This window comes from Pogona vitticeps, chromosome 4, assembly GCF_051106095.1.
Source record: "Pogona vitticeps strain Pit_001003342236 chromosome 4, PviZW2.1, whole genome shotgun sequence".
Lineage (NCBI taxonomy): Eukaryota > Metazoa > Chordata > Lepidosauria > Squamata > Agamidae > Pogona > Pogona vitticeps.
The window spans coordinates 122,497,628-122,785,985 of NC_135786.1; the positions used below are offsets into that span (position 1 = coordinate 122,497,628).

The 288,358-nt window shown below is 41.8% G+C and overlaps 8 protein-coding genes, 4 long non-coding RNA genes, 10 other non-coding genes and 1 pseudogene across 33 annotated transcripts; 17 read left to right on the forward strand and 6 right to left on the reverse strand.

The window, feature by feature from the left end:
* Positions 1–6,141: 6,141 nt before the first annotated feature.
* ZBTB37 (zinc finger and BTB domain containing 37) lies at positions 6,142–26,970 on the reverse strand. The gene is made up of 4 exons (XM_020798538.3): positions 26,800–26,970; positions 18,425–19,375; positions 17,105–17,204; positions 6,142–9,198 (listed from the first exon to the last, which is right to left on the reverse strand). Exons 2-4 carry the CDS (start codon positions 19,345–19,347, stop codon positions 8,710–8,712), a joined length of 1,512 nt encoding a protein of 503 aa, XP_020654197.1. The 5' UTR covers positions 19,348–19,375; positions 26,800–26,970; the 3' UTR covers positions 6,142–8,709.
* Positions 26,971–27,081: 111 nt separating this feature from the next.
* Positions 27,082–38,023, forward strand: LOC110081650 (uncharacterized). 3 transcript variants are annotated; one of them, XR_002301014.3, is made up of 12 exons: positions 27,082–27,211; positions 29,161–29,193; positions 29,736–29,776; positions 30,353–30,408; positions 32,059–32,120; positions 32,578–32,627; positions 34,804–34,831; positions 35,250–35,291; positions 36,157–36,260; positions 36,908–36,955; positions 37,725–37,744; positions 37,931–38,023. It is a non-coding gene; the product is annotated as an uncharacterized LOC110081650 (long non-coding RNA). The 3 variants fall into 3 exon arrangements; XR_012086624.2 differs by having other exon boundaries at positions 27,158–27,415; XR_002301015.3 differs by lacking the exon at positions 32,059–32,120 and having other exon boundaries at positions 27,087–27,211.
* LOC140707230 (small nucleolar RNA SNORD74) lies at positions 28,276–28,355 on the forward strand. The gene has a single exon (XR_012087150.2). It is a non-coding gene; the product is annotated as a small nucleolar RNA SNORD74 (small nucleolar RNA).
* LOC140707218 (small nucleolar RNA SNORD24) lies at positions 29,579–29,660 on the forward strand. Its single transcript, XR_012087137.1, has one exon. It is a non-coding gene; the product is annotated as a small nucleolar RNA SNORD24 (small nucleolar RNA).
* On the forward strand, positions 30,187–30,267 carry LOC140707232 (small nucleolar RNA snR60/Z15/Z230/Z193/J17). Its single transcript, XR_012087152.1, has one exon. It is a non-coding gene; the product is annotated as a small nucleolar RNA snR60/Z15/Z230/Z193/J17 (small nucleolar RNA).
* LOC140707231 (small nucleolar RNA SNORD44) lies at positions 32,432–32,498 on the forward strand. Its single transcript, XR_012087151.1, has one exon. It is a non-coding gene; the product is annotated as a small nucleolar RNA SNORD44 (small nucleolar RNA).
* On the reverse strand, positions 32,720–36,157 carry LOC140706772 (uncharacterized). The gene is made up of 2 exons (XR_012086625.2): positions 33,053–36,157; positions 32,720–32,941 (listed from the first exon to the last, which is right to left on the reverse strand). It is a non-coding gene; the product is annotated as an uncharacterized LOC140706772 (long non-coding RNA).
* Positions 34,900–34,974, forward strand: LOC140707229 (small nucleolar RNA SNORD47). The gene has a single exon (XR_012087149.1). It is a non-coding gene; the product is annotated as a small nucleolar RNA SNORD47 (small nucleolar RNA).
* LOC140707243 (small nucleolar RNA SNORD75) lies at positions 35,616–35,677 on the forward strand. The gene has a single exon (XR_012087163.1). It is a non-coding gene; the product is annotated as a small nucleolar RNA SNORD75 (small nucleolar RNA).
* Positions 36,754–36,832, forward strand: LOC140707221 (small nucleolar RNA SNORD79). The gene has a single exon (XR_012087140.1). It is a non-coding gene; the product is annotated as a small nucleolar RNA SNORD79 (small nucleolar RNA).
* On the forward strand, positions 37,095–37,170 carry LOC140707233 (small nucleolar RNA snR60/Z15/Z230/Z193/J17). Its single transcript, XR_012087153.1, has one exon. It is a non-coding gene; the product is annotated as a small nucleolar RNA snR60/Z15/Z230/Z193/J17 (small nucleolar RNA).
* On the forward strand, positions 37,788–37,865 carry LOC140707219 (small nucleolar RNA SNORD81). Its single transcript, XR_012087138.1, has one exon. It is a non-coding gene; the product is annotated as a small nucleolar RNA SNORD81 (small nucleolar RNA).
* A 5,330-nt stretch (positions 38,024–43,353) lies between the features above and the next one.
* On the reverse strand, positions 43,354–80,836 carry DARS2 (aspartyl-tRNA synthetase 2, mitochondrial). 2 transcript variants are annotated; one of them, XM_020798537.3, is made up of 17 exons: positions 80,627–80,836; positions 75,678–75,777; positions 74,398–74,464; positions 72,792–72,893; positions 72,347–72,442; positions 70,991–71,114; positions 70,849–70,895; positions 69,594–69,700; positions 66,810–66,879; positions 60,436–60,615; positions 54,769–54,876; positions 53,723–53,785; positions 51,733–51,885; positions 48,366–48,584; positions 47,230–47,340; positions 46,077–46,152; positions 43,354–43,941 (listed from the first exon to the last, which is right to left on the reverse strand). In XM_020798537.3, the coding sequence occupies exons 1-17, from the start codon at positions 80,724–80,726 to the stop codon at positions 43,754–43,756; spliced, it is 1,911 nt and encodes a 636-aa protein (XP_020654196.3). In that variant the 5' UTR covers positions 80,727–80,836; the 3' UTR covers positions 43,354–43,753. The 2 variants fall into 2 exon arrangements, with proteins under 2 accessions (XP_020654196.3, XP_072854339.2); XM_072998238.2 differs by lacking the exon at positions 72,792–72,893.
* Positions 53,297–55,255, forward strand: LOC144588891 (uncharacterized). The gene is made up of 2 exons (XR_013544639.1): positions 53,297–53,429; positions 54,683–55,255. It is a non-coding gene; the product is annotated as an uncharacterized LOC144588891 (long non-coding RNA).
* On the forward strand, positions 60,975–62,191 carry LOC144588892 (uncharacterized). Its single transcript, XR_013544640.1, has 2 exons — positions 60,975–61,049; positions 62,054–62,191. It is a non-coding gene; the product is annotated as an uncharacterized LOC144588892 (long non-coding RNA).
* A 140-nt stretch (positions 80,837–80,976) lies between the features above and the next one.
* CENPL (centromere protein L) lies at positions 80,977–97,614 on the forward strand. The gene is made up of 5 exons (XM_020798540.3): positions 80,977–81,129; positions 83,309–83,485; positions 86,341–86,589; positions 90,003–90,545; positions 97,112–97,614. The coding sequence occupies exons 1-5, from the start codon at positions 81,109–81,111 to the stop codon at positions 97,181–97,183; spliced, it is 1,062 nt and encodes a 353-aa protein (XP_020654199.3). The 5' UTR covers positions 80,977–81,108; the 3' UTR covers positions 97,184–97,614.
* Positions 97,615–99,391: 1,777 nt separating this feature from the next.
* On the reverse strand, positions 99,392–156,666 carry KLHL20 (kelch like family member 20). Of its 2 annotated transcripts, XM_072998237.2 has the most exons (13): positions 156,436–156,659; positions 152,343–152,409; positions 151,728–151,799; positions 150,452–151,025; positions 138,615–138,773; positions 137,574–137,668; positions 126,379–126,494; positions 124,441–124,624; positions 118,176–118,319; positions 112,389–112,522; positions 111,231–111,439; positions 110,211–110,317; positions 103,882–104,538 (listed from the first exon to the last, which is right to left on the reverse strand). In XM_072998237.2, exons 2-13 carry the CDS (start codon positions 152,363–152,365, stop codon positions 104,454–104,456), a joined length of 1,902 nt encoding a protein of 633 aa, XP_072854338.2. In that variant the 5' UTR covers positions 152,366–152,409; positions 156,436–156,659; the 3' UTR covers positions 103,882–104,453. The 2 variants fall into 2 exon arrangements, with proteins under 2 accessions (XP_020654169.1, XP_072854338.2); XM_020798510.3 differs by lacking the exon at positions 151,728–151,799 and having other exon boundaries at positions 99,392–104,538; positions 156,436–156,666.
* LOC140707151 (U1 spliceosomal RNA) lies at positions 131,617–131,765 on the reverse strand (annotated as a pseudogene).
* Positions 141,846–142,006, forward strand: LOC140707180 (U1 spliceosomal RNA). Its single transcript, XR_013545457.1, has one exon. It is a non-coding gene; the product is annotated as a U1 spliceosomal RNA (small nuclear RNA).
* A 20-nt stretch (positions 156,667–156,686) lies between the features above and the next one.
* On the forward strand, positions 156,687–203,017 carry ANKRD45 (ankyrin repeat domain 45). Of its 7 annotated transcripts, XM_078392411.1 has the most exons (9): positions 156,720–156,823; positions 159,547–159,925; positions 164,090–164,408; positions 171,877–172,044; positions 184,830–184,924; positions 188,933–189,071; positions 201,342–201,386; positions 202,093–202,214; positions 202,470–203,017. In XM_078392411.1, the coding sequence occupies exons 3-9, from the start codon at positions 164,105–164,107 to the stop codon at positions 202,488–202,490; spliced, it is 894 nt and encodes a 297-aa protein (XP_078248537.1). In that variant the 5' UTR covers positions 156,720–156,823; positions 159,547–159,925; positions 164,090–164,104; the 3' UTR covers positions 202,491–203,017. The 7 variants fall into 7 exon arrangements, with proteins under 7 accessions (XP_078248536.1, XP_078248539.1, XP_020654170.3 ...); XM_078392410.1 differs by lacking the exon at positions 159,547–159,925 and having other exon boundaries at positions 156,687–156,823; XM_078392413.1 differs by lacking the exon at positions 159,547–159,925 and having other exon boundaries at positions 156,687–156,823; positions 202,158–202,214; positions 202,470–202,657.
* PRDX6 (peroxiredoxin 6) lies at positions 194,942–211,188 on the reverse strand. The gene is made up of 5 exons (XM_020798514.3): positions 211,030–211,188; positions 206,718–206,874; positions 198,519–198,665; positions 197,224–197,370; positions 194,942–195,718 (listed from the first exon to the last, which is right to left on the reverse strand). The coding sequence occupies exons 1-5, from the start codon at positions 211,119–211,121 to the stop codon at positions 195,587–195,589; spliced, it is 675 nt and encodes a 224-aa protein (XP_020654173.3). The 5' UTR covers positions 211,122–211,188; the 3' UTR covers positions 194,942–195,586.
* A 222-nt stretch (positions 211,189–211,410) lies between these two features.
* On the forward strand, positions 211,411–237,465 carry TADA1 (transcriptional adaptor 1). The gene is made up of 8 exons (XM_020798509.3): positions 211,411–212,672; positions 219,656–219,747; positions 220,326–220,391; positions 225,766–225,863; positions 231,930–232,139; positions 233,937–234,088; positions 235,481–235,643; positions 236,758–237,465. Exons 1-8 carry the CDS (start codon positions 212,308–212,310, stop codon positions 236,908–236,910), a joined length of 1,299 nt encoding a protein of 432 aa, XP_020654168.3. The 5' UTR covers positions 211,411–212,307; the 3' UTR covers positions 236,911–237,465.
* A 13,560-nt stretch (positions 237,466–251,025) lies between these two features.
* On the forward strand, positions 251,026–281,824 carry LOC110081633 (regulator of G-protein signaling 5). 2 transcript variants are annotated; one of them, XM_020798507.3, is made up of 5 exons: positions 251,026–251,404; positions 265,293–265,403; positions 273,005–273,066; positions 274,320–274,486; positions 275,983–281,824. In XM_020798507.3, the coding sequence occupies exons 1-5, from the start codon at positions 251,361–251,363 to the stop codon at positions 276,142–276,144; spliced, it is 546 nt and encodes a 181-aa protein (XP_020654166.1). In that variant the 5' UTR covers positions 251,026–251,360; the 3' UTR covers positions 276,145–281,824. The 2 variants fall into 2 exon arrangements, with proteins under 2 accessions (XP_020654166.1, XP_072854340.2); XM_072998239.2 differs by lacking the exon at positions 251,026–251,404 and adding an exon at positions 264,980–265,086.
* The last annotated feature ends 6,534 nt before the right edge of the window (positions 281,825–288,358 follow it).

The following is a 288,358-nucleotide window of genomic DNA, read 5'->3' on the forward strand; positions in this document are numbered from 1 at the left end:
TTTTAAAAGAAAAAAAATTAGTACTGTACTGTATTGAAAATATGTGATTTTTCACTCATATGGTTGCTACATTTAACATGGATCTGGGTCTGATGTAGCAAACTAATTTTGTTTAAGTAGTTAATCCATAATTAATAAACAGAATTATATTGCCATGAACTACAGTGGAGACTATTAGAAGAGGTTGCTTTACCAAAAAACAAGCAAACAAAAAAAATGAAACAAAACAAAACAAAAAAACAAACCTCAGACAATCAAAGAGGGCATATGATTAAAAAACTGCATTTTCTGAAGCTGATCCTGAGATCAGATAGCTGGAAATTCTGCTGGCTTCAAGACCTGCTCAATGCTTCACTGATGCCAGCTAATATTGTTGTGAACAGGATGCTGGACTTCTGGTTTGATCCAGCAAGACTCATCATTATATTCTTATTCTGTCAAATGTGCAGGTAGAAGCTGTAGAAGTTCCACTATTCAGGGAAAAAAACCACTGAAGAGATGAACAAGTTTTATTTGGCATGAGCCTTTGTGGACTACAGTCCCCTTCATCACATGCAAGTTTACTAAGTGGGCTGCACTCCACAAAAACATATGACAAATAAAATGTGTTAATCCTTACAGTGTCATAGGACTCCTTGCTGGTTTTGCAGCAAAAGAATAACATGGCTACCATCTGGCACTACGCAAAAAATGGCCCGACTATGCTCTCCCCAAATCCCCTCCATGTCATCCAATCCCATTTTCACTATCTGTACACTTCTATTCACTTCTCTTTTACCCACACCTCTCTTGCCAATTTTCCTCTTGAACAAACCTGCCCATTTCTCAAACAAATTCAAATACCAAAACCAGAGCAGATAAGCAGTACTGTATGTTGTTGTAGGATAAAGTTTCCATATGCATTTTATTCTGCAACATGCAAGTAACACTGGAAAGGTACAGACAGTTTTCTGTAATTATTTCAAATGGTTTGTATATGGGCAGGCTTAACTGCAATGCTCCGGCACACTGATCCTCACCACATCCTGCAAGACATTAATACTTTTATGCAGAAATGGGAGCAACTTCCAGCAACCATCCCACATCCACAAAATGTAATACAAACAGCATCTTCAGTAAAGCCAGGCTTTAATCCATTAAGTAATAAATTCCAAGTCTCCTCCATTCAGGAACAGAGAATATCTTCATCTATCAGTATGGAAGATATTACCTCAAACCGGTATGATTTTCATGTCCTCACCAACCAGTATGATTCTCATGTCCTTTTCAAACACTTTCAATTAGTTTTGGAGCTCATATAGAACAAAGAAAGGTACAGAGAATATAAAGAAGCTCGCTCCTGAAGAAGGCTTCGCCGAACTGAGTTGAGTCAGAGCTTTTTAACAATTCAAGAAATACAGAAGAGCTTTTTTCTACTTTCTACATCCTGAGACTTTGTCTCTCATTTATACCGTAATCTCAACTTCTCACCAACCAACCGTAAGTTCTGGAATTATACTGCACAAGGTAACCATTATTAAGTAAGTTAAACGGCTAAATGAAGAGTTTGTTCAGCACACAAAGCTATTTGTCTGGTGTAATCTTCTGGTACAACTGTAAAATTAGGACAAGAATTTTTTTGAATAGGAAGAGGACACAAATTGTGTCTTGTCAGCCTATGGAGTGCTCTTGAATTCAGTTAACTCTAGATGCTTACCACAGGGGATGGCATTTCTGTGGATTATACTAAAACTGAGACATTAATAAAAGCCAAATACACACAAACAAAACAGAATGAAAAGGAAACTACTTAAGGAACCTTAATATTCTTGGCAAGAATTATTTTTTAAATGCTTGTACAGTCTAAGCCCCTAGACGGCAAAGTGTTCTATGACACTCAAAAGGTTGCAGAACTGTCACTCATTTTTCATCTCTTCCTACCACTCTGAAGGTTGACACATGCAGTTCAGGATGCGCAAGGGTAGCTCTCTTCTCACTTAGGAATGTTCTTTGAGCAAAGTAAAACTAGGAATTCTATGCTGTGCAGGCAGCATTTAAAAAAAAACAAAGCTGATTCTGATGGTTGTTGTAGGTTTTTTAGGCTCTTTGGCCATATTCTGAAGGTTGTCCTTCCTAACGTTTCACTAGTCTCTGTGGCCGGCATCTTGAAATGACAAGGTCAAATTTAAACAGCCAGAATAGGCTTGTATGGCACATGATGGTGAAGAAAATACTATATGTTTATGCAGTTAGTCAGTCATACATCAGCTCACCAAGGAGGAACTGTTCATTACCACTAGAAAACAGACTGGCAAGTGACATGATTATATTCCGCTACCCCAGCCCTCCTTCAGCCAAGTCTAAATTCCTTTCAAAGTACCAATGTGGGACTGACAAAATAATTACACAAGGAATACATTTTACAATAGTCTCATTCCATACTAATAGCTTTAAATTTGAGCTTTCCTACACAGCACAAATATAACGGTAAAATGTAACTTTCACAGAGGGGTATAAAGTGATTTTAACAAACTTTGCTTCTGTGGGGTACCTTGGAATATTCTAAAATTCATATTGAAGGAAACATTAATCTAGATTAATTATGCTGTAAAATAAATCTTCAAGAGGCATTCTGCTGACACACGCACAGAGAGTACTGAAGTATAAACTCCTCATCAACCCTAAGGGAATGAAGTGTGAAAAATGCATCCAGACCCTCCCAAGGTTGCCAAGGGGCTTTAGATAAAGAAAATTGGCCTGCATGGTTCTAGAAATACTTGAATATCAGATGTGCAACCTGGAAAACAAAAACGTCTTCCATTTTTAACCTAACCAATCTCTTAATAGCTCAGTCCCATGCATATCTAATCAAAGTAAATCCAATTGAGTGCACACAGGATTACAATCTAATTTTCATATTATCTCCACCTATATACAAAGTTGTTTCCCACTGCAGCAGTGATACATTTCAGAATCACATTAATTTCACTCTATTGCTTTTGGCAAGATCAATGCAGAGCAGCAGACCGAGAGAGAAAACTGCAACATTTCACATTTAGGAGGTTACTGGTTTGTTTGTTTTTTGCAAGTTCAAGGCTATGAAAACTACCTATCCTTCCCCTTGAGAGACTATTCCTGTAGGCAATGAGTCAAATACTCTTCTCTGCCCTTCTCTAAAATGGAGGGGAAAAACATTGACAAAGTCCTGTTCAGAACAATTTTCCAGCAGAAAGACATTTTACCTGGATCTGGGCTATTCATTAATGAGGTATTAGATTACGAAAGGGTTTTGATTCACTCCCCCTTTGAATCACAGTTGAACTCACAGTTTTGCCAAATTTGTAGCTGCACTGAACAAAAAAGCAGGTACAGTAACTAGCACCTCTGCACCACAGAGTCTAAACAGATTGCATTTTCCTAGACTGTCGTGTGGCTAAAGTCACAAGGTAACAATTTCTAGACTTCCCAGTATGTATTACTCTGCCTGGACGTGGCTGCTGATGGCACAGAAGGTTACTAATGACATCAACATTGAGGTTATAGCACAGAATGCGAAAACTCTGTTCTGCAACAGAAAAAAAAAACGTTCACAAAGTATTGACACAGTGTTTGGTTGCTTTTAAAGTTCTATTACCTACCTATTGTCATTTTCTTCAAATTCTGCTAGCACATATGGGGATGAAAATTTTCAAGACTGATATATGAAAGAAGCTGAAACCCCTTGCAAGCACTCAAAATATATTAGGCATCCACCAGCCCACACAGATTAGACTTAGTCATTTGTGATCTAGAACAGAAAGGAACAAACTTCAGAAAGCCAGCCCACCAAAATTAAGTCTCAGGATCTCAGGAACATACGCTGTCTTCCCAGCATGTCCAGGGAAAGTGGGAAATTTCAGGGATCAAATCACAGTAGGTATGTTCTGCATGTCTTGATGGGCTTTTGCAATTGTCTCCCTCCCCATCTCCAGTGGGCTCCATCCGGAGCAACAAGGCACAGCCAAGCTCTGCCCATGACTGGCAGGATGCCACCACCTTCAAACACAAAGACAGTGTGCCCCTGACCTGTTAGGTACCATTCCTTGGCTCCAAAGAACCATCACTTCTATCTCACGTTTCTATCCCATCCCTACTTCTACCTGGTTGCCTGGAGGCAATTTTCACTTGTCTCAACCCATGACACACTTGCCTTATCAAAATAATTCATGCTCTGGGAGTAAAAAATGAGCCTCGTGGCGCAGTGGTTAAACCGCTGTACTGCAGCCAAAACTGTGCTCACGACCTGGGGTTCAAATCCCAGGTAGCCGGCTCAAGGTTGACTCAGCCTTCTATCCTTCCGAGGTCGATAAAATGAGTACCCAGCTTGCTGGGGGGGGGGACAATGTGTAGCCTGTATAATTAAATTTGTAAACCGCCCGGAGAGTGCTTGTAGCGCTATGGGGCGGTATATAAGTCCAAAAATAAAAAATAAATAAATAAAATCAGGGCTGGTTCCAGGTCTGAAGAGGCCCTTGGCAAAACTGCTTGGGGGGGGGGGCTTCTTTCCATCAGTACATCCTGGCATGCTTATTTAGCAGTGACAGGTAAAGCAGAGCTCTGAATTAGTGAACCCCCCCCCCGAACCACCTTTGAAATTTCCCACAGTGCTTTAGAAGAAAAACTGCATACTGAAGAGATGGTGGGAAATCTGAATGGCAGTTCTCACAGCTCCAGCTGCCTTTTCAAAAGGGGTCCCAAGCAGCAATCAGTGGGTGCCACATGGTGGCACCTGGCAGGGCGGGAATTATCCAAATCACAGTAATTTGCCTACATTTAATTCTTGTCTGCCTTATTTAAATAGACCATTTTCATCCAATTTGTTTTTACAGGATTTCTGACCTTTTAATTTCATATATTTTGCCACGGATTAAGAAAGCTGAGATATTGTCTGAGATATAGCAGACTATGTCTCTGCTGAGTGCAAAGTGACACTTCCTTACATTTTTCTTTACCTCCGGAGTTAATTAGTTGAAATTATCTCCGTGTTTTTAAGAATTTTTCTCCTTGCACCAAGACTAAAAGCTTGCTCTCTCAATAGAAGGTCATAGTTTCTGTTGTAGTCAACTGCATAAGACCCCTTATCCGTGGGATCAGTATCCACCGATTCACATATCCATGGTCTTAAATACTGAATTAAAGATATTAAAAGAACATCCCACCGAAAAATATTTTTAATGAAGAAGTTACCATAATGGGCCACCAGAAGGAGCCAGAGACCATGCTGTGTATAGCATTCACTATTATAATAGTGTTCGCTATAATCCGCATCTTTCAGCATCTGTGGGGGGCTTGGCACCAATCCCTCATAGATACAGGGATTTACTGTACTATACTGCGTTAAGTGACAGTATCAGACAACCACACAGAGATCAATGTAATTGAAGTTATTTGCATATACCCTGTTTCCCTGGAAATAAGACCTAACCTGAAAACAAGCCCTAGTATGATTTTTCAGGATGCTCGTAATATAAGCACTGCTTCAAAAATAAGCCCTAGTTAAGTGAAAACCCGCCCTCCACCATTTGTGCAGCAACCAGAAGATGACATGACTGTAAAATAAAACATCCCCAGAAAATAAGCCTTAATATGTTTTTGGAGCAAAAATTAATATAAGATCCTGTCCTATTTTCGGGGAAACATGGTACATGCATGCATTTGTGTGTGCATGCACACATACACACAAAAAATTAAACAGTTCCCTTTTTCATAGTGTCCGCACTCAGATATAACACTAAGCAATGGTTTGGTAACATGAGAACAAGCCATCATGAGGTTTGGGGTGGCACACTACCTTTCCCCTTCCCCTTCTCTTCCATGGTTGCAAGGAGGTGGTCAGAAGCTCCCACTTCTGTTAGATCACCTGCCGTTTAGCATATTTGCTAAGCCAAAATCTTGTGGTCTGGATTTACTGGAAAACTATGGATTATTTTAAAAAGGCAGCTTCATAAATCAGCATGTTTCATTCAACCAGAACTAAGAATGACCATAAACTGTGTTCAGTCTTAGCTGTGGTTTGTTGAAAGAAATCATCGTTACCCACATTCAGATAGCACAACAACCTGCAGTACATCTAAAACTGAGACAGAAGCTTCCAGAATCTTCACAGCTGCGCTGAAAGAGGGAGGGGCATACGTACACTTACAGGTAGCTCAGATTCATTCTCTCACTAAGAAGCAATGGTTTTCATCATATATCTGAATGAGGTCAGTGATATTAGCTACAACTGGCAAACCTCACTGCAAATGAGATTTGGGCAAGAATATTGGCTCCTTCGCATGTAATTAGAAATGATACATTTCTACAGTGGCAATTAAAAAAAACATATCTTTCACAAGCTTTAATTTTTCTGTCAAAACTAAACCCAGGCTTAAAAAAAGAGAAGTGCTTAATGAGTCCAGCTAGGCTAAATAAAGAGGAGTTTTATCAGCAAGCAAGAAAAGGCTGACAGGAACCTGAAATACCTGGCTGCTCCTCAGTTCACAGTATCAGTACAAGAAGAACTTGTTGAAGAAGCTCACAGCTCCATGAACACCACATTCAATATTCCCATGTCAGCTCTTTGCCACTTCATCCTGAACAGATGTTGCTGCATTCTCTGTTTTGGAGGAAACTCTTGTACACTCGTTCGTTATACACCACCACCAGCTCTCAGCAGAAAAACTTTCCCATTACAAGTATTTATAGCATATGTGTAGATAAATAAATGTATGCCTTACAGTTTGGTAATATTTTTAAGGTTCTATTTTTTAAATGCTTAAAATCTTTGTTATAAGTAACTAGAAATATTTTTCAATGCTCTTTAGTGTAAATTGTCTCTTTTTGGTAAATCTGAAAGCTATGACTAAAGCAGCATATATATTCACATCTATTAACCCCCTCGCCAAAGAATAGTGTGTGCCTGTGGATAAGGGGGTGGGTCTCTAGGAAGGTCTTATTCAACACTTTGAGATACTAAGAACTGACCTTTTCATTGGTTTCTTTTCCTATGATCATAAAGAGAAACCACTGGTTACTAGCTGACACCATAAAGTGGGGGGGAGGTGTTAGGGTGAACACCTCAGTTCATTAAAAAAAAAAAAGAGCAAATACTTATCTGTTTCATTCATTCCTCCAGTCAAACATGATTTAAGAAAATATCCTCATTTTTACAAGGAAAACCTGTTGCCTAAGCAGGCTGGATTGACCCAGTGTTTGTACAAAACCCAGCAAGTTTGCCATAAGGCCATCTTTTTCTTCCCATAATGTCTACTTTGTTTTTCTCCATTTTAAACTACCTCCCCCTCTTTGCAATTTCTGTTAAATCTATTGCCATTCATCAGCAAATTTCCTGCAGAAATCATCTGCAGCGCCAGCAGATGTGTGGCTCTTTTATTCTCTTTTTTTGTACTTCCATAAAACTCAAGACCAAAGCAGAGTTTAGACTGCTGCACATCTTGCTATTATCAAGAGATTTTTCTCTCCTGCACCTATATCCTTTCACTTACAAGCAACATACTGGGGAAAATGAGATAGGTGCATTTTTTCTAGATTTGGCAGCTGAATTCTTATCTCCCCAGCAACTTCATACAAAAAGTAATACTGGCACAAGGACTTCTCATTGCTCATAGGACACTGGAAATTTTATCCTCCGGAATTATTAGTAATGGAGGAGATTTTTTCCCATTTTTATATAAAAATATTAAACAGGGAGACACTCACAGATAGATAAACCATGATTATGTTCCCCATTAGTATTAGACTATTCTGATATACAAATATTGCTGTTATATTAGATCAAGTGCAAGGGAGGCAAATGATGACCTTTGGGACAAAACTTCTGTATTAATTCATTCATCATGACTGGAAATGTCACTCTTTTTAGTCTTTGCAGTGCACAAAAACTAAGGAGGAAGGGCAAAGTGTTCTGCGCCATCTGCATTTTGCAACTGAAAATATCACCCAAACTTGGCAGTGCCAAACAGCCATTACACTCTTTTTCAGTAGCTTGAATATTTAAATATTGTTGCCTCTAAAATACTGCTCAAAAGATTGCTAGCCTCATAACAAACAGTCAAGGCCACACACCCTAAATGGGCAAATTCCCCTCCATTCTCAAAAGCCCTTAAGCAATGGGTCAGTTTCTAAAAAGACACATCAAAATAAAATGAAACAAAATGCAGTCAGGCCAGGCAGATTATACCAGGACATCCATTCTTCGTAAAACAATTAACTGGGAGATAAGTGGGAAAATATATGAGGGAGAAGAACCAGTTCTTGAGCCCGCGACACTACAGTGGTACAACCACTGTGATAGATACAGATGTCGATGTCCTGCACTCACTGCAGCTGGACTGCTACAGCCCATAAATAACAGTGCCTGTTGCCAAGAAATTTTAAAAAACTGTATTTCCTTTATCATTACCAAATACGTTACTATTTTTTAAAAAGCCACCCCCTTCTAACTGTGAATCCCTGAATCAGAGGTTAGTTGACTCAGTTTGGTTTCCTCCTCCTCAAGAAGATGAGAGGGGGGGGAAGGAGGAAACTTTTAGCACTTTGTTTTTCTATTCATCTTTTCTCTTTTGGCAACATCTCAGGAGCATTTCTGTCCAGCCACGACATTGCACAAGTGAAAGCATGAGCTCGCCCTCCCAGTGGGGTTTGCGTCGAGCTTGAGAGGACCTCCCTCACCCATCGATCTGGCCTTTGGTCTCAGTCTGGCCCCGTGGTGGACACAGATCCCTGTGCTGTCTCCCCTGCCATGCCAGCTTCCTCTCGAAGTGGAGACGCCTCCTCGGCCTGCCCCCTTGAGGTCACGGTGGTCTCTGGGGAGATGCTATGAGGCCCCTCCAGAGGCATACATCCCGGGTGGTTCTTACGAAAGTGCTGGTTGAGGATGGCCTGGAAGGGGAAGCTTTTCCCACAGACGTGACAGTGAAAGGGCTTGTTGCCCGTGTGTTTGCGGATATGGTACTCCAGCTGATCCTTGCGGGTATACTTTTTGCCACACATACGGCAAACAAATGGTGTGATGCCCATGTGGAGACGCATATGCCGGTCCAGGCTGCCCTTCTGGTTGAATGATTTGGCGCAATAGATGCAAGTGAGACGTGGGTTGTAACGGAACCATCGCTCAGATACTTCCTGCTCGCGCAGATATTCAACGTAGCCACTCACTCCAACTATTGCAGATTCCTCCACCTAGAGCAAAGACATTATGGGGAAGCAGGAGACATGATTATATAATCTGCATGTGAAAGCAGTTTTTAAATCTCCTTGGATCTAAGCATAAGAGAGGCAATGAAGCAGCTCCTATGTGGATCTTAAACTGTTATGTTCACATCTGCTGCCAAGGCAAGATTAAATGGAATATAGCCAACTAGATTTGTTTGTTCTGAAGTCTGCTCCACTTACATATAAAATCCAGAGCCAAATTGGAATAAAAATGTATCCAGAGAGAGAGAGACCGGGGACAGAAGGCTGCACAGAATCCAGGGTTCAGCAGCACCTCATCACATACCCTTTGACAAAGAGAATAAATACATAGGCCGAAATTCTCTTTTGTTAATTATACTGGTGTAACACAAACAGTGTAACTTTCGAAGACAAATTGTCTCAAGTTAAGAGATTACCATAAACATTATCTATTGGATACTGAGTCACACAGCTCAGCACGCAACAGATGTCTATGGTGATGGTGATTTTTTAACTTCAGATGATCACCTCCAAAAGCTATGCCATTTTTGCAACTGCACAAGGGGATGCAGGCGATACATTTTAAAAATTGGATGTGTGTATGGAATTCATGTATGCCACTCCTTGCAGTCCCTTAGAATAAAGGCAGGATTAAAAACTGATATACAGTGGGGTCTCTACTTAAGAACTTAATCCGTATTGGAAGGTGGTTCTCAAGTTGAAAAGTTCTTATGTTGAATCTGTATTTCCCATAGGAATGCATTGAAAACCATTTAATCCGTATCTGCTCTTTTCCGTCCATAGAAACTACAGTGGAACCTCTACTTAAGAACTTAATCCGTTTTGGAATGGTGTTCTTAAGTTGAAACATTCTTAAGTTGAAGCAAAATTTCCCATAGGAATGGACTGAAAACCAATTAATCCGTTCTGGCTGTTTTTTTTTGTTATGTAGAGGTGCGTTCGTACATTGAAGCATTAGTTCCCATAGGAACTAATGCAAAGCTGGTTAATACGTACTCTACCACTAGGGGGAGATTTTTTTAACCTAAGATGACCTAAGGTTAAAAAAAGAGCAGGAAAGGTTTTTTTTCCTGTTCTTATCTTGGATTTCTGTTCTCAAGTAGAAGCAAAATTTAGCAAATGGAGCTGTTCTTAAGTTGGATTGTTCTTAAGTAGGGATGTTCTTAAGTAGAGACCCCACTGTATAATGTACAGTTAAACCATAGCAATCCTCTAACACGATACTGACTCACTGGCCAAAATCCTCTTGCATCAGGACTCAAATGCGATAATTTTGGAGGCATATTCCCGCAGGTTAAGAAATCACAGTAGGTATTATCTGTTGTTCACTGAGTTGCAAAACTGAGTATGCAGGTGATAATGTCTATGGTGATTTCTCAACATAAAGCGATACACCTATCAAAGTTATACCATTTGTGTTATGCTTTGGTAAGTAGGTTAAAGGATTTGGGCAACTGTATTCATTTGAAACATTTTCAAACTCTAAGAAGCCTATTTAAGAAATCAAAGTGTTAACTCCTTATTCTAGTGCTGGCTAGAATGTGACAGAATAAGAATACATTTCTCCCTTCAACAGCGCTGGATATAGGAGTGCCAGACCCCTTGTAGTTCAAAATCTATGTATAACCTATGCCTCCCCAAATGTAACTACTGAGAATGAACAGCTGATTCATTCACACACACACAAGCAGATCTCCCTCAACCCATGTCATCCTCCTGGCATGCCCTGAGAGCACCGGAGTTGCCATGCCAGGAGAAAGGGGCTGGCAAGGTATTGAAATGGGGGCCACCACACCAACAACAACAGGAACTATTGTAAGTCCAACACCCCCCCTTTCTCAGGCCACTTCCTGGAGATGAATAGCAACATAGTATTTACTGAATATTTATTTATTTTTGTTTGCTAGAATAAAATCCATTTATAACCAAAACCACACTGTTTGAACCTGTGCATCTCTCCAAGGGAGAAGTGTAGAACCCTTCAAATCATATCTTGCATAGTTGCACATTGTCTGATGCTAAAGAGTTAATCTATAGATTACTGTGGGTTTTTCGGGCTCTTTGGCCGTGTTCTGAAGGTTGTTCTTCCTAACCAGTCTCTGTGGTCGGCATCTTCAGAGGACAGCACTCTTGTGCTCTGGTCCTGTGAAGATGCCGGCCACAGAGACTGGTGAAACATTAGGAAGAACAACTTTCAGAACATGGCCAAAGAGCCCAAAAAACCCACAACAACCTTTAGATCCTGGCCATGAATGCCTTTGCGAATACAGTTAATCTATTATATATATTATATATATAATTATATATTACAAGAAAACTCCACCCATAATGGCATCCTAATTAAGATTTTTTCTTCTATAACTTGTACATTACCAGAATCCTCTCAACATCATCCTTGAGCAATTCTGTGCATGTTTTTCCACATCTTTGGATCATGTTGAAAAAAACAGGAGAAAGCAAAAAGTGCCAAAAGAACATTTCTGTTTTGGTATTATTTGGATGTACTGGAAGGCAGGGGAGGACAACATGCAGCCTCTTGCCCATTTTTGCAAATCCAAGGTCCTTTTGGGGAAAATGTTCCTGGGAAGGAAGAGACTTGCTGTTCTTGGAATCGTCCAGAACTGCCAATTCTCCTTTAAAACGATATGCAATGCCCACCATTGCTGTAACAGCAGAGAAGAATGACATTTTTTGGTGGTAGTCCATGTTTCTTGTAATATATAATTTATTTCCTTTAATTCTGGTTAAAAGCAGCACTGGATCCTCTGTACTAAAAATTGTAACAAAGGATCTCCAATATGTATTTGCGAAGGCTCCAATATATCATACATTGTATGTAGCATGATTAAAATTTAGCAACAGCAATAGTTAAATGATATAGGCAAAGGACTGAACACCATACGTTCTCTGCAGCACTTCTGCCTAGTGCTGTTGCACAAGTCAAGGCTATGAGAACTGTTTACTGCAGGGACTGGGAAACCAACCACATTCATGCAGAAGTAACTCATGTTTTATGAGTTACTTTTGGAACAAGTTACACTCTGTAGTAACAAGCTGGAATGGAATTATTTGTTTGCTTATAACAACCATTGCTGCAGCTTACTATTTCTTCAACTGAATGAAAATTAATCTATGCCAGCTACTTGTTATTGTTGGTGGTGATGTGATTTGCCTGAGCAGGAAGAAAGGAAGAAAAGTGACGTGGGTGTTTTATGTTGTGCTCCAACTTCCCACTACATCCAGTATGGTGCAATGGAGAGAATGAAAGACTAGAACTCAGGAGACCTGGGTTTGAATCCTGACTCAGTCATAGAAACTTACAGAGATGGTCTTGGCTACCAGATGGGCTTCATACCTATCAATCAATCAATCAATCAATCAATCAATCAATCAATCAATCAATCAATCAATCAATCAATCGTGTGTGTGTGTGTGTGTGTGTGTGAGAGAGAGAGAGAGAGAAAGAGAAATGGGCATATACACAAAAGAGATGCACAAAAGAAAGAGAACTCTTGTATGCACATAAGAGGGCCTACACCCACTTTCCTGCTGCTCTCTTGCCTGTGCTTGTTTGCTTTCTCCTCTTGCCTCCTCTCTCACCCATGCCCATATGTTCACTTTCTCTCCTGCAGCACACCTGCTCCCACCCAAACATATTTATTTTTTCCCTCTCACATGCTCTCCTTCTCTCATGCCCACACAGGTACATAATTTCTTGTGTATGTGCAATCTGGCTTGTCCATGGTCTCCCATGCAAACGTACCTATGCTGTCTCTTTCAATTTTGTGTTCCTCTCCATATCAAAAAAATTAAGGGCTTAATTATGAGGTCATCTTTGGGATTATGTGGAACCAAACAAAGCTAATAAGCAGTACTTCAGTCTCTGGAGTCTACAGCTGGCAGGCAGTGGGTTAGGAGTACATCAGCAAGATCTGTAAGCATTACCCTTCCACAGTGGTTGTTCAAAGTATCTGACATTTGGAGATACCTGCCTCAGAACATGGAAGCTTCATTTACAAATATCTCATATAATTCTTCCAGCCAACCTGCACCCAACTGAACATGGATGAAATTTTTAATTCCTGATGCTTCCTCTGTTGGGCAAGAAGCTGCCAGATTTATTAAAGTCTATGGAAAGGCTTTTTTAAAATGACAATAGAATTTGTTCATTAAATACTCATAAGAAGCCTGTCTACAGTATTCCAGCTAATATGTTATTTTTCCTCAGTGTGTTGGACTACAAATCCCATCTCATTTCCAACAGAACTGTCTATGTTTGTGGGTTGTATTTCAAGATATCAGAAAGTGGGAAGATGAGTGGAAAGATGTCAAGGATAATTTCCTAACCTGGCAGAACAAGGTTTGTATTAATGAGCATCCATGATTGTACAGGTGTGCAAGAATGCTGAATAATGCTGAGTCATGGATGATACAACATCTGCTATGATTGGTTATATGCTAATATGTGTAAGTATATATATATATGTGAAGCTGAACTGATGATGTATCTCCACCACTGATCCATTGCTTTATGTCATGCTGCCACTTGGAATTGCTGTTTCTATTGTAAATATACTTTGGTGGCGAGAGAAGCTGCCTGTGTATGTGTGAGTTATTTGGACTGCCTGGACTGGACAAGACTCTGCACCAGAGACATCAGCTCTATGCACTAACATTGGGTTATGGGTCCAGCGCCAAGGATGCCTGCCATGTGCCAGAGGAGCCGGTGAGTGCCAGAGGGTACTACAGAGGCAAGAGGGTTCAGTCCTTAAATAGAAGAAGTCCAAGAAGGTGAGAGTTCTGCCATTCAGATCCCAGGAGGGGACAAAGAACGGAGAATGGAGATAAGAGGCAGCAGGATGTTTGGGGCAGCAGGAAGGGGAGGTTTTCCCCTAACGAAGATAAATGAAAGGAATTATCAACATGGTCAGTTAAAGCCGAAATGTTGCTAAGAAGGGAGGACTTGTGGAAGACTGTTTCCAATCCCCCCGCTGCGTTAGATGAGGAGGAAGAAAAACAGAATGAAAGGACAGCCAGTTAGTAAATGTACATGGACTGACCTCAGCTAGAGAATGCTGGTTATCTCTGAGACGTATTTATGTAAGAGATACAGCTGGAAGTAAAGTTGCATTGACACAAAAGCTGTATAGAGCGAGGCTTGAACATGAAGAGAGCATGTCAGAGCATTTGCAGAAAATGAGAAAGCTGTTCATAGAGCTTGAACAGAGAGGAATGAACTTCACAGAAAGCCACAAGGTATATGTAATCCTAAGCAGTCTCTCAGAGAACTATGATGTGCTGGTGACAAGCCTTGAGTCCATGCCAGAGAGGGACTTAACCCTTGAGTATCTGACAGGAAGACTGCTGGAGGAGGAGCAAAGAAGAAATGAAAGATCCAAAGTCAGAGTGAGAGATGACAGCCCACACTGGAGGAGAGCTGCTTCCAGAAGCGGAGAGCAGAGCGGCAAGGCTTTGGCTGTGAGACGCTGTTTTAAATGCGGTTCGGAAAAATATTTACAAAGGAACTGCAAAGAAGCTGGCCGCCGGAATGAGAGCAAGAAACAACGGAGGATTTCTCTTGTGCAGGCTTCTGATAACGCCAAGGTCACCACATGAATTGTGGACAGTGGAGCCATATGCCATTTAACTAACAAACTAGACTTATTTTCTCTTTAGGTGCTTCGAAACATAGCTTCGTGAGCCTGACGAACAGAGAAAAGTCTGCAGTGAATGGAGAAGGGATTATATACATTCCAGGTTTGAAAAGGGAACTTTGTGGTGTGTTACTAGTACCAAAATTAGACTGTAATATTCTAAGTATCTCTTGTTTAGGCAAAGAAGGATATACAGTGACGTTTGCTGATAACACTTGTGCAATTAAGAAGGGAAACAGAATTTGTGCTACAGCAAAGCTTGAAAATAATTTGTAGGTGCTTAAAGGAAAGGCACAGAATAATGTAACACATGCTATGATTAGAAATAAACCTCAGCATGACCAGTGTGCACATCTGATGCATAGAAGACTTGGTCATGCTAATTTCAGAGTAATACAAAAAATGGAAAACTTGGCAAAAGGTGTAAAAATGAAACAGTGTAAAAAGCAAAGCAAAGCGTGCTGCTTATATACCGCCCCATAGTGCTTCAAGCACTCTCTGGGCGGTTTACAAGTTAATTATGCAGGCTACACATTGCCCCCCCAGCGAGCTGGGTCCTCATTTTACCGACCTCGGAAGGATAGAAGGCCGAGTCAACCTTGAGCCGGCTACCTGGGATTGAACCCCAGGTCCTGAGCACAGTTTTGGCTGCAGTACAGCGGTTTAACCACTGCGCCACGAGAATTACTTAGATTGTAATTTATGTAAACTTGCTCAGTCGAAAGTACACCCAATAAGCAAAGAAAGCAATACAAACACAGAGACCATTTCAGTTGGTACATGCAGACATAATTGGGCCTCTAGAGCCATCTATAGGGGAGCTAAATATGTTCTATTTTATTTATTTATTTATTAGATTTCTATCCCACCCTTTCAGACAAAGTCTACTCCAGGCGGGTTCCATTAAATGTTATAAACTAAAACAGTTAAAAACAATTCAAAACAATAGTGATTAGTAATGCTTAGTAATGCTCAAGATGGGAAAACAGAGAATTATAATAAAAATATATAGTCATACACATGTAGTTCTAGTCATAGTAGATGACTACATGCATTATTCATTCTGCTATCTAATGAAAAGCAGAGCAGAAGTGTTGAACCATTTCAAAAATTGGGTGAATTTTGTGCATAGAAGATATGATAAGAAAGTGGCTCAACTGCAGACAGATAGAGGGTCTGAATTCATGTCTAGAAAGTTCCAGACATGGCCAACGAACACAGGGATATACCATAGAAAAACGAGTTCCTATTCTCCCTTTCAGAATGGAGTGGCAGAATGTAGGAATGGAGTCCTGCAAACAATGAAAGATGCCCTGTTAGCAGATGCTAATATGAGTCATTTGTATTGGGGTATGGCATTTTTTACTGCAAATTACATAGTGAACAGAATATGGTCTTCTGCCATAGATCAAACCCCATATTATATGTTGTATGGAAAGGACCCTTCCCTAAAACACGTAAGACTGTTTGGGTGTAGTGCCTGGGTGCACGTTCCAAAGGAAATTGGAAGAACAGGGAGACCAAAGGCTAAGAAAATGAGGATTTTAGGGTATGAAAGAGGATCAAAGGCGTATCATTTCCTAGATGGAAACAGAAATGAAGTTATCTCCAAGTCAGCTAGCTTCTGTGAACATGATATCCTTTTTATGCACCCTTTCGCACAACCATACCCCACTAGGAACAAATACACTATTTGCATAGCACATCCAAATGTTCAAAGCATTTCACATGCATAATTGAGTTAAAATTATAATTATATAACTGTATTTTTATAATTATAAAAACTCAGTACGGTATGTCAGTATTATTACATCTCACGTGTATTTTCATTTATACTGGCAGGCTTAAATGCATGGAACTACAACAGTGGCCAATTCCTCCTCACTTGCCTCTATTTCACGTCTTGGGGCACAGATCGCTCACTCATATTTTGTAAAGAGCTATAAATAGTGAAGAGTACTAGTAAAGAGTACAACTTCAGCAAACTTATCTTCCTATACTGTGTAATGCCAGTCGGTACTCTCTATTGTTCTTTTTCATGACTCTTCATAGTTTTTCCTCTTTGCTAGTAATCTTACCTGCTGATCTTGCCAACTTTCTACCCTTGTCATTTCCCATCCTACCCCTATCATTCCATTCAGACTAAAAACCTTTAGGCTGGCTTCAAATGCAATGTGCCCACCTGTAGAGGCCTTTAGAAACAACAATTGTAGCAAGCCCTAATAAGGGACACTCACCTGGGAACTAGGTTGTTTAGGTTCATCCATTCGCCATGGAGACTCACTTTTTGACCTGTACCGCTCACTTACAGTAACCACACTACCAGAAGGGCTAAATCTGCCAATACAAACAAAGATTAATGCTAATTAACATTCATTATACTAGAACTTAAAACGAAGAAAAAAAGAACAAAATGGTTCTTCTCCATCACTGATCAGTAATATGGCTATATACAAATTACAAACTGGAAGCAATACTTTCCAGTCAGATATACAAAACCATTAAAAAAAATGCATACTAGATTGTGTAGAGATGGTGCCTTACCATAAAACAGCATGAGAAGAAGCTGACGATCTATCAGTGAATCTAAGGATATTTCTATCTTCATGATGACTGCCAAGACCTAGAGTTGTAAATGTCTGAAAATTTCCATTTTTTACAGAAAAAACACATTTTTCCTGGGAGGTTTTCTAGAAAAAATGGAAATTTTTGGAAATTTTACGTCTCTACCAATACCCATTGTTCCCGAGGAAGACAAGCCCTTTCGCTTCTCATTTACTTAATAACAATACATTAAGGGCTAGTAGTGTAATGGAGCCAGGCCTTGAAGGCTGAAATTCCCCCGTTTCCCCAGAGTTTAGCTGGGTAAGATAATGGGTTTTTCCAAGAACAGTATATAGCTACAAGCACTCCCTGTTGTAAAGGTAAGTATTTGGGAAAGATTTGGTTTTTAGCAGACAATTTATGGCCACTATTTTGACAAAATACCTTCTCAGTCGTTGATATGCACTGATCCAGTGGTCTGCATATTTGAAATCTCCTTATGGTTATAGGGTCTAACAGAGTGGATAACTACACTTCTAAATTTATTACCATATCACCACTTAGAGGACAGCCTTCCCCAACCCAAGCCCCTCCAGATGTTTTAGACTAAAATTCCCAATAATCCCTGACCATTGTCAATGTTTGATGGAGCTGAATGAGTTGTAGTTCAAAACATCTGATGAAGCAACAGGTCTGAGAAGACACCTGAGAACAGACAGGAGAAATCTCTATTAGGCTTGATCTATCCCACTTTAAAACCTCCATGAGTCTTCTTTTATTTAATCAAATTGAATCACCACATCCTAGAGGACTTTCTATGACTGGACCAGCTGACCTTTCCTGAATTTACTGCAAATTTGAGCCCCCTTCTCTTTGTTTTTATACTACAAGTTCTAACAAGTTGGAATCAAGCTTGAAAAATGCTGCCCGTAGATAATGCAGTTTTAACAACACTCTCAGAAGTGAACCAACGTAAAATAGTAACAAAAACAAAAGTAATAGTAATAGCTCACCTGTCAATCTCAGTGCTGGTTGGCCTGGCTACTTTTGCTCCTGAAGAGCCTAGGGTGTAACTTTCCTGCCCCATTGATCCATGGCCTGTGGTATCAATCACCATGGCAGTCACTTCCTCAGCACTACTCCCATCTTCTCCAGAAGGCTGATTCTCTGTCCCCAGCCACTCCTCCAAGTTCTCCGTTTTGATTCGTACTGCTCCAAGGACTCGGACATCATCATCACCCTGCCCACCATGGTCTGCCATGCCAGTCTCCACATACCACTGACCTGCTCTGTTAATCCTCAGTATGGGCTCCCTGCTCTCCACGTCTGAGCTCTGCTCAATTATCTGAGGGCTTGTAGACTCCTCAGGAGGACTGAGTTCCCGAATGTCCAGCACTGTGCTAACCTGGCCCATACGGCTTCCTTTTGGAGTGCTGTGGTGTGGACTCAGAGAGCGATTCAGTGATGGGGAAGCCCGATGAGACTCTGGAGGCCTTTCTTGATGCTTTGCCCTTGTTTGGCTCAATTCTGCTTCAACCTCAGCCACATTAATTTTGAAATGAATGCCCTCCAAGATCTGTGTACATTTATCTATAATGTGTTGCATCTGCAGGAAACTGGCTGCGGTCAGGTAGCTTATGATATCGGCCAGCTGGAGGCATATTCGGCCCGTGTAGCAAAAAGAAAGGAGCTGCTCAAATACCGTGGGGTTCTTGATGACAGAGATGGAGACTGTGCTCATCTCATTGAGTGACATGTGGTCCCGGAAGTAAGGTGAGCTAGCAGCCAGCACCACTTTGTGTGCCCTAAAGGCTTGGCCCTGCACATTGACCACTATGTCACATAGCCGGCCCTGCATGCGAAGCTGGTTGAGGTGGCTCAGAACAGAGTTGCTGAAATCGGGAATCTCCAGCTGAATGTTCCCACTCTTCTCCATGACGACTTCAGCTGCAAATGGAGCAGCCCTAACAAAAGAAAAGGGCACCAAAGGCAGTGTTAGAAAGGGTTTCTCTCTATGCCTGCTCTTCATACTACTGGAGAACAATGGGGACCCCAAAGAGTTAATTCTCATGTGACAGGGCTAAAAACGAAAATACATTTCAATATAATTCACCAGAGAGTAAGATCTACAGAAGTCACTTGCTTCTCAAAATCACTTGATTAAAACATAAAAATAAAAGGTAAAGCAACAAAAACTGCTGTATATATATTATAGCTACCTCAAACCCATCTCTCTCCATCTAAAAGAATATAATCTGAACTTTCAGTCTCAAATGTATGCTTTAATAACTACATAACAATCATATAAAATGTAGTTTACTTCTGCCTTGCATGTGTGTGTGTGTATGTGTGTGTGTATACACATACATACATACATACATACATACATACATACATACATACATATATACATACATATATACATATATATATATATATATATATATATATATATATATATATATATATATATATATATATATACACACACACACACACACATACATATACATACATATACATACATATGTTGTTGTTGTTGTTGTTTAGTAGTTTCCGACTCTTCATGACCCCATGGACCAGAGCATGCCAGGCCCTCCTGTCTTATTTATTTATTTATTTATTTATTTATTTATTTATTTATTTATTTATTTATTTATTTATTTATTCTATTTATATCCCGCCTATCTAGTCGATTAAGACCACTCTAGGCGGCTTATAACAAGGGGTACAACAATGAATAAAAGCAGTTATTACATAAAAGTCTTCCACTGCCTCCCAGAGTTGGGTCAAACTCATGTTGGTAGCTTCAATGACACTGTCCAAACATCTCATCCTCGGTCGTCCCCTTCTCCTCTTGTGTGTGTATTATGCACTATCAAATTGGAACTGATTTAAAGTGACAGTAAATGGGATTTCAAGGTAAGTGAAGTATTACAGGGTTGATTTTATCAATTCAAGCTCCCCATCAGCCGCAGCCATTTCCATGGTCAAGTGGAGATTCAAACCCAGGTCTCCTGAGTGCTAATTTGTTAGTCTATCAACTACACCACAGTGGGTAACCAGATTTTCCTTCCTCCCAGATTTGTTTACTAACTAATTACTATTTATTTTCACCAGCTACTACCAATGTATACTATTTGTCTGTACCATCTCCTCTACTGGTATCTTGGTATGAATGAGATGTGCACAAGAATAATTCTTGTCCAGGTGACATTTCTTCCAGCAGAGCATGTTCAGATGCAATTATTAGCAGACTGCATGTGTTAAAACACTGAAGAGAGTAATAGTCCAGATAACTGTTCAGGTTACAGAAAATGGGCTGCAATGTCTGACCATGAGCAGCCATCTGTTAGTAGAGACTGAGCAAACAATAAAGTAGCAATACAATAAACTGTAACCAATATACATAAACCACATAATAACTAGTTTATTTATTCCATGTCCTATGGGGAATTGAATACTTACATATTTAAAATATTTTTGCCCCACCTATCCCCTAAAAATGGATCTGAGGCAGGTTACATCATAAAAAAGAAACAATATTTTTTTCCAGCTGTTAATAAGGATAGAAAAACAAGTCTTTGTGGGCTTATGAAGGCTGCAACCATAACCTCTACATGACTTTCAGACTGTTAACAATGTGCACAATGAGAGGAATGCAAATGTATGCATTTTTTTCAGCACTTTAGCCATAGCGTCAAGAGCCAGTGTAGTGGACCATGTGTTGTGCTAGGACACAAAGGGCCTAGTTCAAATCACTGCTTGGCAATGGAAACTGGGCAGGGCGGAGGGAGGCAGGAGGATGGTAGAACCACTCCTTGAATATCTCATATACTGTACCTCAGTAACCCCATCAGGTTTGCCATAAATCTAAAGTCACTTAATGGCACAGAATAATAACCGCAGTGTGGGAGTACTGCTACTTTTCCTGCTGATAAATGTAACTTAGACAAGATAGGAAACCTTGATGGAGTTCTAGGACTAGAGAGGACAAATATTTACTCTTATTCCTATTTACTCAGGTCTCTGCAACCCATCTGGTGCCACTCGCCATCTGATCAAAACCAAAAGAGCGTGGGTGTGGTACATGGTGCCAATGTTCACACAACATGACGCTATATGCAAATAAAATACTGCACCTAAGAAGTATAGTGTGGATAAAGAAAAATGCTTACATTGCTACTAACTAAAGTTTTTGAGAGTGGGAAGTAAAATTGTACACTTGTCCATAACCTTTCTCTGAAGCAGGAAAATCAACGAAGATTCCCATGGCAGTCTTAACAGATTAATACAGCTTTCCTTCACAACCACTGTTATTTCCTATCCCTTTTCCACACCATACTCTTCCCATAGCTTAGTCTCCACAGCCAAAGACCCCTAAAAACACTGTCAGGTATACAGTGGTGCCTCGCTTGACGATTACCTTGTTAGACAAGGAAATCGCTTGACTATTAGTTTTTTGTGATCGCTAAACGATGACTGAATGGGCTTTTTTCGCTTAATGTTGATCGGTTCCCTGCTTCAGGAACTGATTTTTTGCTTAACGACAATCAAAAACAGCTGATCATTGGGTTTCAAAATGGCTGTCCTCTGTGTAAAATGGCTCCCTGCTGTGCTTTAGGATGGATTCTTTGTGTTACAGGCACCAGAAAATGGCCGCCCTATGCTGGACGCTGAGGTATTTCACACATTGGAACACACCGAACCGGTTTTCAGTGCATTTCAATGGGCTTTTTCATTTCACTTAACGAGGATTTCGCTTAACAGTGATTTGAACGGAACGAATTATCCTCGTCAAGTGAGGCACCACTACAGTGGACCCTCTACTTAAGGAATTAACCTGTATTGGAACGGTGGCTGTAAGTCGAAAAGTCTGTAGGTCGAATCTCCATTGACCTACAATGCACTGAAAACTGATTAATCCCACAGCTAACAGTTTTTATTCTATTTTTGTTCCAATTTGGTTTTTTTTCTGGTCTGTAGGTTGATTCTCCGGCTGCAAGTCGAATCTAAATTTTGCAGCCAGAGAAGTCTGTAACTCGAAAAGTCTGTAAGTCGAGCCGTCTGTAAGTCGAGGGTCCACTGTATATTTCACACCAAACCAGGACGTTTCCTTCTGATGTTAGAAGTGTGGACCTCATTTTCAAACTGATGTACGAAACAGGAAGCACAAAAAAAGGAACTACAACAGTATTGTTAGGCACTGTATAAGAAACCTGCTTAACAACACAAACAGCTAAAAAACATCCATCTAAATATAATACCATTGATGTAAAATTATGCCACTTGATATAATTAGGTTAATTACAGTATTTGATTTCAAAAGATATGATACCAACTATACTAATCCTGAAAGCAAAGCCTTGCTGAAATGATCTCTGAAAAACCTGTGGAATTTGTGTTAACTTCTGAGGGATAGCATGATTTGTCGATCCAGGAGGAGTTCAGGCAGACAAAGTGTTCAGGTTATGGCAACAATACGTAACAAGCAGGGTTTGAATAGGAACCTTGCCCTTCATCTGTCACTTTTTATAGCATCTGCTGTTGTTTCTGCTTTATTTTATCAGTGCATGACAATGCGGAGTAGTGGCTCTTATTTTTACTAGTTTTTGCATATTTTTACAGCTTTTACTTATTTTTACTAGTTATCTGATCTTAAATTTCTGAGATGATTTATATTTTATTGGTAATATTTTACTATTTATATTTATTTTTTGTTTTATAGTCAGCAGAGACAAAGTCAATTGGGGCTCCTATACTTTGAAACAGTAAGTTTAATTAGCTTGTCATTAAATGGTAAAAAGAATTGTACTGTACGTGTAACCCAGTATTAAAAACCCAATATGCTTTATCATCACAACTTTCTCAATCTGTCTTGTCACTTCTTTTAGGAAAACAAACAATGCTGCCCCTCCCCCAACATGGCCCATGCATGATCCACTTGCAAGTCCTGCCGCTTCCCAGAAGAGCAATGAGCTAGCTTATGTGAAATAACACACGGTTAAGATTGAAAGATCTCATCTTAATAAAATGGATAAATGTGATGATACAGGATATCATTATCTTGTAACAGTAGTTGTACATCAGCCTTTCCTCAACTGGAGGTGACTGATAAATACTAACATTCCTTTCTTTCCTCTAAAACCACATTTGTTTGTTTAAATTCACAACTTCACATTTCTTGAAGTCCCGGGACAGATAAATTGGAGCTTTCAGGGTTGCTAGGCATACAATGAATAAAAATCAGAAAAGGGTCATGATCTCCAGAACTTATTCAGTACAATGTTTGTACTGAATAAAAAAATAACATAATTGGTTCACTTTCTTTTGGTATCCTTTTGGCAAATGAAATAACTGCACCAGATTACATTTAAACTGGAACAGAAACACACAGATAATTTACTTTGTGATACAGTGGTGCCTCACTTGACAAGGATAATCCGTTCCAGTGAAATCCAGTGTAGAGCGAAATCCTCGTCAAGCGAAATAAAAAAGCCAATTGAAACACATTGAAAACTGCTCAATGCCTTCCAATGGCCTAAATACCTCAGTGTCCAGCGAAGATCCTCCATAGGGCGGCCATTTTCCGATGCTTGTGCAGCGAAAAATCCGTCCTAAAGCACAGCGGGGAGCCATTTTACACAGCAGGCGGCCATTTTGAAACCTGACAATCAGCTGTTTTGATCATCGTAATGCGAAGAATCGGTTCCCGAAGCAGGGAACGGATCATCAGGAAGCAAATTTTGCCCATTAAAAATTTGGTTTGCAATCGCAAAAGCAATCGCAAAAACCTCATCGTCAAGCAGATTCATTATTTAATGAGGTAATCGTTAAGCAAGGCACCACTGTACTATCCTGCAAGGAAGCATAGGCAAAACATTTATTAAAAGGACTGGGGAAAGAAGTGGGTGTAAAATGCAATAAAAGTCCAACAGTATTGTTAGAGAATAAAATATCATTCAACCAGCCCCACAACCCCTTTTAATACACAGCAACGGAGTAATGCAAAAGCAGTGTAGGTAGCAACGGCAATTATAAATTAATGATAACTATCCACTTCTGCATTCATGATTTGTAATACAGACTGAAATAACCAATCCACAGAAGCACACATAGAATCTCTCATAGCCTGCAAAATTATGTTAAAACAGCTGGCAAATCCACAGCATGTAATCGTGATCATTGTTTCCTGGAAACTGCAATCAGACTGAAGGACCTTTCCTTGCTGGTCTTTCTTTGTTATCAATGATATCTCTACTATTTTAAATTAGCTGTGATAATAATGAAGTGTCATCAAGTCTAGTATGATTTATGTTGACCCGTTCCAGAGTTTTCCAGGTAGAGTATTCAGAAGTAGTTTACCATCTCCTTCCTCAGAGGGTTCCCTAAGACTCTGCAGCTCAACAAAAACTAGATAGTTGTTGTGGGTTTTTCGGGCTCTTTGGCCGTGTTCCGAAGGTTGTTCTTCCTAACGTTTCACCAGTCTCTGTAACCGGCATCTTCAGAGGACAGGAGCAGCACTCTGTGCTCTGCTACTCCAGTCCTCTGAAAATGCCAGCCACAAGACTGCCAAAATGTCAGGAGGAACAACTTTCAGAACACGGCCAAAGAGCCCGAAAAACCCACAACAACCATTAGATCCCAGCCGTGAAAGCCTCCGTGAAAAACTAGATAGGCTGGGGATATTTTTCTGGTACCCACAGTGATGAATTGATCTCCCAAATTCCGGTTCCACAGCCAGATAGCTCACTTACTTAGCTGCAAACACAGATAACCAGAATCTTTGTCAAGGGAACAGGTGGTAATTCCTCTAACTTTGTTAGTTAATCATAAGAAAAGCCCAATTAGATCAAGAGAAAAAAAGGAAGGAGGCATTAAGGCCAGGCAGAAAATCTAGGGGAGAAACACTTTTTTCAAAGTGCCTATGTTTATTGACAGTACCCAATACATTTCAAAACTCACTGGTTTCCTTCTTCCAGGGCAAGTGACAAGGGTCATGTGAATTCCCTCAAGATTGTGAAGTGCAATTTCTCAGATGCCAAGCCCAGATTGTGTTAGCCAAGTTCAAACAAAAAACATAAGCCTTTCAAAGAAACATCATTCTCTTTTGGTCTTGCTGCTCACCTGAATCAAACCAAAGATACATTTACTGCAAAATTTTGCACCCCCACATTACGCAGAAAATGCTTTGACCCTTACAGCTACTCCCACAAATCATATTCAGTAACATAGTTCTAAGCCTGAGCCTGTTGCAGGTGAGAAAATACTGTACTCTTCCACAAATTAGTCATCTCCTCTTTAAATTTACCTAATGGGAGGAAAATCACCATATCTTGCAGAAATATATTCTCTATATTAATTGCACATGGTGTGATGCAGTGGTGTCGAACTGTGGCCCTCCAGATGTTCTTGGACTTCAACTCCCAGAAGCCTTCACCACCACCTCTGCTGGCCAGGATTTCTGGGAGTTGAAGGCCAAGAACATCTGGAGGGCCACAGTTCAACACCACTGTGTGGGCTGCCCTGCATATACTGCCAACTGGTTGAATTAGGGGACACTGTATTTGGAGGGGTGGGGGAAGAATTCCACCAAAGAAGCTGGACAAGGAAGCTTTTCTGTCTTTCCATGAAAACCTTCACGAATCCACTTTACACTGCACATGACTGATTTTATGAACTCCTGTCATGTTTCTCTTAAGTACAAGAAGTGATGCACTCAACTGCCAGGAGATAAAAGCTAAAATCCCATGCACAGGTATTTGGCAGCAGATTCCTTTGAACTCTGCTGGAATAATTTCAAAATATATATAAAGACAATTGGGATGTATATGACAGTATGTAACATGTCTTTCCCAAATTCTACCGCTTAACGCTCCACCTTCCCAGTCCTTCCTCACTTCAATTAGGGAGCAGAAAGCACACATCGCACAAAGCATGCACTCTTCATGAATACCGAACCTTTCGAAGCTCTTGACACACGAGATCAATGTGTCAATGCACTCCCAATTAAGAAACAGGAAGGATACGGGCAATTAAAACACTGGGGGGGTAAGAAGGAACCGGGGAAGGGAGTGGAATCAAAACTAGAAGAAAACTGGCAACCTTTTGGCTGATGGGTGGGCACAAAAGGTTATGGAGAAACCGTTTTAAAGAGCGGCAAACTCCGCTCCCAGCATAACAATCTGGGGCAAATAAAAAGGGCAGAAATTGGGGGGGGGCAAGTAGAAGCCACCCCCTTATTTTAGGGGTACTTCAAGCTACCCAAGAAAGGCTCTCCTCGGGTTCACCTGCTAGCGGCGGGGGCGGGGAGAGAAGACAGGAGAGACAACAGCTCTCGAAGCCTTCTTCCCTTTCCCGAGGGGACCGAAATACACCGTTTACGTACCTCCAGGGGGGGTGGGACGAGCCCGAACACCCTTCCGGAAGCGAAACCCCCCAGAAAAACCACACCCCGGAAGAACATCCCCCCTTCTTCCTTGATTGACTCGTTTTTCCCCCTGCCCTGGCGAAACATTTTTTTGCGTCAGGTAGCCCCACCCAAAGCAAAGAACACACCGCGGGGAGGGCGAGGGAGGAGGGAACCTACGCCCCGCGACCATCGGCCGCACTTTCGTGGGCGGGAACAATTTCGCCTGGGGGCGGGCCGGGGCGGGCCGAGGGTGGAGATATGCAAACAAGACGCTACGCCGTCACGTGATTCCATAGCGCCGACGTACCTATAAAACCCCGGAGGCGGCGCCTTGTTCTTTCTTTTACGGCCATGCTGTCTGTGCGGGTGGTTGTTTGGGCGAGCTACGGTAAGTCGCGGGGCTCCCTGGTGAGGCGCCCCTTCTGACTACTGGCGGCCCGGTTGGTGTTTGTGCAGAGCGTAGGGGCTTTTCGGACGGTTTCTTAACCGGGACGTTTTGGAGGGATGACGGATGGAAGCGGATTTTGCTGGGCCTCTCCTCTGTTTCTTTCGTGCGGTCGATGCGAGAAGATGGCGCTCAAGGAGCTCATGGGTAGCTAGCTCTCTTGGGCCTTACCGAACAACCATCTTGCATTTCACACGCGGGGGGAAGAAGGCCGGAGCAGTTATTCCGCCTTCTTAAGTACCTGGACTGTTGTTTTTTTAAAGCCACTACCGGTATTGCTCACCCCTTCCAAGGATTGAAGCAGGCGCCGTAGGCAAGGTTCAGAATTAGTTGCCACCGTTAGGCGGGCTAGATGTTAGGGCAAGGAAGTCTTTTTTGGGGTGTTGGGAGTGAGGAAAAAAGCCTTAGATCTGCATCCCGAGCTAGGCTTTAGCGAGAGTGAAACTACAGCCTCCTAGAGTCCTTTGTGGCGGTTGCAGAAAGGCCTTGCCTCGGGTCTTGGTGGTAACGTTCGTTGAATTAAAACAGGAGTAGCTTGAAATGCCCCTTAAACACGCATGAATTTACTTTTTTCATATATGAAGTAGTTTTGGAAAAGAAGACAAGCAAATTGTACTTTATTTGGGAAGGCTGATGCGGTCTGGTCTGTAGGGGTGGCAAGCGTTTTCCCCTTGGCACCCGAAGTGCTGATGGCACAATAACGGGTTTTTCTAGGATCGAGGAGCCCCGAAAGTCTCTCAACGGTGGGCGGTTTTTTCAGTAAACAACCTAGGGCAAGTAACGAGTAGCATGGAGTGCAGCGGAGATGCTGTCCTTCCTGCCAGCAAGCATACAAAACAACCGGAGAGTGAAGAGCCTGCCTGGGTTCGGAGGGTGAGGAAGGAAGACTCCTCGTGTGTTAGTTGCCCCAGAAAAGGGGGGGGGAGCTTCTATGTAGACAATAGAACTCTATATTTCTGCAGAAGATTTCTCAGTGACGACTTGGTGAAGATGAAATTGGTTGTTTCTGCACCTGCATGTGATGAGAAATGATGTTGGTAGGGACATCTGAGAGTATGATGAATACCAACATCTCTGAGCAGGACTGGGGCTTGAGTGTATGCATATTCACTTCCCTTGTAATACTCTTGCCTTTAAAAAATGACTTTAAAAGTGGCCACTTTTTAAACTAGCAATGTAAATAAGGTGCAAAATTATTATTAACTGATGTGAGCACCGTAGTGTTGGAGTACTTAGGACTTCCGTAATACACTATGCTTCTATATTGTAACAGCGGTAAAACAAAACCTGTCTTTTTCTTGTTAGAGTATACTATTATGTTTATTAATATTAACTTGCAGCCCAGAAGTAGTTGAATCTACTAGGGCCTGGGGAAATTTGAATTAAAGAATCTATTAGTTTTTTATCAGTGAGGTGATGGCGGGGAGATCATGGCTCTCTGTGGGACAGTATTACAGATATACTCTGTTTTTGTTTTTTACAGTTGAGAATGAGTACATCACATATGCTGTGTAATGAATAGCCTGCTGCAGGGGTGGAGTAGAAACTTAAATGAGTTCAGTCATTTTATCTGAAGTATGACAAGAATGTCCATTATGTTGGCAGAACAGCATAAGTTTGGAACTTCAAAGTTTATAGTAATACAGATATATTCAGGAGAAAATTGGGAGTGGGAGCATCAGTGAGAGCTGAGTGTTCTCAGTAAGAATTGAACATGGAGTCAATTAAAGGAAGAACGTGCAGTGGGGTGGAATAGAGTGGCTGTCTGAAATTGACCAGCCTAAAGTGAAGCATTTAACACTTAACTGATAAGTTCACAGCCAGGACTTTGTTCTTAGAACCTGTTTTGTTTTACATAGTTCTTGCTGTCTGAAAATTCCTTTTCTTTGCAGGCTCAAAGGTCAATGCATCCTCTGTCTTCAAAGGTACTTTTTTTCAAATTCACAAATAGAAAAATATAGCTTGCTTGTTTGATTTAGACAAAGAGAGAAATGGATCTAGATTTATGTGTGCTAGGTGATTTGCTGCAGATAACCAATATTTTTGATTCCTCGTTATTAACCAACTGACATTAACCATCTAAAGTCAGTTCAGTTGAAATGAACAGTGTTGAGTTAGACGAGTTAGATTTTCATGGAAAAGAAGTGGGGTTTCCATTCAGCTTTGCATCAAATTTCTGGGCTCAGGAATGTTACATGTATTTGTTTTTGTACCTTTCACTAGTACATGCACCTGGATTTTCGTTGGAAGAACAGATTAGATACTGCAAGTGCGATGTTCACCTATCTGCTTAAATAGTATCTGACCTTGTGCCAGAATGATGACATATATTTGCTACTCTTGATCAGTGAAATGATGATAATGCACAACCACCTTGTTTCAAACTGAGGCACAATATATGGTTTTAAAAAGGTATTTTATCTTTACATAGCTTTTGAGCAACTTTTGTAATGTGTTTTCGTTGCAGGGCATCATGAACGGATCACTGACTGGAAGGAAAATATATTGGTAAGAGTTCAACAGATTATTGTATTGATTATTAATGTGTGAGCATTACCTCTAATCTGCCTAGATGAGAGCATTCCATGAATTATCTGTACAGGCCTCATTCAGACAAACGTTTTGCTTGTAGCTAGGTATTCAAATTCAGGGGGGGTTGAATTGTAACTGATGAGAGCCAGTGAGGTGTAGTAAATAGATGGATTTGGACTCCCAAGATTTTAATAGATTTCTGCCTAGCCATGGAAACTTTGGGATTGACGGTGGTAAAAATTACTACTTAAATGTCTCACATTCTTTGAATTTATTAGGGCTGCTGTAAGTTGGATGTATTTGAATTAGCAACTTTTGTGAACACTTGAATGATCCTGTTTTTACCGTCAAATGCAACATTAGATTTCTGAGTTTATTGCTAACCAAGAATGCATGTGATGACAACATAGTTCAGCAGAAAATCTGTGATGAACAATTATGTCTTTCGCTCCTGTCTGAGGCATCCTTGTTGGAATTTGAGTTTGTCACAAAGTGAGCACTGCTTTGTCTGGTTAACAGCTATCAATGTGTCTGTTTTTCTTTTTATTGCAGTGTTTGGTAAATATTGGAACATGGATTTTAAAAATCTTAAGGCTTCCCCCTAGCAGGTCAGTATTTTTGTTGGTCAGCATAGCAACATGGACAAGTTTTAACTCTCAGACTCGATGTCATTTAAAATTATTGTTCCAAGTTGTTGGTTAAAAGTTATTTATTCAATTTGTATATTGCTGATCTGATGTGTGGTCGTGCTGGGTGATTGACAGGGCAATTAAACATAATATAGTAAAGCGCAAATTAAATTAACTTAAGTAACAAAAATATAAACAATTAAAAACAATTTCGTTTAGGAAACAATTTTGATCGCAAGTATATATACTATAACCAAATTAAATTTCATTTATGGGTTCTCTACTTGATTAGCATCAAGAATAGGACATGGCATAATATGATTTTGCTGTTGCTGCACCACAGGCTGTAATTTATATGCTTACAACGACAATAAATTATTATTTTGGATCACCAAGAGATGTTTTGCAAAAAAGTTAAATATGCAGTGATTCCCTGGGATCCCTTTTGAATCATGTTGATTTGAACAGCTTGGAAAGACAACCAAACTGAAGCTGGGCTCTTCTGAAACCCACTGACTCCATACCCTCCAAATACTTTGACAGTATGTCAAATGGAGACATCAGTTTCCACATTTTTATTTCCCAGATTATTCATAGAGAAAGCCACTATAGTTTGGAGAGGGTGGCTGTTTTAGTGCTGATAGCACTATCTTCTAATTGCCATTTTGTTTTCTAACCAAATTTCTCCAGTTGCAATGCTTTAGGAGTGGGATATAAAGTATGGTAGACATCACTAACTGAGTTTAGCCTGTGTTAGAGGTACTCAAAGGACATAGAAAATTTAATATGGCAAATCCGCCTAGTACAGTACAAGGCACTTGGGTATCTTCTGCACTTTTGATTTAGCTATTCTAGTAGTTTGGGCCAGTTAGCAGTGAACTGGTCATAAATATGAGAGACACCTGTTGTTGAGATTTGTAAGTTTTATACCTTTGATACATCTTTTTGAATATGTGTTGTATCTTTGGTATTCTCTCTCATATTGTGTTAATTATTTAGTCAATTCAATTTATATACCACTCTATTTGTGCAAAAGCATTATTCTGGGTGATTTAACAATAAACTAAAACACACGACAACATAAAAACCAGTCGTGCTATAAACAATATCCTGGGGATAGCAAAACAAGGGTAGTAATCCATCAGCCAGGGTCAGTATAAAAGGCGTCCCTCAAAAAAAAATCTTTATTTCTCCGGGGAGTTGGTTCCAGAAGTTTGGATCCATTGCGGAGAAGGTCCTGCCTCTTGTAGAATATTTCCAGGCCCCTCTAAGGGTTGCTGCACAGGAGCCCCGCCTGGGAAGATCTAGTGGGTTTGGCAGATGTTAGGTGGTTTGTCTTGCCTGTCTTAAAAGGAGATAAAGCAGCTCTTGTTCAGAGGCAAAGCAGGTTTATTTATACAAAGTGTTGAGTGTTGCCAGTTCATCTTGAATTTTGCATAACAGATAATTTAGGAGTTACTGATTTGGGACTATGCCATTGTAGGGACAAATTAATCTGCTGTACATGATGATGAATCAGGTCACTGATCTTAAATGGAGATAATCTGTCTATCACTGATACAGTGGATCATTTTAGCTCTTAATGACAAAGACCAGTGAAAGACTGAAAGTAATTATTGTCTCCTACAGGCCTTCATGACTGCTAACTTGGTAATAAGAATTTGGATTCCTGTGTTGTGAAGCAGAAAAGGGTGAGTTTCAGTTGTGGGAAGGTTACTACAGGGAGGCTTATTCTAGTTGCAGCATTGAGCCCTAGCAGAGACTGGAGAGATGTTTTAGGTTGGAGATGGCCAGTTGGATCTTTCATTGACCACGTGGGTCCTTTGCATTCAGGTATACAGGCAATGCAGCCTCTTCTAAGAGTGGTCAGGCATTTTAAGCAAAACTTCAGACATCTTTTGATTCTGCATTACTTTAGCTGGTTCTTCCTGAAAGTGAATTGGATAGTGTATATAGTACCACTCTGTGGTCTCTGCAAGTTGCTTTATTTTAATGCAGGCAGCCTGTGTGATGAGAAGCTTATAAAACTGACTTAAATAATGGAGGTCTGTAATTAGCTCTACCTGACTAAATACCTGCTTGCACTTTCTCTGTCATATATTTAGCTTGTTTGGGGCTATCATTAAAATATTGCCTTTTTCCCTCTAGGACTTAGGAGGATGTAGAACAACTGTTCAGGAATTGTAATGCCAGTATTGGTAAGTTGCTACAGTGAATCTACATGGGTGAAGTATAGGAAGTAGAATATCAGTATCAGTGACTTCTTGGAAGGATTAAACAAAACAAAAAAGCAGGATGATACCTTTATTAAACCATTTTTTAAACAAATGAAAATTTGCAAGTTCTTGTGGAGAAAATTCCACTTCATCAGGGTGAGCACCGCCCCTTCATGAACTGTGCAGGAGAATTGTAGATAAGAGTCCCCAAGATTAATGGCAGATGCCTGTGCCAAGGCACTTTGTGTGAGATGAGTTTGCATTGCCTGCTTCTGAAACAAAGTTTCTTTTGGGTTCTGCATTGGGGAGGGAAGCAGACAGACACAGCAACCAATATTAGAAGGTTGGTTATAATATTCACCATGTAGAAGCCAATTATAGCCAAATTAGTCAAAGTAATACTTTACCTGGTGATTAGATGTTTCTTCAGCTTGTAGTCACCCCTCAAGGGTGCTTGTGGATGATGTCAAGAGAGTGATGCTATAGGTGGCTATTAGTGGAATCTTGCATAGTCTAGAAAGAAAAAGACAGCCAACCTCAACTAGTTAAGGCAGCTGAATACATCAGTGTAATGCATTTGTCATGAAACCGCCAAGGGCAACCCCTTGAAAGATATAGAAATGCTAGCCATGGATTAATTGAAACATCTGCCTTGGTGTGTGGAAGCATCGGTTCAATTTTTTGCTCAGGTCTTAAAGTGTAGGTCATAATGTAAGTATGTTACTGCTTACGTTAATTGGGCTTCCATCTTTGCTTCTGCCTAGAAACCCAGAAGTCTTAGCCTAAAAATACAGTGGTGCCTCAACTTATGAACGTCCCTACTAACAAAATTTTCGAGATACGAAAAGCTCAGCCGCAAAATATTGCTTTGCTTGTGGCCAGAGCTTCATGTTAGGGATGGAAAAAACCACGGGGGAGGCGGAGAAAGTATGAAATTTGAACTTTCAGTTAACCGTTGGCCAGCAAAGAGGCTGCTTGTCTGCTACCTCATCCCAGCAGTTAGAGAGAGGATAGGGAGAGAGTCTTCATATTGCCTGATACTGTACTATATGGACTTTTTTGCTTTTTTTATTTTTGGAATTCTGTCTTTTTAAAACAGCCTGCCTGTTCTGGGTTAGTACACTGTATTTACTGTACAGTACAGGGTTTTTTTACAGCTTGGTGGGGGTAGGGCTAGGGGGGATATGTTTCTGTGCTCTGATGGGTCTTGCAGTGTGGATTTAAAATGTGAAAAGTTGACTGTAATATTAAATTAAAATTAAATGTGAAAATTAGACTGTAATTTTAAAATGGAAAATTTATTTATTTATTTTTGCATTCTGTGGTTCCTATGTTTTGTACTGTGACCTCTCTGTTTTAAAATGTGTGGGTTTAAAATGTGACTCTGAAGTCTTTTTGTTTTAAAATCAGAACATTTTCTGTGAGGGGCGGTGGTACTTGTTGGTGCAGCCAGGCTTTAAAATTGTAGACTCAAAGGTGCTTGGTTTTGTTTAAAAGGTGTTTGGGTTAAAAGGTGTTCTGTTTAGAAGGTGTTCCCTCCCCCCTCCTTTCCTCGCCTTTTTTTAACCTAAAAGGTGCTTGAGTTAAAAGGTGTTCTGTTTAGAAAGTGTTTCCTCCCTCCTTTCCTGCCCTTTTTTTTGACCTAAGTTCATCTTAGATTAAAAGAAGAAAAATGTTGTAGAGTGGTTGTAGTTGTAGAGTACAGATTAACCGGCTTTGCATTAGTTCCTATGGGAACTAATGCTTTGACTTTAAGAACGGCGTCTCTACATAACCAAAAATATCCGGAGTAGATTAATCGTTTTCAGTGCATTCCTATGGGAAATTTTGCTTCGACTTACAAAGGCCACCATTCCAATATGGATTACTGTCATTTCGTAAATTGAGGCACCTCTGTACTGTACGCAGGTCTTGAGCACTAGAGCGCTAGGTATTCAGGTTTTGAAAGTATTCTGTAGAATGCACAGCTACTATCTCTGTCAAGGCTATTCAGAATGTGAAACCAGCAGGCTGCAAAATGTCTGGCCTGAAATTTGCATAGATTAGCTGTACTGGAAAAATCTGTGAATCATTTTTGAGAATAAAGCATTTCTGAGTGCTTGATTTCTGAACAAGTGCATTGATAAAGTCAGAAACTAATTCTTTGATTCTTTCTTAGGTTTTGGCAGTGCAGCTACCAAATCATGGTGAGTTTCTGCTTTATCCTTTTTTCTTGTAGGAAACGTTCATTCATGGCTACTCGGCATACACTTGTAACCCATGATGAAAGTTGATTCTGCCAGATGAGTACTCGTGATATTAACACCATTCCGTTCCATTTACTGAGGTTACATTTGTAATGGTTGGTAAATTTCCAGCTCACAAATTTTTTTTAAGCTCAAAGCTTATATTTATGATTGTTTGAGTATAATAAACTCTGTAGCATTACATGTGTTTAATTTCATCCTGTCCAGTCATCAGCAGGACAGGATTCTTAATGGTAGATTACAGCAAAGACTTCAGAACAGATTTCTGCCTGAAGTATTTACAACCAGCTTGATACTAAGTCTTTCAAAACCATGTATGAAGTGATGTTACTTTAAAACAACTCTTTCTCTTTACCAGGGGATGATTCTCCTGTAACACTTCCTGTTGTTTCTGAGAGAGGTTAGTGAAGTTTTATTAAAATCTGACCCTATATGCTTAGATAACTGTTAGAGATGTGATCCATTTTGGACAGGGGCATTAGGCTAGTAATATTTTGTTTACTCCTTTTATAACACAGTCCAGAAAGGCAGCATGTCAACAGTGAAGTAAGAATTCATGCTTTGTATCCATGAAGTTGCATGTTACATTCCTGGTGTCTACACCTTCATAGAGGCCTTTGTATGGTAGACTGCAGTGTTAGATGGGGCAGTGGTTTGTCTGCATGGAATAATTTTTAAAATGCAAAATACATCAAAACTAAGCCAGAAAATTTTAATTGAAAAAAGCCAATGATGTTGTAAGAGTAGTGGACAGAACAGCTTTCTGAAAAACCTTACCCTGAGGCTTTTGTGGTAAAAATTGTGAACAGATCTATGTCATTGCAAATTTATGCAGAGCATATCAGTGTGACAAGAGGTACTTAAAATGCATCTGTGGAATTGAGCGAGCAACTAGAGGAGTACAGGAATGTACAGAACAAATCAGGTGCTCACTCGCTCTGCTTGTGTAGGTTCAACCTGTGGAAAAAAATAACTATAGGTCTTATACATCAACTAATGCTTAAACTGCATAGAGGAATATTCCTCTCCAATTTACTGCATATTGATGAGTCTCAATGAGGCAGTCCAATTACAGGGACATGTATCACTATATAAAAATGTGGGGCCCTAGCGCTATAACTTCATAAATGTATATGCATCTGGTCCTTTCTGAAGAGAAATACCAGTAGGCCTATTTTCCCCCTGATTTCTGTACTCCCTTTTATGTTTAAAATGGTCAAAATGACAGTGAAAACAGTTGTGTAATATTTTCTTGATAATTCTAGGAAGGAGCCCGCTAGCAGTGTAGGTTATCCTCTACAACTGCACAGAGTTTGTATGCACAGCCAGGACACCTACAACTTATGGTGACCCTGGCAGGATTTTTGAGGTATGTGAGATGTCTTATTTGGATATTCTAATTGGAGGATTAGCTAACATAGCATTAGGTACCATTACTTTTGCTACTCCCTCTAGCTGAGAAGGTATTATGTTCCAAGCCTTTAGCTAAAGACTCAACTACATCTATTCAGTACTTTAGGTCTGACCCCCTTCCTGGGGAAGAGCCTGACTTGATAGGGTCCCTGGAGTCTGCTGAGAACTTATTGAAGGTCCGATAAAATATAGATTATAGTGGCCTAATGCAGAATAGCCTCAAAACAGATTTTTCTGTATGATGATTCCTTCCCCTTCCTGGAGAGGAATGAGAGTCTCACTTGAAAGATTCCAACAAAAAGCAGACTTTCACAATAAATAGGGTTTGTGAGCAATCCTCCTTACTGATTGGAGCCTTTTGTACCACCTGTGCAGTGGCCAGAGCTTCCTTATTCAACCTTTTACAGGTTTCATATGTAAAATTTATCCAGATAGTTATATCTACTTTGTACTGTTCATGATGATATTGTGGATAACAATGGGAATCTCTCTGAAAGGCAGTGAAGAGAAATTTACACTGAAACGGTACAGAAATGATAGTGCTTATAATGTACCATTCCCCTTTGAAAGCCACCTGTTTGTAAGATTATTATTTCATTACAGATTCAGTTAGGAAATCATATTGAACAAGGATTTTGCGGGTTCTTTAAAGTAAGTAACATTCCTTAGTTGAAAATATTTTTAAATGGCAGTAGCCCAGTTAGTATTAGAGATGTAAATTACTGTACTTTATTTCCAGAGGTAGTAAAGGCTGTAGTAAAAATAAAAGATTTTAAAGGGGATGTCAAAGCAGATACAGTGATGATCACATAGTTCAGCTTATGGAACAGTGATGAACTGTCTTTCGCTCCTATCTGATGTATCTGGTTGTACATTCATATGTTCTATTAGTCTAATTGCTTTCTATAATACGCTCAATGAAGGCTGAAACAAGCCAGGTGCACTTCTGAGAGAATTGTTAGTATGGCCACCATTAAAAATTTTTTTTTTAAGAAACCCTCTTCAGTTTGGTTTTGAGCCATGCACCTTGTAATCCTGTACATTTCCAGAGAAGTACTAAATTGTTTTCTTGGCTGTAACAGGTGCAGCTAAATAAGCTTGGACAATATGAGTGATAAACTGTAGACCTCCAGCTGTCGGCTGCCCTGTTTAGGACTGAGAATTGCTGAGAGTCAAATAGCATCTGTGTGGCCAAAGGTTCTCTACTTCAGTCTAAATTAAAATGTGCCCTGCACATTTTCAGGAGTAGGAAAATGGAGCTTTAAGAGACACCTTTTCATGAAACCAGTTGAGGCTTATAATGAAGTTTGTCTTAACTGACTGCTATGGAATAGAATCTTTATAGAGTATTTTTTATCAATCTGCACTTATATATTTTCATGCTTCAAATTAAAATACTAAGACAATCCTTAATTTTTAGGTAATGCCTGATTTCATAAGGTAAGTATCTTTTTTGTACATTAATTTTGAATTGTCCTTGTGAGAATAGACACATGATGATAACTTAATATTGAACTCTCTCTCTGATTCCATGATGGAAAATCCAAGGTCTGATCTGTTCATTGTCTAAAATACATTCTGCTTGGGCTTGTAGTGCAGTGGTTTAACCTTTTCTTTTCATTCCAGGCAAAGATACAGTCCTACATGGCAGATTATTGGAAGATAAACCGGAGCTTAAGTTTTACTATCTGTGAATAATAAAATTAAATGATTCTATAATCTTTGTCCACCCTTTTTATTTATTGCCTTTTTTCTAATGTAATGTAATTCATAAGATTGCTTCCTATAATTAGCGTATTCTTGAAACGCCATTTTCCAAATAAGGTGCTGTGATAGACTTGAGCAAAAGTGAAGCAGGGAAGAGAAAGGCAAAATACTGCATCCTTCCTTCCCAATCTTCCTTGGCTCCTGCATGTGAAAATACTTAAAACGATAAATACTTAAAACTCATTCATTTAATCTGTGATTATTTTTTCCCTTTGTGCCTTGTGCAAGTTTTATTGGGTTTAATTCATGAGCATGTTTACATCTTATGCTCATGAGCAATTTACCCATGAATCTACATGATTTCGTAAGAATTTTTGATGTTATAGTCCCTAAACCACTGTCAGATCATGGATCCCTTTTGCACCCACAGACCACACCACAAAACTCATGGTCCCTTCAGCAAGTGATTTTGCAGTTTACTTTTTTCATCAGTTAATTTCTTACCCAAATACAAAGCAGTTGTCAGGGCTGTTTTTCAACAAGTGTGAATGGGAGTGAGTAGAAGAGGGTATCCTGGAGACCAGTGGTCCCCAACCTTTTTGCCTCCACGGACCAGTTTAGCTTGTAGGTGTTCCGTGCCTCTGTGCGCATGGTTAGTGCAGGAGATTTTTTTTCTTTGTGGCCTGGTCCTGGCAAGATCACTGCCTGGGACCAGTTCACAGACCCCTGCTGTAGACCATCTTGACTGCTGCCATTGGTGGGTACAGAAGCACATCCCACATTCATAAACCAGGTTTTCTGAAGAATTTAATTTTACTTTGAATCATCTGTAGTATTACATGATTACAGTATTCTAGCCTTCTGTGTTAATGATTTCTTTGTTTTTAATTTTAGAAGAGATAGCCTTGTTAGTCTTTGGAAACGTATAATTTTTAAAATAGTAAAGACAAATGTGGCAACTTAGAGAGATATGATGTAAATATTTATACATAGCATATTTCTCAGAGAGCCTATAGCTATTTCACATAGGAGGATTTCTAAGATTAGATGATTAGGCATCCTTCAGTCTCGAGAGACTGGTAACGTGCTCTGTATGGAGGACTTGGAACAGTGTCTAGTGTGGCTGAGAAGGCCAATTCGAGAGTGACAGTCCCACACTGAAGACAAATACAATGTATCCCCTCTCCAGCTCCCTGATGTTGCTGCTTTTGGAACTCTTGCCTTCAAAATGGGAGGCCATGCTGCACCACCTGCCTCCAGGTTGAATGCCCATCTGTTGAGGTCCATTCCTAAAGCCTTCAGATCCTGCTTGCAAATATCCTTGCAATTCTCCATATAGATCTTTTGGAATCCGTCCATCAGCCATTCTCATGACACCCCCAAGGCAAGGCAGACGTTGCTGGTTCAGTAATGTATACATGCTAAAAATTCTAGCTCGTTCTAGGATTATATTTTGAACTTTGTCCTGCCACGTGATACCAAAAATGCTTTGGAGACAATGCATATACAGTGGTGCCTCGCATAGCGATTGTATAGTGATGAAATCGCTTTGAGATGATTTTGCTATCGCTTTCAGATGTTCCCTATGGGGAATTTCACTTTGCTATGATAGGTTCCCCAGGGAACCGATCATGGCAAAGCAATGCTTTTTTAACAGCCGATTGGCGGAAGGAGGGGCAAAGGGCCTAGCCCCGATCCCCACGCGCACCCCTGGGGTGCCGGGCCAGAGAGCTGTTGTGGCGGGAGGCACTGCAAAGGAGGTGCCTGACCAGGATCAGGGCGGCAGCGGCTGGACAGGGGGCCGGTGCACCAGAGACCCCCTCCTCACCCCGGGAGAGCCCCGCCAAGGAGACTGGGCATTGTCTGGGGCTGGCTGGTTGGCTGGCACACCCCTTCCCGCCCTGGGTGGCTGCCTGCCTCCGAGCCCTCCTCCTGCTGCTCGCTGTCCAACGCGGAGAAACCCCGGAGGCCGGCCTTGCAGTGCCCAGGGAGCGCGGCTGCATCTATGTTGACCCGCTGGGCGCCGCAGTCAGGAGCGGGGCAGAAGCCGGAGCCGAGTGCCTTGGGCAGCCGATGCCCTGTCTGCGGGGCCAGCCCTGGAAAGGCTTGTTGGGTTTTGGGAGTGCCAAAGACCGAGGAGAGCCCGGCCCCCGGAGGGAGAGGCCCCGCGCCCTGAGCAGCGGTGGCCTGGACACGGCCTGCCCGTCTGCGCCCTGGGACAGTGCCGCCAAGGAGGCCGGGTATCTGGGGCTGGCTGGCTGGCAGAATTTTGCTTTGCCATGATCGGTTCCCAGCTTGGGAAAGCAAAGCAATGCTTTTTAACAGCTGATTGGTGGTTTCAAAATGGCCGCCCACTGTTTTCTGGGAGGGATTCCTTGTTAATCCCAAATTTTGGCAGGCCTTGCTAAAATGATTCATAAGACAACAGCTGTATCGGTGGTGAATTCTCAGGCATTTCACATTTTCTCTGTGACCTATGTTTGAACCCATTAGCAAGTTAAGATTTGTTTGAGTAATCTGTCTATCAGATTACTCATAAAGGTGTTCAAACACACCCATAAACTCAAACATAGGTTACAGAAAAAAGATATGTCATAGAAGCCCTTCCCCTATTAGCAACTATAAAGGCAAGTCTAGGTATAATTAACATGTTATTCTATTTGCGATAAACGTTCTTCCATCCTTTACAGCACAACTTCAAAATATACATGTATATCGAAGAGGCTTTCATGCAACTATTAAATGACTTTTCTACCAAGCAGCCACAATCTGTATGTTGATACGCATACCAATATGGTGAATGCAAATAAGACGTATTTTTTACAGTGAAGTCAATTTAATAATCACAGAAGTTCTTCAGATGTACATACTATTCTCTTGTCTAATTTCCACCTTCTCTATCTTAACCAGTAACTCAATCGCTACTCACTCCTGACTGACTCTCCTCAGGCTCTGCCCCTCAACCACATTAGCATAGATATGAATAATACATGACTTAGACCTAACAAAGGGTGAACGCTACACTGGGTTTTAATATATCTTTGGAAAGTTTTTCCAAGTTATCTTGGTTTTTATGGTATAGCCATGAGATCATTGTTGATTCAGCCACATTCTTAACTGTCATGTTTTATTTTTAAGAAAATCTTAAGCACATTGCTCAAAATATACCCAAGCTTTGTCAATCTTACCTTAGTTATGTAGTAAAAATAAACCACAAGCAAAGTTGCAGGATTTAGAAGAAGCAGCTGTTTTAATTTGCTTGCAAATCAGGCCAAAACAAATTTTAAAAAATTCTGTGGTACTTTAAAAACTGCTATATTTTAATGTGAACTTTTGTAGTCAAGTCTACTTTTCCCAGGGAAGACTCCCTGCAAAAAACCCTGATGTTGGGAAAGTGTGAGGGTAAGAGGAGAAGGGGATGACAGAGGACGAGATAGTTGGACAGTGTCACTGAAGCAACCAACATGAATTTGACCCAACTCCAGGTGGCAGTGGAAGACAGGAGGGCCTGGCACGCTGTGGTCCATGGGGTCACGAGGGGTCGGACATGACTCAACGACTATTTCAGTTTTAGTAGTCCACGCATCGAGCAGTCAAATTTGCTATGTTATAAGCTTAATACATGGAGACTTCAGCTTCTCACAAGCTGGCAAAGACCCAATGGCAGTGGTCCTGAACTGCGGACCAGTTGGGGGGGTGCGGCACACTTGTGGAGTGTTGCACATTGTGCGGACAGCAGATGTGTCCCTGGCCTGCTCCTGCATAGGCTGCAAACCGTGGGTTGGGGACCCCTACCCTACAGGATCTGTACTGTAACAATATATTTACTGCACCTAAAGCAGTGGTCCGCAACCTGTTTAGCCCTGCGGACTGGCTGGGAAAGGCAGAGCAGCCCCATGCACATGCATGCATGAATGAGTGCGCTCTTGCATGTGCAAAGGGCAGAACAGCACTCGTGTGGGTGCACTTGTGCATAGGTGCAAATGGGCTGTGAAGTTAGTCCTTTATATAGGAATGTGTATTCTTATATAATAATATTTTATGGTTAAATAGGTTGAAGAGCTTCCCATGGTTTGATCTTTCACTCGCCCCCAAAGGAAAACTTAGATATTACTCAACCAAAACCCAGCAGGCAAGAACCCAACAATTACAAGTCAATGAAAACATTTGTTAAATACAAATAGGTTTTGAATAATTTTAAAGTACCTTCTGTATAGACAATGTATATAAGCAGCACAATGTACAGTTCAAAATTTGGACCTTGATTTCTGTGGGTGCACTGTATCTTGTTTCATGCTCCTCTGAAACGGCATTTTAAACTTCAGTTATTTTCACAGGTATTACTGCTATTTTCCTGTAGTGGAGGAGGACATCTTCAAGAGATGGGTTGTCCCTTTGTACTTGTTTCCACAGGCAGAACTGATCAGCCAATCAGGTGGCAGTGGGGGGAGGACCAGCCTTGGCTGAACCAGTTTCAGTTTCTGAATTTGTGCTGAGTTCTGGTTCAAAGGCTGATTTGAAGCGTCACTGCTCTCTCCACTAAGAACGTGGCCTCATCAACCACATTTCATAACATCTTCCCACTGGAAGTTTACAAGGTGGTGTGATTGAAACCCTTACCTCTTTTGCCCAGCAACAACAGAAGAAAACACGATTGGCTGGAAGTCTGAGGGAAAGCCAATCCAGAGAGGCCAGCAAGAAATGTAAAAGCTGGAGGAGGAATTAAACTAACAAAGGAAGTTTGGATTTCAAGTAGACTATATAAAAGTTACTTTGTAGCAAGGAGAGTTGGGTCTAGTACACAGGTGCGCAATTAATTTCTATAGGGGGCCACATGAAAAATCTGAACTGTGTTCGGGGGCCAAACCAACTTTACTTAAAAGTAAAATGAAACTTTTTAGAGGGTTAACTATGTGAACGTTGTAATTCGTTCACCGCAGGGGGCAAAGAAAAAAAAAACCAGACACAGAGCTTACCTGTCCTCCGTTTCCCCGCGACCTTCCTCTCCAACTGTCTTCTATCCCACGCAGGCGACGTGATGCATCATCATGTCACCCGCGCAAGGATCGCTTATGGCCTCTTGAGCTGCAGGCTCCGCAGCCTGTGGCTCAAGAGTAACAGTCAAAACTCACGTGATCCCAGCGTCGGATCTCGTGTGAGTTCTGCTTACTGCTGTGCTGGGTAACGGGAGCCGGAGCTCCGGCTCACTCAGCAGCGACGGGCAGGCCGGACTGGAGTGACAACCGGTGGGCCGGACAGGAGCAGCTCCTAGGCCATATGTGGCCCGTGGGCCGCACTTTGTCCAGGTCTGGTCTAGTAGAAAATTTGAAACATAATTCATGTAATCTCAAGCAATTTACTAACTTTCAATAAAAAAAATATTTTTGTTTCAATTTAAAATCTGCTCAGACTCACAATTTGGGCTTAAATTAAGCCCAGGGAAAGTGAAGTGAAATTCAAAATATATAAAATAGCCATTCTGGGAAGTTAAATCAGAAGTCACACCTCGTACAACTAACAAAACATCAAAAGTTTTTTTCCAATTGATTGACTTTCAGATTACAGAGTCAAGCCAGCTTTAATTCAGAGCAAGACATTTCTTCTTTAAGAGAAGTAACCCATGATAAAACAAATCCATCTCACTAGCTGCTGATGCCTGACAGATTGGCTGTCAGCTATGTTTGGTTCTTCAGAAATGGGAAAACACAGAATATAGTCTGCAGCAAGATTAGCCAGTTGTATTTAACTAGAGCTGACTTTGACTTGTGTCAAAGGCCATGCAACCTGGACATGATAAGGCTCAAGCTCTTGGGGTGTAACATAATCTGGAGCATTGCTCATCAGGTCTCTTCCTTTGAAGGATTTGGGGAAAGCAATGACATCTCTAATACTTTTAGCTCCAACTACGAGACAAATCAGTCTGTCAAGACCTGGAAGAGAAAGACACCAATATTAGTCATATTGTCAAATCTTAAAACAGTTGATTAGGAACATGTTTCCAGCTGGTTGGAGGGAGGGAGCCAAAGGTGGCAGAAAAACAAAATCTGTCCACTGCAGCCCATATATATTCCCTAAATGTCCATGAGATTGGGAAACCCTCTACACAGTTTTCAGGCAGCTCCTAGGGCTCTGGTGGCGGGCAGTGAGGAAGGGAAGAAAATACTGTGGGCCAATTTATTTTAAGTCAGGTGTATCTTGCCAACAGAGACTGTCCTGATCCAACCCAAGTCAGATTAGCTGGGGGAGCTAAGTAGTGGCTTTATAAGTAGTAGTTGTACCGTATTTTTCTGTGTATAAGACAACCCAATGTATAAGATGATCCCCACTTTTCCAACCCCAAATAAGAAAATTTGATCACTGCCTTCCCCCCCTCCACTTCCTAAGCACCACGAAAGCAGGATTAATGGGCTGTGGAAGTGGAGGGGAAAAGCAGTGATCAAAGGGCAGCAGGATCTCAGCCCTTTGATTGCTGCTTTACCCCTCCATTTCCTAAACCCTGCGGTGTGCATGCATACCCTACTCCAGATCCGCTTGCAGGTGAGGAGGAACAGCACCCGCTGCTTCAGATGTGTGAGGCAGAAGCAGAAACGGAGGGGGTGGATTCTGGCACAGCAGTGCCTCCAGACCCCACTGATGAGCATAGGGAAGGCAGTTTTGCTATTGTGTGGTTTTCTCCTTGGCTTACCTCTGTGTAAAAGACAACCCTCAAATTCTCCTCCAATGAATTTGGGAAAAAGTATCATCTTTTACATGGAAAAAAATACAGTAATGTGATAGTTTGACTGATGGTTTTCTATATGCACTCTTCGTCAACCGTTGGGGGCTGATTTGCTTTGACTTGGAGACTGGTAGTGGGGCATGCTGAATTATATTTTTCCAAGTATAAGACAATACTTTTGTCTAAAATATTTAGATTAAAAATTGAGGGTTGTCTTATACATGGAAGTAGGGGGATTTCCCCCTCCACTTTGCAAAAAGTGGAAGGGGAATGCAGGCATCAACATGCTTTGATGATTCCTGATTTTCCCCTCCACTTTCTTCCGAAGAAATGTTGGGTTAGAAAAGGGGTGTGTCTTATATATGGGGGCATCCTATACGTGGAAAAATACGGTAGATCTTTTCCCTTAGTCATTATTTTACGACTAATTCTATCTGGTAGTCCAGATAGGCGGGGTATAAATCAAATAAGTAAATAAATAAATAAAAATAACACTTTGCTGAGTTGATGAAAAGCGTGATGCCCTACCCCTGCCATCAACCAATTTTCTGCAACTAATGTCTTTTTTTCCTGCTAAATTTGCAATTGGGGGAGACAAGGATGTGAAGTAACATGATTTCATCCTGAGACTATCAGCTGCCAAATCCTGGATTTGAACACAGTGTATCACACTGACAAAGATATATAAAGTTTGTACAGTAGTGCCTTGACTTATGAACGTCCCTACTTATGAACATTTGGACTTATGAACAGCTCCATTCACAACATTTTGCTTTGACTTGCGAACGGAGCTTCCACTTAGGAACAGGAAAAAAGGCCGGGGGGAAAGGCGGGCAATTCAAATTTCTAACTATAGGTGGCGACAAGGTTGCTTATTTATACTGTAGCTCTTTCACTTTCGGCAGTTTGAGAGTGTGTCGTCATCATCAGAGGCTTGGGAGAGCCTTCTGCTTCGGAGTGAGTGTGTGTGTGTGTGTCTACAGGGAGGTAAGCTGCTGTTTTCTCCTTTTAAAAACTGTCCTGCCTGGGGAGGGTATATTTCTGTGCTGTGTTGTTGGTGACTTTGTTTTTGGAGTTTTTTTGCCTCAGCAACGCAGATGGCTTTGCTGTTTGTTTTTGGAGTTCTTTTTTTTTTCTTAAAGCCCCAGTGCCTTCTGTGGGCTTGCTGTGTTCTCTCTTTTTTTGGTGATTTTTTTCTTCAGCTGGAATCGATTAATTGGTTTTCAGTGGGAAATGGTGCTTCGACTTAACGAACACCATTCCAATACGGATTAAGGTCATAGTCGAGGCACCATTGTATGTGGAAGATTTCAATAGAAACCTGAAAGTGAAAGTGCAAACACTGACCTAATGCAATTCCTCCATGAGGTGGTGCTCCACAGTCCAGAGCTTCAAGAAGATGCGAGAGCAGCTCAGTATCCTCCTGGAACAAAAGTCTAACGTAAACAGCAAGCACAACACAGCCAGGGACAGGTAGATCTAGGGGCCAGTTTGCTCCCTCTAGGACACTTAATGACATAAGCTGCCTTGGGTCCTTTTTAAGGAGGAAGGAAGGCTAAACATATTTTAAACAAATAAATAAATACAAGAGGCATGCAGACTATCCCTCCCAATGAAGTCAGCAATGGCTAGGCACTGGTGTCCTGTTCAGAAAAAAAATAGCCTTTGGGATTCAACTTGCTTAAAAAGTGAATTTCTACTTTGGTGCCTTCTAGGAGGTGCAATTATTTATTTGTTTGCACTTACACCCTTCCCACTTAGTGGACAAGCCACTACTCTACACAACAATTCACCTATGCCAGAAAAAGACGGAGCCAGGGGGAGTCTTGAGAACTGCAAGAACAGCCAGGGTGTGTGCGCATGCGCTTTGTCCAGCAGGCAAAAGACTTTATTTTGGCAAGTCTGAGTTTATCCTCCAGCTTACTCTAGATCATATTGGATTGACACTTTGAAGTTGTTGTGGAAACTGATAATTACTCTACAATTAGCAGCATTTAATGGTAAATGGCAAGGCTGTGAAATCCCCTTACCACTGAAACCCAGTGTTAGGTTGCATGCAAGAATCATCAGAAGTCAGGTGTACACAGATAATGCAAGCTAGCTAGAGATACAGCACTCACATTTGAAAGTATGGAGTGCTTTTATATATTCTATGTATAGGTCTAACTACATTCACTATACATGCTGCTCAACTTACATGTAATGTTTGTCAGCTAGTAATGCACTCACAGCAAATGTGCTAATTTCATTATGTGCTGTCAAGTAAATTCCGACTTATGAGATCCTAGCCAAAGTTTCTTACATATAAAGTACTCAGAAGTCATCTAACAGTTCCTGCTTTTGACTGTGCTCTAGGACGGCACACTCTATGCAAATCTGTGACACTCATATGACTTTGCCTGCCATACAGTTTCTCAAGCAGGAGAAGGTTCTTACTTTACCTACGAAACAGCATGCCATACTTAAGTTAAAAAGAAAGTGAGCTTGTTTTTGCTACTACCTTAAGTATGTCCTCAAGAATGAAGCGTTGCTGTTTTGCATTGTGGATGCGAATGGAGCCTCCTCCAATCTCATTACCATTCAGAACTAGATCATAGTGCTGGCCACGGACCTGAAAAGAAGAGAAAGACACTATGGCATCTCCTTGTGGGTGAGGAGGTTCACCTCATGAGCGTACTCAGCATCAAACCAATGAATGGAGATAGCATATTATGCATTTAAAGGGGTATAGCTTTTCCTGTGCCAATCCTCCTGAAAGCATAAAATGTTTGCTGAGGCAAAATCCTGTGCAGCTAAAATCAGGCAGTTCCAATCCAGCTAGTTTCCAGAGAGGCCACAAAATTATTTGTTTTCTTTGCAATAATGTATAACACATATTCCACCCCCCCCACACACACACCCATGGGAATTTTTAGAAGTAGAAGCTGTACATCTTAACAAGCAAATAGGGGAATGGTAGTGGGATGGCAAAAGAGAGAGAGAGAGATGTGGGATTTCATGATACTACATATTTTCATGTTTCCTTTGTTCTCCCTCTAGCTGTTAAATTTCTAGTGGAGTGCATTTTCAAGCTGCAGGAAAGCATCTGTGTATAATACATATGTTGAAAACATCAAAAAAGCTGAAGATTTTGAATTATATATCAGAAAAAAATTCAAATTTGTATCTAGTTTCTCCACAGATTGAGAGCACAGCTAATAAAATAACACCTCGGTTAATGTAATTTTCGGTTTAGGAAGCAAAATGCATTGAAAATAATGCCTTGGTTTCCATTTTTTTCCAGAGTACGAAGAAAGTTTCCCTAGGATGCATTATGCCTGGACGTTTGTAGCGCCGCCCCCAGTTCCTATGGCAATCCGTGTTTTGGTTTACGAATTTTCCATATTACAGAACATCCCGTAGAACACATTAATTTCGTAAACTGAGGTACCACTGTATTTGATCATGAGATCTTTGAATCACAACACATTTAAAATAAAACCATTAGTACATGGGACTTATTATTCTAAGGAAAACGCATTTTAACAATATAAATAAAAACAATCCACCAAAACAGACAATCCACCCACCAAAATTGTTTTGCCTTTCTTCTATCCCCTATGTAAAGACGGCCAAGAAAAAAACATATGTGATCACCTTTGCAGGTTCTGTGTAGAGAAGATGCTCATCAGAGGGATGAGGGGCAGTGAAAGGATGGTGAGCTGACTCTAATTCTGCAGGATTTTCTTCTTTTTGGAGGAAAAGAGGGAAATCCACCACCCACAAAAAGTGAAAGGCAGATGGGTCACGGAGTGGCAGGCCTCCTGCTTCTAGAAGATCTGCACTCTCCAAGCGTACTTTCCCTAATGCAGAGCACTGAAAAGAAAGTAGTAGATTTCATTCATTTTACTGGTCAAGATCCAGATGTGTTTTTCACCCAGGCACTTAATTGGCAGATTCTATTTGTTTTGTTTGATAGCTTTTAAAAAGTAAAATAATGCAACTGGCTGGATAGTTCAGTGAGTGAAAATCTGGCTGCAGAGCCAGATATTGGGAGTTCAATTCTCTGCTGTGCCTCCTGTGAATATAGCCAGCCCGTATGGCCTTGGGCAAGCTGCATAGTCCTAGGGTGCCCCCCAGAAGAAGGGAATTATATACTACTTCTGAGTACTATCTACCTAAAAAGCTCTGAAAGGGGTTGCCATAAGTCAGAACTGACTTAATAGCACACAGTTATTATTAAAGTAATGCAGTGGAATGGTTCAAATACAGCATATTTGGCAAATATTTATTTATTCATTTTATTTCTCCCTGCAGACGAATGCTAGTCAGCTTCCAAATGAAAAATACTGATATGAAAACAATTACAAATACAAAAATCATGCTGTTAAAAAAATTAATCATATTAATGATTAATTAGATAAATAATCAGGGAGCTAAAACTGTGATAAAACAAGTTAAAAACACATTTTTAAATGATAAAGGAATAATTCTTCTCTTAAAGTCCCTTCGTCAACAACAGCTTGCCTGTTAAAAACCTGTCTGAAAATGAAGGTCGTTGCTTGCTGGTGGAAGGACCGGGGAGAGAGAGAGAGGGAGGGAGGGAGCCAGCCTGGTCTCTCCTGGAAGGGAGTTCCATAGCCTGGCAACTGCCACTGAAAAGGGCCCTCTTCCTATGTCTGTGAAGGTGGGGGAGATCAAGAGAAAGGCCTCCCCTAAATATCATAAAGCCCACAGAGGAGCCTGATATGGTGAGAAGAAGTCTCCCAAACAGCCTGGATCCATGGTGTTTTGGACTTTATTGTTAAGACCAGCAATTTGAACTGTGCCTGGAAATGGACCAGTGGCCAGTGAAGCTGTTTGTAATAAGGAGTTTCTGTTTTCCAGTCTGGAGTCCAGCTGCAGCATCCTGGACCCTACCGAAGTTGCTAAACACTTTCTAAAGACAGCACCACACAGAGGACATTATAGTAGTCCAAATGGGACGTAACTAAGGTATGTGTCAACATGGCCAGAATCAGACATCTCAAGGAAAAGCCATAGCTAGTTTTAACTGTGCAAATGCACCTTTGGCTGCTGCTGAGACCCAGGCATCCAGATTCAGGGATGAACCAAGGAGCACATCCAAGTTGTTGTCCTGTGTTTTCAGGAGGGGTGGAACCCATCCAGCACAGGTTGACCTCTATTCCCTCTGATCTTCCTCTTGACTGTCTAGGAGCACATCTGTCTTTTCTGGACTAAGTCCCAATTTATTTACTCTCATCCCACCTCTGACCTCAGACATTAGTTTAGGACTGAAATAGCTTTCCTGGAATCAGATAGGGAAGAGAAATAGAGATGGGTGTCACCAGCATATTGGTGGTGCCAAGCCCCCCAAACTCCAGATCAACTCTCCCTCCAGCCCAAGAAATGCTTTCATGTATTTGTACATGATATATTGTTGAGATCTAGTTTGACTTGGATGGCCATGTAAGCAAAGCAAAGCGTGCTGCTTATATACCGCCCCATAGTGCTTCAATCACTCTCTGGGCGGTTTACAAGTTAATTATGCAGGCTACACATTGCCGCCGCGCCCAGTGAGCTGGGTACTCATTTTACTGACCTCGGAAGGATAGAAGGCTGAGTCAACCTTGAGCCGCCTACCTGGGATTGAACCCCAGGTCGTGAGCACAGTTTTGGCTGCAGTACAGCGGTTTAACCACAAGAGTCTCGTGGTTAAACTGCTGTACTGCAGCCAAAACTGTGCTCACGCCCTGGGGTTTAACTTGATGGTTTTATAGGCCCTTTCCAACTCAGTTATTCTACAATTCTATGAAAATTGACTGGATAATTCTAGTGGTGACAGGGAACAGAGAAACTCCTGGAAGGCAGCTACTGGGCAGCAGCTGTAGTGGAAGGTGACACTGATGGAGGATCTTTGAGTTAACTTTTGTCAGTCAGTGTTGGTTAGTTGACAAAAGAAGGCAATGAGAAACCACTGTTGAATATTTTTTACTTTGAAACCCATATAATGAGACATTCACCTTAGAGTCCCTTATAGGGGGAAGAAATGTGGTATACAGTGGTGCCTCGCACAACGAGCGCCCCGTAGAGCGATGAATTCGCTCTATGGTGACGCTTTTGCGATCGCTAATGCGATCGCAGAGCAATGCCCCCAATGGGCAAAAATCACAGAGCAAAGGGCGGTAAGCGGTTCGCTTACTGACCTTCGCTTTGCGACCCGCCGATCAGCTGTTCCGCGGCTTCAAAATGGCCGCCGGAACAGCCGAAATGGCCGGCCGCAGCGTTTTCACGCCCTTGGTAAGCAAGGGGAGGGCGCGAAAATGCTGCCGGAACAGCCAAAATGGCTGCGTGCAGCGTTTTCGCGTCCTCCCCTCGCTTACCAAGGGCGCGAAAACGCTGCAGCTGGCCATTTCGGCTATTCTGGTGGCCATTTTGGACCCGCCGGACAGCTGATCGCAGCCATTTTCACGCCCTCGTTCAGCGAGGGGAGGGTGCGAAAATGGCTGTCGGCCATCGGAGAAACATTGCTGAATGGTGAGTACAGCAGCTGATTGGAACGCATTAAACACTGTTTAATGTGTTCCAATGGGTTTTTCTGCCCCGCTCAGCAATGTTTCACACAGCGAGGGTTAATCCGGGACGGATTAACGTCGCTGTGCGAGGCACCGCTGTATAAGTAAAATAGGCTAGACCAGAGACTCAAAAGCTACTTTAATTATTTTATATCTCACATTTACAGCTCAAGGTAAATGACAAAACAATTTTAAAACAATACGATTTCAAAAAACATCAACAAAGCCACACAAAAATTTCAATTAACAAACCTGAACTGAGTCATGTCTTAGGTGCTTCAAAACATAATCGTTTTTTTCACTTGATGTTGAATCACCAAAACTGAAAATGGGGGATTGCAGGGTGGGCTCAGATCTCCTGCTGGTATGAAAACTGACTAAACTAGACAGTGCTATGGTAAGCAACTAATGATGCCACCAAATAGTTAGGAATACAGCGTTCTCCTTACCACTTTCTCATGTTCTCCAGCTGAGAGCAACACAACATCACCCGCATTGGCCCGAACTGCTCTGATCAATGCCAGTTTTTGCTCTTCATTCAAGAATTTATCAAGTCGGGACTTCATGCTACCATCAGACCTCAAAATAAAGTGCAACAGTCCCTGTTCAGGAGAAAAGGGCAGACTGAAAACTCTCATCCTTCCTGTTTTGGACTAGATCAATGGCCAAATAAATGTTTATGGTACTTGCCAGGGTTTTTAAAAATATATCTATATTCTTCCTTAAAAAGACACAGAGGTATACAAAATCAAAAGCAGGTCAGTTTGCACTGCCTCCCTTCACAATATGAGAATGCTCAGATGTTGTTAGAATAAACCTAACTTAACCTGGGTCTGTTTATCTCCCCCCATTCCACCTAAAGCATATTTTAGAAAGTCACCAACTCATTATGGTGGCCCCCATTCTCCGCAGTACATTATCAGTGGAGATGTGGCAAGCTTTTTTTTTTTTGGACTTATATACCGCCCCATAGCGCTACAAGCACTCTCCGGGCGGTTTACAATTTAATTATACAGGCTACACATTGCCCCCCCAGCAAGCTGGGTACTCATTTTACCGACCTCGGAAGGATGGAAGGCTGAGTCAACCTTGAGCCGGCTACCCGGGATTGAACCCCAGGTCGTGAGCACAGTTTTAGCTGCAGTACAGCGTTTTAACCACTGCGCCACGATTCCTCCTCATGTTCAGGAAACTATTTTAAAAAAAACTATTTTGACAACTGAATCTTTTGGATGCTGTTAATATTAGTATTTTAATTTTCTTGCTTTTTCTTTTCCTTTTTAAAATTATTTTTTAGATTGCCATATTATATGCATTGCCATGTGGGGTCTTCAAGATTTTTAAGTTTTACAGTAACTGCATGCACTAATGGGGTAGTATATAAATCAAATGAATAAATTCTACCACAAAATCAACTGGCTCTTTGTGAATGTAGTTATAACAATAGTCTAAGCCTAGAGTGGAAGAATAGGAGAAATGGGTGCCATGAGCATAAAGACTCCCCTCAAACAACAGAGATGCGATATATTAGAAGTTTCCTGCTGATGGTGCTGATGGGTGACGGCAGGCTGAGATCAACCCATGCCTCCCACATTCTTTCCTGCTTTTATTACAAAAGGCCAAGACAGAAGAAAATGGCTCCTGCTTCAGTACAGCTCAGGTTTTGGACAGTTCCTCCTCCTTTTATCTATTTTTCTTCATTACTGCCTCTCATTTCTTCAGGTTGTTCAAGGCAGCCTAAACAGATCTTGCAGATCTCAGCTGTAGCTTTTATGACAGGCCCAGGTGACATAAGAAAGCTCGCCACAGAGAGTAGACTGGACATGGGTCACCCCCAGTTCTAATCCAGCTCTCTAGCCACTGCCATCTTATACACCTCATTTGTTCATTTTTATTGTTCTATGACTGGTGGTTTGGGGCATGATTTAATAATACTATTCTCAGGCACCCAAGCCAGGTACATTATATAGCATTGCCTTCATGGGTCAGCTTAAAGATGACACTGTGCTGCATTTCATCTCCAGCAGGAGGCAACCTCTGAAAGGCCACATGTGGTGAATAACAACGGCCCCTCTGTGTCCCTTGTCCCCAGCATCAAATACACAAAGGCTCTGTTACTGAAGAATCTGTTTTATTACTACTACAGGTACAGTTGACTGATCTCTTTCATGTTCCTGTAGATTTCATAAGGACGCCAGTCAAGCCTTGCTGCACTGCAGCTAAGACCCTTACGTCGTGCAACATCCTGCTTTTCACAGTGGTCACCTAGATGCCTCTCCTTTAGAGAGAGCAAATGCTTTATACTTGCATTCTCCCTATCCTTTTCAAACTACAGTGACCTGGTGCAATTGGAATTCCTTCTCTCTCACTGTTGGTGGCAAGAGTAAGGTCACATCTTAGGCAGATTATGAGATATTCCATCAGAAACATGTGTCTTACCTGGTTAAACTGGGATTTTGTCAATTCATTTAATGACTCCAAATCTTTATTCTGAAGATATTTCTAGAGAAAATGTTAAAAGAAAAACATGAATAATTGAATTAAGTCTGATATAATCTAACTGAAATATCTATAGTTTGTGCATTGTATTTCATTTTATGCATTTCATTTCAGACTTGTGTTCTTTTTTTAAAGAGGTGTAATATGTAACTGACATTTGCATGTTTTAAAACTGAGGAACATTAGTAAACTACAGAGAACTGTTGAACCGCAGTCAGGAATCAAACAGTAACACATGGCATATACAGGAGAGTAGTCTTTGCTCAGCAAAACAAGGCCAAAAACAGACAACACCTCAATGCAACTGACAAAAAGTATGAGAGAACACCCGCTCATGCAAGGACGGGCTCCTAAGTAAAGGGCAGTGAATGCCAAGTCACATGCACCTCTTAGGTATGTATTGCCAGGACTGAAAGGTGGTGTAGAAGAGAGACAGAGAAGCAAAGAGTAAGAAAAGAGCATCTCTTTTATTGTCCATTAAGCCTTCCTCTTCACCTTCCGGCTACCTTCCAGAAACCTGGGTGAGTTCTATGTTTCCAAAACATATTTCTGTAACTTAGAAGCATGGTGGAAAAGAGAAAAAAATATTCTCAATTTATTCCCATCTTCAAACATGTCCTTTACTGTATGAAGAAATGTTATTCCTGCAGCATAAGACAGATATAAACTGATTCTCTGAGGACCCAGCTCCTAAAAACTTTCCCCTTCCTGGCACAGACATTATTTAATGATATTTAAATTTATCAGTTTACAAAAATGTGCCACAATAGTACACAGAATTTATATATTCAAGTACTGCTATTAAAATAAATATATTTCCCTCCTTGAAAAGATACAGTATGTGAGTTCTATTCAGCTTTCATGTGTTCTTTAGTATATACAGTATGATTTCCTTTTCAGATGCAAGATACAACATCCCACTATAAAGGACAACATCTGGAAAGGAGGACATCCCAGTCCCAGAAAGAGAAACTATCACCACTTACCATGCCCTGGGGTATACAAATGGCTCTGACTGTGCTCTGTGGCTCACTGAGTGATTTCTGTAAAAATTCAACTTCTACGTTCCTGAAGACATCTGTGACTTCAACAAGCTGAACATTGGAAGTAAAAATACAGATAAACAGAATTTGGACCTACTATAGGTAGAGAATAAAAGAGGGAAGCAGCAGCATGACTGCAAGAATTGGCCAGGGCAAATTAGAGCTCAACGTGGCCACAAAGGGCTCCGTACTTCATCCTACTGTAATTTAAACTCATAGACTCATCCCTTTATTCATGCATGACCTCTGCTGAGATGAGCACAAGCCAAGACACAGGCAACAGAGCTCTTATTTGTGTAACAGGCATCCTGGCACATGATCTGTGTCTTCCTGGGAAATCAGGGGAATTAACCGATTTTGGGATGACACCTCACACCCAGCTGTGAAAGGGCTCTGCAACCTTCTGTAAAGTGCTTCTTCCCCTCCCCCCCCATTCCTACAATGTGAACAGCACCAAAGTTTCAGCGGTCTTCTTCTCTTATACAACCTAAGTTCCAACTACAGTGGTGCCTCGCATAACGATGTTAATTGGTTCCAGAAAAAAAAACGTTATGTGAAAACATCGTTATGGGAAGCACCATTTCCCATAGAAATGCATTGAAAACCGGTTAATCCGTTCCAACTGGAACGGATTATCCGGTTTCTTCCCTCCCCCCGCGGCTTGGATCTGACCCATGGTGGCTACCTCAGCCATGGCTGGACTCCCTAGAGTCCGGCCATGGCTGGGGTAGCCGCTGCGGTTACCCTTTAAGCGGCGGGGACAGGCTGGGGGGTGGATCGGGGAACTTGAAGCCTCTCCGTGCCGCCTACCCAGGTCGTTCCCGGACTTCTGGAAGTCCGGGAACGACCTGGGTAAGCAGCGCTGGGAGGCTTCAAGCTTCCCGATCCACCCTCCAGCCTGTCCCCGCCGCTTAAAGCCTCCTTGCGCCGCCTACCCAGCCCGTTCTCGGACACCTAGGTGTCCGAGGACGGGCTGGGTAGGCGGCGGGGAAGGCTACCGGCATCGGGGACAGGCTGGGGGGTGCACCGGGGAGCTTGAAGCCTCTCCGCGCCGCCTACCCCCGCCGTTCCCGGACTTCTGGAAGTCCGGGAACGGCGGGGGGTAAGCAGCGCGGGAAGGCTTCAAGCTTCCCGATCCACCCTCCAGCCTGTCCCCCGCCGCTTAAAGCCTCCTTGCGCCGCCTACCCAGCCCGTTCTCGGACACCTAGGTGTCCGAGGACGGGCTGGGTAGGCGGCGGGGAAGGCTACCGGCATCGGGGACAGGCTGGGGGGTGCACCGGGGAGCTTGAAGCCTCTCCGCGCCGCCTACCCAGGTCGTTCCCGGTGGGGGTAGGCGGCGCGGAGAGGCTTCAAGCTCCCCGGTCCATCCCCCAGCCTGTCCCCGATGCCGGTAGCCTTCCCCGCCGCCTACCCAGCCCGTCCTCGGACACCTAGGTGTCCGAGAACGGGCTGGGTAGGCGGCGCAAGGAGGCTTTAAGCGGCGGGGACAGGCTGGAGGGTGGATCGGGAAGCTTGAAGCCTCCCAGCGCTGCTTACCCAGGCTGTTCCCGGACTTCCAGAAGTCCGGGAACGACCTGGGTAGGCGGCGCGGAGAGGCTTCAAGCTCCCCGGTGCACCCCCCAGCCTGTCCCCGATGCCGGTAGCCTTCCCCGCCGCCTACCCAGCCCGTCCTCGGACACCTAGGTGTCCGAGAACGGGCTGGGTAGGCGGCGCAAGGAGGCTTTAAGCGGCGGGGACAGGCTGGAGGGTGGATCGGGAAGCTTGAAGCCTTCCCGCGCTGCTTACCCCCGCCGTTCCCGGACTTCCAGAAGTCCGGGAACGGCGGGGGTAGGCGGCGCGGAGAGGCTTCAAGCTCCCCGGTGCACCCCCCAGCCTGTCCCCGATGCCGGTAGCCTTCCCCGCCGCCTACCCAGCCCGTCCTCGGACACCTAGGTGTCCGAGAACGGGCTGGGTAGGCGGCGCAAGGAGGCTTTAAGCGGCGGGGACAGGCTGGAGGGTGGATCGGGAAGCTTGAAGCCTTCCCGCGCTGCTTACCCCCCGCCGTTCCCGGACTTCCAGAAGTCCGGGAACGGCGGGGGTAGGCGGCGCGGAGAGGCTTCAAGCTCCCCGGTGCACCCCCCAGCCTGTCCCCGATGCCGGTAGCCTTCCCCGCCGCCTACCCAGCCCGTCCTCGGACACCTAGGTGTCCGAGAACGGGCTGGGTAGGCGGCGCAAGGAGGCTTTAAGCGGCGGGGACAGGCTGGAGGGTGGATCGGGAAGCTTGAAGCCTCCCAGCGCTGCTTACCCAGGCTGTTCCCGGACTTCCAGAAGTCCGGGAACAGCGGGGGTAGGCGGCGCGGAGAGGCTTCAAGCTCCCCGGTGCACCCCCCAGCCTGTCCCCGATGCCGGTAGCCTTCCCCGCCGCCTACCCAGCCCGTCCTCGGACACCTAGGTGTCCGAGAACGGGCTGGGTAGGCGGCGCAAGGAGGCTTTAAGCGGCGGGGACAGGCTGGAGGGTGGATCGGGAAGCTTGAAGCCTTCCCGCGCTGCTTACCCCCGCCGTTCCCGGACTTCCAGAAGTCCGGGAACGGCGGGGGTAGGCGGCGCGGAGAGGCTTCAAGCTCCCCGGTGCACCCCCCAGCCTGTCCCCGATGCCGGTAGCCTTCCCCGCCGCCTACCCAGCCCGTCCTCGGACACCTAGGTGTCCGAGAACGGGCTGGGTAGGCGGCGCAAGGAGGCTTTAAGCGGCGGGGACAGGCTGGAGGGTGGATCGGGAAGCTTGAAGCCTTCCCGCGCTGCTTACCCCCGCCGTTCCCGGACTTCCAGAAGTCCGGGAACGGCGGGGGTAGGCGGCGCGGAGAGGCTTCAAGCTCCCCGGTGCACCCCCCAGCCTGTCCCCGATGCCGGTAGCCTTCCCCGCCGCCTACCCAGCCCGTCCTCGGACACCTAGGTGTCCGAGAACGGGCTGGGTAGGCGGCGCAAGGAGGCTTTAAGCGGCGGGGACAGGCTGGAGGGTGGATCGGGAAGCTTGAAGCCTCCCAGCGCTGCTTACCCAGGCTGTTCCCGGACTTCCAGAAGTCCGGGAACAGCGGGGGTAGGCGGCGCGGAGAGGCTTCAAGCTCCCCGGTGCACCCCCCAGCCTGTCCCCGATGCCGGTAGCCTTCCCCGCCGCCTACCCAGCCCGTCCTCGGACACCTAGGTGTCCGAGAACGGGCTGGGTAGGCGGCGCAAGGAGGCTTTAAGCGGCGGGGACAGGCTGGAGGGTGGATCGGGAAGCTTGAAGCCTTCCCGCGCTGCTTACCCCCGCCGTTCCCGGACTTCCAGAAGTCCGGGAACGGCGGGGGTAGGCGGCGCGGAGAGGCTTCAAGCTCCCCGGTCCACCCCCCAGCCTGTCCCCGGAGCTCGGAAGGGAATTGTCGGCAGGGGACGGTGGCTTCGGGGTCCTTCCGAGGCCACAGCCCACTGCCGACATTTTCCCCCAGCTGAGCAGCGGGGCTTCAAAGCTCCCGCCGCTCAGCTGGGGGAAAATGGTGCCTATGGGGAAAAATCGCAAAGCGATTTTTCCCCATAGGCAAGATCGTTGTGCGATCGCAAAAGCGATGGCAACGAAGCCATCGTTATGCGATTTTTTCGTTATACGGGGCACTCGTTAAGCGAGGCACCACTGTATTTCAGTCTCTTTCAGTTCACAATCCACTGTGGCTTTCTAAAACAGCCAGTCACAGCTGAAAGTGTGCAATATGCCAAGCCAGCCCCATGTATTTCTATGAAGCACATACAACCATGTATGCCCTCTGCATTAATCTTTTATCTCCATAAGGGTGATCAGAGACTTTTAACTTTTTATTACACGGAAACTGCATGAAGGAGTCTAAGCCAAGATGTCTGCTCTCTCTGCATAACTGTGGCCTTAATCACTACCACTCGCGCAATCCATCTTTTTGAAGAAGGTAGAAAATGTGAAGAGCTCAATACAGTGGTGCCTCGCTTAACGAGTGCACCGTATAGCGATGTTTCCGTATAGCGATCCCTTTTTCGGGATCGCTATACGGAAACATACCCGATCTTCGCAATGGGGAAAACCCGCATTGCGAAGATCAGGTATTGTGGCGGCCATTTTGGAGCCGCCGAACAGCTGATCGGCGGTTCCAAAATGGCCGCCGGAAGCCCGGAAATGGCTGCCGGCAGCCGTTTTCGCGCCCTGCCCTCGCTTAGCGAAGGCGCGGAAATGGCTGCCGGCACCTGGAATCCTCGCTGAACGGGTAAGTAACGAAGGTATTGGAAGGTTCCAATACCTTTCCCCTACCCGTTTAGCGATGATTCCGTATAGCGAGGGTTAATCCGGAACGGATTAACCTCGCTATACGGGGCACCACTGTACTTGCAAGCAGTGTTTACATCAATACTTCAGCTGAAGCTTGTTGACTCTAAGGAAAGCTCATCTGTGACAAGAAAGCTCTCCTTGAAAAATCCCCAATAGTAGCCTTGTGCCCCCAAGGTCAAAGGAGAAGTGGGAAGAGGCATTCAGAGTGATAGACTGACATGGCTCTTGACTTATTCACGAATTGGGATATTATCTGTGGCTGCCTGAAACATGACATCACAGAGAATCAAGGCCATTGTATCTGATGAGGCAAAATAAATGCTTTGGGTCCCTGCTCACTGGCGCTACCGTACTGTTGGGTCACCCACCTGTCTGGATGCTGCTGTTAGCTACCCACTTATTGTGCTTTTGCTACAACATGCTGTCACATTGTTGCTGTGTTCACTTGCACAAGCGCATGAGGAGTGTGTGTCAAAGTTGGCTGTGGGGAATCTAGTCAGGCCAGGCCAGGCCTTCTTACCTAAAATGCATCAGTCCAAGAATAGCCTGGTTAAATTCTAGCTCTACCTGCTGTCCACAGTAATCGTTCCATCCAGTTCTTCTTTTTATCAGTTTTCTTAACATGAACTGTTTAATTCATTTGACCATACAATATTTATATGTTTTTGCACTTTGAGCACAGTACATTATAGGAAATGTGGTACATAAATAAATAAAATAATAATTTGAGATCCTGTACACCACTGTGGGTAGATGAAATTATAGTGGGTCATAATTAGGATATTGCTCACCTTTGGATCTTTAGTATTATTTATTTATTTTGGCCTGCGGATTATTATGCATTTTCACATAAGAGGGAACAATGCAGAAGCACTGTTTGAGGGAGCTGGCACTCCTTTTTGGGAGCTGTGTACTTGGAAAATGACGATGCTTTAAAAACCTGAAAGGGGTGTGTGTGTGCTGCTGACACTATAGAAATCTGAGCAGTTTTGTGTACAGAGCCAGGAATTTGAGCAGTGTGGAAGCAGAGCTTGGCCATGAACCAACTCAAAGCCTTCAAAGTGCTTGCATGTTAAGTGGGAGCCAGCCTTAGAACTGGGCCAAAAACAACTAAAAAATCTGAATCTGGCATTAGATGGATGACAAAGTGGAAGATTTTCCAAAATATTCACTCATGGCATCTCATTTGTCGGCCTTCTAAACTGAAATCAAATCCACTGCAGAAGAGAGGCTTCTATAGAGTCAAACATGCTAAGGAAAGGCCAGAAGCCAAGACATGGTGTAATATGGATAGATGGGAACATACCTTCATTCCAAAGCGAGTGTCTGGCTTATCAGTCCCATACATCGCCAGCGCTTCATCATAGTTCATGCAAGGGAATGGTATTGCAATGGGCCCTCTTTCCTCAGGCCAAGAATACTGGAGCAAGCCCTCTACTAAAGCCTGAATTCCAGCTTGGTCTACAAACGACATCTCAATATCAATCTTTAAAATCAAAAGAGGCAAAAAGTAACAGTCACAGGTTACCACTATCTCCATATTTAAAATTGTTCTAAAGACATAAGATATTGAGAAATGAAATGACAGGTTACTTACCTGTAATTGTAGTTCTTTGAGTGGACTTCTGTAATTCACACCCTGGATAATCTGCGCATGCGCGGAGCCTCATCGGAAATTCTAGAACTTCTGCGATAGCAAAGATACATTAGTGCAGACCCCTCCCCCTTGATATATGTACCTTGGCACCCAGGCTCTCCCTTCAGTTAGGTCAACCACCGCATACAAATATATAATAATAATTGTTTAAATTAAGGATTGAATGTAAAGAATGGAATAACTTTCATTTTCTCGCAGATGGAACAATAGAGGCTCTCGACGCGGCGGTTGAAATAAACTGAAGGGAAAGCCTTGGCGCCAAGGTACATATACCAAGGAGGTCTCCACAAATGTATCTTTTTGGTATTGCAGAAGCTCTAGAATTTCCGATGAGGCTCCGTGCATGCAGATTACCCAGGGTGTGATTCAGAGAGGCCACAAAGAAAAACATGTTTATATCCTGCTGTGAAGACTGCAATTTCATAGAACCAACAATTCTCAAGGAATAGAAATTTGCAGCACCACTTTCAAAGTGAAGCATATAAAAATCTTCAGGTTATAGAGATGCGTTTGACATATTACAACTTCAGCATTATTTCACAACTTTTTGGCCCAATTTCTTTATCGGTCCCCTCTGACTTCTGCTTACCCACCACTCCTTTTGTAATAGTTGCCAGAACATGAGTCTAATTCAGAAAAGGCAAATCATAGATTAGGGTATGTTAAAGACTAACATTTTTGTTATTCCATATTTTATCAGACCAATCTGAAGAAGCGGCTCCTACTCCATACAAAAAGCATATGTCATGTGTTAGCTTTTAAAGTGCTACATCTTTTTCCATGTTTCTCGTCTTGCAATGACAAGATTTCTTGTCCAAACTACCCCATCATTTCTGAGAAATTAGAAATATACAAGTGTGGAGTCTTAACCCTGGACCTTCACTGCAACTTTGAAATATAAAAATATATATTAGGATTTAATAATTCTATAATGATAGCCATGAAAACAGTCATCACCTGAGAAGCACAGACACATCTTCCCCTATCCATGCTTCTCTTGAAACAGGGACCAATTAGGTCACCTTGGATGTTTTAATTCCGATGCCACCCCAGTGCACTGTTTTGTCCAGGACATAAGACAAATTTATAAATCTGTTGCACCACACCCTGTCTCAACAACAAAATGAACCATAACAAGCATCAGATCATGTGGGAAGGTCCTTTTGTCATGAAGATCGTTGTGATTGGGTTTTGATATGTAAATTTTAATGTTGTTACATGACTGAGACATACATCCCATGCCCCTATTTGTTTCCCTCGACCCAAGGGTCCACGCTGGCGACGTTCCTTCTTTCTCTCTCGCTCCCACCAGTGGATTTCTTTTATCCACACTATAAAGAACTTTACTCTGAGACTTGCTGCCAACAACAGAACGTGTTTTATTAAAGGGTAACTCAGAATCACAGATGGTTTTTATTAATTTTCATTAGATCACAATCATTGAATTATACAGTGGTGCCCCGCAAGACAATGTTAATCCTTTCCACTGAAATCGTTGTTTAGCGAAAACATCGTCTTGCGAAAAACATTTCCCCATTGGAATGCATTGATGCATTCCAATGGGGAAAATAGTCGTCGTTGTGCTAAGATCACCCATAGGGAAGCCATTTTAAATCACTGTCTTGCGAAGCATCGGTCCCGAAAACACCCGTTTTGCAAAGATTGCCCATAGGGAAGCCATTTTGCAAAGCCGCCAATCAGCTGTTAAAATAGTTGTCTTGCGAAGCATCGGCCCCAGGGGAAAAATAACCCGTCTTGCGAAGCACGGTCCGAAAAATCATATAGCGAAAATCGCCCGTAGGAAACACTGTTTTGTGAAGCGCAATGGCGATCGCAAAACCTCGTCATGCTTTTTCGTTGTTTTGCGGGGTAATCGTCTTGCGAGGTACCAATGTATTTTATGTTCCACACTAGATCACTTCTTGTTTACTTATTTTCAATTTAACCAGTTTATATTTATTAGTAACAATTTTCTCTCTATCTCTGACTATCTCTCTCTCAGCAAACCTCACTCCTTCTTCTCTCTAACTCTCCAACTGACTAACTGACAAACCTCGGCCTCTCCTGTCTTCTCACTGGCTTATGCACATGAGGTTCCGCTGTGATTGACCGGAGCGACTTGGGCATTCGTTACAATGACCAATATTCAAAGTTCTCCTTTTCCATAACCAGTGAATGCTAAGTGTTTTATTGTATTCTTTTTCTCTGAAGCAGTTCAAATATATGCCCTCTTAGCTGTGCCATTCTGTTTAATTAAGCTAGAATGAGGTTTTCAAATGGGAAGTTAGGATCTTCTTGTTCCCTTTTCCAAAATTAAGTTATGAGGGAAATTGGCTTGATTTATGTTTATTTTCTGAATCTTTGCACTTTTACACTGTTCAGTATCTTTTATGTGAATGTTTAGTTAAATGTAGTGATCTTAGATGTATGTGCAGTCTTCTGGCATTCTTGTTCAGCCTTTGACTCCTATTGACTTCCTACTGCCCTGTACCTCTCTTGACCCTGCAGCCCTGGCTTACCCGCTCGTCCTAAAGCCGTATCAGCTGCCTCCCTCAGGATGGGAGCAGTGGTCTCTGTCCCTCACGAGAGTTTATTTTCATTCCCCCCTTCTCCACAGGGCAGATACAGCACCTTTCTCCCTCCAGACTCAAAGCATATGAGCAACTGTTTGTGACTTAAGACAGCATCTCTTTATGCTACTTAACCCTTTGAAAACTGCCTCCCTCTTCCCCACAGAGGAGAAACACTGCTTCCATGACTTTTTGCATCTTATTAAAGTGTTAACCCTTCCAATCCTGCTGCAGGACCAGGCAGGACAAATCTGCAGTGATTATGTCTGCTCTGCTCAGGCTACTGAACTTTTGCTTTAATAAGAGCTCTCATTCTAGCCTCCAATCAACTGCTGTCATTTATACTGATTTTAAATGTGCTCTTTAAAGTTGTTACTGCTCCGGAGAACTTTGGAAAAAACATGTTTTCCTGAAATCTGATGGCTCTCCTGTTTCAACTGCTAGCCCTGCACTCTGCTCTTTCCTTTTATTCTCCCCACTTCATGGTTGTCTGTCCTGGCCTTGCCCATGCTTCCCAGCAGGACTTTGCGAGTCAGGGAAATGTCAGGGAAACAAATTTGCTGCTACTGCAAAGCAAGCTGCTCACTCCAGACCTCCCACCCCTTTCCTTGTCCGTTGCTCCTTTTTCCTCTGAATTTCACACTGATCTTCCCATTCTTTCAGATTTAACGGACCTGCAATACTTTGCCTCAGATAGTGCAAAGGTCATTTGGGCCAAAGCTGGGTGATTTTTTTGCATCTGGATCCATAATCTAGAGCAGTGGTGTCGAACTGTGGCCCTCCAGATGTTCTTGGACTTCAACTCCCAGAAGCCTTCACCACCACCTCTGCTGGCCAGGATTTCTGGGAGTTGAAGGCCAAGAACATCTGGAGGGCCACAGTTCGACACCACTGATCTAGAGGGTGCTGCATTGTGCCCAAAAGGCTCTTAACAGATCTGGCACAGGCAGCTTACTCTATAGCTATGAGAGCCAGTGGGGAAGAATGAGAAGTTTGTTCAATCAGACAGTTCACTCCTGGGCTGCCTCCTATTGCTAAGGACTTGGCAACACACTGCCATGTTTGCCAAGATCACAACCCAGGGCAACCCTTGAAAACAAAAGCAAAGCAACATTCTGGTGGATGAGGTCCTTTCACTCACTCACAATCTGATTTCATTAAAATGGAACCTCAGAGTGGCTATTGTAAATTTTCTGCAATAGCTTTAGGATCAGACAGCTGATTAGAGTACAGCCAGAAGGCATTCTGGATATTATAATCCCACCCATTCCTGCATTCGTATCCCTTCATCTGTTCATTTATTAACCCGGTAACAAGCGCTACCTGAGAAGTGAGAAGTGAACAGGCTTCCAAATGTGGCTATGTAGTCACACAATTGGGTGCTTTGTGCCTGCGCAGATGATCCTACAGAATGTTTCAGAGCTTAAGTCTCGTGTCTCTTCTCTGTAGCACATGCTCCGCCCATTCCCCTCAGTCCCAATGTATCCACTGCTTAACGATTAAATTACAATGGCGAATCAAGAGTGTGAATACATAGAAGACCACTTGAAGAACCACAGTTATGGGTGAGTAATCTGTTCTTCATCGTGGTCTCTATGTATGCACACAATTGGGTGACTAGAAAGCTGGTATTAACAGTGGTGGGAGTCATGCCAAAATAGATGATAAAGCTGACCTACCAAAAGATGCCTCCCTCTGAGCCCTTAAATCTAGTCTACAGTGGCTTTCAAACATTAAGGGCTGTGATCAAGTAGGAGCCCTACAAATTGTCCGTAGGTCTGTTCCTCTTAAAAATGCTGCTGAGGACACTATCAATCTAGCTGAATGGCCTCTAACTTGAAATAGGATTTCAAGTTGAGCTGAACTATAAACTATTTTTATTAACTCTATCACTCATTTTGAAAACCTTTATGATGAGACTGCTTCACCTTTCCATGGGACATTAGAGCAAACAAATAATCTAGAAGTTTATCTGAATTCTTTAGTTCTTGCCAATGCTCTTCTAACATCAAGAGTGCAATGTTTTTTTCTAAATCATTTTTTGATTATGGGAAAAAGGTTGGCAGTATTATAGGCTGAAACATGTGGAATAGTAGTAAACCTTTAGTAAAAATGTTATATCAGTATACAGAGTAACTTTGACCTTATGGAACTAGATATATGGTGAGTCACTTCTTAAAGCTGTGATTTCACCCGCTCTTCTCACAGATGTGATCGCTATAAAAATGCTATTTTAAAAGTTAACAGTCTCCATTGTGAAGTTGCCATACGCTCAAAAGGTGCCTTTATAATCTGAGTAACTTTAGTACAGATTGATATTGGGATACTAACTTCATTTATTGATAGAATATAAGCTTGAATTTTTTCCCATTTATAAAGGAATGCCTTGTTAGTAGGTTTTCTGGCCTGCTGTAAAATTCTCTTTATTTGGGAACGATTCTCCAAATGGAGTTGTTGGGCATCTGGATACTAAACTGATTTGTCTTGGCAGAAAAAAAGGGGCCGAGGGAACTGGGCAGAGCATATGCATATTGGCCACAGAGAAGAGACATGAGACTTAAGCTCCAAAACATTCTGTAGGATCATCTGTGCAGGCACAAAGCACCCAGTTGTGTGACTACACAGAGACTAAAGTGAAGAAACTATTATTCCCATCATACGTCATCACTGACTAGGTGACAAGGAACAACCATCAACAGTCTTCGCAGGGTTGCAAATTCTCTAGACCTGCACTTTCACTACTGATGGTTGGTAACAGTCACAACAACGAGTCGGAACAACTTATAGTGACCCTAATAGGGTTTTTAAGGTAAGTGGGATATTTAAGGAGTGGTTTTATCAGTTCCACACACCCAGATAGATTCTATGGCGAGTGGGGATTTGTACACAGGTCTCTAGAATCCTACTCCATTCCTTTGTTCACTACACCCACACTGGGTATCCCAGTAGACCTGCACTACTGGGCACATATGTCCCATATCCAGTTATGGTGACTGCTGTTGGTGTGGAAGTGCTCAACCAGTGTGGCCAAAAGGGCACTTTCCCAGGCTTGTCCCAAATAATGTTTCAACTCCTGGCAGCCATTTGGCTCCATTTTGCTTCCTGGAAAGCTTACAAGCAGAAGGAGGTTTTACAAGTAATATATTTTACCAAGTAATACTGCCATTGTAAAAGACACTTAGCATATTTTAAAGTTTTGCTCTTAAAATTACCAAATATGTATATGGATGTTGAAAAGGCATGATTCCCAAACTTTTGGAAACCACATCTTCTGGGACTGGCAAATCAAAAGTAACTCACCAACAGGACAGGCAGCACACATCTTAAAATGAATCATGAACAGCACCATCCCATCTTTCCTCAGGATTAGAATTCATTAATTTCATTCATTTAAAATATAAAATAAACTATTTATTTAAAATAAATGAAAAACAGACAATAAAGATATACTACCTGAGTGAATTCAGGCTGTCTGTCTGGCCTTGAACCTTCATCTCGATAGCAACGGGCAACTTGGAAGTACCTGATATTGGAAATGAAGGCCACAGACTGTAATGGGGCTACAGGAAATTGTAATGTATGCTAGAAGAAATCATGAGGTGTGATGGAAATAAACATTTGAATTGCTCTCCGTCACTGGAATTACTCAGGATACATTTCCGAGGAGAAAAGTCCATAACTCTTCTGTTTGTTTATCTGAGGAATGGTTCAAAACAGGCTTTTGACACGTACAGTGGTGACTCGCTTAACGGGCGCCCCGTTTAACGACGAATCTGCATAGCGATTAAGCTTTTGCAATTGCAAAAGGGATTGCATTGCGACGATTTAGATAGGAAAAAATCGCATTGCGATGATCGGTAAACTGTTTCACTTACTGATTTCCGCATAGCGATGTTTTCCTAACAGCTGATCGGCGGTTCCAAAATGGCCACCGGGTAAAAAAAATGGCCACCCGCTGTGTTTTCGCGCCCATTCCTCGCTTACCGGGCAGCGAAAATGGCGGCCATATGGAGGATTTTCGCTTAACGGTGAGTTTTTTGCACACAGCAATGCATTAAACGTGTTTTAATGCATTCCTACGGGCTTTTTTGTTTCACATAGCGACGAATCCACATAGCGACGATTTTTCCGGAATGGATTATCATCACTATGCGGGGCACCACTGTATATTCCAACTCTGGGAAAGCTCCTTCCTGTGCATAGGGCATGGGAGTTGGTAGTAAAGGATTAATCCCCATTGAGGAGATAATCCATTAGCCTGAGAGTCATTTCAAAGGATTAATTGTAAGGACAGGTATTTGAAGCATCTGCAACATCAGACAACATTCTCTGTAAAGAAGCCCATTAGATGCAGGACAAAGAGAATGCAGCATCTTGAGGCCAGGGGTCAACTGTCTCTCTAGAAGAGGCAGATTACAAAAGAAGATACCTTGTTCAAGTAATAGCATGGTTTAGGAATAAGCAACATCTAGGTTAGGAGATTGCCATGTTAGTCTGTCCTAGCGTGTCAGGCAAAAACAAGACAAAAATAAAGACGAAAACACCATGGTGCCTTAAAGAATAACTGCTATGTCTTAATGTGAGCTTTAGTTGTCTGAAGAACTGGACTTGTCCAGGAAAGCTCACATTAAAACATTGCAATTAGTCTTTAAGATGCCACAATGTTTCTTTTTTCTTTATTTTTTGTTTAAGGCTGATTCTGCAACCTTGTGATTTGAGTCTATACTGCCAAGAAGCTTTTGAGTAACTTTCTCTTTTTGCTTTTTGTAGCCATTTAATCCTTTTTTATTTTAATTTTTTAAAATAAAATACATAAAATCTTATCCAGGAGTTATCCAGGAGATTGGTTTTTTTGCATACAGAATAAATCTAGGTACTAGTTCCTAGTACAGTGGTGCCCCGCTAGACGATGACCTCGCAAAACAACGAATCTACATGACGAGGTTTTGCGATTGCTATAGCACTTCGCAAAACAGTGTTTCCAATGGGTGATTTCCGCTGGATGATGTTTGGGTCCGTGCTTCACAAACTGTTTTTCACAAGACGATTTCGGCGCTTCACAAAACGGGTGTTTTCAGGACCGATGCTTCGCAAGACAGCCATTTTAACAGCTGATCGGCGCTTCGCAAAATGGCTACCCTATGGGCGATCTTTGCAAAACGAAGACGATTTTTCCCCATTGGAACGCATTAAATGGATTTCAGTGCATTCCAATGGGGAAACAGTTTTTGCAAGACGATGTTTTCACTAGAAAGCGATTTCAATGGAATGAATTAACATCGTCTTGTGGGGCACCACTGTATCTTGGCCTCTTACTGGAGTTTGAGGCCAAGAAGACATATATGGGGATGTTGGCAGTGCACATAGCACAGGTGTGTAATATACTTCCTAAAAAGGAAGGGATTGCATGCCAGGAAGTGGAAGGAAATAGTCCAGGTGGACAAGGGGTTTTCTCATCCCTGTGCCTTCCTTGGGGTTCCCTACATTAAAGTGGAAAGAACTGAGGTGTAGCTGGGCAGATACTCCTGTTTCTTCACAAACCTTACAAAGTAAATTACTGTGTTAATGGACAGCTGCCTCTTGCTAGGAGCAGGAGGCAATGCTGGAACAGCAGTTATGCTCACAAGTAAAATAACTGCCTTCCCATAGTCCATAACTAAACTGGACATTGAACAGAAATTAGACAAAAAGGGGAAAGAGCACAATTTCAGGATAATGGTGATGGTTTGTGCTCAGTTATGCTTTGTAACTGTGAAGCCCTTAGTCAGAGCTTCATATGTTGGCGTGGCTTACTAACTAAGCATGATTTGTTGTTGACACTGATCCCTCCACAGCACAATTTATTTACACTGACAAAGTAATCTTATATTTTGCGGTGTGTGTGTGTAGACTCTCTTGTCACATTACTAAAGTTTGGGCTTCATAGGCTGCCTCCAAAGTTCAGTAGTGAAAGCTAGGAAACAAACTTCTGCTCTCCAAAGGAATTGAAAGGGTCTCATAGTATGCCAAACAAACATCCTTCTCTAAGAACTATGAGGAAAGGCTTATGCTAAGTTGACTTTTAGAGATTTTCCTTTACAACCTGACAACTCTCTCATTATTATGGATCTGAGTAGCAGACTCATGAGGGAAATGATTTCTGTAATACACCTACATCTCTTCCCCACAACCCACCAACAGCCTAAAGAACACAGTTTTCACCCTTATTGTAGAAGACAATGTTTCCAAGAAACTCACCTGTCCAGACCTCCAACCATTAGTAGCTGCTTAAATTGTTGAGGACTCTGGGGCAATGAATAGAACTTTCCAGCTTCTCGTGAAGGCACCACAAATTCCTTTGCACCCTGGTATTTTTGAAAAAGCATAGCAGGAAATTGCACAGACATTAATTTATCTTTGAATAAAATATATGAGCATTCTAATTCAAATCAATGCATGACAAAGGTTCCACAAAACCATTTTTTACAAGGTCTCCTTGGAAGGTTTAACAGACTTCCTCAATATTTAATTGAAAGTTATACATTGTTTTCCAATTCCTAGCTACAATTTTGCAATTTTTACAATATTGCCACTGTTAATACGTTGAAAATTAGTTCTTTATTTGTACAAATACATTGCACCCTATCAAGTTTTGATAAAAATATTATTTTAGGACAAACTTCTAACCTTTAGTTATTTGTTTCCTTAAAGACCAACTGCCAACATTCCAATATTCCCACCACATATGAAAAGTACCTGTTTTCTAATACCCTTTCCAACACAATTTTAAATAATACCTACTTGATTTTGATTTTATTAATATCTATCTATAAAAATCCTCTTATGGTGAGAGCGGTCAGGCCAGGAGGGACCCAGTGGAGCCTCCTGTCTGAGGATCTTCCCCACATTCAGTCGCTCCCCAACAGTGCAATTGATCAGTCAGGAAAGACTTACAATAGGAAAGTAAAACCTGACTTTAAAGTAAGGGAACAAGGGCCAGTTTTCTAATCTAGGAAAGGTGGGAAGAAAGAGCCTTTTGTCATGGTAAATAAATTGTGGGATGTTCGTTACCTGGTAGAAAGCTCTAAGAGTGGGGTTAGACCCAGAGAACCTCACCCCTGTGGTTTAAAATTCCATGTGGCTAGGGAAAAGGGCGATGCCTGCCTAGGCAACTTGAAGTAGGGTGAAGAGAACATTTTCCCTAAACCTAGCATCAAAGGAGATCTAAGGACTGAGGAATTCATTGAGACACCTGCCTGTCTCTGTATCCTCAGAACATACCTGTAAAAGCTACCTTTTGTGTGGTGCTGCACAAATGACCTCCTGGCACAGACCTCTGAATAAAAGGTTCCTGCCCGTCTCTATTTGCCACCCTTTGTTGTATTGTGACCACTTTTATCTTAACTGCTTAGACCACCTGATCCATACTCTTTCTGAACGGAAAATGTAGAACAATTGAATCGTTTATCAAACAGTATATATGGGGGGGGGGGGGAGACACTGGAATACCTACTCCTGGAGTCTTCTTGAATAGAGTTGGAGTTTCTACGTCCACAAACCCTGAAACATGTTTTTATATATTTGTGAGCAGGAGAGTAAGTAAAAGGGGAAAAGGAAATAACTTAACATACAGCTACTAACAATTCATCTCTCACCATGATGATTGCAGAGGAATTCTCTCATTCTCATCACCATCTGGGATCTCAGACGTAGGTTGTACTGCATCTGGACACTGCGCAAATCTAAATAGCGATACTGCATTCGCAAAGCCTCATTTTTCTAAGCAAATGGGGAATGGGATACAGTTTTTAAAAGATGCAAAATTAAGACTGTTGGTTTCAGTCCTTCAATCTATTTTTAAAAGAGAGTAAATGTGATCTTTCTGTCATTAAGAAGTATTCCTGAATGCTGATCATTATTCTCAAATATCTCCTTTGCTTCCCAAGCACTGCTGTTACTCTTTGTTTTTAATGGTATCAGTGAATGCAAATTATGCAGAGTTTAAACAAACCCAAAACTACTACTTTTGTTGTTAATTATAGGCGCAGATCAACACAGTGCTCTTTACAAACTAAGGATGTGTCCCCTGGTCCTGTCTGTAGGACAGTTCAGGATTTTCAAATGTACAGTGGTGCCCCACATGACGATAATCCGTCCCATTGAAATAGCAGTTTAGCGAAATCGTCGTCATGCGAAAACCCTTTCCCCATTGGAATGCATTGAAACCCGGTTTAATGGGTTCCAATGGGGAAAATACCTCGTCGTCCAGTGAAGATCGCCCATAGGGAAGCCATTTTGCGAGCGCCGATCAGCTGTAAAAATGGCTGCCCTGCGAAGCATGGGTCCGGAAAACACAGGGAAGCCATTTTGCAAAGCTGATGATCAGCGGAAAAAATTGTTGTATTGCGAACAAACGGTTCATGAAGCACAGACCTAATTGACGTCCAGCGAAAATCCCCCATTGGAATTACTGTTTTGCGAATCGCTATAGCGATTGCAAAAAGTCATCGTTATGCAGATTTGTCATTTAGCAAGGTCATCGTCTTGCGAGGTACCACTGTATCTCCATTTAGTCAGACTCAGCTGTGCCCCTCATCTGAATCAATTTGTGGGTTTGTAAAGTCAGTGCCTCAGAAAACCAAAATGTCTATTACATTGTTTTTTGTTTTTGCATTGATAGATTAAATTGTGTAATTTCAGGCAGGTATAAGAGTAACATAGTAGGAACCTTTAAAGTTTGTTGTTGTCTTTTATAAAAAAAGGAAAGGAAAGCAAGCGGGAAAGAAGCTGAAAGAAATTGTGCCCTATCCAATTTGTGCTCCAGACACAGATCTGAATCTGACTGTTCAGCTTCTATTCAGACCTCACATAAACTAGGCTGATTTGGTTTGGAATTTGAAAATCCTTCCATTTTTAACAGATGCATGGAGGATAGGAAGTGAAAAGTCTTACAGGAATCCAAAGATACACAACACAAAATAGCACATCCCGAAGAAGGTTAAAATATCTACCTTAGAGACTTCTTTCACTTCAAAGGGTAGTTTTTTACACAAGTTTAAGACCTCTGCTGTGTCCACTTTCACTTCTATGTCACCAGTTGGCATTTTCTAAAATGGGGAAGAAGTAGTTGTAAAAAATGTAAACATTTTTACTTACAAGTTATGTAATAGTGTGGTGACCATAACTACTAATAAAGTGACCAGGACATAAGTGTGTTGCATCAGTCAACCAATTTATTAATTTAGTTTTCATTAACTGCCTGAATAACACTGACCACAAGGAGACCCAAGCCTTTGTGTCCTTTCTCCATCTCAGAAACCAAGACAGGAGTGGAGACTGACTTCGGCTTTGCGCTGAACCCATCGTCATACAGCCAAATGGTATTTTGCTTGGTATTTTGAAATAACTAAAATACATCTGAGAAATGTACAAGAAAACTCTTATCAAAGCACATACGGGGTTTGCCTGTTCTGGAGGCCTGGGAACTACAGTCCCTGTCACTCTCACAACAGATTCAACGGGAGCGTCATATAAAATCTTCTTCAAATGGGAAGAAGCCTACAGAAAGATGGAAAGAATGAACATGAGATTTGGGAATGCTTTCAGTACAGAGGCAGGTTTATTGGTCATGGCTAACTTCAGCCTAGCAGTCAGGAGTGAAGACTATAGTCCAAACAAATAGGGGAGACCTATGGTTTCTGTGCTTTACTCTGAAGTCTCCATATAGTTTTTCAAATGGATGGTAGCCGATGCCTGCTCTACCATTAATATGGGATCTAGGAGATTGTGAGCACTGAGGAGAGGCTTCTGAAGTTGGAGTCAAAGAGATGTTCCTCCTTGTGTTGACCGGAGGAAAGGATCTGAAAGCATAGTGGAAATGAAGAAGAAAAGATCTTGTGCATTTGATTACACCACATGTCTTCCCCCCTACTCTCTCACCCCAGAGACCTTCTCCACTTTGGTAACAAAACGGAGTCATAGTGCTTCTTATACATTTTGAGGGGGCAGAGAACTGTGCACTGGACAATAGGCAGCAGTAGCAATGAGCCCCTGTCAACATACATGGGGCCTGGCCAATGGCAAATTATGCCTATGCTGGGCTTGAAATTGATCAATAGCCCATGAACAGAGCACTGCCCAAACTTCTTTCTACCTGACCAATACAAAATAATTAACTCAAAAGACATTAACTTAGTGACCAAAGGTTGAAAGAGCCAGATTTTTTAAAAAAAATATCCTTGAAGGCATGTTGCATATTGCCCCAGCATGAATACAATGCCAGTATTTCTGAATGGTATCCAATCCTATTAAAGAGTGAATGTTACTGTGCTACATCTGAAAGCATGTTCAGATGCCCATTCTGCTGGGAAGTTTACTGGATGACCACAGCTCAACCTATTCTACCCCAAAAGTTTGTTAAGAGGTTAAAATATGTGCAAGGAGAGAAGTATGGAAAACGCCTTGAGTTATCTGGAAGCAAAACAAGACAATAACATAGAAAACAAGAAATTAAATAAGGGAATCCATAAAAATAGATTTCATACAGTTGGATGTTTCCACATTTTAGCTAACAGAAAATTAAGAGGTAAATCCACATTCTGGCACTATAAATGGTTTTTTTAATGAGAGCTGTATATAGGTGCAGAAATGAATATGAGGGAGAAGGTCATAGAGTTTGAGGGGAAATCAGGTGTCAATGCACACATAAAACCTCTTCCACAAGAACTCTGAATCTCGTTTTAGGCACTATCAACCTGACTTCAGATGTATACTCACGTTGAGGACTAAAACCTTGATTAATTAAAAACAATGAGAACACAGAATTTGAAGGATTCACCTTAGAGTACTCCATGATAAATCTTGCATGCATACACACAGTACAAACTCAAGAGGCATCTATCAAAATGCAAATATCACAGCTAACATACAAAACAAAAAAATCAAGTTTAGGATTGCAATGTCAGAAGCAGAGGGACTGCAACATTCTACACATCCTTAAATAGTGTCTGAAACAGCAGCTTGATGCAATATAACCAGATAAATATCACCTCTAAACTCTTACCTGGTCCTGAGGTATAAGAAGCTGGGTGAGTCCCTGGAAGTCTCTCAAAATCACAAACTGCTCTTGTCTAGCCACAAGTAATCCAAACACAGTTAAGTTTAAAATATGCCACAGTAAACATTTACATTACAACCACATTATATGCAGATAAATAATTTGCTACAGAGTTCCTGGGACTCAAAATGTTGATCTACAGGAAGGACAATCTCTCACCCAAACAATTTTAAATCAGAGATAACATTAGATTAGGCCCTCTCCTCTAACAAATTAGTTTTCTTACTGCAAGAAGATTTTTATGAGGATCATTAGATGAATCTGTTCTCTATGTATTATATGAAATGGTACTTTGCAGGAATCAAACCTTCGCTTGTATTCCTTAGATTCTACAAATACTTTTTGGTTTATTTAAACATCAGAGTGGGTCCTTCAAAGGAAAAAGGCAAGATAAAAACAAACAAACAGTATAATAACTGTTAAAAACAAAAAGAGTCAGCCTCAAACTATTTTAAATCCCACTTTTGTGTGTGGGAGATTTCAGTTTATATGCTTGCACTTCTGTATCCAAAAGGCTTTATTTTGGTTGGATCTTGCCCAAAATTTATATTATATGTACTAAGAAAAAGGTATTGCCTTTAGAGAAGCAAGATCAAACAATTCTGCTGCATTTCTCTAGCCACAGTCACCTGGTAAATCTTCTATGAAAACACAGCTGAAATAGTTCAAATTATTAAATAGACATGAACCTACCCTAAAAATTCCAAGCACACTATATTTAAAGAAGGTTCGTGGAACATTGCCCAGCCATCCCATTAGATGTGTCCACCAATACTGCTCAAAATCACAACTGATTTTTTTCTATATTGTTGACCAACCCTGGGGAAAAAATTACACCTTAATGCACTTCTTAATGAAAAGTTATCTGAAGGTGGTTAGAAAGTTAAGATCCAAGGAATCCAAAGTAACTCTAATTAATTCAGGCAGCAATTGAGTAATACAGTACTACATCTATATAATTGCCTCCCATACAGACTGATGTATGGAATGGCATACTCTAATAATGTGTACTGGCTAACTGACAAGGTGCCGCGTGTGTGTTGGTCACACATGCAGTCACATGCCTCGCACATACCAGACACTTTGCTTGTATGTCTGCCAGAACCATTGGGCTGGCCTCTGTTGGAAACCAAATACTAAGCTGACTATTACTTTATAAAGGGATTTAATAGTTACCGGTAGCACCAGCTACCCCATCATTCTAAATGTGTTTGTTTTCTACTTACCTTTGATACTGAATCCATCCACAAAGGGTGACGTTTTGACCTACATGAGTAGAACGCAATTCCCCACATGTTTTCGTCCGAGTGACAAAACTATTGACATCTGGGAAACAGAAAAATCAATTAAATATAATGAAGTCTATTAAAAAGATTAAGAAGTTTAACAATACAAAAAAGTGAAATAAACTGAGAAAACAATTGTGGCGACCGCCCACGTCACTCATGCCATTCATACTCATGGGCTGATTTGCAGGAACCTATGAGAGGGCTGGAGGAGTCAGCAGCTACATGAGGCTTGGCTGGAGAAGAGGAGTCAGATAGGGAGCAGATAGGGAAGAGACGAGAGTCTGAAATAGAAGCTAGTCTGTAGTAGTTAGAGAGGGTAGCAGAGTTAGGAGTTAAGAGTGTAGAACTTATAGAGAGCTAAAAGAGTTAAGAGTCAAACAAGTTATTAATAATCAAATGAATACATTAAGGTCTGTGAAGAACCTGCTTAAGCAAACTGTAATCAATAAACCTGTGTTGTTCAACTTTATACTCAGCTTGGACCTCAATCTTTCTAATTAAAGGGTGTTGACAGAGGTCAACTGGTGGCAGCGAGGTAAAGGACGTGTTGGGATACGTGCATGAGCTCTGTGTTTGGTGAAACAAGAAAGAGCCACGTGGGTAAACGTCACAATTGGTGTCCAGCGGCAGGATACAAAATAATCCAGTGAAGCAAATGTTTAAAAGTGAATTTTCTGGAGTTGTGGGTACTTTTTAGTCAGAGGTCTGTGGTAAAGAAGTGACCTGCTAGAGCTTTTGTGGAAAAGCTTAGTGGTGGGGCTTCTGAACCCAGATCTGGGGGAACTAAAGATAGGGCTGGTTAGCCAGAGAGATAGAGGTGGTTAAGAAAATAAGTAGAGAAGGTGGTTTATGTATAATGTGTATCTGAGAAACTTCTGTTATTATTCAATCTGCTTCACTTCAATAAATAATTTCTGTTCCTGTTCACAAGACAAGTGTTCTGACAAATGTCATTTATGTTGTGCATTGAGGTAATCCACTGGTGGCAGCGAGAAAAAAACGCGATGTGAGCCTTTCTGAGGAAAAACAAGCAGGGGCCACAAGGGTAAACGTCCCAACAATAAATACAGTGTTAATCATAAAATAGAAAATAAACAAATTTTCATAAGTTTACCAAAGACTATAAAAACAAATTAAGCATTGCTATTAAACATTATTAATTTTTAACACAAACCCATAACCCAAACAGAAATAACAGAAAACATTTTTAAAAATCATGAAGAAAACAAAATAAGCAGATACATAAAACTGAAATATAATTACTTACAATAATTGAATATTTAATGCATTTTTCATTTTACCATGTTATTACAAGTATGAGAAGAATTCACTAATAGCTTGGATATTTTCTTTATATTTCTTTATTTCAGTGGATAATAATCCAGTTTCTCAGACATATGGAATACCGTATTTAATATAATTTTATATTAACAGTGCAGGATAGTGACACAACCAATGAGCTTTGATTAACTTTCTTTAGCAATTTTTAAAGTGAATTATTATGTGATTAATTTGCACAATTCATTACTGTATTTATGTCTCCACCCACCTCACTTGATCAGCCATGCACACTGATCACATAGATTCTAGCCATCTGAGGAAACAGACTTGTTTTATCTTTCTTTATTCATATCAGAGTGTTGCACAATTTAAAATTATGGACATATATGGAACACTGGTAAAATTAAAAACAAATTAAAAAGTTAAGATAATTAGACTGTTTTTGACCAGATGTGGGTTACTTCAATAGCATTGTCTTGGTCATTGTTAGATTTTTTTTGTAACACATTTTTTAAATTAGGCATCCTTCAGTCTCAGACTATGGTAACGTGCTCTGTATGGAGGACTTGGAACAGCGTCTAGTGTGGCTGAGAAAGCCAATTCAAGAGTGACAATCCCTTCCACACTGAAGACAAATACAGTGGTGCCCCGCTTGACGATTACCCCATAGATGACGAAATCACTTGACGATGAGTATTTTGCAATCGCTATAGCGATCACAAAACGATGTTTGTATGGGTTTTTTTTCGCTTCATGACGACTGGTTCCCTGCTTCGGGAACCAATTTTTCGCTTAATGACGATCTGCGGCTCTCAAAATGTTTTGCTGACCTCATTTCGCAAGACAGAGTGCGGAAAATGGCCGCCCTATGGAGGAGCTTCGCTGCACGATCAGGTATTTACCCCATTGGAACGCAGTGACCGATTTTCAATGCATTTCAATGTTTTTTTACTTGACGACTGTGACGTGTGCCATGACGTCACCTGCCTGTCTTGGCTAAGGCTGGAGTTTCCTGGCCTATGGCAAGGCAGGAGGTGGGTCTTATAGGGGTGGAGCTTGTGTATATAAGGGGGGTGTACAAGGAGGGAAAGGTTGTTGAGGGTTGTTGTTGGTTGGGGAATTAGAGAGTGACAGGGTTAGGTATAGGTTAGGTGATTAAGGAACTGTGTGTAAAGTAACTAAGAACTGTGCAGGGTGAAGGTCTGATAAATATAGTAGTACAAGTAATTCTTTTAATCAGTGATTATCATTTTAAGTCTGTAATCAATAAATCATTCTTTTTATTTTAAAATCCATACATAGTCTGAGGTGTCAGGTTTATGTGTGGTTGGTGGCAGCGAAGTACTGTGTGTGTGTGAAGGATCGTGGCCTGTCATCTCTAGTGGTGACGTAGGTGGAGGTGGCAGTCGCGACAACGACAATTTCGCTTAACAGCGATTTTGCTGGAAGGCATTATCGTCGTCAAGCAGGGCACCACTGTACAATCTGTCCCCTATCCAGCTCCCTGATTTTGCTGCTTTGGGGACTTCCTCTTTGCCTTGGCCTGCTGGACAAAGGTCTCTTCAAATTGGGAGGCCATGATGCAACGCCTGCCTCCAGGCTGAACGCTCAGATGTCAAGGTTTCCCATCTGCTGAGGTCCATTCCTAAGGCTTTCAGATCCTGCTTGTAGATACCCTTGTATCACAGCTGTGGTCTCCCTCTGGGACCCTTTCCCTGCACTAATTCTCCATACAGGAGATCTTTTGGAATCCGACCATCAGCCGTTCTCACTACAAGCCCAAGCCAATGTAGACATCGCTGTTTCAGTAATGTACATATGCTAAAAATTCCAGCTCATTCTAGGACTACTCTATTTGGGACTTTGTCCTGCTAGGTGATACCAAAAATGCATCGGAGGCAATGCATATGGAAGGAGTTCAGCTTCCTCTCCTGCTGTGCACAAAGGGCCCAGGACTCACTGCAGTACAGGAGTGTGCTGAGGACACAGGCGCTACAGACCTGGATCTTGGTATATGCCGTCAGCTTCTTATTGAGCCAAACTCTCTTTGTGAGTCCAGAGAACATGGTAGCTCCTTTGCCAATGTGTTTATTCAGATCGACATCTAGGGAGAGAGTGTAAGAGATCGTTGTGCCAAGGTGCAGAAAGTCATGAACAACCTCCAATTCTTGCGTGGAGATGTTAATAGAGGAAGATGAGCCCATGCCCTGGCCCATGACTTGTGTTTTCTTCAGGCTGATTGTTAGTCCAAAGTCTAGGCATGTAACATATGGTGGGACATAAATTGCACACATATAAGTGTTGCATTAATTGACTTTCTCCACATTAACAGAACATTTGTCCTGTATCCAAGTAGGCCCATTTTACTTGATTATTCTTTGATCTTCCTACTTCAAAGTTTATCAAGCAACTTTCAGATGGTCTATCCAGAATATTGTCCTAGTGGAGGACATTATTTGACATTCACCCTTTCGTCAAATTGTGTTGTTTTTGTTCTCCATAGGTTTACCGTAGCCTCTGGTTTAATATTTAGAACTTGAGATAAGTGCAAAAAATATTTCCTCAATTCCATCTGTCATCTGGTGGTGGGGGAGTTTGATGCCCATGAAGTGGATGGATTTTGCCCTGTGTTACTTTATTTTATTTTTCATTATATGCTCTCAACATACTGTGGATTCTGGGCTCTTACTAGTCCTTTGGACCCAGGTGGCTAACTCCAGACTTAGAGCATTTTTTCATCTGGCCCCAAAATTATGGAATTCCCTTCCACAATACCTTTGCATGGAACCACAGTTGGACAAATTCTAACGAGACCTAAAAACTTACTTGTTCAACCTGGAACCATAGGGGTTGATCATGGAAATAGGCAACTATTGGGATAGAATTACTGTATTTCAATCATTATATTGTTATTATATTTATTTTGATTGTTGTCTTATTAAATGACAATTACTCGCTGTATGTTTTTATCATTGTAGTTATGTTATGGATGTATTGTAACTATTTTTGACTACTGGAATGCGCTCTGGTATACAGTGCAATATAAATAAATATTATTATGTTATTATTACTTTTGGAGGGGCCATGCTAGCCCAACAATAGACTTTTTCAAGGGGAGTAGGTTTCACGCAGCCAATAATAATATTGCATGATTTGTTAAGAGTTACATCCACTTGTTTGGCATGTGCTGATTTGTACCATAGGGCATAGAAGGAGCCTCCTCAAAAGTTGGAAAAACTTTGCGAGTACAGTACTCTTGGATATCCCTGGACAATGACATGCAGCCAGTCACTCCTTCACATCTTGTACTATAAACTTACTGGTGATCAAATTACTTAATTTATAAAAGTATCAGGGTTCACAAAGTGCAAAACAGTACCCAATGAAACGAATACGAACTAAATACAGTTCCTGCACGGGGACAAGCAATTACGATGAAAACTGACAAAGTACTCAGTGATATTTATTTTCTCTGCAAAGTTAAGGGAGAGAGACTCCCAAGACCACATTCCACACGCAGGGCACATGCAGGGCCAACAGCAGCAGCGAAAACTTTTCCCCGCGCACTTTCCTCCTCCTGTTGTTACCTCGAATGTGTTACCAACCTGATGCCAAGGTGCTAGAAGCGCCTCTGCCCCACCGCTTGGCTCCTCCTCTGGGGAGCAGTAACGAGACGCCGGCGGGAAGGAAGCGCAGCCGGCCCATGGCCCTCACTCACACGGGAATCGGGTCGCCGGCCTCTGGAGGCGGCGGCAATCCAGCTGCCCGCTTCCCTGCTCCGCTTAAGTCTAGTAGTCCTTGCCCACCCAGAGTTCATCGGTCACGTGGATTACTTCGTCATCGAGACCTCTGTCGCCATCCTTAATGTGGGCACGAAACCCTTTTTTTAATCATTGGCTGTCGGTGTCGGAAACGCAACCAATCAGCGTCTTAGGTTTCTTTAACATGCGCAGAAGAGGCCTGGTGCCGAATTGATTGCCGGGAGGTGGATTCGAGGTTTTTTTTTTTAAAACAAGAATCCCGCCTCAATTTGTATGCAGTATTTTCGGTTGTTTAGGAGGCGACGAGAAGCGTGTGGTTGATTTTGATGGCGGAGGCTCAGCGACGGGTAAGGCAAAGTGGCGCATCTTTTTGGACGGCTGCATCTACGCGTATGGAACCAACCGCCTTTCCTGCCGGTTGTTTCCCCCTGAGGGAGAAGCGGGGAAGCGTGCGAGGCAATCCCTCAGGAATAGTCGGTTAGGAAATCCATACTTTTAATGTCACCATGCAGAAAAGAGCGGACAGATAAACGTGACTACCTTGTATTCGTAATTCTCCTCGCTTAGTAAATCGTGAAATCAGTACAGTATTTTGTTCCATGTCTGCTAATCTGTGGCGTAAACTTGTCCTGTAAATCTAAGGAAGTGGATTATGACCCGCGAAAGCCCCCACTGGAATCTGTTAATCTTAAAAGGCGACACAGTAGTTTTGTGGTGATTAAAACAGATTAACTTCCTGAAATTTCTAATGTGTTTTTGGCTGTTTTGTTTTTTTGCTTTTTTTAAACTATTACAAAACAATTTGAGGGGCTCTAGCAAATAAGAATAAAATTTAAACATCTACTGAAACCTCCCTGCAAAAGAAGCCAGCAGAACACCTTCCTAATAGACAAGGGGGAAATTCCATGGGACTTAGAAGATGGGGAGGAGGGAGTTCTGTGGCAGCTAAGAAAAGAAAGAAAAGTAAGCTTTTAAGATGATTGAAGACTCACCTTATGTATGTTAAAAGTTAATGTTCTGAGTGATTATTTATGCATTTATATTTAGTCCGTTCTGTACCTTCCGTATGTTTAATATCTATTGTAGTTATTGAAGCTTCTGAGGGAAAAAGAAACAGCCAATTTGCTATCCTTCAACACAGACGACCAATAAAGACTCCTAGACAAAATAATCTTTACCAAAAACTATCCTTAAACAGAATGAAAAAGTAGTCAGTTTTGTACCCTTATAATTTTTTAAAGTGCCACCATGTTTCTGTCTTTAGGATTAGTATTATTAAAAAACCAGGCATAGTCAATCAAAACTATAAAAACATTAACTGGTATTATACAACAGATACAACTTTTAACCAAAAACCTAAGTATCTGTTAAATATCAGCACAGTATGTTTGCTGTTCCTAATATTGCCCTTAGGGCACTCCATGGGCACAGGCTGGGTTAACAAGGACCATGTCAGATGCTATAGTCACTGGGCATCTGGTGACAAATGCGCTGTAGAGCTCAGCAAACTTTGTTGAGGAACCTGTAAAGCTACTGGAACAACGTAAACGCAAAACAACTCTCACCGAAAATCAGTAAATTACGAAATGTTATTACAAAGCAAACCCAACAGCCCGTGGTTTTCAAAAAACAATGATGGAAATCTGGAAAAGGAAACACCCAAGTAGTGGCATAACTGAACAATGATTAATGGGCCATAGAAGGTTTATCACCTGGAGTAAAGTGTTTTTAGAACTGGAATTGAAAGAACTAGAAAAGGTATCAAAAGAAAAATTAACTTTTGGCTTTTGGGGAGCTTTTTTAAAAATCTTGCCACAGGTTTTTTTGGTCCTAGTAGTGACCATGGTTGTACTCCCCAGATGTAGCTTATTTAGTGTCCCCTTCTACTTCTGCAGGTATAAACTTCCACTCAAAGCGTGGAGAATATGGGTTGCACAGTTACAGCCTAAAGCAGCTGTATAGAAAACTTCTTAGCCCCAGTAAACACTTTAAACATAAACCATTAAAGGACAGGTTATTCCACCCTGTTCCTTGGAGGACTGTGAGCCAATTGTAAGTTGACGAAGAAGACAGATCAAGGCCCCTGTTAAGTGCCAAACAACCCCCCAAAGGCAGATGGTTTCTCTTAGACAAAGTAAATGCTTTTCTTGCAGAGTAGATTCAAGTACTGTAGATGCTTGCTATCTGCAGCAATGGTGTTGTCTTCTGTTTTTCTTCCCAAGGCTTCAGTCTTGTAATTGTGTAATAAAGAGGCAACAAGTATTTCTAATGTCTCTCCGCAGCTCCAGCGGTCATTACTGTATATCTGTGTTTGCTTTTACCAAGGTTAAAATCATGCCTCCAGTCAGAAGGTAGAATAGGAGCTTCAGCTAAAAAAAGACAATAAAACCATATAAAATTATATAAAATAAAGATAAAATCACCACTGCTTAGCCACGAGCGTGCTGCCTTGAATTTTCTTATTCTGTATAAAATACTTCTAAATGTTGTTGTTGCTGTTTTGTCCTGTCATTGGATAAACTACAGGAGATGAACACTTCTGACGCCAAGAGAGTGAGTCCTGCTGGAAGAAAAGCTACAGACCATGGAGTGAATTTCACTAACACTGCATGTCTTTCAAGAGGGGTAGTGTCTGTCAGGAGAGGCAACGTATTTAGTCAGACTCCTGCTAAAAGAGTAATACTGCAAATTCCTCACGTGCAGGTAAAATTTCTGTTGATTTTCCATAGCTGGTGAGGTGTTTGACAGTTAAATGGATTTTTAACTGATGTGCTATTTTTGCTAGAATATAAATTCCAAGAGGAAAACTAGCGGACTGTAAGAGCGTACTTACCAGTAAAAATGGAAAGCTCTGTGCCAATTCAAGCTAACCGATAATCAGCACTGGTATTATTGCACTCCTTACGGTTGCAGAAACACAGCCGTAAGTTTTCATGAATTAATGGGAGGCAAAAAAACCCACTGTTGCTATTAGTTACAGAATTTCTGAGGAAACTGCCTCAAAAAAAAAAAACATAGGAAGAAAGCGTGTTTCTGAGAAGCCCTTTTGAAAACTACTGAACAAAATAACAATGGAATAAGCTGTGGACATCCACAAATCTATTCAGTGGGGTTATCGTCCATAGACCTCTGGGAAGCAGGACATTGATACTATACAGATCCCTCCCTCAGAGGTCTTATTTCCATTACACTTTTGAATAAGTATAAATCCTTTAGATTTTCTTATAGAAACAGAGGCTTCTGTTTCTTTCCTTTTCCATCAGTGATGTAAGATGAAAAAAAAATCAGCGCTTAATTTTTCCATAGGACAAAATATTTATTTATTTATTTATTTATTGGACTTATATACCGCCCCATAGTGCTACAAGCACTCTCCGGGCGGTTTACAATTTTTAATTATACAGGCTACACATTGCCCCCCCCCCCCCCCCCAGCAAGCTGGGTACTCATTTTACCGACCTCGGAAGGATGGAAGGCTGAGTCAACCTTGAGCCGGCTACCTGGGATTTGAACCCCAGGTCGTGAGCACAGTTTTAGCTGCAGTACAGCGTTTTAACCACTGTGCCACGAGGCTCTTTTATGCCTTTTAAAGCAATCAAGTTTGTTAATAACTGTGAATGGATATCCATACAGTTTCAAATTTGTCTGAAATTCTGTTCAGGCATTCAAAAAAGGGTTCTTGATGTGAAGAACTATTTCTGAGCAGAAAGCTTTTGCTGGATGTGAAGTCTCTCCACAGAAAGAGCAACTAGATCCATTCATGCCTCTTCTTGTATGAGTGCCATTTTGAGAACCATTGAGAGGAAGGAGTCAGCAAGATGTAGAGCCATTTTGAATCATGTAGCTTCCAACAGCATGGGAAGGGCTCCATCCTCAAGGCTTTAAGAACTAAATGGACTTTATGCCCTTTAGTTCACTATCCCAAGGAGAAAGATCTATCTTTTCTCCTTATTCCTCTAAAGGGCAGCTGAACCCGAGGTAGGAAGGAAAGGTGTTTGTAGAGGGGAAGGATATGTTTGAAAGGGACCATAGACTGGAAACAGTTCTTCATGCATCACCTTAAAAGGTTCACTATTTCACTTATGCAATCCTGTTTTGGCCTATATTTAATATTGTATTATGGCCGTTGAGAACGGGTACATAAAGTGATCACCTCTGTGGCATCTGGCAACCAGGATGTGTTGGGTATATATAAGGCTGCCACCTGGAAAGTGCAAATACACTCTTTGGGCATAAGGTTCTCTGGGCAGTGGCTCCCCGGTAGAGGAAGTGGCCGTGGCAAGAGTTGTAGCTAGCTTGAGAACAGTGCGTGGGAGCCCATCCCAGAACTGAGAGCTTTGGTAAATCCTATTGCAAGGATGTCCTCTGCCCTTAATTGGCACTTAATGGGTGGGGAGGACATCCTTCCCCATCCAGATATGGTTGGTAGCAGATGCTGTTGGAGTACTTTGTCCCCCTAAGGGGAAGCAAAGACCATCTGTACTCCTGACCCAGTATTCTACTGTTACCTACAGTGGACCCTTGACTTACAGACGGCTTGACTTGCAGACTTTTTGAGTTACAGACTTCTCTGGCCGCAAAATTTAGATTTGACTTGCACCCTGAGAATTGACTTACAGACCAGAAAAAAACCAAAATGGAACAAAAACGGCCTGTTACGGGATTAATCAGTTTTCAATGCACTGTAGGTCAATGGAGACTTGACCTACAGACTTTTTGACTTGAGAACCACCTTCCAATACGGATTAAGTTCTCAAGTCAAGACCCCACTGTATTCTTGTTTTAATCTATCAATTTGAGGCTTGGAGATGGAACTAAATTCTCTGGTTTTCCTCACTGTCAGAGGAAACAGGCAGCACACAAAAAATGTTTTTGACTGTAAGCTGCTGCCTATCAAGGTGAGTGGCTGGGACATCCCACTGCAAGGATGTTCTTCTTCCCCTGTATAAAAAGAAAAGTTCACAGTAAGTATCGATGTTACTTTTAGTTACTAGGTTTTATACTAACTGCTAGTATTTGTATTAGAATTCTAGTATTCTTATTCTTCCTATAATTGTCTCGAAGGACAGAGGCTAAAAATAACCTTACTTAGTTCCCAAGATAAAATTGAGTGTGTTTTTATTATCTGGACTCTTTTATTGTTAATGAATTTATTGTATTAAAATGCATGCTCTCTTGTAACATTAGCTTGTTATCTATTGTGGGATGGCCCAGCCTCTTCACTTCTTTTAATTTAGATTTCAATGTGCTTTCTCTCCCCCCCCCCCCCCCTTCTTGTATTTCGCTGTAGCTGTTTCAGGTTACAGAGAAGAAGTAGGCTCCAAGAACCTTTGAATGTTGAATGGCAAACTTGTGTGTTTGTAGCAATAATCAGATTAGTCATAGACACGGTCCTCAGAGGAATCAAAGCTCTTAAAAATCTGTTGAATGCTAAACAGCAGTTCTTCATAACAGTATTTCCTTTGCTTCAAGAAGACTGATTGAGAAGTGTAGCTTGTAAGCACCAACTGTGTTGTTATGAAGCAGTATTTAAGAACATGCTTCTCTTTAAATTGCAGGAAAAGGCTGATCTTCAGCTTAACTTGCTTCTTGGTAAGCAGTGGACCCTATACGCCGTCACTCCTCTGTACAAATTCTCTTATGGACAGATGCAGTCATATTCTAAACAGCTGAGTCTTTTCATTGCTGCTGAAAAGCAAAAAGGGCTTGCTGTGGAAGCTGAATCTGATCTTACATATATTGTGAAGTTCTCCTCAGTCCCAGCTTTGAAAACAGCAGAACATGAACAGGAATCAGTCCTCATCCAGGTAGGGAGTGTGGTGCCTAGTTTCTAATAATGTTGGGTTTGTCTTAACTTCACCGAGGGGTATTTTGCAGACAGGATAATAAAATGTCTCATATAGACTGGTATGTCACTGTTATCTGACTGTCCTCTGAAACTAACTGGATTTATTTTGAGCACCAAAAATTAAATCCACCAAAGCAACTGTGGTACAACTTTCTTGATTGCAACTCTGGAGGGTTTCCCAGCTATCCAGAGAAAGGGATGTACACAGGAGGTGTGTAAGAGGCTAGACTAGGTAGGGGGACTCGCTATTTCTGCAGACAGTAAATGTTTTATCTGTGATTGCTTTCCACTGGATTGAAGCCCAAAGGTGCACAGTTCTCTTTAAGAATCATGAAAGCCTGAGGCTTGCTGGGCAGCATGTCATATGAAAAAGAAAGTGCACCCTCTTTGAATTCGATGGCTTTATTTTTGTAAAATAAATCACAACATGGTGTAATATGTCATGTATTGTTTGTTCATCTGACATATTTACCTAATTTTCATACCTGCTGAGGACCAGATAATTTTTATTATGTCCTGATATGTAAAACCATAGAATTCAAAGAGGGTGTATTTTTTCTCTCGTGACCATGTGTGCTTCCTGCATCCTTCAAGTTTCTTGAATGAAGAACAATCAGAAGGGGGGCTGGGGCAGCCTAGAGAAGATATGGACCAACTGGCACAGGAATAACCCAAAAATGCACTGGCCAAAATTATTGGCACCCTTAACTTAGTATTTGGTAGCACCTCCTTTGGAAGAAAATAACTGAAATCAATCACTTCCTGTAACCATGAATGAGTTTCTTACACCTCTCTACTGGAACTTTGGACCACTCTTCTTTTGCAAACTGCTCCAAGGCCTTCAGAAATGAAGGATGCCTTCTCCCAACTGTTGTTTTGAGATCTCTTCACAGGTGGTTCTATGGGATTCAGATCTGGACTCATTGCTGGCCATTTCAGAACTCTGCTTTGTTTGTAACCATTTCTGAGTGCTTTTTCAAGTATGTTTCGGGTCCTTGTCCTACTGGAAGACCCATGACCTCTGGTGGAGATGCAGCTTTTTGACACTGGCCACTATATTGCACCCCAAAATTCTTTGGTAAGCAGCAGATTTCATGATTCTGTTTACATAGTCAAGGCATCCAGTGCCAGAAGCACAAAAGCAACCTCAAAACATATTTGAACCTCCACCATGTTTGACTGTACGGACTGTGTTCTTTTCTTTGAATGCCTCGTTTCTTTTTCTGTAAACAGTACCATTATGTCCTTTATCAAAAGGCTCTACTTTTGTCTCATCTGTCCACAGTACGTTCTCCCAGAAGGATTGTGGTTTTGTCACATAAGTGTTGGCATCCTCCAGTCTTGCTTTTTTATGCCTTTGTGTCAGCAGTGGTGTCCTCCTGGGTCTCCTACCATAGCGTCCCTTTTCACTCAGATGGCAATGGATAGTGTGAGCTGACATTGTTGTACCCTGTGTCTGCAGATCAGCTTGAATTTGTTGGGAAGTTAATCTGGCTTCTATATCCACCATTCAAACAACCCTTCGTTGTAATTTTTCAGTAATTTTGCTCTTCCATCCATGTCCAGGGAGGTTAGCTACAGTTCCATGGGCTGTAAATCTCTTGATATTGTGCACAGTGGACACAGGAACATTAAAATCTCTGGAGATGGACTTGTAGCCTTGAGATTGTTGATGTTTTTCCACAATTTTTTTCTCAAATCCACAGACAACTCTTTACACTTCATTCTTTTCTCCATGCTCGGTGTCACACACAACACAAAGGTTGAGTCAAATTTTCTCCATCATAATTGGTTGCAACTGTTATTACTATATTGCTCACATTTCTTACTTGCAACAGGTGTATCTAAATACAAATTAAAGGAGCATCACATGCTTGAAAAGCAAGTATTTCTTACAATTTAGACAGGGTGCCAATAATTTTGACCAATGCAGTTTTGGGTTTTTGTGTGGGATTGTATCAGATTTGACTTTTCTTCTCTGTCTTTTTGTGTGTGTGTTGTTCCAATGCAAACCAAAGAAACGAACATGTGAGTACCAAAACATTTGCAACTGCAACAATTTTCTGAGAGAAGGGTTGCATTTTCTGACAGAATTGCAAGGATGCCAATATTTTTGGCCATGACTGTAACAAGTCATTGCTTGTATCCTTCACCATACGCCAGTTACATTAGCAGGTGAGCAATGAAAGATGCAAGTGACAACATGTTAACTATAGTAATTGCTGCTACAATTTACATCACTGCAGTTACACTGGTGTAACTAACTAGTAAATTTCAGAGCTGTGTTTTAAACTATTTTTATTTATTCATTCATTTATTTAATTAACTTATATGCCGCCCACTCTACCCAAAGTTCTCTGGGCAGCTTACAACAATTAAAATACAATAAAAAAGATAAAACAATTAAAATATATACTCTGAAAATTGTCATCAGGACCCACAGTTAATATTATTTCAATTAAAAGCCTTCTGGAACAGGACGGTTTTGACCTGGTGCCGAAATGTCATCAGTGTTGACACCAGATGAATCTCAGTTGGGAGGGCATTCCATAGTCTGGGGGCAGGTGCTGAAAAGGCCCTTTGTCTACAAGCCATCCCTCTTATCTCCTCGAGGGATGGCTCTTTCAAAAGGCCCCCCCGGCTAGATGTTAACTGCTGGGTAGGTTCATATGGAAGGAGGCGGTCCTTCAGGTATCCAGGGCCCAAGCCGTTTAGGGCTTTATATGTCAAAACAAGCACTTCGAATTGGGCCCAGGCAGCAACTGGTAACCAATGTAACTTAAACAGAATCGTCTTGATATGTCCCCTAGCGGCACCACCACTCACCAGCCGCACAACTCGATTCTGGACCAGTTGCAGTCGCCGGACCGTCTTCAAAGGCAGCCCCACATAGAGCGCATTGCAGTAATCTATACGAGATGTTACCAGTGCATGTGTAACCGTCATGAGACTCTGCTTGTCCAGGTAGGGCCATAGCTGATACATTTTCCACAGCTGAAGGAAGGCGCCCCTGGCCACCGAGTCCACCTGGACTTCCAGAGTTAGACTGGGGTCCAGGAGCACCCCCAGGCTGCGGACCCTGTCCCTTAGGGGGAGTGTAACCCCATTCAAAGCAGGGAAATGGCCCTCCAGCCTGTCCAGCGAAGCACCCGCTAACAGCTCTTTCATCTTGTCTGGATTGAGTTTCAATTTATTAACCCTCATCCAGCATTATCAGATCCAGACACAAATTCAGCACAGAAACCGCCTCACTTGGGTTGGTGGAAAACGAGAGGTAGTGCTGAGTGTCGTCAGCATATTTTTATGTGTGTAATACAGGTATATGCATTGTTTAGATGTGTCCAGATGTGTTGTTTTATCGTTTTGTCATAGATCGCAGAAAGATCACAAGTTGCAGATGACAACAAAGGAGGCAAAGTGGTATGGATGGGCTTATTCTGCTGTACATGTGCAAATGACATTGTGGAGAATGTAATGGAAGAATTCACTTGCTTGCCTTTGTTTCTTGTACATGGAACAAAGCGTCTCTCAGACCACGTTGAAGCCTGGCTTCAGCAGACCTTTGACTGTTGTTGCAGTCCTTTGCATATCAACCCTATCAGTCTTGCCTGGATGGTTGCAATGTGGTCAGGATACAATATGGACAGATATACAGTTGCAACAGAGCTGACGTTTTCTGTGCCTTGCACTGCTTATCCTTTGGATATCTCTTATGCTATTCATCCTGAAGATGCAAAAGCCCTTTGGGATTCAATCCAGAGCATTCAAGAGGAAGTACGGCAAGAGGAAGTAGAATTATTCATGGAGTGCCTTTACAACCACTTTCACAGACACTTCAAAATTCACCTGTCAGCCTCAAGATTGGTGAAAATTTCCACATCTGTAGCTTCTGCTCATTCTTCTGGGAAGATTAAGGTACGGAGCTAGGCTTGCTGATCAGTAGCAGCTATTGCTAAAAATAATCTATTTTAAAGGAAATTGCAGAACAAATTATGTCAAATGATACTTGAATATTGATCATGTGCAATGCTGATGACTTCTTGCTAGGCATACATTTGTATGGAAGAGTATGCTGGAGTTGGGCATCCTGAAGGTATTTTTGGCATACGTTGATTCTTGGAAAGTTAATGACGACGTCCTCACCTTGGTTGACCCTCTCACTTGCTCCAGTAGGCAGGAATTATTTCATCAATCAACCAGATCCTGCAGGTGCCCTCTACCTATTTTGATTTTTATCTCCATTCACTTTTCCAGTGGCGTTTTCAGACCAGGACAGAAATAGCCTAGGCCCCTTGAATGTCCGTCAGGGAGATGGAGAAGATACAGGCCTTTTGCTTTCCCATGTTGGGTGGAAACCATAAGACAAGAAGCGCTATCATATGGCATCACATTGTGTCCCACAAAATGGGACTAAATACATAAGCTGTCCAGACCTCTCAGGACATTGGAGGCAAAATGAGTGGGATTTAGGGTCTGTTCAAACCGGCTGTTTTTGGTGTAGGGTGGATCAGGCTACAAAGGGGTTATTGAAGTCAGGAGGAGGATCAATGTGCCATTTGGCACACTCCTCCCATCTGAACAGCAAACACCTCTTGTAGCCTGATTAGCTGTCAATTAAGCACTTCTGTCTTCTGTTGCTCTCCGCTCCCCGGCCTATCTGATCAACAAGGGCTGGAAGCTGGCACTGGTGTTGGAGTGGTTCACGGGTTTGTTGCTTCTCCTTTTCACTTCCTGGAAGAGGCAGGAGGCCAGTTGATGTGCAAGGGAGGCTCAGAGTGGCTTGCAGCTTCACAGATGAGATTTGCCATCTGTCAGCCATTGTTGTCCTCTTCCCAGCTGACTACAGCTGCTGTGCTGGGAGTGCAGCATAAGGTAGATTTTGAATCCCGCCAAAAGGAATGCATGCCGTAGCCCTGTGTCAGAAAGGTGTGACAGCTCTTAAAGGAGAAGGATGGATTGTTCTAAGTAGAAATACAAGCAGACATGGTCTTTCCCCACCCTGATCCAAGCAGTGCCTTCAGTGATCCATATACCATAAGTGTATGCCAGCGTGAGCAGGCTCTTAGTAGAAGGGCTGCTTACAGAGAGGTCTCAGATGCTCCTCTCCTACCACAAGCTTGTACACTGAATCCAGAGTTCCACAATTTCTGTTAAAATAATGTCATCTGATTTAGCATGTTTGATTTAAATGTTATATTCAAACATATTCAGAGTTTTTTGTGGAAATTATTTTATTGGAACATTTGTCAGAATAGAAAGCTCTGTGGCTTAGATATCTGGCTTAGGAGCCAGAGGTTGGGAGTTTGATTCCCCACTGTGCCTCCTGGGAGAAGAGTCAGCCTATGTGGCTTTGGGCAAGCTGTGCAATCCCAGCATGCTTGCAGAAGAAGGGAAGGAAGAGCAAACCATTTCTGAGTACTGTCTTTCTAGAAAATCCTGAAAAGGGTCACCAGAAGTCAGATTTGGCTTGCCAGCACATTTTAAAGAGAATAGGATATATTTATCTTACATTTAACAAAACAAACAAACAAACAAACAAACAAACAAACCACACCTGAAAGATCGCTTTTCGTTTAGGACACTTGGCTAAAGAAAGCTGTACACAGTATGTCTTATCAACATTTTAAATTTGTTTTGCTGAGGTAGAACTGCAGTACTTTCATCTTCACTCAGTCACTCTATGCACTATGTTTAGTTCTGTTTCAGGTTGAGAAAAATCTGATTCAGTACAACTAGTTGAACATGCGGTTTCACTAAAAAATCTACAGTGGTGCCCCTCATAGCGACGTTAATCCGTTCCAGGATTAACGTCGCTATCCGGAAACATCGCTAAACGAAACATAAAACCCCATAGGAATGCATTAAACTCCATTTAATGCGTTCCTATGGGGGGAAAACTCACTGGTAAGCGAAGATTCCCCATCCGGCTGCTGTTTTCGCCTCCTCGGTAAGCGAGGGCAGGGCGGCGCGAAAACGCTGCGGGCGGCCATTTTCTTGATCCGGCGGCCATTTTGGAACCGCCAATCAGCTGTTTTAAAAACATTGCAATGCGATAATCCATAAGTGAAACGCTTACCGATCATCGCAATGCGATGTTTAGCTTATCTGAACATCGCAATGCGATCGTAAAAACGATCGCAAAATCTGCATTGCTATGCAGATTCGTCGTTAAACGGTGCGCTCGTTAAGTGAGGCACCACTGTATATCAAATTACAGCACCGAGATACTCCTTTACCTTTTCAAGGGCTTTCCCTCAGCCCCTTTAAAAGGGCTGACATGTTCCTTCATGGCCCTTGGTTGTTTCAGCAAGCAGAGGTGCACACTACATGTTGTTCAGCTGCCACCAGTTGATTACATTAACTTTGTTCACTATTAATAACAGAGATCTGGGCAATGTATCATTTAAAAACCAAGTTGTTGTTTAGTCGTTAGGTCGTGTTGGACTCTTTGTAACGCCATTGACCAGAGCACACCAGGCCCTCCTGTCTTCCACTGCCTCCCGGAGTTGGGTCAAATTCATGTTGGTCACTTCGATGACACTGTCCAACCATCTCATCCTCTGTTGTCCCTTCTCCTCTTGCCCTCACACTTTCCCAACATCAAGGTCTTTTCCAGGGAGTCTTCTCTTCTCATCAGATGGCCAAAGTATTGGAGCTTCAGCTTCAGGATCTGTCCTTCCAGTGAGCACTCAGGGTTGATTTCCTTCAAATGGAGTCCAGCAGCACAATTCAAAAGCATAAATTCTTCGGTGGTCAACCGTCTTTATGGTCCAGCTCTCACTTCTATTCATCGCTACTGGAAAAACCATAGCTTTGAGTATGCGGACCTTGGTCGGCAAGGTGATGTCTCTGCTTTTTAAGATGCTATCTAGATTAGTCATTGCTTTCCTCCCAAAAAGCAGGTGTCTTTTAATTTTGTGGCTGCTGTCACCATCTGCAATGATCATAGAGCCCAAGAAAGTAAAATCTGCCACTGCCTCCATATCTTCTCCTTCTGTTTGCCAGGAGGTGATGGGACCAGTGGCCATGATCTTGGTTTTTTTTATGTTGAGCTTCAGACCATTTTTGCGCTCTCTTTCACCCTCATTAAGAGGTTCTTTAATTCCTCCTCACTTTCTGCCTTCAGAGCGGTATCATTTGCATGTCAGAGGTTGTTGATATTTCTTCTGGCAATCTTAATTTCATGGTTGTGGGTTTTTCGGGCTCTTTGGCTGTGTTCTGAAGGTTGTTCTTCCTAATGTTTCGCCAGTCTCTGTGGCCGGCATCTTCATTTGCAGCATTAGTTGCCTCCAGAACACACCCAAATCATTGTCCCTTTAGGTGGTTTTTGAGTTTGGGGAACAGATAATAGGAGTCAGGTCGGGAGAATAGGGTGGATGGGGCATCACTTGAAAGCCTAAGGACATCAGTTTTCCATTGTTTCACCTGCAGTGTGACACGAGGTGTTGTTATGCAAAAGGATGACACCTTTGGACAGCTTTCCTCGACATTCTTCCTTGATGTTTTGCCTCAAAAACAAATAAAGCACAGTAATATTGTGCATTGATGGCTGAACCCTGTTGGAGGTAGTCCACCAGCGGAATTCCCTTCTTATCCCAAAAAACTGTTGCCATTTGCTTCTGCACCGACCTTTGCACTCGGAACTTCTTTGGCCTGGGGAAACCACTGTGCCTCCATTCCTTAGACTGTTCCTTTGTCTCAGGATCATAACAGTAGATCCATGTCTCATCACCAGTTACCAGTTTGCCCAGGAAATCTGACTCATTTCTTGCAAAATGTTCCAAAACAGCCACCAATGATTCCACACGTTTCCTCTTTTGTTCGGTTTTCAAAAGTTTGGGGATCCACTTTGCTGTTAGTTTTCTCATTTCCAAGCTGCTGTAGATAATGGTATCAACTCTCTCACGTGATATTCTCAGATATATAGCAATACGTTTGGCTGATATTCAGCAGTCCTCCATGATCATGTCATGGACAGCTTTCACATTTGCAGGCACAGAGACAGAAACAGGCCTTCCACTGGGTTTGTCACTTTCAACACCGAAATGGCCAGTTTTAAAATTGACAACCCAACGTTGAACTGTTGCATATAAAGGCCCACTGTCACTCATAGTTTGTGACATTTCATCATGGATCTGCTTTGCACCTGTCCCTTGGAGAAACAGGAACTTGATTATGGCCCTATGCTCTTCCACACTGAACTTTTCTGGAGGTGCTGCCATGTTCACTTTGGACCTGAACATGAAAAAATCATAGGTAGTTGATTTCTGCCCCGTTGAATACAGACAAATTGGCCAATACACCCTGCAATTTATAGCTTCCTCGTTCATTTTTTTTTCTGGGAAAGGCTCAATACTTATCAGCACCCCCTCATACCAAAATGTAATCCAGTTTTTCACAATTTTTCGCAAGTGATTTTACATTATGTTCACCCAAATTCTACAAAGCCCTAAGAAAAGAAGTGGCAGAAGTTAGATGTGTGGAGAACAACTAAAATATCTGTTAACTGAACAAAAGATTAGAGATGATCAAATTGTTTCCTCTCGGCAAGCAAACATGTGGGGAAGATTATCTAAAGTAACCCTAGTTAGGTGGCTCAAAGTTTGTGTTGCTCAGGCCTATCACAGTCCTGGTGTTTCTGTTCATAGGGAATTATCATCCATTTGATCAGGAGTATAACCATCTTTGCTCGATTGAATACCAAAGCTGCATTGGAGAAATCACCTGGAGAGTATCTACTTCATTTGTAAGATACTAACGACTAGATGTCTTTGTTTTGGCTTGAAGACTCCTTAGAGCGTAGGATACTACAGCAGGTAGTGCAGCACTAAGGATATGTGGTTATTTTTTCTTTTGGGGATTTTATTAGTTTTCTCCCACTCAGAAATGAGCTGGTCCTTTGGCACCAAGGTAAGGCTGTTCTCCACTGTAGGAGAAAGATAAGACTTGATAGTTACTATAATATATCCATTTTCTACAGTGGAAAGATGATATAGTTTCCTACCCAGAAGAAATTCTCAGAAACATGTTTGTGTGGCTTTTATCCATGATTTTGTTGTTTTTGTCCTGTCTTTTCTTGCTGGTACCAGACCTTTTTCTTATTGGATTGACAAACCCTATGTTCTCTTATTTGCTAGTGCTTCAGATGACAGTGATTTGCATCTCTCTCACACTTTTCTTCTGGATTAAGTCTACATGGGATACACAACTGCTTGAATCTGGGTTGTCTTGCCCCACTAGAGGGTACCTACAGGCCTGGGTGACTGATGCAATAAATCCTGCCTACTGAAGTGCATGGAAGGGACAACCCAGTGTATGGATGTCCTTGTTTTACTAGACTGTCCTCTGCCTGTCCTTCTCAAGGATGTCCTCTTACTTTTCCCAGTAGTATGTCACAGTTTCTCTCTTTGCCCTTCATTCCAAGGAAGGGCAGGCTTGGAAAGGTAAACAGGGGAAGGTGAACATGCATGTAAAGGCCCATTTTGTGCATACTCTTATGACCAGAGACAACAGATCACCAGTATCTGACACCTATTGTAAGAACTTTTGGTGATAGTTTCCTCAAGAACAGGACCCCTAAATAGAACGTTAATAGCAGCTTACATGTCTCCTCAACACACACAAAAATGGAATCAAAATGATCTTTGTTTTCTTTACACTATCTTGACTTAAGTTGAAAGGCTCTTAACTATAAATGTGTAAGATGATTCCTGAAATTTGAAATAATGGAAAGAAGAGGCAAGGCAGAACCTGAAATCCATATTATAACCAAACCTAGACTTTATTTCATGTTTTCAGTGTAGTGACTATACTACTTACTGTTCTGGTAAAATTCAAATCTAATATGCCTTTGTTTTATTAAACAAATACAAATTATTAGCATGTTAGATTTAGCTCCCTTTTGGGATAAAAAAGTAAAAACAAAAGCATCTGCTTTGAAGCAAGCAAAACAAAAAGTTCATCTAGATTTAGGAAGCATGTGTGCACTGTCTAGCATTTTAAAAAGGAGAAACAACTCTCACACAGGGTTTTCTAGGTATAGAGCAAGCAATCAGAAGTGGTTTACTGTTGCCTTCTCTTGAGGGCACTCTGTCCAAAGAAACTTTTCAAAGACCACATAAGGTGGCTCTTCTAAATGACACGGTGGGTGAATCTGATCCCTAGTGTTCCAGCTCATCTCTCTATTTCTGTCTAAAACTTGGCTCTCCAGGTGATGATGAACTGCTTACTCTCATTCTACCTCACCACTGGCTAGGACAGATTTCTGTATTTGGAGGACCACAGACCCAAAAGGAAATCTTAAGGCAATGAATACACAGCATTTGATTCCAAGCCCTTGAATGGGTTTGGTCTGTTTTAACTTGATAATTTTGGATACATAAAATGGGGATTATAATGGATTTTGTTTGCTTAATTGGTTTTCCTCTGAATAACCTCTATTATTGACAGCTTTAATCTGACTACAATGTATTTTTTTTCAGATTCTCCATTCCCAGTATCTCATAAGAGTCCTATCACTGCTGACAGAACTGGCAATTTCAAAGATACTGTGATGGTAAAATAACTCACATGTGGAAAATATATCTGGCACAAGAGGACTATAAAGGTGCCTTTTACATTTTTAATTATTTTCTCTAGTTCTTGACCTGCATTCTGCTTAGAAGTACCATTTATACAGTGCAAGGAGCCAACTGTTTCTCTGTGTTGAAATTCTTAATTTTGGGAGGAAAAATCTGTCTGAGTATATAAGAGATTTCATTAAAGAGAGTATTACACAAAGTAAGATGCAATTCCTTGATTCTGGCACCATGTAAACATTGCACAGAAGACAGGAATTGGCACAGTAACCAGTCAACTTACTCTATAAGCTATTCTGTGTATTCTGGAAAGGCTGTACTACTACAACTTTTAGACAAAAGCAGCAAAGATGGTAAGATGGCAATTGATATTTATATTAAACAGACATAAATTGTACATTTGTGAAGCATTATATGAATAGGAGTTGTAATATAATGTAATCCTGTCAGTCATGCATTCCTGTAAAATAATCTATCCTATTTGTCCAGTTTGGGGTTTGCCTCAAGTTAGCTTTCTGTTCCCAGTGAGTATTCACTGGATCTTTGAGAGTTTCCTCTGTTAGATTTGTGTGGGGGGGAAGACTGTATGTCCATTTTGCTAATGCTGGGGGCTTCCCCAAGTCTATTGCTGCCATCATACCTGAAACATGAAGAGAAAGTGGTTTTAGGTTCCTAAAGAAAATACACCATCCAGTACAGTGGTGCCTCACATAGCGATCGCTCCGTTTTACAACGAAATCGCTTTGTGACACTGTTTTTTCGATTGCAAAAGCGATCGCTTAGCAATGTTTCCTTTGGGGAAAATTCGCTTTGCGATGATCGCGGGGAAGCGATCATCGCAAAGCGCCTGTTTTCGCACAGCTGATTGGCAGTTCCAAAATGGCCGCCCGCTGTGTTGCCTCGCTTTAGAGGCACCGAAAATGGCTGCCGCAATGGAGGATTTTCGCATAAGGTTAGTTTTTAAGCCCACAGGAACACATTAAACGCGTTTTAATATGTTTCTATGGGCTTTTTAATATCGCTTAGCGACATTTTTGTTCTGCAGCAATTTTTGCGGAATGGATTAACGTCGCTAAGCGAGGCACCACTGTATGAGGAAAAAAAGTCACTGCCTTTCCTGCTGCAGTAGAAAGAGTTTATAGAATATATTTTTTATTTTAGTAGAACGATAAAGATACTATACCTAGTTCCTAGCATTTAGAGCAATGATCTGAATTAAGTTCGTTTTAGATTAGATTTTTACTATTAAATAGTTTTGCTCCTCTGTCCGTTTATGTAGAAAGCACAAAGGTAGGTGTTGTAAGGCAGAGGTTGTCAACCCCCGGTCCGCAGCCCAGTGCCAGTCTGTGGCCTGAGCCGGACTGGGCCATGGAGACAGACATCCCCCCCGCACACACTCCCCTCCCCACAGCTGCTTCGCGTGCATGCTCCCCCACCCCTTTACACGGGCAGGCGGGCATGCATGCACTTCTGCACATGCGCGAAGCGGTAGGGGAGCACTCATGTCAGCGCTGGAACACATGTGCTCCCCACTACTTTGTGCATGCGCCTGAGAGCATGCGAGTGCCTATGCGAGCGCGGAGGTGCCATGCCTTCCTCAGAGGCTCAGCTGGTCCATGGTCCCAAAAAGGCTGGGAACTGCTGTTGTAAGGGATAGGGGAGCTCATGTTCTTCAATAACGCAGTGCTATTGTATTTTTTAAAGGAAATTTTTTAAATCACCATGTTTCCCCTAAAATAAGACAGGGTCTTATATTAATTTTTGCTCCAACCCCCCCCCCCACACACATTAGGGCTTATTTTCAGGTGATTTTTTTTCATGTATTCAAATGTAGTCCTGTCATCTTCTGGTTGCTACACAATGGTGGAGGGTGGGGTTTCACTTAACTGGGGCTTATTTTGGGGATAGGGCTTATATCGCAAGTATCCTGAAAAATCATACTAGGGCTTATTTTCAGGTTAGGTCTCATTTTCAGGGAAACAGGTAGTTCTATAAAGGCCACTGCTATTCTACAGTTCTAAATGACATCTAGCTGTATTAACCATGAGTTTCAGTTTTACATGTTCAAGGCCTTTAGCTACTGTGTATTGTACATTATTTTAAAAAAAGGAAGCCAAGGATAGCATTTTCTGAGGGAGGAGTGGTTCAGGCAAACTGAAGGGGAGACAAAAGAAAACACACACATACACACACACTGAGATTTTATTAAGGTAACTATTTACACAAGTTAACTCATGCTAGAAAAAGCATAAATGATATGTAAACAATTGTTTACAGAACACTTTTTGTTGTAAAGGTGCAAATGTTTAAATTGTAAACACAAAAGTGCCAACCATTAAGGGAAAAGGCAAGCTTTATTATCTAACATTTCCTGAAATTCTGTTTCTGTTGACTTTCCCCGGCAGTCTACCCACACTGAAAATGAAATTTATAAACAAAGTTACTTTATAAGAAAGGAAATGGCAGCCTATCTGAAACTCACTTGAATGCCTCTCTCCAAAGACTGTAACCCCCAAAGCAGCCTATATGGCACTACAGAAGGAGGATGCTGTACTGTCATGGCAATGGCAAATTACAAACTGTCGTCAGCTGTTTTGAACAAGTTATGCAGGGCTGCTCTTTTCTCCCACAAGCTCCCTCAATTCAGCCACAGCACTGACACTGTTGCAATGAAAAGTTTTAAGGCGTTTTACCACCCACTGAATTTTCAGTGATGTGGTCTCATAACTAGTTATGCAAGGGAATCCATACTTTTAAACATTATTTCATTGATAGTATGGCACCTGAGGCAACCTGTCTAATTAGAAATTAATGAAGATAAATGAATTGTTGCTTTGGACAGGGTACAGTGGGGTCTTGACTTGAGAACTTAATCCGTATTGGAAGGCGGTTCTCAAGTCAAAAAGTTCTCAAGTCAAATCTGCATTTCCCATAGGAATGCATTGAAAACCATTTGATCCGTATCTGCTCTTTTCCGTCCATAGAAACTAATGGGAAGCTGCTACACTGCCTTCGACCACTAGAGGGAGATATTTTATTTTTTTTTTCTTTAGGTCAAGAAAGGTTCAGGGAAGGCAGGGAAAAGACAGTCCAGGCAGTACAGTACCAGGCAGTCTGAAGACTGTCTCCCAATCCACTCTCTAAACGCTGGGAGGAGTGAGGAAGCAGACAGGCACCCTTTTCACTGGCCAACAGTTAACCGAAAGTTCACATTTTGCACTTTCCCTGCCTCCCACGTGGGTTTTTTTCAGTTCTTAACTCAAATCTAAGTACTTAAGTCAAGTCAATATTTTCCTATGAGAGTGGTTCTTAAGTCAAAATGTTCTTAACTCAAGCCGTTCTTAAGTCAAGACTCCACTGTAGTTTTTCTTTCTTTAATCACAAATGACAAATTACACCTCAGATGGAAATCACTATACTAGAGTCACACTAGTTCAGGCCCCCAGTATACTTACATTGGGCCAAAGTAGCTTATGAGTCTAAGAAGTTTTTAAATGGCACAGCCAACCAGTTTTTTTTTGCAGAAGAGTCACTGAAATGAACAGGAGCAACATAGGTGCTTCAATGTTTTTGCACTGCCTCTGTTCAGTTCTGAACAGCATGTGCAGAAGAACTTTCTCAGAGATTAAGCCCAAAGCTTGTAACTTTACTCCTTATGCCAATGATGAAATTATACACTTTTAAGTCTTCTGCTCTTACTGCACAGATCAACACTGAAGTCTATGTATTAGACACCTCTGTGGGTTTCCCCCCCAAATATATTCACTATGATCCAGACACCCACAGCCATCTAGAATGTCATACATGTGTATTCATGTAACCTGGGGGGGGGAATAAAAACATAGTATAAAAATATGTGTAGGGATCCTTCAGTCTTGAGAACCTATGATAACGTGCTGTGTATGGAGGACTTGGAACAGCGTCTAGTGTGGCTGAGAAGGCCAATTCGAGAGTGACAAACCCTTCCACAGTGAAGACAAAAACAATCTGTCCCCTGTCAGGCTCCCTGATTTTGCTGTGTTCGGGACTGCCTCTTTGCCTCGGCCTTCTGGACAAGGGTCTCTTCAAATTGGGAGAGGCTATGATGCAACGCCTGCCTCCAGGCTGAATGCTCAGATGTCAAGGTTTCTCATCTGTTGAGGTCCATTCCTAAGGCCTTCAGATCCCGCCTGCAGATATCCTTGTATCACAGCTGTGGTCTCCCTCTGGGGTGATTTCCCTGCACTAATTCTCCATACAGGAGATCTTTTGGAATCCGACCATCAGCCATTCTCACTACAAGCCCAAGCCAAAAATGCATCGGAGGCAACGCGTATGGAAGTTGTTCAGCTTCCTCTCCAGCTGTGCACAAAGGGTCTAGGACTCTCTGCAGTACAGGAGTGTGCTCAGGACACAGGCGCTATAGACATGGATCTTGGTATATGCCGTCAGCTTATTAAGCCGTACTCTTTGTGAGTCCAGAGAACATGGTAGCTCCTTTGCCAATGCGTTTATCCAGATCGACATCTAGGGAGAGAGTGTCAAGAGATCATTGAGGCAAGGTACACAAAGTCATGAACAACCTCCAATTCTTGTGTGGAGATAGTAATAGAGGGAGGTGAGTCCACGCCCTGGCCCATAACTTGTGTTTTCTTCAGGTTGATTGTTAGTCCAAAGTCTTGGCAGGCCTCGCTAAAACGGTTCATGTGTTGTTGGAGGTCTTCACCAGAGTGGACAACAATGGCTGCATCATTGGCAAAGAGGAAGGCTTGTATGCATTTCAGTTGGACTTTGGTCTTTGCTCTTAATCTAGTGATTAAAAAGCATTCTATCTGATCTAGTCCGGCGATAGACCCCTTCTATTGCAGTTCCAAAGGCATGCTTCAGCATGACAACAAAAAAGATCCCAAACAGGGTTGGCCCGAGGACACAGCCCTGTTTCACTCTGCTTTGGATGTCAAAGGGATCTGATGTTGAGCCATGAAAAACTACAGTGCCCTTCATTTCCTCATGAAAGGACTTGATGTTAAGGACTTCAGGTGGACATCCAATCTTGGGAAGTATTTTAAAAAGGTCATCCCTGCTAACGAAATCAAAGGCCTTTGTGAGATCTATGAAGATCACAAAGAGTGGCTGTCGTTGTTCCCTACATTTCTCCTGCAACTGTCTGAGGGGAAAATACCATGTCAGTGGTGGATCTATTAGCTCAAAATCCACACTGTGATTCTGGATAGTCTCTGTCTGCAAGCACCTGGAGTCTCTTCAGCACAACACAGGCAAGCAGCTTCCATACAACGCTGAGAAAAGAGATGCCACAGTAGTTACTGCAGTCGCCTTTGTCTCCTTTGTTCTTATACAATGTGACAGTGTTTGCATCCTTCATGTCCTGTGGTACTCCACCTTCCCTCCAGCAAAGACAAAAGACTACATATAGCTCGGTTGTGATGATCTCTTAACAGCACTTCAACAGGGATGTTATCTGTCCCAGGTGCCTTGCTGGAGGCGAGGGAATCTAAGGCCGCTTTTATTTCTGCTAAAGTTGGTTTGCTATTCAATTCTTCCAAGATAGGCAGGCACTCAATGTTATTTCATGCCTCTTTGGTTACTACATTCTCTCTGGAATACAGTGGACCCTCTACTTACGGAATGAATCCGTATTGGAACGGTGGCTGCAAGTCGAAAAGTCTGTAGGTCGAATCTCCATTGACCTACAATGCATTGAAAACTGATTAATCCCATAACTGGCAGTTTTTATTCTATTTTTGTTCCATTTTGGTTTTTTCTTCTGTATTGGGCTTAAAGCCTGCTTAATACCGTCATACATTCCCTTAACGTTACCGGTGTCCGCTGCTATCTGTATATGAGAACAGAGCTGAAGCCAATAATCGTTGGAACATCTCCTGGCAGCCTGTTAGACTTGGCTATGAGCAGCTCGAAGAGCCTGCAAGTTGTACTCACTAGGACAGGCTTTGTATACCGCTAGAACTTTCCTCTTATCCTCAGTGGCTGGCAACTCCTCCGAAGGGGCTTCAAACAAGTGGGCCGTCTTTTTGGTCTTCTTGCTAAATGTGGACAAGGTGGTGTTATAAACAGCGTTCTTGAAATGTTCCCGTCATTCAGGTGCATTTGCATCAGCCAGGCCTGGAAGGGTTTCCTCAAGCGCTTTGGCAAATTACTCCACCTTTCTTTGATCATGAGTCGTGCTGATGTCAATACGTGGTCTTCCTTCTTTTTTCATGTGATACAATCTCTTTGTTTAGTTTTACTCTACAACACACTAGGGAGTGATCAGTATCGCAATCAGCTCTCTGGTAACTGTGCGTGATCATAATACTAGGAAGGCTAGAACATCTAGTGAGGATCAAATTGAGCTGATGCCAATGTTTGGATCTTGGATGTCTCCGGGAAACTCTGTGTTGAGGCTTCGTATTGAAGAACATGTTGCTGACACAACAACCATAAAAACAGCAAAACTCCAGCAAGCGTTGGCCATTTTCATTCATCTTCCCAATGCCAAAACAGCCTAGACAAGTGGGCCAAGAATTGTGATCAGCACCAACTCTAGCGTTAAAGTCTCTAAGAATGAACAGTGGCTCTCTCAGGGACTTTTTTGATAATAGCTGCCAGATCGTATAAAAATATATGGTACAAATTAAATAGAACAAGTCTCAGTATACAGAAAATTTCCTGTAAAATGCAGTCTTTGTACAATATTTATTTTAAGAAAAATTCACCAACAGCATCTTCCGCCCAAACTCTATTGCCACGAATGAGGTCTGTATAAATTCAGTTCATTTCAACTGGGTGGGTTCAGAAGGTGATCCTGTTTGGCTCCATCCTCTTTTTAAACTAGGCAAATTAAATCTTCAGAAACATTATTTGACCATGACAGATCCTTCTCTGTGGGCTTCTTTGTTTGATGGAACACATGCACACCTTGAGGAAGAGGTCACTGCTTAGAGTAATATTAAATTCTGGGTTCTTCAGAGAGATCATAAAATGGAGATGAGGAGACAAAGACAAGGAAAATGGTGTGTTCCAGGTAGTTTCCTGGACTGACTAGTGTGGTCTTCTGTAACCACAGTAGAGGAGGGGATATATGTTTGCAACATCCACTGTAGTTGAAGAGGAAGAGGCACGGAAGAGGCACCAGCAAGGAGTGTTCAGTGTGATTGTATTTTACTAGAACCTCCAAAAAGTCAGAAGTCCCCAAGCTGACCTATTTCAATAGGAGTGTACACAAAGGGGAATTTCTCCCATTGGGCTTTTACCATATATGGGATTCACAATGTGTCATTTTGATAACTCCCACACCACCTCCAAGCCGACGATAGTTCATTCCTCCATAGAGTCTGTAAAAATAAAGGTACAGTAACGTTTATTATTCCAATTTAACTATTATTCCTACAGAATACAAAGTACAAAAGCCAAAGAATGCTAACTGGAGGGGGACTCAAAATGAATATATAGGAATATACATGCAGTGGCCAAATAGGAGGAAATATCTCATATTTCAATAGCCATTCAGTTTAAATAGCTGTAACCAGTTTTCTCCTTTTGAAAAGCACATTCATTTCCTTATTCTGAGTCGTGTCAAAGGAAAAATGAAATTATTTTCAGTTTGGACAGTTTTCAGTTTTAACCATTGGTGGAGCCACAGGATTTATAGTATGCCTTGCCTTTTTTTGTTTAAAAAATCCACTTCCTTATGGAAGTTCTCTGTATTAAAAAAGTGAAGCAGGAGTCTAGCCATAAAAAAGTTGGTTCAAACAGAAAATGTTACAACTGCTCGTGTAAGCCGCCTAGAGTGGTCCTAGTAACCAGATAGGCGGGTATGAATGAATGAATGAATGAATGAATAAATGAATAAATAAATGAATAAATAAATAAATAAAAAATTGACTCTTCAAGCATCTCAGCTTTTATTTTCCACACTATGTTGTAATATGGTGAACAACCCTTCCTAAGCTTCTGCAAAGGCACGCATAAGATTAGACTACAATGCAAGTGTGTATTACAACGCAAGTACCGGGTGATACTACTGAAGTGAAAGAAGTCAAGTGAGTTTGCAGAACTGAGCATTTCTTGATACAGAATTTGAAGGACCTTAGAAAAATGTAGTTATGTTTTAGAGCCTGTATTACATTGAAAACTCTTGGCTGGACATGGGGAGGAATAAAAAAAACAGGTCGTGATATTCATAAAAATTGCTGATTCGTTAAATAGTCATCCCTTCATATTTGTCAGTTCCAGAGAGCCTGACAAATACGAAGGGACGAATATTGCCCCATTTGCATTCATCCCCCATAGGACGAATTCCTTCCTATGGCCTTCCCATTCTGCATATGGGCCTGCCGATCAGTTGACCGATAGGCAGCCACCCAACCCCCCCACAGCCTATCCCCTGCCCCCTTCCTCTCCCTACCTTAGTTGCTGCCACCATCCGGCACCACTGTCATCCATCGCTGCCCACTGCAGTGGCCTCTGCAGCCATGGCCTGCAGTAAGGGACACTGGCTGCCCTTTGCAAAGATGGTGGTTGTGGCTTCATTTAGGGTAGGGAAGCTGCAGCTGCAATCTTTGCAAAGGGCAGCCTGGATTCCCTTAGCCTGCCTTAAGGGAATCCAGGCTGTGTGTGTGTGTGTTTAGTCGTTTAGTCGTGTCCGACTCTTCGTGACCCCATGGACCAGAGCACGCCAGGCCCTCCTGTCTTCTACTGCCTCCCGGAGTTGTGTCAGGTTCATGTTGGTTGCTTCGCAGACACTGTCCAGCCATCTCATCCTCGGTCGTCCCCTTCTCCTTTTGCCATCACACCTTCCTAACATCAAGGTTTTTTCCAAGGACTCTTTTCTTCTCATGAGATGGCCAAAGTACTGGAGCCTCAGCTTCAGGATCTGTCCTTCAAGTGAGCATTCAGGGTTCATTTCCTTTAGAACTGATAGGTTTGTTCTCCTTGCAGTCCAGGGGATTCTCAAGAGCCTCCTCCAGCACCACAATTCAAAGGCATCAATTCTTCGGCGGTCTGCTTTCTTTATGGTCCAGCTCTCACTTCCATACATCACTACAGGAAAAACCATAGCTTTGACTATTCGGACTTTTGTTGGCAAGGTGATGTCTCTGCTTTTCAAGATGCTGTCAAGATTTGTCATCGCTTTCCTCCCAAGAAGAAGGCGTCTTTTAATTTCAGGGCTGCTGTCTCCATCTGCAGTGATCATGGAGTCCAGGAAGATAAAATTTGACACTGCCTCCATATCTTCCCCTTCTATTTCCCAGGAGGTGATGGGACCAGTGGCCATGATCTTAGTTTTTTTGATGTTAAGTTTCAGACCGTTTTTTGCACTTTCCTCTTTCACTCTCATTACAAGGTTCTTTAATTCCTCCTCACTTTCTGCCATCAGAGTGGTATCATCTGCATATCGGAGGTTGTTGATATTTCTTCCGGCAATCTTAGTTCCGGCTTGGGTTTCTTCCAGTCCAGCCTTCCGCATGATGTATTCTGCATATAAGTTAAATAAGCTGGGGGACAATATACAGCCTTGCCGTACTCCTTTCCCAATTTTGAACCACTCAGTTGTTCCATGACCAGTTCTAACTGTTGCTTCCTGTCCCACATATAGGTTTCTCAGGAGACAGATAAAGTGGTCAGGCACTCCCATTACTTTAAGAACTTGCCATAGTCCACACAGTCAAAGGCTTTCGCATAGTCAATGAAGCAGAAGTAGATATTTTTCTGGAACTCTCTGGCTTTCTCCATAATCCAGCACAAGTTAGCAATTTGGTCTCGAGTTCCTCTGCCTCTTCGGAATCCAGCTTGTACTTCTGGGAGTTACCGGTCCACATACTGCTGAAGCCTACCTTGTAGGATTTTGAGCATAACCTTGCTAGCGTGCGAAATGAGTGCAATTGTACGGTAGTTAGAGCATTCTTTGGCACTGCCTTTCTTTGGGATTGGGATGTAGACTGATCTTTTCCAATCCTCTGGCCACTGTTGAGTTTTCCAAACTTGCTGGCATATTGAATGTAGCACCTTAACAGCATCATCTTTCAAGATTTTAAATAGTTCAACTGGAATGCCATCACCTCCACTGGCCTTGTTGTTAGCCAGGCTTTCTAAGGCCCACTTGACTTCGCTCTCCAGGATGTCTGGCTCAAGGTCAGCAACTACATTGTCTGGGTTGTCCGGGATATCCAAATCTTTCTGATATAATTCCTCTGTGTATTCTTGCCACCTCTTCTTGACGTCTTCTGCTTCTGTTAGGTCCCTCCCATTTTTGTCTTTTATCATGTTCATCTTTGCGCAAAATGTTCCTCTAATATGTCCAATTTTCCTGAACAGATCTCTGGTCTTTCCTTTTCTGTTATCTTCCTCTATTTCTTTGCATTGTTCATTTAAGAAGGCCCTCTTGTCTCTCCTTGCTATTCTTTGGAAGTCTGCATTCAAGTTTCTGTAACTTTCCCTATCTCCCTTGCATTTTGCTTCCCTTCTCCTCTCTGCTATTTCTAAGGCCTCGTTGGACAGCCACTTTGCTTTCTTGCATTTCCTTTTCTTTGGGATGGTTTTCGTTGCTGCCTCCTGGACAATGTTACGAGCCTCTATCCAAAGTTCTTCAAGCACTCTGTCCACCAAATCTAGTTCCTTAAATCTGTTCTTTACTTCCACTGTGTATTCATAAGGGATTTGGTTTAGATCAGGGGTGTCCAACCTTTCACCTTCCCTGGGCCACATTAGAAGATGAAAATTTGGTTTGGGCCGCACATACATTTGGTTTGGGTCGCATGGGGAGGCAGCCCTAGCTGTCCTCTGCAGCCCCGCTCCAAGTGTGCTTACCGGCAGCTGCAATCTCAGACAGCAGAGGCTGCCAGCTTCAACTCCGGCAGCTTTATGGGGCCGGGGGGGGGTCCACCTATTGACAGGGACAGTGCAATGCAGTCACGCAGCCCCCTGTCCCCTCCCCTCCCACTCCTTCCTTCCCTCCCCCCCACCGTTGTGACATGCCCTGGCTGCATTCTGGCTGCAAGCGCCAGCAGTGTAACCTGAAATTTTAGAATTTTTTTTAAAATAAAAAATTGCACTGGGCCGCATTATGAGCTGACCTGGGCCGCATGTGGCCCTCGGGCCGCGGGTTGGACAAGCCTGGTTTAGATTATACCTGAGTGGCCCAGTGGTTTTTCCTAATCTCTTCAGTCTAAGCTTGAATTTTGCTATGAGAAGCTGATGATCAGAACCGCAGTCAGCTCCAGGTCTTGTTTTTGCTGACTGTATAGAACTTCTCCATCTTTGGCTGCAGAGAATATAATCAATCTGATTTCGATATTGCCCATCTGGTGATTTCCATGTATAGAGTCGCCTCTTGTGTTGTTGGAAAAGAGTGTTTGTGATGACCAGCTTATTCTCTTGACAAAACTCTATTAGCCTTTGTCCTGCTTCGTTCTGAACTCCAAGGCCAAACTTCCCTGTTGTTCCTTTTATCTCTTGGCTCCCTACTTTAGCATTCCAGTCCCCTAGAATGAGAAGAACATCTTTCTTTGGTGTCAGTTCTAGAAGGTGTTGTAAATCTTCATAGAATTGTTCAATTTCAGTCTCCTCAGCAATGCTGGTTGGTGCATAAACTTGGATTATTGTGATGTTGAATGGTCTGCCTTGGATTCGTATTGACATCATTCTATCATTTTTGAGATTGTATCCCATTACAGCTTTTCCCACTCTTTTGTTGACTATGAGGGCTACTCCATTCCTTCTACGGGATTCTTGCCCACAATAGTAGATATGATAATCATCTGAGCTGAATTCGCCCATTCCTGTCCATTAGTTCACTGATGCCCAGGATGTCGATGTTTATTCTTGCCATCTCCTGTTTGACCACCTCCAGCTTCCCAACATTCATAGATCTTACATTCCAGGTTCCTATGCAGTATTTTTCTTTGCAGCATTGGATTTTCCTTTCACTTCCAGGCACGTCCACAGCTGAGTGTCCTTTCGGCTTTGGCCCAGCCACTTCATTAGCTCTGGAGCTACTTGTACTTGTCCTCCACTCTTCCTCAGTAGCATGTTGGACGCCTTCCGACCTGAGGGGCCCATCTTCCAGCGTCATATCTTTTAGCCTTTTGTTTCTGATCATGGGGCGTTTTTGGCAAAGATACTGGAGTGGTTTGCCATTTCCTACTCCAGGTGGATTGCGTTTAGTCGGAACTCTCCACTATGTCCTGTCCGTCTTGGGTGTCCCTGCACGGCATAGCCCATAGCTTCTCTGAGTTACTCAAGTCCCTTCGCCACGACAAGGCAGCAATCCATGAAAGAGGCAATCCAGGCTGCCCTTTGCAAAGATGGAGGCTGCAGCTTCCCTACCTTCAATGAAGCCGCAGCTGCCATCTTTGCAAAGAGCAGCCAGTGTCCCTTACTGCAGGCCATATCAGTGGAGGCCAGCTGGAGACCAATGCTATGGGGGCGGCAGCGACAGCGGTGAGGGGGGTGGCGGGGGTCAGGTTTTGTTTTTTAACACAGCCTCTGTCTAACTCCCCCACCCCTGAATTGACAGATTCATGCTTTATCAGTTGATTGGGGGAAGCTTCATGCTTTGTCAACTTTGACAGATCATGAACCAGGACGAACTGCCAAAATGGTGATTCATCCCCATCTCTATTCATAAGTTTAATGCAAAGGCTGGTCCAGGAATGACATCAAACTGTTGTTTGGTATTACATGGAACGTCCTGCTCTTCCTCTCCCTTATACTGAGATAAAACATGATTTGTAATAATGTTTGAACCAAGCAGACTGCAGTTTGTCCACAACTCATAGTTTATGTTGAAATACATATTAGAAGACATTTTCAATTTGGTTTCCAGTTTTCATTTTTGAAAAACAAGTAGTCTGACTAATTAAAATGAAAAAGGGCAAACTATAGGAAAGGGAGTATACAAGCTGAAATTGGTTCATGTAATGCAATACTGGAGTTTGTCATTATATCTGAGGTAATTTTGTTCTATTTCTGCACTCTCTCCCATATTATATGTTAAATTGTTTACCTCCAGGTGTTGGCATCTGGATCAAATACTTCAATAGTTTTCAAATATGTTGTACCATCAAAACCTCCCACAGCCATTAGCTGTCCATTCACTACAGCAAGGCCAACCTAAAAGACAATGATCACATTAGTTATTTCTGTAAGCTGGGATGCTATGCTCTTACAGGTTTTTGAGACCTATTCTTCTCTGAAATACTGTGGGAGATTGGGTCATGTATGCAATACACACTTTTCTTCTGATGGAAGATATAGTAATTAGTTTAGCTAACTGATAGCTCAAATTTTCTCCCTCAGTACACTTAAGACTCTACAATCCAGAACCTATGGAATTGTTCTGTCTTTGCTCTTAGGGTCAATACTTTATGTCCAAAATGCATAAACTTAATTTGCAAGCTCTATAAAAACCTATTTTGAAGAGAGGGATTGCATACATCTGGCCTATGTGCAGAAATCCTATTTAAATACTTCATGCAAGAAGACCATCCTTTTGAAAGTTAATTTCAAAAGAAACATTAAAAACATTTTATTTCGGCATACTGCACTTTATAAATTACTAGTAAAATGCATATTGACATAAAGCCAGTCTTCTGAATAGGTTTTGGCCTTGCTGAAACAGGCAACATACCAGGGGGTGCTGATAAATATTGAGCCTTTCCCAGAAAAAAATGAGCTAGGAATCTGTAACTGCCACACTATTCTACATATTCCCCCAGGAAGTCAATACACTTGCAACGTATGTCCTGCAGCTTCTTAAGTCCCTGCAAATAAAATTCTTCCAACTGCTGGTGTAACCACTCATTTGCAGCATGTTTTTCGGGGAAAGGCTCAATGCTTCTCAGCACCCCCTCATATGAATTTTTTTAAAAAAACAGCTACATTATTTTTGTAAAATTTAATTGTCACATTTTGCATTCTAAAGTCATATGGGTCTGTTTATCAAACTTATTCCCAATCAAAGGCCTCTTTTGTATCTTATAATAGAAATTCAGCAGAAATGGCAGCTAAATCAAACAAAGCTTACCCCACTGCGGCGTGATGTCATAGCAACAACAGGGGACCACTGGTTGGTTCTGGGGTTGTATCGTTCAGCACTGCTAAGTTCAGTAGTATCATCTCTGCCTCCTACAGCATAGATCATGTCTTGATACACAGCACAACCAAGGTGCTTACGTCTGGTGCCCATGGGGGCAATTGTATGCCAACGGTTCTCCTGAGGGTTGTAGCGCTCCACTGTGGACAATTTGTATGGTAGTGGTCAAGAAGTAAAGAAATCTAGCAAGTGAAAAGAAAATAAACAACCGGGCTGCCCTGCTCTCCCCCCCCAATATTAAAGTAAGTATATATTAATTTCCATCATAAGTATATGAGAAGTTTTTTTAGAATCTTACATACTGTCTATTTATTTATTTGTTTGTTTGTTTATTTATTTATTTATTTATTTATTTGTTTGGGTGCAAGGAACCTTTCTAGGCTGTCGGTCTGTCCAGCACTAACCAATCATTCCCTCCCAATTCTGAATTCAAAGAGCCCTCCCGGCCTCTTTGCTGAGTGTTCTCTTTCTCCCTCTTTTGTCTGAAGTCAGTAGTTTGCCATTTGCTGTTTCCAACTGTTAAGTAATGATACATTTTTTTCCTCCCACAAATGTCTGAGTAGGAGCATTGAGACTGTCTGTATAAAAATAAGGCATTCTCCTCTGTGCTTCTATCAAAAGGATACTTTTTACCATAATTTCAACACCCTCTAGCTTCTAATTTTCAAAAGTGACAAGAAAATAGACAAGCAGAACATGAGCTCAGCTGACCATGAATGCTTGAGAGATACAAGGTATGGCAGCTATGAACCACTGGGCTCCTCTCACCTGTCACATTTATTAGCAACTGATAGGCCTATTTTACAGGAACATGAGAACACTGAAGAGCTAGAGGTTTCCAAAAAATGTTCTACCAAACTAAAACCTACGGAAAGTGCCTATCAAAGGTACCCAGATACATATTTGGACTTAACTGAACTATATAATATAGAATTAATGCATCATGTCAACTTTATAAAATCAGAGCTAGTCCCCATTGCCACCTAGAAGTACAGTTTTCTAAACTATTTCAAATGTGTAAAAGTTAGTAGCATCTAATAGGTAACCTAGTGATAACAAGCACATGGAAGGTAATTATGTGGGCAATACCTGTATTCAGAGGTGATGTCCCATCAGAGCCTCCAACAGCATAAAGAAAGCCCCCTAGCACAGCCACAGCTACCCCAAGGCGTCTGGTACTCATGGAAGCCACTCGAGTCCATTTATTCTCCTTTGGATCATATCTGAGGTTGGAGCGAAAGGAGCATCTCATTTCAAGTACAACTACCTCGACCTCCTTCCAGAGATCACACAGGCTTTAGCATAGTGCTTACCTCCTCTGACCTGTGAACATCCTGCAGGCTTCCACCTCTTAGCAAAATTAAGGCCTTGCTGTAAGTGGGCTGCCTCCACCTTCCCCTCCCACTGATGTGTGCTGCCTCATTGAAGGAAAATAAGCCTTTGAAACAGAAGCTTCTGCAGGGGCCCTAACAGCACCAGCATTTCTGCTTTCTGGAGAGATGTCCCTGAGCATCTCCCAAACCAGGAAAGCACTCTGCGGGTGACTGTGGCGGGATGATCCCTCTGTGGAACTCTGACTTGTGGCCACCTGCTTACAGGATTATGGCTGACTGTTAAGTCATCTGCTTCTACCTTCTCTCATTGAAGTGTGCCATTAGGCTGAGGGAAGTGGTGGCTTTAAAATCAGCTTCTATAGAGGTGGCCCCACCACTGGCAGGGATGCTGCCAAAAGAGGTGTGTGTTTAAAGGCCAGGCTTTTTGCTTGGAGGGGTTAATTTTTCATTTGGCTTCCTGTTTGTTATTGCTTGGTGTGCTATATTGATAAAGTTACTGTCTACTGTGGGAAGGAAACTGTCTTTTAAATTTGGAGTGTGGTGAGAGGGAACAGGGAACAGCCATTGAAATAATACAAGGTAGGGGGGATATGGTGAGGGGAGTCAAGTATATCACCATAAGAGGATGGAAGGAATGGCATCTTGGCTACACCCCAACTATTTTCTAATTCAGTCAGTCTGCATGATCTTGGCAATGGTCCCCTTATGTTAAGAGAGCTGCTGCTGAATGCCAGGCCAGTGAAAAAGAAAACATCAGCCATCCAGGACTTCATCCTGGATGAACAAGCTGACATGGCATGGAAGAAGCTGGGGGAGGAGTCAGTCTCTCCCAGCTCTGCCCGCCTGTGCAACAGATGGCCATGCTTGGGGATGGGGAGGTGGAACTGCTATAGTTTATCACAATACTGTTCCACTCTCCAGGTGTTCTGTCCCACAATTCGCAAGGCTTGAGTGTGTCTATCTGAAAGGGGGTGCCTGGGACAGAACAGGAATTCTGTTGACATACCGTCCACCCTGCTGCTCAACAGTCTCCCTCAGCAGACTGAATTTGTCCTGGAAGTGATGCTAAACTTGTGTTACTCTGACTCTTTAATATCCATGCTGAGGCCACCTTATTAGAAGCGGCTCAGAACTTCATGTCCTCCATGACAACCATGCCCAAGTGGTTTTTCTCCCCACTCACAATACAAGACACAATGATGGTGAGCTTGGTGTGGAGGAACTCTGTAGTTTTGTTGTCATGGTCAGATCACTACTTCATAGGGTTTAATTGAAACTCACAATCTCTGCAAAAGTGGAAGACTGATTAGGATGATCTGCCCCATGAGACTGATGGATGAGGCTTTCTGATGGCTCTTTGGGAGTTTGTCACCTTGACAGGTGGTCTTGCTGGCCAGTCCTGGCCAAGGGTGTGAACACAATGCCCTCTCCCGTGGAGTAGAATCATATGAGCCCCCTGGTTTGCCAGGGGTCTGGCAGTAATGGAATGGCTACCAGAGCAATGATGCTGGAAACTCAGACCAAATTCGACCAGACGCAGGCTAGAGCTCATCTGAAGGCCTATTTGGTGGCAGTGGTGGCTGCAGTGAAGAAAGTATTTTTCTCAGCCACCACTGCATCTGCAGAGTTGTCTTGAGTGGTTAGAGCCCCAAAATATGCCCCACCAAAGGAACAAAGTGCTGACCACTTCGGTACACACTGTAAGGAATCTGCATGATTTTTTAAGCAAAGTTTCTCAGATATACTCCAACTTGGATGCTGTTGAAACAGGACCTGCAGATGTAATGCTGGCCTCTGCTTGTCCCATATTAATGGGTATGTTTCAGTCTTGCAGGCTGAGGATGTGGATAGGAAAGCCATCACGTGTGTGCTTATAAACACAACCAGAGGGGGACTGGCCAAGTGGGTAAGGGGAATGGTGAATGCCTCCCTGCAGCAAGGCAGGGTCCCAACATGCTTAAAGAAGGCAGTATTGAGGCCATTACTAGGGGGAAAAGCCCTCTTTAAATCCTACTGTCCTGGGCAAGTCTAAAATATTCAATTTCTGGGCAAGGTACTGGAGCATGTGGTGATTTCTCAGTTCCACGGACTCCTGGATGAAGCTGATTATCTAGACTCATTTCAATCTGGCTTCAGGCCAGACTATGGGATGGAGACACTTTGGTTGCCTTGGTGGATGACCTGCACTGCGAAATGAACAGGGGAGTGTTTCCTTGTTTCGGGTAGAGTTTGGGGTTCGATGTCATTGGTATGCTGATTACATCCAACTCTCTCCTTTTCATCTAATTCTAAGGAAACTGTCTTGGTTCTAAACTGGTCAGTCATGGGTCGATGAGGTCAAATAAAATGAAACAATCCAGATGAGACAGAGGTGCTCTTGGGACAATTAAAAGACAGGTGAAGGAATAGAGCTAAAACCTGTCCTGAATGGGGTTCTGCTCCTGAAACCTCAGGTCTCCAAGCTTGAATGTACTCTTGAATTAATTTCTGAGCCTGGATGCCCAGACTTCAGTGGTAGCCAAGTTTACATTTGCTTAGTTAAAATTTAGCCTGCCAGCTGCACTCATTATTTGAGATGCCTCATTTGGTTAATGACACATACCTTAGTTATATCCAGCTTGGATTACCGTTAATGCTTTCTGTGGGTTGCCCCTGCAGAGGGTTCAGAATAGAGATGGGCACGAATCAACCAAGTGGCAATTCATCTTGGTTCATTGTGGTGCACAAACCATGAATTTCCCCTGAATTGAACCATGTACCACTTCGTTGGTTTGTCAGGCCTATAAAACACCCATCCTGGCACCTAGAGACACCAAAACTGCAGAGAAACCGCCCCTGACTCTTCTCTACTACCTCTCCCATGACTGGTCAAGTTTGGGTTTTGGACGTCCGAATTATACACCTGCAAAATAGGTCCCCCCAGGAAAGTTCCCCTTAGCAGCTGGCTGGGGGGAATTCCAACACTGGTTCACACCAGGGAGCATGCCTAACAGAGATGGCATATAAGTACTCTGGTTCCTCTGACTTACAGAGGCAGGCAGAATGGTTCCCCTGAATGGCAGAAGCATGAGAAAGGTTGAAGTGACTGACAGAGGTGGTTCTGAATTTGGTGGGTTGAAGAGGCTGGAATGGGACCCCTATCTCATTGGGTTCGATGAAGGGAAGCCTAACAAGGGAATGCTAACCTTTATGAATGTCAACCTCTCCACAGTTAATGGACCAAGATGGGAGCAGCAGGATTGGAGCATGTCACTCAGATGTGAAAATACACACTCACGCTGGATACTGGTAGGGGCAATGGAAAGGCTGTCCATGGCCACAGTGGACAACTCTGGCCAGATGCCCATTTTATGTACCCAGTACCGTAGGTGATTTGATCTGGGGGGCTGGGTGGGCTCTGCCAGGTACTGTTGCATCATGTCTTCTGCTGCTTGTGTGCCCTATTTGTAGTGGCAACTGCCCAGCTTACCACCATGCTCCAATAATGTGGACTGGATTCCTTGCCACAAGAAGTCCCTGCACATGGCTCCTGAGAATTTTCCTCCCCCATGTATTCCTCGTGCACTTGCACATACATGGCATGCTCCCAGCACCCTGTGGACCTGAATGCAGAGATTGGTTTTCCATTCCTCCAGCTCCACAGTGCATGACATCAAGCTGCCCTAGATGTGCGAACCACAGAGGCAAGCCAAGCAGTAAACTCTGTCTCTACAAAGAGGATGGAGTCACTTCCGTATGTCTGCCCACAACCTAAACACCAAGACTGTGGCCTATGGAAGACCTCTGAGAAAAAAACAAACTACATAGCCTGGTCGAGTGAGTAAGGGGGATGACTTGCCTCAGGCTTGCATCATAACCACACAAAGCATCTGTCATCTCCTGGAAGAGCTCAAGCACCTGCACCATGTGGGGTAGGGCAAGCCAATCTATGGCCGCTCTTCCCCTGGGCAGAATGGGCATGAAGGACATGGTGTCCTCCAAAATAGTCTTCTGCTCCTCTTGACATGAGATTATCTTGTAGTTGGAGTTTCAGTAGGTTGGCAGGTCCTGCAGGAGAACATGTTCCTCCTGCCTCAACTCCTGTCTCTCATGAAGCCAACAGGCAGCCTTCAAGCTGCATGAGAAATGGCTCACCAGGTGGTGGCACTTCTCTCAGAGTGTGCCCACGTCTCCTGTGTACCTGTGTCCCGCTCAGACATGATTTTGCTCCCCAGGCAAATGGCATCACACACAAGATGCAACTTGTGCACCATGCACACCATGCCCTCAAAGCCTGCCACACTGAACGCCGCCAGCACATTTCTCCCAGCATCTGCCACAGATGACATCATCCTCTGTTGCCCTCTCATCCAGTGGCAAGACACTCATCTGCAGTGTTTCTCTCCATTGCCAGAGCCTTCGTGGTCCTTGCCTACAGCAGAACAGCTGTGCAACCTGGTGGCAGAAGGAGGATCTCCCGTTTGATGTCACCCTTCAGGTTCAGCTAATGGTTCGGGGCGGGGGCAGATTTGTACCACAGGACAAAAAAAAAATTAGCAAATGCTGGAAAGCTGTGGTTTCCACAGTCAATGATGGAAGCTCAAGCAGGGCCATCATCTCAGCAACAAGATGAATGCCTGCTTTGTATGCCTTGTCCTTGGACCACCTGCTCCAGATTGCTGCAGCCCCAATGGGAACAACGTCCTGGAGCATGGTCTGCCTTAAGTTCACATTAAGCAACAGCCGTCGTGCCTGCCCCCCCTTTTAACCAGTGATGACTCCTTCTCCCTCCCCACCTTTTCCCCTGGTTCTGATCTCTTCCTCCTCCTAGACGGTGATAAACACCCTTCGGCAGATAAGAGATCAGGGCAGCAGTGGTGAGCAAAGACCCTGTCACTTCTGGTTCAGAGTCCTAGGAGAATTCTGGATCCTTTTCAACCAGTAACTCCTCGGATTTCTTTACGAAAAGCAGCTCTTCTTCAAGCACCTGAGGAAGCTGTGTTTCCATCTCCACCTGAATTAGTGATTTCTGATTAATTTTCATATTTGTTTTTTGATTCGTGCCCATCTCTAGTTCAGAAACTTCAACTGGTTCAAAATGCTGCTGCCAGACTGCTGACTGGAGCCAGTTATTACAGGAAGCATGCTATAACCCCTGCTATAACAACTGCACTGATTACCAGGCCATTTCCAAGCTCAATTCAAACGGCTGGTTATGACCTATAAAACCCTAAAAATGTTGAGTCTAGGCCATCTGAAGGACTGCATCTTGCCATATGAAGCTTCCCAGCCCTTAAGATCTTCAGTCCCATTGCCACAGCAGGCTTTTAATAACTGGCTGAGTCCCTTGATGTTGATTTTGTGTTCTAAATTTGTTTTTATAGTTCTTCATACTTTTAAATAATTAAAGGCTTTTTAATTATTATTGCAGCTTTTAATTGCTTTTTAATCTGTAATTTGTTGGCTTTTTAGTACTGTTTTTAACACTGTGAGCTGCTTTCGGTCCCCTCACCAGGAGGAAAATTGCCTATAAACGAGACTAAATAAACAACAACTTAAATACCTTTCAACAATATTGAGACAGGAAACACCATCCTGACCTCCCACAGCATACAAGTAGCCACCAAGAACTGCCACTCCGACACTGGTTCTGCAGGTGCTGGTGGGTGCCACATCGCTGCTCCACTGATTGGTCTTTGGGTCATATCTAGAAAGGACACACACGTCAGACCTTCGTGATAATCTCCGCTAGGCCGTCCAATCTTTTCTCACAGGGCAACATTTTCTTGTTACCTGCTATCCTGTCCTCAAAGCTTCTGTTTAGCGTAACCCATAAAGAGCTTAAAAGCAAGGAGTAGGATGACCAACCACGAGAAAAGAAAGCAAAACAATTCCAGGCACAGCCTCCTTTGTCTCAACTTTCAGATTGCAAGTGGTCTTGGAGGATACCAACTGTGGTATTCTACCCCATTCCACTGTTCTAACTCTGTTTTGAAGTATGTTTTTAAATTATGCCAGGATAAGTAATTTTTAATCTAAGCAGGATTTAAAATATAATATATAAATACAAATATAAATGTTGCTGTTATATGCCTTCAAGTCGGAAATAATCTATAGTGATCCTAATAGGGCTTCCAAGGTAGGTGAGATATTCAAGGATTGGTTTTATCAGTTCCAATCCCCCAGTGAGTTACCATGACTGAGCAGGGATTTTAAACCCAGGCTTCCTAAGTCCTAGTCTGTCACTCTACTTCTACATGCTTCTATCCTATGTGCTAGCACAGCACTCTGCAACATCCTTTACAATAGGAAGCATATAGCAAATTTAGCATAGAGCTGTGGTTAGAGTAGGACCATTTGCATCAATAGGCCTAGTCTAGTGTGATTTACTACAACAGAATTTTAGCCAATAAGTTCTAAAAGCAGTTTTCTGAATAAGCCTCTGGGTATTCCCCCCCCCCCGTACAATTACTATGGTTCATGCCAGAGTATTGCTTTGTGGTTACAAGGGTTTCTCATTTAGATTGTGATCTTGTGAAAGCTATACAATCCCACTGCCAGAAGTAGGGAATGGTACAGTACTTCTTAGTACTTCATACCTAGAAAACCTTGGAAAAAGTTCTGCGTAAGCTACAATCAACTTGGTGGCATGTAATTATTATATATCAAACTACCATATATGCCGCCGTACAAGGCGACCGGCCGTATAAGACGACCACCCAAAATGCGGTGCCGGAAATTCATGGCCAGCGGGGAGGAGGGCGAGGAAGAGGCTTGGGGGGGTGGCGGCAGGAAGAGGAGGAGGAGGAAGAGGGGAAGCAAGGGGAGTGGCGGCCAAGCACGTGCACCGCTGGCTCAGCAGCGCAGCGCGGCGGGCAGCCCGGCGGCAGGCTCTGGCCGCTCAGGCATGGCAGGCTGTGCTTCCCTCCCTCCATCTGCCTGCCTGCCTGCCCGCCTGCCTTCCTCCCTGGCGGCAGGAGGAGGAGGAGGAGGAGGAGGAGGAGAAAAAGGGAAACGGGCGGGTGGTGAGCGAACGAGCGCGCTGGCTCAGCAGTGAGAGGGTAAGAAAGAGGGAAAGAGGCTGAGCAGGCGGCGGCAGGAGGAGGAGGAGGAAAAGGGAAACGGGCAGGTGGCGGCGAGTGCATGCGCTGCTGGATCAGCGGCGCGGGGCGGCGGGCAGCCCGGCAGCGGGCTCTGGCTGCCCAGGCATGGCAGGCTGTGCTTCCCTCCCTCCATCCCGCCTGCCTGCCTGCCTTCCTCCCCGGCCAGCGTGCCATGCGTCACTCACGCGGCGGCGGCTCCTTCCTGGCCCAAATGAAGTGCACCAGGCGTACAAGATGACCCTCCCACTTGGAGGCATGTTTTTGGGCCCCAAAAGTCGTCTTGTACGCCGGCATATACGGTATTTATTTATTTATTTATTTATTTATTTATTTATTTATTTGATTTTTACCCCGCCCCTCTAGACCATGTCTACTCGGGGCGGCTTACAAAATAAAACAAAACAGTATAAAAATATATAAAATCATAAAATTACAAATTTCAATTTAAAACAATTAATTTAAAGAGAGGATTACCAAGATGGAATAGCCGAAAAAAGAGAGAGAGAGAGAGAGAGAGAGAAAGACTTAATTGACTGGAGGGAAGGCCTTCTTGAATAACCAAGTTTTTAACTGGCTTTTAAAAACACCCAGCGAGGGTGCCAGCCGAATTTCTGTTGGGAGGGCATTCCACAGCCGAGGGGCCACCGCCGAGAAGGCCCGGTTTCTTGTTTTTTCCTTCCGGGCCTCTCTCGGCGTCAGACCCCTCAGCCGCCCCTGCTGGCTATATCGGGTGATCTGGGTAGATCTGGGTGGGAGAAGATGATCTGCCAAATATTGAGGTCCCAAACCGTTTAGGGCTTTATAAGTGATGGGAATGTAAGCTGCCTTACTGCATAGGAACCCGGAATGTAAGACCTATGAAGCTTGGTAAGCTGGATGTGGTCTAACATGAGATGGCAAGAATAAAGACTGACTATACTGGAAGCCACCTAGAGCGGTCCAGTAGACCAGATAGGCGGGGTATAAATCAAATAAATAAATAAATACTAGGCGTCAGTGAACTAAAATGAAGGGGAAGGGGGGAATTCAAGTCAGACGATTATCATATCTACTATTGTGGGCAAGAGTCCCGTAGAAGAAATGGAGTAGCCCTCGTAGTCAACAAAAGAGTGGGAAAAGCTGTACTGTGATACAATCTCAAAAATGATAGAATCATTTCAATACAAATTCAAGGCAGACATTTCAACATCACAGTAATCCAAGTTTATGCATCAACCCCCAATGCTGAAGAGGCTGAAATTGACCAGTTCTATGAAGAATTACAACACCTTCCCGAACTGACACCAAAGAAAGATGTTTTTGACATTATAGGGGATTGGAATGCTAAAGTAGGGAGTCAAGAGATAAAAGGAACAACAGGAAAGTTTGGTCTTGGAGTTCAGAACAAAGCAGGGCAAAGGCTAATAGAGTTTTGTCAAGGGAACAAGCTGGTCATCACAAACACTCTTTTCCAACAACACAAGAGGCGACTCTGCACATGGACATCACCAGATGGGCAATACTGAAATCAGATTCATTATACAGTGGTGCCTCGCTTAACGAGTGCACCGTATAGCGATGTTTCTGTATAGCGATCCCTTTTTCGGGATCGCTATACGGAAACATACCCGATCTTCGCAATGGGGAAAACCCGCATTGCGAAGATCGGGTATTGCGGCGGCCATTTTGGAGCCGCCGAACAGCTGATCGGCGGTTCCAAAATGGCCGCCGGGAGCCCGGAAATGGCTGCCGGCAGCCGTTTTCGCGCCCTGCCCTCGCTTAGCGAAGGCGCGAAAATGGCTGCCGGCACCTGGAATCCTCGCTGAACGGGTAAGTAACGAAGGTATTGGAACGCATTAAACGAAGTTTAATGCGTTCCAATACCTTTCCCCTACCCGTTTAGCGATGATTCCGTATAGCGAGGGTTAATCCGGAACGGATTAACCTCGCTATACGGGGCACCACTGTATTCTCTACAGCCAAAGATGGAGAATCTCTATACAGTCAGCAAAAACAAGACCTGGAGCTGATTGTGGCTCTGATCATCACCTTCTTATAACAAAATTCAAGCTTAAACTGAAGAAAGTAGGAAAAACCACTGGGCTAGTCAGGTAAGATCTAAACCAGGCTTGTCCAACCCGCGGCCCGAGGGCCACATGCGGCCCAGGTCAGCTCATAATGCGGCCCAGTGCAATTTTTTATTTAAAAAAAAATCTAAAATTTCAGGTTACACTGCTGGCGCTTGCAGCCAGAATGCAGCCGGGGCATGTCACAACGGTGGGGGGGAGGGAAGGAAGGAGTGGGAGGGGAGGGGACAGGGGGCTGCGTGACTGCATTGCACTGTCCCTGTCAATAGGTGGACCCCCCCCCGGCCCCATAAAGCTGCCGGAGTTGAAGCTGGCAGCCTCTGCTGTCTGAGATCGCAGCTGCCGGTAAGCGCACTTGGAGCGGGGCTGCAGAGGACAGCTAGGGCTGCCTCCCCATGCGACCCAAACCAAATGTATGTGCGGCCCAAACCAAATTTTCATCTTCTAATGTGGCCCAGGGAAGGTGAAAGGTTGGACACCCCTGATTCTAAACCAAATCCCTTATGAACACACAGTGGAAGTGAAGAACAGATTTAAGGAACTAGATTTGGTGGACAGAGTGCCTGAAGAGCTATGGATGGAGGCTCTTAACATTGTACAGGAGGCAGCAATAAAAACCATCCCAAAGAAAACGAAATGCAAGAAAGTAAAGAGGCTGTCCAGTAAAGCCTTACAAATAGCAGAGAAGGGAAATAAAATGCAAGGGAGATAGGGAAAGTTACAGAAAATGTAATGTAGACTTCCAAAAAACACCAAGGAGAGACAAGAGGGCCTTCTTAAATGAACAGTGCAAAGATATAGAGGAAAATAATAGAACGGGACAAATCAGAGATCTCTTCAAGAAAACTGGAGATGTTAAAAAACATTTTGTGCAAAGATGGACATGATAAAGGACAAAAATGGGAGGGACCTCACAGAAGGAGAAGACATCAAGAAGAGGTGGCAAGAATACACAGAGGAATTATATCAGAAAGACCTGGATATCTCGGACAACCCAGATAGTGTGGTTGCTGACCTTGAGCCAGACATTCTGGAGAGTCAAGTTAAATGGGCCTTAGAAATCATGGCTAACAACAAGGCCAGTGGAGGTGATGGCATTCCTATTGAACTATTTAAAATCTTACAAGATGACGCTGTTAAGATGCTATACTCAATATGTCAGTGAGTTTGAAAAACTCAGCAGTGACAAGAGGATTGGAAACGATCATTCTACATCCCAATCCCAAAGAAGGGCAGTACCAAAGAATGCTCCAACTACCATACAACTGCACTCATTTCAAATGCTAGCAAGGTTATGCTCAAAATCCTCCATGGTAGGCTTCAGCAGTATGTGGACCGAGAACTCCCAGAAGTACAAGCTGGATTTCGAAGGGGCAGAGGAACTAGAGACCAAATTGCTAACATGCAATGGATCATGGAGAAAACCAGAGAATTCCAGAAAAACATCTACTTCTGCTTCACTGACTGACACCACAGCAAATTATGCCAAGTTCTTAAAGAAATGGGAGTGCCTGACCAACTTATCTATCTCCTGAGAAATCTATACGTGGGACAGGAAGCAACAGTTAGAACTGGATATGGAAGAACTGATTGGTTCAAAATTGGGAAAGGAGTATGACAAGGCTGTATATTGTTCCCTTGCTTATTTAACTTATATGCAGAATACACCATGTGAAAGGCTGGACTGAAGGAATCCCAAGGTGTAATTAAGATTGCCGGAAGAAATATCAACAACCTCCGATATGCAGATGATACCACTATGATGGCAGAAAGTGAGGAGGAATTAAAGAACCTCTTAATGAGGGTGAAAGAGCCAAAAAAATGTTTTTTTAGACCAAAAAATGGTCTGAAGCTCAACATCAAAAAAAAAAAAAAAACGAAGATCATGGCCACTGGTCCCATCACCTCCTGGCAAACAGAAGGGGAAGATATGGAGGCAGTGACATATTTTACTTTCTAGGACTCCATGATCACTGCAGATGGTGACAGCAGCCACAAAGTTAAAAGACGCCTGCTTCTTGGGAGGAAAGTGATGACAAACCTAGACAGCATCTTAAAAAGTAGAGACATCACCTTGCCAACAAAGGTCCGCCATACTCAAAGCTATGGTTTTTCCAGTAGCAATGAATGGAAGTGAGAGCTGACCGCTGAAGAATTCATGCTTTTGAATTGTGGTGCTGGAGGAGGCTCTTGAGAATCCCCTGGACTGCAAGGAGAACAAACCTATCAGTTCTAAAGGAAATCAACCCTGAGTGCTCACTGGAAGGACAGGTCCTGAAGCTGAGACTCCAATACTTTGGCCATCTCATGAGAAGAAAAAACTCCCTGGAAAAGACCCTGATGTTGGGAAAGTGTGAAGGCAAGAGGAGAAGGGGACAACAGAGGATGAGATGGTTGGACAGTGTCATCAAAGTGACCAACACGAATTTGACCCAATTCCAGGAGGCAGTGGAAGACAGGAGGGCCTGGCGTGCTCTGGTCCATGGGGTCACGAAGAGTTGGACACGACTTAATTACTAAACAACAACAAGCTGCCTTAGAAACATAATCTATCATTCCAACCAGTAAATAACTGATGTAAGAATTGCACAGAATGGTGTGCATCTCAGAAAGGAACTAAGCATCAGATAGTCTGATATTGTGTCTGACAAAAACTTACCTTTCCACACTGTTAAGGTAGGAAGAACCATCATGTCCTCCTACTGCATAAAGAAGGTCATCCAAGACACTAACACCAACACCACATCGCCTTTTGCTCATGGAAGCCACCATCCGCCACTCATTTGTTTGTGGGTCATAACGCTCAACACTGGAAATTGCATCCCCACTGCACCAGCCACCCACTGCGGAAGTGAAGTTGGAGATAATGTAATATAATGCATTATACATACATGCATACATATATATAGGCCGGGGGGGGGGAGGGGAGAGATAGGGAGAATCCAGAAATGTCACACAAATGTTTACTTAAAGCCACCTTTTTCCCCAGGTCTATTTTCTACTTAAAATACTGCTTGCTCAGTAGTCTGGACACCCTACCAGGTGTATGCTTAACAAACTGAATGCTGAACTCAAGAGATGCCTTCCTCTCTGCACCAGCCAACACAAGACTGGATGTATTATCCTCCTGGAAGAAAACCCTTGTCTGTTCACAATGAACCTACAGAGTCACTTGTCCCTCACAACTGATGATACACCCCCCTTTTTATAAAAAAAAACTTATTGAACTGTTCACTGAAGGATCTCAGAACAGCAGGGAAAAGTCTTGCCCCTTTCATAACCACACCCAGCTGTTGAAACACTTGACTCAAGAACACTCATAAATTTTACAGCTAGAAAGAACAAGTCTCCCCTATCAAAATGCAAAAAATCTTTATAATGTGCACAGACCATATTGATTTTTTTGCACTTGCCAATCCTGCCCCTGCTTCTGAGCATTCAGAAGCTTTCTGCAGGAAACAGAGTGCAGGCCAGAATTAATCTGGATCTGCTCCAGCATAGCATGTATTACTTTCAAAGCCATCTCTGCCAACTGGAAAGACAAGTGTGGTTATATGCACTAATTTGTTTCACTAACTGACTGAAGCAGCACCCTTTTTCAAACAACTCTCTTCCTTTCTTTAGCGGAATTTTCCTTCTTTTGCACCTCGCATGACATATTTCTGGCTGATTTTACTATTTCCCATGTCTGCATTTTATCAGTTTCCTTTATAGGTAAGAGGGTCATTAATGTTCATACAGTGGGGTCTCTACTTAAGAACGTCCCTACTTAAGAACAATCCAACTTAAGAACAGCTCCATTTGCTAAATGTTGCTTCTACTTGAGAACAGAAATCCAAGATAAGAACAGGAAAAAAAAACTTTCCTGCTCTTTTTTTAACCTTAGGTCATCTTAGGTTAAAAAAAATTCTCCCTCTAGTGGTAGAGTACGTATTAACCAGCTTTGCATTAGTTCCTATGGGAACTAATGCTTCAGTGTACGAACACACCTCTACATAACAAAAAAACAGCCAGAACGGATTAATTGGTTTTCAGTCCATTCCTATGGGAAATTTTGCTTCAACTTAAGAACGTTTCAACTTAAGAACACCATTCCAAAATTACTATTATTATTATTATTTATTTAATTTATATGCCGCCCACACTACCCAAAGGTCTCTGGATTAAGTTCTTAAGTAGAGGTTCCACTGTAGTTTCTATGGACGGAAAACAGCAGATACGGATTAAATGGTTTTCAATGCATTCCTATGGGAAATGCAGATTCAGCATAAGAACTTTTCAACTTGAGAACCACCTTCCAATACGGATTAAGTTCTTAAGTAGAGACCCCACTGTATATTGTGTGAATTTTAATGTTGTGAGACGCTTTGGATCCCTTGTTGGCAAAAATGTGGCATATAAATCGAACTAATAATAATACTAATAATTACAAATCTCTACATTTTAGAGAGCTGATTTTTTTTCCATTTCAAGGAAGGATGAAACAACTGGTGCTACAGAATAAAATCAGGGGTTTTAGGAACCAGTACAATGCCACAGACAAAAAAAGCAACTAAGGACCTCCTTACTTACCAAATCTATGCTTACAAGTACATACCTGCAAAGAGTACTTCACCACAGCGGATGGGCTTGCGTGGTCTAGTTCTTGGACCCTGCATTAATGGCCGCTCTTGAGGCAACAGCAGATAATTTTTAGCTTCGTCTACTAGATCCCTGCAACAGAACGTTCATGCAATTTTTTTTATTCCGATCAGTTAACACATCACTTCTGCAATCCAAAAGCAGGCAGTCAACCCAAGATTTGTCAATTGAAACAAACCAAAAAAAGATAGACCACCATTAAAGAAACACTCCACTCCAGGTTGAAGTTACAGTATTAACAGTGATAGCAATGTTTTATAGGAGAAGTTAAGTCACAACAAAGCAGCATTTTTCAGGACTTACATTCCTTTAGTAGTATATTTTTCTTTAAAAACAGCATCAAGACCACGACAGCTCTGAGGCTAAAGTTTCTGATTAATCACCATGTCAGCTTTTAAGTTATACAGTGGTGCCCCACATAGCGACGATAATCCGTTCCAAAAAAATTGTCGCTATACGGATTTGTCGCTATGCGGGGCAAAAAAGGCCATAGGAACGCATTGAAACCCCTTCAATGCGTTCCTATGAGCAAAAAACTCACCTTAAAGCGAAAATCCTCCATGCGTCCGCCATTTTTGCTGCCTGGTAAGCAAGGAAAGGGTGCAAAAACACTGTGGGTGGCCATTTTTTTCCGGCGGCCATTTTGGAACCGCCGATCAGCTGTTTTAAAAACATCGTTATGCGATAACTGGTAAGCAAAACGCTTACTGATCATCGCAAAGCGATTTTTACCCATTGAAACCATCGTTATGCGATCGCTTTTGCGATTGCAAAAACCTCATCGCTATGCAGATTTGTCGTTAAAGGAATCGCTCATTATGCGGGGCACCACTGTGCATTCCTGAATCATCTTATTCCTACTTATCTACAACTCTTAAATAAACATAGCAGTAAGAAATTTCCATTTAATTCCACATCATTTATCCCAAAGTAAAGATCATGAGGTTTCATAGAAAAGTGAAATTGGAAGGGGCCTACAAGGCCATCAAGTCCAACCCCCTACTCAATGCAGGTATACAATCAAAGCATATCTGCCAGGTGATTATCTAAGTTTTTCTTGAATGCCTCCAGTGTTGGAGAACTCACCAACTCCCAAAGTAACTGGTTGCACTGTCGTACTGCTCTAACAGTTAGGACGTTTTTCCTGATATTCAACCGAAATCTGGCTTCTTTTAACTTGACCCCGTTGTTGCGTGTCCTGCACTCTGGAATGATCGAGAACAGATCCTGCCCTCCTCTGTATGACAGCCTTTCAAGTATTTGAAAAGTGCTATCATATCACCCCTCAGTCTTCTTTTCTGAAGGCTAAACATATCCAATTCTTTCAGCCTTTCCTCATAAGGCTTGGTTTCCAGCCCCCGGATAATCCTCGTCACCCTCCTCTGAACTTGTTCCAATTTGTTAGTATCCTTGAAGTGTGGTGGCCAGAACTGGACACAAGATTCAATGTGAGGCCTAACCAGTGCTGGATAGAGGGGGACTAGCACCTCACAGGATTTGGAAACTATACTTCTATTAATGCAGCCTTTTTGTAGCCACATCACATTGTTGGCTCATATTTAGCTTGTGATCTACGACAATTCCAAGATCCTTCTCGCTCATAGTTTTGCTGAGCCAGGTATCCCTGTTGAATTTCTTTCTGTTGTTTTCGGCCCAGTGCTCCATCCTATCAAGGTCATTTTTAATTTTGTTTCTGTCTTCTAATCTATTCTGGCCAATTTTGTATCATCTGCAAATGTGACAGGCATTCCCTGCACTCCCTCATCCAAATCATTAATAATAATATTGAAGATCCCCAGGCCCAGGACTGAGTCTTGGGATACCACACTTGTTGCCTCCTCCCAGTTAGAGAAGGAGCCATCAATCATCACTCTCTGAGTACAGTTCTGTAGCTAATTGTGCATCTGTTGAAAAAATAAGGAGGCTTCAAGACACTGAGATAAATAGTTTATATATTTTATCTAGTTCTCTTAGGGAAGGGTAAACGGGAGCCCCTAAGAAAATAAACAAATATAAAACTATATTACATAACATACCAAAAGCAGTAAACAGAGTAAGCAACAGCAGTTTAGGTAACACCGACAAATAAGTAAACACAGACAGCTTCTGCCTCACTCCGTAACTTCGCACCATCAAGGAAGGGTATGAAAGAGGCTAATGGAGACTAGGGTTTATAAGCCTAATTAGTTACAGGAAACAGATGAGGTCCTTTCGATGTTAACCCTTAGTGAGGAGGCATGTTACAGATTGACAGATATCAACACCCTTTCTCAAGATGTAATAGGAATCCAATTTAGTTACATAATCAATTACATCACCCATGGTCAATTCTGTTGGTATTAACATTAAGCATATTTAACATTTCCCAAAGATATATAAATTTCTCTTGTAGAGATTGGAGATTCTTCTTCCATAGCTTCTATCCATTTCTCTCTCTCTGAAATAGGTAATTTTGTAATCTCATTCCAATTTGTTGGTTCCTTTATTATATGCAGATTTTAACAGAATCCATATCTTTCTGGCCGTTTCCTTTTATTAATCCTTTCTGATCGTCTTACAGAAGTTGTTGTTTTCTGTTTCCCTTGGTCCAGTTTCTGCTTCCCCTTCTGTTTTGCTAACAACTTCAGAAGATGGACCTGCCATTTGACCAGTGGTCTCAGCAGATGATCAATCAACCGATTCCTGTGAAACAGTTTTTATACTCTGTAGATCAGTTGTCACTATGAATTAATTTATCTGTTGCTTTACAAGTTTTTCATCCACATACACATTATAATATTTAATTTCAGAAGTCTCAGGGTTCCAAATTCTATACCCTTTCCTTCCAATGGGATATCCAACAATAATTCCTATTTCAGCTCGAGGATCAAGTTTTCCTCTCTTTTCTTTTGGGACATTTTTATATGCTTTAGCACCAAAAACTTTTATATGCTTTAAACCAGGTCTTTTTCCAAACCATAATTCAAAAGGTGCTTTACCTGTTACTCTACTAGGGACTCTATTATGCAAATAAACAGCTGTAACTACTGCTTCAGCCCACAAAGAAGTTGGTAATCCAGTTTGCATTAGCATAGATCTAGTCATCTCCTGCAATGTACGGTTCAGTTTTTCAGAACATCCATTTTGTTGTGGGGAACAGGATATGGTTACTTTGTGTTCTATACCTTCTTGTTCCAAAAATATCCTGAAATCTGCATTACAATACTCTCCTCCACCATCAGTACGTAATGCTAGAGGAGCTTTGCCAAACTGAATTTTAATTGCAGCTATATAGCATTTGAATTTTTCAAGAGTCTCATCTTTACTTTTTAGTATATATACATAAGTATATTTACTTTTAGATTCTGTGAAGGTAAGGAAATATTATTGCCTGCTGATAATGGCATGGGACCCACTAAATCTGAATAGACCTCTTCTAGAAACTATCCTGTATATTATTCTTTCCTGTATAACTGGGAGCAGTTCCCTTTGCTTTTATACAAATTTCATATCTTTCTTTTGACATCACATTTAAAAGCATCAATTCCACATTCTGTCAATAATTTTTCAATAGTTTGCATGTTTCTATATCCAATTTTACATGCCATGAGTAAAGACAAGTTCTATGATCACAAATATCTTGCCTAGTTTGACATACAGATGTTCCTTCATCTACTACAGTATTTAAATCATCACTAACATCAATTATATAATGGAAACAATCTTTTTCATCAACCTTAATATTTATTTATTTATTTATTTCATTTATATCCCGCCTATCTGGTCGGGTCAGGACCACTCTAGGCAGCTAACAATACTAGACCAGTTCTATCACTGATAACATTTCCTGAGTCACTTTTAAGTATTAAAGTATAACCCTTTTTTACAGTCCTTTTAGTGCCAATTAAATTATTTGAGGCTTCAGGGACAAAGGCAACATTTGTTAATGTAAGATTCACCACCTCACTTTTAGAAGTAAGAACTTTTAAAGGCACTGTTCCAGTTCCAAGCACATTTAAACTTTGCTGGTTTGCTTGCAATATCTTTGGTCTGTTCTCTGTATCAAGTTGACTGAAGCTTTCTCTAAATCAGCAAATATGTATGAAACTGCCACTATCAAGAAGGAAACGTCTCTTATCATCCACACCTTCATAATCAGATATTTGGAAGACTTGGTTATTATTATGAGCATTTTTTCCATTATTGGATCTTTGCTTGTAACTCATACTTGATCTGCCTTGTGATGATCTGAAATTTCCATGACTGCTAAAATGTCCTTGGACACTAGGGGCTGCTCTTTCAATACAAACACTTGCACCTCTGGGTATTTGAGCTCCTGTGCCTTTAAATCTGCAATATTTGGCAATCTGTCCAACCTTTGAACATATGTAGCATCGCCTTTCTTTAGGATCAGGTCTCATTCTTAATATAGGCAATTTTTCAGGCATGTTGTCTATTGCCCTTTTAAGTCCATAGTCTGTTAAATAGGCAATTGTGTATTCCAAGTCCACCTTTGCAGTACATTCAGGCATGGCTTTCTGATTTGCAAAAGACTGTGGTAAACTGAGTAATATACAAGTATGGAACTCAGAACCAGATATTTCTGCCCCTGCAACTTGAAGCTCTGAGACAATTTTCAACATTTCATCCGAATGCTCATCAATGCTAGTTCCTTCTTTCATTCTCATGCTGTATAATCTTTCCTTCAAAAATATTTTTTTACTCGATTTAGTGCAGTATTTCCTTCTTAAAGCACCATATAGTCCTTTAGCTGTTTTATACTTCGTTACTAATGGAGTCTCATGATCTTCTATACAAGAGTATAATATCATTAAAGCCTTTGCTTCTTTAATTTTATATTCATTCTGTGCTGGCTGGCTTTCAGGTATATCTTGGTCTACCGTATTTTTCGCTACATAAGATGCACTTTTTTCCTCCAAAAGGTGGGGACAAAAGTATGTGCGTCTTATGGAGTGAATACAGTATGAAAAGGGTTCAGCCACCACCACCCAGAAGCCTCCCACTGCCATGCTGGGAGGCCTCTGAACTGGCAGCAGAGACTGCTTGCTGTTTGGACCTCACCATTCTGCACTGCTAGCTTTCCAGGATCTGCTTCCTGCAGCCAACCTGGAAAACCAGCATGGCCAACAGGCTTATGGCAGCAGGCAATGAAAACAGCCAAGGACCAAAGGGGAAAGGATGATTCTAGAAAGACCGGGGGAAACCACACAGTCCCCCACTTAGGCAGCTGATTTTCCCACATTTGGGGAAATCACAGGGGTCGGCACATCCAAAGTGCAATAGATGAGCCTTACCCTGGGAAAACCACTTTTACAATAATGGTATCCCCTGCCAGGTATGAGTAAGAATGGCCCCTCCAACTCCTGCCCCTTTCTGTGGCCTGTCCCCCAAAGGCATGGTGACCCCCGGCTGTACCTCCGGATCAGAACAGGGCTGCACAGCCCCAGTCCCAAAAGAGGCCAGGAGAGCTCTTCAGTGTTTTGGGGTGCCCCACAGGACCCCCATCAGGGGCTGGATGTTCCTCCCACAATCCTCCAGTGCACAGATATTAGCATATCTGCCTACTTGCATCACCCAGTTGGCTTCTCTATTGGAAAAGCAAAGCAGGAAGGAGGAGTCTCTTTCCCTTCACCTTCTGCAGAGAAGTTAGACCACGTGACCAGCCAGACATGTGGACAAGCAGAGAGAGAGAGAGGACACAAACAAAAGTTAAATTGCCAGTAAGTTTAATAGGCCTGAGAATGGCAAGGGGAAGATAAATTTACTACTGAGAGCCTGCTAGAATAGCTCTCTGTAGTTCAGAGCTTGGCAGGAAGCTGCATCACTTCCTCATAAATTAGGCCTAAATAGAAATAATTCTGCAGATATTTAAAACATTAAGGGACCGGGGGGGGGGGGCTAATGTGTATTGTTAGCCAAATTTCATTCTGAAGCACAGAATGATTTAAAAGGCACTGAGCACATGCAGAATAAAGTTCAAAGGAGAAACCAGCGACCTAACACTCCTTTCCTTAATATGTTACCACTAGGGCTACAGTTTTTATTTGGTGTATTAGCTAACCACAGCTTGTATGGACTTATCAGGAGCAAGGCAATTTGAATTGCAGAGGGCAGATCTGAATCACAGATCTGAGTATGTCCAAGTAAAGCTTTGAAATCTTGAAAATTGGTTTAAGAACCCAACATTTCATAAATAGCACGGAGATGTTACTCATTTCACACGTACACACACACAACTGCAAACAGAAATTTTAGTAGTCTTTTTGTGTTAACAAAAGCTGCATGGTGTCGCTCCCCGTTTTTATTGGTTTTTCTTAATCATCGTTGTTCTGCCAGCCTTGGTGCAAGTCCTCTTGCCACTGGATGTCAGAAAGAGAAGCCCCACTGCCATCCCTGCTGCTTGTCACCACCCCACTTTTGCTGTGATGCCACATTCAGACCAAGGAAGAAAGTAGACAGTAGCAAGATCCAGCTGTGTCTCCCAGCCACTGCCATCTCCATCGTGTTGGCACTTCTTAGCCAGCTGTGTGCATAACTCCTGGTCCCAAAGGTCTTGGAGCCCAAGGGATTCTAGGGAGAGGTGGTAATAAAAAAATCACCTGCCACAGGGATCATGAGTTGAAATGTCCCACCATTTCCATTACCAAGGGCAGTGATATTGCCTGACCCCCTCATGCATCCATGTTCCCTTTGAGTTCACTGCCAACTAGGCAAGAAATACCTATTTCCCCAAAATGTAGGATGGTAAGGCTGATTGATCTCAAATGGTTACTTAAATCCAGTAGCTTTATGAAGACCCATTACTGCTAGTCATGGTGAATGCAAGAACCATCAGGTTATTCTGTCAATAAGTGTCTGCCTTTTTGGGCTGTCAGAAGGTTCAATGCACCACCACAATATTGCTGGTAGATTTTATCTTTCCATTGTGATTCCCAGCTACTGTATTTTATCCTATTGTAGTCTCTAAAATTGGACAACCATCTATCAGATCTGCTCTGATTTGGATTCCTGCATTGAACCAGGGGTTGGAATTGATGGCCTTAGAGGCCCCTTCCAATTCCATTATTCTATGATTCTGTGCTGCTTTGAGGTTATATTTGCAAAAGGAAGCAGGCAGTGGATGTGGTGATGGATAAGTGGCACATTTTTTCTTGCAGATTATGGGAACTCATTCTACCAGTGCAAGGATGATAAAGCAGAAAAGGCTAGCATATAAAATTCCTTTTAAACTAGAGGTAGTAAAATATGCTAAGGAACATGGAAACAGAGCGGCAGAGAGACATTTTGGGCCTCCTCCATCTGAAAAAATGATTAGAGAGTGGAGGAAACAGGAGGATCAGCTGCAAAAAGCTGATAAAAGTAAGCACACTTTCCGTGGACATGCTGCAAAGTGGCCAGAGTTGGAGGTGGACATGAAAGAATGGATCATACATCAGCGGAATAATGGCTTCTCTGTCTCGACAAAAATGATCATATTTGAAGCAAAACGCATTTCTATAGAGAAAGGCATTCAGGATTTTACAGGATCACCATCATGGTGCTAAAAGAATGCCAAAAGAATATGAATCTAAAATTCTATCCTTTCATAAATTTGTTATTGATGCTAGGAAGAAAAATGGCTTTGAAATTGGCCAGATTGGGAATATGGATGAAGTCCCGCTAACCTTTGATGTGCCATCTAATAGGACTGTAGATCTGACGGGTGCCAAAACCATCACTGTGAAAACTTCAGGGCATGTGAAGACCCATTACACAACTGTGTTATCCTGCTGTGCCGATGGCACCAAACTGCCACCCATGTTGATTTTCAAAAGGAAAACATTTCCAAAAGAAGTGATTCCGCAAGGAGTTGTTGTACATGTACATGAGAAAGGATGGATGGATGAAAATTGAATGAGAATATGTGTTGAAAAGGTCTGGTCCAAACGTCCTGGAGGACTTCTGAAAAAACCTGCCTTATTAGTGCTTGACCATTTTAGAGCACATATTAGCGAACCAATTAAAAAGTGTTTCAAAGAAGTGAAGACTCATCTAGCTGTAATTTCCGGAGGTCTTACCAGCCAGTTGCAACCTTTTGATGTTTCCATCAACAAGCCATTTAAGGTCTTAATGAGAGAAGAGTGGAACAAATGGATGACTGCTGGTAATCATGATCTGACACCTACTAGACGAATGAAGAGGCCTACCATCACTCAAGTTTATGAATGGGTGAAAACATCACGGGACTCAGTGAAGGAGGAGATTGTTGTACAGTCATTCAAAAAAATGTGGCATTAGCAATGCCTTAGATGAAACTGAGGACGATATCTTAAGCGAAGAAAGTGATGTCAGTGATTGTGAGCAAATGAGCTTCCGAAATTCTGACTCTAGTGATGGTGAGTTCTTGGGGTTTCCAGAAAACTAGAGTACACAAACCTTTAAGTCTCTCCATTTATTAATGACAGTAGTAATGGTTCTTAATGCCACTGTTGACTGCTGTTCACTTTACATGGTTCAAATGTTATTCTGTTATAGTTTATTAAATATTTTATTACACTATTTGGATCAGAATATTTTTTCCAGTTTTCCTCCTCTAAAAATTAGGTGTGTCTTAAGTTCAGGTGCATCTTATGGAGCGAAAAATACGGTATAACATTTAAACAGTCCTGTACTTGAAGGGAAACTCTTAATCTTGCATCCCACATTTGAAAATTGTTCTGGTTCAGCTTTGGAATTGCAAATATGCCACTGCTGTTACTTACACCCAGCTGAAAACGTTGAGTACATGTGTTAGCTTCTGTAGTAGTAGTGGGAACTGTGGACATCTTGATACTAATAAATGTTGTCTTCTAATAAGGCAAAAGTTAAATTCTCTTCTCCTCTCCACAACTTCACTCTCAATCCACTGAAGATTATTTGACTGCATATAAAAATTGCTGTTACTTTAAAAATGTTTTGCAGTCTCTTATCAAAATTTACTCCCTTTAGTCAGAGGCAAAAAACAATGCATTCTCCAACTTTAAAAATGAAAAGAATGTTTGCCAAAAGCACTCTGTTCAATTATCTGAAGTTCAAAAAGGAAAAAGGAAAAAAGTTCAAAAAACACAGCAACAAGTTTCAGTGTCTCAAAAGCATCTTATCAAGAATGCAACCATCGAAACCATGCTCTGCTACCAAATTTGTTGGAAAAAATAAGGAGGCTTTGAGACACTGGGATAGTTTAAATATTTTATCTAGTTCTCTTAGGGAAGGGTAAATGGGAGTCCCTGAAAAAATAAACAAAGTGCTAAAACTATATTACATAACACACCAAAAGCAGTAAAAAGAGTAAGTGACGTCAGTTTAGGTAACGCCAGCAAACACAGACAGCTTCTGCCTCGCTCTGTAACTTCCCACCATCAAGGAAGGGTGTGAAAGACGGTAATGGAGAGGAGGTTTTATAAGCCTAATTAGTTACAGGAAACAGATGAGGTCCTTTCGATGTTAACCCTTAGTGAGAAAGCATGTTACAGATTGACAGATATCAACAGTATCCACGTGACACTCGATCTATCCAGCCCACACCTAGTTAGCTTGCTAATCAGGATATCATGGGGCACTTTGTCAAAAACTTTGCTGAAGTCAAGATGTACTGTGTCGACAGCATTCCCTCTGTCTATCAGAGAGGTGACCTGCTCAAAAAAGTAGATCAAATTAGTTTGGCAGGATTTATTTTTGACAAATCCGTGTTGGCTTATAGTTATTACTGCATTGTTTTCTAGGTGCCTCCACAATGAGCGCTTTATGATCTGTTCCAGAATTTTGCCTGGGACTGATGTCAGGCTGATTGGCCTGTAGTTCCCAGGCTCCTCTTTTTTGCCCTTTTTGAAGATATGGACAGCATTGGTCCTCCTCCATTTCCCATGATTTCAAGAAAATAATGGATAGCGGTTCTGAGAGTTCTTCAGCCAGTTCCTTCAGTACTCTCGGCTGCAGTTCATCTTGCTCTGGGGATCTGAACTTGTTCAAGGTGGTAAGGTATTCCTTGACTATTTGTTTATCACTCTCCAGCTGCAATCTTGCCCCCCCTCCCTTTTGCACTTCCAATTTGTTTGGAAGTTCATAGTCTGTCTTATGGGAAAAGACTGAACTAAAATAGGAATTGAGCACCTCTGCCTTTTCTTTGTCCTCTGTTATCCTTTTTTCATCTCCATTGCGGAGCTATGCCACTATGTCTTTTGATTGTCTTTTGCTACTCACATACCTGAAGAATGCTTATTTAATTGCTTTTAGTGTCACTAGCTAACCTCAGCCCATTCTCAGCTTTTGCCCTCCTAATGCCATCACTGCATTTCCTTTCTACTTCCCTGTACTCATCCTTGGTGGCCTGGTGAATGAAGAACACACAGTATACTATTTAAACCGTGCTCCTGGAAGCAGAAATTTATAAGTAGTTCTCATCCTCACAGAAACAGGGGATGTTTCTGTGGTAAACATTATTTTATTGGAAAGACATTCTGATTTTCTAATAAACCAGCTGTTCGAACTTGCTATAGTCTGTCATAATGTCTCTAGGTGAAGGTAAACCATAACAACACTTACACTAAGATGAATGGAAAGGACATAGAGAGCCAACATTTGCAATGACATGATTCTATCAAGAATGGAGCACTGGGAATAGTGACGGAACTTTGCTTGTTTGAAAATCTAGTCAAGTCTGGTTTTACTGTTAATAGAGATTATCTACTTTTTTCATCCCTGCCATAACCAGTGGTCCCCAACCTTTTCCCAAACACGGACCAGTTGGGGGGGGGAGTGGCACACTCCTGTAGGCACATGTCACATATGTGCATGGTGGGTGTGTCATGCTCGTGGGCAGTGGAGTGCACTCACACGCATGCACGGGACACCCTTGTAGAGGGAGCAAGAGATATGTGTCCACGGCCCAGTCCTGCCTAAGCCGTGGACTGCTGCTGGGTTATAGACTGGGGTTTGGGGACCTCTGATATACTCTACAGCAACATCTGGTCACTGAAAACAAATTAAATATTTCAAATCTAGATTAACTGGAAAGGTTCTTTAGGGTTTTTTGAAAAATGGCAAACTGACGCACAAAAGGATCACACTTCTAAACCATAACTTTTATAAGGGTTTCCAAGCATAAGTAATTTCTCACCATCGGCCTTAACTTACCTACATTCTTCATCACTTTTAATGAGTGGGTCTGAACCAACTGTACCTACGAGGAACTTCGGACTGAGCAGTGGCAAGCGGACATGTTGCAATACCTGTTATTAAACAGAAATATATTGATACACCATCACCACAGACAGGCAGACACAAATATACTCCCTCTCATTGCAGATCTAGTGTGCTTTACGTTTATAGCAGCTTTTGCAACGGAAGTGAGTCTAATATACCAAATAATAAGCAGGAAAACAAAGTTGAAATAGCTAAGCCTCTGAACTGACTGAGCTAGATTTTTCTCACAGCCTTAAGTTCCTCACTCAGTGTGAGCTGCTTTGGCTTGAAAGCACAAAGCCCTGCTAGAGAATAAATTTCTATGATAAAGAAAAAAGGTGCCTGAGGAGTAAAAGGAGAGAGTCCTCAACTTCCTCCAGTTCTCAGAAAGGAAACTTACAAGCTATTTAGCTAGCTTTTCTTCAACCATAGAATAAACTTGTCACTCACTTACAGACACAGTTACACATACATAAAACTTTAATCACATTTGGAGGTAGTAAGTGGCAGGGCCTAAAGTTGATTATTAGTCCATCTACAATAGATGTTGGATCCATCAGACTTTGGTAAATCAACACTTATGTAAATCCCACTAATGCAATAGGTCTAACTCCAGATTTCACATATTTGGATTTAGGCTTAAATTCTTCACAACAATTCCAACATTGGGCAGAATATTGGAAGGGAGAAGCAGGCATGCTTCCAACAGGTAAAATATTGCCAGTATGCTTTTCTTATAAATCTCTAAGACTAAAATTGAAATGGACAATTAAAGCTGGGTTTCCAGAGGAAGAACCAGAAGAAACTCCTCTTCTTCCTTGTCTTCGTTTACTGTGTTAGTCTGGATCGCAAGCACACTTGGCTTTGTTTTTGCCCATTTTACTGAGGGGGACTAACAGCACTCTAAGTAGAGTCATGTATAGCTTGGTAAAGTCAGGCCTTTCTACATACTCTTATAAAAGAAATCATGAAAGAAGTGGAACTGGAGGTTACCTGAGGAAGCTGAGGTCTCCTCTCTTGAATACTATATTTCACCCATGCCATCACTGCATTGAACACCTGCTCTTCACTCCGTACATTCAATTCATCACTGGATATTATGTCAATGAGCTGATTGGCCGGAAGCAGCATGAACTCCTCACTTTCCATTACCTGTATGGATAGGCAAGCAAACAGAATTATAGAAAGCTTTTAGAGCAACCAGTAGCATCTGGAAACACAGGTCCTCTTCAGCAAACCACTCAGGCATTTCTGTTTGTGCAAATTTAGGCACAGCTTGCTCACACAGAAATTTTCAAGCCTCAGAAGGGAAACATTAAATATCAATCAATGCAAGTTTGGAATGGTGAACAGGATTACTTGTTCTGCATCTGTACAGTTTCACTTCATATCCTTGTGAGGAGTGAGTTCTCAGTGGTCTTGGGCTGCCTATTACCACAGTCTTAGTTTTCCTATCTGTATTGTGTACTGACAGCAAAATATAAAACTGTTGAAGATCAATGAGATAAAGCAATAAGCGATTTCAAGTCTTCCACATTCATCTTCTAAATTAAGAAAAACAACATTTGGTGATGGGTGAAAGGGAAAATACATTTGAATGGGGATCAAACCCAGCTAAGAAAGCAGTAACACCTGTAAGACAGACAAAGTCACAACACATATAATCTCAAATAAAATTACCCAGAGAAGAGTAGATAAACTTGAAAAGCCTTCCTAGCCTGTGTTTGCAGCAGATGACAGTGTTTCTGAGGACTAGGAGATGGACTCATTTGATCCTACCCCTCTTTCATTTGCTCTCTCTAAATATACACACAGAGACCATGAGTGTAAATAAACCACAGAGGGAATCAGAGACTTCAAAAAACTGCCAAGGACTACACTGGTGTGAAATACAAGCCTCTGACAAGCTACAAACATATTCATACATACCTGTGAATCTCTGGGGAGGACACAAGTTTCTCATAAGACAAGAAAGGATCCAAATAAGACTTTTACCTTTCTCACATCCAGAACTAAAGAAAGACTGTGATGGGACAATACATTAGATACTTTATCAGCCTGTAAGACCTTCCCAGAGCAACTTGCTGTCCATGAGAAGCCATAACTATCATGCAAGCCTTGCAGAAACTGATTCATCACTACATGGGCAGGCCACCAACCTTTTGAAAAACATGCTGTTTTTAATCTCTGCCAGGACCAAAATACAGTACTCTGTAACTCAGCGGCGACAAGTTCCACTGGTCTGGACTTAACCCAAACTGCAAGAACAAAGCAGCAATTTGCAACAGATGGAAAAGGCCCAATCAGTTTCTTGTTATAGACTGCATACATGGGGGTATTTGTGTTCTCCACAGGTGGACATAACGATGGTCCAGCCCGCTGGGGCTGGACTCTCCACTCACCCTTCCACTGCTGCAGGCTCCGCGTTCCCTTCCTATCACTCTGGAGCTCATGGTTGGCTAGTCACTCCTGGCAGGAGGCGGGACAATGAGCCTCCCTGCCAGGTCAAAGAGTGGCTCGCAGACGGGGTGCTCCACAGCAATAGGGAGGGAACGCGGAGCCCGCAGCAGCAGCAGAAGAAGAAGGGTGAGTTATGCCCAACTTGTTACGTCCACCTGTGTGGGAGTATATCTCTAATAGAATTGGTGGCGCAGTGGTTAAACGCTGTACTGCAGCTAAAACTGTGCTCACGACCTGGGGTTCAAATCCCAGGTAGCCGGCTCAAGGTTGACTCAGCCTTCTATCCTTCCGAGGTCGGTAAAATGAGTACCCAGCTTGCTGGGGGGGGGGGGCAATGTGTAGCCTGTATAATTAAACTGTAAACCGCCCGGAGAGTGCTTGTACCGCTATGGGGCGGTATATAAGTCCAAAAATAAATAAATAAATAAATAAAATATTAATTAGTGTTAAAGTAATATCAAAAAGCGTTCTGTGTCTAAGTCGCACTGGCCATGTGACCACGGAAGATTGTCTTCGGACAAAACGCTGGCTCTGTGGCTTGGAAACGGGGATGAGCACCGCCCCCTAGAGTCGAACACGACTGGACAAAAATTGTCAAGGGGAACCTTTACCTTTACCTAATACCAAAAAGATGACTGAATCATGTCATAGGTTTATCTGAATGCATAGGTCTTCAGTGTATATTTATTTATGGCTGCTCTGTAGACCCCTACGTCTGTGTATTTCTTGTATTTGAATAATATAATTGTATTTAATTGCAATCTCTTATTGTTAGCTTAGGTAAAGGTAAAGGTTCCCCTTGACATTTAGTCCAGTCATGTCCGACTCTAGGGGGCGGTGCTCATCCATGTTTCCAAGCCATAGAGCCAGCGTTCGTCCGAAGACGGTTTCTGTGGTCACATGGCCAGCACGACTAGACAGAACGCCGTTACCTTCCCATCAAGGTAGTACCTATTTATTTTACATGCTTTCAAACAGCTAGGTTGGCAGGAGCTGGGAAAAGCAACAGGAGCTCATTCCGTCATGTGCATTCGATCTTACGACTGCTGGTCTTCTGACCTTGCAGCACAGAGGCTTCTGCGGTTTAACCCGCAGCGCCACCACGTCCCATACTGTTAGCTACCCCAAGGTATATTCATATGAAGGACCATGATCAAATACCCCAAATAAATGTTCCTAAGGAGGCAGCTCTTTTTGCAGTAATGTTAAAACATCTGGGACATTTTACTGTACACACTATGTATTTTAAATTAGTTTATTCTCACAACTGCCCAACACTGTCTATATTTTATGCAGCAACTTTATTGTTTTCATTAGTCATAGCAGATAATTAGAACAATACCGTTTCCCCTAAAATAAGACCTAACCTGAAAATAAGCCCCAGTATGATTTTTCAGGATGTTCTTAATATAAGCCCTACCCAAAAAAATAAGCCCCAGTTAAGTGAAACCCTGCCCTCCACCATTCTGCAGCAACCAGAAGATGACATGACTGTATTTGAATATAGATTGTTGTACATTAAAAATAAATAAAACATCCCCTGAAAATAAGCCCTAATGTGTTTTTGGAGCAAAAATTAATATAAGACCCGGTCTTATTTTTGGGGAAACAGACTGGGCACCCCAAAACACTGAGGAGTTCTCTTGGCCTCTGGCAGAACTTGGGCTGTGCGGCCTTGTACTGAATGGGAAGTGCAGCCAGGGGGTCACCATGCCTTTGGGGATTAGGGGACAGAAGGGGGTAGGAGGTGCAAGGGCCATTCCAACTCATACCTTGTAGGGGAAATACCATGTCATAAAAGTGGTTTTCCCAGGGTGAGGCTCATCCTTTGCACTTCGGGTGTGCTGATCCTTCTGATTTCCCCAAATGTGGGGAACTCAACTGCATAATTTGTGTTAATGGGGATTGCATTTGTGATTTCCCTGATGTTTTTACAATCTCTTTACCCTTTGGTTCCTGGCTGTTTTCAACCTCCTCTACCATTTAAATTTGCAGCCACAGCCCCATTGGCAATGCTTTGCAAAATGGTTCCCCCCCCCCATTGGGACACATTAATTAAATAAGACCTACTTTTTTATCCCAAAAAAGTGGGGGAGAAAGTGTATGCTGCTGGCTTTCCAGGAGGCACCACTGTTTGGCAAACTATAGGACTACTCCAGTCCTACTCCAGTCCTCTGAAGATACTAGCCATAGAGAATGGCGAAACGTCAGGAAGAACAAAGTTCAGAACAAAGTTCAGAACACAGCCAAAGAGCCCGAAAAACCAACAACAATCAATAGTCAATGTGTGAGGCTCCCAAAGTGGAAGCCATGGTAGGAGTGCCGCTGCTCCCGAAGAGTAACAGCCAGACTCAGACATCCCCCCCACCATCCCCACCGCGACGGGAAGAGAGAGGAGTGGAAACCCCTGATTGGGGGACAGAATGCGGCGGAACCCTTACCCTGAGCAAGGGGGTGGATACCCGGGACCTAGAAGAGGTTGTGAAGGGGTTAAAGATTACCCGCGAACCGGGACGGGTTCAGGCGGGAAAAAGAGGGGAGGAGATAGAAGCGGGGATGGGAGATATAAGGGAGAGGGCCAGGGACATTCCAGGCGGTTGGGAGTGGGTCTGGATGGAGGATCCCTGGACCCACAAATGGGAGCAGGTCCGGATCCCACATGAGGAGGCAGAAAAGCGCCGGCAACTGGGACTGAAGCCTCGCCCTTCCTACTGGGGAGAAACTGAGGCCAAAGAGTGGCGGAGAAGGCTGAGAGAAGAGCGAGAGGCGGTCGCCAGGGAGTTGGAACGTAAACGGCAATGGCATATCGCCGAGTTGAAGAAACTGGGGGGTTACCCGGTCCTTGGGGTGCCGAAGGAGGAGAGGGATCCTCCTGGGACGGCTGGAGTGGGGATGAGGAGACCTTGCCCCTGATTTCCCTGGAAGAAGAATTGAACCCTGGACTAGGACCTGTGCCGCCTTTAACAGGTCCTTGGAATCCAGAGAATACTAATCCCTTTGTACATAGTTTGTGGACTCCTTCCAAGCCTAACCTTGGTCTCCAAACGTCTCTGAACCCTTTCATGGGTGGTGTTACCGACGATGTTAATGTTGAAATAAATACGATACCGTTTGATGTTCCTACTTTGCCTCGTCAGTTTATTAAAGAGAAGACAGCCCATACCAACGAACCCTCACATATTGGCGCCCAACGCGGGGGGCTGTCAACCCCTCCTAAAGAGACAGACGGCTGGATACGACAAATAACAGAGGGCCAAGAGGCATTGACTCCCGCCAACCTAGCGGTTCGAAAGCATGCAAGTGCAAGTAGATAAATAGGGACCACATCGGTGGGAAGGTAACAGCGTTCCGTGTCTAAGTCGCACTGGCCATGTGACCACGGAAGATTGTCTTCGGACAAACGCTGGCTCTATGGCTTGGAAACGGGGATGAGCACCGACCCCTAGAGTCGAACACGACTGGACAAAAATTGTCAAGGGGAACCTTTACCTTTACCTTTAAGAGGCATTGATGCGACAGCTGGCTGACCAGCAGAAACTGATCATAGATCAGCTAAGCAGAACGCAAATAGGGCTATCTACCAAAACGATGGCGACGGAAGGCAGAGGGGTTATCGCGCATCGTGCGCCAATCAAACTCCAAAAGATGGGTCCCCAAGATGATCCGGCGGCATTTCTAAACATATTTGAACGAGTGGCGGTTTCAGCACAGTGGCCAAAGGACCAGTGGGCTCTCATTGTGACCCCCTACCTAACGGGTCTACCCCAAGAAATAGTGGACACGTTAGACCCGGAAGATGCAGGAGACTACGAAAAAGTCAAGACGGCAATCCTCAACACGCTGAACCTAAATGAGGAAGCCTACCGCAGACGATTTAGGGAGCTACGACTGAAGCCGGGTATACACCCACGAACGGTGGCACAAAAGATGAGAGTGAATGCCACAAGCTGGATACAACCGAAAGGAAAGACGGCGGAACAAGTGCTAGAGCTAATGATACTAGAGCAATTGGTGTCAACGCTTAGCCCAGGACCCAGGAACTGGGTGGTGAAACATAAGCCAACGTCAGTAGAAGGCGCTGTTACGTTACTAGAGGACTATCTAGGAGCGGAAGATCCATGGTTGAATCGCCCTGCGGCAGGGGGAGAGAAACCCCGGAGCAAAGACAAGATGGCGGAGGTAACGAACACAGGAGCTCCACGAGGGAACCAGATGGCGACTCCCAAAAAACAAGGCCCAGATCGCATTGAATACGTGAACGCGACGGGGTCGCGGATTCCCCGCCCGACGATCACAACTGACCCAGCCAAGAGCAAGCTGGCGCCCACCTGGAACCAGGGGAAGGAAAAGATGACCGCGTGCTTCGGCTGCGGCCAGTTCAGCCACATCCGGAAGTTCTGCCCGGCTGAAGAATACGCATGGGCCAACATATATGCGAACGCCGCTAAGGTGGGTGAGAAGTTCCATCCCGGGTGGGTAGTAACAGCAGAGGTCAACGGCCAGATGAAGCGGGCCTTAATAGACACTGGGTGCACCCGGTCGCTGGTGCGAGAGCTAGAGGGACCGAGACTGGGAGAGACGGTGGTAGTAAGGTGCATCCACGGGGACGCCAAAGAATACGATACGGCCAGGGCAAACGTGACTATCGGAACCCAGGAGGCAACACTGGAGGTGGGAGTAGTCCCCGGCTTAACCTGAGAGATGCTGTTGGGCAGGGACTGGCCGGGCCTAGAGGATTTGGCACGACGAGCGGAAGATGGATTGGTTGGTGAAAAAGGCGAGGGAGAAGGGGAAGGAGAAGTAATGCCGTTGTCCAGAGATCAATTGAGGGGCCTGCAACAAGATGATCCATCCCTGAAACCCTGTTTCCAGAAAGCCAACCCAGAGGGAGAGACCCCGGTGAATGGGGAAGGGTTTGAGGTGCGCCAGGGGCTGCTGTACCAAATACGCCGGGGGGAGCAGGGGGAGGAGTCGGCCCTGGTGGTCCCAGACCACTTGAGGAGCTGGGTAATGCATTGGGCACACGATTTGCCAGTGGCAGGGCATTTGGCTACCCAGAAGACGTTGGCACGTATCCGACAAAGGTTTTTTTGGCCAGACATGGTGAAGCACATCGAAGAATACTGTAAATCATGCCCAGAGTGCCAACTAACTCAACCCAAGACAGGTCCGGGGACAGGACTGATACCTATGCCGTTGGTTGATAGGCCGTTCGATCGAATTGCAATGGACATTGTAGGGCCCTTAACTAAGTCAGAAGGGGGACATCAATATGTGTTGGTGATCATCGACTACGCTACACGGTACCCCGAGGCCCTCCCGTTGAGGTCGACCACGGCGAAAGTACTGGCCAAAGAACTCTTGGGGGTATTTTCGAGGGTAGGATTTCCGAGGGAGGTGTTAACGGACCAAGGGACTAATTTCATGAGTTTAACGTTCAAGCAAATGTGGGATCTCTTGGGGGTCAAGCCCCTCCGGACTTCTATTTACCATCCACAAGCCAATGGCTTGGTAGAAAGGTTCAATCGAACCCTGAAGGGAATGTTGAGGAAGGTGGCGATGGAACACCCCAAAAAGTGGCACATGTTTGTTAACCCTTTAATGTTTGCCGTGCGAGAAGCCCCTCAGTCATCGACGGGTTTCTCGCCATTTGAATTGTTGTACGGGAGGAAACCAAGGGGAATACTGGACCTGATCCGCGAAAGGTGGGAGGAAGGAGAAGATGCATCACGGAATGCCCTGCAGCAAATAGTAGAGATGAGGAACAATTTGAAGATAGCCTGGGAGGTGGCCCAGGAGAATCTAGCCCAAACACAGGGGAGACAGAAGGAACGTTACGATAGAAAGGTGAAGCCCAGGGAATTTGAGAGGGGGCAGAGGGTATTGGTATTGTTGCCAACTGAGACTTCCAAATTCTTAGCTAAATGGCATGGACCTTATGAGGTACTAAGGCGAGTTAGTGAGGTAGACTATGAAGTAGAAACCCCGGATAGAAAAAGGAAGAAACAGGTTTTCCATGTGAATCTACTAAAAGCGTGGGTAGACCGTGAATGCTTCTTCGATGGGGAGGCCGACGATGAATTGGGACCTGAAATCGGGGAGATGCGGGAAGAAGAAGACATAACGGTGGGTGAACTTCTGAATCCCACCCAAAAGGAACAAGCCCTTTCCCTGAAATCAGAGTTCCCCCAGGTGTTTTCCAAGATCCCGGGCCAAACGAATCTAGTAGAACACACCATTGAGACCGACCCTGGAGTGGTGGTAAGGGAGAACGGGAGAACGTGGCCCCACCACGTGAAGGCCCTAATGGAGAAAGAAGTAGAAGACATGTTGAACATTGGGGTGATAGAACCCGCCAAGGGCCCATGGCGAAGCTTCCCAGTCATTGTACCCAAACCTGATGGGTCCTTGAGATTTTGCGTGGACTTCCGGAAGGTTAACACGGTCTCTAAGTTTGATGCTTACCCCATGCCAAAGGTAGGGGATCTACTAGACAAATTGGGAAACGCACGCTACCTGAGCTCGATCGACTTAACTAAGGGATATTGGCAAATTCCCGTGAGGGCTCAGGATCGTGAAAAAACAGCCTTCTGCACCCCCAAGGGGCTCTTCCAATTTGTTAAGATGCCATTTGGGCTCCATGGAGCGGCTGCCACCTTTCAGAGGCTTATGGATCGGTTGTTAGAATCCCAGAGGGAATGGGCTGCTGCCTACATAGACGACATCATTGTTTTTAGTGCTAGCTGGGAGGAACACCTATCTCACTTAAGGAGGGTGCTCAAAGAGTTAAAAAAGGCCGGGTTAACCGTTAATCCCAAAAAGTGCCGAATAGGGTTGGATAAAGTGGAGTATCTGGGCTTCAAAGTCGGTCAGGGGGAAATACAGCCCCAGGAGGAGAAGGTAACTAAGATTTCCAAGTGGTATAGACCAAGAACCAAAAAGGAGGTGCAGCAGTTTTTGGGCTTGATCGGTTATTATAGACAATTTATACCGCAGTTTGCCTCTATAGCGGCCCCCCTCACGGACCTTACCAGAAAGAGGGCCTCGATTAAAGTTAAATGGGGCCCGGCTCAGGAAAAGGCCTTTGAAACTTTGAAGGGAATAATCTGTGAGTTACCCATCAGATTCTCCCCGGATTTTACTTGTCCCTTTATAAATACGATACCGTTTGATGTTCCTACTTTGCCTCGTCAGTTTATTGAAGAGAAGACAGCCCATACCAACGAACCCTCACACAATGAAGCAGAAGTAGATGTTTTTCTGGAACTCTCTGGCTTTCTCCATAATCCAGCACACGTTAGCAATTTGGTCTCTAGTTCCTCTGCCCCTTTGAAATCCAGTTGTACTTCTGGGAGTTCTCAGTCCACATACTGGTGAAGCCTACCTTGGAGGATTTTGAGCATAACCTTGCTAGCGTGTGAAATGAGTGCAATTGTACGGCAGTTGGAGCATTCTTCAGCACTGCTTTTCTTTGGAAATGGGATGTAGACTGATCTTTTCTAATCTTCTGGCCACTGCTGAGTTTTCCAAACTTGCTGGCATATTGAGTGTAGCACCTTAACAGCATCATCCTTTAAGATTTTAAATAGTTTGACTGCAATGCCAGACTTCACTCTCCAGGATGTCTAGCTCAAGGTCAGCAACCACACTATCTGGGTTGTCTGGGACATCCAGATCTTTCTGGTATAATTCCTCTGTGTATTCTTGCCATCTCTTCTTGATGTCTTCTGCTTCTGTGAGGTCCCTATCATTTTTGTCATGTATCATGTCCATCTTTGCACAAAATGTTCCTTTAATATCTCCAATTTTATTGAACAGATCTCTGGTTTTTCCCTTTCTATTATTTTCTTCTATTTCTTTACATTGTTCATTTAAGATGACCCTCTTGTCTCTCATTATTCTTTGGAAGTCTGCATTCAATTTTCTGTAGCTTTCCCTGTCTCCCTTGCATTTTTGTTTCCCTTCTCTGCTATTTGTAAGGCCTCGTTGGATAGCCACTTTGCTTTCCTGGATTTCTTTTTCCCTGCGATGGTTTTGTTGCTGATTCCTGTGCAATGTATGAACCTCCATCCATAGTTTTTCAGGCACTCTGTCCACAAAATTGAGTTCCTTAAATCTGTTCTTCACTTAGCACTGTGTATTTATAAGGGATTTGGTTTAGATTATACTTGTCCTTCATACTTCCTTCAGTTTAAGCTTGAATTTTGCCAAAGGAAGCTGATGATCAGAGCCACAATCAACTCCAAATCTTGTTTTGCTGACTGTATAGAGCTTCTCCATCTTTGGCTGCAGAGAACATAATCAATCTGATTTCGGTATTGCCTATCTGTTGATGTCCATGTGTAGAGTCGCCTCTTGTGTTGCTGGAAAAGAGTGTTTGTGATAACCAGCTTGTTCTCTTGTCAAAACTCTATTAGCCTTTGCCCTACTTTGTTCTGAACTCCAAGACCAAACTTTCCTGTTGTTCCTTTTATCTCTTGACTCCCTACTTTAGCTTTCCAATCCCCTATGATGACAAGAACATCTTTCTTTGGTGTCAGTTCTGGAAGGTGTTGTAAGTCTTCATAGAATTGGTCAATTTCAGCCTCTTCAGCATCGGTGGTTGGTGCATAAACGTGGATTACTGTGATGTTGAAAGGTCTGCCTTGAATTTGTATTGAAATGATTCTATCATTTTTGAGATTGTATCGCAGTACAGCTTTTTCCACTCTTTTGTTGACTATGAGGGCTACTCCATTTCTTCTATGGGACTCTTGCCCACAATAGTAGATATGATAATCGTCTTAATTGAATTCACCCATTCCTGTCCATTTTAGTTCACTGACACCCAAGATGTCAATGTCTATTCTTGACATCTCCTATTTGATCACATCCAGCTTACCAAGGTTCACAGATCTTACATTCCAGGTTCCTATGCAGTATTCTTTTTGGCAGCATCGGACTTTCCTTTCACTTCAAGGCACGCCCACAGCTGAGCATCCTTTCAGCTTTGGCCCAACCACTTCATTAGCTCTAGAGCTATTTGTACTTGTCCTCTGCTATTCCTCAGTAGCATATTGGACGCCTTCCGACCTGAGGGGCTCATCTTCCAGCGTCATATCTTTTAGCTTTTTGTTTCTGTTCATGGGGTTTTCTTGGCAAAGATACTGGAGTGGCTTGCCAGTTCCTGCTCCAGATGGGTCGCGTTTAGTCAGAACTCTCCACTATGACCTGTCCATCTTCGCTTTCTCTGCACATCATAGCCCATAGCTTCTCTGAATTACTCAAGCCCCTTTGCCACGACAAGGCAGCAATCAGTGAAGGCGGTGCACAGCTCTGTACACTATCTTAGATAAGCAAAATAAAGAACCCTGAAATAAAAGCAATGATCTGTAACTTTTCTCAGCTAGAATGCTTTTGTGGTGTTTCAATGATGCATAGCTAATACCAGTCAGAAAGGAAAAGCAGCTATAGTTATAATACAGTGGGGTCTTGACTTAAGAACGGCTTGAGTTAAGAACATTTTGACTTAAGAACCACTCTCATAGGAAAATATTGACTTGACTTACATACTTAGATTTGAGTTAAGAACTGAAAAAACCCACGTGGGAGGCAGGGAAAGTGCAAAATGTGAACTTTCAGTTAACTGTTGGCCAGTGAAAAGGGTGCCTGTCTGCTTCCTCACTCCTCCCAGCGTTTAGAGAGTGGATTGGGAGACAGTCTTCAGACTGCCTGGTACTGTACTGCCTGGACTGTATTTTCCCTGCCTTCCCTGAACCTTTCTTGACCTAAGAAAAAAAAGGAAACAAAATATCCCCCTCTAGTGGTCGAAGGCAGAATAGCAGCTTCCCATTAGTTTCTATGGACGGAAAAGAGCAGATACGGATCAAATGGTTTTCAATGCATTCCTATGGGAAATGCAGATTTGACCTGAGAACTTTTTGACTTGAGAACCGCCTTCCAATACGGATTAAGTTCTCAAGTCAAGACCCCACTGTATGGGTGTTCTAAATCTAAAGGCATATCAAGTTTGGTCAACACGTGAATGAGAATGACATGATAAAACTTCACTTAAAAGTTAGAACCTACTTAATCTATTTACCCAGTATTGAAATTAGAAATCCACAAAGCATAAACCAAATGGCTACAAGTCTACAAGGAGACTTGAATCTTGGGCTGTACTTCAACTGGACATGAAATAATATAATTTCTTCCCAATGTAAAAAAAAAAGTCTTTAAATAAACATTTACCCTTGTTTTTCTAAGATTTTTTTTCTTGCTTAATGCAGAGTAGTCCCCACAAATGTATACCTCCACATGCAGTGACATAGTTCACATTACTGTTTCACTCTACTGCATGCAAGTCCAGGACTTAGAACTAGGCCACTCACCTCTTGAAAATTATGTTGGGTGAATTTGTCAGCAATTCTCAGAAGTTCGCGGCAGGAATGGGTATCAGCAAATGCTCGAATTCCGAGGCAATTGGAGGGGTCCAACTGTCTTTTCAAGAACTCACAGCAGGCTTCCTGGATCTCAGCTAACTGAAGAAGGCAGGCAGCTGGCAGTAAGGTCTGGACATTACCCTCTTCTACTGTGATTTGTGAAGTGTATGCAAAGTCAATCAGCAGCTCCATAGCCCTTTCATCAATGTCTCTTATCACGACCTCTGTTTGTCGGCTCTCTGCAAGCTCCCCTGTGAACATTGCTCTGAAGTAGGGGCTGCAGGCTGATAGGATCACCCGATGGGCATAGATCTTCTTGGCCCCCACCACCAGCACCACGTCACATAGCTCTCGGTGCTTCCGCAACAAGTTGATAACCTCTAGTGTTTGTCGAGGGTGCTTGTCAGAGACGTAAGGCATGCGAGCAGGCTGTGGCACTCCTTCTGGCAGTTTGTTGGGATCCCCAAGAGTGCATCGACTCGTTACGTCCATTCCTGTTTCACCTGCTCGATTACTGGTGCACCTAGAAGAGGAATATTCCGGTGAGATAACGGTTGGGGGTGGGGAGAGATACCAAAAGATGTAAAGTCAGTAAACTACTACCAAATGTGGTGGTGGGGGGACTTGCTCAGAAAAAAAGAAAAAAAGTCCATACTCCATCTGTAACCCAAACACATGGTTTTGTCGTTTTCTTAAAATACTGGTCAGTGTTCATCTCTCATTTTATTATACAGTACTACCTCCATACTGTATCGCTTATCGTTCAGATTATCTCTTATGAATTGAAGAATATAAAAATTTCAACAAGAAATAAAACAGGAGCAGTAAGGTCCAAACAACTTTTCCTGCGAAGGCTGTTGATCAAAATCATTCAAGAACAGATCAGCAAAAATGCCAATGAGTAGCATGTTTGTTTATACAGATCTTTTTTCAAAGGACAAAGGCAGTAGGCCACAAAAGCTGGAAACATAATTTGGACCACAGACAAGCTTTGAAATAAAGAATCCCTTTGAAAAGGAAAATAAAACCAACAAAATAATAACCAGTTATAAAGGAGCTCAATTGTTACACAAATTGTCAGGTTTTTCTACAAGTATTCTACTCATGCAGTAGTCTGTGTACAAACAGTATGAACATGCAACATCTGTGGAGCTGCTTGCCCAAGAAAATATCTAATAATTTCTTGTGCAAGCAGAAGACCCAATAGCTTAAACAGGTTCTTTACATCTGGAGACTGCTGGCAGAATATAATGCCCTGTCAGTGCGGATTCCAGCCACAGTGAATATATCAGTAAACCTAGAAAAAAAATTACAAATGAGTAGTAGCCAACTTGGTAAATTGATTTATCCTTTTTTATCATATAGCTGTTTTTTTAATTTTATTTTTATTCCCATAGAAATTCTTCTAGCTTTTTGAATCCTAAATTGGGGATAGGCTGAAAGTCAACTGCTAGAAATCTGAATGATTTGCCAAGGATTTCTGGGGCCAGTTGTTTAACAATGGCAGCAACAAGATAATCCCTTCCCCACCATTTATACTGCTATAATAAAGAACACTTTAAACTTTTATGTGGACAATAGTACTAGACTTTTGTGAGATCCATTCTGTTCTTACAGCTGGAATAAGTGACTCAGCTTAGAATGATTCTATTTTAAATGTTTGCCTTTTGCACTGTAGTAAAGAAACTGAGTTTATTGCAAATTATCATATCTACTATTGCTAAAAAAAGTATGCCTTTCACTGTAACTACACAACAGGATTTCAGCCTATGATTAATACAAATAATGTTTTGGAATAATGATTGAAATGAATTAAATAATTTCTCTTTCTCCATCTTACCTGCGCATTGGCTTTCCGTCCATGCACTGCAAAAAAGAAGTCTTCAGCTTATGCTTCTGTGCCTATCCTAAGGAAAAGAGGAAAGTATAACAAACTATTTTACTGAGCTGTTAATTATACACAATAGGATTGATTTCTGACTACCATGAATTGAATAGTACTGCAAAGCTCATCAACACATACTGTTTCCCCAGAAATAAGACCTAACCTGAAAATAAGCCCTAGTAGGTTTTTTCAGGATGCTTGTAATATAAGCCCTATCCCTAAAATATGCCCTAGTTAAATGAAACCCCGCCCTCCACCATTGTGCAGCAAACAGAAGGTGACATGACTGCATTTGAATAAATGTAAATTTTTGTACATGAAAAAATAAAACATCCCCTGAAAATAAGCCCTAATGTGTTTTTTGGAGCAAAAATTAATTTAAGACCTGGTCTTATTTTTGGGGAAACAGGTTATATATGGCTTAACCATTGCCATCAAAAAAACGTTGCACTCTTAAAACTGAAATTAAAAGCCACTTATCAGATAACATCACCTGCTAAAATTTCAGTGAAGTGGATTTATTTATGAGTAAGCATGTTTAAGTAGGATTTTAGTAAAACTAGTTCCAAACCACTTTAAAAAGTTTTTAAACATTGGCAACTCTGCCTATTGTTGCTTGTGGGCAGATAACAGAAGGCGAAATCAAATGGTTGCATTAGGAAGAGCCAAACGGACCTCTCTTTACCTAGAAAATGAAGAACATGCAAGTTAAATTTAAGGGCATGTATACATAGCAAAAGGTAGTAGTTGGGTTCTTTATCCATACAACTGCACAAAAACAGTCCTCAGACCTCAACACTAGTCACTCTATTACAAAAAATATTGCTTTGTAATGTTCCACTAACCCCTGAACTGTTTCTACTGAGTACTATACCAGACAATATAGATAAGACAAAGAATTACTTAGTTATATAGTCACTGCAGCCAGAATTCTTTATGCCAAGAATTGGAAGAAATCGTTGATACCGAAACAAGAGGAACTTATTGAGAAGATATGGGAAGTGGCAGAAATGGATATTTTATCAGAAGTGTTAAAAGACTGTCCAATACAAAAGCCAACTGAATGATGGGATTTATTACATAAATGGCTTGAGTCGCCAGATAGATTTAAACTAAGTTGTAAATGTAAGTTAAAACATGGAGGGCAATCAAATTCTAGAAAAGCGGAAAGTCAATTTAATATTGCAACATGAATAGATTGCATGTCAGTACATTTTGTGTTCTCCCCCCCCTTTTTCCCCCATGTCCCCCTTTGCCTTCTGTACCCCATACCTATCCTAAGCTGTTAATTTAAAAATAAAAAAATAATTAGTCACTCTAAATAAAGCACTCATTTCACAAAGGGGAACTCTTCCAAAGTCTCTTCCAAATAATTCTAAAACTCATTCTAACAAATTTTCCTAAACTATCATATCAATTTCTCCCAAACACATGACACATACCAAATCATGACCTCTTCATTAACCTTCAAATTCATTTATCTGTCCTCATTCCCCAGGGCGGGAAAGGAGCGGAAGAAGAGGGTGGAGATAGAGGCGGGAACAGCAGAGATAAAAAGGAGGGAAGAACAATTGCCGCCAGGTTGGGAGTGGGTTTGGATGGAAGACCCATGGGCCAGAGCTTGGGAGAGGCTGAGAGTGCCCAAGGAAGAGACTGATTAGAGGAAAAGAAGGGAGAATTTCCCCAGACTGTCTTATTGGGGAGAGGCAGAGGCTAAAGAGTGGAGAAGGAAACTTAGAGAAGGAAAGGAAAGGGGAGGGAGAGGAAGGAGAGAGAGCTAGGAATGGAGGATAAGCAAAATGAGGAGGAAGGGATTCAGGCAGGACCCAGGAAGAATCCTAGATCAGAAGGATGTCCCGTGTGGAATGATGGCCGGGATGATGAGACCGTGTCCTTGTTGGAAGGTGAAGCGGGACAGGCTATAACCACCAACATCTTTACAGACTGGCCGGGTCCCTGGAATTCTGGTGAGAGAAACCCCTTCTTGAACAATAATTGGAAACCCCTTCAAGACCCATTGTCGGAAGGAGCAAGGTGATGGAATCCTGTTATGGACGCTGGTTGTTTGTTAAACACTCCAATAAATATTTCACCTGTTTCAAAACAGCAAAAATCTCTTGATTTCTTTGAAGTGAGAAAGGAGCCCAGAATTGAACCCTCACAGATGCCTGTTCTCAGAGTGAAAAGCTGGATCCTATATATAGGCATACAGGAATCAGATAAATACTAAACTTCGGAGTAATGCAGAGAAGTCATACTGAATAGTCCCCTACACTGCCTGGATGCAAAGCCATCTGTAAATGTTTTAAGCATTTACAAAGTCAAACTACACAGAACAGAGCATCCAAATGAGCCTTGACTCTTCAGGAACTACCACAGTCTATTTTCTGTAGAGGTGGTTTTGGCTGGAGGAAGGTCAGACAGCCATTATTTTCAAATTCTCTAGTTGTCAACATTTTACTCTAAAGAAACATAATTAGTCTCTTGTCCTGTGATGAAGCTAAGAAGGCCTGAATAACCAAAAATCCATTTCTTCCACTGTTTTTATCCACTGAAAGTAGCAGAATTGGAAAAAATCCTGAGAAGCAACCACATAGATGCCTAAAAATTATAACACCTACTAATGTGAACTATTTTGTCTAGCCTGTGTTAGAAATACCATCCTTCAAAATAAAGTACCTGTGCTATCAGCGCTGAAATAAAGTTTTATATGGACAAAACAGGGGTTTTAAAATGTAGTTTATACACACAGTAGTGCAGGGCAGCATAAAACTATTCTTCAAATTCAATTACCATCCACCCTGCCCAATACCGTACTGTATATCCAATCAGGTGAAAACTCCAGGATCACATTATCACCATCCACGAAAGAGGGCAAAGTTCAGCTCAGGACCCCAAAGCTGTTTTTCCACAACCTCACCCCCCTCCAGAAATATTTCCCAGCCAAAACAAGCAAAAAAACCCAGCAATTCCAGTTCCTGGAAGTTTCCAAGAGCTATATTTTAGGTCTACCAATTAACATAAATATATCATTTTTCAACACAAGAATTTCTGCTCACTGTTGCTTTCATTTTTTTTAGCCCTGTGTTTGGCCTTTGGAAGCATCCGTATGGCTCAGAGCCACTAAAGTTGCCAATCCCTGACCTGAAGAGTATATCTGAAGATTTACACTGGAAGATTTACATTGAAGAATACATTTTTAGTGGTCTAATAAAGGTATAATCTTTCCCTATTTTCTAGTTTCAGGCCAGGCTCCCCCAGCTTTTTGAAGAATCAAATGAATCCACAAGCCATTCAAGGCTCCAGCCCTATGGCTGGCTCTGGGCTCCACTGGACTCAAAGGAGTTTATATTTGAACATACATATAAAGGACTGCAGTGCAAATCATCAAAGAGAAAGTGGACAACTATCAGGATAGGGCAAACCACAAATGACTGCACGGCTGAAGGCTGTCTGATCCCCGACTTCACTTCAAGCCTCCCATGGCAGCCAGTGCTTCCTTTCCCAGAAATTATTCACATAGTAATCTCCTCCTCCATCAAGCACACAAAGCTTACATATCTTTTCCAACTACCCACCACTTCTTCGAAATCCCCAGCCCAGGAGCTTAACGTTTAAGCCGTTAGTCAACGGTTGCTGATACACCTATGGCACATCTCTAAATACATCGGAAATATAATGGCTATTTTTAGGTACGTTTCAGGCCAGAATCACCGGTAGCCATTAAACAGATTAAAACAAAACCCATATTCGCAGGCAGCTGCCAGAATAAAAGCTGCCGAAAGGGGAACGCAGTGGTGGCTACCGCCTTTTCTGCCCTGCTTCTGGCATTTTGGGAGCCTCTGGGGAGCCGCTGCTGGACGAGACCTCTGGTCTGATGCCCCTGATCTCGTCTCACCTAACGCTCTCCAAATGGCCTCCAAGGTCCCGCTCCCCCCCAACACACCCACACCCATTTTCCACGGTTCATCCTGTATCCTGCTTCATTCCCCCTCGCCTCCCCTCCCCAGCCAGTTCTTCGCCACCCAAATGTTCCCTGTAAACTGACCTCCCAGCTAGGATGGGGGAGCTTGTTCTACGGACGCCTCCACAACGAGGGCGGGCGAGCCCGTCAACTGTCCCGACAAGGACCCCCTCTGTCACTCATAAGGGGTGGAAAGAATCAAGGCAGGCTCCTTTCCACCCCCCGACTTCTACTACCGCAAAGGCCGACCCCCCCCCCTCACAGCTCCTACTGGATCCGGAAGCGGCGAGTGGCCGAGACCCCGCCCACGAACGTATTCGCCGCCCACCGGAAGCAAAGCGCCTCCTGTTCCCTTCCCTGCAGAAACCCCGGAGACCCGCGCAAACGTTCCGGCTGCAGTCCGGCGGCTGATGCGTTGCTATGACGACGGGAGGCGCCTCCGTGGGGCAGCTGAAAAAAACCCATGGAGCAGGTCAGGAGAAGTTTTATCTTGATTCTTGAGTGGGCTGAGTACAGGAAGAAGTGTTTTTTAAAAGAATCTCAGTCTATCCTGGGAATAGGGCTACGATAGAGTATTCATTCACTCCGTGGGAGGTTGTGCGAGCCGTAGCCTCAATCGTTGTGGTACGAATCGGTTGTCGCCGCCACGCCTCGTTCACAGAATATCACTTTTGCCAGTTTTTCATGTGTTTGCCATCCTTGTTTTTCCTTTGCTCCTTTTGTCTTTTTTTCTTGGTGCTGCCCAGACTGAGCGTGCTCCGATTTGAAACCATTTTGCAGCTGCTCAGTCCTGTTTTACTTTACAGATTTTTTTTTCTCGTAAGAAGGGTAGCTTCTAGGCATGCATCTTATTATACATTTAACGAATGTGCCTAGCTTTGCCTGGGTTAAAATTCTCATTCCAGTGCCTTTCCGACCTTCTTCCTTTCTTACATAAGAACGTAAGAAGAGCCCTGCTGGATCAAGCCAAGGGCCCATCTAGTCCAGCTCCCAGTATCTCACAGTGGCCCCACCAAATGCCTCTGGGAGGACACGAGACAACTAGATCCCTGTCTCCTGATACTCCTCCCCTGCACCTGGCATTTGGAGGTACCTCCCTTTGAAGCCTGGAGATTGTAGATCCCTGTCATGGCTTCTAACCTGTGATGGACTTTTCCTCCAGGAATTGCCCAATCCCCTTTTAAAGGCATCTAGGCCAGATGCCATCACCACATCCTGTGGAAAGGAGTTCCACAGCGATCGTACTCTTTCTTACACACTGGTCTTTTTTTTTTCACCTTGGAACTGGATTAGAGGCCCATTGATTCCACCCTTCCTCGTCTTCCTGAGTCCCAATATTATTTTTCATTCTGGATATGTTTTCTCCCCCTGCCCCAATACTCAAGTGGTAAAACCTTACTGTTTTAAGGCCACAATACCCAGAACTGGTTCCAGCAAGCATGGCCAGTTGCTGTGTAACTTGACAAAATTTCATGTTTCCAGTAGTTAACTTCTCTGTAACAGGACTACAATTCCCATAATCCTTTAGATCAGTGGTTCTTAACATGGGCGATAATGCCCCCCAGGGGGCAATTTCATTTTCCAGGGGGGCGGTAGAACGAAAAGGGGCGGTGTGGGGGCGCTGGAGCAGAAGGGGGGCGGTAGGGGGGCGCTGGAGCAAGCCAAACCTGTGAAGGTGGCTGCAGCCTTTTTACAGTGTGCATGAATATATATTTGCCTCCAATCTTAATTTAGTTTCAGAGTTTTTGTCTTGAAATTTTTAGTTCCTGTATTGTGGTTTGTTTTAATGCCCTTTTTATATTTCTTTTTGCGTCTTAAAATTCGCTTGCAACTAAATCATTAAATGTTACTTTTTGGGGGCATTTCATTTTCTTGGAATTGACTTTTGTTTTCAGGGGTCATTGGATTTAAGTGTCACAAATAAATAAATAAATAAATAAATAAATAAATAAATAAATAAATAAATAAATAAATAAATAAATCATCACCGCGGGGAGGGGGGCGATGATAACTTCCTCAATGGCTCAAGGGGGCGTTTCTTTCAAAAAGGTTAAGAACCACTGCTTTAGATAACGATTCCCATAATCACCTAAGCAAAAGTCACAACCAGCCCTTACCCAGGCTTGTCACTTTTTAAAAATAACCTTCTTTTTAAAGGGCTTGACTCCAGCTATTAACCATACTGGACCAAGCAGATGAAGAATGAAAAATAATATTCTCTGTATTATAAAAATAACAACTTGGAGGAAAACAGATTTCAACATCAGTTTTTCTCCAGAGCATATATTTAAATACATTTCAAATTTATTATGTATTTCATATATCTTTAACTATTAGTTTTTGTAACGTCTATAAACATACTTAACATACACATTTTTCTAATCACATAATAAATATTTAGTTAACTTACTAACTTCGGTTCTATGTTTAGGATTAGCTATCATTGCATTTCAATACATTTCTTTCAATTTTATCGTTACCTTTTTCTAATGCATCCCTTTCCACATATTTACCTTTAATAAAATTAGTTTGCATTAGTATGGCAAATTTATATGCATATTTAAGTTCCAAACCATTCAGCAATAACTTATTCTTATTAATTAATTATATTACAGTACTGTTCATGACCATTAGCAATTAATTATATTTTTCCAAATTAAATAATATATACATAATGTCCATTTCTTCTTCTTCTGAAGAGTCATTCATCATCCGGACCTTGCTGAAGTCCTTTCTCCAACTTGCAAACAAACTCTAGTACTCTTAGTTGATGAAATCTGGAGCTTGTTGTAGACAGTTCTTTTATCTCTTGCAATCAGGATCTTGAATAGGCTGAGACTCAACTTTTCTGATATTACATTCTCTGGCACTGCTTCCTGGGATCTCATCAATAGTTTCTTTGTAATTGGGTGAGTTTTCCCAGATGTCAATGGAGATTCTGGATTTGCAGTCACTGAAGCTGCTGATTCTGCAATTTTGACCACAGCAAGTGGCGTAGTCTTTAGTTCCTCCGGTGCTTTCTTTCCTGCTTTTGTTTTAACTACTGCTTCTCCTTCCCCATTTCTTCTAAGTTCTTCTCATAAACTTTTGAATGTGAGTTGCTTGCACTGTCATTCAAAGGCTATGCATTAGCACCTGTTGTAGATGTTCTTGAAGGGGACTTTACCTCTAATACAGTTTTCTCCTCCTTTTCAGTGACTGCCGAGTTTGTCATGGAAAGTAGTCTCCTCCCAAGTGGAGCTTTGCCAATATTAGGCTGAGATGAGCATCTGACATGGAATTCTGGAAACTCTTGTGGCTCAAGGGGCCTTTCCAGATCAACATTGGCACCCTCTGCAGCTCTTTTTCCTTCTTCTGTTGTGCTGCTTGTACTTTGTATTTCATCACTGTCCTCACCTCTGTCTGATTCAGATTTTGAATACCCTGGTACATTTATATCTATGAATGATGTGTTATACTGATCTTTTCCATTAGCGTTATCAACTAGAGTTCCTCTTTTAGATGCCTTGTGGCGCAGTGGCTAAACTGCTGTACCGCAGCCCAAACTGTGCTCACTACACAGGTTCAATCCCAGGTAGGTGGCTTAACGTTGACTCAGCCTTCTGAGGTTGGTAAAGTGAATACTGTACATATTTAATACTGATTTCTCAAATTATTAATTCATCACTCTGTACCTTTTTCTGTTTGGCTAATAACCAATTAATATAGTTTGTTCTGCCCTGGAATCTAACTTATGCCTTTTCTATTTTTATATATAACCATAAGTTTGACTTCGAAAAACTCTTAAATGACTTACTGATGGAATTTTACCATGGCGAATTTCATAAGCTGTTTTTCTTTTTAGGCTTCTCAATTCCGGACTCAGACTGCACCAAGGGTTGTATTTGCCCCTGAGATCGGGTCATTAAACACACATTCTTTATCTTCCTAACCAATTCATTTTTGATTAGGCATGGGGCCAGGATATCATCATGCACAGCTACCTTCCATTTCCCTAACCAGTTCTCATATTGAATATTTACATTGGCCACAGATAGAGGAAATGCTGGTGTAATCCTTTTACCAGAAAGCTTTCATGAGTTAAAATATTTTCCCTAGGAATCACATCAGAGAGACTCATACACATTTGTTAACTTATATTTCTTACATTCCACACAACTTTATACTGAATTCAAATTCTCTCTCCATATTTTCCCTCCAACTCTATATTTATCATAATAAATAAACAATGCTTTATTTCCTGACTTGGCCCAGCCTCCTTCAACTCTGACATGCCTGTCTCCATTTCTTGATCTATGTTTACAGTGGTGCCTCGCTAGACAGTTACCCTGCATGACAGTTTTTTCGCTAGACATTGACTTTTTGCGATCACTATAGCGATTCGCAAAACAGTGATTCCTATGGGAGAATTTTGCTGGACAATGTTTGGTCCCTGCTTCGCATACCGATTTTCGCTAGACAACGATTTTTACATCTTCCTCCACACTCGCAAAACAGGTGTTTTCGGGACCTAAGCTTCGCAAGACAGTGATTTAAACAGCTGATCAGTGGCTTTCCTATGGCCGATCTTCGCTAGACAACAACAATTCTTCCCCTTTGGAACGCATTAAACAGATTTCAATGCATTCCAATGGGGAAATGCTTTTCGCTAGCTAGACAATGATTTGGGTAAAAAGTGACTTCAGTGGAATGGATTATCATCGTCTAGCGAGGCACCACTGTATTTTGATGTATGTTTATCTCTGGGTTCAAAAATTTTGAGACAATAAATTTGTGTCTCTGTATACATTTTCTTTCTAATAACTCTGGGTAGGACTCTTGGAAATCTCCTCCTTTACCACTTATAAAACAGATTTTATCTCCTATTTCCCCTTTATCAGGCTTTTTCCTTGGCCACACCTCCATTCTGCTGAGGAGATTTTTCCTTTCCAATCTGTGCTGTTTTTAATTTCCAGCCTTCAGACACCTTGGTTCTACCCCCTGTTCACTTTATATCATTTCTCTTCTCAATATACAGTAATGAGGTCTTGTTACCTCTCTGAAAGTTACTAATTTGTCAATTAATTCCACTCAGGAATGGGTTTTAGTTGATGTTCTTGTATATGCCATCTATATTCTTGGGGTATTATACTGTATTATAAAATTGTTCTAGCCCAATTGTCTCTTATCTTCCCTATTTTTAACACCTGACCAATCCAACCAGCCAGTAAATAATCCAGACGACAGCCTAACTGAGTGTAAATTTCATCATGTTTCTTCCTTAAATTTCTCAATTCCCTCCTATGATGTGCAGCAGTTAATCCAAACCTCTGTTTTACCCTGTTTTTACATAATTCATAATCCCGGGCCTTCTGCAATCTCACTCCTCCATAAATTTCTGGCAAGTCCCCACATATCTGAGATCTAAGATAACTCATTCTTTTTTCAGGCTTAACTCCTAATTCAACTTGCTACTAGGTCTCTAAATCCCCCACTCAGGATTTTCCAAGACCTACCCTGGATCTCCAGAATCCCCACTGGATTTTTGTATCCGACCTCGCTGCCAACAAATATATGACTGGTCCCTACCCAGGATTGTTACTTTTTAAAAAATAACCTTCCTTTAAAGGGCTTCATTCCAGCCATTAATCATTCTAGACCAAGTGGTTAAAGAATAAAGAATAATATTCTCTTTATTACAAAGTATTACACAGTAACAACTTTGACAGAAACAGATTTCAACACCAGCTTTTCTTCAGTTACAGCCCTATAGCCCAAACACACCCTCATCCTTCTGTTGCACTTTCTTTTCCCCTACATTCCAGCTCTCCAGGCCCTGCTTCCTTCAGACAACAGAATGAAATTTAAAAGGAATAATCTGGGGGGGGGGGAAACAAATACATAGCAACAAGAGAAGGGATACTTGGCTCAGTAATACAAGTGAGAAGGATCTTTGAATTTGTGTTTTCTAAGGCTTTCACGGCTGGGATCCGATGGTTGTTGTGGGTTTTTCGGGCTCTTTGGCTGTGTTCTGAAGGTTGTTCTTCCTGACGTTTCGCCAGTCTCTGTGGCCGGCATCTTCAGAGGACTGGAGTAGGAACTCTGTCCATGCTGTTTGTAGGATAGTTGAGTATTTATAGCTGTATTTATAGCCCCTCATCACTCCAGGAGTATACCGGATACCTTGCAGCTGTGGACAGGTATATATTGGAACCACAAAGCACAGCATTCGCACCAGAATCAAAGAACATGAGAGACACTGCAGACTAAAACAACCGGAAAAATCAGCAGTAGCTGAACATGCCCTAAAACAAACTGGACATGAAATTCTATTTCAAAATACTGAAGTACTGGACAACACCAGCAATCATTATGTTAGACTGCAAAGGGAAGCCATTGAAATCCATAAACATCAACAGAACTTCAACAAAAAAGAAGGCCTAAAACAAAACGCAGCCTTGCTCCCAATACTGAAAAATACAGCCTGCAAAAGATCAGCAAACTCTACCCAGCCACAAGGACCAGGGATCATTGCACAAAAAAGACCAGCTAACGACACCCATCAATCACAGTGACAGATAATCTCTCCCCCCCTTATCACAACAAAAACACACTGATCCCCCTGTCTCCTGAAAAGGACAAAAACTGTTCCCACAGCTATAAATACTATCTAACAAACAGCATGGAGAGAGTTCAGTCCTCTGAAGATGCCAACCACGGAGACTGGCGAAATGTCAGGAAGAACAACCTTCGGAACACGGCCAAAGAGCCTGAAAAACCCACAACAACGATCTTTGAATTGTTGCTGCAAAAAAGCTGAAGGCTATTTTAGGCTGCGTTAAGAGAAGTATAGTCTCCAAATCCTTTGAGGTACTAGCCCCCGTCTATTCAGCACTGGTTATGCCTCATCTTGAGTACTGTGTCTAGTTCTGGATACTGCACTTTAAGAAGTTTGACAACAAAATGTAACAAGTTCATAGGAGGGAATAAGGATGATCAGAGGATGAAAACAAAGGTTAGTGAAGAAAAATAGAAAGAACTGGGCGTGTTTAGCCTTGAGAAAAAAGACTGAGGGGAAGTAGGATAGCACTCTTCAAATACTAGATTGTCACAGGGAGGAGAGGTAGGATCTATTCTCAATTATCCAAGAGTGTAGGACATGTAATATAGTAATGGGCTCAAGATACAGGAAGCAAGATTTAGGCTGAATATCAGGAAAATTGGCATAAGAGCAGTTAGAGCAATCTACCAATGGGACAAATTACCTGGGGAAGTGGTGGGCTCTCAAGCACTGGAAGCATTCAAGCAAAATTTGAACAACCATCTGTCAGATCTTCTTTGATTATATTCCTGCATTGAGCATGGGATTGGACTCTATGACCTTATAGAGCCCTTCCAACTCTATTATTCTATGATTCTTTCAAATACCCTGATTCTTATTCATATTGGGCTTGCAACCAGCACTGTGAATTGTGGCCAAAAATGGAGCAATAGCCAATGAAGCTGTTATAACACCTTCCCTATATCCAGCTGAAGTCACCAATCTGACTTCAGCATTCTGAATCAGCTGACATTTAAGAATGTTTCTCAAAGGCAGCTACAGTAGTTCTGTGTTACAATACTCCAAAAAGAATGTAAACTTATATATGTGTTATCTTAGCTAAATTATGTATGGCATTTTTGTAGACAAAAATTATGATGTTCCGTCCATAATAATTCTCTATGGGCTTAACGAGATTTCTTCCTTTTATTTTCTCAGGCTAATCCTGAGGAAATGGAACTAGGAAAAGGGGCAGTAGATTTAGTGGAAGAAAGTGAGAACAAGGATTTGGAGCTTCAAGAGGACTCAGCAGATTTTAATCCCCTGCTGAAAGCTGCTTTAATTGGAGATACGGAGGAGGTACAACACATTTTTGAGGACTCGGAGGATCCTGATAATGATAAAGCTACGGAGTTCCTGAAAGTAACGGATGTTGTAGGGAGAAGTCTCCTCTATACAACTTGCATGTCTGGACAGAGTGATGTCATCCGGACAATGGCGAGATATGGAGTGGATCTTAAAGAAACCACTGTAAGAGGTACATAAAGAAGTAAGTTTTTACTGTGGGGATATTTTCTATAAAGTTTATATATTTTATATCCTGTCAAAGATATTTTGAGATTTGTGTATAACACCAATTACATCTGCTCCAGTTTTCTGATCCTCAGGTTTTCCTGCAGTTTTTTGGTAATTTTATATTTACTACTTATTTATGTTATTTGTTTATGGATTAAGGACTTTGTATTAGCCTTGGAGGAAAGCTCTACAGGAATTACTAGCCACAAAGTATTTAATTAGGTAACCTGCTCATTATTTTATTAGGTAGCCTGCTCATATTTCCTTGACCTGGTTGTGTGAAGGTGATCTTTCCTGGTCCTGTAGTTGACCAGGAAAGCTATTATTGGAAAATCTACTCTGTGTAAAATCTACCATGAGATGTTATGAGAAAGTTTATATTTTACAATTAGAATGCAATTAGAATTAAAGTATCAGTTGGACCAATGTATGTATACAGAATGACCCCCATATCCGCTGCAGATTGGTTTCAAGTCCCCCCGGATACTGAAAACCATGAATAAATAGTGAACACTATATGTATAGCATGGTAAAAGGGAAAAAAATGTATGTGTACAGAATGACCCCCATATCCGTTGCAGATTGGTTTCAAGTCCCCCCAGATACTGAAAACCATGAATAATAGTGAACACTATATGTATAACATGGTAAAAGGAAAAAAAACACAGAAGCAAATTATTTTCACATGCATTACAAGAACTGGCCACTAGAGAGCGCCAGAGACTATGCTGTGTATGAGCTGGGTACTCAGTTTACCAGCCTCAGACAGATGGAAGGCTGAGTGAACCTCAAGATCGCTACATGGGATTGAACCCAGGTTTTGGCTGTACCACAAGTCTCCTGTGGAACACAGGATTAATTTCTATAACTTTAGACCCTATACAAAACCGGGGGGAAAGCTGTAATGGGATACAATCTCAAAAATGAGAGAATGATTTTGATACGAATCCAAAGCAGACCTTTCAACATCACAATAATCCAAGTTTATGCACCAACCACCGATGCTGAAGAGGCTGAAATTGACCAAATCTATGAAGAATTACAACACCTTATAGAACTGACACCAAAGAAAGATGTTCTTCTCATTCTAGGGGATTGGAATGCTAAAGTAGGGAGTCGAGAGATAAAAGAAACAACAGGTAACTTTGGCCTTGGAGTTCAAAACGAAGCGGAGCAAAGGCTAATAGAGTTTTGTGAAGAGAACAAGCTAGTCATCACAAACACTCTTTTCCAACAAGAGGTGACTCTACACATGGGTATCACCAGATGAGCAATACCGAAATCAGATTATGTTCTCTGCAGCCAAAGATGGAGAAGCTCTATACAGTCAGTAAAAACAAGACCTGGAGTTGATTGTGGCTCTGATCATCAGCTTCTTGTAGCAAAATTCAAGCTTAAACTGAAGAAAGTAGGAAAAACCACTGGGCTAGTCAGGTATAATCTAAACCAGTGGTCAGGGAACAGGGATAAATTACCCCAAATGGGGTAAAAATGAAAATCCTGGGGGTAATGAGGATGGTCGTGGCAGGCATTTTACCCTCAGGCATTTTATTTCCAACGATGCTGTGTGTAGGCAGGCGTTCCGTCGTGGGGACAGCGAGCCCTGGCGTGGAACTGCACAGGGCACCCACCTGTCCTCCTTGCCTCCAAAGTGGGGTGGAGGGTGGCATACCAGGCCAGCTGGACTCTGCCTGGCAGAGGCCTGGCCAGGGCTCTCCTTCCTGCCTGTGCCCACCCGCCCAGTGCGCTGGCGAGGAGGCCCCCTTCCCACCTCGCCTCACCTGAGCTCATGGCCAGTGGACCTGCTGGCCCTGTGGCGCCTGCCTCCCCTCACCAAGGACCTGCTTTCCTAGCGGTGTGCCAGCTCCAGACTGGCTGCCCGGACAGTGGCCACAGGTCCCGGGCAAGCGCAGAGGTGGGGCAGGGGTCGGCCACGGACGGCAAGAGCCGGGGGGGGTTAATGTCAACGTATATACATTTTTTGGAGGGTAAAAGGTAAAAAGGTTCCCTGACCCCTGATCTAAACCAAATCCCATATAAATAATACACAGTGGATTCAAAATTCAAGCTTAAACTGAAGAAATTAGGAAAAACCACTGGGCTAGTCAGGTATAATGTAAACCAAATCCCTTATGAATACTCATTGGAAGTGAAGAACTGATTTAAGGAACTCGATTTGGTGGAGAGAGTGCTTGAAGAACTATGGATGGAGGCTCGTAACAAGGAGAGACAAGAGGGTCATCTTAAATGAACAATGCAAAGAAATAGAAGAAAATAACAGAAACAGAAAAACCAGAGATCTGTTCAAGAAAATTGGAGATATTAAAGGAACATTTTGTGCAAAGACAGACATGATAAATGACAAAAATGGGAGGCACCTCACAGAAGCAGAAAACATCGAGAAGAGGTGGCAGGAATACACAGAGGAATTATAACAGAAAGATCTATATGTGATTGGTGATCTTGAGCCAGACTTCCTGGAGAGTGAAGTCAAGTGGGCCTTAGAAAGCATAGCTAACAACAATGCCAGTGGAGGTGATGGTATTCCAGTGGGATTATTTAAAATCTTAAAAGACAATGCTGTTAAGGTGCTGCAATCAATATGCCAGCAAGTTTGGAAAACTCAGCAGTGGCCAGAGGATTGGAAAAGATCATTCTGCATCCCAATCCCAAAGAAGGGCAATGCCAAATAATGCTCCAGCTGAGATACAATTGCACTCATTTCACATGCTAGCAAGGTTATGCTCAAAATCCTACAAGGTAGGCTTCAGCAGTATGTGGGCCAAGAACTCCCAGAAATACAAGCTGGATTTCAAGGAACTCAAGACCAAATTGCTAACATGTGCTGGATTATGGAGAAAACCAGAGAGTTCCAGAAAAACATCTACTTCTGCTTCATTGACTATGCAAAAGCCTTTGACTGTGTCGACCACAGCAAACTATGGCAAGTCCTTAAAGAAATGGGAGTGCCCCAACACCTTATTTACCTCCTTAGAAACTTATACGTGGGACAAGAAGCAACAGTTAGAACTGGATATGGAACAACTGATTGGTTCAAAATTGGGAAAGGAGTACGACAAGGCTGTATACTGTCACCCCGCTTATTTAACTTATATGCAGAATACATCATGCGAAAGGCTGGACTGGAAGAATCCCAAGCCGGAATTAAGATTGCTGGAAGAAATATTAACAATCTCAGATATGCAGGTGATACCACTCTGATGGCAGAAAGTGAGGAGGACTTAAAGAACCTCTTAATGAGAGTGAAAGAGGAGAGCACAAAAATGGTCTGAAGCTCAACATAAAAAAAAAAACAACGAAGATCATGGCCACTGGCCCCATCATCTCCTGGCAAATAGAAGGGGAAGATATGGAAGCAGTGACAGATTTTACTTTCTTGGGCTCCATGATCACTGCAGATGGAGACAGCAGCCACAAAATCAAAAGATTTCCTGCTTCTTGGGAGGAAAGCGATGACAAACCTTGACAGCATCTTAAAAAGCAGAGACATCACCTTGCCGACAAAGGTCCACATAGTCAAAGCTATGGCTTTTTCAGTAGTGATTTATGAAAGTGAGAGCTGGACCATAAAGAAGGCTGACCACCAAATAATTTATGCTTTTGAGTTGTGGTGCTGGAGGAGACTCTTGAGAGTCGCCTGGACTGCAAACAAACCTATGCATTTTGAAGGAAATACATCCTGTTTGCTCACTGGAAGGACAGATCCTGAAACTGAGGCTCCAATACTTTGGCCGTCTCATGATAAGTGAATACTCCCTGGAAAAGACCCTGATGTAAAGTGTAAAGGCAAGAGGAGAAGAGGATGACAGAGGACAAGATGGTTGGATAGTGTCAACGAAGCTGCCAACATGAATTTGACCCAACTCCGGGAGGCAGTGGAAGACAGGAGGGCCTGGCGTGCTCTGGTCCATGGGGTTATGAAGAGTCAGACATGATTTAACGACTAAATAACAAAAAGAGTTAATGGGTACGTGTGAGGTAATGGTAAAATTCCTGAGGGTGAAAGAGTATAAATACATCCACTTAATTATGTTAAAATGGGGAATCACTTAAATTGGCCATCTAACAATTTTTCCAGACTAGCTATCTTTACACCTCTCCCCATTCCTTTTGACGTTCTCATCCTTCTTTTATCTATACTTTCCAGTCCTTATTTCGTATCCAATTATAAAACCATTTCCATTTTTAAAGTTTTTTTAGATGATCTTTCATTTAGTGCTTCTGTTTGTGCATCCATCTCCACCACTTCTGTTATCTTTTCTTTCAGTTCCTCCAGAGACGGTACCTCTTTCTTCCAATATTTTCCATGTATTATCCTTGCTGCTGTAATTACATGTATTATCAAATATCTCATTTCTTTATCTACAGTTTCAGTCATAACATTTAGTAAAAACAATTCCAGTTTAAATAATATCACATAAGATAATTTTTGCTACATTTCATGTATTGATCTCCAATACTTTTTTGTTACCTTACATGTCTACCATATATGATAAAGTACCCTTCTGCATTTTACATTACCAGCATTTGTTAGAGATATTGTTATACAGTGGTGCCTCGCACAACGATTGTTTCATACAACGATGAATTCACACAGCAATGGGTTTCTTTGAGGAATTTCCCCCATCGTTTAACGATGTTCTCTATGGGGGAATTTCACTTAACAATGTCCCTTTTTCGCTCCTGTAAAAGTGTCTTAAACTGTTAGAAACCTGTTTTAAATGCTTGCAATAGTTAGCCCACCTCCTGAACCCTATGCAAACTTAATTTGGTGTTGTTCTGAGTCGTTGTTAATTTTTGGTGATTTTTTAAATTCTCCATTGAAAGCCTTTGAATGGTCCGTTCAAAGGCTTTCAATGGAGAAAACAAAAAATCACCAAAAATTAATGACGACTCAGAACAACACCAAATTAAGGTTGCATAGGGTTCAGGAGGTGGGCTAACGATTGCAAGCATTTAAAACAGGTTCCAAACATTGTAAGACACTTAAAAATGAGCAAAAACGGACATCGGAAAGGACTTCAAAAGCACCTAAGCTGGCTTCAGTGCTTTTGAAGCTCTTCTGTTTTCGCTCATTTTTAAGTGTCTTACAATGTTTGGAACATGTTTTAAATGCTTGCAATCGTTAGCCCACCTCCTGAACCCTATGCAAACTTAATTTGGTGTTGTTCTGAGTCGCCGTTAATTTTTGGTGATTTCTTGTTTTCTCTCTCATTGAAATGCATTGGACGGACAGTTCAATAGAGTTCAATGAGGGAGAAACAAAAAATCACCAAAAATTAACAACGACTCAGAACAACACCAAATTAAGTTTGCATAGGTTTCAGGAGGTGGGCTAACGATTGCAAGCATTAATCTGTTCCAATTGGAACGGATTAACCGGTTTTCAATGCATTCCTATGGGAAATGGTGTTTCACTTAACGATGTTTTCACATAACGATTTTTTTATGGAACCAATTAACATTGTTAAGCGAGGCACCACTGTATCTTTGTTGGAAGTTCATTTATTTTAGCTATATCCTTTTTATTTTCTGCAATTTGGCTTTAAATCTCTGGCTTTTAATATCTTTAATTTTAATTCTTTAATTTCTTCAGTTGGTTGCTCCATCCCTCCTTGGATCTATTGTAGCCCAGCAGATAACATGTCTTGAATGCTCTTTTAACTTTTAACTTCAGCCAAAGATTGATTTGAAACCACAAACTTGCTTCAAGTGGAGCCATTCCAGCTTTTATTACAAGTAGGGCATTAGGGAATATACAGTGTGGTATACCATATACCGTTCTCAGGAATTTAGTCTGTACTCCCTCAAGGGGGTGTATGTCTTTATGTATGCCAGTGGTTCTCAACCTTTTTTTCCTCTTTTTTACCCCTTGGCAGCCTTAAATTTTTTCCTTCGTACAGGAGAGCAGGACTAGGGGGGCTCTCTACCCTCTTATCTTACAGCCACTTCCTCATTTTCTCTGGTAGTGTGCACAAGCCTGTCAGTGAAAGAGTTAAAGTCTGTAAGGAATTTTGTCCTATATAAACTACAGTTGATGGGAAACAAGCAGGTGGCACAAGCCCCTGCATTAATGGCAGAACAAGAACAGATGCTACCTGAGAGTGAGAACTGATTACCTGGGTTCTCATGTGGTGGATGGGGAGAGGCCAAGGGATTTCTCACTGCTCAAGATATAAATTAGTGACTTACTCTGACGCATGAGCCATTGCCTGCCATTAAGGTTTTTTTCACTTACACTTAAATGTCCTGGGTTGTACTGGGAGTATGCATGCCACAGATTGGGAATCACTAATGTATGCAGAAGCCTGTACAGTAGTTGTATCAGTACCTTGCTTATAGTACAGATTATATTTATGAGCCCCCTTTTAAAAAGAAGAATATCAAAATGGCAGTGGCAGTTCTTGAGCATTTTAATGGGCATGTGGGCTCTCCACAGCCCAGTTGTCTGAAAAATGATACCTAGGTATTTATAGGTCTTCACCTGTTCAGTGTTATGTTTTGTTTCTTTTTGTTTGTTTGTTATGACACATGTATACATGCATGTTTACATATACATGTGAACAGAGATACATAATGAAAAGAGCATCAATCAGTTAAGAAAAGATTAAAAGTTGGATTGTTAAGAGTAAGCTGCAAATAGCACAGGAGCTCTATAGAAAAGGGTCAGTAGCTGTTATAAGGAAGCTTACGTTTGGTGCATTCTTTGTTTGGGAAAGTGGTAATGCCTTAAATCAAAATTTAGTTTTTTAAAATTTTATTTATTATTTATTTATTAGATTTCTATCCTGCTCTTTTAGACAAAGTCTACTCTGGGTGGGTTCCGTTAAACATTGTAAGCTAAAACAGTTAAAAACAATTCAAAACAATAGTGATTAGTAATGCTAAGTAATGCTCAAATGGGACATGGTCTAGAGGGGCGGGGTAAAAATCAAATAAAGAAATAAAATAAATAAATAAAACTGAAAATTATAATAAAAATAAAATCAAGTATTGACAGGAGGGAAGGCCTGCCTAAAGAACCAAGTTTTTAATTGCCTCTTAAAACCACCCAGCGAGGGAGCCAGGCGACTCACTGATGGGAGGTTATTCCAGAGCCGAGAGGCCACTACCGAGAAGGCTCGGTTTCTTGTTCTTTCCTTCCAGGCCCCTCTCAGCGTTAGGCCCCTCAACCGTCCCTCCTGGCTATGGCGAGTGATTTGGGTAGATCTAGGTGGGAGAAGGAAAATTGCTTTAAGTTTAAAAGGGAAGAAGAAAATTGCTATATAGATACTGCTAACCATCCTTTATTAACCTTCTGGGAAAATGGGGATTTTTTTTCCCCAAACGAATATATTATGGGGAAGCAGCGTGCCATAAACAGGTATTCTTTTTGCAACTATGAATATTGATTTGACTTATTCTCTCAGGTTATACACTTCTCCACTGTGCTGCCGCCTGGGGTCAACTAGAGACTTTGAGAACTCTTATAGAGTTGGAAGCAGATATTTATGCAACCACCTTCCGGGGTGAGAAAGCCAGAGATATTGCCTATCGCTACAATAAAACAGAGTGTGTTGAATTCTTGGACTGGGCAGGTAAGATGAGCAAGTCATGAGTTCCTCCTAGAGTCCAATCTGTTCTTACTCCTGATAAATCTGTACAGGATAAATAAGACAACACTGATTTGAAATTACTGAAAGTAGTTTTGAAATGATCCAGTGAATGCCACGTTAAACCTAAACCAGCTGGGATTCTCCATCTTAGCCACACAGACTGAGTGGTAGTTTTAGAAGAGGTAGACATGTTAGTCTGTGCAAGCGTATCAGACAAAATCCAAAGGAACAAAACAAGAGGAAAACATGTGGAAACTTAAAGACTAAATATTTTATTTGAATGTAAACTTTCGTGGACAAATCCACTTCATCAGACATACGTGTGTGTGTGTGGGGAGAAATACTGGCATGAGCTTATATTCAAGCCTAGGCTTCTTAAGTCATTATCAAATGTAAAAACTTATGCTGTTATCTACTGCCACTGTTATTTTTTTAACAACTAACAGGCCCATCACGATGCTCAAAGGTGAAAACTGTCAATTTTCCCTACATGTGGTTCTTCTGCTATTATCTTTTACTTTTATATATTCCTTCTCTCCACCTTGAGTTTTCTGATTTACCAACCTTGCATTTAGCAGCAGTACTTTCAGCTGATGGTTCTATTGTCAAGGCTATCTGAATTATTTCAATTTGGTGATAAAGGCAACCAATACTCCCTTGCCCTTCCCTTTTACATGCTGCTGAAGCTGCTTATTCCCACCATATCTTCCCCTGCCCTAAACAATTCTGCTTGCTCCTGTGCATAACCCTGACTCTAGGGGTGCCATTTCCACATATTTTGGAAGAGTTTTGACCTTCCTTTTTAAAAAACTGCCTACAATTTTTCATATGTATTCAAGTGGTTCCTAAGCCATATTTATACTCTGTAAGGATTTGAGTACATTTCTTATCTTGATGTACAGTGGAAACCTACCTTCTTCTCTTGTTGTAATTAATATGGAAGATGGCGCCCAAAAACGTTTTGTTCTATTTCAGTTTAAAGTGAATTAGAAGTGTAGACTCTAGTGTTTATATGAATATATTTGTTTGATGACTTAACTATTTAATTGTTATTTATATTTTAGTCAAAATTATTATCTTTGTCTTCCCATAATTTAGATCTCTTGCACTAATTCTGCATTTTTCTATGGAGTTAAGCAATAGACTTATTAAACTTAGCATGCAATGAATTAATAGACCCACATCATTAGCAAATAGCAAAATTTATGACCTCTGAACTACCACATTTGGGGAATTATATAATCTTGTAAGAAGTTCAAATAGTTCTGAAAGATATAAACTAAATGGTAAAAGGGCAGGAGCACATCCATGTCCAACACTTTTATTCTTGAAGGTATAGTGTAGAAGTTATCTACTAGAGGGTAACATAGCTGTGCTGATGAATGTTGGTAAAATGCTTTTTTAAAGATATGGAAGTTGTCCTCTCATTTGTAGATTCCATAATTTAGCACATAATTTTGGTCATATCAGGAAGTCAAATGCAGCTTTTAAATCCACAGAAGCAAGCAACAGTTTTTATTGCAGTGAAGTGACATCAGACAGAAACTAAGCTACTGAGTGTAACTGGGATACATCAAACTGTCCATTTTATCTATTTATCTACTGTACAAGTAATTAGATCCCTGTATTTGGAGGGGTCACACTGGCCATGTGACCACGGAAGATTGTCTGTGGACAAACACTGGCTCTATGGCTTGGAAACGGGGATGAGCACTGCCCCCTAAAGTCGAACACGACTGGACAAAAATTGTCAAGAGGAACCTTTACCTTTACCTTTATTTGGAGGGAGGGGTTTTCACCATCCCCAAAGAGGAGACTGCATTCCTTATCATTCATATTTTCCAGCTGACTGGCACTTGCAGACAGAGACCAGGATAAACAGGGCCATAGCTAGTCTGATGTAATTCATTCAGTAAGAACTGGTTGCCTAAGAAGATAGGGTAGAGATTTTATGGGACAGCAGCATCCAAACCATATTGCACCACTTACCAGATGATGTCTCAGGTAGTCATTTTTAAAGGGTGCAGCATGCACTAAAACAATGTTCTTTCTTGAAAGCCTTAGGATTTGTCATGCAAATACTACATTACCATATCAGAGATACAACACAATGAGAATTCTGGGTTGCTATAATTTCACAGACAGGTCAGAAGGTCTTGGTAGTCAGCTCTGTTGTGCTGTGGCACTGTACCACTGAGGAGACTCCTATCTCATAATACTACATGTGAGAATAATATTGGAATTGTTGCAGATCACAACAATAAAAAAAGCTAGGAGTTTTGAGGGAGAGAGAGCGACGTAATAAAGGGAGTAAAGAATTGTGCTGAATAATCTTGAAGCCTAAGAATAAATAATATCCTTCGTACACTGTTATTTTAATAAAGTCTTTGTAAAATTAATTCAAGAAGAATGGTGTGGAGCTCAGTATCTGAGGGTTGGCTATGTGGAATGTATTATAAACACCTGAGTGAAGGAGCAAGTAGACATAGAGGCAGCTAAAAGTTGGTGGCAGCAAAAGGGGAAGAGAGGAAATAAATGAAGCTTATAAAGAAACACTTTATTCCTGCGATTATTTAAAGAGACTATTATCTAAGTAGTCAAGTGACAAGATCAAACAAGTTTTGACATCAGTATATGAGAGAGAGATACAACAAATTATGCCCCTAGTCCTGGAAGCAGAACAGGTACATTTTTGTATCCCTCACATGCAGACAGCTGACATGCAACAAGAAATCCCTCAGTAATCGTCCTGTATAGCAAGGACCTACGTGTATCTTCATTCTTTGCATCAGACACAGGCACTTTGTATTCATATGTCGAGGACACAGATACAACCTGCAGGGCTGCAAGTGCTGGGGGGCGGAGCCGTTCCCTCCCCCAGACCTGGCTGGGCCATTCACCAGGCTCCGTGCAGTCCTGGGGTACTTCACCATCATTGGTGCTCCAATTCTAACAGAAACCCCGCTGCCCCTTCCCTGCTTCCCAGCGCAGCTGACCACTTGTTAGCTGAGTGGGGAGACTCCCCGCCTCACCTGGGCATCAAAGTGACTGGCTGTGTGGGAAGGCAGGGAAGAGCCAGCCGGGCCCCTGCCAGGATCGATGTACCAATGATGATGAAGGATCCCAGCACCATGTAGAGCCTGGTGAGTGGTCCAGCCAGTTCTGGGGGAGGAAATTGGACCCTTGCGACACCTGCAGTCATATTCATATCCCTGAAATACTAATACAAAGTGCCCATCTCTACTTTACATCTTGAATATCACTAATTAGACCGTGACCCAAGAGATGACCGTAGGCCCATATGATAACATGAAACTGATACTGAGCTTCTCATTCAGTATGAACTGAAAAGTTCTTTTGCCATCCCACATAATTAAGCAGTGAAACTATTTGCCAATGTCCCCCTGGCCAAACAGTTCCTTGAAATGTAGAGGTTCTTTCTGCTCAGATTCCAAATGCAAGAGTAGGTGATACTTTCTAGACCACTAAAAAAATCATTGAAGCTACCAGCATGAATTTGACCAAACTCCAGGAAGCAGTGGAAGACAGGAGGGCCTCACCTGATCCATGGAGTCACAAAGAGTTGGACACGACTCAGCGACTAAACAACAATAAAGACATATGAGGCAATAGGACTGAATATGTCAGTTGCAATATATCCCAGAAGTCAGTTTTGAGCACAGGCATGCAAGTACTGAAAGTGACTTGTGAATGTTCGTAACTGCTTTTGTGCTACTTGAAATGACCTGAGTGATATACCATTGCCTATATCTTCATTTATAAACAAGAATGGTAGTGAATGCAGCATTGAAAACAAGAAGGCAGAACTGCCCTTCTTCTGGTTATTCTTTTTTTTAAATTTAATTAATTAACTAACCAGATCACTTCTGATTATTCTTCATTTGCTGTCAGTGTTTGTGAAATCCGGAAAATCCTTTCCTCAAATCCAACGGAACCTTTCCCTCCCATTACCACTAGAAAGAAGTATGCAAGGTTTAAAAAGAAAAATACAAGCACTTTATTTTAACATAGAAAAATCAAGGCACATATTTTAAAAAATCCTCAACTTCTCCCCCCCATCCCATACCACCCCTCCCCTCATTCAGACAGCTTTGCCAAATTGATCCTCAAGCACAGTCATTTCAAAATTATATTTGTTCAGGAAAAACACCCATATTCAGTACTAACTTTTATGAATGGAACCAGCAATTGCTGCCCATTCTTAATTTTGAGCCTGGGAATATAATTCTCCTTGGGGCTTTGGAACTGGTTATGTGAACAACTGTTATCATTTTTTAACACCTGGAGCAACCCACAGTTCAGTGCTGACTGTTGCTATCCCAAGCTCTACATTGACAGACATAAACCAGAGCCAAGGGTTGAGGAGGAGAGCTGCCAAGCTCAGGGAAGAGAGGGATGGGTAAGTAGAACCTTGCGTAAAGTGGAAGCTAACCTTTTACAGATGATAAATTAGCAGGGAGGTGAGCACAACTGTGCTGTTATCTACCAGTTGAGTCAAAAACAGTAAAGGGAGTATTGAGGCAAAAACCTAAGGGAACAGTCACACAGAAGGGGGTGGGTAAAATTCACAAATTGGGAATAGCAGAGGACTATAAAGGTAAAAGAAGGGTGGTGATGATGATGAAAGTCCAACACTATCCAGAAAGTAGAGAGGAAATGGAGCGTATTTGGATACTTCCCCAAATCCTCTAGGCATCCCAGGACATAAGCCTATGGAGCATCACTCCACTGCATTGGCGGCCTTGGAATTGCCAGTGCAGTGAACTGTAGTTCCACTGCACTGGCAAGGAACCAATGGTCCAGAGTAGACCATTAGTCTAGATGGGTGGGTATAAATCTAATAAATGAATAAAATAGTTTCCCCACCATTGAGGGGAATGCAATGCGGCAAGAGGCACAGACACCTCAGATAAGTATATATCCATCAAGGGTGTACTGTTGACCCATCAATGTATTTGGATTTTTAAAAAAGGGGTGGGCAGAGAAGTGCAAAAAAAGGAAGGGATATGTTTTGCTACAGAGATGTAGCCACACATGTTAAATGTTGTGCTACTTTAAAAACACATCTGAACGCACATCCTGGGATATATGTTACATGACAGCAACGTGCCAATGGCTAAGCAAGTAAAAGACATGAGAATACAGGGACATTTCACTGAGGTGACCACAACCTTGATTATCTGAAACCAGTAGTAGAGTTTATGCTCTTTTACAGGAAGACACCAGCAGAGAAAAATATCTCCCAAACTGGCACTAGTACTATAACAGATCAGCTCTCATGTGCATTTCTGCATGTCTTAGGTTCATATCTGTCCTGAGGCCAGGTTCCCTCATGTATTAAGCAATCACTCAGTCAATTATGGTGACAGTTAACATTTTAAAATTAAACTATAAAACTATAGTTAAATAAACTACTATAAATATATTTTGTACTTAAACATAAAATGCTTGAAATAAAAAATATGGTTAAAATAAATCATTAATTATATTATTAAAAATAATATGTGACCATTTATACCTTAGCCCTCTTAATTTTAAATTATTTCTGCCATTCTCCCCCAAAATTTACTACTTCTCACATGGCAACTGTTAGGTTATTTGACTAATGGAGGTGGCAGGATCTTCATCTTTATTTATTCATCTTCATTTTTATAGTAAAATAGCAAAACAAAAAACAAAAACTAGGAATGGGAAAGGTGGTGAAGCACGAACAATTCAGTTAGGTGTGAAATATTAAGAACAGTCTCTAGATAAAAGAATATCAGCTAATGAAACCTAGTAATGGAAATAACCAAAGATGGGCCTTAGTGCCTCAGAGCTACTGTATTTTTCCATGTATAAGACACTTATAAAATCATTACACTAAAAATTGATGGGCAACTTTTACATGGAAGTAAGCTGAGAACAAAACAGCTTGTACCTTGCCTCTGTAAACAGGCTTCCTTCAATCACCAGACTTAGCTGCCTCCAATCAGGAGGTTTAGCTGCCTCCAATCATAAGGCTTATGGAACAGATGTCAGCTGATGCTGAACAAACCAACTGGAACACACCTGGTTGGAGGTGGAGCCTGTAGGCAGTGATCAGATTCAACAGGGACTCCTAATGTCCAAGCTTTCTGAGCCCAGAGGCTGAATAGTCAAAGCTAAGTTTTCTTAATATTTGGGTTAGAAAAATGGGGAAGGGTATCTTATAAACTGAAAAATATGGTATCTCTGGTCATACAATCCTGGGATGTAGGGGTAGGCCATGCACAGGTTCTGTCACATACCCAGCTGCCAATGCTGAGCTGGACACAGGAATGTCTCTCAAGCCCCATTCAGTCATTATTCAATTCTTGTTTATGAATGTGGGTATTGTGTTTCTGCATCTAAAATTAAAAATGCCAGAAAATAGCCCAGTGTTGCTGCACAATGTTGTGCCTGCATTGCCAGCAGGAAAAAAGGATTGCAAGCTTTACATAGCAGCCTACAGCTGGCATTTTATTCCAATTAAGAATTAATTCCAGAATGAAGCCAAATAATAATTGACAATCATATCAAAATTCCTCTGAGTATCAAGATACAAGTTTTTTCATGGTTGCATTTAGAGATGGGCAAAAACCAGAGAACTGGTGGTTCGTGATGGTTCCTGGTTGGTGGCTAACCACAAACCACCATGAACCCCTCCAAAAAATGTTTTTCTGGTTCATGCCTGGGGAGGGACTACCTATTGCTGCTGCCTCTGCCATGGGTGCATGCTCAGAGGCAGTGGCAGGCTGCACTCTCAGAAATCTGAAAAGCCAGAATATTATGATTTTAAAGAATGCAAATTATAAAACCTGTATCCCTTCTCCGTGTGTGGCCATCATTTGCAAAACAAGTTCAACTGTCAGGATTGTTATGATACAGTGGCTTTGCTCAGCTGGATCTAGCTAATTGTTTAGAGATGATTATAGTTAACTATTGTTCAAGCCTCAATTTTTAAAAGAATATTCATTTTTTTCAGGGCTTGTTCTTCTTTAAACCCCCCTGCCTTAATTATTTCAACACCTTGTACACATAATTTTTCAGATTTTAACAAGACCTTGCATCACTTGGGAGCTATACATAGAAGGTACTGTGTCCCTTGAGGAATAAATTAAATAAAAGAAGAATACTATAAATACATTTTTGATTCAATTAGTGTTTAACTTGGGTAATATGGAACTGTGTTTTTAAGCACTACTGCAAGGCCTAATGATCTCCACAGTAGATTTTGTGCCTTAGTGTTGCTTTCAGAGATAATATTGATACTCCCACTTTCAGCATACTCAGATAAATTTCATACTCATTTCTTAACTGAGCCAGGATAATTTCCCATTTTAGAGTTCTTGAGAGATATCATTAACTATATTTGGAATATCAATTTGAGTTTTCTGTTTCTATTTGTCTGGCCTGGGTTAAGCCTTTCTTCCCAGTATGTGCACACCCTGCAACAATTGATAGCTTTGCTACTTCCTCATTTTTATGGAAGTGTGAGTGGCTGCATTGTTCTCAACAAAGACTGCTTAAAGTGTCATTACCTTCCACAAAGGAACGTTGAAGCCATTGGCAAGTTAAGGAGGAAGGCCAAAGAGCAACACAAATTTGTGATGCTAGGTTTCGCTTGCTTGCTAGGAGAATATTTTCTCTTCTTCCTCCTACTCGCCTGGTTGTTGAACTGTAGCTTACAAAACCCTGGCCCTCAGTCAATGACCCACTTGCTCATGCTATATATTCTTAGGATCATTTACCTGTTCCCTGATTCCGCCCCCTCCCCCTGTCAACCCTATGATCTTCCCTTAGCCTTTTTGTTTCTGACAGACAGACAGTACATCCTTGCATCTTCAGTTGCCATGGCAATGCTGTGTTACTGATAAGACAAGCTCTGAAATTAAGAGGAAGATTGCTGTGAAGCTGCTAAAACAGTGTTTTGTTATCTGTGAAGAGGATATGATCACTTAGACCAGTGTTTGCCAACTTTGGGTAACAGGTGTTCTTGGACTGCAACTCCCAGAAACTCTGACCAGCACAACTAATGGCGAAGGTTGCTGGGAAGTTGCAGTCAAAGAACACCTGGATTATCCAAGGTTGGGAATGAGTCTAGACACATTTTAATGCTGGCTTTGTATAACTGAAGTGGCCTAGGACAGCAGTATGTACCACATACAGCCTTTAATTAAAGATATTCTAAATGCAAGTCACTTACTATTGAATTTTTAAAAGCTTCTAATAATTCTTCTGTGGCTTTCTCACCTCAATCATCCTCCATATGATTCTTCACAGAATCTTAAAAATGTTGAGCCAACCTCGTAGAGATTTCAGTTCCTTACTGCCCTGTTAAGCTTAGCAACAAAATTGTAAATAGTATGAAAATAAACAAAATGTATATTTAATACTGCATATTTTAACAGCCGCAAGGAATATTTACACAATACTGGCAAAATGAAGAAACACCTACAGATCAAGAAATAATTAAAAAGATATTGGACTGCACCAAAATAGACTGACACTGAAAATCAAAGGAAAGGAGGATGCAGAATATTATCAAATATGGAACTTGTTTATCAATGGTTAGAAGCATGTTGTGTAGATTAAGCGCTTAATATATATTGTAGTTGTATTAACAAATGACTATAAACTGAACCCAGGTGACACGATGTTAAACAAGCATAGATGGATTTTATAAATAATAATAATAAAAAGAAAAGAAAGAAAGAAAAGAAAAGAAGAGCTGAACATGCAACGGATGAGTCTTGCTGGGATTTTAGAAGTCATACATTGTCTCCTCTTCACTGGAGCTGTGGTTCTGGGGATAAACTGGGGAGTATTCAGTGTTGTCGTCCCATCTTTTTTTACTTAATTTTTTATGTTTTACTGTGCGTTCACTGTGAACAATGTGCCTCATGTATTTCTTAATCTTGGAGGTGTCAGCCGCCAACTTCTTGATCATCATGTTGCGGGTGTTTTCCTCATCCTCTTGTGTAGACATTGAAACAGCAGATGTCTGGATTATTACCTGACAGGATTAAGAAAAATGGGAGCACAAGATTAATATTTTGCCTCAAGAGTAAAATTAAGTAGAAGTTAAATAGGGTTGCTGTCGTTTTTGAACTCATTCTCCTCTAATGTCTCTTAAAAAGAACTTGAAATGTAGATGTTAAGCAGAGGGAGTTTTTCTCATAGATAAAAATGATGGCAAGATTTCTGCTTGATCATTTTCTTAGAGTTATGCTAACAGTTTTTCTGACCACAAAAACACAAGAGCAAGGCCAGTAGGAGACCATAAGTGTTATAAGGTTAATTTCTTGGACTTTCATCCTTAAAATCTTCACAAATGAATTGGGCAACTTGAAGACACATTTACAAACAGGCTGTGTTATATTCTTCTTTCAGTTTTGCAGAACAGAAACACATGTCTGCACACATCCAGAGAAATACACAGAGAAAAAAATTCTAATTGCTCACACATATACAAGTGTATATATATGATTCATTCTAAATATACTTGTATGGATTATTTACTTTATACATGATGTAGTTGTACAGTACATTATTCTGCACATTTCATCTTCTGTGGGCCCACTTTATGGCTATAAATGCTAGTTTTGATTCTTGCTATATCATTATTTTACTCAGTCCTACTCCTTAGCTTTATTCCAATGTCCCCATGTATCTGTTGTTCTCCCTGTATCCAGTCCTCAGTTCCTGTCTTGGGTGAAGACTTCTGCCATAAAGATATCTAATCTGCTCATCTTTGGCATGCTACTTGTTTGTAAATTGCCCCTTAGGCTTCTGTTGCCTTGGTAACTGAGAAGTGAGCTTCAGAAGTGCGGATGTAGAGGTGTTTCAAAAAAGGAGTACAGTGGTGCCTCGCTTAACGAGCGCACCGTATGACGATGAAATCAAATAGCGATCCGTTTTTTCGGATCGCTAATGCGATCGCTCAACGTTTTTTAAATGGGGAAAAATTCACTTTGCGAAGACCGGTAAGCGTTTCGCTTACCGATCTTCGCAAAACGACCCCCGACGATCAGCTGTTCGGCGGCCAAAATGGCCGCCGGAAGGCAGGAAATGGCCCAAAATGGCCGCGCGCAGTGTTTTCGCGCCCTCGTTAAGCGAGGCGAGGGCGCGAAAATGGCTGCCGGCCATCCTGAAGCTTCGCTGAATGGTGAGTATTTGGCCTATTTGGAACGCATTAAACGATGTTTAATGCGTTCCAATGGAAATCGCTGCCCCGTTCAGCGATGCTTCAGCATAGCGAAGGTTAATCCGGAACGGATTAACGTCGCTATGCGAGGCATCACTGTACTTAATCAGTGGCTAATTACCCAGAATGTCAGCATTCATTAAAAGTGTACATAATCTGAGATTGAGTCTGTTTTCTCAGATAAGGCTATGTGCATGTGTTCTGCACCAAAGTAGGTGTAAATGTGGACATGAGCATAGGATTTGAGTTCAGCTGGACATAATTAAGTGCCAGAGAACTTACAATGCATATCAATGTCAGACTCTATGCAGTTTTGTCCTCCCAAAAAACTAGGACAATTACAAGATCTCTTAATGAATTTATCAGCCCCTTATCAAACTATAATTGCCACGATTCTATGAGAATAATCAAGAGACTAAGACAAGTATGGCTTTAGTATAAATATACTGGTAACTCAAAATGTACTTTTAACAGAGCAAACCAGTCACATGGTTCAGTGTCTTCTTTAATTTTTCTTTTTTTTATTCATATGAATCTGAAGTAAAAAATGAAAGAAGCTAGACAGAGGACTAATGGGTACTGTTTGGACCATCCTCTTTGAAATATAATTGGTACCTGAATCTTACCTTTCTTTCTTTTTTTTCAGAACAAAAACAAGTACAAAAGTACTGCCTAGGGTGGTTGAAATGACTAGATAGGCGGGGTATAAATAAATAAATAAATAAATAAATAAATAAATAAATAAATAAATAAATAAATAAAATACTTACTATACAATCGAAACTACCATGCACCCCATGCTCACGGGACCCCTTAGAATAATACTTTTAATATGAATGTCCTTTCCAAAATTGTATTGATTGTTATTTAGAGGCTTTCCCCTTTCCTTTCACTAATACAAATTCAACAAATCTACCCCAAATAGCATAAAAATAATTGAACTTATTTACCCTCTTTTCATCTTAAGTACAGTAGTTAATTTATCATGTAATGCAATCTTACCTTATTGGGTTGTATCTCTTTCTGTTTGGATAAAAGGTAGAATAGCAACAAACAGAAGACTATAAGGAATGCTACCTTACAATTAGCATATAAAATTTCAAGGAACTCTTCGGATGGTCCCATGCCAGTAAAACAGTGGTATATTTGACATAATTTGTGAAAACAGTTAGGTTTTTCTTTAGTTGGCAGTTGCTCTAAATCCTTTTGAGTCAAATCCCAACCAACACTCGCCCAGGGTGGTCGTTCACAAAAACCAAGAATATCTTGCAACAAGAAAGCAGCCCACAGAAGAAGAACCTTCCAATAACTTTGAAAAATCATTCTGCAAAGTGTTCAGCTAGAAATGTCTTCGATCAGTCAGTGTTTCTTGTGTAGCAAATGGCCTTTGAAGATCGTATTAACTGTTACAAAAGAGTTACAATCAAATAAATATTTCCATCATGACCAAGCTCTCAGCTTAAATGCTGGAAAATGTTTAATGCTGGCAATATCGTGAGATCATTGGCTGTAGAAATATTATGTGATGTCATAAAGAGGTCTAGGTCTTTATAAGAAAGCTTGGGTGATGTCACTAAAGATCACAAGGGAGGCTTTTTCCTCAAAGGCAAAATGTAAAAGGAAAAGGATGGAGACCATCTGAAACTGGAGATGCCAGCCTGCATTTAAAAAATACACTTGTCAGGTTAGGTAATATATGGTACCACTCCACTAATTGTTATATAATATTGTAACTAAACTAAAATGAATGTAAGTTAAGTAATCACTTTTGCCTCCTCTACTTTATTATGACTCTGTTTCATTCTCCTCTTCTGTTATCTATGCTTGTTTTAGACTGTAAGGTACCTGGATTAAAGACAAGTCATACCTGTAAAGCACATTGTATGTGGATTGTATTATACCATGCTAAAAGACACTAAACAAAGCAACACCAAAACCACATTCAAGACAGTAAGGCACAACAGTCCATTTAACAATCCCACTCAGGCAAGCAGTCATTAAGAGAAAGCTTGCCTGAAGAAAAAGGTCTTTGCCTGCTTGTTGAAGGATAGCAAAGATGGGGCCAGCTTGGGTCATTGCAGTTTTAAAATTTCAAATATATAAAGGCAGGTAACAACAGGAACAATTGCTTTGATTCCTGAGCACCCTTGCAGACGGGGAACAGGCTTTAAAAGGAGTGTGTGTATTTGTTTGCAGTAAGGCTTGTATTGTTACAGCTGCCCTAACATCATTCCTGGAATGTTTAGGTAAGGTCTAGATCAGGGGTCTCAATGGGGGCCGCTGGAAGCAGAGGCTGGGTGAGGCTGGGCCGCATCAGATTTTCCACCAGAAAAGCCCCCTCCCCAGCAGAGCTGAAAGTTAGAGGGTACATTACTAGATGGATCCCTACCCAAGAACAGAATGAAACAAATGAGGAATTTAATACTGAAGTGGGAAATATGGAATGGCCTGGGAATAAGTTTTACTTTGGTCATGCTGACATAAAAAGTTTAGTTTTTCTAGTCCTTTTCATCTTTTCTTGGTTCTTTCTCTTTTTCAGAAGCCAAGCAGAATTTGCGAAATTTTATCTCCCAAATCCAGGCAACAATCACAGATCCTGAGAAAGTTCAGGGAAGACTCAATAAAGAAGATAAGGTATAGTGCAGAATTGATGGCAATGTTTAAAAAACTTATTCTTTTTGAGCCTCAAAGTAAATTTGACTAGTAGAATATGAACTGTTCATTGTATGCTCCATGTATGTATTAAAAAGATCCTAAAATAGTATCACTCCTTCATGGATTGCTGCCTTGTTGCGGCGAAGAGGCTTGAGTAATACAGAGAAGCTATGGGTTGTACCGCGCAGGAACAGCCAAGATGGACAGGTCATATTGGAGAGTTCTGACTAAACACGATCCAACTGGAGCAGGAACTGGCAAGCCACACCAATATCCTTGCCAAGAAAACTCCATGAACAGAAAAAAAATGGTAAAAGACATGACTCTGGGAGATGAGCCCCTCAGGTTGGAAGGTGCTACTGAGGAAGACTGGAGGACAAGAACAAGTAGCTCCAGAGCTAATAAGGTGGTTGGGCCAAAGTCGAAAGATCGCTCAGCTTGGACATGGCTGGAAGTGAAAGGAAAGTCCGATGCTGCAAAGGAAAATACTGCATAGGAACCTGGAATGTAAGATCTATGAACCTTAGTAAGCTGGGTGTGATCAAACAGGAGATGGCAAGAATAAACATTGACGTCCTGGGCGTCAGTGAATTAAAATGGACGGTAATGGGTGAAGAGTGGGAAAAGCTGTACTGGGATACGATCTCAAAAATGATAGAATGATTTCAATATGAGTCCAAGGCAGACCTTTCAACATCACATTAATCTAACTTTATGCACCAACCACCGATGCTGAAGAGGCTGAAATTGACCAATTCTATGAAGACTTACAACACCTTCTAGAACTGACACCAAAGAAAGATGTTCTTGTCATTATAGGGGACTGGAATGCTAAAGTAGGGAGTCAAGAGATAAAAGAAACAGGTAACTTTAGCCTTGGAGTTCAATACGAAGCGGGGCAAAGGCTAATAGAGTTTTGTGAAGAGAACAAGCTGGTCATCACAAACACTCTTTTCCAACAACACAAGAGGCGACTACACATGGACATCACTAGATGGGCAATACCGAAATCAGATTGATTATGTTCTCTGTAGCCAAAGATGGAGAAGCTCTATACAGTCAGCAAAAACAAGACCTGGAGTTGATTGTGGCTCTGATCATCAGCTTCTTGTAGCAAAATTCAAGCTTAAACTGAAGGAAGTAGGAAAAACCACTGGGCTAGTCAAGTATAATTGAAACCAAATCCATTATAAATACACAGTGTTAAGTGAAGAACAGATGTAAGGAACTCAATTTGGTGGACAGCGTGCCTAAAGAACTATGGATGGAGGTTCGTAACATTGTACAGGAAGCAGCAACAAAAACCATCGCAAAAAAAAAAAAAGAAAAGAAATGCAAGAAAGCAAAGTGATTGTCCAACGAGGCCTTACAAATAGCAGAGAAGAGAAGGGAAACAAAAATGCAAGGGAGATAGGGAAAGCTACAGAAAATTGAATGCAGACTTCCAAAGAATAATGAAAGACAAGAGGGTCATCTTAAATGAACAATGTAAAGAAATAGAAGAAAATAATAGAAAGGGAAAAACCAGAGATCTGTTCAATAAAATTGGATATATTAAAGGAACATTTTGTGCAAAGATGGACATGATAAATGACAAAAATGATAGGGACCTCACAGAAGCAGAAGACATCAAGAAGAGGTGGCAAGAATACACTGAAATGCTTTTTACTGTACTTGTTAGTGTCTTACTTTTTTAATAGTCATTCTTTTAGAATAGAATTCTCTTGGTGTGGAAGGACTAACCTTGAAGAGCTATGCTTGGTTAAACCGGACCAGAAAGCTAAACCACTCATGTCATGTTACTTGAATAAATTTGCTTCTTGAGCATGTGCAAAGTGCTGGGTTTTACACCCAAATTTAGTCTATGATTAAGTAAATAGATCACATTTTCTAGGAGAAGATTGGTGGCAGGAATACCGGGAATTAAGAGAAATTTAAGATATTGCCCTGGGACAAAAAGGAGCCAGCTAGGTCTGTCTTCTTCGTTGCTGAGAGAAAGGTTTGGAGTCCCAGGCAAATGTCTTCATGCTTTCCAGAAAGCTTAGCCTGTTGTCCCAAAATCCAAATCCCTCACATTAACACCACTCTGAAGCTGATCATTCAACAGAAGTATTTCCCTTTCCTTTTACCTTTCTGTTCCTATTCTGAATGCTGGTAGGATGAATGTGAAGTTCATATTGGTCCCAAAGTCCTTGAGTTTCCTTCTGAGAGCTTCAAATCTGACATGGTTTTTCATAGCTCCTATTGGCTGTGTCATTTGTTCCCATTTGTTTTTATGATAATCAGAAGCACCAATTTTTTCAGGAATAGTCAATATTCAAATTACAAACTAGATCCCCTTTCAGCACTAAACAAGGAATTGATCTTGAAAGAACTATAAGAACAAAGAAAACATTTCTGCCTAATGTTTCCTACTGCAAAGTTTTTCCCCATTCTCTTGCGCACCCATACATCACCTCCATCCTTGCTGTGGAAAGAATATAAAATACTGCCTTCCAAGCTCTGAGAATGACTTGAACTGTTGTTGAAAAGCTAGGGGGGAAATTAACTATAAGCCACACAAAAATGGAGATGACGGTTACAATAGGGAAAACATCGGATAAGTGATACATTGGTAAACTGTTGTGAAGAAATATATAAAATAAAAAGTGATTGATCACTAAACATTTGAAAACTTTTTTAAGAAGGGAGGAAACAAGCATGGCAGTCATGCAGTGGCTTTAGCACCCAAAACCATGACCCATTTGCAAAGTAAATACAGTGATGCCTCACAAGACAAAAATAATTTAATCATCGAGTCGTTTCGTATTGCAAAAAATTCATCTTGCTAAGCATGGTTTCCCATAGGAATGCATTGAAATTTAATTAATGCGTTCCTATTCGTCTTGCGAAACATGGCCATAGAAAAATTTGTCTTGCAAGTCACCAAAAAAATTGCAAAACACTTTCGTCTTGTGAGTTTTTTGTTGCGCGAGGCATTTGTCCTGCGAGGCATCACTGTAAATTGACAGGAATGTTTGCACATTGAAACAATGAGGATTGAAGCAATACATGGATTGAATCATTTTAAAAAGGCCATGCCAGCAAGATGCGGGGGGGGGGGGGGAATCACAGTTGGCTGGCCAGATGAACCAATGTTACTTGTACGTCATGTGAATGGAAATTTATAAAATGATTTAAGTAAAGGCAGAATCAATATAACTGGGTTGTTTTTTTTGGGGGGGGGGCATGTGGATCGCACCTTTACTATGCTAAAGTAAGCCACAGAGTGGGCCCATTTAAATCAATTGAATTTATGGAAAAGTTGACTAACTAAATCCTCATTGATTCAGTGGGCCTATTTGAATGCAATTTGCTACATTAAGCAACAAGGTTCTGGCTGCTAAAACCTTTGTAGTGGGTGTCATTTGGTGACCCCATTTTTGTGAATAGATCTTTTAATAATCTCTAAACTATTTCCTATCTAGATTATGCTGCAAGGTTAATAATCATAGTAATAAATACCTGCCCACTCTTTTCTGGCCATTGTCAAAATGGCAGTGAGTATATACATATATACTTTCTAATCCTTAAAAGATTATGGCATCCCCATATTACAGCATTATTTAAGACCATCTACAAAAACCAGAAGGCACAATAGTATAATACCATATATGCTATAATGTTGATTTTTCCATTTATGACGTATTATATTTATGTATTATATTGTAATATTGTTACAAGGTATAACAATACAGTAGTATGTTTACTGGTGTTATTCATTTGTTTTATGTTCTAAGCTGTCTTGAGGGCCTTAGTTCTGACAGAATACTGATACTTTATTAAGTGAGAAAATAAAAATCTGGAGTGTATATACTTAACCTTGCTACTGCATTATAAACAAGTCAGGATCAGCTGTTTTCCCCCATAGTTCAGTTGGATAAGCTTCCTGTTAATGAATGAATGGAGAAATTATTTTTTTTTCCCTTTGCTTTGCTCTCTGTGCAGAATACATCTCTCAAGGCTTGCCAGGCCAAGTCTGATTGGCTTGAAAGTATAAAGGAGCCTACCATGGAAGATTTTTTGGATCAGAAGCAGCAACTGGAAGAAATAATGCTTCCCATCTTCACAAAATTGGCCACACCCCGTGAGTATTAGCAATTAGCAGATGGATGGTAATCATTTTCTTAGATGTTCTTCAGGTTTTTTTTTCTTTTAAGGGGAAAATGTCCTTTCAGGGAGAAGTTTAATGATTATGATGTTTTATTATATTTTATGATTTTTTGATATTTGTAAGCAGCCCTGAGTAGACACTTTATGGGGGGGTGGGGTAACAAACAAACAAATAAATAAATAAATAAATGAAATGAAATGAAATGAAATGAAATGAAGTGAGAAGAAAATGAACTCTGTAATATAACTGGGCTTTATGAAGCCACTTCTTGTCTGGTAAGATGAATTAAGGAGGGAGAGCTGACTTTAAAGAAAATTTGTGTGCCATGACTGAACTTCATTAATGAACTGATGATAAAAACTCTTCCCTTATCTACACTGACTGGTCTTCACTGATGAACCCCTGGAAAATGTCCACTGTTCAGTTTCCAAGCTTTGAACATTCAATATAGGTCTTCAGAAGTGAGATGTAAGAGGTACAGGATTCCTCTCAGACTCTCACCTCCATTTCTCAGCTGGCATTTACTAAACGTATTGACATTCATATGGTGATGTTATATACAGCATGTTCCTTCATTTACTTTAATGTCCAGCTAATGCTGGAACCCAACAAGGTTCTCTGTGTCCCTCCTTCATTATATGTCCAATTTCTCTGCAAACTTGTACCATCTTGCTACTTCCCTACTCATTATTAGAGCTAGCTGTTTCCTGATTTGCATGGGAAGTAACAATGAAACCCAGTACAGTGGTACCGCGACTTATGAACTTAATCCATATTGGAACGGTGTTCGTAAGTCGAAATGTTCATTAAGGCAAAGTACCATTTCCCATTGAAATGCATGGGAACGGGATTAATCCGTTCCAGCATTTCAAAAAAATATCAAAATAAAAATAAAAGTAAACAGAGCAAGCCCCACACTGGAACTGGGGGGGAAAAAAAACCCACACAATCCAAAAACAAAACACAGAAACATACCCCCCCCCCCAGTCCAAACCCACCTTCCAAAACCCACCCAGAACAGTTTCTTAAAAAGAACTTACCAGTCTGAAGCCTCCTGGCGCTCTGCTGCCAGGGGCGAGTGGCTGGGGGTGAGTGGCCAAGCACCCAGCCAGCTTAAGCTTCCCGGTGCTCTACTGCCTCCGCCATGGCCGGGGGCAAGCAGCCAAGCACCCGGCCAGCTCAAGCCTCTTGGCGTCTGCTGCTGGGGGCGAGTGGCTGGGGATGAGTGCCTGGCCAGCTCAAGCCCCCTGTGCTGGGTGACCGCTGCTTCCGATCACGGCAGTGGGGGATCCCCGGGAGGTCTCCAGTGGCGGCGGGGAAGCTCTCAGGGCTTCCCCGCTACCATCGGAGAACTCCTGGGACTCCCTTTTCCTAACCGTTGGGGCGAAAGAGCAGCCTCTTCGCCATCAACGGTTTGAATGGAACGAAAAAAGGCAGGGGGAATTTGAATTTCCCACCCTATTCCCCTGCCTTTTTTTTCGTTCATAGGTCAAGGCTCTATTCGCAAATCAAAGTAGATTTTTGCGAACGGAGCTATTCGTAAGTTGAATCGTTTGCAGGTAGGGATGTTCGTAAATCGAGGTCCCACTGTAGTTCAACCAATGATTTTGTTCCGTATTTGTTAAATATGGAAAGGGATGAGAATTGTCAGCCAATACCATTATCACATTGGATAGTTTTTAGAACTGTAGAACACCACAAGCATTTTTGAAAAACCGTCTAACACCTAGAATTTACAACAACAGTCAGAAATGCAATGGCTATATATATATTTAAAAACTATTGAATTTTGCATGTCGCCTACATTATAAAAAGAAAATAGAATATTTTTACATTGGCTGCCATTATTTCTGTAATACTGTACATACAACATACTGAATAGTTTTAAAAACTATTGGAAGGTGCAGATTTTTAAAATGATCCAGTTTATGGGGACCCTGTAAGTAATTGGTAGGCCACTGTGGGACTAAGGTTTTTGATCTGATCCATTTGGCTTTTAATACATTCTTCAAAAGGCCTACAATTCCAGTAGTGTTTTGGTTTGTTTCCTTTTTAATAAAGACAAGTTTGAATTTGAGAGGGATCTGATTACAATTTGCCTTCACAAAATGTTTCACTTATCTTCATAAGAAAGTGTACTTTCATGTAAGAGACAAATGAAATTCTTGAATATTAGGAATAAACTCAGGGCATTCATGGGATTTTTACTCATGTGGGGGGGAAACTGCATTGTCATTAAAAAACTGGATTTTTTCCCCTATGCCAAGGTTGTTTTTGCAGCATACAGCCCTTCCTTGGCTCCCTTGTTTATTGTCCGAAAAATTAGTTGTGCATGGAAAATTAGTGATGATGCATCTTTTAAGCAGGCAATGTCAACTTTGCTCCATCTAGGACTCCAAACTACTAGCCTTTCGAAGTATAGTGGTGCCTCGCAAGACGGGTGCCCTGTTTAACAGCAAAACCGCATTACGACGAACTTTTTGCGATCGCAAAAGCAATCACTTTACTATGGTTTCAATGGGGGAATTTCGCTTTGTGATGATCGGTTCCCTGCTTTGGAAACCGATTCTTGTAAAACAAAGATTTTAAAACAGCTGATCGGCGGTTTCAAAATGGCCGCTGGGTAAAAAAAATGGCTCTCCGCTCTTTTCTGGGACAGATTCCTAGCTGCACAGGCAGCGAAAATGGCCGCACTATGGAGGGTCTTCGCTGGACGGTGGGTTTCAAGCCCCTAGGAACGCATTAATCGGGTTTTAATGCGTTTCTATGGGCTTTTTAATTTCGCATTACGTTTTCGTTCTACAGCGATTTCGCTGGAACGAATTAACATCGTAATGCGAGGCACCATTGTATATTTCTTTCCGCTTCCATTTTCTGGGCCTTTTTTGGCAACGGCATTTCAAGATCTCTGCAGTCCTAGAAGGCAGACGAGTCCCTGAACCCATAAAAATTGTCAACCCTGGACTATAGCTTGAAAACATGAGCTTACGGACAATTGGCTTGTTTACAGTCTCATATACCCACCATTGTAAAATTCTACAAAACCAAGAACTATGGGAACAAATGACATATTAATATACACAATTTAAGCTGCATAATTGATTCCTTGTATGGGCTGGCTTATCTATATATGTGTGCACTGCCTAGGCTTAACAAACCAAGCCACTTTATTGTAAGAATTCCTAAAGTTTAGGACTAAGATGCCAAATCCTAAGGATACTACGGGGTTGGCTCCTGTTCAACATTATAAAAGGTGAACTTAAAAACTTAGAACCTCAGCCATTTGTGTCTCCTACTCTCACATGGTAATCAATGCAATACTTTTCAAGAATAAAAGTCATAGTAACACTTAACATTCTAGGACATTAAAAAAATCAGTACAGTATCTGAAGTATCTGATGAAGGGCAGGATCTTTGATCCTATCAGTATTCTGAGAAAGTCATAATTTTATCACTTTTGTGGCCTGATTGTGCAATGTTTGTTTGGCTGTTATACATATTTGCATTTTCCTACTTATTGCTGGCTATAACGTTTTAGTGTTAGGCACTTTTGGCTGCCCATTTATTCCAAACTAGATAACACAAAGTGACAAAGGTGGGCAGACCAAAGGGAATGTAGGAAATGTTTGAAAATAAATTTAAATGCAACTCTATCATAATTTATTTTATGAGCATAATTCTTCTTTCTTGGAGAGGCCAAATACAATGTGTGCCATACTGAAGAGATAAGGCCAATTCTCCTTAAAATGCATCAAGAACATCAGACATGAAGATGGGCTTAGAATGCTTTTAATAATTGTGATGTCAGTGGATCACAAGAACAGAGTAATGAGGCAGCAAAAAAAAAACATAACAATACTAGGGTGCATCAACAGAATTATATAGTGTTCAGTTCAAAGGAAGTAATAGTACCAATATGTTCTGCTTGGTCAGGCCTCATCTAGTATCGAGAAACCAGCTCAATATATTAGCGATGCTGTAAGGAAAAAACTCAGGACACAGAAACTTTTTCTTTTGCTCTGCCACATGCTGGGGTGTAGAGCCTCTGCCGATCCAGCTTATCAGTCTACCCCCGCACCATGTCAGTGCATATTTATTACTTCCTTAAAACGCCTACTGCAGCGAAACGTAGCCTACCAAGCACATACTGTGGCATTTCTTATCCTATTACACCAGCTTCTGGGCAGTACACATACCCGCCCCTTATCTACATCACACCAAGCGATATGTGAGGAAATGCAGCTCTTCCTGTTGCCTCCTCGCTTACAGGACAGGCTCGCCTCCCCCTCACAGCGGACCCATAAGCTTGCTGTTGCCCCACAATCTAGGGTAGTGTCAAGCTCTGTGCATCGGTGTTTAAGAGGTTTATGGAAAAGCTGGAAAGGTATCCAAAACAGAGCACCCAAGATGGTTAATGGTTGGGAAACCAAGCCCTATTGGGAATGGTTGAGAGCTGTGCAATTTTAGTCTGGAGAAACTGTATGTGGTATGTGAAGCCATCTTCCAATATTTGGAGGGCTAACTCGGAGGATGGAGCAAACTTGTTTTCTGTGGCCAAGAGGGTGCATATAATTGATTCGAAGAACAAGAGATTTTGATTAAACAGTGATTCCTGACAGCTGTTTGACTATTGGATGGATTACCATGGGAAGTGGTGGCTTCTCTTTCATGAGGTTTTTAAACAGACTGGAGGGCCATCAGTCTGGGATGCTTTAGCTCAAAACATCCCTTTCCCATCATTACTGGTTGGATCAAGACAGAACCCCTCTCCAGGTACTGTACACTTTTTTTAAGGTCAGGATCTTTGATCACATACTTGTCACATACCATATTTTTCCGTGTATAAAATGATACTTTTTCTTTAAATAATTTGAGAAAAATGAGGGTTGTTTTATACACGGAAGGCAGCTCTTTACCACTGCCTTTTGCGAAGGCACGGGGCTTTAGCAAAAAGGAAGGGGAGTCGTTGCTCCCTTTTTGCTAACCTCCATGCCTTCTCAAAAGGTGAAGGCATGCTGTGTTCAGCAAAAAGGAAGGGGAGTAGTCTACGGCTCCAGCGCACCCTCACCTTTTGGGAAGGCACGGAGGTTAGCAAAAAGAGAGCAACGGGTCCCTTTCCTTTTTTTACTAAACTCCGTGCCTTCTCAAAAGGCGAGGAAAAGCGGCAGTCACTTTGACAGCCACTTTGCCTTTTGCCGAGGCACAGGGCTTAGCAACAAAGGAGCCCTTTGATCCCTGCTTTTTCTAATTTGGGGTTAGAAAAAGGGGGGTTCATCTTATACACGGAAAAATACAGTAACAATAGCTAGGGCCCTCAAAGCCTGGGCACTTTGGAGAAGAAAATTAAATACAAGATTTTATTTTATTGGGTTCAGTTGAATTTGTAGTATCAGAATAGATATGTGAAGAATACTTTGATGAAATATCTCTGGAATTGATGCAAAGTGCTTGTTGTCAAAATTATGTCAAATCTTAGCTTTATGTTAAAATGTAGCCCTCCTTCTATTGTTGAATTCAGTTCAGCTGTATCCAGACTAATCAACAGGGAGGGGTAGTTCAGTAATATCCAGAGGGCTTTATACAAATAGGTGATAGCAGAATTATTACATGGGAGAATGTAATATTGTGGTTCCCTATGGTGAGATTTTTTTACTGCTATTTTCTATATTTTATGGAAGCACAAGAATACTGTTTCCATGCTACCTATGAAGATTGGTGTGAGCTGTGATTTTATGTGGCATCCTAATATATTCACTCTTGGTAAAGTCCTTCCTATTTTGCAGTTATGTCATAATGTACATGATCAAACATATTTAACATAAATGAAGAACAGACACTAAATATTTTAGCAGATCTTTTCATTTTCAGAACAAAAAACAAAAGATGAAAATGTTTAGTAAAGTCATTTAACCAACATCTCCAAGTACAGCATAACAAAAGTTATCAAGTCTTTAAATTAAGCTTTTCATTAATATTTGAGATTAATCTGAAATAAAGGCACATGGCTTCTGGAACAAACTTCAATTGTAGAAAAAAAATTACTCACATTTCTAATGGACCTGATTTCATGTGATCATTACAACATAATGTTTTGAATTTTTCTGCATACATTAGAATACAAAATTATTTGCCCCGTTAAAAAATTCCAGTGCTGAAGAGACAATCCATAGAGAATAGAAAGCAGATCAAATAAATCAGTAATACTTATTGGTGCCATGTTACAGATTCAGCTCCAAGAAGACATCCAAAACAAACGATCATAGGTCTGAACAGAACAAGCTTTCACGGTCTTGCAGCTATTAGCCAGACCAAGGATATTTGCCCAACATTTTTCAAAAAAGAATGTAACCAGAATAGTGTAGCTAGCCAGTCCTTGGCTATAACCCCCCCCCCCCCAAACATACTTTTACAGAGGACAGTTAAATCAGCTTGTTCTATAGAGTCCTTGTGATCACCATTCTGGTTTGCTCAATCTCACTTCACAGTTTTTACTTAGGTTGAGGAGTATAACGAAGGTAATTCTTGCCAGATGGAAGGTTCTTGGCACAAATTCCTCCTGGGAACAACTTTTTGGCCTCTTCATCCGAAAGACTTGGTACCACCATAACCTCATCTCCAGGCTATTGGGAAAGACAGGGAGAGAACATTAGTAAGTAGCACCTTGCTAGGACAGCTGCAGGCACACTAATCTTCCAATGCCCACCTATCACTGAAGACTAGAAATGATGGTCCATGAATGCATAAAACATCCTTGGTTTGCAACAACATATAATCTAAGGCATGATTTCATTGAAACTGCCCATATATCCACATGATCAATGCACTACTGTGAAAATCTCTGAAGTTAGAATATCATACATTTCATTTCTTTTGCAACATGAATTTGGCCATTTTAGGTGCATATGGTTATACAAATGCACAGTATGGATTTAGACAAGCCACTGAAATTCACCTCATCCCCCATATTCCATCCAGTCAGCCCAAGCAATAAACAATTGTATTTAAAGACCTATACACACGAATGGAAAGCAAAAGACAAGGGCCCAGGCAAAATTTGACACAATGGGGTGTACTTCTGAATAAATGCACATATGGCTGTGTTGTAAAAATTGTTGAACAGTGGTTTTTTATTGCAAATAGGCATAAGTAAAATATTATATTCCCAAACTTTTATTGCTTATACTAAATATTTTGACACTTAAATAATCTTAGCACATGAAGAAGAAAAGTTGATTTATGGTGGCAGTAGGCAGGATGATGGATCAGGACCCATTTCAAAAATTTCTCAAAAACAACTAGTAATGTTCTCCTTGGAAGTTATTTGACTACCAATAGTACATACAGTTACAACATGGGGATACTTGGCTCAGTAAAACTATGAGCAAGAAGGAACTTGGAATTGTTGCAGATCACAAGCTGAATATTAGCCAACTCTGTAAGGTTGCTGTGAAAAAGGCCAAGACTATTTTAGGCTGCATTAACAGAAATGAAGTCTCCAAATCTTGTGAAGTACTAATTCCCTCTATTTGGCACTGGTTAGGCCTCATCTGGAGTACTGTGTCTAGTTCTGGACATCGCAACAAACATGCCAACAAACTGGAACAAAACAAAGATGATCAGGGGACTGGAAACCAAGCCCTGTGAGCAAAGACTGAAAGAACAAGGAATGTTTAGTTTTTATTCTATGATTCTATATAAGTGAATCCTATAGAAGAAATTTCTCTGGCTAAAGTCATCTCAAACTGTTTCCTATGCAGTATATTCGGCCTGTGTGAAATGACTATAACTTCCCCCTACTTTTCAGAAGGCAGAAACTGAATCTACTGATTCTTATAAAATTAGGAATATGCTTATAAATGGAAGATTTCAAAAAAATATGAGCAAGTTGCAGCCTTAAGTAAATTTGTGTTTGTGTTCTGTGCCATCAAGTCAGAACACTTATATTGACCCTACTAGGGATTTCAAGGTAAGTGAAATATTAAGGAGCAATTTTACTAGTTTCACTCCCCTAGACAGTTTCCACAACCAAATCAGGATTCGAACTCTGTTCTCCAGAATCCTTGTCTAGAACCCATTATACCAAACTGGGAGTACTAAGTAAACTTAATTAAGTATAAATAATTACCTTCCAATCAACAGGAGTAGCAACTTTCTTAGCTGCTGTCAGCTGCAGGGAGTCAACCACTCTTAGAATCTCATCAAAGTTTCTTCCAGTGGTTGCTGGGTAGAGGATAGAGAGTTTAAGTTTCTTGTCTGGACCAAAAATGAACACCTGCAAAGCGAAGCCACAGAATGAGAACCTTAAAAATTTACCACAAAGGGGCAACTAATCTTTCAGAAATCCAGTTCGTTATTTCTTTACTGGTACCATCTCTAGAACAAAAAAAAATTCGTTTGGGGTGCCACTTTTAGTAGGAATACTTTCAGAAAACTGTTGTATTCAGACTTCTCACAAATACTGTTCTAACCATATTATTTGATCTTATACATGAGCCACAAGAGGACTTTCTATCAATGCACTTTATTTATCTCAAGAGGAATTAATATTTTACCATTAATGTATTGGAGTAAAATGTAACATTTCCTCTTTTTACACATTACTTTGACACTGCTTTTTCAGAAGAAACGTTAATTTTTAGAAGTTGCCCCAAACAGTAGAAGTACCTACTCTTGTTGCTTGTAATGCTACTTATTGTTGTCTTACGATTGTTTCTTGCAATATTACTTTCATGTTATATTTGCTGCTAGCACAAAGTATAAATCCCTATTGTTTTCTCCAATTTCTACAATAATCTCTTTTATAGAATTTGTATTCCAACTAAGGTCACTCCATCTTACTTTTAAGACATAAGACATAAGACATAAGAAATTTATTTGTCATTGCGCTATTTGTCATTAGATTTATTGCTCATCATATCTCTAAAGGTCTAAGCATGATGCAATATTTCCTTATTCATCCTTGCAACAAATCTAAACATTCACTAATTTCCACATAAAAAACAAGGTATGGAGACAACATACTGCTCAAGGCCCCTAGTGTGACTGAGTGGGCCTCAAGCCTTGTCAGTTCTATAGAAGACAAATATCTTCTGTTGATGAACAGATTAATCAGGCTGCTTGGTATAGCTAAGTATCATTCAGAATGTTAGATGATTTGCTATGTATCATTAAGAGACTGAAGCTTATTGTCCCTGTATCTCCCCCTCCCACTGCCCAATTGATCTCTGGGAGGCAGCTGAACTTGGAGGGTGGGGAAGCCTGAGAGACTCAAAAGCCATATTTGGCTAACAGGCTGGAGATTTCCCACACCTCTTTTACCTGGTAGAAAACTATATTACAAGGATGAAAGAATGGTTACTAATCAGCAAAGAGAGCTTCAATCTGTAGAAATACAGTATTTAAAAGATACAGAATACTTACAACACGAGCAGTCAGAGGTATACCATCTTTGTCTCTCTCATCTGGGTCCAGCATGCCCAGCTGGACTGCAAGCTCCCGGTTTGCATCAGCAATTATTGGAAAAGGAAGCTTCTCTGTGATTTCATCACCATTGTAGGCGTTAATGTCCTACATCAAGGGAAAATAAATACTGATTTATAGGTTCAAAATCATTTCCTGAATACCAGGGACTGCATGCATGCATACTTAGGAGTCAAGGTTCACTATCAATTGACTAATGTTAATAAACTACTGTTAAACAAAAATTTATACAATGGCAAATATTGAATCTGTTGTTACTGTGTCATATTGCGGCAGTTCAGAAGTCAATTTTGCCTAGGTTAAGTTATCTCGAGTTCTGCCTGCAGAGATATTAGATATGGTCTTTAAATACTGGGTGACTATATGTATGAATTTTATTCATAGTTCCAAGAAATCGAGAGTATCTCATGCAGTGAATTTTCATAATGAAAAAATGGAGGATTGTGGGACCCAAATTTTTAAGTTTATTATGTAGCATTCCAGATAAAACAAAATTTTGTATAGTTGTTGGCTTCCAAACTCTCACATGGAAGTAAAATATCAGGATTTGGAAAATCTGAAAGAGATTTTATTTTCCCTTATAAAATTAAGTTCCATACCACTGATAACCAATCCATTCCTTAGTAATGCAGCAAAATTTTGGAAAGACTAGCAAAATATATTTTCTTCTGCTCCAGTACCATGGACTCCTCTTTCATTAGCCATTCCTATTTCATGATGTTGATAAATGGACTCAATTTAATTGTGGGGAAACTGATTTATATCAATTAAGAAATCTGTATTCTGGTTCAAATCAGGGGAGCAACTGTTAAACCAAATAAGTTACTATCCCAGCCTACTGCTTTCAAATATTTCATGTTCATTTTTCTTCATTTCAAGTAGTGAAAGCACAGGCCACTAGACCACTGGTTCTTAACCTTGGGTTACTCAGGAGTTTTGGACTGCAACTCCCAGAAGCCTTCACCACCAACTGTGCTGGCGGGGGTTTCTGGGAGTTGCAGTTCAAAAACATCCGAGTAACAAAGATTAAGAACCACTGCACTAGACAATTAACTGAATTTATATTATTTATTTATTTATTTATTTATTTATTTATTTATTTATTTATTTATTTACTTACTTACTTACTTACTTACTTACTTACTTACTTACTTACTTACTTACTTACTTACTTACTTACTTATTAAATTTATACCCCACCCATTTAGACCATGTCTACTCTGGGCGGCTTACAATAGAAATAACAGAAAAGCAATTAAAAGCAGCAATTTAAAACATCCATAATATCATTCAAGATGGAAAAGTAAAGATCAAAATGAAAAAGTAAAGACGGAAAAGTAAAAATAGAAAAGTAAAGATTAAGTAAGATCAAGATCAATTTGAAACATTACTGCTAGTCTCAGAAAATATCCAGTGGGGACTGGCTTCAAAATTATATTTAATAATGATTGAATCCCACTATGATTGTAAATTAGGTCCCAAAATGGTTTGGGAAAGCGATCTGGGAATGACAGTATCTTATGTAAAAGGGCGAGCTCTATGGAACAAGGCTCGTCTCAGATCAATCTCCTCCATATTTGAGGAGCATTCCATTCAGCTTCTGCAGTTGTGTGAGGGTTCGTGTGTGTGGGCTGTCCTTTCTTCAATAAACGGACGAGACTCTTGAGGAAAGTCAAACGGCAACGTATTTATTTCTACTTTAACATCATCAGTAACTATACCCATAAAAGGGTTTAGGGACGTTTGGAGTCCAAGGTTTGGTTTGGAAGGAGTCCACAAACTATGTACAAAAGGGTTAGAGTTCTCTGGGTTCCAGGGTCCTGTTGAAGTCGGCACAGTCCCTGGTCCAGGGTTCACCTCTTCTTCCAGGGATAACAAGGGTAGGGTCTCCTCATCTCCACTCCAGCCGTCCCAAGAGGAACCGTCTTCTACTGTGAAGCCCCAGGGGCCGGGTAACCCCCCAGCTTCCTCAATTCGGCGATGTGCCATTGACGCTTGCGTTCCAACTCTCTGGCTACCGCCTCTCTCTCCTCCCATAGTTTCCTGCGCCACTCTTTCGCCTCCGTCTCACCCCAGTAAGACGGACGCGGCTTCAACCCCAGTTGACGGCGTCTCTCCGCCTCCTCATGGGGTACTCGGACTTGTTCCCACTTGTGGGTCCAGGGGTCCTCCATCCACACCCACTCCCAACCGCCTGGAATATCCTTCGGTCTTCCCCTTATATCCCCCATCCCCGCTTCTATCTCCTCCCCTCTTTTTCCCGCCTGAAACCGTCCCGTTTCGCGGGCAATCTTTAACCCCTTCATGTCCTCTTCTAGGTCCCGGATATCTACTCCCTTGCTTAGGGTGAGGGTTCCGCCGCATTCTGCCCCCCAATCAGGGGTTTCCACTCCTTTCTCCTCCCGTCGCGGTGGGGATGGTGGGGGGGAAGTCTGGGTCTGGCTGCTATTCTTCGAGAGCAGCGGCACTCCAACCAGGGCTTCCACCTTGGGAGCCTCACAAGTTGGCACTTTACACCACTTTGTTTAAGTTATATCAATAAAGAAGTCAGTTCAACCTCACTGATCCAAGAAACAGGCTTAGAACCTCAGTTAGAATTAAACCTTACATATACTGCAAATAAATTTCACTGACTTCATTAGTAGATGCGGCATACAGCTATGCATGCTCACCTCAGGGCCTTCTCAAATATGTATTACTCAAAGAAAACACATGGTATCCATCTGTCAGATACCAGACTAAAATACTCTATGGTCAATACAGGTGGACAAGACTCCGTTGTCAACAAAAAAATTGGAAATCCTTCTGGTAAGTGAAATTTACTTTCACACTTAACAGGTAGCCATGACTAACATTCTCACTCAGTTAAACAGTATGGCAAGAACATTTCGTAGGTTAAACTCTGGTCACAGAGAACATTTCAGCCAAAACATTGGGTACAGTGGGATTAGCACTACAGAAATCTTTAAAAGAACATGTGGGAAATTTTATCTGGGGGATATATCTCTCAAAAATGTTATTCCCTGTGCAGATGAACCACAGATTGGGCTGATTATATGAAGATCCACAAGATGAGTTTAGGTACCTAATGAATGCAAATACAATAAGGAATCATGTAGAAGTATGCCAGAAAGAGAGTGGAATGTGTAGAAAATGCAGCAATATTGTGTCAGTGAAAAAAAAAGGGATTTGGGAGCAGAAAGCACTGTGGGTAAGATGATGCTACTTAATATGTTTAGAAGAGTAACAATTCTTCAGGACCATTCACTATTCCAACTTTTTTCCATAGTTTGTCCTTATGTATATATTTAAAATGTAAGCTACCTGAGGAGCCCACTATAATGCCCTAAATGCAGTGGTGCCTCACATTACGATTGCCCCGCATTACGATTGCCCCGCATTATGACGTTGTTGCGATCGCAAAATGATGATCTAAACGGGCTTGTTTCGCTTTGCGATGATCAGTTCCCTGCTTCGGGAACCGATTCTTCCCAAAACGATGATTTTTCTACAGCTGATCGGCGGTTTCAAAATGGCCGCCGGGTAAATAAAATGGCTCCCTGCTGCTTTCTGGGACAGATTCCTCGCAAGACAGCCACTGAAAATGGCCACCCTATGGAGGATCTTTGCTGGACGGTGAGTTTCCAGTCCATTGGAACGCACTGAAGGGGTTTCAATGCATTTCAATGGGCTTTTTATTTTCGCATTACAGTGTTTTCATTCTACAGTGATTTCGCTGGAACAAATTAACATCGTAATGCAAGGCACCACTGTAAAACCTTGCCTTATGGCTTGTTGAGTAAAAATGAGCTAATGCATATTTGAAATGTATAGTATACTTCATGAATCAGTGAAATAAAAATTATTCTTTTGATTATTTTTTTAAACCAGAAATCTACAAGTGATATGTAGCTACAGTCAAGATAACAAGCCAAGTCAACATAACATGAACTGATGACTTCATTTCTGTTTGAGACTTTATTTGAATATTCTACGTGGACCTAGATTTTAGACAAATTTGTTCTAAACTATATTTCTACGCACCCATCCCCACTGAAAAACAGTATAAAATTGTTTAACTTAATATAGATGGCATTATAAATTAATGTTTAAAATTAATCCTGAAAAAAAAACTTGACGAACAACAAGAAATTATGAATATAAGCAGGAATGGCTAATATATTTGGATTCTACAAGAAAGATCTACGTGAAAGAACATTAAGTATGATATTTAAAATACATTTTTACAAAATTTGGCATGTTCAGGTGGGTAGTTGTCAAAATGTTGTCTGTTTGCAAAAAAACGATAAAGGGGTATCACATTTCTACAAAATAGTTAAAACTGATGTCTCTTGCTATGTATGAAGACTCAACATAAATGTTACTATTTACCTACATATCATATTTCTTCTTAAAACAGTAAACTATAATCCAGTCTATTTTTTCAGAGCTGACATTTTATTTCTGTTTTATATTTATAGCCTGTTCTAGTACTTAGGGCAGTGATTGCAAACCTTTTTGGGCTCACGTGCCCAGACTAGGAAAAAACACAAAAAACCAGCAGGCAGCAGTACTGGAAGTTTAAACTGCTTTTAATAGTCAGTATTCAAGCAGACAAGGGTTCTCAGAAGAAAGCAGAGGAAGAAAATGAAGAGTTTCAAATACCTGGGAAAGATTGGGGGCAGGAGGGGGATTAAACTAGCTGCAAGCAGCTTGAAAAGAAGACTGGCAGATGAGATCATAAGGGGGGGGAGGAGTGCCACTGAACTCTGCCACCAGAAGCACGGGCCCTTGGGAGATTGCACACAATGGCATGCGCACACACAGCCCAGAACACCACAGCCAGCGGGAAGATCAGCTTTGGCACCCGTCTTTGGAACGAGCAGCTGCAGGAAGCTTGGTTTCTCCCTTTCTCTGCCCTTCCAGAGGGAACTCTGCCCCAGCTTTGGAGAGGAAAGACCCTCTCACCTGTCACAGGCCAGAGAAAAACAGTTTCTGCGGACCTGCATTTCCTCCTTTCCTAGAGAGCCAGCGATGAAAGACTATTTTGGCTCCGAAATTGGATACCAAAGCTTACAAACCACCTCGTGTTTCAGTGTACAAATATCTGTACAAGGATCAGCTAAAGCCACAAATTAGTACAGTGGTGCCTCGCTTAACGAGTGCACCGTTTAACGAAGAATCCGTATAGCGATCCCTTTTTGGGGATCGCTAGACGGATCAGCCCCAATCCCCGCACTCACTTTGCGACGATTGGGGCCTCTGGCGGCCATTTTGGAGCCGCCGATCAGCTGATCGGCGGCTCCAAAATGGCCGCCGCATGACCCGAAATGGCCCCTATCAGTGTTTTCGTGCCCTCCCCTTGCTTACGGAGGTCGCGAAAACGCTGCGGGGGGGGGGGGGCATTTTGGGCCGCGGATGGCCCGAAATGCCCCCCCGCAGTGTTTTCGCGACCTCCGTAAGCAAGGGGAGGGCGCGAAAACACTGATAGGGGCCATTTCGGGTCATGCGGCGGCCATTTTGGAGCCGCCGATCAGCTGATCGGCAGCTCCACAATGGCCGCCGGAGCAAAAACATCGCTGGAGGGGTAAGTTTCCACGCTTATTGGAACGCATTAAACTAAGTTTAATGCGTTCCAATAGGCTTTGCTTACCCGCACAGCGATGTTTTCGTATAGCGAAGGTTAATCCGGAACGGATTAACCTCGCTATACGGGGCACCACTGTACATTTTCCCATTCAGATTTGCACACTACTTTGACTTTTACATGAGTCTAATCAAAATATTCAACCTACAGTGGGATCTCTACTTAAGAACTTAATCCGTATTGGAAGGTGGTTCTCAAGTTGAAAAGTTCTTATGTTGAATCTGCATTTCCCATAGGAATGCATTGAAAACCATTTAATCCGTATCTGCTCTTTTCTGTCCATAGAAACTACAGTGAAACCTCTGCTTAAGAACTTAATCAGTTTTGGAATGGTATTCTTAAGTTGAAACGTTCTTAAGTTGAAGCAAAATTTCCCACAGGAATGGACTGAAAACCAATTAATCCGTTCTGGCTGTTTTTTTGTTATGTAGAGGTGCGTTCGTACATTGAAGCATTAGTTCCCATAGGAACTAATGCAAAGCTGGTTAATACGTACTCTACCACTAGGGGGAGAATTTTTTTTAACCTAAGATGACCTAAGGTTAAAAAAAGAGCAGGAAAGGTTTTTTTTCCTGTTCTTATCTTGGATTTCTGTTCTCAAGTAGAAGCAAAATTTAGCAAATGGAGCTGTTCTTAAGTTGGATTGTTCTTAAGTAGAGACGTTCTTAAGTAGAGACCCCACTGTACTGTTCCTCTGACGTTTTTTCAAAATGGCTGAATACAGCTGTCTGCTCTTTTATGTTTGAGAGAACACTTTAAATCAGGGGTCGTCAACCCCCGGGCCATGGCCCAGTGCCGGTCCGTGGTCTTACCAGAACTAGGCCACAGATTCAGATCTGCGCCCCCCGCCCGCACGGTGGGTGTGTCGCACTCATGTATGAGCATGACACGCCCCTGCAAAGCATGACACATCCACTGCGCTCACGCGGGGTGCCCCCCATGCATGGAGCTCGTTACCCCTGGCCGGTCCGTGGCCCCAAAAAGATTGGGGACTGCTGCTTTAAGTGGAACAGTGAAAATGACTAAAGGGATTCATTATGCAATCAGAGTTATTACTGTCCAAGGTTCAAGCAAAATAATCATTACAGACACAAAACAAACATATTTATTTGCATGTCTTATTTTTGCATTTGCTTTTTATGCATTTCACAATCTAGACTGAAAACCCACAAACAGTCTTTTAAGAAAATTATCTCGGACGAGAGTCTCTTCCCTCACCCAACCCCACCATCACTAATCCAGAAACATTTGCTGTAGTAAGAGTAAGAACTGATAGGCCCTGCTTGAGAATTTATGTAAGCAGGGGCAGCTAAACAAACTGGAACTGTGCAAGCTAGAGTCTTAATCGGCTTCTAAAACAGACCACACTCTCCCTCTGTCATGTGACCCAAGTAATTATTAGCATTCTAGAAATGCTGCCCTTCCTCTGCATTCTCAAGACAACTGGCTGAATTGAAAAGATGGTACTACCAGTTACATTGCACAGCATTTAAACAAGTACGCTGTGCCTAGCTTTTAATTATTTTATCCTTCACAGATTGAGCAGATCTTTTTAACAAAAAGGAGAAATTCCTCACACTGAAATCAGTTCAATTCTTTTATAGGCAGAAATCTGTTACTTCTAACTTTAAAATTCAAAGTAATTAAGTAAGGCAAAAGATATGTATCAATACAAGTTAAACTAAATCTAGAATATAATAAAAAGAGTAAATCCAGCTATGCGGCTGGGGCACATCACAACGGGGGGGAGAGGGAAGGAAGGAGTGGGAGGGGAGAGGGGGGCTGCATGACTGCATTGCGCCATCCCCGTCAATAGGTGGACCCCCTCCTGGCCCCATAAAGCCACCGGAGTCGAAGCTGGCAGCCTCTGCTGTCTGAGATCGCAGCTGCCGGTAAGCGCGCTTGGAGCGGGGCTGCAGAGGATGGCTACGGCTGCCCCCCCCCCCCATGCGGCTCAAACCTAATTTATGTGCGGCCCAAACCAAATTTTCATCTTCTAATGTGGCCCAGGGAAGGTGAAAGGTTGGACACCCCTGAGCTAAACTAAGTAACTTGTCTTCCATTTTTGTACCCAAAATTCCAGTTTCCAGACCCTTCCAGGAGATCTGCTGGCATTGAATTGCCCTGAACCTTTGTGAAGAGTAATTTCTTCCCCGTTGCTTCATTCAGCTGAAGCTACTCTACTAACTAATCCAGTACCAAGGAGTGCATTCCTTTAGGTTTTCACTCTGAGATATGGGGCAGGTGGTTACTGCCTTCCAATTAACAGTGGGTTAATTGGTCAGCATATCCTAGGCAAAAACTACAAGACTTGTTTTTCAAAAGGGCAACAGAAACCATGACCCGCTTTTCCCAAACTCTTGACTGTACATGCATATAGGTGACTAAGTCACAACAACATTAAGGGGCCCCTGGAATTGCGACACAATTTAGTTTCATGCAAATCTTCTACAACTACAGTACAGTGGTGCCACTGTATCCCATCACAGTACCTTGCTCCAAGAAAGATGATCTTTGACATCATCAATGGAAAGGGCTATCATTTTAATGTTACGCTTGGCAAACTCTGGTGCCAACTTTGCTGCCCGGCCAAGCTCTGTTGTGCATACTGGTGTGAAATCTCGTGGATGAGAAAACAGTATGCCCCATCTGAAAGAAAAATAACCATATGGCAGTGTCTTGATGAGCAGATAGTGCTGAAATCTAGCAATACACAACATATTCAAACTGTCTAAAGCAGACTGAGCTATTAAGGAGGATTTTTAGATTAAGACAAACAACCTACGGCCCACCAACTGTTGGTGGACTGCAACTCCAATCATCCCTGACTATTGGCCACGCTGGCTAGGGCTGACAGAGTTCAGCAACTTCTAAATGTTCACCGATGGTTCACCATTGCTGCTAGGGCAATGCTGGGTAAATGCTCTCCTTAACTTTCTGTTCTCTTTTAGCTTCTTTTGCCTTAGTTTCCATCCTGTTAAGCAAATCCTTTAAGTTAAAGTAGTTTCATATGCAGAGTTTCCAGTATCCAACCATTAAGAATCTTTTGAGCTGCTGCTTCACTAATACTGTACTGCCTGTATTCCTCAAACTGACCTTCCTGTATTTTTAGGTCTTTTGGAGGTTCCACATATAAAGAAAAAAGAAAAACATTTCACTATGGTAATTTCCCAAGTCCTTTCAATAAGATGTCAGCTCCTGTTTGGTAGCACATACCGTATTTTTTGCTCCATAAGACGCACTTTTCCCCCCTCAAAAAGGGGGGTAGAAAGTCTGTGCGTCTTATGGAGTGAAGGTGGTGACTTCGTCCCCACTGGCCCTGTGGGGGGGGGAGTGTCGCAAGGGTCCGAGGGAGCCTTCCAGGACCCTTGCGATGCTCCCCCACCCCCCCCACGGGGCGAGCGCGGGCGAAATCGCCAGCTCCCAGGACCTTTTGAGAGGCTTGAAAACCTCTCAAAAGGTCCTGGAAGGTCGCTATTTCGCCCGCGCTCGCCCCATGGGGGGGTGGGGATAGCGTGGCAAGGGTCTGGAAGGCCCCGTCGGACCCTTGCCACGCTACCCCCACCCCCACGGGGCCAGCGCAGGTGAAATCGCCAGCTTCCCAAGCCTTAAAAGAGCCCCAGAAGGTGGCGATTTTACCCCCTCTGACCCCCGGGGGGGCAGGGTGAGTCTCTAAAGGGTCCTGGAACACACTCTAGGACCCTTTGGAGGCTCACCCTGCCCCCCCACCGGGCTAGAGGGGGCGAAATTGCCACCTTCTGGGGCTCTTCTGAAGCTTTCCAAGCCTCAAAAGAGCCCCAGAAGGTGGCGATTTTGGCCCCTCTGACCCCGGGGGGGGGCAGAGTGAGTCTCTAAAGGGTCCTAAGTTGCGTTCCATAAGACGGACCTCTCCATAAGGCTCACCAATTTTTAGGAGAAGAAAACAGATTTTTTTTCCTGCTTTCTTCTCCTAAAAATTTCGTGCGTCTTATGGAGAGGTGCGTCTTATGGAGCGAAAAATACGGCAATTACTTAGCAGCAAGCTGAACTGTACAATCAGTTTCTATACTGTCACAACCTGGCATGCAGGTTTAATATAGTTCATCCAAAAGCTGCTATGAGTGTGAACCTTACTGTACTGGAAGTTTTTTCAGGATAGATCAGCCACTTATTTCCATGAAATGTACACCCTGGTCTTTCAAGAGGTTTGAAATCTTTAATCATAGAATCATAGAATCATTAAGTTGGAAAGGGCCTATAAGGCCATCAATTCCATCCTCCACCTCAATAGAGGAATCCAAATCAAAGCAAGTCTGACAGATGGTTGTCCAATTTTCTCTTGGATGCATCTAGTGTTCAGACAATATGCTCATGTGCTATAAAGGCGTACTTATCATGCAGATAAACATAGGAAAAAAAGTTGTTTCAGGAGATGTTTTAAAGGAGTCCCAGAACTTATTTGCCTAAGATTTCAGTCATAGTATTAATTAAAGCTACATGAAACCCAGTAATATGTTCCATTAAGAAAATGGAATAGTTAGCAAGTACACAGCATTAGCATTGTTTTCATATTCTGCCCCACTCTTTCTTTCACAAAAGAGGGGCCAGCAATAGTAAAATAACAATGGTAATACGGTATGAGATACATTATTATCTTATAATTTGAACAATTTCTGCTTCCCCATGCAAGAAAATAATTAAAAACTCATACCAAGGAAAAGAAATCTCAGTAAAGTCCAAGGTCTTGAATTATTTATCTGCATAACTGCTCATCCATTTATCAATTCATGAATAATATCAAATGATTACTTATCAGTGAGTGTATAAATGGTCACTGAACAAGTACATTTAAGTACTGACCTCTGGCTGTGTAGTTGCAATGGGAACAACCACCTTGGGTGGGTAAAAATATTTTAAATAAAATTAAATAAAGTAGGAGGCTGCATCTGCTGGCCCCTGATGCCACACCACAAGTGCTGCAGAAAGTATGTTGTCATACAGGGAACATAACACTAAGATACATCAATTAATTCTCCCTTGTCTTGAGACACATTAGGAAAAGTTTGGAATGTTTCAACATGTGTGTAATGATGTTGAAGCATTATGTCTCTACTCCAGTGATGGCAAGTGCTTTAGAACTGCAATAGTGCACATAACAGCTGATCCCCAAAGCAGTTTACAATGCTTGTTAAAAGATCTTCTCCAGTTGTTACTCTTCTAGCTGAGTGTCATTTGCCATCTAGCAAAATTGGTGTAGGCCTGCCTAATGCAATTCCTTAGTTAAACATGAAAAACAGAGTCTCCATGAACTGTGTCAGGCAACAGCCATCTACCCTTACTCTACCGACTGTTATCTGTCTTAAAATACTGTACATTGTAATGACAACCTAACCATTGGTTATGAGCAATCAGGGTCAAAATGGCACTCATTTGCAATGGGAGAAGAAAGTAGATATGTTAAATGTAGCCAGAATTCACAAAAGACTGTTTTTTAAAATTGCAAAACAACAAGGGATTATTATACTGTATCACCATATCTTAAAATGTTAGTAATTATCTAGATAATTATTATCAGTAACAGTCTTGTCTGCAAGGCTTTGTCATAAAAGTGTAAAAAAGCCCATCCGAAAAGGATAATTTTGCAACCTTTCACAGCACTGCATAAGAAAGGTACTGATCAATCAGATCAATAATCCCTGTAGTCCAGCATTCTGTTCCTTGTTGGGGCCAGACAAAATATTTTGAGAATTCCAAAAGGAAGGCTTGAAGGAAACAGCCCTCCACCACTGTGTGTTTCCACTGTCTACTATTCATGGGGTACAGTCCGTCAAGCTTTGGAGGTTCCTTTTTTATCTCAGCTTATACTCTGACTCATAGCCACTTTGGGTCCCTTGTTGGGAGAAATGCGGCATAGAAACAAAACTAATAAATAACTCCTCAACCCCATGACTGTCTAATCAGCTAAGGACATACAGTATAAGCATGGGATCGCCATCACATGTTGTGATAATAAACTGCAGGGATGAATTATGCATTCAGTATAATTATGCAATATGGACTTCCCTTCCCGTCTCGAATCTTCTGCTCATCAAAATCTGCGGATGACTCCAATTTACAGTATTAAGAAGGCAGCAGAACTATTCCTTATCCGTTTCTTTTACTGTTTTGTAACTTAACTAGCTCTGTATTACAATTACTTAGAGCCCACCTTTTGGGGGGTATCCCGAGGCCCTTCACCAAATGCATTGTACTCAAAACAGGGCAAAACGACATCGCAACCCTTCCCACAAGGCTTGGGCCTGGAGAGCAAGAAGGGGCCGCGACTGAAACGGGCTCCCGACGCTTCCTCCTCCTCCTCGGCTCGGCCCGCCACAGCCGCTCCGGCAGGAGGGCGGGGACGGGACCCGTCTTCTCCTTGCTTGCCCGCTTCTGCCTGCAGACCCCGGTGATGAGGGCCGAGGAGGCAGCCTGAAGGAGCTTCGGAGGCTTGGCCCGCCCGTCAGCTTTCCCTTCAGGGTGGCTGGTCGCCCGGGACAGGAAGAGAGCGAAGCCCCCTCACCCCACCGGGGCCCGACCATGGCTTTGCTGGAGTCAAGGGCCCCAACCCGGAGGCTCTTCAGCCCCTCGGCCGCCCTCCTGCACAACGAGCCGGCGGCGAGGGATCTCTTCGGGCCCTCCACGTGAGGCAAAGGAGGCGCGGCGCTGCCCTCCCTCCCGGCCGCTCTCTGAGCTGGTCACAGCCGCGGACTCCGGAGACCGAGTGGGGCAGCCGAGCCGGATTCGCCCCTCGGGCAGCCACACGCGCACGCACACACCGGTACTCACGAGTTTCCCAGGAACTCATGGAAGCGGATCGGGCCGTGCGTGGTGTCCGCCTGGAAGTTGGGCGCCTCATCCCCGAGCAGCAGGCCTGGCATCGCGAAAGCAGCCTCCGCCGACGAAAGCAGCCTGGGCGAACTGGCGGCTCTCGCTGTTGCGCAGGCGGCCGCTTTTAAGGCCCCCGGGAGGGAGGGGGCGGGGCTTGGAATCCTCGGGTTCTCTCAGGCGGTGGATTCCGAAGGGGGGCGGCGGCTGCTGTGGCTGGCCTGCTTTCCGAGTTTTATTTAGCGTCAGCTTCCGTGGGCGGCCACCCACTTTTTCAGGAGTGGTCCTGCGTGGGATTTCTCCCGGGCTGTAGTGCTAACGGCCCGGTCCTCTGGATGAGAGTGGACAGCCAGTTTTTTCCGCCTCGCGGAAATCAGCCCCTCCAGTGTTTCTCCCCCCCCCCCCCCATTACCCAGCGCTGCTTACAGTACTTGCTATGAAGGACGGCTGCAAAACCCCGCGGACGTTTAAGCTGAGAGGACTCAGTAAGATTTAACAGGCTAAACAGGTTTAGAATCGGGCCGAGAGAAAGCTGCTTGAGTACGTATGTATGTACACAAGCGGCACCTTAACTGGAAACCTGGCTGGAAAGCTGTCCGTAGATTTCAGCCCCTTTCTCTCTCTCCACCTGCCGCCGCAGGTTTCCTTCGCCCGGACCCTTCGAAGAGAAGCGGAGGACCCCTCTGGCTCTGCAACTCCCATCAGGCCCAACAACACCACTCGGCCCCGCACGGCCAGTACAGTAGCAAGGAAAAGGAGTGTCGAGTGCTCTAGTCAGGGGAAAACATCTGGAGAGCAACCGTTTCGCCATCATTCTATGCCTTCTCTCGAAGACGGAGGCGTTTTAAGAACACAGACAAGCTGTGATGCCAGGAAATAACGTAATAAAATAACGGCAGTCTTCCCAAGTAATTCAACTTAAAACCTTCTGTAAAGTACGAGTAGAAGGACACAGAGGGCGGATTAATGGTTAAAACGAGTAGTCGGTCTTGTGGCCCCTGAAAGACCACGAAGTCCTGTCTGGCAGAAAGAAGCCTTCGTCGGTTTCCCAACTACGCGGCAGTCCGTGGCCATAAGAATCGGCCCCAATCATGCCGTATTTCAGAGTAAGGGCAACTTTTATCAACGCAGGGATTGAGTCCAGTTTTTATTTCATCACTACCATGACGGTCAAAACACTTTTTCGGTTTTTTGTGAAGATTCTCAGTCCTCGAGGTGAGGTTATCGGGAACCTGAGTCATGACAACCGGCCTTTTCCGGGGTTCTGTCCGATGGGCGGGCGCCCTTGCCCACCTTACCTACTTCATTGCCGCCCCCTCTAAGAAGAAGGGAGTGAGAAGGAGACGCGCGAAGGAGGCGGGCCCAAAACAGCACGACCTTCCCTCCCTCTATGTTTCTCTACGGCCAGGAGCTGCAAAACCGAACAATAAAACGTTGCCGGTGGGGATTGCTATTGAGGCTGGCGCTGCAGCTGTGACGCTCAAATTTCAGCGGGCGGGCGGGCGGTTTCTGCCAGGAGCCGAACTGGCCATGGCGAATTATGTGAGCGAACTGGAGGTGGCCAAGAAGAACCTGAGCGAGGCTTTGGGCGAGAACGTGAAACAGTGAGTGATAAAGTGGGCTTCTTCTCTTGACCTCCTCTTATTTTAATTTCCCCTTCCTTTAAGCCGCTTCCTGGAATCTGCGGGGAGAGGCCTAGTTGACCCTACCAAGCACCGGCCTCGATTTTTTACTTGCACCGGGTGCTCGCCTCGTGGATGAGGTTAGAGAGCCTACGTGCCCTCTTCTCTTTGTACATGTGCATAGGGTTTGGCGGTGAAGAGTGATCTCGTCCCCTCTTCTGTAATGTGTGTTCTTTTATGTTAGAATTTCATTTGTTTCTCTCATATGTTTTTTCAGTAATTTTCTCAGAAATGTCTTATTTTACTTCCCAAAATGTCTTTTGCTTACAGTATCTCAGATCTAAGGTACTTTCTCCTTATTAGACAGCAGGCACAACAAATGGACCCTTACACGGTGGAATGTAGCGCCTGAATTTCAATGGGTTGCATCACAATATATAGAATTTGTAGGTGTCCCCTGACTAGTAGGTTTCATAGGACGCACGGGAAGTGTTTGAAGAGCTTTAGAAATGTTCAGAATAGCAAAAGCAAATTTGTCATATCATAAACAGTAAATGCAGTTGTGTATTTGCCTGTTTATAAGTCGCAGTATATCAAACCGCCCAGAGTAGACCTTTGGTCTAGATGGGCGGGATAGAAATCCAATAAGTAAGTAAATAAGTCAGTCAGTCTGTAAGTAAATAAGTCAGTCAGTCTGTGAGTCAGTGTTTGTCTCTCTGTCTGTCTGTTTGTCTTCTTCTCAGACTAATGTGGCAATCTAACATGATTAGATTGCCACATAAGCTTTCGTAGACTAAGGCCAGTGAAGCATTTGCTATAATGCATATTCTGGGCTGTAATCCTGTATGCAGGTACTTGTGGAAAAGGCCCAGTGATCTCAAGGTGTACAGTATTTCTGAGTATAGGCGGATACAAGACTTCTTACCAGTCTCTGGTTTCTTGCAGAAGATTGATATGGTGCCACAGCTGAATTTGTTACATCACTAATCTGTATTTACTTTTTATTTTCTTTTATGACCTTCTTTTGTACATGATAATCAAACAAAATGTTAAACATATAACAAACATAACAATCTAAAACTACAAAAATATTTTATGTAGGTGGTGAAAGCAGATATTAAGTTAAAAAATTTAACATACCAAAGGTTGCCAAAATATTTTCACTTTACAGCCAGAAAGAATTCCTGCAAGGTAACCATGTTTTGTAGGGACAGAGGAAGGGAGTTTTGGAGCATTGGAGCAACAACATGAAAATATATTTTCCTAATGCATTTGAGTTGTACAACTTTATCATTTGATGCCTTTAGATGAAATGCCACAGACAATGCCAATTGCCATAGGGGCTAATATGGATCCCAAGTCAAGTAGAGATCTGAATGCAATAACTATAATCTTGAATTGAATATTGGAACAACTTCCAGCCAGTGAAATTAGTGCCAAATAAGTATCCTATGATCACAAGCAGGGAGCGATAGTACCCTAGCTGCAGTTCCAGTTGAATTTTTGAATTATCTGTAAGGGTCATACCTCTTTATACTCATTGTTAGTTTTAAATACTGTATTGTCTTTTAATGATGTTAACCGCCATTGTATACTCATTGTTTTCAACTTTAAATATTGTCTTTCCACGTTGTAAGCTGAATTGTCATTTTCAAGGAGAAAATAAGCGTAAAAATATTTTAAATAAATAAATAGAGGAAATTACAGCAGTTTGATCTTTAGCTTATAGAAGCATGGATTAGCATAGCCATATCTGCCCTTTTCCAGGAGAGAGTTTCCAAACCAGGGGCAGATGATAAAATGCTGACATGCCCATAGTTCCACTTGTTTCTTAATGACTAGCATTGAGACTTAATAGACCTAGCCTCCTTGTCTGGCTCACATGGGGAATCATCAATTGTTACAGAGGTAACAGGTGGATTTGTCTATTGTCATCTGACTAGTATCACCTATGTCTTGTTTAGCTTCAGCTTCAATTTATTGACCCTTGGTCACTTGACCACAATTTCCAGGACATTTCTTATTTTATTTTATGCCTCTACCTGTTTGGCTGGTAGACATCGAGGGACATGGTGGTGCTGCAGGTTAAACTGCAGAAGCCTCTGTGCTGTAAGGTCTGTAAATCTTCAGCTGTAAGATCGAATCCACGTGACGGAGTGAGCACCCATCACTTGTCCCAGCTCCCGCCAACCTAGCGGTTGCAAAGCATGCAAATGCGAGTAGATAAATAGGTACCACCTTGGTGGGAAGGTAACAGCGTTCCGTGTCTAAGTCACACTGGCCATGTGACCACAGAAGATTGTCTTCGGAGAAACACTGGCTCTATGGTTTGGAAATGGGGATGAGCACCACCCCCTAGAGTTGAACACGACTGGACAAAAATTGTCAAGGGGAACCTTTACCTTTATCTGCTTGGCTAGTGAGATAATTGGGGGGATCATTGATGACACCCAACTCCAAGCTACAGATGATCACCACCAGTGGTGCTGCATATATGTTGAAAAGCATTGGTGCTAAAACTGAGTCACAAAGAACTCTGCAAAGTGATGGAGAGGCGGCTGTAAAACAGTCTTCCATCATTACCCTTTAGATCATTTTGCAGAGGAAATATGAAAACCACTGGATAACTTGTCCTGCTATATCCAGGTTTTACTCCAGTCTTTTTATCCAGGTTTTTACCACAGTCCACTGTAGTGCGATTGATAAAAGATCAAGTAATGTCAGCAAGGATGCTTCACCTTTGTCCTATAGCCAGGTCAGAAGTCAGGCTGAAATTGATTGGGTGTGTCTAGATATTTCTGGCATTGTTTTATCATTACCATTTCAATGATCTTACTGAAAATGGACAGGGCAGAAACTGACCAGCAGCTAGTCACATCTATGTGATGTCTATGGTAGTTTTTGTCAAGAGTTGTCATATATTTTCTGAATTTAAAGTCTCTGGGAAGATACTCTTTGACAATTGAAGTCAGCAGAAAAGTATGGTAAACTCAAAGCTGTTAAGCAAGAAGTGGGATATTTGAACATTGTATTACTTGGTTTACATGGACTAGAACAAGACATTAGGGGTGTGCTCTTTCATGTTGCTGTACTGCATTCTCCAGAATTCTCCATGCAAGAATTTTCTGAGTTGCAGCTCTGAGAAATGCAGTTCTCCGGCCATGGTCATGAACAACTTCCCAAACCCAGGGAATTGCATTTCTCAGGAGGCTTCATGGTAGGGTGATATCCCATTTTTTGACAGAGAAATGGGTTTAATTCAGAGAAGTACTTACCTGGTTTAATTGATTTGTCATAATCACTTCTCCCTTGCTTGTTGCTATCATACCCTCAATGCTTCTGTGCCCTTGTAACTCTTTATATTAATCCCAAGGTCCCTTCTTTGGGCCATCATTTTCTTGTCAGTAATCAGAATCATATCAATTGACTCTGTAAATATCTCTGGGCAACAAAGTATTCATTCAATTTTACTTTGTTTATAGTACTACTGGATAAGATTAATAAGTATCTCTAGAAGAATTTCTTTTCAGTGATCACAAGGATTTTGGCTGAACAGAGGAAATATTTGGTTGGCAGTTCAAAATTCACATTCAGTTAAATGCAATTTTGCCTATTGTATGCAGCACTTTTGGTGACCCAGATGGCAACAGTATTTGAAGGAGATCCAGTTTCTACAAATGGATGCCATTGTCCATGTTGTTAATGAGCTGTTTCTATGTGATTCTTAAAATGTGATTAGAGTTCTTGCCTCCCACTGTGTTTTTTTCTGCAACAGACCTTTCTCTCCAGCTTAAGAGCATACATCTTTCAAGGGTGATGTGTCAGCACAGGTTTATTTTTGATCTCAGTTTTGGAGAATTCAAGATCCCTATGTTGGTTATCTACCTATTTAGCTACTAATTAAGCTGTTGCTTAAACTTTCACATTATGAATTGCAAAACAATGCACTGGGAAAATATCAGGGATGTTGACAGGTCTTGGATCTGAGTCCCAAGTCTCGAATCCTACGCCTAAGTCCGAGTCCCTATTAAAAACAAGCTTTCTTCCTCAGAAAATAGGGAGTGGGTGGGGGTGCCGTCGTGAGTTGAGTCCAAGTCATTGAAAAAACCAACCCAAATTGAGTCTGAGTTGAGTCCTCAGTGTGACTTAAAGTCCAACTTGACAACGAGTCCCATGACGCGAGTCCCCATCCCTGAAAAATATTCTCCGACTAGCAAATGTTCCTGATTTTGCACAGGTTAAAAACCTGAACATCTTACATTTACACTGTTATTGTCTCTCCCTCTCCTTTCTGACCCCATCTCCAAATTGTTTCTTTCCCACTAGTCAGTCTCAGCCTCTCTCTCTTTTCCCTCTTTTGTCTCCACCCTGCTACTCATTCAACTTGTCCCAAAACTAGTTAATTCCTGCCTTACCCCATATTCATTTCAGTGAGTGAAAGTCTGCTGCTGTTTATGGTGGCTGTTACAGAATAGAGAGGATGGAGTATTCTGAAGTGGAATCCTTTTGTTTGGAGACCTTTTGAGAAAAGAGGATTAAAATTCCCAGAATCTGCCCATTGATTTATTTGGACCACAACTCCTGAAATCTCTGAGGCAGCATAGCCAGTGAAGATATAACTTAACTAGCTATTTAAGTGTGGAAGTCACTACTATCCATGAACTATTAAGATTTCCTTAGCCTGTATGTCAGTTGACAGTAATATCTGCAGCCAATTCATCTCATTAGCATATTTACTCAATTTATGATTATACCTCTTGCCATTTTGGAGAGCTTTCAAGGTGAGTAAGCTACAGTCCCAGAATTCGTTAAGGTAATTTGTTTGGATATTGGTTAACTGTATCCCGTAGACAGTGTGACCAGTGAAGATAGAAACTGTAACAGTGAAGACATAACCAGTTACAGTACAGTATTTCATTTGAGAAATCAATAGTATCCATGCAAACATCTGTATTTTTTATCCTGATCATTTTATTTTGGTGAGAAGACTCCCAGAATCCGCCAGCTGAGATGTTGCTAAATGCCATCTAGTTACCTCCGACTTACGGCAACCCTGTAAATGACTGACCACCAAAACATCTTCTCATTAACAATGTGCAAAGTTTTGTGAGTTTTGATGTTACTGTTTCAGAGATTCCATTACAAGACAAACCATTTTTAATGCAGGGCTGCAACTTTCAGAATTTTCCAGACTGCAAGGCTGGATGAGAAGTAATCCAGCCAGCTTTTTAAAAAGTTGGAACTTCAGCAGAATCCATGCCAAATTTTGTTTCTAAGCTTCTACTGTTTCTGAGAAGTCACAGGACAAATAATCCCACAAATGTTCTGCTAGTTTTGCTATGTTTATAGCATACACTCTTCACTCTGTGACTCATTTCAGAAAAGTTGATGGAGAGGTGAGCCACCAATACCTTCATGGTTCAATACAGTACTTTTTAAGTGTTTTCAGAATTGTTCAGGTTAGAATTGAAGCACTCAGGTGCAACAGCCAGGGTTCTTGTAACTTTAACAGTTAAAAAATTAAGGGAATTTTGGAAAGAACACCTTTTTTGTCTTTATAAGGAAACTTTGCCTATGAAAATACACTTTCCTGTGCAATTCTTACAAGCACTGGAGCATTGTCTTCTTTTGCATCCAATCATATTAGTGGAAATCATAGTTATATTGAAATTATATTTGTTTTAGAAACTGTCTGTTAATGCTTGGAGTTTAACAGGGTATAAACAGGAGATCCAGAATCAAAGTCCAAAACAGTCCAAGTCCAGCCTGTTCAAGAATCATGCAATCAAATGAGAGTCCAAAACATAGTCAGAAAGTTGAAAGTCATAAGCAGGAAGAAGCCAGCAGCAAAGATCAGGATATAAAATGACCAGGAATCAGACATATTATTTCCCATGAAAACACAGTCCCAAACTGAAGCTTATTTACGCAGGGCTGCCTGGACCTCACTCTGAGCTCATCTGCAGGATTTGGCTTGCTGGTCTCCTCAAGAAATAGAAGCTTCTCCCAGAAGAGAAGCCTCTCCTTCAGAGTTTCATGTAGCCAAGTATCAACTATTTTCTCCCACTCTGCAGATATCTGGACAGTCCACTTATTTTGTGTCAGTCTGTAAATTCATACTGCATCTAGCAGATGAACAAAAAGGCTGTATTCTATCTTATAAACGCAAGTTAAACTTCAGAAATCCAACACAAATACCACCCTTGGGCACAATCAGAACACCAGACTTGCTGTTTTTGAACTCTCAACTCATTTCAGACTATACATATACAGAGTGCTTTTTTAAAAAAATCAGAAAATAGTCACATAAATTTCAGATGACAAGAGAGCTTCCAAGTTGTATATGCTTATTTGATGTCTGATCCTTTTTCTGTTTTAGAAATGATGGCAACAACAACAATGATAATGTACTGTCAATTCAATTCTGACTTATGGCAACCCTTTCCAGGTTTTTTCTAATACAGAGTATTCAGAAATAGTTTGCCATTCGCTTCTTTGAAGAGGTGTTCTGGGACTGCGCAACTTGCTTTTTTCTTGGGAGACATAGTGGAAAATTGAACTCCTGACATCTGGTTCCACAGCAAGCTACCCAGTCTACTGAGTTATCTAGTTATAGTATTTTAGATATACGTACATGTAAGCATTATAACTTCTGAGTTTTCCTCTCATGTTCTGCAAGTTAATAGCTGGGGTCTTGTTGGTATTTGTATAAGATTTGCATAACCTGCTATGGCTAATTGATGAGGTATCAGGGCATGTCTTGGTCACATACCAGGTCACACCTGATTGCTCATCTGAGATATGCCCTGACACCTTGTCAGATATAGCAAGTTACATAAAATTTAAACAAACATCAGAAAGGTTCTGGTCTATGTATAGTCTTTTCTAAAGAGCTTAAAAAGGAAAGGATGTCTTTTGAAAGGCAAACTCCAATATTCATTTTACTTTATTGATATCTTGCACAGATACTGGGCTAATTTGAAGCTGTGGTTTAAACAGAAGATCAGCAAAGAAGAATTTGACTTGGAAGCCCGGAGGCTCCTCACACAAGAAAATGGTGAGAAAGCCATCTTTTGAATTGTTCTGCTTATTTTCAGATACATTTCAGTAGTTGGACTGCAATAAGCAGTGTCTCAGTTATATTTAGTTATTGAAAATAACTAAAAACTCTACATCAACTTAAGTAGACTAGATTAGATCAATACTATGTTAGAGAGTATAAGATAAAATTAAATGAATTGATTGAAAAGTAGAAAAAATACAATTAAATTAAAAGATATCCATCACTCATGCTGTGGTTTTATTTACCCATGGTTCTTTATCTTTCATGGCCTACCAATAAGTCAGTTTTTAATTATTTGTAAATATTTTTATTGTATTTTAATATATATTTATATATATATTTCATTAGCCAGTACTCATACAGGTGCAGCGCCTTTGAAGCAGTCATAAGCACATTTCACAATATAGTCTTGAGATATGTCTGGTATCTAGGTGTATCCTTGTATGGGCTTGTAAAGTGCTCACAGTCTGATCAAACAGGAAACTGCTTTATGATGCTATTGCAAGCAGGTACTTCCTTGTAAAACTTTGCAATCACCTTTATGTGAACTATGTCCTTTTATCTTTTGGCAGTCCACTCCCATAATGATTTTCTGTTGGCCATTCTCACACGATGCCAAATCTTGGTTTCTGCACCTGGTAAGTCAATTTTAAAAACTGTAACATACCTGTGATAAGAATGTTAGTGCACTTATATTACCAGTCATTCTAAAGAAAAGTACTGGGATAAAAAAGAATTATCCTGAGGCCATTTTAGAGTCATCACATGCATGCTAAGTTTCAGCATTCCAGCCATGTGCTTCCCAGAGCCCACTTGTTTGCAGTTTGGAAGTTCATATGCCTCTCAGCCTCTTAAGGGTTTTAAAACCATTATTGGTAATAAATAATATCAATAGCAGATTGTCACTTTCCCACCTGTCCCTTGGTTGTTTCACCAATCAAAGGGTACAAGTTACATGTTGTGTTGCTGCTACCAGTTGATTACATCAACATTGTTTATTATTAATCATAGAGCTCCAGGCAAGGTGTCATTTAGAAAAGAACCAAAAAGAAGTTGTTTATTATTACAGGCGATGAAAGTACAATGTTGTTAACTCTTAACAGAACATCCTACTTCATCCACTCTCAACCGCCAACCCTCTCTCCTCCCAAATCACAAAGTCTCCAATCTCCTAATCTAAACTCCTCCTCCTCCTGCAGAGACTCTTATATCTCATGACTCCACCTCTCCAGCACTCTCATTGGTCCATGTAGATAGCACATTCATATTCATGACCTAGGCAGACACCACACAAATTTATATAAGGGATTGACAACCCAAGGAAGGGAGGTAAATAGGTGCAGAAAAGGATATCTGGCAATTTCGCAGTTATTTTATTTATTATTTAATTAATTTATATTTTTATCCTGCCCAGCTTGAGGCAGAGCCACTACTCTGGGTGACAAACGGTCACAATAATGCAAAATACAAATAATCCCCCCCAAAAAAACACTTAAACAACAAGCAAGAAACATAATAAAAATGAAATAACTAGTTGCTAAACAATGAAGCACAGTGAGATGGTGCAGCTTCTCTTCTGTGTCTGCCTTCTTTGGGGTTTGGGAGAACATCAGAGATGATCGGTGGCACAAGTAAGCAACCAAATTAATGTGAGGAAGATGTGGCTGGATGGGATAAAGGAGATTGGTGAAAATGAAAGCTATCCTGGGATTTCAGGGAGGCACAGAGCTTCCAGGGAGAGTAGCTGCTAGTTGGTGTGTCAGTCCCATGTATCCTCCAATCCTTTTCTGGTATTACGTATTTTTGAGGTATTCAAGAATCCTGAAAAACCCTTTCTTCCAATTCCATGAGGACAGTGCATATACTGTTATTTTCTTGGAGACATTTTGGGTTACCAAGTATGGAGTTTCACTTTTTGTGTCTTCTTGTTTGCTTGATATTCTGTGAGAAGGACCCTCCCAGCCTGTGAAAACTAAGGGCATGAAAATTATTCAGAATCTCATTCCTGCCTTTTTGCTAATCTGTACACTGTAGATTGAAAATTCATTAAAACTCCTTTGAATTCCTGGGAACTCAGCTTTTTCTAGCCATAGCCTGCTGCAACTTCAGTATGCCAGATCTAAGGGTTTCATCTGGAACACCGCATGTACAAGAACTGAACTGGACCCATGACTGGAGTGGAGCAAATAGTGTTCAGTAACAAACATAGCTGTGCATGGTGTAGATTTATTGTGTTATGACCCTTGTTGATAATAACTATTCCTCTCCTCCGTTCTGCAAGTCATCAAGTCATTTCTGATACATGTCAGTTTCATGCATTAATGACCTCCAGAAATCCTTATCAAGGCCTTATAGATAAAGGTCTGTGGTTTTCTTTGCTGTATTAATCCGTCTCATGTTCAATCATCCTCTTTTCTTTCTGTCTTCTACTTGATATTATTTTTTCCGGTTACTCTTGTTTTGCCATGGTATGTCCAAATTATAATAGCTTTCATTTAATAATTTTAGCTTCTGGTTGGAGTTTAGTTTGATCTAGAACTCATTCACTTGTCTTTCTGACAGTCCGTGGCATCTGTAAACTTTCTTCCAACCTCAAATTTTAGATGACTCAATTTTTTTTTGTCACCTTTCATTATTGTCCATCCGTACATAGCACCTGGGAGTACCCTATTATGGGTCATCTTGGCCTTGTTCTGTAGTGATGCATCCTTACACTTAAGGATCTTTTCTAATTCCTTTTTACTTACCCTTCTGAGTTTCAGTCTTCCTCCAGTTTCTTGGGTTGAGTCTCCATTTAGCTTGATGTTTGAATCAAAGTACTGTATTGAAAATCTTTAACAATTTTATTTTCTACATTTTCACTATTAAAATTGACAATACAGTGGTGCCTCGCTTAACGAGCGCACCGTACAACGACGAAATCGCATAGCGATCCCTTTTTTGGGATCGCTAATGCGATCGCTCAACGACTTTTAGATAGGGCGAAACTCGCTTTGCGAAGATTGGTAAGCGTTTTGCTTACTGATCTTCGCAAAACAAAGCCCAGACGATCAGCTGTTCAGCGGACAAAATGGCCACCGGAAGCCCCAAAATGGCCGCGCGCAGCGTTTTCGCGCCCTCCCCTCGCTTACCGAGGGCGCGAAAATGGCTGCCGGCCATAGGAAACTTCGCTGAACGGTGAGTAAAGGAGCCTTTTGGAACGCATTAAACGATGTTTAATGCGTTCCAATGGCTTTCCCTGTCCCGTTCAGCGATTTTTCGCTATAGCGAAGGTTAATCCGGAACGGATTAACCTCACTATGCGAGGCACCACTGTACTGAAGTTTCTTCTACTAGTTTTCACTCCTCCTTTTTCAGAAACTAATTCAGATTTCCATATTTTCTTGCCTATACATTGACTAGGCATGGAAATTGAATACATCCTCATCTGACATCGTTGCCAATGGAAAGCCATTCTGTTTTTCCATATCTGTCTTCACAGTAAACTCTTGTCCAAAGTTTAGGTTACACATTAGGACAATAACAAATTGTGGCATATCCATTTCTTTTAAAACAATGCATAGCTTTTTATTATTTGCATAGTCAAATACTTGTTGCAATGTATAAAACAGATTTTTTTCCTGATGTTTAGTAGCCAATGTATGTTTACCATATACTCTTTTTTCCCTGTTTCTCTTCTGAATCCAGCTTGAACAACTGGCATTTTATTATGGTAGAAGTCTTCCTTGTAAAATCATAAACATCACTTTGCTTGCATAGGGGATGAATGCAGTGGTTGTATAGCTCTCCAATCTTTGGCAGCTCCTTTGTTAATTCCTCTGTAGGAATTAGCAGTTGCATTAGCAGATGAAAATTGACAGTTGAAGTGGTGATGGAGATGGAAAATATCTGAAGTGACAGTAGTGGAGGATCTTTCACAGATGATTGCAGTGACACTGAAGCAAACTCCTGGTAATATTGTGCAGAAGCAGGCAATAGTAAACAATTTTTGACTGCTTTATAATTTGAAAATCCTGTAATGAGACAATCCAAAATAAAAGATGGTGCTCTGAGCAATATTTCCAGGGAGAACACAAGGTAATCTGTCATAAACTGGAGAACTGTTTACCACATTCCAGCGGGGAAAGGAACATTTTTGTGACTGTGGGTCACAGAATTCTGTTTTAATTATACTATTCCCTTTAATACTCCCCCCAAAGTTGAGGAGAGTTCCCCTATTCAGTACATGATTCATCTTGGTATCAAGTAGAATACCATATACAATAATGGTACTCAAAAAACCAATACAAATTGTAACAACAGCCTATAATGTAAGATTTGAAGATAAAATTTACATGCAATTCTTGCAGTTTATATGTATGTAATGGGGTCTTTTCAGTGACATTAGCGTTATCTTAATGCTTTTATCTCTATAACCATGGAGGCAAAAAAAGGCATTTGACTGAACAGAACATAAATACGTCTACGGCATGTAAGAGACAACACCTTGCTTGGCATTCTTATGTTTTCCTTTCCGATATTGTGTCCATGTGTGAATTAATTGCTTTTGCCAAGTCCCTATAATAATAAAGTTTTATGATAGCATAAGCTTGTTGAGGCTTGCCTAGAATCTTGTGAACTCTCCCACCGAAACAGCAGTTAGGAAGAATTTGGATTTTTGTAATCATTTGCAAGCACTGTTCTATTTTGTTCACTTTGCCAGTTCCTCGTTCATTTTTTGAGCCTGAGTTTAATGCATTTTGTGTTGCCTTGTTTTATTTTGTCAAGGCATTAGAAAGCAATAATGGAATGACATAATAAACCATGATCTTAACAACTATAAATACAATAAAAAAATAAATTACAACTGAAAAAAATGTCTCCGAGTAGTCTACATACCTGAGATAAGCAAGCAAAGAATAACAAAGTGTCAGCCAGCTAGTTAGGGAGAGGTGGCTATGCAAGTACAGTATGCACAAGAATACAGTAGATAGAAACAGACAATAATGTACAATACAAGGACAGCAAGTTGCAGATGAGATGCACTAGTGTGAGGCATTTAACTGACCAGATCGTAACATCTGTTGCTATAAAACCAGGCTTCGTGGTTCCCCGTAAGCTTTTTAATTTTATATTAACTCATTAGTTACAATTTGAAGGAAGTGTGTTCTTGTGCCTTGTAATGATCAAATAGACCCCTTATATATGCAGATGGCGCAGTGTTGGTTTCTTTGACAAGTATAGGTTTGAGATGCCCTCTGAGGGCTTTAGATCACAGCTGCAGAAATAAACTGCTGACCATCAATTCTGATAAATCCAAAATTATGTGTTTTTCAAGAAAGAGGGTAAAACATTAATGGAAGATCAACAGTCATCATATTGAACAAGAGACAGTTCTTAACTATGTGGCTATTGTCTTCTGGGCACATTGTATCCACACCTCTTTCTATGTCAGCGTCATGCTCTTTGCCACACTTCACTTTATAAGCAAAGGTCACTGAAAGTTTTACTGTTGCTTCCATACCATAGGATTTTTGCCATATTTATTTGCTGGTGTTACGATGAGAAACCCAGATGGTTGGAGTGTTCTCAAAGTTGTCTACCGGCTTTCCTCAATATATTAAGCCAGGAAAAGCCAATTTGATGTCCCACACATAATAAAAAAGGAATGTTTTCTCCAGAGAACATAGTTTGAAAGGCATCAGTTGTGGTTCATAGATTTGCATGTGTGACTGTATATTATAATTTTGCTTAAGTGGCAATTCTGTTTAACAAAAACAACAAAAATACATTTTAATGCAGACAAAATATACTATTGCAGACTGAGTATGAAAATGAAAACATTTGGTTTAGTGTAAGTTACCTTTGCCACTTGAAGTAAGTAGTGGTTGAGTGATTAGTAGGATGGATCTTCTTGTAAAATGGAAGCAGCACATAGGCAGCTGAAATGCACTTAGATTGGACAGGGTGTGATGAATATTTATGTACCTACCAAATCAGAGACATGCTGTTTCATTTTTTTCCTATTTCCAGAGGGTGCTGGGTCTCTGCCCTGGACAGGAGGTTCTGCAACAAAACCTGGAAAGCCCAAAGGGAAGAAAAAATTTTCTTCAGTTCGGCAGAAGTTTGATGTAAGTTTGAATACATGCAATAAAACCAGAGAATTAGTAAAGTACACTGGAATTCATTGCAACAGGAAAATGCCAAACTGTCATCAGAAGCAGCATGCCTGTCTCACATTGTACTTCTGCTCCATAACTACCAATGCCTATATGGAGCATGGTTGTGGAAGTGTTTATCGTAATAGTGTTAGAAAAAAGGAATAGAATCCAAATGAGGCTGCCATTTTGGTAAACAATTACATGAGATGTCTCTTGTAATATATGGTGTCATCAGAAACATTCCTCATCTATGAAAAGAAATCTGACATGGTTAGCTTAGCTCTGACTTGCCTTTAAGACTGCACTACTTGTTCTAAATCAACATATTGGGCTCATCATCAGCAAACATGAATTGACAATGTTACTAAGCTGAGAAAGAAAGTTAAAAACCTTATTTGGAGCTAAAACCATTGTTATACTTAAAGATGGAAAAAGAAAAAAATGACACAACAATGGAATAGAAGATACGAATTAGACATGGGATATTCATATTCGTATCCCTGGGGATACAAAAACAAATGTCACATGTCTAATATAAATCTTATGTTTCAAATTCTTATCCAAATAAAAAATTTAGAAGAAGACAGAGTTGTAAATTTTTAGCCAGTATTGACTAAGATAGAGTATTCACTTAAACTTAATGAAGTCACCACAAAGAAATTGAGGCCAAAACATAAACTTGAAGGATTGAACAGAACCTTGCAGCAGACAGTGTAATATTTTGAAGTGGACCCCCATTCTGTCCTTTCAAAGAATTAAAGAATCTGCAGAAGACAAAACTGTATTGTTTTTAACAATGGCTAGCAGGTGCTCAACCAAGTAAATAAGCTGAGCAATCTGATGTAAAATATGGGCACAAAATAATGACTCATTGTAAAGGGCTAAAAGTTGCAAATGTTGCAAGAAAAGGGGGGATGCTGAAATATTAGTGAAGGTATGCACTAGAATTTAATACAGCAACAACCAAGTATCATTTTGGAGATTTTCTCGAGCACATGAGTTTCTTGCTTTGCATGTGAATCGTGCACACCAAAATGCATTTTGATCAGCAGCATTTTGCCGTTAATTAGTAGCAGTTTACTACTTGTGATTGCATAATCAGTGTTGAGCATGTGGAGCAGCACAACAGGATTTTAGCCAATGTGAGATGAAACATTAATGCTTAAAACTGAAGAATGCAAAATGTAGTCTGAAAAAGTAAATGAACAATTAATATATTTCTTTGCAAACTTGTATGCATCTGAGAACTTTGTCATAGCACATCTGTCACAAATAATTTGAAAAAAATATTGTTGGGACATACTCTAGATCAGTAAGCCCAGAAGAGCAGTTCAAAAAAGACCCACAGTACCCTCTGAACAAACACTGTTTCCAGAGATTTCCACAAAATATTTAATACCATATACGGTGGTGCCTCGCTTGATGAGGATAATTCGTTCTGTTAAAATCGCTGTTAAGCGAAATCCTCATCAAGCGAAATGAAAAAGCCCATTGAAATGCATTGAAAACCGGTTAAATGTGTTCCAATGGGTGAAATACCTCAGTGTGCAGCGAAGATCCTCCATAGGGTGGCCATTTTCCAGTGCCTGTAATGCGAGGAATCCGTCCTAAAATACAGCAGGGAGCCATTTTGCACAGCGGGTGGCCATTTTGAAGACAGCTGGTTCCGCGCGGCCAGGGGCCTGGCCTGCTCTAGCCTCCCGGCCCTCTGCTGGTTCTGCGCGGCCGGGGGCCCGGCCTGCTCTAGCCGCCCGGTGCTCCGCTGCCTTTGGAGCTTTCGAAGGGCTTCCTCCAATGTCGGGGAAAGCCCTTTGAAACCTCTGAAGGCACTGATCGCGGCGGCGAGGACCCCCAGGGAGGTCTCCCATGGTGGCATGCAAGCCCTGGGAGACCTCCCTGGGGATCCCCACCGCCGCGATGGGTAGCTTCGGAGCTCTCTAAAGCCAAAAAGGCAGTGAAAAAACATGGGAAGTTCAAACTTCCCGCGCTTTCTCCCTGCCTTTTTGGCTTCGGAAGCAAGCCAGTGGGCCAAGGAGGAATCGGCTCCCTCCTTCCACCCAACGGTGAGTCCCCTTCGCACCGGCTAAACTCGGCCGGTGCGAAGGGGACTCACCCCCATTGAAATGCATTGAACCCGATTTTGACAGCTGTCAAAATCGGGTTCAATGCATTTCAGGGGGGGGGGGGAGAATTCGCCAAAAATGAACGAAGAGTCAGAACAAAGCCAAATTAAGTTTGCACATGTTTTACAAGGTGCTCTAACGAATCCAAGCATTTAAAATAGTTTCTCACTCTTCATTAATTTTTGGTGAATTTTCCCCCCCATTGAAAAGCATTGAACTGCAGGTTTGACAGCTGTCAAACTTAGGTTCAATGCATTTCAATAGGGGGAAAAATTCACCAAAAATTAACAAAGAGTCAGAACAAAGCCAAATTAAGTTTGCACACATTCTAGAAGGTGCACTAACGATCCCAGACATTGAAAACCGTTTTTGAACCTTTTAAGACACTTTAAAAATAGCGAAAATGGAACATCGCTAAGTGAAACAGGGGACCTAAAACTGTCATCACTAAGCAAGGCAAGGTCCCGAACATCGCTATGCGAATTTTCCCCATAGGAAACATTGTTAAACGGAGCACAAAATCGCTCCAAAAATCTCATCGCTAAGCAAATACATTGTTAAACGAGGCAATCGCTAAGCGAGGCACCACTGTAAGAGTATATTTGACTGCTATAGTAGCACACCAGTTCCCAGGGTCTGTAGCCTACTGACAAGTTTTGGAAAGATTCTTGAGGGGTCTTCAGAACGTCTTCCCAAACACCAACGCTCTGCACCCTCAGTGGTTGCTGTCACTGGTACTTTGTCAATTTGCGAAGCCTCTGTTTGAACTGATAGCATCATCTGACTTCAAATTACTTTCCTGTAAGACTTTATTTCCGGTTGCTGTCACCTCTGCCTAGAGAACTAGCCACCCTGCATTGCAACCCACCTTTCTTTCAATTACATAATGACAGGGTGACCTTGTTTTCCAGACCTATTCTTCCTGCCCAGCATGGTCTCTTGTGTTTCATCTCAATCAATCCCTTGTACTCCCTGCTTTCTTCCTGTCACCTGTATGTGATTTGGAAAAGTCACTCCATTACATGAACATCTGTAGAAGCTTAGCTTTCTACATTTTCAAGGATACAAGACTTTTGGAAGTCTGCTAGACTATTTGTTGGCCACCAAGACCACTCCCCCGCCCTCAAAAGGCGATCACAACATACCTCAGAGGCTGCCTGAATGGGGAGTCAGTCCAATTGGCCTATTATACCAGCTAGCTAAAAAGCTAGCTAAAAACCAGTGCCTTGAAATTGCATTCTACTAGCACTGCTGCTTATTTATTTATTTATTAGATTTTTACCCCATCCCTCTAGACAATGTCCCCTCTAGACAATGTCTACTTCATACACAGCTTTCCTCAGAGGAGTTCACCTGAGAGATGTTTGCAAAGCAGCAACCTGTTCACAGACTCTGACATTTGTCAAACATTACTGATTGAATGTCTGGGCCAAACTGGATGCTGTGTTTGGCAGAGTGGTGATTTCCTCCATCTTAGCATGATGTGTAGTTTAACAGAAATCACAAAGAAGGACAGGTTGCTTACCTGTGACCACAGTACTTCGAGTGGTTGTCTGTAAATTTGCATAACCCTCCCATCCTCTCCTTAGTCTGTCACAAATCTCCTGTTCCTTCTGGGCCAACAATGGACTAGGAGAACTGCAGACAATCCTCAGGGTGTGGAGCATGCACAATATGCAGGCTGTGTCTTAATACTTTTTTTTTTCAGGCTCTAGATAGAACAATGCTTCCCAACCTTGGTTCCCCAGATGTTCTTGGACTAAAATTCCCTGAATGCTTCACCACAAGCTGTGGTAGGATTTCTGGGAGTTGTACTGCAAGAACACCTGAGGACCCAAGGTTGGGAACCACTGTGCTAGAAAGTTCCAAGGATGTTCTTGTAGGCATGGAACAAATCCACATGTGTGAATGCACAGATGACCACTCAGAAAACTACACTTGCAGGTAAGCAACCCATCCTTAATCTTTGTTGTTGGCTGAATGGTTTTATCCAGACACAGTGAATTTACAGCATAACTTGAGGTGAAAAAAGATAAAGGAAAGATAATAGGTGTACTACTTCAGTATGTCTTCCCAAACACCCACGCTCCGCACCCTCAGTGGTTGCTGTCACTGGTACTTTCTCAACTTGCTTCTCATCATGTTATTCTGTATTATGTGCCATCAAGTCAGAACGGACTTAGAGCAACCCCAACAGGGTTTTCAAGGTAAACAAGATATTTAAAAAGTGGTTTTACTTGTTCTCCACAACGCCAGTGATTTTCCATGGCCAATCAGGGATTAGAACCCATGTCTCCTGAGTCCTAGAACATCACTTTGCCCACTACACTGGCTATCTCCTGCACATCACAGGTTAATACAGTAATCTGTATGCTTAGGATTCAGTCCGAATTAGCCAAGATATCTTAGGGCTAGCAAGCTGATTTTAGACCAGTTAAAACTGCTGAATTCTGACCTCTCCTAGCCAGGTGTTGAACTTTATGCTGGTATAGTAGGTGTGTTCCTGACCTTGAAGGGATTTGGATCTAGTGTGATACAGTGGGGTCTCGACTTACGAACGGCTTGACATACGAACGTTTCGACTTACGAACTGCTCTCATAGGAATATATGGACTCGACTTACGAACTTAGATTCGAGTTACAAACTCTTTTTTTCCTTTTTTTTTTTAAAGCTGAGTCATCTTAGGTTAGAAGGAAAAAAGAAAAAATATCCCTCTCTAGTGGCAGAAGGCGGAATAGCAGCTTCCCATTATTTTCTATGGACGAAAAGAGCAGATATGGATTAAATGGTTTTCAATGCATTCCTATGGGAAATGCAGATTCGACTTAAGAACTTTTCGACCTGAGAACTGCCTTCCAATACGGATTAAGTTCGTAAGTCGAGACCCCACTGTACAGCTCCTCTCTATTTTTTTAAAAAAAATATTAATTTATTATTTGCTTTGTTTTTCTGCTGTCTGGATCTTTCTACTGCTGAATCTGAGATAAACCAAGAAAGAGAATTCTGTCATAAGGGTAGCTCTGCTGACACAAGAATCCTCTGTTTTAAACCTACTACACATCTTTGAGTTAGGATTCCACTATAAGATGTAACTTCACCCTCAAATTTTCTGTGAAAAAAATTATAATACTGGGTATTGGGTTTTTGATACTATGTGCTGCGTCTGAAATCCTTATGTGACCTCTGGATAGGTGTCCTACCACCTTAGTACATCTGTGTGATGAATGGCAGCCTCCACTGCATCCAAACCATGCAGCCATCAGCCTTTGTCCACTGGCCCCCATCCGTGTCTTAGGATGCAAATTTATTCATTTTGGAATTGTGATATTTTGCTTTTAAAATGATAAAGCTAACATGCCAGAAGACTTGGAGCATGGGTAAGATAAGGCAGAATTAGCAGATCTCCTAATTTTTGAAATCAGCCAAAGTTTTCCTTATTGTTTCCTATTTGTTTTATCCTGGTTTTCATAGGCATGGGATGGGGGAAGGGAAAAGGATTTATGCTGGAGAAAGGTACGTACTTGCAGATTTTCAAGTAGCTTTGAATGGATTGCTACTTGAAAATTTTCCACTATCTCTGGTTTCTTTTGCAGGCGTTACCCGCTTAGTTTTAGGCATGCTTTCCAATTCTAAGGGCTAGAAACATCCCTGTTTTTAAAGCGGGAAAGAAAGAAAGCTGCCATCATCAGGAAGCCAAATTACAGTCCAAACTATATATGAATTGCAACATACACCCCGCTCTGATTAATGGCCTGTGTTGTGAATAGATTGCTATGAGAAGTACAACAAAGACTTTTTTTTATCTACACGAAGCCTTAACTGTGCAGCAGACTCTGTGTCCAAATGATACATTAGTTATTCTTACTTGGTGTGGTAAATGAGACAACTGAAACCTACTGTTATATTTTATAGCACCGGTTCCAGCCACAGAATCCCTTGTCTGGAGCCCAGCAGTTTGTGGCCAAGGACCCCCAAGAAGATGATGACCTGAAACTTTGTTCACATACGATGATGCTTCCCACCTGGGGCCAGCTAGAGGGAAGAATGATTGTCACTGCTTATGAGCACGGTCTGGATAATATCACTGAGGAAGCAGTGACAGTTGTTGTTTTTGCGCTGGAGGTGAGAGAACACAGAATGACAGTTGTGGTTCTGGTTCACTTCTGTAGGCAGAAAATGCAAGGATTCGTGTATGGTCTAGGAGTACTTTGTGAACTTGCTGTCTATCCAAGTGCAGCTAGAAGAACAACAATATTGTCTCCATGTAGGTGTTTGTCTGCACTGGTCACATATAAAACAGAACAGAATCTGTTTTGTCTCCCTTTTCTGTGGCTTTACTCAGTTTCACACTGAAAAGCTCAGAGTCATGGGTGACGTTAAAAGGGCTCATGTGTGAAGGGAACTGGGCTTCCCAGCCTTACCTCTCCAGAGGAGAGGCAATGTTAAATCCACATCCTGTGCTACTTGGCCTCCTCCTTGCATTTGTGGGCATAAATATGGTCATTCTTGTTGAGTTTCCATAACACAGAATAGGATTTTTTTTAAAATGAGAGTATTATGTGATGAGAGAATAACATGGCAGGCGCTCCATAACCTCGAGGGATAATAGAATCAGGATCCTTTATTCAAGAATAAGCAAGCCATCACCAGGTAAAGGGCAAGACGAGGTGCACAGTTCAAGACAGACAAAGGTTGGGTTCCAGAAGCACCAGCTAGCAGGCTTAGGAAAACCAGAGGCCTGTGGGAGGTGGTCAGAGTGGTCAAACTGCAGCTGCTAAAGGTCCTGTGAAGGAGGAGGAGTAGTAGTTTAGCATCTGGTACTGAGCTTATCCATAAAACATGGCAGCAGTGTGAAGAACTGTAAGTAAGCAACCTGCTTCAAAATGTAGGACTGATATGAAGCCTTATATTCTTTCAGGGTTTGATTACCTCTTTCAGACTTTGCCCTTTCCCTGAGAACAGCTTAGCACTGTTCGCTGACAGACACCCCCCCTCCATCTTTTTCCCCTCGGTCCAACATTATGATGTATAAGGTTCTTAGTGTAGAAGGGCATAAGTTCTTATTTAGGGATCACTTGCCCAAAGACTCACAATCTCATGGCCTTGGTTTCCAGTATCTACCATGTTTCCCTGAAAATAAGACAGGGTCTTATATTAATTTTTGCTCCAAAAAACACATTCGGGCATATTTTTGGGAGATTTTTTATTTTACATTTTTTAATTTTATTTTGTGGTTGCTGCACAATGGTGGAGGGCGGGGTTTCACTTAACTAGGGCTTATTTTTGGGGTAGCGCTTACATTACAAGCATCATGAAAAATCATACTAGGGCTTATTTTCAGGTTAGGGCTTATTTTGGGGGAAACAGGGTAAGCCTTTAGTGCCACTGAAGCAGTCATTGAGGTAGTCATGTCAGTTACAGTGGGGTCTTGACTTGAGAACTTGATCCGTATTGGAAGGTGGTTCTCAAGTCAAAAAGTCTGTAAGTCAAGTCTCCATTGACCTACAGTGCATTGAAAACTGATTAATCCCGTAACAGGCCGTTTTTGTTCCATTTTTTTTTTCTGGTCTGTAAGTCAAATCTCAGTCTGCAAGTCAAACCTAAATTTTGCAGCCAGAGAAGTCTGTAACTCAAAAAGTCTGTAAGTCAAGCCGTCTGTAAGTCAAGGGTCCACTGTAGATGGATTGGTTTCCAGAGATACTGTACATGTTATTAGCTAATGAGGCTTTAATGCTGCTTTATCTGGCACTGCCAAATAATGGGTCAATTTGCAAAATCATTAATGGACTGTATAGCATATAAGGTAAAGCAGCAACACTTTAACGTAGTTTGAAACGTATTTACAGTGCAACATCATGCTTGGCAACATTGCACACTGCATTATCCTCAAACAGAAAATGCATGTCTTTTTCTCTGCAGAAGCATCTTAAGGACATCCTTACATGTATAATATCAAAAAGAAAGGCCTATCGCCTCAGAGATGGTCACTTCAAATATGCCTTTGGAAGCAATGTTAACCCCCAGCCTTATCTGAAGAACAGTGTCATTGCTTACAATAACTTAACAGAGTGGTAAGGAATTTTAAATATAGCAGGGACAGAATATCAGAATCTGAGAAAAAACTTTTGATTAAAAAATTATATTTTGTAGTGGTAATATTGAAAGGTTTAAAGGTTAGCCAAAGTTTCAGAATTGCAGAATTGCAATAATTTTACAATCCTCCAGTTTTGGGGGGGGGGGGGTTTGTTTTAGATTGTTAAACTCTCAGAATGCTTTGTGCTTATTAAATATTACAGGATTTTCTGGATTCTCATATATTGGTTGGAATCCTGTTTGTGAAGCTCTGCACATGTATTGCCAGTCCTGGTCCTGCCTCCAGCAGTTTTTGAATGTTAAAGGCTGTCCCGCCTGCAAAGCCCTCAGCGGCATTCCCCAGTCAAAAAACTGGGGAATGCCTCAGACCCTAAGAAGGAATAGAAAAACTTTAGGCTGGAGCTGATGACATGATCAGGCTTATGCACACAGAGCTGTGCCAACAGGAGTTTGGTCATTAATCAAATTGATCAAACTAAAATAGTAGCTTATCCCCATGTTCAATTTTTTAAATCCTTGCGTTCAGTGCCCCCTAAATGTTTCATTTATTTTGCTCCATGTACTAGACATTGACATCACAGTTGGCAGGTGATGAAAAATTGTTGCATTTTAGTTTAGATTTAACTGCTGATCACATGACCAATTGTAGGTAAAAGTTACCATATAGTAATTATCTTTTAACCAAGCATTTGGTCTGTAGCTACAGTTTCCTTATGGGAAACTTGGTTTTGTAGTTTATCACTGAATGGCAGTAAAACCTGGATGCAAATATTTTATTTTGCAAATGTATATCCCACCTTGCTTCCGAGGATTTCAAAGCTCTATGTGTTGCTGTTATCTTTTATCATCACAACAAATCTTTGGATAATTTTTTTTATGATGAGAAATGGTGGATAGCACAAGATCACTATCTGGATGTTGTAGCTGAATGGGAACTTCAAACTGAGTCTCCCTAGTTGTGGTCCAGTAGTTCCCAACCTTGTGTCTCCAGATGCTCTTGGACTAAAATGCCCAGAAGCCTTCGTCACTAGCTATGCTGGCCAGGATTTCTGGGAGTTGTAGTCTCAAGAACATCTGGAGACCTAGGGTTGGGAAGCACTAGTATAGCAGTCTAAGGACATCACACTAGCCTTCTAGTGTCCTTCCAAGATTCCTTCCAAGATACATTCAGTAGTTTGAGCAAAATCAGTTTTAAAATAAAAGAACAAATTTAAAAGGCACAGTTCTAGTATTCCAGCAAACTTGAACCAGCACAAGGAGAAATGATTCTTAACTGCCACCCTTGCCTTTTGAAGAATGTTATGCTGAATCCTCCCTCCCTTCGCCATCACAACTGTGTTTCTCTCTCCCTTTCTCTCTCTCTCTCTTAGCCCTCCCACTTGCTTAGCTCCCCCACCAGGTCAAAACCTTGCTTCCCACCCACCTCCTGATGATGCTGAGCAGCAAGCAGCCCTCCTCCTTGCCTGTTCTGGGGATACCTCACCAGGAACTCTGCCACCAGTGAATATGTATGACCTCTTTGAAGCATTGCAGGTAGTATTTCTACTTGAATTACTGTGTTGGCTTGGAGGATATATTTTCAAGCAAACACAAACAGCATCAGAGGGTGGAAGGAACTTTTTTCTGTGCAAGCATATACAGCCATGTGGGGGGAAAATACACCCTCTTTGATTCTATGGTTTTACGTATCATGATATAATAAAAATCTGCTTAAGGTTTATGTCTGCTTAAGGTGTATATCTGCTTAAGTTGTAAATCTGCTTAAGGCTACAAGCTATTGAATCATAAGGTGTACTTAGTTTTTCACACTTGGCTTCTCCATGTTGGCTTTATTTTTGTTAAATAAATAATAACACATGTGTTGTTGTTCATCTGAAGTTGTATTTATTTAAATTTTCAACCTGCTAAGAAACAGATGGTTTTTATTATGTCTTGATAAGTAAAACCATAGAATTCAAAGAGGGTCTACTTAATTTTTCACATGACTGTATGTTGCATCTTATGTTAGGCAATTTACCCTGCATGTGCCCTGGATTGTCCAGTGAGCCAAAATTAATTCCTAATTGCAGTTCCAGATGTCCAGGCCTTTTCACCCCTCAGAAAAGTAGCTCTAGTCTTACAGACACATTTGGCCCAGGTATTTTTATATGAATCTTGGATGGGATCAGGAGACCCCATCCAAGACCCCAACCTTCAAAACCCAGTTGAACAGAACATGCAGAACAAATTCATAATGCAAAACAAGCTTTTTCTACTGTTGTTCTCAAATTATACGCATGAAAAGAGCTGAAGCTTATTTTGAAATCTTAATTTATCATATTACATGCATTCACCATTTTTCATCAGATAGTGAAGAAGTCAAGGTGTCTGCAGCGCAAGAGCCCCCAAATAAGCACTCAGAGGGCAGCAGCTGACACGGAGAGGCTGTCCGATGCTATATTGGATTTGAAGGTCTCTTTCCTTCTTCTGCCTTGCTGATGCTGTTTGTTCCAAGGCTTTACCATGAGTGCAATTCAGTAAAAGCTGATGATGCAAAAAAGGTTACACTGATATATAGAGACATGTATAATTAGTTCTGTTTGGATAATGTAGTCATTTAAAACTCATCATTTATTGGTAACCACATTTTCTCATCTTTAACCTATAGATCCACCGAGAAGTGGTTCCTGCTCATACGGTCTATGCTCTCAATATTGAAAGAGTTATCTCAAAGCTCTGGCACCCAAACCATGAAGAGCTGCAGCAAGACAAAATCCACCGACAGCATCTAGTGGCAAAGGAAGGACTCCTGATGTGCTGAGGAAGCTACCTGTCTCCATGGTGGCTGTAGGCAAAGTTGATATTTTGTGGATCTGCCAGTTAGGCATCTGGGCTTTGGGATCACAGAACTTGCATTATTGTGCCAGCATTTCCATCTGGGAATGTGGATGTCTTTCCTATGGAAACATGACTTGAGAAATCCCATTTGCTACTAGAAAGCCATACAAGTATAAACAGATTGCCTTGACTTCTTTAAGGCCTTAGGTGCTTTGTTGAGGTAAAGACATTTTTACCAAAGTCAGCAGGATAAATAAAAGGAAAAGGGATTTAGCTTACCACAGAGAGACCTGTTTGTTATTCCCTTCATGACTTGAAAGATTGTGGTCAGCCAGTTCCTGTACTTCAGAGACTGCTTTTCAGAATTGCCAAGTATTAGAATTACCATTTAAGACACTGTCCTGGGTTGCTTTTGTAGATATAGAGGTACACATGACAAATAGCTGTGCATTTTTAAATGTTTTTTGTTTTGTATAATGTAAACTGATTACAATTTGGAGAAATCTTGATCCATACAAATAAACCTGGTTGCAAAGCAGTTTTCATAGAAAAGAAATAATTCTTTTAATAAGTCTAAATTTCAGACTGAAACTTTTATTTTTGATTTTAATATGTAGGTCTAAAGAAGGAGCTTAAAAATAATCTCCTCTTCACCATGGCTTTTTATGTTGGGGGGTTGACTTTTGGTTTCTTATGTTCCATATTTTTTGGTAGAAGCATCCAGACAAATGGGTTCAAAAGAACCATTTTATAACAAGAGCCCATGCACACCAACCTGCAGTAGTAGTAGAATTGCTTCTTCACAGTGTTTGTACTTGTTTCTGTTAAATTTCATTCTTCTATTCAACAGCAAGATAAAAAGCTATCAAATAAAGCAAGCCCCCTCCCTGTAATTCCTCTTAGTTAACTATGGGCTGGATAGAATAACTGTCAGGTTGTTTACAGTATCATATTATAAGAGTGCTTATCTATGGCTCCACCTCATACTGGGAGGAAGTAAAAATTGGGGTACCACAAGGCTTGAAAAGCAGTTTGTGAAGATATAAACCCAATCCTAGGCCCAGTCCTCTTCAACATTTTTGTTACTGACTTGAATGAGGAAGTGCAGGGATCACTTACTAAATTTGCAGATGACAAAAATTAGATTTGCAGATGAAAAAAATAGGTGGATTATCTACTACCTAAGACAGAAACAACATTCAAAATTTTTTTGATAGGGTTGAGCACTGGGCTGAAAAACAACAAAATGTAATTGAATAGGGATAAATATAAACTTCTACATCTAGGGGGGAAAACAAATGCACAGTTACAAGATGGGGGCTGCTTGGTTCAGCAATACTACATCTGAGAAGGATTTTGGACTTGACTGGACATATTTAACCTTGAGGAAAGAAGACTTAGGGGAGAGACAATAGCACTCTTCAAATGTTTGATAGGTTGTTATATAGCGAAGGGTTAGAATTTGTTTTCAATCATTCCCGAGTGCAGAACACATAATGGGCTCAGGTTATAAGAAGGCAGACTTCAGTTGAATATCAAGATAAGTTCCTAACTGTTAGAGCAGTACAACAATGGAACCAATTACCTTTGAAAGTGGCCAGCTCTCCAACACTAGAGGCATTCAAGACAAAGTTAGACAGCCATTTGTCAGATGTACTTTGACTTGGGGTCCTGCATTGAGCAAGATGTTGGACTTGATGGCCTTATAGGCCCCTTTCAACTCCATTGTTCTATGATTATATGAACAACTCAGATAAATAATTCTCTCATAATCTCTCTCTTTTAAGTAGGCTGACTCTGAAGAATATCTAAAATACAAAAACTGATTTGTTACCAGTAATCAAGGAAAAAAATGAAAATGTTTCCTAGAAACACACAACCAGTACACTCTTCTAAGCATTGATTTTTCATTAATCAGATACAGGAAAAAGTGCTTAGAGCATGCTTAAAACAAAAGAACAACTTATCCAGAAACATACCAAAGTATCCAGTCTCATACAGAATGACCAAGACATCACATAATCTTTTAGCACTTTTGGAAGAAATTTTATTTTTCGTCTAGCACTGATGAATTCAGAGGACCGCACTCCTTTGCAGCCCAAGGGAGAGTGCATCTACTCGGCCATAGATTCCACTATGTTCAGTGGAGCTTAATTTCAAGTACATTGATGGGGGGTGGGATCTGGAGCTGAATGATTTGCACTGATGTAAAATAGTGACTAAAGGGCTGATTTAGAAAAGAGGACGTACCCTTCAAATCACATTCCAGAAATTAGTATACTATGTGATATTAAACTACTGTTCGGGTCTGCATTTCCAATATGGAGATGATTACTGATGTGTCCTCAAGGGCTGCAAGGACTATGAGATAATATAAGAATGGTCATGCTTGTTTTCTACTCTGTTCTGTTGGAAGATAGCTAACCTCAGGTGGCTTTTCAACACAGCTTTGGATTCCACGTTTGAGATTAATGTAAATATTTTCTCCTTGGTGGAAAAAGAAGGGCAAACATGACATATTTTAGAGGAAACGCCAAGGGCTGTCAGGAGGTTGCATTCTTCTCTCCAAGGAAAAATACCACACCTAAGGTTGCAGGGCCTCAGGCTTTAAGCTTCATCTTGTTAGGCATGTTCAGTACCAGTCTTGTCTTTAACATTACTGTGTATATGCTCTATAGCTGCTGCTGTTCTAATTCAAATGTTAATTTTTTTTTGCTTTTTTTGTCTTGCTTTTGGTGCAGATATCCTGAATGAATGATCATGAGACATTTAATTTACTGCTAAATGAACATTGTGAACTGGTATCTAAGAAAGTATCTCTATGTATGGGCCAGTATTAGAATATTAATTATGTTTTTCTTTCTGGCTGCTACTAGAGAATTCCTCTCCCTTAGTTTGAGTTTTGATCACGTGTCATTCTGTTACATATTGCGTTAGACATCCTTGAATGCTGCTGTAAATTCGTAGTTCATGGAGTCCTATGTAGTCCTACACTGAGAGAGAAAAGTACTCAAGAAAAAATTGCCAATCAGGTCCATAATTTCTCATCTCCATATATTGCTGTAACAAGTAGGGTGATGCTTCTGGAGCTTGAAAGGTAGTTTCTGAAGGCATAAACCCAGTTTGAGAACTGCTACATTTTCTGGTGGTAACTTTTAGTCTCACGCCAACATTATACATAATGTTGGAAATTCTTGGAAGCTCTATTAAGATATCCAAGATTGCTTGAGTCATGTTGATTCATAATTGGGTCTCCACATTAAGAAAGAAATAATCGATTATATGCACCACATACCTTCCTCACATGCCCTCCATGGTGTCAAAAATGTTGCCACACAGGTCTCAGATTTTGTTTCTGAAATCTCTGGAAATGAGATACTGCTGTTCTAGAAACCCTAAACAGCAGACGGATCCACTTTTCCTCATGGCTATGATTTGTTTGATTCTTCACCTACTGATACAAATAGTTCTGCCAATTCCACCATAGGTTTCTCAAACTGGGAAGTATCTCAGGCCCTAGACTCAGTTAACTCTCCATCAGTATAGCCTTTGACTGATTAAACCTGATCTGGTTGTACAGTATTTGGAAAGACTGACTACTTCCTATTCCTATTGACAATGAGTGGGTGCTGCTTGACCTTCAAAGATTTTTGTATTGTGACAGCTGGCCAGAAATGGAGATGGGTTGTTTCCCCAGGGACATTGGTTTCCATCCTGGTTGGCTTATGATCTTTCATTTCTTGAATCTGAGATTTACCCTGGGAGTGGGTTTTAAAAATATTAATTCACTCCAGATGCTTTTGTACTTTCCTTTATTTGCTGATGGAATGTGTAGCATGACTGAATATAGGACCCTTTCCTACCTGTAAAACGAGTTGTTACTGAACCAGAGTAAAACAGCTAAGGATGAAACATGGCCCCTGTCCTAACCCCAGCCATTCCTGCTGAGGGGCACACCTGCTCTGACCAACAGGCGTGACTGAGGTAACTTGTAGAAGGCCTCCTCTGTAAAGATGAGTATAAAGCCTTTTGAGTCTTCTGGAGGATGGACTGTCTTGACGTTGCATGACTGTACAGAGGCATTGACCCTGCCTCCATGGCCAATGACCCATTCATCAGCAAAAGCAGCCTGCAGCAGTCAGAGGTGCAGTCTCCTCCTATACTGGAAGGAAATTTCCTATATCCTATTTGACGTATTCACATTGATTAGACAAAAAAAGTTTTTGCTGTACTTTTACACCATGTTTATTTTGTGCAATGCTCTTTTTAGGTCACAAATTAAAAGGTTACATGGCATTATTATGGAAACCTCAAGCAGCAGGGACACAAAATTTCCTCAGAATGGTGGCGTACTATTATCGCAATATCTGTTGGAGGGGGCAAATTCTATCAAATAAGGCCCTTCAAAGAAATTCCTGGCTTAGCTTGCTGACAATTTTCTCCTATAAACATTGGAGGAAGAAATTAGATGACTAGCTATCCTTGACTTGATTCTAACCAATAGGGATGACCTAGTGTATCTAAGAAGACCTCTGGGAGAAAGTGACCGTGTTATACTTCAGTTCTTGATTTCAAAGAAAGCAAAAGCATAGTGTAGAAAGCCTAGTTTTAATACACTCAGAACAATGAGAAGTGAGGTTCCATGGCTAGAAATCTTAACAGGAAAAGGAGTCCAAGATGGATGAGAATTTCTTCAAAAAAAAAAAAAAAAGGAATTCTAAATACAAACAATTCCAAGAAGAAGAAAAAGATGGAAGGCAGCCAAAACAAAACAAAAAATGTGGCTTCACAAAAAGCTCAGAGAGATCTTGAAAACAAAACGGGACACATATAAGAACTGAAAGGATGTCTGGGCCACCAAAGAAGAATAGAGACAAGTAGCAAAGAATTCCATGGATGGCAATAAGAAGACAAAAGCTGAAATATTCAATTCTTCGCTTAGCTTGGTTTGCTCCCAAAAGAGAATCTATGGTCCTCCTGGAAAATACGAAATACAATTTGAAGGAACAGAAGTGCATTGAAGAGAACATCCGCTTTCAACTGCTAGGTACCACCATGACTGCAGTTGGCTTCACCTACTGGGTCAACTAAATTTTATTCCCAGTTTTCTCTTCTCAGAACCCAGTTCTTCCTGGCTCAAGAGTCATTCTTGAAACTTCAGTGAGTGGTTTGCTCCTTGGATCAACAGATTTTCTTTTCTCTGCAATCCCATCTGCCTAGTTGTTACATTGCAACTTTCCTTCACTCTGGTCTTTGGTTTTACTGGTGTTGGATTATGAGTTCTTGTGCCTCATTATATCGTTGGACCCTGTCTTTGGATTTAGAACCATTCAGGTCTGCAGCCAGCTTATTCTGTGATCTTTTAAAAGGGTTTTATTGTCATCAGTGAATTGTAATTTGACATTGATTGAGATGGTTTAGGGCCTTTATTATTTTCTGAATTGAATTCATTTGTTGCAAATGTTACAAATACTGTAGATAATAATCCAACAAATGTTCATTGGAAACAGAGGAAGAAGGTTGGATCTGGTATCTCTTCATCAACAATGCTTACTATTAATAATTGAGGTTCAGGCCAAATGTCATTTTAAAAGAACCAAATGTTGTTGTTGTTTAGTCATTAAGTTATGTCCGACTCTTTGTGACACCATGGACCAGAGCATGCCAGGCCCTCCTGTCTTCCACTGCCTCCCAGAGTTGGGTTAAATTCATGTTGGTCACTTTGATGACACTCTCCAACCATCTCATCCTCTGTCGTTCCCTTCTCCTCTTGCCCTCACACTTTCCCAACATCAGGGGCTTTTCCAGGGAGTCTTCTCATCAGATGGCCAAAGTATTGGAGCCTCAGCTTCAGGATCTGTCCTTCCAGTGAGCACTCAGAGTTGGTATCCTTCAGAATGGATAAGTTTGTTCTCTTCGCAATCCAGGGGACTCTCAAGAGTGTCCTCCAGCACCACAATTCAAAAGCATCAATTCTTCGGTGGTCAGCCTTCTTTATGGTCCACCTCTCACTTCCATACATCACTACTGGAAAAACCATAGCTTTAACTATGCAGATCTTTGTCGGCAAGGTGATGTCTCTGCTTTTTAAGATGCTGTCTAGGTTTGACATCACTTTCAAGAAATAGGCGTCTTTTAATTTCGTGGCTGCTGTCACCATCTGCAGTGATCATAGAACCCAAGAAAGTAAAATCTGTCACAGCCATATCTTCTCTTTCTGTTTGCCAGGAGGTGATGTGGCCAGTGGCCATGATCTTAGTTTTTTTTTTTTATGTTGAGCTTCAGACCATTTTTTGCACTCTCATCTTTCACCATCATTATATGCTGGAAGCCGCCTAGAGTGGACTTATAGTCCAGATAGGCGGGATATAAATTAAATAAATAAATAATAAATAAATAAATAAATAAAGAGGTTCCTTAATTCCTCCTCACATTCTGCCATCAGAGTGGTATCATCTGCATATCAGAGGTTGTTGATATTTCTTCCGGCAATCTTAATTCCGGCTTGGGATTCATCCAGTCTTGCCTTTTGCATAATGTATTCTGCATATAGGTTAAATAAGCAGGGAGACAATATACAGCCATGTCGTACTCCTTTCCCAATTTTAAACCAATCAGTTGTTCCATATCCAGTTTTAACGTATACATTTCTGAGGAGATAGATAAAGTGGTGAGGCACTCCCATTTCTTTAAGGACTTGCCATATTTAGATGTGGTCCACAAAAAGGTTTTGCGCAGTTAATGAAGCAGAAGTAGATTTTTTTTCTGGAACTCTCTGGCCTTCTCCATAATCCAGTGCATGTTAGCAATTTAGTCTCTAGTTCCTCTGCCCCTTCGAAATCCAGCGTATACTCCTGGGAGTTCTCGGTCCACATACTGCTGAAGCCCGACTTGTACGATTTTGAGCATAACCTTGCTAGCGTGTGAAATGAGTGCAATTGTACGGTAGTTGGAGCATTCTTTGACACTGCCTTTCTTTGGGACTGGAATGTAGAGTGATCTTTTCCAATCCTCTGGCCACTGTTGAGTTTTCCAAACTTGCTGGCATATTGAGTGTAGCACCTTAACAGCATTGTCTTTTAAGATTTTAAATAGTTCAACTGGAATGCCATCACCTCCACTGGCCTTGTTGTTAGCCATGTTTTCTAAGGCCCACTTGACTTCACTTTCCAGGATGTCTGGCTAAAAGTCAGCAACCACAGTATCCAGGTTGTCCGGGACATCAACATCTTTCTGGTATAATTCCTCTGTGTATTCTTGCCACTTCTTCTTGATGTCTTCTGCTTCTGTGAGGTCCCTACAATTTTTGTCATTTATCATGTCCATCTTTGCACAAAATGTTCCTCTAATATCTCCAATTTTCTAGAATATAATTCTGGTTTTTCCCTTTCTATTATTTTCTTCTATTTCTTTGCACTGTTTATTTAAGAAGGCCCTCTTGTCTCTCCTTGCTATTCTTTGGAAATCTGCATTCAATTTTCTGTACCTTTCCTTATCTCCATTGCATTTTGTTTCCCTTCTCTTCTCTGCTATTTCTAAGGCCTCGTTGGACAGCCACTTTGCTTTCTTGCATTTCCTTTTCTTTGGAATGGTTTTTGTTACTGCCTCCTGTACAATGTTATGAGCCTCAATCCAAAGTTCTTCAGGCAATCTGTTCACCTAATCGAGTTCCTTAAATCTGTTCCTCACTTCCACTGTGTATTCATAAGGGATTTCGTTTACATTATACCTGACTAGACGAGTGATTTTTCCTACTTTTTTTAGTTTAAGCTTGAATTTTGCTAGGAGAAGCTGATGATCAGAGCCACAATCAGCTCCAGGTCTTGTTTTTGCTGACTGTATAGAGCTTCTCCATCTTTGGCTGCAGAGAATATAATCAATCTGATTTTGGTATTGCCCATCTGGTGATTTCCATGTATAGAGTCGCCTCTTGTGTTGTTGGAAAAGAGTGTTCGTGATGACCAGCTTGTTCTCTTGACAAAACTCTATTAACCTGCTTCATTTTGAACTCCAAGGCCAAACTTCCCTGTTGTTCCTTTTATCTCTTGACTCCCTACTTTAGCATTCCAGTCCCCTATAATGAGAAGAACATCTTTATTTGGTGTCAATTCTAGAAGGTATTGTAAGTCTTCATAGAATTGGTCAGTTTCAGCCTCTTCAGCATTGGTGGTTGTTGCATAAACATGGATTACTCTGATGTTGAAAGGTCTGCCTTGGATTCATATTGAAATCATTCTATCATTTTTGAGATTGTATCCCAGTACAGCTTTTCCCACTCTTTTGTTGACTATGAGGGCTACTCCATTTCTTCTACGGGATTATCGCCCTCAATAGGAGATATGATAATCGTCTGATTTGAATCCGCCCATTCCCGTCCATTTTAGTTCACTCATGACCACATCCAGTTTCCCAAGGTTCATAGATCTTACATTCCAGGTTCCTATGCAGTATTCTTCTTTGCAGCATCGGACTTTCCTTTCACTTCCAGGTACGTCCACAGCTGAGTGTCCTTTCGGCTTTGTCCCAACCACTTCATTAGCTCTCGAGTTACTTGTACTTGTCCTCCGCTCTTCCTCAGCAGCATGTTGGACGCCTTCCGACCTGAGGGACCCATCTTCCAGCGTCGTATCTTTTAGCCTTTTGTTTCTGTCAATGGGGTATTCTTGTCAAGGTCTAACCTTACATTATCTACATCATTAAAGATACATTACATTACTCTTACATCAATAAAGACCTACTCACCTCTTTCATTACTTACATTAATACAAATTATATTACATTACTTTTACATTAGTAAGGATACTCACCATTCTTTTTACCATCACTATACACCTCTCAGTTCACCCATATCCAAGCAAAATATGCACTTTAATCATATTCCATAACTATTACACAATCAGAACATTTAATACAATATTACAAACTTATCCACTGCTAGTCATTTGGCCTTCAAGGCAATGCATCAGCAACCACATTCTGGGTCCCTTTTACGCTGAGTATTTCAAAGTCAAAGTCTTGCAGCATCTTGCAAGTTTGCTGCTATTGGATTTCATAATTTGTCACCACATCAAAGGGGAATGGTTGGTGCAGAGGATGAATGTCTCCAGGTTGGAGTCTCCTGCTGATACAGCTCCCAGTCCCACCTTCAACACATCCGTGCACATGTTGAACTCCTGGTTGAAGTCTGGTGGAACAAGTACAGGTCCTGAAGTCCGTGCCCTCTTCAGACGATCAAAAGCCACCTGGCACTCTGATGTCCACTGGATGTCCTCAGCTCGCCTTTTCCGGGTAAAGTTGTTTTTCTTGCTCAAATTCCCTTTCTCTAAGTTCTAGTTCCTTCTCCTTCTTGTTCTAGTTTCCATTTTTCAAAATCTTGGGAGGTTTGTATATTTTCTCCCTCTGAGGTCCCTCAGTTCAATACAGGTCCCTCAGTTTCTTCCTCACACTGAGTTTGAGGGTTCCCATTTTCCTCAGCACTCTGGGGCTTAACATGTAACTCTATAACTGACTTTTTACTTCTTTTGGGTGGCATAAACAAAACAATTTCTTATTAACCTGGACTGGTTCTTTTCCCCCACAAAAGCCAAAAGTACAAGCCTTTTTCTCTCTTTCAGCGGCTTTCCTGGTAATTAGGTTGTGTGTTTCCAAGCAGCTGGCCTCAGCTACTCCCAAGCTCACAACCCTTGTCACAATAATTCTCTGTCTTGGCGATTCTTGTCTCCAGATGCAAGAACAACTTCTGCTTAGCTTTTATTTTCACCTCAGATCTATCCTGACCTAGGCTTCCACCACTGCCTTTTACCTTCAGAGCTCCAGATTTTGAGCTAGCCACTAGGTCTTGTAAATCCTGAGGTTAACAAAATGGTTTCTCTTGAGCAGGTATTTTCCTTCTCTTTGGATTCCCCAGATCTGGGTTCAGAAGCCCCCAAACTATGTCTTCACCAAAACTTTAAAGGGTAACCACTTCTTACACAGCCAAAACTGTTCTCATGACCTGGGGTTCAATCCCAGGTAGCCGGCTCAAGGTTGACTCAGCCTTCTATCCTTCTGAGGTCAGTAAAATGAGTACCCAGCTCGCTGGGGGGGGGGGGATGTGTGGCCTGCATAATTAACTTGTAAACTGCCCAGAGAGTGCTTGAAGCGCTATTGAATGGTATATAAGCAGCATGCTTTTTGCTTTCTTACCACAGATCCTAACTCCTTCTAGATAGGAATACCTTTCAACTCAAGCCCCTTTAACTTTTCACTGGATTGCTTCAGATCCCAGATCTGTGCCACCAGTTTGTCATGATTCCATGTGACCCCTGATTGTTTCACCAAACACTACGTGCCCCTCAGCTGCCACCAGTTGATTTCATCAACAGTACCTATTATTCATAATCGAGGTCCGGGCCATATGTCATTTAAAAAGAACCAAATAGAAATTGTCTATTGATACAGGTGTTGACAGAACAAGCAATATTAACCCTTGAACAAACATTCTCCTTTATCTCTCTCAACCTCCGCTCTCCCACCCAAACTCCAAAATCTCTTTATCTCAAAACTATATGTCTATCTAGACTCCTCCTCCTGCTGGGTCTCTTATACCTCATTACTCTGCCCCTCCAGCACTCCCACTGGTCTCTGCAAATAGCAGATGAAAATTCATAACCTGGGTAAGCACCACAGGCTCCTTAAATAATTTCCGAGAATTTCAAAGGAACTATTTGCATAACATAGCTTTCTGGCCAACATCTTTGACCGCACACAGGAGCTTGAGAGACTGAGAGAAGGGCTTCTTGGAAGATCTTAAAAAGCAGATGGAATTGGGTGTCATCAGCACACTGGTGATACCAGACCACAGAATTCTGGACAGCCTCTTTCAGTTTTTTCATGTATATGTGAAACAGTACGGGGAATCATGGAACCCTGAAACACTCACTGCACAGGCTCATGGTCAAAGTGTTGAACAGGAGTCCCCCAGTACTACTACTATTCAGAAAGTGACACCACACAAGGAAAAACCCCAGAAGCTGACTCCTTTTTTATCAATTGACCACTTCTCACCCAAACACAACACAATTGTCAGGGCTGTTTTTCAATGTGCGTGAACAGAAGAAGGTATCCTGTAGACGATCTTGACTGCTGCCGTTGATGTTGTCAGCATTTAGGCTCCCCTTTGCTATGAAAAGCTTGGTATCTTTTTTCCTGCTGGCAATGCGGAAAGATTTATACCCCACCCATCTAGACAAATAATCTACTAGTCTAGAGTAGACTATTTGTCTAGATGGGCGGGGTATAAATCTAATAAAATAAATAAATAAAATAAAATAAATGCTGGCACAATATTTTGCAGCAATATTAGGCCTGGCTTTTTGAATTGTGGGTTCAGAAGCACAATATCCCACATTCATAAACCTGAGGCTTTTTGAAGAATTGAATTTCTTGTAATTTTAATTGTTTCTGGTAATAGTTTTATATTGTTTTATATTGCTCAGACTGTAAGCCGGCCAGAATAGTTTCATTTGAATTTAGGTGGGTTGGGTAAAAGCCCAATAAATAAATAAATAAATTCTTAGAGTGGCTTATGAGTGACATAATGCTCTAGCCTCATAGTACATAATGCTCTAGCCCACTGGTTCTTAACCTTGGGTGACTCAGGAGTTTTGGACTGCAACTCCCAGAAGCCTTCACCACCAGCTGTCCTGACTGGGGTTTCTGGGAGTTGCAGTTCAAAAGCATCCGAGTAACAAAGGTTAAGAACCACTGCTCTAGCCTCATGGTAACCTTGGGCAACCCAGCTGTTCTTGGACTGCAGTTCCCAGAAGTCTTCAGCGCCAGCTGTACTGGCTGGGGTTTCTGGGAATTGCAGTCCAAGAACACCTGTGTTACCTGGGCTGGAAACCACTGCTTTTACCTATAAGTAGGATGTGCATGGCTAAAAGGATTACATGTGGCCCTCTGACCATTTTTGGAGATTCTACATCTTCCTAGACCCCAAGCTCCCAAGGGTGACTTCTTTTTTTGTCAAAATTCAGGTGTGTATATGTAATCCATAGTAGTTACAATGCAGATTTCTTAATATAAACTGACTGGAATCCTATTTGGACAAGTATACTCATGCAAGGCTGGTGACACTACTAGCAGGGGTGATTTTATTAGAAATTAAACAATTTCTATTTCTGTTTTATGAACCCCACTGTTCCGTGGAATCCCTTTCATGTTTTGGGAGCTCTGGGGTGGGAGAAAGACATTTTTAACTAGTGAAGATTGCTGCAACAGGGATGACACTGTTGACATCTGTGATTTTCCTCCTTCCTGTTTCACCCAACAGCTGGCTTCCACAGCTTCCAGACGATGAAAGGGATTATAAGGGACCTGTGGGAGTAAAGTAAGAAGTGTTTGATTTCAACAGCAAAAAATCCACTTGCTGATGACATCAGCCTTATGCTAGCGTAGTTGTACAAACAGGATTTCAGCGCTGTCTCACCAGTCCTTTATCAGATCAGCAATATTGTATTATACTGCAGGTAAACTACGTAGACACTTCCTGATTCACATTTTGGTCTTTTATGTTCATTGCTTCTCATGCAGATTGTAGGGGGAGATATATCGAGAAATGCACCTCATGGGGTAGGCGCTGGAATGGCTCTGCCTTGAAACTGTATGAGTTTGTTTTGGGAAACCAGGAGCAATCTGTAAACTTTCCTACAAGAAGGCTGAGCTCACCCTTTGTCAGATGAAAGGGCAATGGAGTCAGGACACCAGATGGCCCATTTCTCTGAAGTACAAGTACAAAAACTAGTTCCGCACCCCTTACTTCAAAGAGAAGTGTAGCTGAGTGCTCAAAGGAATATACGTCCTCTTTGGTCAAGAGGGGAATGAGTGTTTTAGGACAAAAGGAGGGAGCATGGGGTCCAGAAAAAAGCATAGAGCAGTTGAGATGCAGGAAACTCCTTTTCCATCTTGAGGGCAGGGGAAGACTGGGATGAGATGCATCCTGGTTTCAAGTAAGAATAGGGCCCTCAAGAGATTATCATGATAGTTACAATTGGTTAGAAAAAAACAGTATCTTAGCCTGCAGCATTTGCTTGTAGCTTGTCCTACGCCTTACCTTTGTACTTTGAATGCAACCTAAAAGCTTAACGATGTTTTTGCCTTTGCCTTTTTGTTTTCCCTTTTAATAAATAGACTTTTTAGAATAGACCCCTTGCCTGGGGCACTATTCTTTGCCGAGGATCCTGGGAAAACGAATCCAAGAGCCTGGCCACTTATCCACCACTACTCAGCAATTTTCTAGAGCATGCACAGAGTGCTGAAAAGGTTTTATACCAATAAAATAAGTATAGGATTAAATCAAATAAAATCTGGAGGGGAATGGTAGTAGTGGAGAAATCGGGACATGGTTCATTGGGACTGTGAGAAAGGCTGGTCGGGGTTTTTCCTCTACCTGTGGCAGTAAGATTGTGGCTAGCCCTGGCCGTTCAGTTACAGCGTGCTCTGTATTTGAAGGCAGTTTCAGCTAACATGGCCAGTCATTTCTATGAGAGAACCTCTGAGTTATCTTAACAATACATGCACAGTTGCGTGGGACAATTGTGTGATATTTAGAACTATAAATGCAACCTGATCCCATGTATGTTCAACTCCTACTTACACCGAAGATGTCTGACTTTGCATGGGAAAGAGTAGCTAGAAAGAGAAGGACCCCCTTGAGGTCCCTAGACTGCGCTTTATTTGCTCTGAGCTCTCCTGATCCTCCCTTCAGCCTGGACTGATATTTTTAGGGTTGCTGGTGTCACTTCCTCCCTTTTCCTTCTTAATTCCTTTTGGGAGAAGAGAGAGGAAACATCTTTTTTTATTCTGCAGAGGTGGAAAAGCATCTCACTGCCCCTCCACCTCAGCTAGAGCTAGGATTCCTATTATCTTTCCTAATACATGTTTCTAATAAACACTAACTATTTTATTTGAAGAAGCTGCCTTCCGTTGGGCCCTTTTAAAGGAGAGAGGCAGGGTAGAAATATTTTAAATAAATAGAGAAAGAAATAATAAGAATTAGCAATGTGATTTCTTTCTAAAAGGGGAACTGCGGTATGTAACCCTTGTAACACAAGTCAACATAGCTGTTGCTTCCTCTGTTCTGTTAAGCACAACTAGAAGAGCAGGAAATAATCAGAAAGTAGCTTTCTTGAATCAAGAACAGTAAAATGTGAGAGAGATGAGAAAGGGAGAAAGAGAAGGTTACATTTCCCCGTCCGAATATGAGGGCTGTGCTTGATCAGCTGCTGCCTGCGAGCATCCTTGCTAGCATGTGATTGGCCAAAGGGACTGGCTGGGATTCAAGGCAGCCGCATTATAAATTTCTGAAAAGAAGGAGGCTGCGTTAGAGATAAAGCTCCAGCCTTCACACATACAGTCTGCTTGGCATCAAGGAGGCAATCACCACACAGCAAGATGTGTAAGGGTCTAGCAGCGTTGCCCCACACATGTCTGGAGAGGTGAGAAAACAGCCTTATCTCTTTCAGAGGGAAGTTAGTGGGGTGATGGACTGAAGGGCATCTAGGCACCAATTTCTCAGAATGAGATTTAGCTTGCCTTGTCTACAACAAAATAACTACATGTTCTTAGTTTCCAGAAGGTCTGGCTAATCCAGCATGAGAAATTCCCCCAAATTCATTGATTTTGGTAAGGTCTTCATGGTCCCTTTGTGAGAGATTGTGCAATGGAATATCAGAGAGGACAATGCCTGTCATATTGAAGTCAAGATGCAGTAAGCTAGATAAACACTGGAAGAAAGAAATTGACTTAGAAAATGAAATGATAGTTAAATGAGTCACTGATTTCTGATGGCCAGAAAGCTAAAACTTATTTGGATTTATTTATTTATTTTTGCTGCTGTTGTTGAAAAGTGGGCTGATAGAGGCTGGAGGACTCCAGCCAGGAGCTGTTGACATCCCCAACAGGTAGGATAGAGTTAGCAAGGGATGCATCCTCCCCAAAATCATGTGGTGAGACCTTCTGGCTTGAGTCATGAGCCAACACTGATAGGGAGCGATTTAAAATATGGAATGGGTAGGGAAAAAGAAGACCATTTATGAGATGGATTGACTCCCTAAAAGAAGGCAAAGGCTTGAGTTTACAAGAGCTGATCAGAGTTGTTGAGGATAAGACATTTTGGAGATCACTCATTCATAGGGTCACCATAAGTTGGAGGGATCTTAATACAACCCTATGAATGAAAGATCTCCAGAATGTCCTGTCTGATGGTACATAATGTCAACAAAGGAAAGGAAAATGAGTGGTGCTCTAGCCTGCTTATACATCTCCAACTAATCCTGTTTTTCCTCCCAGTGAGATTTCATTCCAGCCCTGAATCTGCACTGAGAAAAAAGATGCTGTGGTGGGGTAGGTGGGGAGTGTAGACTGGAGAATGGTGTGTCTCCTATCCTATGGAATACTTTAAATCTCTCTCTCAATCTCTCTCTCTCTCTTCTTTACAAATAAACACAACAATTTCTATATGTTAGGTGGCAGACCTAATTCTGCACTTGAACCTGCCTTTGTGACTTCTAATTTGCTCCTCAGTCATTAACTGGGCAGCCTTATGAAACCTCCTCTCTTCCAGGTTTCAGTCAACAGCTCACACCAATTTTAAAGATAAAGATACTGAGATGAATAACTTTAGACTTACCCTGAACCAAATAATCAAAATTTGGAAAGGTTACTGCCCTTGAAATTCTGGGAATTGTAGTGTGAAAAAAGGAAAAACCTTTTCTGAGCTGTGATTACGCAATGGTTTAACAAAACAAATAACAACTGGAAGATAACATTGTGATAATAATGTACTGTAAAGGCATATTTCACATTGTGATAGTAGAATTTTATACAACACCGATAGCTTCTAAAATTTGTTTTATATTATTTTGACTTTCAATGTATTTAGATTTTGACAATGAATGCATTTTATAATCAAGAGATATACTAAAAAGCACACAATAAAATTCCAATAAACTAGATTTTAGCTTAGTGTAAAGAATGTAATAATGTAATGATCACATGTAAAAATGTAGATAGGATGCTAGATGTGTAATAACCTTAATGTAAAGAAAACTGTAGAAGGAACTGTTTTCTGTCCTCTTCTACTTTTTATGTGGTCATCTGTGGTTCACCAGAAAGTCTTGTCTGACTAATACAGAAGGGGGGGGAACTTTGGGGAGACATGGGGACAGAAAATATTTCTTCCATGAAGCTCCTGAAACTCAATTGTCTTAGAGCCCAAATCCAACTTTAAGACTTCCAGCCTGCCTGCGCCTGCCTGACTTTTTTTTTGGAGGGCAACTCTTTGGGGTGGCAAAGGGTGGGGGAAGTGATGGAAAACTGCAGTTAACTTCTGTAATTTCTCTAAGGATCCAAGCTGTTAGTGAGAAGTAAGTGGAAGGATAGAACTTTAAAATACTGAAGGGTCAAGACTCTCAAGAGAATGGAGGGAAACTAACAGTGCTCACATGCTATTCACACATGCACCCATACATGTATGTAGAAACAGTCTGTGAGGTCTTCAAAGTGCCTTTGCATAAAAAGTACAGCCCCAAGGAACCAGTTTGTAGCATGTTGAGCTGATTTCCAATGTGGAGACTTTGCTTTGTTTCTGTTTGATATGTATAGTAAGCAGGTGAGCCCCAACCTGAAGCTTGTAGTGATTTAGTACAAAACCTATTTATCACTTTAATGAGCACAAGGGGCAGTATTAGCAGGTACTAATTCTGCTCACTTCCCCACCTTCCCTGTGTCAACACCTGGGAGAGCACGGCCATTCTTCACTTCCAGCTTCACTCTATAGCTACTTTGAGGGCAGTGGTTCTGTGTTCCTGGCCGTGTGGTAATTACAGAAAGCAAGTGAGTGGCAAAGATAGATCTTATTAGTCATACAGCTTTACAACAGAGCTGTTATGATAAGATCACATAATAAAATCAGTAAGAACAGTGTCCAAAACATGAAAGTGTACATGTCAAAGGACTATCGAACTAAGAGAAAGCCTGGCTTTCATCAGGGACCTGACACAAATATGACCCAATAGCATAAAGGCTTAGCAGCAACCAGTTAGTCACTTCAGAGTCCTGAACTTAAATCTAGAGCAAATAACCTTTCTGGCCCTTTTTACCTTGGCAAAAGGGAACCATTTTTTCCAGACCTGACAGACCCATCTGGTGTCCCTTGGGCAGCAGGGATTGCAGATATTGGGGGGGGGGGGGGCGGCAGGAAGCCAGCGACACAATTATGTCCTTGTTGAATTAGGTCTAATCTAAGGCTAGTTCATTATATGGTCTCAGATTTCTTCAGCAGTATCTAAGGCTCATTTTAGACAGTGGAATCCTAGCAGTATCAAATCATGTTCAGATCTAAGGTGCAACTAGAACAGTTATATTTCTGCTGTAATGCCTTATATGATATTATGTTCTGTCCACACAGCAAGGCTTAATTTCTGTTGGAAGGGAAAGTACAACACACCCTCCTTCTCATCCTTCTCTTCAGGTGTTCAGAATCTCCAAATGGAAATGCCCTTGGCCATGAAGTTTCTAGATCTATTGATCATACATTTCCTTACAATTTTGCACCACTCTTCCCATCTGAACAGCCCAGTAGATAATTTCACACACTGAGGAAGAAAGTAGAGTGATAGTATTAAATGGAGACCAGACTGAACATACGTTTCTTTCTTCTATTTAAGTCTTATTGTGGCTGGCATGAAATATTCTTGAAATAGTTCCTAGGAAGCAACTTGGCATGAATACCTACTTAAAACAGAGAAGAATCATGAGTTTAATCAAATATCACTTCTTATTCATTTCCTTTGTGTGAGAGAGATTGAGAGAGAATTACTTTTGCAGACCCACAGAAACTCTCCTAATCTCTGTAGCCCTCTGGATCATAAAATGGATTGGAATTTAAAGTATGACTCCATGAATTATTACTGAGAAGTCGGAGACCTCTGGTCATTTACCTAGGCAGGCTGGAGTGGTGATGTCCAGACGTCCATGCCAGCAACCATCCCTGCTGTAGAGTGAAAAATAAATAAAACCTTGAGAGATTTGTGACTGGAATTCCCATATATCTATTTTTTAAAATAAAATTCAAAGGGGCTTGGCAAGGAAAATGCATGGATCAGGGCTGAGGGAATATTCATTTGTCTCCTGCTTCCCTCATGAGACTGTGGCAGATGGGGGGAGATTGACGCCTTCCTTTGCATCCAGTTGTGCTTCTCAGATGGCAGCTGTTTAAAATTTAGAAATCTGTGATGCTGGGTGGTCACATACAATTAAAATCCTGGTCACTTTCAGTCTTGTGAGAACTAAATCTAATCTGAAGCCAACGGTTATTTTCCTACCGACTCTGAGAGTGAGACATGACAAATCCGGATGCAAAGGCTCCAGAAAGCTTTTGATTTCCAACATGTGAACGTAAAGGTATATTAAGGAACTTAGTGGGATGAGGAGAGAGCTGCTTCAAGACTAGGTAGGGTAGCCACATCCTCCTTCAGGAAAGGCAGCCATCTGAGGGACTTCTAGCAGGGGACAATCGTCAATTTGAAAGACTCTCTAGTACAAGTCTATTGAGCTGCAGTCTGAGAATTGTCTCTTCACTGCGCACTGGACAGCAAACTCAGCAAGCACACAGTGCCTCCCAACCCGAGATCTCCCTTACCATTCTTCAGATGTTCAGAATCTCCAAGTGGAAATGCCCAGATTTCCATTTAAATTGACATTGGGCCAAATTTTGGGCTCACCCTTAACACCAGCAAAGAGGATTGGAGGGCCATGCCCAGTTCATGTTCAAAAGCTCACCAGATTGCTGACTGAGTCTTACTGGTAACAAGACAACATCACCCAATGCACATTAAAAAGCTGGATAATCTTAGAGCTGCAGAGCTAGAAGGGACTCTATGGCTCTGGGAGGCACTTTGGGGAATTTAACTCCCAACGTTTGGCTCCACAGTCAGATACCTAAAACACTGAACTATCCAGACACATATAGCTCTGTTCTCCAACACTTCAGTGATCCTCCAGGCTCTTCCGTATCTGCAGCCTAAGGTGCGCACCTCACTCTTTCTAGCCTTGAAACAGTTCTATAGGAGCAACTGAATGCTCCTCCATACATCTCCCTAACCCCAAACAGAAAGCTACCAAGTCAAGGAGAGAGGTCATAGCTGTCTGTGCTAGTATTCTTTGTGCCAGAATTACTTTTATTATTGGTAGTAGCAGTAGTATGGACTCATATCACCTAATGTGATCACCCACTTGCAATGTAAAGTGGAAGGGTGCTGAGATAGGTGTACCATCTCTGTAACAAACAGGTCTTGATTGCCCTTCGGGAAACAAAACAGATTTTCTCTGGTTTTAAGAGCATCAGTCTGAGAACCTGAAACACAAATTATTAGGTCTAAATAAATATCTAAATGAAAGAGTCAGTTTTAACCTCCTCAAACATGTTTCACGAGAGTGGATTTTTAAAAATGTGGAAGAGAGAGAGAGAGAGATGTAAGTTTGCAGTTTTCTGGTGCTCAGTGGCTTCCAGCACATTTTCCCCTCATATTGAGGTAAATATAGTTTGGATGCACTCTGCCTGTGCAGTTATAATGAGAGTATCCCTGCTCAAGAGACACTTCGGTCAGAAGGGAGCATGGGGACTTAGCCACCCATTGGCCTATGGAAAAGTCTTTTCCCAGGTCAAGGGAATAGATTTCTTGGAACTGCTGATTATAGAAATGGCTTTAGCATCTGCTGATGTCTTCCAAAGAGACTGATGAGTAAGGCTCCACCTCCAGGGTCCAAAAAGCTAAGGACATACCGGTCAGTCTTGAGAACTGTGGGATTTCCTGTCTATGTAAGTAGAAATAAAAAGAAAAAAAATAAAAGACTTGAGATTGATGAGTTTTCCACAGGGACCTTTATACATTGTATTTTTGGTGTATCTAGAGATGACAAATAAATTCCAAGTAGACACGGATTTATGAATGCGTAATTAGTTATGAATGTTTGGTTACTATTCCATAGTCATGAAACAGCTTTCAGTAAGTAAAAACAAAACAGTTTTTATTTTAGAAACTGAGCAGAAACCATAAAATCAAAAGAAGTATTATAAAATACAACCAGAGACGAAACACCTAATAAGATTTTTCAGAATGTATTTGCATGGATTTTAGTAAATCGGTTTTAGAGAGGCAGTAGTGAATTCTGCATGGTGAACAGAGTATTAGGGTTGTTTTTTTTTTGACAACTTTAATCTGAAATCTTCCTTCTCGAACCACATTCTAATTACCAGAAAAGCTAAAACTGAGCTTCCACAAACAGAAGCAACATATATACACCTGCTTCAGAAAGAACCCCTGCTAGCTTTCCTCTGCGTCCATGAGCATCAGAGCCATGACTAGCAATTTTGGTACCTGGGGCAAGCAGTCCCGTCTCCCACACACTTTGCCCTGAAGCAGGGACATGAACTTTCCCCAAGAAAAAGATGGAAGAGAATATGGTATTCCCCCAAAAAGAAAGAGAAGGTGTGTACTTTAAACAAAAACTACAAAAATCCAACCCAACCAAACAAAACAAAACAAGGAAAGTGAGTGGTGCCGGGAGGTGTTACCATTAACTTTCCTAATACCAATACATTCATCTCTAGATTTTGGTGCTATCAGGTTAGCTCAGCTAACACCTGAACAAACCCCTGGGAGTCCTACAAAATTTCGTAGACATTCTGGAAAAAATTGGACACCTCTGTTCATCACAACTGGCATTTATCCCAGTAAAAGGTTAATTCCAGAATGACACCAAAAGATCTTTGGCAATCAAACCAAATTTTATAATTGTTGCAATCATTTCAGGCAACATCCACTTGTTTAAATAAATAAGCTTTATTTATCTACATTGCTTCTATGTTCCATTGAAAAATTACCTCAAAAAGTAACAAGATAAAATGTATTAAAATGGTCTTACAACTGTGAGAATAACTGTACAAATACTTACAATACATGGAAACTGAACAAGTTCTAGACAAATATTTAAGTCAAAATTCAAATCAAAATACAGGAGCAAAAGTATAGGAAAATATCAAAAAGAATGTTTTAAGTTACACCCTAAAAACGCAAACGTTTATAACTTAATAAGGCAGATAATACATCTCTAAAACAAATTAGTGAAAAGTAAAACTACTGTAACTTTAGGTACTCTTTAGCAGTGCTTAAAATGTGTATCAAAAATACCAAATATTTTAAAAATAAAAATATATTATAGAAAATAACTTTCTTAGCCTCTAAGCATATTATTAGACACAGAAAAAAAATAATATATTAAAAAATTGTTTACCTTAGCCAAAGCAATTACAATCTATGAAGGAAAACCCATTATGATAGTTTTTCTTTAATGTCTTTTCTGATGTCCAAAGTGGTGTGGAGTTGTGATGATGTAATTAAAACCCTGTTTTAGTGTGTGTCCCCTATCTCCACATATTTACACTTCCCAGTTTGTTTTCCTTATAAATATAAACACTCAGAAATTAGAAAACCTTGGGAATCTACAGCATATGATGCATGATGATCCATCTGTGCCTATTCTATAGTGATAACAATATTTATTTATTTTATTTTATTTATTTGTTCATCCCGCCCATCTGGTACAGTATATTCTACCACTCTGGGCGGCTTACAGAATATCAAAAACAATTAAAAAAACATGAAACCATTAGCATACAACAATAACAAATAGTGCAGGAATAAATAAATAATAATTAGCAAAGCAAATAAATCAGTAGTTGACAGGAGGGAAGGCCTGGATGTACATCCATGTTTTCAGTTGGGATTTGAAAGTACCCAGCGTTGGGGCCTTGCGAATTTCCGGAGGAAGGTTGTTCCAAAGGCGAGGAGCCACCGCCGAGAAGGCTCGGCTTCGTGTCTTTTCCCTCTGGGCCTCCCTCAGCGTCAGGCTCCTCAGCCTCACCTCCTGACTCATGCGGGTGATCCGAGTAGATCTTGGTGGGAGCAGGCGCTCCGCCAAGTATTGAGGTCCTAAACCGTTTAGGGTCTTATAGGTAAGCATTAGAACTTTGAAGTCAATGCGGAAATGGATGGGCAACCAGTGCAGTTTGGCCAGAACAGGAGAAATATGTTGGTGTTTTGTCACTCCAGTAAGGAGTCTGGCCGCTGCATTCTGCACCACCTGAAGTTTCCGCATCACCCTCAAAGGTAGACCCACGCAGAGCGCATTACAGTGGTCTAGTCTTGAGATTACGAGCGCATGTACCAAGGCAGTGAGCGCCCCCATGTCAAGGTAGGGTCGCAGCCGGGCAATCCGCCAAAGGTGGAAAAAGGCGGTGCGAACTACCGACACCACTTGGGTTTCCATGGTGAGCGTCGGGTTCAGGTGTATCCCCAGGCTGTGAATTCTTAGCAGCCAGGGTCACCCCCCCAAAATGTGAGAGAGCCACCCAAGCCGCCAACCCTGGGGGCACCCACCCTCAGAACTTCCGTCTTTTCCGGGTTCAGCCTCAGCCCATTTTCCTGCATCCGCTGCAGTACGGCCCCCAGGCAGCGCTGGAGGGACAGGACGGCATCACCTGCAGTTGGTGAAAAGGAGATGTAAAGCTGGGTGTCATCAGCATACTGATGACACGAGGCTCCACACCCCCTGATGACCCCACCCAGCGGTCTCATATAGATGTTAAACAGCATTGGGGAGATAATCGACCCCTGTGGGACCCCACAATTGAGATTCCATGGGGCCGAGACACTCTCCCCAAGCTGTACTCTCTCGGGTTGGTCCTCCAGGAAGGAACGGAGCCAGCTAATGCCAAGCCACTAATTCCCAACTTGGAGAGCCTCCCCAGGAGGATACCGTGGTCAACGGTATCAAAGGCCACTGAGATGTCGAGGAGGACCAACAGAGACACTTTGCCCCTGTCAGCCTCCCTCAGCAGGTCATTGTACAGGGCGACCAATGCCATTTCTGCACCGTGGCGCGGCCTGAATCCCGACTGGAATAGATCCAGGGCATCTGTCTCATCCAAGTGGGCCTGAAGCTGATCAGCGACCACCCTCTCAACCACTTTGCTCATGAAAGGAACATTGACGATGGGCCTATAATTGCCAATCTCGTCCGCCGCCATATTAAGTTTCTTTCTAATGGGCCTAATGAGTGTCTCCTTGAGGGCAGATGGAAACCTGTCCTCAAGGAAAGACTCATTTATTATTGCTGTGGCCCATTCTGTTGTTTTCGGCCTGGCTGCTCTGATTAGCCAGGCTGGGCAAGAGTCAAGGGAGGAGGTGGTAGCTCGACAGCGGTCAAGCACTCTGGCCACAGAATCAGGCGTGACAGGCTGAAAGGTTTTGAAAGTTACTGGGCAAGACGGAGCGCTGGACATCTCTGCTCGACTCACTGTATTCAAATAAGGAGAGAGCTCCCGGCGGATGGCCTCCACTTTAGATTTTAAAAAGGCTGCAAACTGGTCATGTGAGAAACTAAGGGGGAGGCCTATCACCCGAACCAGTTCCGGATAGGTCACGAACTATACGGAATAACTCTGCCTGCTGATTTGACGCTTTGCTTATCCAATTAGTGAAGAAAGATTGACATGCAGCCTTTACCTTATTCAGATAAAGGTTAGTTGCGACCTTAACAGCTATCCAGTTATAATCCATCGGGTTCTTCCTCCATCTACGCTCTAGCTTTCTCCTCATACGCTTCAGCACTCGGAGGTCCTGGTTAAACCAGGGCGCTGGCTGAGCTCTACGACGGAGAGGGCGTTTAGGGACAATCGTGTCAGGAGCTCTAGCCAGGTCAGCCGTAACACCTTTCATGGCATCCTGGAATGCAACAGGATCCAGTAGCCTTCGAGGGCGGACCATAACAATAGGTCCCTGCTCCCTGTGAGGGGGGAGAGCCACTGTGAGGTTACATTTTATTAGGTGTTGATCTGACCATGATAAGGGGACTGACACGAGGTCTGTCACCTCCAGATCACATTCGCTCCAACTGGAGGAAAAGACCAGGTCCAGTGTGTGACCATCCACGTGGGTGGGGCCGTTGACATGTTGGGACATGTTCAAGGAAGCCATGGTCTCCAAGAACTCAAGAGCTGACCCAGATGCCTCTGCCCTCACATGCACATTGAAATCACCCAAGACCAAAAGCCTCGGGGATCCCAATAGTGCCGCGGAGATAAAGTCGGTCAACTCCGGAAGGGAAGTGGCTGGATCGTGGGGAGCGCAGTAACCCAGCAAAATCCCAATACCATCCCTGGCCCCAATCGACATGTGGAGTGCCTCTAGACCCAGCTTTACCACCGAGGAGTATCTAGTAACCTCCAAGTTGGATTTATAAACAATAGCTACTCCCCCACGCCCCTCCAGTCTACTCTGGTGTTGGACAGCATAACCGGACGGACAGACAAGAGCCAGGGGAGGACCCTCCTCCCTGCTGATCCATGTCTCAGTTATGCATGAGTTACATAATCCAGTCACCCTAATAGCTATCTGTGCTGTAGCTTGTTTCTGAATGTGCTTCAAAACCAGCTCCACAGAGAATGTGTGTCAACAAGCCCAGTCATGATGTAACTAAGCTGTGTGCCACGCCACCATGACCTGGCTCCTATTAAGTACCTTTGGGCCAAGCTGCAAATGACTTGACAAACAAATATGTATGTGAGGGAAGGAGATTAAGTTGAACAGTGCCCAAAGTTAGATGTTTTATCCTGTTCTCCTCCTCTTTTATCTCAAAGAAAATCACTCCTTAAACTGCTGATTTCTTATAAACTGCTCCTGACCAATCTTTAAAAAGGGAACGGAGGGGGGGGGGGGAACTCAGGAAACGACAGACCAATTAGCCTAATGTCTGTTCCAGGGAAGATGATGGAAAGCCTCATCCAAGATAAAATCTTAAAACACATAGAACATGCCTTGCTCAGGGAAAATCAGCATGTCTTCTGTAAGGGTAAGTCTTGCCTCACAAATTTTTTAGAATTCCTTGAAAAGGTCCACAGGCATGTGGATGTGGGCGAACCAGTGGATATTGTCAATCTGGAGTTTCAGAAGGCATTTGACGCGGTCCTTCACCAAAGGCTGCTGAGAAAAGGGATAAGAGGGCAGGACCTCTTATGGACTGAGAATTGGTTGAGAACCAGCAAATAGAGAACCAGGAAATAGGTGTCAACGGGCAATTTTCACAATGGAGAGAGGTGAAAAGTGATGTGCCTCAAGGGATCTGTCCTGGGACCGGTGCTTTTCAATCTGTTCATAAATCACCTGGAGACAGGGATAAGCAGTGAGGTGGCGAAGTTTGCAGATGACAAAACTTTTCTGGGTGGTGAAGACCAGAAGGGATTGTGAAGAGCTCCAGAAGGATCTCTCCAGACTGGGAGAATGGGCGGCAAAATGGCAAATGGATTTCAATATAAGAAAATGTAAAGTTGGGGCAAAAAAAAAATAATATCAAAACTTGAGTTATCAGTTAATGGGGTCTGAACTGTCCGTGATGGATCAGGAAAGAGATCTTGGTGTGCTGGTGGACAGCTTGATGAAATTGTCAACCCAGTGTGCGGCCTCAGTGAAGAAGGCCAATTCCATGCTAGGTATCATTAAAAAGGATTGAAAATAAAACAGCCATCATTATAATGCCATTGTGCAAAATGCTGGTAAGGCTGCACCTGGAGTATTGCCTACAGTTATGGTTGCCACACCTCAAAAAAGACATCATGGAACTAGAAAAAGTGCAGAAGAGAGCAACTGAAATGATTGCTGGGCTGGGGCACCTCCCTTATGAGGAAAGGCTACAGAGTTTGGGGCTCTTTGGTCTAGAGAAAAGTTGCCTGAGGGGAAACATGATTGAGACGTATAAAATTATGCAGGGGATGGATAAAGTGGATAGAGGGAAGCTCTTTTCCCTCTCACGCAATACCAGAACCAGGGGACATTCACTCCAATTGAACGTTGGGACAACAAGAACAGACAAAAGAAAATATTTCTTTATCCAGCGTGTTGTTAGTCTATGGAACTCCTTGCCGCAGGATGTGGTGATGGCATCTGGCCTAGATGCCTTTAAAAGGGGATTGGATAGATTTCTGGAGAAAACATCCATCACAGGTTACAAGCCATCATGGGGATGTATAATCTCCAGGCTTCAAAGGAAGGTACCTCAAAATGACAGAGTTTTTGAGGTGTGAGAGATTACTAGTTTACTATTGCTACCCCCAGTGCCACACAATGAGTTTCCATAGTGGAGCAGGGATGTGAATTAAGATCTTCTGAGTCTTTTTATGATCACAGTTGCAAAATTATGAAATTGTACTTAAAGATCAATGAACGTTCACTTTGGCTCCCCTTAGAGTCTAGTAACTTCAGTAAGTTATCATTCCAGAAAGCAACCCTTCAGGGCAAATGAAGAAAGAGTAACTTATCTGCTGTTGTAGAGGAGTATTTCATGCTGGAAGTACTGGACCTGGCATGATCAGACAGCTTGCATTCTGAATTGCGTGTGGCACAACCCAATGCAAGCTATTCTCTGGCAATCACATGATATACAGGAGATTGCAAAACAGCCCAACCCCCCCCCCCCCACACACACACACACTGTATCCAAGCTGGATCTTTTTGATCCACTGGCTGGGCTGCTCATTTTTCAAACTAATCTAGAGCAATTCCTGTATGGAAAAAAAGGTCACTTTAAGTGAGATTGCTCCGTGTGAAGTGACTCTTTCCAGCATGATTGGACACGAGATCTTTTACTGCTGTCTGATTGCATCCTTACTTCTGAATTATATGTTTATATTGCAGTATTTTGGTAGGAAGGGGGGGTCCATTCTTGCATCGGGGGAAAAACATTATAGTAAATGCTGTTAAAACACTGGCTTATTTATGTTTCCAACTGATTACTGAAAAGCAATGGCTTAGCAGTATTACAGGAACCTAGTGATGAAGCAAATTAGATCATCTGTGCCTTTCCCATAAACCTATTGCCTCCATTCAGGATGCTTATTTGGATCCTACTGCTATATTTTGCCATTTGCCCTTTTATATCCTCTGTTTCCACATAATTTCAACACCAGCCTAAGAAAATATCTCATATAAGTTGTCACATATTTCACTGAGATATAATAGTGTGCTTCAGTACAGGCTGTGGACATAGGTACGCAAGGGAAACCCTAAATTTATTCATTATTTTCATATGTACAGACAGATGCACTGTCTTGCAGAAATGTGCACTATGTGTGCAAATAATGCTTTCATACCACTTCTGTGGAGATCCCCTCTCATTATACCTTTAAGATAACTATGTATATGGATGATGATAGGCATCCTTCAGTCTCGAGAGACTATGGTAATGTGCTCTGTATGGAGAACTTGGAACAGCGTCTAGTGTGGCTGAGAAGGCCAATTCGAGAGTGACAGTCCCTTCCACACTCAAGACAAATCCAATCTGTCCCCTGTCCGGCTCCCTGCTTTTGCTGCTTTTGTGACTTCCTCTTTGCCTCGGCCTGCTGGGCAAGGGTCTCTTCGAATTGGGAGAGGCCATGATGCAGTGCCTGCCTCCAGGCTGAACGCTCAGATGTCAGGTTTTCCCATCTGTTGAGGTCTATTTCTAAGGCCTTCAGATCTATGTATATTAGGATTTAGTATAATATAAAGATAGCCAGTATGGTGTCCTCAGAGAATTGTGGGAAGACCATCATTTACTGGAGAATGTAAGAGCACATAGCTTCCCCCAGGTTTAGTGAAGGTATGATAAAAACAATAAAATACTCAGGCTGCTTCCTAAAGGAACATTAAAAGTATATCTGGGAAAAGGAATTTCAAAGGAGCAGCCTGAGAATATTAAAGGAACACTTTGGGAAAGGAGGTTCAAAGGAATACCAATGTAAATTAACTTTTATGACTCTGTGTGTGTAACTTCTATACAGTATATTTACTCTGTATTGTATGTTGCCTTGGATTTTTCCTGACATGTGTTTGTTATGGTGTATGTATGTTTGAAAATGTCTCAGCTAGCTAGCCAAATAAACACTTTCCTCATTAAGTGGAAAGTTATTTAAAAATAGCTACCACCCTCACACTAGAGAAGGGGAAGAGCAGGAGTAAAGAATGGATGGGATTCAACTTATGGGGCAATGACAACAGATGTTTATTAAACCAACTAAAATGAGGTTGATGTGAAGTGCTTTTAAATCACTTTAACTGAGATAAATCATGCTAATTTTAGAATGTAGCAGGAAAGTGACTGAAATCTATCTTTCATTTTGCTGTTGTTAAATGCACTGAAGTTCAAACAAAGTGTTGTTCTCAGCCTACCATTTTACTGAACATAATGGTATTGAAATCATGTAGTTTTTCACCATCTCTCTCCCTCCAGAGCCAAGGAGATCAGGACGAAGTTGGGCACGCTTCTCCAGAAGCCTGAATCATCTATTGACCTGATCATCCCTTATCCAGAGAAGCCAGAGAAACCAGCAAAGGCCCAGAAGTAAGTTCCTAACCAGTAGTTCACTGAAAACATACTTTTGAAAGTGACCAACCGGCAGCAGAATCCCCCCCCCCTCAACTCCCCACTTTTGCCGTTCTGGTTTTTCCTTTTAACTTACAGCTGTTTCTCACAGTATTATTTTTAAAGGCAAGGGTGAGCTCTTTCAGTTCAATATATTATACAATAGTGACGTAAGATCTGTAAGACATGCTCACTTGTCAGTCTCAGAATAAAGATCCCATAACTGAATATTGAGACATAAGGTATAATCTTAGAATTGTAGAGCTGGAAGGGACGCCATGGATCACCGAGTCCAGCCTTGTCAAAGAGGCACGGTGGGGAATCGAACTCTTAACGGCTGGCTCCGCAGCCTAAACTACTGAGCTATCCAGCAGTTCATGTCAATAATGCTGCTTTTCTTTTTGGCAGATGTGTAAATTGTATTGTTACTACTTTTTTCATAGGTATGAACTGAGAAAATGAACTTAAACTATACATTATAATAACTATACATTACCCATAATTAGAGCAGTAATCACATGAATGTTGTAGATACGTGATTAGGCAGATTCCTGTGCTTGAGATATCAGAGTTGTAAACAAAATCCTGTTTAACTCCTCAAAACCAACTACAAAGCAAAGCAAAGCAAGTTAATTTGCAGACTATATGAAAGGAGAAACGCTTCTGCAGTAACAGTCACATACTTTCAGCAGTTAAGAAGTTTCCTTCTCCCTCCTCTATGCCAATTTATCAATAGCGTATACTTTAGCTCCTTCATAACATATTAATAACATATACTTCAGCTGTTTTTTCATTCTCTTTTATTTTCACAAGACTATTGTGGGGCAAGTTAGGTGGAGAGACACCTCAGGGCTCTTCTGTCCAAATTCTCCATTAAACTAATCTAGCTCCTACCATGCTTATAAAAATGATTCGGATTTAAACATGACTGTTTAAGCAGGAAATTAAGTGCTCAAATGATATATGAGAATTCACTTTACAAAATAAGAAGGAAATGAGCCTGAAAATGATTTTAAAGCAAATTCCATAATTTGGGGGCATGTTGCATGATTCTGTGAGAATATCCTTCATCAGTAAAACTACGTTCAGTGATACACTGGCAGGGTTAGAAAACTTTCATAGGATGCACACTGAGAAAATGATTACTGAAAAGTTATTGGCTGCAAGCAGAGAGGTGGAGTGAAAGTTTGCATGAGTACTCAAACGGATAGTTCTTTGTATTTGTTTTGGAGCTCCATAGAAAGCCCTGCTTGCTTGTTGGTCTATCTCATTTGTCAGTGTCATTTTAATCTGTGAGAAAACAGTCCGCCATCTGTTCTGAAGGCATATCATATTCCAGGAACTGGAACAAAATGAACACCAGTAGCATTTGATTCTGTCAGGGAAAAAAGTGGCCTCAGTGGGAGAGGGGAACCTCTCCTGGCCCGTTGTCCTTGGATCTGTTTCCAATTATACTTAAGAGGCTCTGCAGATGAACTGATCTGAAGATTACCTTGCGATCAGCTAGGCTGTTGGTTTAAAGACCTTGGAGATGAAATTAGAAATGCACTGTCTCTTTTGAGAGCCATTTTGAACAAATTAGCCAGCTTAATGCTTCTGAACTGCTGTGACACCTTCTGTCCTCTTGTCTTGTAAACAGAAGCTCAGGCAAGTTCATTTTGTTAGGCAGATGCTCCTCTTGTTTTCTGGAAGAAACGCACTCTCTTTTCCACTGTTCCTGCTGGACAGAATGATTTGCAAAAGGAAGTAATATGTGACATCGTGGTTTTTGCCAATATACACAGGAATATCGTTCTACACACAAATTATACCAATTGAGAAAGTTTGCATAAGTTCTTAGTCTTGCATATTTTATTTTTAAAAGTACTGTTTACTTATCTGTTTAATCATCTAAATTATTTTTAGGTCACCTTGTAGGGTATAACATCCTCTCGTTAGCTCTCACAGCAGAAGTAGTGTAAGAAACATTAGAATTTGTAAATGGCATTGAATACAATCCTAGATACAATCCTTTATGAAAAAATCTTACCCCCCAATACTAAAAAAGTAAAAAAGAAAAAAGCACACTGACACTCATACTACATAAGTTCTATATAGAACAAAACCAAAATAATTAGTTTATGATATTGTCGACCAGGCGCTAGTGAAACTCTACCAAAGACAGGAAATTTTACTTTTGGGACAGCAGCTCCCAAGCCAGTACAGAAACTGTGACAGTGGCCGTATGCTTCTGAGGGTTGTAATTTAAATTCCCCCCCCCCATTGCTCTTCACTAGAATCACACCCAGATTATATCCAGTCATTCTTCATGTTTTGAGGTAAGTTAGCATGCGTTGGTCTCAAACCGTCAAGCATAGGTTTACAGACATGAGTGATAAAGGACTTTTAAAAATGAAAGGTGAGATTCTTTTCAAGCCTGAATGTTCTTTCCCAGACCATATCCGGTGTTTCAGAGTCAGTTTGCCCAAGTGACTTCATTAAACTATAGTTCCCAAATTCCCCAGCCAGCATGATGTCTGAGGGATCCTGGGATTTGTAGTGAAAAAAGGGGGAAAAAAAGCGAATGGGTCCAAGCTCTGCCCAAAATCCCACCCTGGGCTGCTGAAGAGTTCAGGGCAGATATAAAGCCCTGGATACAAGGTGTAGGTGCCTTTCTTATTGGCAGAGTGAAGCATCCTAGCTTTGTCAATCAAACTAGAAATGATTTGTCTAGCTTAGTTCACATCTCATAAAAAGGTGGGCCATTCAATTAAATCGAGAAGTAACAAGGCAGACCAGGATTAAGTGCTGAACGCGGGAGACCTGGGCTCCGATTTCCACTTACTGTAGTTATGCAACTCATTGATTATAATATAATCTTAGAACTGCAGAACTGGACTCTCTGCACCACAGAGCCCAGCCCCTACCAGGAAGGGAAATCAAACTCCTAATTTCGCAGCCAAATGTCTACACCTCTGTCTGAGCTATCCAGCAGACCTTGGTCCAGTCACATTTCCTCTGGGACGTGGTGGCGCTGTGGGCTAAACCGCAGAAGCCTGTGCTGCAGGGTCAGAAGATCCGGCAGTTGTAAGATCGAATCCACGCAACAGAATGAGCACCCGTTGCTTGTCCCAGCTCCCGCCAACCTAGCGGTTCGAAAGCATGCAAATGCGAGTAGATAAATAGGGACCACCTCGGTGGGAAGGTAAACAGCGTTCCTTGTCTAAATCACACTGGCCATGTGACCACGGAAAGATTGTCTTTGGACAAAACGCTGGCTCTATGGCTTGAAGAGCGGGATGAGCGCCGCCCCCTAGAGTCAGACACGACTGGACAAAAATTGTCAAGGGGAACCTTTACCTTTACCTTATGTTACCTCACAGAGTTGTTGCAAGGTTAAAGTGGCAAGGAGGAGAACCCTATGTTCTGTCTTAAACTTCTTTGAGGAAAAGGGAGATGTAACTCTTACAAACAGGTAAATAAAAATATGAAATATAAAACCCCTAATTGCTTTATGGCTGCAAGAGAGGACTATTTGAAATTCATTTATTATTTATCCTCATTTTTCTTTATGCAGTACTCTCAGAGTGGTTGATGATTACTATATATATATATGCGACAAAACAATAATAATTATGAAAGAAGTCCACAGGTAGTATAATGATCACCACCACCACCACCACCACCACCATCATCCAGGGATGCCAGAGTTGAAAATAAAGAATTTGAAAAACTTAAGTACCGAGACCTGGCAATCAAAATATCTTGCTTGTGGGTGAAACACACTTCAGTGGTCCCTGTGGTCATCAGGGCTTTGGGAACAATTTCAAGAAATTTCATACAGTACTATAAGTAGTTGCAGATCTCAGAAATCACACCATCAGAGCTACAAAAAACATCAATATTAGGATCAGCATACATACTGCATCAATATACGTCTATGTTGGCTTGGGCACGTTGTGAGAATGGCTGATGGTCGGATTCCAAAAGATCTCCTGTATGGAGAATTAGTGCAGGGAAAACGCTCAGGAGGGAGACCACAGCTACGATACAAGGACCTCTGCAAGTGGGACCTGAAGGCCTTAGGAATGGACCTCAACAGATGGGGAACTCTGACATCTGAGCGTTCAGTCTGGAGGCAGGTGTTGCATCACGGCCTCTCCCAATCTGAAGAGACCCTTGTCCAGCAGGCCGAAGCAAAGAGGCTGTCACAAAAGCAGCAAAATCAGGGAGCTGGACAGGGGACAGATTGTATTTGTCTTCAGAGTGGAAGGGATTGTCACTCTCAAATTGGCCTTCTCAGCCACACTAGATGCTGTTCCAAGTCCTCCATCTAGAGCACGATACCATAGTCTCTCGAGACTGAAAGATGCCTAATCTAAGCTTTTTGGTTAAAACTTGTATCTGTTATATAATACCAGTCAATGTTTTTATAATTTTGACTGTGCCTGGTGTTTTTGAATCATCATCATCATCATCCACAGGCCTTGTTGAGCCAGAGGGGCTTGTGCGCTTCAGTGAAGTTGAGAGCTATACTGAAGAGTCTCCCAAGCCAGACAGGTCAGGTCTCAGCTGAGAAGCCTGACCAACTGTGTCCACCAACAATCAATTATGATGAGAGAAAATAAACAGAAATCCATACCGGATTGGTCGTCACCCAGGTCAAAAAGGACTGGGTCAGATGCTATAGCTCTTGGACATCTGGTGACAAATGGGGTTCAGGGCTCATCAGACCCTGTTGAGGAACCAGGACAGGCTGCTGGAAAGCTACTGGAACAATGTAAATGCAAGACTCGGGACTCCCACTGAAAATCAAGAAATTATTAAATGTTATTATAAGGCAAACACAACAGCACACGGTTTTCAAAAAAGAATGATAGAAATTTGGAAAAGGAAACACCCAAGTAGTGACATAACTGAACAACGATTAATGGACCAGAGAAGGTTTATCATCCAGAGTCAAGTGTTTTCAGAACTGAAATTGCAAGAACTAGAAAAAGTGGCGAAAGAAAAGTCAACACAGAACAATTACCATAGTATGGAAGGTTTTTGAATAATAATAATGTCGTCATGTCAGTTCTGACTTATGGTGACTCCTTTCTTCGATTTCTAGGTAGAGTACTCAGAAATGGCCTACCTTTCCCTTCTTCTGAGGGTGCTCTGGGACTGTGCAGCTGGCTCTTCCGGGAATGCACAGCGGGGAACCGGAACTTGCAAGCTCTGGCACAACAGCCAGGTGCTAACCCATTGAGCAATCCAGCCAGCTTATTGAGCTATCCATTCAGTCAAACCCTTCTCCTTGGAAGGGAAGCAGAAAAAAATATATATATTGGCCATTTTCCTTTGGGAGCCATCAATACAGTGCCAAAATTGTATAAAAGGCTTGTTCCATGTTGCTATCAGCCTCAGTTCCAAAGTTTGAGGCATACAGATCAAGTCCTCACTAAATGATAAGAGGTAGTATAGAAGGCAACAACCTCCAAGAGGTTGTATTTTAAATCTTGAGCTGTCACTAATGCAAAGCATGAAAATGGTCCTTCTCTCAACTTACCTACCAACCCCGTGTTTCTTCTTTCTAAGTTTTTCAGGGGAAAAAATAAAGCATCCAGCTATTAATCTGAATGGTGAGTTTTAGCCACGGCTGACCTTCTTCACAATGTCTGGACTCTGCCCAGGAAGAAGTCATGCAAATACTCAACAGTAAAAGTAATAGCAGTACTAAAAACTGTGCTGGATTTATGCACACACTGAGTAAAGTAGAGTTTAGAGTCTCTGATTATAAGAACCCTGTACATCTGACACATGTTTTAAGTCAAACAATGGGGCCTCTCAAATGTGATGTAACTTATGACCCCAAGCCATGTAGTGCTAACTCAAAGGATGCCTCACAGTTTTCTCTCATCAGGGAGTGGTTACAGCTCCTCCTTTTAAATCTGGAATTGGAAGCAGCACTTCTGGGCATGCTTGAGCCCTGGTAAAGTCTCATTTTAGGAAGTCATAAACCTGGTTCTATTACAATTTAGTCCCATTGCAATTTAGTGTTCAGCAGTTCTTAAGGCAGTGTGTGCAGTGACTGGTCCACATAAAGATTTTTTTTAAAAAAATGTTTTAATAGATGTAATGCTTTAAAGTAAGAGGAGAGATGGTGTGCCCAGCAGTCTGCCCAAGAAGAATGAGAGCCTGTCCAGCACAAAACCTATGTGCCATTTCTTAGACCTTTACTCTTGATGGTGGAGTTGTTTGAAAGATCTGGAGAGTACCATATCATTTGTCTCTGCCTGGGACCGCCCTGGTGTATGCAATGGTCGTTGGGGCACAAAAACTCACTGAACTAGGAACTCGTATGTCTCAATTGCCTCCCTTCTCCTTCTGCATTGCCACCCCCCCCCCCAATATACTTCACTTTAACTGTTTTGGTCTTAAATTAATCGCTTAATTTCAAGCCTCTGTGCTCTGTATAAAACCAGATAATTATTATCCCCTTTGCTGTGAGAACCCTCTGGCCTGCCTCACTGGAGACAAAGGGAATCATTCACGGCATCCCTTAGGAGAGCGTGGGAACAGGGAATGGATCTGTGGGAGGAACAAAAGCAGACTCCAAAGCTATGTCCCGGCTGGAGTAGGCTGGGAAGAGTTCAACTTTCAGACTCTGAGAATCAGAAATACAGTACTCAGGGGATATGGATGGAAAGGGATTGTTCCCCACTTTGCTCTACCCTGTGTCTGCTTGATTTCTCAAATGGGCAAGCAGGAGATATTATAAGCATACCTCTTCTTAAGGGGGACATTTGCAAAAACAGGTTGTTAGACTGCTGTTCACATGATCCCTCACTATAGTCTCTCAGACATTTTGGGACTACAACTCCATCTCCCATCAGTCCCAGTTAGTAGCACAGCCAATAGTGAGGGATCATGTGAACAGCAGTCCGACAACATCTGGAGGGCAACCCGTTTTTCATTCCTGCCGTTAGGATTTGGAAAGGTCATTTTTGGACAATGAATCCCAAAATTGCCCAGCCAGCATAGACACTGGCTACTCAGCCTGGGGGGTTCTGAGAGTGGTCATCCAAAGTCACATTTCCTCGTTCTGTGTGGCCCCACACAATGGGGGCTTTCAACGTATGAGAACTGTTTGTGGCAACAAACCCCTATTAGACTCCATACTACTGTACTTTGTAACTCTACTTCGTTAGCCCTTTTAGACATATTTTTAATTGGGTTTTTATTTCACATTTTCTATTCATCTCCACTAATTTCTGAGTCATGAGTGGAGTCTAAGTCACCGGGGGGGAGGAAAACCCCAATCCGAGTTGCCAGCGAGTCCCACAACACGAGTCCCCATACCTGGCTTGACCCATAGACGAACTGCTTCTCCTCACAGAAGTGGCATCGCATTCTGCAATATGGGGACAATAACCTGCCCTAACAAAGCTGTTCTAATACATAGGAATTGGGCTGAATAAAAAGTTATTTCCATGTACCCTTCTTCAAGAGAGCATCAAAATGCTTACAAAAGAGACCACCTTATTAGCCACAGTGTTTTGTTCACTTACTTTAGGAATACTCTTTCTCCATGTGTGTTTTTCCTGTCATTTTTTCAGACCTACTGCAGAGGAGGCTTGGCAGTGGCGCAACTCTCTGGAGAAACTCCTTCAAAATCCTTGTAAGTTTGTTGGGTAGTTCTCACACTATTACTAGGACACACCTGTCCTAGCAATCTTAGAATACTTGCAGTGTGTGCATGGGTTAAACTATTTATTTAAAGTCCTTGAGGCAATGAGTTATTGAATATAGTTTATTGTTGGTGGTGGTATTTTGCACACATTATGATATTGTGCCTCAAACCACAGACATCCAGGTACATAGACAGCAAATGTCTGTAGTAAGGAAATATAGTAGAAAACCCTCTGTATGTTTCAAGCAAGCATAACACATGAATATCATATGAGCAGCGGTTGGATTCCTGCTGCAATTTAACTGGAGCAAATGAAGCTAAGGTCTAGGGCAGACCTGGGCAAAATGTGGCCCTCCAGATGTTGCTGAACTGCAACTCCCACCAATCCTAGCCCACACAGCTAATAGTGAGGAGTGTTGGGATTTGCAGTTCAGCAACATCTGGAGGGCCGCACATTGCCCAAGTCTGGTCTAGGGTGTGGGATACGGTACATTTCTGACGCAGCATGGCAAAAGGACACAAAAAACTCCATCTCACCTTGGATATCTTCATGTGTGAACTGGACCACCCCAGATCGCATTCACAGTGGTGGTTGTGTAGAGTAAAAAGATTGTGTTAATTGGCTGAACTTATAAATTGAGATTTTTGTCTGTCCACAAACAACCCTCCAAAATATGGATAATGAAGCACAGAGATCCATAACAGAGAACTTACAGCATTTGTTGAAGGAAAATGTTGATGATTGCTTTTAATTACTTTACATTAAAAGTAATGTAATTAAAGGCAATGTGGATGCTTCAGCAAGTGCAATATGTAGCAGCTAGACTGTTGGCAGGAATACCTTTCACAACTGGTTTTGAAAGAACTACACAGGGTGCCAATTTGCTTCAATTCCCAGATCAGGGTGTTGATGATAAAAAGCTTGAGGGCTGCATGCTTGAGGAAACGCTTCTCCCTGGGGACACTTGCCCAGCCATTAAGATCTGTGGGGGAAAGGCCTCCTCTGTGTTGCCTGAGGGAGGACAATCCACCATGCAGAAACAAAGGGGAAGGCTTTCTTGGCTATAGCATGCCTTTTATAGAATGCTCAGAGTCCTGACTAGCCCTGGTACGAACCTCATTTTAGTACCAGGTTCAAACACAGTCAGTGGCCAAGACCTTTGGGAATTAAGACTCTCTCTCTCTCCTGGTCAATCTGTTATTCAAAATGCTGAACTTTCTCCCAATATTTCTTTATGCAGATGGGCTTGCCAGCTTCTGGAGCTTCCTCCAGTCTGAATTCAGTGAGGAGAATATTGAATTCTGGATTGCTTGTGAAGACTATAAGAAAATAAAAATGCCTACTAAAATGGCTGAAAAGGCCCAAAAAATCTATGAGGAATTTATCCAGAGTGAGGCTCCTAAAGAGGTCAGTTTCTTGCACTGAAAGGGAGATCACATATTGGCTGTATGTTAGGATCTTTGGAAAATCTCTCTACCACATAAGACAATCCTGGGATAGCTGCTTGTATTTCACAAGGAAACAGGCTATGCATCTCCAAGAAAAGAAGGCAACAAAGAGCAGAGATTTATGTAAAATATCCATGTCCTATTTTATTGAAATAGAGACAAATTTAGAAATAAGTAATATAATTTAAATAGAAGCACAATAAATCTCATCACAGTGTTAGTATCTTTGGAAAATTTCTCTATGACCAGGTAATTTGTGTGCATGATCAGTCTGCTCATCAGGTGGCAAAAGCTGATGGTTCTTTTAGTTCTTTATTTTTAAACTGGAGTTGTACTCGACAAGTAGATGATTATCTTCTATAAAGCAGGCCACTTGACCGCCCCATCTCACAGTCATGGCAAGGCTATATAACCTGGTAGATTGGTCCTCGGGTGAACATTCTTCTTCTTCTTCTTCTTCTTCTTCTTCTTCTTCTTCTTCTTCTTCTTCTTCTTCTTCTTCTTCTTATTCTTATTCTTATTCTTATTCTTATTCTTATTCTTATTATTATTATTATTATTATATTTTTATTTTTATTTTTATTATTTTTATTATTTTTAGTTTTATTTTTAGTTTTTTATTTATTTATTTATTTATTTATTTATTTATTTATTTATTTATTTATTTATTTATTTATTTATTTATTGTATTTATACCCCGCCTATCTAGTCATTTTGACCACTCTAGGCGGCTTAATCAAAATCAGTTTTACTCTAGGTAAAATTATGGTTTTACCCTTTACGCAATAAGGTTCCAAACCTGCATTTAACTGAATGTTCTGGAAATAAATGTGATTGCTGATCTAGAGATGTAATAGAACTTTGAGCCAGTTCTGATTTCCTTAGAATCTGCTCTACACACATACACACACAAAAAGAAATTCCAGCATTAATATATTGAAATATGGATGCTACCACATTTAACCCACAAACAAGACCCATGTACTTGAGAGAAGCCAAAGCTCTGTAGCAGAGACACAGTTTGCATTTGGACAACCCCTTAAGAGATCTGAAGTCCCAGGGCTCCGTCTCAGGCACCAGAAGACCAGACTGGACCAGAGAGGACCAGTAGTCTGACTCAGAAAAGGGCAATTATATAGGTTTTAACAGTTGTAGTCAGAATTCCAGAACTGGATTTCAGACCATGTTTTCACTTAGGTTTTTAAATATCTTGTTTTTTAAATGTGTGGTCTGTATGCTGAATGCATTTTCATTTCAAATGTAATTTTTCTTAGTCTTGATGAATGGAGTTGGCAGGACTCCAAATTTGCTCTGTTGGGAGTCAGGTGTTGGCAATGCTGCAGTAAGTCTGATAGAAACGTGTATGGTTGGGGTCTCCCATGGTACAAGACTGTGAGGGAACATGACTGGAGCAGTTGTTACTGGGATCTTTTTTTTTAACCTCTCTTTTACTAGGTGAACATTGACCATTTTACCAAGTCTGTGACCATGAAGAACCTGGTGGAGCCATCCGTGAGCACTTTTGACTTGGCCCAGAAGAGAATCTTTATGCTAATGGAAAAGGATTCTCTGCCCAGATTTGTGCGTTCCAGCATATATCAGGACTTAGTCAAGTAGCTATGTGGCAGAGCTGTGCAAGGCACTGATGCTCCCACCGTCAAGCAGGGCCATTGCTTACTCCAATTACTACTAACTAATTTGTATTATTTATCTTTGTAGCTGCTTTACATTATGTGTATTACAAGCTTCTAAAATTCAAAGGCTGTGTTGTTAAACATCTTGTTGATACTGTTTTGGTCTCTCTGTTGTTACTTCCAGATGTTTCCATTTTACCCATTGCTGACTCTGCTGTCCCTTCCTTCCCAATCATTTAGAAAGAGGGTCCAGATCTCTCACTTAAATACATTGTCTACCTAAAGGACCCCCCGATTGTTTCTAAATCCTTCTATCCATCTTTCACTTGAGCCTTCCAGTTTTAAGAAAATTGTTGTTTGAACCACGTCTCTTAAGAAAACATTTTGAATTGGGAAACTGTTTCTCTCCCCCCCCCCCCATTATTAGGAAATAAATGCAATACTTGACAGAACAGCCTTCCCCAACCTAGTGCTGCCGTTTATTGGTTAAGATTGCAACTTCATCATCCACAACTAGCAAGTGAGTAGTTGTGTTAGCTGTGGATGATTAGCTTTGTAATCCAACACATTGGAGGTGCCAGGTCAGGGATGGCTGACACAGACTGGGCACAAGTAGTTTTGAATCCCTGCAACTTGTATTCAGTTGCAAGTTAAGTAACAACTGCTTCATAGATTTATAGACTGATAAAGATAAAGAAGGGTCTGTTAAAAATGCAACGTGTCCTATTGAAGAAAGGGTCAATCCTGCATATGCCATCTTAGTCTGTCTATAAGCCATAGGTCAAGACAGCACTGGTCAGTGCAAGAAAGGATAAGGATGTACCTAGAAAACAATATGCCTTCTTGTGTCTTTATAACTAATTCATTCAGCGAGTCCCCATGGTACAATGATGTGGTTTACACCAGCAGTTTAATCAGATGAATATGTTGTTTGAAGGCATTGTTGCCAGATGAGGTTGATATATTTCATGCCACAGGGAACCAGCTAAAAATGGTGAGCACCAGCACGTGCCACATAGAATAGTATTCAAATAACATACTCACCATGTGAAACTAATGCCATAAAATCCACCTTGTACTAGTTAGATATATTCACATGAGAATATCTGGACCTGGCAGTTTACAACAGGTTTGTGTCTCAACAATCTAAATTTCATGTTGATGAGGTTATTCTGACTGTCACTTTAAATTAGGCCATTCAGTGGATCAGAACCAAGTAGTTGACAACAGATTCCTCCTGGAAATAGTAACATTTTCCTCTACTGTCTACAGAATCTGAGCCCAAAAGCTAAATTCATCACACCTGCCAAGTGCAGATGACAGTCCTGCTATTTGCAGGCAGCAAAACCAGGAGTTCATTAAACTACCAAGCCGCCCCAAGTAGACAAGGTCTAGAGGGGCGGGGTATAAATTTAATAAATAAAATAAATAAAAATATTCATCCAGTTAGGTGGGTCCCCAATTGTTCCACCTGGCTCTGCTAGAGAAACAAGACTAACAAGAGCATAAGAAGAGCCCTGCTGGACTAAAGATAATGTGGTTTTTTCAGGCATAGGTGGATCTCTGTGCAGCCTCTTGTGTAGTTCTGGAAGTACTGGAGGAAGGGACAACCAACGCACAGTCTTTTTGAAATAGTCATTACAAAAACATTTGGAGATGGAGATGGAGAGAAAAACAAATCAAAGCATTTCTATCCAAACAGTATGACTTTTTACAGCAACTGATGCCTCTTTTCTGTTTTCATGTCTTTCATTGGATTTAATGGGGTTATGATTTTTTAATGGCCCTGCTTATGCCTTCAGTGTCTACGCACAGCATTACATAACGCAGCTAATGAAAAATGCTTGTGGTGAGGTCTTGGCCTATTAACTTTTTCTGTAGCAGGCTTGTCAGATATTTCTCTCAGAGTGGTGTAGTGGTTAGGATAGTGGACCAGGAGTCAAGCTCAGTTCAAAACCTCCCTTGGCCCTGAAGCACAATGGGCGACCTTAAGAGGTCACTCTCTTGCAGCCCTGCAGAGTTTTTGTGAGGAAAAAGTGGGAAGTGGAGAGTTATGTGTGCCATTGTGAACTCATTAAGGAAAGACAGGATATAAATATAAGAAGTAGATAAGTAAGAACTGGAAATGTACATGTGAATGGAATATATCACCATAATGGAATTTAATGGATAGCGGATGCATCCAAATACAGTACAACTGAAGAAAAGTTAAATTCCAGAAAATACTTGCTCCCAGAGTGAACCGCTCCTTGAAGTGCAAGGCTATGTATGCATACAGTAATCTGAAATGGCACCAGTGAGGATCAGCATGGTAGGGCACTACTAATTAGTTTTGGTCATCTGATCAAGGTTATACATCCCATCTGACAACTCCTAAATGGCTAGTGGATTGCTGCTATAATCTTCTTTTTGGGAGGGGTGTGTGTGAAACAAACCTGTTTTCTTGAACAATTTATTTGCCAGAATTCAAAGAATTAGGCATAGTTTTAAATTTAAGATGAACAGAAAATATAAAATGCAGATACCTCTACCAGGATACATTTTTTGTTGTTACACTTTTTAAAAGCCATACTTGGTTGGGTCTAATTTTTTGCTTTAAAATATATGCTCAGGTGTTCTGCAGACCTCACAGGGCGTGCTCATGGGGTCAACTGTACTCAGTTTCAAGATGAAATTTGGAATGGTTTCCCACAGAATTTAGATGGATCCCTCAAATCTTAGAATCAGCCTTTCCCAAAGAAAATTCCAGATGAATATGTTGTACTTATTTTTACCACGAAGTAGCTTTTGCTCTCATTACATGTCTCTAGCTGACACATGCCTATATCACATAATTAGATTGCCATTTTGAGCTTCCTTGATAAATTTTAGCTGATAAATTCTGATAGCATTATCACGATGTTGTCATTCCATTTGTATGGACATGGGAATTTAAACATGGATGGCAACATGGTCTCATTCAGTCTAGGGCACATGTGGGAAAATGTCTAGTGGAATTGTGCATGAATCTAATGACAATTATAGGTATATGAGAGCAGAAAGTCACATAAATACTATAATGTACAAAGATCTAACTCCTATTGCTACTGCCAACGATACCAGAGTCATTACAGTATATCAGTGGTTGAATTATGAGTCAATACTTATCTAAATTCAAGTTGATTTAATTGGTTTGCTCTATCTAGACTGTACTACCAATAGGATTCTGGCCAATGGGTGTCTGAGCAGTCCTAATCCATTTGTAACACTGAACACACACACAAGGTTGACCATTTATAATCTCATCTAAGTTTTGGACTTTTTTTGTAGGAGTCTCTAGACTTTACAATGTCCTACTTAAGTGATTCATTTCACAAATGTAGATTTGACCTATTCACCTAAAGTGCTTGTAGGAGGACTGGATGCTGAACTCGTCAGCTTGATCATCAGCTCCAGTTTTCCTATATTATTCAGTAAACAACTTCTGACCACCCACATCATGAACATAAATAGTTTGTCTTGCCTTTAAAATAATACAGCCAGTCTGAAAGACAGTTTCAAGCAGTAACGTCTTTAAGAAGTTAATCATCCCCTTTCCCCTGAGGAAATATTTAACAAGTGATTAATTTTGGAGTCTGGTTTTGGCCAAAATTTTATCTTCAGCCCTCATCCTTTCTCTCTCTGATGTTGTGGGCACACATGAAGGGAAGGATAAGTAGAACAGGGCGACCTATGCCCAGAGACTATTTTTACCAACACAGTCTCACTAGAGATGTTGATAAGTGGTTAGGTCATCAAAAGTTCTCCCCAGAGACAAATTTTCCACAGCCTAAGCAGCAGTCAAGCCAGTAAGTGAGGTATGAGGGAGCTGTCATGACGGCTGCTTAAGTGGTGCCTTCTCTGATACAAAGAGCTTGTTGACGTGCTTAATCCACCGGCCCACTCTCTTGGCTTCAGGAAGCAGATGGTGACATAAAATGAAATAAACAGAGACTCGGCCAACTTGTTAGAACTCTTAAGATACAACTTCTTGATATTTTTCCACACTTGACAAAAATCCAGTGTATGGCTGAAGGAGCAGGCTTGTCCTTTCCAGAAAACATCTAAGGCACCTTTGCCATGTGAGAATAAGGATTTCTCTTCATGGAGCATCTCACGCATGCAGATACAAGTTCCCAGGCTGGAAGGCAAGCTCATAAACTGATGAAACCACTGGTCCTAAAAATTATGTGTTTTTGAAACTCTATCCTGATTGTTTCTCTAGACATCTAAATATCTGAAATGTAAAAAGAGAGGATTGTGTTTGTTTAATTAGGCTCACATCTGGTTCACCCTGTAATCATATTGAAATTTCAGTAGGTAATCAGTTTCTTTGTAGTATCTAGGTTTTATTTCATCCAGCCTAAGGGTTGGCAAAAAGAGGACCACAGGCCACATACAGTCCTGGTGCTTAAGTCCTAGTCATATACCACTTGCAGTTACAGTCCAGCTGCCTGGGATCCTGTGCCACTTACGGTTCTTGTCAGTCCTGGTTTTCTTTTTTGGGGGTGGGGTTGTGGGGTGGGGGGAGCCTGGTCTGGCCTGAAATAACTGGTGGAGCCTGCAAAACTACACCCTGTACAACCAGGGCTTTTTTTCTGTGTCCCCCCCCCCCCTTCCAGTGATGGGATGTGCCTTCTTTCAAAGGTTCAGGTGTGAATGTAAGGAGCCCGCTGCCTTCTGGAAGTCATCAGCCCAGCAATCCCCCAATCATGTATGAGATTTGTCACTATCTTTCCCTTAATATTTATCCATCAGCTTGATCCGGTTAGTCAAAATATGGGGAATCAATTTTACTCAGTATATCAGGGCATTGTAGAGAACAGGATGTGTCTGAAAATTTGTAAGGCAAAGAGTGAATCTGACTTACTGCAGTTAGATGGTAGAACAGCTGGAACTCTGATATTTTATACATGGATCTTGCACTTGCTTGGCTTAAGGGCCTACTTTAATGTGAGTTATGTTGGCACATAAATCAGATGGTGGAGAGAAACGGGGGGAAATGTGTGCCTTTTCTTTTCTTTTTTCTTTTTACAGCCTGCTACAGAGATTGTGGGGTTGTGGTAGCTTTATCTTTAATTAAACTATACATTTATGCTATTTTCATTATTGAATAATATGTATCATTGGTAATATATTTATATTTGTTATAGTTATCCATTATTATCCACGTAGTCATATGCAATCCTTATAAGCAGAGATGACACAGAACCTGTGCAAATTGTATGCTTCTGAGGTCAGTATCATGTTCACTGTGAGCAGAGCTTAAAGCTCTGACTGTAGATCACGGTCTTTGGCTTGCCGCTATGTTGTTTTCAATGGGCTTTTCACCTGCACAAGGAGATACTGGATACCTCCTTGCATAAGCTGCAGAACAGCCCTCCTACATGCAGAATGCGGTTATAGGATACTGGCCTGAGACTTCATTTCATTTATTGGGGCACGAACAGGAAACTTCAGGTAGATCTTCCTATGTAAGAGATTGCTTTGAGTAATTAAGGAAATATGTGCTAGAATGCAGCAATTTGTGTTTTGAATTATACATAGACAGAATGTACAAGCTATGTGGATGAAAGATTACAAGTTGGAAGTATTTACTCAATGTTTTATGTAGCATGAAATAAAGTGTTTCATTGTTCCTTGCAGTGTTTGTTCTTTTGTGCAATATTTTTAGGCAATTTCCTTTAGAAAATGTAGCATCTGCAATACAGACATGAGTATCTATGGTTACCAAGTAATCTGGTGTGTCTTTTCGCAAGACTCATGGCATTGCTTCCTTCAAAGCTTCGAATTTCGACATTCTTCTTGACAAAGGAATTATACATATATACTCATGCTCCTAATCACTGTTATTGCAGTAACTTTTCCAATTTCTCTTCATCAGGCTATGCTCTAGAGACCAGTGGTTCCCAACCTTGGGTAATCCAGGTGTTCTTGGACTGCAATTCCCAGAAGCCCTCAACACTAGATGTGCAGCTTGGGGTTGCTGGGTGCTGCAGTCCAAGAACACCTGGATTACCCAAGGCTGGGAACCACTGCTCTTCTTGGGATAAATTGGTGGGCAATGTCTTTCCGGCATAGATGTTGAGTGTAACACCCAGCACATTTATGCTGGTGTAACATTATATTATGCAAGTGTGAACAGGATACCAGATATTGTGAAATATCCGTAAAACACAAGGGATAGTTTAATAACCATGCAATCTGGCACATGGAAAAGATTTCAGCAACAAATAAATAAAATCTAGAAAAATATCCCTTTTAAATTAATGAAGGAAAGCATTACTGTGTCTCCTTCAAGCTTCAAGTCTCCTTCTGAACAATGTACAGTCAACCCTTGACTTGCAAACTTAATCCGTTCCGGAAGGAAGTTTGTAAGTCAAAAAGTTTGTAAGTCAAATCAGCATTTCCCATAGGAATGCATTGAAAACCAATTAATCTGTTCCGGCTGTTTTTGGTTCTTAGGTCGAGCCACAGTTTGTAAGTCAAAGCATTTGTTCCCATAGGAACTAATGCAAAGCCGGTTAATCCGTTCCTACCACTAGGGGCAGGATTTTTTTTTCTTTTTTTCCTTTTAACCCAAGATGACTTAGGTTAAAAAAAGGGAAAGAAAAGAAGAGGGAGGGAAGGAGGGAACAGACACCTTTTCAACAGTACACCTTGAAAAGCACCTTTTCAACCAAGACAAGCCGAGACAAGCACCTTTTGGGGAAAAAGGGGGCAGAAAAGGAGGGAGGGAACACCTTTTAAACAAAGCACCTTTCAGACAATAGAACACCTTGAAAAGCACCTTTTGAAACAAGACAAGCCGAGACAAGCACCTTTTGGGGAAAAAGGGGGCAGCAAAGGCAGGAGGGAGGAACAATGAGAAAAAGATAAAAGAAAGAAAGAAGGTCATCAGTGGGGCACACAGAACCCTCAGACAAAGGTGTGTGCTTTTAAGCACAAAACGATAGAAGACACACACACACAGAGAAACATAACCATCCACAGCAAGGCATAGCAATCCAGCAACCATTCCTCCAGCACAAAAATGCCTGCCTTCCTGAACAAACAGCACATCCACTTAAAGAATATTTTAACCACAGGCACAGACATTTTAAAACACTGCAAGACCCTCCCCAGCTTGCCCTACCCCCCCAAGCTGCAAAAAACTCTATACAGTACATACAGTAAAGTAAAAACATACAGTATACTCACCAAGAACAGGCAGTCACTCTGCTTAAAAAAAGAATGTCAAAAAGCAAAAATCCAAAAACCCAAAAATAGCCAAAAAATTAAAATACAGTCCAGGCAATACCAGGCAGTACCAGGCAGTCTGAAGACTTCTCCATAGCCACTCTCAAAAATCTGGGAAGAGCGAGGAAGCAGACAGGCATCCTCTTCACTGGCCAACGGTTGACTGAAAATTCAAATTTTGTGCTTTCCCCACCTTCCACGCAGGTTTTTTTCTGGTTCATAACTCGAAGCAAAGTTCGCAAGTCAAGTCACTATTTTTCTATGAGAGCAGTTTTTAACTCAGGCCATTCGTAAGGGCTGTCCTTTAGAAAAGAAGAGATGAGGTCTCCTTAACCCATCTGCCAGGATGTACTGCAATACTGCTGTATTGGTCTAGACATATTTTCTTTAAAGGAATGGGGAAGAGAAGGAAGAGTCAGAACCAAAAGGCCCACTGGTACTCTGCTTTCAAAAGGCCCACAAAATCCTGGAACCAGCTCTGCCAGATTTAATTTTTGCTGCGACGTATACAGCCCACCATAAACACAAACACCTGTTCTTGGTTTCCACCTCATTGGCCAAAATCGTATTGCGCAACTATGTGCATGCAATTCAAGGTAGTACACACAGTAGTTGTGCTAGAGCCGAGGTGGATGCTCTATCCCTGAAACACTTCCACCAGAACATTGCACAATCAGTTGTGCTAGGGACATGCAAGGGCCATGCAACCAACTGGACAGTTCCAAAGTGCATAATGCCTGGAGTATTTATGCTAGCTTCTCACAGAGTTCTGAATTTTGGTTAAAAAACTCTAACTACAACAGAAGAGCAGGGACTTATATAGCAGAATTAGCTTCAAGTCTCCCCACAGTAGAGCAGACCACAGTAGAGCAGACCATCCCTTTGTTCCAATCAATTGGCACTTACAGTCTTAATAATTCACTCTGAGACATTGGTAAAAGAAAGAAAAGGTTTAATTTATTCACAGTTAAACAGATCAGAAAGAGCATTGTACAAAAATGACTGCTTACAACAGCAAGCCCCAACAGACCCACAGACCCTTATTTCCAGCAGACTCCTGCATTGTTTGACTGTGCTAACTGCCAGCAGACTAAAAAAGAGAGAGGAAAAGACACTTAAGCAGAGAGGTGTGGCTCTCTTTGAAATTAGAAGCAGGGAAGGAACAATTGTTTACTGCTGGACTGATTGTCAGTCAACCCGGTCCAGAAAATTCCATCCCAGCCAAACCCACCAGAGGCAGCATACTGACAAAGCCTTTTCTGAGAGACCACTTCCAGGACTTGTGTAGCATGATGGGCCTTCAAGAGGATGACTGCATGCAAGATTGAGAAGCATGCTGTCTGTCAGTTGTGCGACTGGGAGGAACTTTTCTGGGCTGAGGTAGTTGTTCTTCTATCCAGCACAAATTGATAGTTCCTTCTAGCTTCTGAAATTAAAAGGGAGCCTTGCCTCTCTGCTGGGTGTTCTATCCCTCTCTTTCATTGTTTGGTGGCAGTTGTTTGTTTGCTGCTGATGTGTTTAGTTGTTTATAAGTATATCTGCAGTAAAGAAAGCAGCATGCACAAGTCTAATTTCAAGCAATTGTAAGTAAATACAGTGGTGCCTCGCATAGCGAGCGCCCCGTTTAACAACGAATCCGCATAGCGATGCGGATTTTGCGATCGCAGAAGCGATCGCATTGCGATGTTTTAGGTGGCCGAAAATCGCATTGCGATGATCGGTAAGTGTTTCACTTACCGATCTTCGCCTTGCAATGTTTCAGAAACAGCTGATCGGTGGTTCCAAAATGGCCGCCGGATCAACAAAATGGCAGCCCTATGGAGGATTCCCGCTTAGTGGTGAGTTTATCCCCCATAGGAACGCATTAAACGGAGTTTAATGTGTTCCTATGGGGTTTTTATTTCCGTATAGCGACGTTTCCGGATAGTGACAATATATCCGGAACGGATTATCGTCGCTATCCGGGGCACCACTGTACATATTTTTAAAAATTCTACAAATGTCTCAGAGTGAATGAGACTTTAAATGACAGTTAATGAGAAGAAAGATGAAGATTCTGGGAAGTTGAAGCTATTCTCCTTTGTAGATCCCTGTACTTCTACTATTTAGCAAAAAGAGAACTTTACCAGAAATCCAAAACTCTGCAACACTATTTCCTTTCTAATTCTAGGACAACTGTGGTCTGGGTTACATTGTGATGTGGGGATAATATCCTGATCAACAACAGATGTGTTTGTAAGAACTTGCACCAGCTTGTACACTTTAAATTAACTGAGAACTTTTGCATAAGGCTGCACCTTGGAGGGGTGAAACAAAAACAATATGTTGTTTTCTAGGCCCTAAACTATCCTGACATAAATGCTTAAAGGCAGCTTTTGAGCCAAAGAAAACTTTTCCTAGCCATCTACGTTCAGATAAAAATAAAACCAGTCATTCAGCACATAGCATATGCGCTCAGACATGCCTGCTGCTTTCCAGAACAAACAGGTTATAAAGTAAACTCAATTGTTAATAAGATTACAATTTATGAGTCCTTGCTGTTTGGACTCAAGTTCTAAAAATCCCTTGGGGGAAAAAACAGGTAATCTAATTAAAGAAGAGTGAATACAATCTGCACCATCCTTCTCCTATTCAAACCCTTGGAGGTCAAAGAACAGATTAATATTACTGTAGGTAGTTACATCGATTTTTGCCCTCTAGCTGTGTATACTAGCCCTTATCAGCTTATTCTGGTGTAGAAAAAAGGAACTATGTGGGAAATTATCTATGTACAGGGGGGAAAAAACTAGCGTGTCTGAGAAAAGGTCAGACTGAAGAATTCTCAGTCACAAATAATTTTCTGCATAGAGAGGGCTGTTTGTTTATTAAGAAGGCTTTCAGTCACGTAGAGTGAAGAGGTACAGGCTACATATAGGTTTACCACCTCAGTAATAACTGGACTCTCATTGCTTCATTCTCCTGGTGTTCAGCATAATCATCTCTCAACATATATTTTCAACACCGCCCTCACCATGTATTTTTAGTATTGTATACAGTACATTGGTAAAATCATTTGCAAATACCTAAGGACAAATATTTCAAAATACACGGAACAGATCCTGCAGCTTCACTAAATGTGAACAAAGTGAGAGGGAGGAGAAGAGGTCAAGCTACTTATAAACTTCCCCTGCCCTCCACATTTCCCGCTGGGACAATCAGTTGCTCCCAGCTGGCAAAGAAGAAAGACAGTTTACTTTTTTCTGAGCACTGGAGGCTTCTCTTGTACGCCTGACATCCCGGCCTCAGGCCCAGGGCCAAAGGGGCACAAAGCAGCTCTCTAGGGACGCTTGCAGCTGCTGTCCCAAAGGCCCACAAAACGCTGAGAAATGGCTTCACAGAGACAGCCAAGAGCGGAGGTTCTGGCCCCAAGCTGGAAGGAAAAAAAAATGTGAAAACCACGGGTGTTGTGGATCATCTAGTCATAGGTAACAGTAATAGACCAACAAGTGGTATGGAACTCTATCCATATTCATTCATGAATCCATGTGGGAAATGTGAGGTGCATGGAAAAAAGCCTGTTGATATTTTTGAGACAATGTGAGCTGACAAATTGTAACATTTTCATTCCTCAGGCAGCCAGCAAAGATTCAAAACCACCCCCTACTTCTCATCATCATCATCTTCTTTTTCTTTGCTCTTCCATTCATGTTCCAGCATGGCGGAAACAGGCAACAGGGGCAGCGAGGGGCTGGCAATAGCAAGTAGGTGGCAGTGGTTGTGTCACCACCCTAAACACTCCACCGATAGAGGCAGCCGCTGGATAAGAATTGGGCCAAACTATGTATGTAGGGATACAGGGGCTAGTGGGAATGGCAGCATATGATGTGGCCTCTGTGTATTTTGCTGCCATCCTGGCTGTTACATAACAGCACTGATGTTACCTGTCTGTCATGGGTTTGGAGGGAAAGTTCCATCCTATGGGGAGTGGAAGGCGGGACATCAGGAGGAGGGGCTGTACTGTATAAATATGTGATGCCTGTGTGGTGAAGGGAGATGCTGAGACAGACTGTGAGACACTGGGTTGGGACGAAGCAGCAGCTGGGGAAGAAGAAGCTGTTGTGGGAGTCTGGGTGTCTGACAGGGTACTACTGTGTGTCAGAGTACCAGCCTGAAAGGTTCAGGGGTCTGTTGGTTAGCCAGAACTGATGGGTTCAGGGTCTGTGCTTTAAGTTAAAGGTTCTAGGTGAACCAAACTGTATGCTTGTGTGTGTGAGAATAAGCCACGTTACTTTATTTTATTCACCTGATTGTTTTATTTACCCTGTTTGTATTTAAAATAAACCTTATTCTTTCGGGGGGGTGACTCTCCCTGCAAAGGATGGGGTACGCAGCTTGGGGATTCATCTGGACCCGGTGCTTTCCATGGAATCACAGGTGGCATCGGTGGTCCGCACCGTGGGGGCGCTCACTACCTTAGTACACGCGCTCGTAATCTCAAGATTAGACCACTGTAATGCGCTCTACGTGGGGCTTCCTTTGAGATTGCTGCGGAAATTACAGGTGGTGCAGAATGCGGCGGCCAGATTACTCAGTGGAGGGAAAAAATTCCAACATATTTCGCCCACTCTGGCTGCATTGCATTGGCTGCCCATCAGGTTCCGCATCGACTTCAAAGTGTTAATACTTACGTATAAAGCCCTAAACGGTTTAGGGCCTCGATACCTGGCGGAACGCCTATTCCCACCAAGTTCTACCCGGATCACACGGGCGAGCCAGGAGGTGAGGCTGAGGAGCTTAACGCCGAGGGAGGCCCGGAAAGAGAAAACAAGAAATAGGGCCTTCTCGGCAGTGGCTCCTCGCTTGTGGAACAACTTACCTCCTGGTATTCGCGGAGCTCCCTCACTGGGCACCTTTAAGAATCTATTAAAAACCTGGATGTTTCGGCAGGCCTTCTCACCAGA

Bases quoted from the DNA above. Each gene is read 5' to 3' on its own strand.
- ZBTB37 (XM_020798538.3), bottom strand. From the start codon at position 19,347: ATGGAGAAGAGTGGGAACATTCAGCTGGAGATTCCCGATTTCAGCAAC. The intron at 17,205-18,424 runs GTGAGCTATTAC...TTGTATTGGCAG, and splicing joins ACCAGCACTGAGATTGACAG to ATTTAGCCCTTCTGGTAGTG. The intron at 9,199-17,104 runs GTGAGTGTCCCT...TCTTTGCTCTAG, and splicing joins CTAAACAACCTAGTTCCCAG to GTGGAGGAATCTGCAATAGT.
- DARS2 (XM_020798537.3), bottom strand. From the start codon at position 80,726: ATGGGCCGGCTGCGCTTCCTTCCCGCCGGCGTCTCGTTACTGCTCCCC. The intron at 71,115-72,346 runs GTAGATATTTTA...CCATTTGCTTAG, and splicing joins AAGTGAAAGAAGTCTCTAAG to AAAAATGAGGCTTTGCGAAT. The intron at 46,153-47,229 runs GTAGTAGCAAAA...CTTTTGTTCCAG, and splicing joins TTCTTGAGGACATACTTAAG to GAGGATACTGAGCTGCTCTC.
- CENPL (XM_020798540.3), top strand. From the start codon at position 81,109: ATGGCGGAGGCTCAGCGACGG. The intron at 81,130-83,308 runs GTAAGGCAAAGT...GATAAACTACAG, and splicing joins TGGCGGAGGCTCAGCGACGG to GAGATGAACACTTCTGACGC. The intron at 86,590-90,002 runs GTAGGGAGTGTG...GTTTTGTCATAG, and splicing joins AGGAATCAGTCCTCATCCAG to ATCGCAGAAAGATCACAAGT.
- KLHL20 (XM_072998237.2), bottom strand. From the start codon at position 152,365: ATGGACGGAAAGCCAATGCGCAG. The intron at 124,625-126,378 runs GTATGTACTTGT...TCACTTCCGCAG, and splicing joins TGGTGAAGTACTCTTTGCAG to TGGGTGGCTGGTGCAGTGGG. The intron at 112,523-118,175 runs GTATTTAAGTTG...CTCCAACCTCAG, and splicing joins TGTCTCAATATTGTTGAAAG to ATATGATCCAAAGGAGAATA.
- ANKRD45 (XM_078392410.1), top strand. The intron at 164,409-171,876 runs GTACATAAAGAA...TTATTCTCTCAG, and splicing joins TAAAGAAACCACTGTAAGAG to GTTATACACTTCTCCACTGT. The intron at 189,072-201,341 runs GTGAGTATTAGC...TGGTCAATACAG, and splicing joins CACAAAATTGGCCACACCCC to GTGGACAAGACTCCGTTGTC.
- PRDX6 (XM_020798514.3), bottom strand. From the start codon at position 211,121: ATGCCAGGCCTGCTGCTCGGGGATGAGGCGCCCAACTTCCAGGCGGAC. The intron at 206,875-211,029 runs GTGAGTACCGGT...TTTTTCTTTCAG, and splicing joins CATGAGTTCCTGGGAAACTC to ATGGGGCATACTGTTTTCTC. The intron at 197,371-198,518 runs GTAAGTATTCTG...TTCGCTTTGCAG, and splicing joins TACCTCTGACTGCTCGTGTT to GTGTTCATTTTTGGTCCAGA.
- TADA1 (XM_020798509.3), top strand. From the start codon at position 212,308: ATGACAACCGGCCTTTTCCGGGGTTCTGTCCGATGGGCGGGCGCCCTT. The intron at 219,748-220,325 runs GTGAGAAAGCCA...ATCTTTTGGCAG, and splicing joins GCTCCTCACACAAGAAAATG to TCCACTCCCATAATGATTTT. The intron at 220,392-225,765 runs GTAAGTCAATTT...TCCTATTTCCAG, and splicing joins AATCTTGGTTTCTGCACCTG to AGGGTGCTGGGTCTCTGCCC.
- LOC110081633 (XM_020798507.3), top strand. From the start codon at position 251,361: ATGTGTAAGGGTCTAGCAGCGTTGCCCCACACATGTCTGGAGAG. The intron at 273,067-274,319 runs GTAAGTTTGTTG...TTCTTTATGCAG, and splicing joins GAAACTCCTTCAAAATCCTT to ATGGGCTTGCCAGCTTCTGG. The intron at 274,487-275,982 runs GTCAGTTTCTTG...CTCTTTTACTAG, and splicing joins AGAGTGAGGCTCCTAAAGAG to GTGAACATTGACCATTTTAC.